The 257,797-nt window shown below is 39.8% G+C and overlaps 12 protein-coding genes and 2 long non-coding RNA genes across 23 annotated transcripts; 12 read left to right on the top strand and 2 right to left on the bottom strand.

Moving 5' to 3' along the window:
- Positions 1-22,009: 22,009 nt before the first annotated feature.
- On the top strand, positions 22,010-59,456 carry si:dkey-234i14.2 (heterogeneous nuclear ribonucleoprotein C). Its single transcript, XM_023283301.3, has 7 exons — positions 22,010-22,208; positions 28,801-28,876; positions 50,798-50,848; positions 55,004-55,173; positions 56,345-56,458; positions 57,616-57,773; positions 58,174-59,456. Exons 1-7 carry the CDS (start codon positions 22,187-22,189, stop codon positions 58,210-58,212), a joined length of 630 nt encoding a protein of 209 aa, XP_023139069.1. The 5' UTR covers positions 22,010-22,186; the 3' UTR covers positions 58,213-59,456.
- A 1,275-nt stretch (positions 59,457-60,731) lies between these two features.
- On the top strand, positions 60,732-63,616 carry LOC111577167 (5-hydroxyisourate hydrolase-like). 3 transcript variants are annotated; one of them, XM_023283296.3, is made up of 4 exons: positions 60,732-60,931; positions 62,729-62,868; positions 62,978-63,113; positions 63,322-63,616. In XM_023283296.3, exons 1-4 carry the CDS (start codon positions 60,878-60,880, stop codon positions 63,409-63,411), a joined length of 420 nt encoding a protein of 139 aa, XP_023139064.1. In that variant the 5' UTR covers positions 60,732-60,877; the 3' UTR covers positions 63,412-63,616. The 3 variants fall into 3 exon arrangements, with proteins under 3 accessions (XP_023139064.1, XP_035810119.2, XP_023139065.1); XM_035954226.2 differs by having other exon boundaries at positions 60,752-60,775; XM_023283297.3 differs by lacking the exon at positions 60,732-60,931 and adding an exon at positions 61,023-61,566.
- A 764-nt stretch (positions 63,617-64,380) lies between these two features.
- pdcd5 (programmed cell death 5) lies at positions 64,381-67,368 on the top strand. Its single transcript, XM_023283292.3, has 6 exons — positions 64,381-64,561; positions 65,589-65,626; positions 65,957-66,018; positions 66,105-66,196; positions 66,291-66,362; positions 66,440-67,368. Exons 1-6 carry the CDS (start codon positions 64,496-64,498, stop codon positions 66,485-66,487), a joined length of 378 nt encoding a protein of 125 aa, XP_023139060.2. The 5' UTR covers positions 64,381-64,495; the 3' UTR covers positions 66,488-67,368.
- A 680-nt stretch (positions 67,369-68,048) lies between these two features.
- Positions 68,049-72,536, top strand: mvda (mevalonate (diphospho) decarboxylase a). Its single transcript, XM_023283295.3, has 10 exons — positions 68,049-68,219; positions 68,449-68,519; positions 69,000-69,114; positions 69,217-69,363; positions 69,662-69,861; positions 70,034-70,108; positions 70,230-70,448; positions 71,034-71,149; positions 71,408-71,516; positions 71,951-72,536. The coding sequence occupies exons 1-10, from the start codon at positions 68,144-68,146 to the stop codon at positions 72,029-72,031; spliced, it is 1,209 nt and encodes a 402-aa protein (XP_023139063.2). The 5' UTR covers positions 68,049-68,143; the 3' UTR covers positions 72,032-72,536.
- Positions 72,537-73,253: 717 nt separating this feature from the next.
- LOC111577161 (cytochrome b-245 light chain) lies at positions 73,254-76,202 on the top strand. The gene is made up of 6 exons (XM_023283291.3): positions 73,254-73,410; positions 73,652-73,721; positions 74,533-74,607; positions 74,699-74,782; positions 74,903-74,984; positions 75,408-76,202. Exons 1-6 carry the CDS (start codon positions 73,353-73,355, stop codon positions 75,594-75,596), a joined length of 558 nt encoding a protein of 185 aa, XP_023139059.1. The 5' UTR covers positions 73,254-73,352; the 3' UTR covers positions 75,597-76,202.
- A 1,978-nt stretch (positions 76,203-78,180) lies between these two features.
- tcf25 (transcription factor 25 (basic helix-loop-helix)) lies at positions 78,181-96,330 on the top strand. Its single transcript, XM_023283279.3, has 18 exons — positions 78,181-78,516; positions 79,505-79,651; positions 79,760-79,831; positions 80,097-80,221; positions 81,714-81,779; positions 81,878-81,960; positions 83,737-83,867; positions 85,086-85,185; positions 86,514-86,607; positions 86,747-86,839; positions 88,962-89,067; positions 89,165-89,324; positions 89,512-89,599; positions 89,890-90,048; positions 90,211-90,301; positions 91,132-91,211; positions 91,333-91,408; positions 94,939-96,330. The coding sequence occupies exons 1-18, from the start codon at positions 78,295-78,297 to the stop codon at positions 95,104-95,106; spliced, it is 2,061 nt and encodes a 686-aa protein (XP_023139047.2). The 5' UTR covers positions 78,181-78,294; the 3' UTR covers positions 95,107-96,330.
- Positions 96,331-96,486: 156 nt separating this feature from the next.
- Positions 96,487-103,618, top strand: mc1r (melanocortin 1 receptor). Its single transcript, XM_035954224.2, has one exon. It carries the CDS (start codon positions 100,459-100,461, stop codon positions 101,431-101,433), a length of 975 nt encoding a protein of 324 aa, XP_035810117.1. The 5' UTR covers positions 96,487-100,458; the 3' UTR covers positions 101,434-103,618.
- Positions 103,619-106,869: 3,251 nt separating this feature from the next.
- On the top strand, positions 106,870-119,600 carry def8 (differentially expressed in FDCP 8 homolog). Of its 5 annotated transcripts, XR_002746896.3 has the most exons (13): positions 106,870-107,013; positions 108,501-108,623; positions 111,080-111,174; positions 111,320-111,469; positions 112,455-112,596; positions 112,915-113,079; positions 114,053-114,180; positions 114,744-114,857; positions 115,199-115,279; positions 116,724-116,864; positions 117,054-117,163; positions 117,567-117,765; positions 119,375-119,598. XR_002746896.3 is itself a non-coding variant. In XM_023283271.3 (12 exons), exons 2-12 carry the CDS (start codon positions 108,515-108,517, stop codon positions 119,412-119,414), a joined length of 1,275 nt encoding a protein of 424 aa, XP_023139039.1. In that variant the 5' UTR covers positions 106,870-107,013; positions 108,501-108,514; the 3' UTR covers positions 119,415-119,600. The 5 variants fall into 5 exon arrangements, 4 of the variants coding, with proteins under 4 accessions (XP_023139039.1, XP_054865977.1, XP_023139037.1 ...); XM_023283271.3 differs by lacking the exon at positions 117,567-117,765 and having other exon boundaries at positions 119,375-119,600; XM_055010002.1 differs by lacking the exon at positions 119,375-119,598 and having other exon boundaries at positions 116,775-116,864; positions 117,567-117,874.
- A 975-nt stretch (positions 119,601-120,575) lies between these two features.
- LOC111577165 (AFG3-like protein 1) lies at positions 120,576-133,771 on the top strand. Its single transcript, XM_023283294.3, has 17 exons — positions 120,576-120,780; positions 124,714-124,804; positions 124,928-124,987; positions 125,082-125,200; positions 125,717-125,866; positions 125,970-126,044; positions 127,524-127,648; positions 127,740-128,013; positions 128,208-128,345; positions 128,506-128,659; positions 128,747-128,854; positions 130,044-130,169; positions 130,327-130,437; positions 130,826-130,941; positions 131,056-131,256; positions 131,460-131,654; positions 131,832-133,771. The coding sequence occupies exons 1-17, from the start codon at positions 120,667-120,669 to the stop codon at positions 132,057-132,059; spliced, it is 2,385 nt and encodes a 794-aa protein (XP_023139062.2). The 5' UTR covers positions 120,576-120,666; the 3' UTR covers positions 132,060-133,771.
- Positions 133,772-134,364: 593 nt separating this feature from the next.
- Positions 134,365-152,569, bottom strand: dbndd1 (dysbindin domain containing 1). Its single transcript, XM_023283293.3, has 4 exons — positions 152,122-152,569; positions 148,525-148,668; positions 144,245-144,382; positions 134,365-135,746 (listed from the first exon to the last, which is right to left on the bottom strand). Exons 1-4 carry the CDS (start codon positions 152,150-152,152, stop codon positions 135,592-135,594), a joined length of 468 nt encoding a protein of 155 aa, XP_023139061.1. The 5' UTR covers positions 152,153-152,569; the 3' UTR covers positions 134,365-135,591.
- LOC129348779 (uncharacterized) lies at positions 139,901-140,797 on the top strand. The gene is made up of 3 exons (XR_008601475.1): positions 139,901-140,039; positions 140,302-140,438; positions 140,660-140,797. It is a non-coding gene; the product is annotated as an uncharacterized LOC129348779 (long non-coding RNA).
- Positions 152,570-156,738: 4,169 nt separating the features above from the next.
- On the top strand, positions 156,739-167,292 carry mthfsd (methenyltetrahydrofolate synthetase domain containing). Of its 4 annotated transcripts, none has more exons than XM_023283283.3 (8): positions 156,739-156,898; positions 157,037-157,140; positions 157,782-157,895; positions 159,876-159,989; positions 160,115-160,205; positions 161,820-161,932; positions 162,186-162,311; positions 165,287-167,292. In XM_023283283.3, the coding sequence occupies exons 1-8, from the start codon at positions 156,871-156,873 to the stop codon at positions 166,016-166,018; spliced, it is 1,422 nt and encodes a 473-aa protein (XP_023139051.2). In that variant the 5' UTR covers positions 156,739-156,870; the 3' UTR covers positions 166,019-167,292. The 4 variants fall into 4 exon arrangements, with proteins under 4 accessions (XP_023139051.2, XP_054866947.1, XP_023139049.2 ...); XM_055010972.1 differs by lacking the exon at positions 157,782-157,895 and adding an exon at positions 157,941-158,050 and having other exon boundaries at positions 157,037-157,144; XM_023283281.3 differs by having other exon boundaries at positions 156,741-156,898; positions 157,001-157,140.
- A 1,622-nt stretch (positions 167,293-168,914) lies between these two features.
- Positions 168,915-173,221, bottom strand: foxf1 (forkhead box F1). Its single transcript, XM_023283290.3, has 2 exons — positions 171,923-173,221; positions 168,915-170,786 (listed from the first exon to the last, which is right to left on the bottom strand). Exons 1-2 carry the CDS (start codon positions 172,899-172,901, stop codon positions 170,623-170,625), a joined length of 1,143 nt encoding a protein of 380 aa, XP_023139058.1. The 5' UTR covers positions 172,902-173,221; the 3' UTR covers positions 168,915-170,622.
- A 616-nt stretch (positions 173,222-173,837) lies between these two features.
- Positions 173,838-186,524, top strand: LOC118471200 (uncharacterized). Its single transcript, XR_004848437.2, has 3 exons — positions 173,838-174,129; positions 179,698-179,896; positions 182,795-186,524. It is a non-coding gene; the product is annotated as an uncharacterized LOC118471200 (long non-coding RNA).
- Positions 186,525-257,797: the final 71,273 nt, after the last annotated feature.

Raw genomic sequence — 257,797 nt, 5'->3', positions numbered from 1 at the left:
ATATACAGCTTTATTTCTCTCTCCGCTTGCTCATAATGTTAGACGAAGCTGACAACAAAGTTGGATGAAAATGTTTGATTTGTGAAACAATAGAAGTTGTTAAAAAATGATTCTAATCTTTGAATCTTGTGATGCAGCAGTTTTTGCATTCATGGTTTACATTCGGGTATTCAGAGGAGGCGGTAGAGTAACTTGGCCTACTGTATGTGAGAAAAACATACTAAAAATGAATAAACTGATTCATCAAGGTGCTTTATGTGTCAGTGTTGCTGGTTTTCCCACAGTGCTCACTAACACTGTGACTCAGCTGTTGGCAACAAAACTGGATCTGCCAACAAGTCGAGGCCACAGACTGAGATCACTGAATACCGAGGATGGAGTTAAAATAGTAAGAGATACTGGTGACCTAACATTGCCATTTTACAGACATTTCACCGTCATACAACAGAGGACTTTTCTCTTCTATGCACGTTTACAGTTTGGTGTGTGAGCATATACAGCGGTATGGCTGGTTCTGAATGTGGATCAGGTCAGCGAGTGGTTAATGGGGACTCTAAGGTCTGACATCCTGCTGCCTTCTCACTAAAAAGAGGAGGATGCATCTGGATAGTAGATGATGATCCACTCAGAAGACCGAGATGGATGACGGCTGCTGATAATGAGGTCAGACCAACACGCAGCGCAACGGTGAAAGAGTGCAAATGAACAAAACAGGGTTACACAGTTCTAACTGTCCTTCAGCTCCACTGACTGTTGACTTTACACAGCTTATACTTTTTTCTGTCTGCAAATATCCAACCATCCTTTATCTACATGCCACTTTATCCTGTGGAGGGTCACGGGGAGGGGACTGGAGTTTATTCCAGGTGACTTAGGGTGAAAAGGTTCACGCTGGACAGGTCGTCAGTCCATCATAGGGCTAACACAAAGACACACTCGACCATGCACGCTTACAGTCACACTGACAGCCAGTTTAGAATCACCACTTAACTGCAGCATGTCTTTGGACTGTGGGAAGAAGATGGAGAACCTGGTAAAAACATGTAGGCACTAGGAGAACATGCAAACTCCACACAGAAAGACCCCAGCTGACAACTCCATTCAGTCTCTGCAAATATACAGTAGATTTACAGGGTGCATAAAGCTAAAGCTCCTTTAACCTTGGCAACAACAACACCTGATTCACACTGCATTCACAGGTCTCATCCTTCCAATATAATACCACAGATAACTCTCCAGAAAGGATATTTGTGGATTAAAGTACTACTGGTGGGCCAGTGACCCTGAATAAGGTTAAATTTGATATTTACAGATATCAAATACATGCAGAGGGAAGCATGCCATAAAGTTATAGCAATGCTTGAACACACTAAGTGAGATGTGCTTAGTAAACTTTTTTGCTGATGTGTAGGTTCATGCCAGTAACAGATGCTCTAAACAGAGTGTGAGCCTGGATGTGCATGTGTCTAACAGACTGTGTTCACTGTATGTGTGAATCTCTGCCTCATACAGCCTCCTGCTGGTCTCATGGTGCCCCCTGATAAGCTGGTGCTGCAGAGGGTTTCAGAATGGTGCTAGTGGCAGTGGAATTAGCTTCCATTGTCATGATAATGACAGTGATACTCTTGCCCCTTCCAACTCAGACCAGCCATTGTATGGAAACAGGAATGCAATTTCTCCTGCAGCGGCAACCGGCAATCCTCTATGAGAGTGAAAGGTCCCTAAATGACTCTCTATTCAAGCGAAGCTGAGGGGCCAGCAGCCAATTAAAGTGGGAGTAGCTGAACAGTGCCATCCCTAAGACCTAAGGCTGTCTCTAAACACACACACTAAGCATTAGCAAGACACACACACTTACACACATTAGTTGCTGTATTTTCCTTTTGACAAAGAGCATCTAATCCGCTACACTATTTCTCTTCCTCCGCAGACCTGATTCTTTCGGGGGCACAGGCAGTTTGTACTAAATAACTCGAGAGGTTTATTCAGCACAATGTGTACACAGATTCAGGAACATGAGTTACTGATTTGAAAATGCCTCGGAGTTGGGGAATTGTGGGACAGAGTTTCTGAGCAAAGGGGAGACACTCTCCAACACCATCCATCATGGTTAAATTCTTTGGTGGTGTTTATGGTATGAGACAGTCTCCTCTGGGCATTTCTCTGGCAGCTGATGCAGAGTTATGATGGAGGGTGAAAGGGTTTCCAAAGTGTTCACTCTACTGAGCTGTGAGTTAAGTGAATGTGTGCTGTGGGACTCCGTGAGCCTTGAGTTCAGAAAGAGTCTACTGGGCCAGATAAATTTGTTTTAAGCAATGCAACTAATAATTACCCGCCACCGCGCTGACAATTACTCAGAGCCTCCTCAAACAAAAACACTCCTCTTGAATGCTTCATTTACTTTGCAGTCACCTTCACTCCCAAACATTTTCTCAGTTTGGTTCCACTGCTACCTCATGAATATTTTCTCCATTTAGAAGTTCTCTCTCTGTGATAGCTGGTATCACATACATTATTATTATTAACATAAGGTGTAAGGAGAGTGTCCTAGTGACAACAGAGATAAAACAATACTAAAACAGGTCATCATGCATTCTCAACCCCAATAAGCCTCAAAGTACTACCAACATTCAAATGAGGAAAAAGATAAACGTGCTGTTAGTTCGTAGGACACACTTATTGCACTCTTTCTTAATATATTACAGGCAAAAACAGCTCTAATCTCAAATATCAACTTAAGTGTGAACTATTACATAATAAAGTACACAGACATTTGAGTTTTTAGCTCATCATTCCTCTTCATGTATTTTGTTGACATTTTGATCTATAGTCAGCCAGCCCCAGCTGAGCATAGACAATCTGTATTCACCTGCAGCTGAAAATAAACCCAAACAAATGACACTAATAACTTATATTTGAGTAATGTGAAGAAAAAAAAAGAACAGTCTCCAGCTATAAGGAAACTGCTGAACATTTAAACCCTCAAGTGACCTAGCTATTTTAACAACTAAAAATGCTTTTTAATGGCTCTATTTGTGTTTAGAATTCCTATATCATTAGTTTTTTTCTATAATAGATAATCTGAAACTTTCTTATGTAGCTATTTATGGTTTTCAATCATTGCTATTGCAAGAAGTTAAGAACTTGTCTCTATCAACTGAGCAGTTTTCTTTGGCCACTAGGTATATGCCTCAAGGCTTCTGCAGCAGTAAAACTTGCTACTCTACATCGACATTTAATTTGCAATGATTAGAAGTGTCACGGCGTGGGGGTGAACCCGAGCAGAGAGCACACAGACGAGGGACTGAGGCAAGAACAAAGGTGGATTTTATTTAACAAAAAACAAAGGGGAGTGCTGGGCGGGGTGGGGAACCTGGTGACTGGAAACACTGAACTAAAGGGGAGGTTGGGGGGGTGACTGTACCAGGAACCGGCGGCCAGGTTTGCATTCTCCGTGGGGTGGGTTGGCGGCAGAGAGCGGGCAGGAGGGCCTCGTTCCAGGGGGGCGACAGGTGGGGTGTTTTCTGGAGCCGAGGGGGGCACACGGCAGGCAGAGACCCTCCACGACGAGCAGGGGTTCCAGGAGCAGGTCCAAGGTAAGGGAGGGAGGGAGGGAGGGAGGGGGGGGGAGGTCTGGTCAGGGCTGAATCCAGAGTGCAGGAGATGGGGGGACAGAGCAGGTGGAACGGGGCAGCTGGGTCAGCAGAGTGCATGAGCAGAGTTTACTATCTGGCAGGGTGTGGAGTGTGCAGCCAGCTTTTATGGTGGAGATGATCATCAGGTGTGCTGCACCACAGCTGTCCGGAGTTCTGTTTATGAGTGATTGGTGATGAACAGCAGCTGGACAGAGCAGGAAGGTGGAGAGAGGAATAGGAGGAAGGAGGGGGAGAGGGAGGATGAGGGAGGTCAGGTGGGGGCTGAAGCTGGGACAGAGGAGGGAGCCCTGACAAGAAGTGGAAAACTACAATAAAATGAAAGCCTATGACATTAAAAAATATCCATAATTTATGTCCTCTTTGTTAAAAAACAATACAACTTTTCATTATCCTTGCCACATCAGTGGGCTAATTCTTGTTCAAAGCTATGAAAAGTCATAGAAGACTAAAAAAACCCATGGTAAGAAACATTTTTCTGATTGAATATATCACAATGGCACGTAATTATAAAGCCAGGGTCACAAATGACCTTACTTGGTCGCTGAAAGGTCAAAGAAACTGAAACCATGTATGTGTGACCCATCCTTAAAGATTTACATCTTACCAATAAGGGTGTTTGAGTGTCAAACTGGAAAATGCTGGCAAATGGACACATTGTTTTAGATATTGTCAAGGGATTTCGATTTATCATATTAGAGTAACTCTGAGGTCCTTTACTAAGACAGTATGAGCTTAAATATGAATTAAATCAACATTTGTATCATTAAAGTGCTTTTCATTCCTAAGTATTCTCTGCAGTAGTTCCTATTTCTGTTGCACTGAGGAAGCAAATCTAACACTATGTCATTCAGTCCTGGAAAATTCTGTCCTCCTGACGTTTTCACTATGCTCATATCATGGAGGAAAATGACTGTAGAGCTGAGACAACACAGCCTTTAACAGGAACTTCGTGAAAATAGAGCAGTTCTCCACAAGTAATGTTGGCTCTTAGCAGCAGGTGTGCCCGAATGAGGCGTAATATGAATTTTAAGGTAGCAACAGACACCAAGGAGAAACTATCTCTCCATCATATGATGTTACAAGACCGGGGATCAGATGAAAGCTCTCATACGGCTGCAATCAGTCTCCAATTATCGCTCTTTACATCTCAATGAGGAAATCCAGCTGCACTGTAGGATCTGATGATACAGGCGGAGGAGTGACTGTGTATGTTTATGAGGACAGGCAGATGATACTTACAGACAGAATTACAAGGGGGGGGGGTTTCTAATCATCTGAACAAATCAAGCAAAGGACTGCACTAAGAACTCACATTATATCTTCACCTGCTCCTGGCTGTGTTTATAAGAAGTGGGACAGTATTTTCATTTTTGTCGTGCTCTTTGCAGCGGTTTGGCATTCCTCTTATGATGGAAAATAACATGAGGGCATTCAGAGAGGCCCCATTGTGTGGGTAAGATTGAATTACGATTATGAATTCTATTTAATTATTTGTGCAAGCCATTTATTCTTCTATAACTTTTTTTTTCAAGCTCTAAAACATTCAAAAGGACAAAGACAAGTATTGGTTTATGGAAAAAAAACATAAAACATACTTATCAGAGTTTCAGATATGAACCCAGTTTAATTTTACATCAAACCAATATTCAGTCTAGTCAGGACTGCAGTGATTATTCTGGCCATCTTCAATCACCATTAAACCATTATTTCTGTGTCTTTTATGAACACCATGCTCTGCCTCTGTCTCTCTCTCTGTCTGCCTCTGTGTTTTATGCTGCTTGCTTTGTCTTTTTCATTTTCTCTTTTCAGCGCAGTCAGTATTGAGCGGCCCACAGCATTTGGATGCAAGATGAACTTTGATAAGAGTTAATGAGAACACAGCATTGTGCAGGCAAAGAATGGCTCGGGCTGCACTCAAGAGCCTCCTCGCCAGGAAATGGACTGCAAAGAGCTGCAGCCACCCACTCGTTCCAGGTCTGGAAGAGCAGAGGCAAGGAGGAACCGGAGGAAGAAGGTAGAAGAGACGAGAGAATGACAGGGAAGAACTGTGGGGACGGACAAAGAATAGAAGAAAAGTAAATGTGATTGAGGCACAGAAATGCAGAATAGAGCAGAACATGGTACAAACACAATGACAGAAAATTACTGTATTTATGCAACCCTTACTTCATTAACATAGTCATACTATGCTGATGTCATCTCAATGACCTGTGATAATTAGCAAAGAAAAAACACACACCAGCATAACAAGCCTCCTCCAAAACCAAGGTTTATGCCTACAAAGTGGGATCCAAAGATGAGATTCAGCGGTAACCCTATATTTTAAAAATATCTTCTTAGTTATATTTGAAGAACTATTATGAAGCTTTGCTTGGATTTATCTAGCAATAGTTTTGTTTTTGTGGTACCACTTGTCATATATGCACATTTAGATTAATGTTTAATGAAAATATGCCCCCCCCACCATATTTTTATGACCAAATATTCCATAAAATCAAAACTAGTCTATGTTTTGTTTTGTATTATTGTCACATGCAACTTCATATGGGTCAGAAAATATCACTAGTTGACTTCTGCATTATCATTTTTGTTATATATTTTCAGTGAAACACAGACCTCCTCGTGTTTGTCAAACGTATTCCGACTAGGAAAAAAAGCACAGTCTCCATTGGCTAGCAACCTGCTGCACCACTGTTTTCCTGTCAGACATGATGTGCTTTTAGGGCTGAACAAGCTTTTCTTACAATTGCTGTCAAATAACAGACACAAAAGGAAAACAGCGCTGAACAACTGCAACTTCTGTCTTAACATTCTGAGCATCTTCTCTATGCAGTCTGTCTACAACAATTCTCCACCATATTTTAATTGGTGCCATGTCCACGCTTTGTGCTGTATGTAAATAATTCCCTGTTAAAATACATAAGTACACAGTTCTGCACGTTTTCTCTTTTTTGCATTTGTAAAGCTCGTAATCTTTTATTATAAGGGCATGCCTTATAATTGGCTAGAGGAGATTAACTATTTGTGGCTCACGGTTCAATTATTAAAACAATATATAAGGAATTTCTGAACAAAGGGAGAAAAGAAAATTAATTCAAAACGAAGAGAACATTTTCAGAAGCAGCAAAGTAACATTTCAAGCCTCATAAAAACAAGCTGACAGTGTGCCTTGAAACCAGGGCATCTTGGAAAAGATATTTTTTTCTTTTGTCAGGTAAGATCAGCAGCACTTTCCTGCTTTGATCACCTTCAGCAGCCTCTTTCTTGAGGCTATTGTATGTTCACAATCTCAGAAAAGAGAGCCATGTTCACAAACCAAAAGCATACATCCTCAAGGAATACATCTTATGTTAACTTATAGTAAAATCTGGTGTATAGTAATCTGTTCTCTGCAAAACAAAAGCTGTTCAGTGAAATATTCACTTAATATTCCAAAATCACAGTTTCCCCCCTTTTTTCTATTTCTAAAATTCACCTCTGCTTTAACAGAAAACTCTCACCCCAAATCAGATGTTTTAAGGGAATAAGCTCTGAGAAAAAAAAGATTTGATTGAAAATGTACATATTTTAAAGAACCTAAGATAAATTATATGTCTAATGGGTTTGTTTAAGCATTTTAGGGCAATTTTCTAATTTGAACTGGATCTTATTTGTAGTGTTGAGTGTTTTTGACACTAATCTCCTTCAGATGGATTTGAATAAGATGGTTTCTTTGGCATTGAAGAAATGTGATGCATAGCATTTTGTGGTGTGTGCAAAATCTCCAAACACATTTCGTAACATATCATGCTGCTAGAATCACATTAACACATCTGTATATCTATACATTATAAACTTATACAGTGGTAAGAAAAAGTATGTGAACCTGTTTCACAGGTTTTCTGCATTAATTTTTCATGAAATGTGATCTGATCTTCATCTAAGTCAAGGCTACTGACAAATATAACGTGCCTAAAATAATGCAAAACAAAATTCTGATCTTTCATGTCCTTATTTACTAGTGGAAAAAGTATGTGAACCCTTGAGTTAATGACTTCAACAAAGCTAATTGGAGTCAGGTGTTAGCATACCTGGAGTCTTGTTAAGAAAATGAGTTTGGAGGTGTGGACTAGAGCTACTTTGATGGATAAAAACCAGTCAGACTTTTTGAGTTTGCTCTGCACAAGAATAATGCGATCATGTGAGCCATGCCTTGCCAAAAAGAGCTTTCAGAGGATCTATGATCAAGAATTGGTGATTTTCATATAGCTGGAAAGGGTTATAAAGTGATTTCATATATTTTAGAAATCCACCAGTCTACGGTTAGGCAATCTACAAATGGAGACACTTTGGGACTGTGGCTACTCTAGTAAGAAGTAGGCGCCCAATCAAAATGACCCCATAAGCTCAACGAAGACTCATCAGTGAGGTAAAGAAACAATCCCGAGTGACAGCCAAAGATTTGAAGGCATCACTGGAACTAGCTAGCATCTGTGTTCATGAGTCTACAGTACAGAAAACATTGAACAAGCAGGGTGTCTATGCAGGTCACCATGAAGGAAGAAGGATGAATATTACTGCACTCCCGAAGTGAAGTGAAAGAGCACATTGACACCTCACACTTCTATTGGAAAAATGTTTTATGGACTGATGGAACAAAGGTTGAACTATTCGGAAAGAACACACAGCACACCATCTGGCAATAAAAGAGCATTGCATATCATCATGAAACCGTAAAGTATGGTGGAGGAAACATCATGATTTGGGCCTGCTTTGCTGCATCGAGGCCTGGCCAGCTTGCAATCATTGAGGGGAAAATTAATTCCCAAGTGTATAAAAAAAAGTCTTCAGGATATATGAGAATGTCTGTACCTCTGCTAAAACTCTGTTGGGTAATGCAACAAGACAATAACCAAAACACCAGAGCCAGTCCACAACAGAATGGTTACAGAAAAACAAAATCTGCCTTTTGGAGTGGCTCAGTCAGAGCTTGGTTTATGAGTTGAGGAGTTGGACTGCCCTGGGTACAAAGGCAGCCCTTCTCCTCTGTGTCCTGCATGCAGGGCAGCGAAGCCGTCGACCAGAAGGAAGCCACTCAAATGCTGAGAAGAGAGCATGTGAGGGGTCACGGAGGATCCGGTTTGCCAGTCTACATGTTAACTGTTCATACACTGCAGACAGAGCACTGAGAGGCAGTCCTATGGTTTTTGAGCATACAGTGACAGTCATCTGCTGATGGAGTAGAACCAGCAGGTGATGGAGAAGGTGACAGTCCTCTCTATGAAGAAGTAATAGAATGTCTGGAGAACGTTCTTATTTATTCCAAAAGAGTTGAGCTTCCTTAGGACATACTGCCTCTTCCAAGGGTTTACTTACTTTTTCCACCACCATTTTGAATGTTGAATGAATGTTTTCAATAAAGACATGAAAGATCAGATTTTTTTGTGTGCTATTATTTTATGCACATTATATTTGTCAGTATCCTTGACTTTTCTTGCCACTGTACATATATACATATATGTATATATACATATACATACATTTTAATAGAGAGGGGTGTTTATGAGGATGCTATGCAAAAAGTGCATGAGCAGGTAGTACGGCAGGGTCTGAGGAATATGTAGACAAATAAGCAGAGGGGCGTGTAAGATGACAGCAAAATAAGACATTAAACACACATTAGGAAAGGTAGTAGTAGTGCTTGACAACAGAGTGTCCTCAGTAGCTGATGAGAACAGCAAGAGAGGAGGAGAAGAAGAGAAACGAGATCAGGAGGCAAACGAGTGGACCATCTTGAGAAGGCTGCTGATAAGTGAATAAATAAAGGGCTACGAGAGGAGAGGGCTTCTCAAGGATGTCATATCTTAATTGAAAATGACAGCTTCAATTAAAAATGTAATCATTCTGTCCGTTTTCTAATTAAAAGCGAAACGACTGATAGTTTTGACTCATTAACTTCAAAGAGTGATGCAGCCTGACAGAGCAGGGTGAGAAGTGGTGCAGAGGATGAGGAGGACTGATGCATAGGCTAAAGCTATTCTGCCACAATGACTGTCTATGCGAGGGAGACCCAGCTCTTGGTCAGCGGATGAGTGGGTCAATGATAATAACCAGGAATCAGCGAGCAGCTATTCAGGAGGTCATTAGGCCTGACAAAAAGCAGAGCACTTACAGCAATAAATGGCAATTATTTTTTTTAAAGAGAAGCAGCCTCTTCCTCATTACTGTTTTTCTGAGCCAACACTGATACTAACTTTTTCCTCTTAACAAGCCAAGAAGGCTCACACACCGATCTGCTGCTCATTACCTGAGTCACACATATGATCCGCTCTTCATGAGGCAACCATTTAGGATCAAACCCGCCTGGTGAGAGTTTGTTCTCTGTGTGAGGACCACAGGCAGCTGAATCAGTTTCTTAGCTTGTTAGGAACAAAAACCATAGATATCATCACAAGGCTGTGATTTTTTTTTTTTGGGTAGTTTTGACTGACCAACTCTTCGATAAACTGGTTCATAACCAGGATGATAAAAGGCTATAAAAGATTTCATGGGCCATCTTGAGGCAGTATGATCAAAACAAAACTCACCAGTTTGATTTTGTGAATGTGTAGCTGCTAATGTGGAACAGCAAGAATGTTTGTTCTCATGTGCTTGTCTCTACCTGACAAAGGTAAATCCAATAGTCGCTCTTTTCTTAGGTCCGTTTGGCTTTGCACCAACTCCTGAGGGGAAAATCTGGCTCAATTAAAGACTCTGTTGTTTGTACCAGCCAGCTGCTCATTTGTCTGTCTGGTGCTCAAAGTAATCACAGATCACGTTCAAATATTTGTCATGGCTGACTATACTGTATAAGTAGAGCATTTTTAAAAAAAGTGGTTGGAGCACAGTTCTAATGCCAACAGTATATGAACACATGACCATTTACACTGTTGCAAAGTTTAGCACAGATTCTGTTCACAGTTCAGCTGATTGTTGCAATTTGAAGAGCAAAAATTTGGGATTACTACAAAAAACCTCTATGTAAAAACATGGGTGAGGTCAAATGTGGCTTAATTGTTTGTTCCTTTGTTCATACTTACCCTTCTTTGTTCCGTTGTTCTGACTACCATGCATTACCAGTGTTTGGGAGGGGGCTGCCCAGCACCTCCTGACTTTATGGTGTTTGTGATGTCAGAGTGACATCACCGGGCCAGACCAAGTGGAGGGTTTTTTTAAAAAAAAACTTTTGATGAATGTTTCTTTTGTAGTAAAAGACATCAATCAGTGGTGACTTCAAATGGGTAGCTCTAAGGCAGACATTGAGAAATGGCAACAAGTTTTTAGTGTGTGTTTTTAGTGATGCTGTTTGCAGTTTTGTTTGCATCAAAGTTATAGAGTTGGTCACCATGCTGTTTGATGGTAGGGCTGAAGTGATTAAGGTGTGAATTGAGCACCTTATATAAGGTGTATAAGTAAAGATTTTGCTCCCTCAAGAGAGAGATGAGGCATTGTGTGTCATTTTTTGAGTAGCTATGGGTTAATTTTAAAAATTATTTTTCCTTGTAAACTATTTTCTTGTATTATTTTGTCACTTTAAGTCTCACATGAATGAAGAAGCACTGTAACTCTACTGAGTCTGCCTGCCTGCCATCTTCCATCATCTTTTACAATCTTCTACAATCTTAAACATCAGGAGCTTCTTATTTACAGTAGTAGTTACAGTTGGACATTTGGAACAAGAAATCACAGGTAAACATTTTCCATTTTTCTTCTTTTATCAATGGTAGTATTTTTAAATGTATTATTAGCAATAGTATGAAAAATAGTCCTTCTGTCAAAAAATGGTATTTTAAAATGTGGAAACAAATGATACATACGTACATAAATGCATACATACAGAAAATGCAAACCACAACCTCCACCTGTAAACAAAGCACATTCAAAAGCACTAGTCAAGCTTGTTTGGGGTTTTTATAGTCCCTCTATCCAGTGACTATAATGCAAATTAATTTAGATGAAAATTAATGTTATGTGCTAATATAAAAATTTATTTTGGTTTTTACCAGTTTACACATATCAGGAGCATTTTATTTGTTTACTTATTTGTTTTCAGCCACTCTTTCATATGACAGACTCCATCTGTAAAGAGTATTACAAATGTCAACATTATACAAGGTGTGATGATTCCCTGTATAAACTAGAAATCAAATACAGAAGAAATACTGTAAAATGAAGCGCACAACATCACCAAACACTCACATAAAACCAAAGATGCAAAAAATAATATGTGAAAATTTTTTGGAGGATTATTTTTTTATCCTGTCGCTGGGATGAATCACTACTGTTTCGGTTTCCCAGTAACATGTCAGCAGCATTTGTCTTGGTCTGTCTGACAGAATCTGACAGGAACCAGCAGGCGTGTTCTAACAAACTGTCATGAAAAGCTGCATTATCAGACAAAGAGAGATGCTGCATATGTTGAATCTCTCTCTCTGTTTCTTGACGTTTCAGTTGTGGCACCTTTAAAGCACCATTATGCAATAATTTTGCCTGAAAATAACAGAAATCATTTTGATGGAACAGTGACTTGCAACAGGGAGAATTTCACCTCTATTATTTTACTACTCCAAATAAATAACAATATAATAGCAAACTAACTTTGGGTAAGCTAACGCATTTTATTGAGCTGAAGCTTATACAACACTAAGTTTCCTAATTCGGTGGACAGTGAAGGTGCTAGTTTGTGTTGAGATGATGATTTTGTGTTTATTGTATAAGCAATTGATAGATTATGGTCTAGTACCCTTTATGGCTCTAGTTTAAAACCCAGCAGGATTCAGTGCTCAACAATATGTATTTTCAGATGAGTCTCTCAGTGAAATAGGCAATATTTGGCATTTGCTCTTTAAGTTACCTTCCCTAAAAGCTTATTTTCCTTCTATTGGCCAACTTCTGGAAGCCTGTCAAGAGGCAGCACCCAGTATTTGTGATTCATTCTTTTGTTGGTGTGGAAGCTGCTAAAGCAAACTGTAAACCTACTTCTCCTTGATTGGAGATGGCAGATGCTCAAATACATCTGTAGCCTACATTTCAGCTCAAATCTGACCTAGAATATAAGAATCACTAGCCGTATATGACCTTTTTTTCTGCACAAGCTCTCATTAATGAATATACATGTAGGAAATGTGCCAAAAAGTGCAAAATAATAATAATACCAGATTTAACATGTTGTTGCCAAGCAGCTGTATAGTATCCCTCATTATTTTTCCTGTTATTTGTATGCTGGAGTATATGCTAGACTTTTTTTGTGAGAAGGTGTACATACATTCCCTAAGAAGACTGTAGTTAGACTTTGTGACTCTGCTGTCCCTGGAGCAGATGACTTTATAAAGAAATATGCCACAAGATGACATAACTGAAAAAAATGTTGGAATCCAGTTGTTCAAAGCAACCTGAAGGTTGAGTTTTTGCCTCATAGAGATTACTTTTACATACATTATTTGAAGCATTGGTCATGTTTAATTAGAACATTGACAATTTAACTTGACTATCATACTATCAGTGAAAAGTTTGGACACCTTCTCATTTCATGTTTTTTTTCTTCATTTTCATGATTATTTATATTGTAGATTCTCACTGAAGGCATCTACTATAAATGAACACATATGGAATTATGTAGTAAACAAAAAAGTGTGAAATAAGTCAAAATGTATTATATTTATATTTTAGGTTCTTCAAAATAGCCACCCTTTGCTTTGACTGCTTTGCACACTCTTGGCATTCTCTCCATGAGCTTCATAGGGTAGTAATAGTTTTCCAACAGTCTTGAAGGAGTTTCCAGAGATGCTGAGCATTTTTTGGTCCTTTTGCCTTCACTTTTCAGTCCATCTCATCCCAAACCATTTTGATTGGGTTTAGGTCAGGTGACTGTGGAGGCCAGGTCATCTGACTCCATCACTCTCCTTCTTGGTCAAATAGCCCTGACACAGCCTGGAGGTGTGTTTGGGGTCATTGTCCTGCTGAAAAATAAATGATGTTCCAACTAAATGCATGAATGCATATAATTAATTCATCTTTTAACTGAATCTGTGCTTAAGATAATAATGGTATTTTGTCATTTTTCAGCCACGGTGTGTATATATCTACTATCTATCTCGCATATTTTTCCATTTCCTCTGTGCATTTCTATAACATTTTTGAAACTGGAAATTATATAACAGCTACTTATTATACTTGGCAAAAAAGGTCTTTTCATCTGTTGGATTCTTAACAAGGGGAAAGTATTTCAAGAAGTTTCTGCAGATTCTAAGGTACAACCTCAACCATGTTATTAATGTAGGCAGGACATGATCAGTGCATGAATAAATCTTTTTAGGTTTTTCACAAACAGGAATGTATTGTGAATAAATAGTGGCAAATTCTTATAGCAACAACAAGAAACAGTTGATTTGTTGTTGCTGCAGTTATTACGACATGTTATAATAGAAATGCAAATGTTAAGTAACCTTGTTAACGTTAGTGTCAGCAGTTACAGGAAGGACCAGTCTGGCCTTCAATCTTATTTCAAGCTTGTCTCAGTATCAGAGTTCTGCAGCTCACATGAATCCTGTAGTGAGCTTATCTGTCCTTATTCCTTTATTTACAACTTTCTGCATATTTAGTTTGTGCAAATTTGACGTTGACTCCACTCAAACAGCAAAATTATACTTATACACTGCACACAAACAAACACACACGTGTCTAAACACAAATAGGCCTGCAGGCTACAGAAAATGCCAAAAATGTTTCCCTCTGACCTGAAACTGAAACTGTAAGGTAATCATAGCCCACAAAAATAAAAAAACATGCACCATTACAATGTTAGCTTGTATAATGTTGCTACATAATGTAAATGCAAAGCAAGATTCAACCTTCCTCTGCCCAAAAACAGACAATTTTTGAGAGTGGAATAAAAAACGAAATAATACTAATATTTAATAATCATCTAGTTAAGTGTCTCACAGCTAGAAGATCCCTGGTCTTCCTGGGATCTTTCTGTGCCGACGATATATATGTTCTCAGCTGTTGATCTTGTTGCGCAAAATGTTTCTCTATGTTGCTTCTACACAAACAATAACTTGCTTGTGAAAATAGCCTCAAATTCAACATACATGAGGGCAAATATCTAATAAGCATGCCATTTAATGTTTTTAAGCAGACTTGGTTTCATATTTTCTTTGCATTTTATTGTTGTTGTATGTTTTCACGTGTTTCTGCCAGAGTTGATTTCTGTCAGGCTCTCAGGCTGATGCAGCAAAGTCTGGTTAGTTAAGAGGGTTTTTTTTTTTCGTCACAGCTGCGCAGTCCGAGTGAACAAGGCTGTCCCTGACACAAAAAGATAGGGCTGTGGAGGATGATGAATGGGGCTGCTTGAGAATGCTCCTCAGTTCAGCCACGCTCTCCATTGTGTCTGTCTCACTGCAGGAAGCAGTGGAAAGAGACGCTAATTCAAAGTTAACCGAGTTTCAGATTCTCGATATCTCAGGGAATAATTGAATCCTCCTACTAATTAGTCATCAGAGACTGGCCAATACAAGTTGGATCATCCTCTGAGGAACCTGCTGTGCTCCTCGTCGGGTCCGTTTTTCTTTGTTCGACACATCACAAGTCTGGAAACGGTGTGCAGTCATATGTGTGGTCTCTGTCCGAGAGATGCTCCAGGGGGAGACAGCCTCATCCAAAACTGAGATCAAACTGGACAGAGGACACTGTTATCTCACATTCAAGTTTCCAGCATTTAAACCAAACCCTAACAACAAAAGCATGGTCTAATTCCATGTTTTACAGCACCCAACACTGGCCTTAATTTTTCAGTAAAAGCATCAAACAGACTACACTCCAAGGTCATACATTCTTTGCCACTGTCACCTGCTTTGAAACAAAAAATAAACACTTTCCATAGTCGTATATACACACATATTAGATTTAAAAACTGCAAAATTGCCCTAAAGAATAATTTTTAATGAGCAAAGAGTGTGTTAAGAGCCAGGTAAAACCTTATGAAACACATAGCTCTTACAAAAAGCCAAATCACACTGCTGCCACAGCCGTTCAACACTCAAAAAATTGCCTCACCTGGTCACTGCCTCACTGACAGATCCCTCTTTGATTTGGTCACCACTGATCACACAAACAGGTAACTGCACTCACACAAATGAGCTCTGAACGCACACACACACACAACACAATAAAAGACACACTTGCTCAGACCCGGACTATAACTCGCTGTCCGATTGAGTTTGCAGGTCCAGTAGCAGAACATAATGAGGTTTTCACACTGAGACACTCAAGCTGCAGAGAGTGGTGGTGGTGGTGTCGGGGGGGATGATGTGGTGGGAGTCAGTGGGTGTGACACGGAGAAGAAAAAGGGGAAGGAAAAGAGAAAAGGCACTCAATGATAATGTATGAGCTGTCGGCAGTGCTCCGCGGTGGGGGGAAGAGCGCAGTGGTGCATTTAAAAAGAAGATTATCATGTCAAGATACAGTAATACCTCGCTGAACACTGATTTTCATTGGGTGTAGGTGCGCGGCTCCGTCTGTCTGGGTGTGAACACTCGTAATGGCTAATCAAGAGAGGGAGGAGGGCGTCTGTGTAGGACATGTTGTCGACAAGTTGTGTCTGAAACAGGCCAAGATGAGTTAAACTGAGAACCAAACACCACTGCTGGTTTCTTCTGGTTTTCATGTCATCTTTCCCAAACCTCAAGGAGTGTTAAATGACAATGTGAAAACACTGTGAAAGGAGAAATGACTTAAAAGAGAATAATCACCCAAATCTGCAGCTCCCCTCACTTATAGTTCAGTTTCTGCTCATTATTTACAAGAAGCTGTCTGGCCTGAATCTGTACTGTTTTCTTTCACTCTTACATTTTAGCAAAGCTATGACATTCCCATTGTATAGTACAGTAAGTTCCCCTGATTAAGGATATGATACGTCAATGTTAGGTTTACTACTTATTCCTGCCGCCCTGTCGTCTAAATCCATAACCAGAAAAAGCATTACTTTACCATGTTATAGTTGCATAGAAGTAGATTTTGCACAACATTCAATATATTCATAAGTATTGCAATGTTTTATGTGACTTTGCAGAAATTCTCATTTGAAGTGTTTATTTATTGTGTTTCTAAAATCTACATAATTGTCAAACTTACTACAAATTGTCACTGTTTATTGTAGTAAGTAAGAATTTATAGAACATACTTAGATTTGCATGCCGGTGTTTACTGAGACAAATATCACACATAAATACCGTTTGTGTTTCCCCGGCTAACAACATAATTTTTCACGGTAAAATGAAGACAGGAATACGAGTTCAGACTAAGTGGAAAAATGGAAACTGAAAAAGCAGAGAAAATAAGATGCAGATGATTGTGCCAAGACTGAAAGGTGTGTTTCATTTGAAACTAAGCAGATGGTCGACAGGCCCAGCAGTACATGGAGAAAGAAAATCAAACTAACGTCTAAAGCGTCTGAAAGTCCATTTGATTTCATGCTGCTCTGCTACCTATATTTGCTGTAACTTACTAAATTCAAAGGTTTAATGCTGCTATGCTGCTAATTGCTGCATATCTGTGATGCATAATGCCTGATCAACAAATAAAGACTTTACAGCGACAAACTGCAACACATTATAGTATGTATGAATTTTGTTTTATTTATTTATTTATTTGTGTTTGATTTTTTGTGTGTGAAACAGAGTCAGGATCGAACCAAAGATAAAGAAGGCTACACTGACACCAAGAGTTAAAAACAACAAACACTGTAGCACCCCAGAAGCTTAACAGGTTGAGCAGGCGCCCCACAAACAGGGGCTAAAGTCCCGACATAGTGGCCATGAGTTCAAATCCAGCCCATGGCTCGTTGCCGCAGGTCCTTCTCCTGCCTTTCCTGTCTCTCTCTCACTACTGTCCTATCAATAAAGCTGAAAGAGCCCCCCCAAAAAACAAATGTGACAATATATAGCGAGGAGAAAAATAAGCTTTCTCTCAGTTAATTTTATGCACCCTTTCCTCTTTGAGTTATATAACAGATGCTCAAGGTAAAAAGAAAAACATTCTCATTAGAAATCAAGCACAGTCAAACAAAAAACAACATAAAGAAGCAACAAGAACTTTTACCTTCCCGATCATGATTGTGTCAGATTCTGTTATGCCAGAGCAACCTTGCTTAATAATATGATATTAGCATTTTGCTGTTCTGTCTTTTTGCTCTAATTATCAGCTTGTTTGTGTATGTTTCTATCCAGCTAGGAACTTAAAATCAATATTAAATGAGTGTGTGGTTAAAAATAGCCTGTGCTATGATTGGCAGGTGTCAGAGGACTATTTAAACTCTCTTTATCTCTTTTCATGTTCTCTTCAAGAGAGTTTCTGTGTTTCTGAACACAGCAGAAGTTTGTGTTTTAGTCTGAATAAAGACGTTAAGATCTTAGTTATGAGTCTACTACTGAATTCTCAAGAATAATCACACAACATTAGAAATGCAATCAATCTTTTACTTTAAACTTTCAATGCAGGAAAAATGTTTTGTCTTCAGTCATAACTAGCTGTCTGCTAAACCCCAGCAACTTCTCATGAGAGTTCATCACCAGTAAATAGCCTAAAGCGTATACTTTGCTATGTGGTCAATTTGACAGTTGGCTAAGCACAGCTTGAGTATGTCAGCTAAAACTAATTTCTTTCTGCAGGCCTATAGCTGACTTTCATAGTACAACATAAAGGTGCGGGTGCACAGTAACACTTCTTTAATATCCATGCATTACGTTAAGAAAACGCAAATAATGTTCCACCTTCCTAAGTATCTTCAGCCTGAATAGTTGTTTATACTTACATGTATTTTGTTCATTTCTGTAAGTATTTTTGCTTCATTTTTCCTTATTACTCCCCTCATTTCATGTTTGTTCTGTCCCCAGCACTTTTGAACTCATTCCAACCATTTCCTAAGCCTGCAGGCTAATTTTCTCCCTTTGCTTACCCTCCTCCCCCCTCCTTCCCCCTCCTCCCCTCTCTGTTTAGGTGAGTCAGATCGCTGGACTGCGTCAAGCTGAGTTCTGCTCTGCTACCCCTTTCCTCCCCACTGTCCCTCTCTCACCCCCTCATCTCTCTGCTGTTTCTCTTTTTAATTCCTCAGACAGCCGACTGTGCACACAAATGCATCCACAATATCTGCAAAGACTGGGAGAAGCAAAAAACATAAACAAAGATGGAGAATATTCCACAGTCTAGAGCATTATCAACAGAGAGTACATTTGTTTGATATGTGCTGTTGGATGTAAATAAAGAATTTTCTGGAGACAGACATGCTACTGATTTTCCATGTGCTGAACTCAGTCCACCACCCTAATTGGGTTTGCCATCCACAATAATTACAAAAAACAGTGCAGTAAAATTCTGACTAAAGCCATCAGATACATTTAAAAATAAATAAGAGTTTAAAAATGACACAATCAAATCTATTATGTATCCTATACTCCAGGACTCACCCCAACCTGGAGAGGCAGATGGCTGCCGTCCCTGGGCCTGGTTCTGCCGGAAGTTTTTTTAGTCCTTCCTAGTAAAAGGGAGATTTTATTTTCTTCCCATTGCTGCCAGGAAACTTCAGATTTGCTGAGTTTCTCTTTAGAAATTTTGTAGGGTCTCCATACTATGTAGAGCTCCTAGAGATGACATACAGTATGTTATAAGTGAAATTTAACTGAATTGAACTGATCTTTGGAAGTTGCAGTTTTTGTATAATTCATGTGTCAGTCAGGCATAGCCCAAGAAAACTGGTGCGTGTGTAAAAATGATCACTTTTATTTTAAATCATTTCTTTAACTAGTACATACTGTAAAATGTTTTTCTCCTCCTGTTGTGCTTCCATGTTGTCCACAGCGGTCCTTCCCTGGATGTGCATGTTTAATTTAAAGACCCCTTCTGTGAAAATCCAATTTTTACCTTGTTAACATGTCCATATGGTGTTTTTAAAATGCAAGAATTTCCATCCTGAAGCTGCCGTGTACAGATGACCATGCCAAAAACATGCAATCAGACATATGATGTTTCATATGTACACTTACTTCAGGAACCATTTAATCCAGTTTGCAGATTGGGGCTTTCTGTATCATTATTTGTCTTTAGAATCACTTTCTGCTTTCAACATGTATGACGAAACCCCTTCAGAATTGCAATTTGCCATTGTATAGAGTAAAGTAGATTTGCAGTGCTGGTGTGCTCGAGCTCCAGAGAGCTGCAGAGGGGTTGTGGTGCATATGGACTTAATGGATCTGCACATTCTAAAGTCAGCAGCTGTGTCCAGTTACAACTAAGCAATTTCAAGTCAGGAAGGGATTATATTTATGGGGAAAAAAAACTCTAAATATCCAACTTTGAAACACAAAGATGAGTTTTGGGGGTTTAAACAATGAAGAATTTTACGTTTTACAAATATCAACCTGCAGTGCAGAACTTTTGTCTCCCTCTTCTGGCAGTGAGAGTAATTACATAACACTGTTGGTCTATTATTATGTGTGTCTCAACATTGATCAATTAATTTTTTTTCAAACTGCAATCTCTTGTCAGAATTTCGAGATCCTTTTCTATATGGAGCATCAGAAGCTTTTCGCAGATGATTACTTGTTTTTCCGCCATACTCGTGGTTGCTATTCCTATTCCATCTGTCACTATGGTTACTTCCCTTTACAGCCCTTCAAACCAATCATTGCTGGTTAATGTAGAACACCTTGCTACTGTTCCATGTAGGGATGTCCCACAAATTTAAAACCTTTGTACAGAGATATTCAAATGGCACTGATATGTTTATGCAAACGTCCCATACTCTACCTTTAAACCCAGTTTAAAAACCAGAATTAAACCTCACCGAGTGACTCTATCGACCATTCAATGCATCCTGTTGTATGGGGGTATAAAGTGATATACAATCAATGTATAATTTGTGGCCGTCATCGAATCCAGCTCAACTTGTGTCAGTTTATTCATACCTTTTATTTTTATAATGTCAGTATGACTTTATGATAATCTGGAATAAATATTTTGATTTATCGCTGCCTGTAATAGCAGCTTGTTTCCAATTTGTTTCACACGTTTTTAAATGTCTTTATATGAAAACACACAAAAAGAAATAGCTGAAAGTAAATGCATCCATCAGTATTAAAATCACAAAGCTCTTTATATTTCATAATAAAACAGCAACTCTATTCTTCACTTAATGTATTTCTCAGTGCTAAAGTACCTTGTAGACTGATGGCCTGAGGCTAATTTAGCTGCTTGTCACAGCACTGAGCACTCAGTTATCCAAGGGTTAACAGTTTAATAATGCAATTGTGCCTGGGTTAAGTGTAGTGTGAAAAGACGTAATAATCATTTTAGAGTTGACTAAGATTAAAGTTTGGCTTGCAGCCATTCTTACCCTGTGTTGGTTGTTAAAGAAGCTAATTAAACCCACATGAAAGCCCCTCCTCAGGAGCAAGAAAGATTAAACGCCCTCAGGTGGGTTCTCTCTCCGACTGCTGTGCAACGAAAATGGCTTAACGATTAGACGGCATGCTCAGTTTGCAGTATGTAAAAAATGGTTCTGCTGGGTGTGTTTTCAGATAGAGTATTAATTATAATAAAGATCCCACTGATGGAAATAACATTATGAAATGTGATACTAATATTAGATTACTAGAGGTGTAAGAAAAGCTGTGTTTACCGTGTCGTCTCTGCAGCTTGTTTTAGGTTTGGTTTAGTGATTAAAGCATTTTCAACTTGGATGTTTATTGATGAACTTGCTGCACTTGTCATTAAAGCTATTATCTGCTGTCTTACATAATTACACTGGGGGAAATGCTCTTCTTTCTTCATAATGTGTATGTGCATGTCCTCAGTGAGTGCATTATTTTCCAAATGCCTCGTTCAGATAACCATTAGTTAATGAACTGAAGATCCTCTTAGAGTATGTTTAACCTATCTTCTAATGAAGCCCCCTTGTGTGATTGTCATTTCATTTGTTTATAATACAGTGCTATGTACTGCCTTGTTCTGTGTGCAATCTCAATGAAATGTGCAGTGAAGCAAGTGCACAGCTGTGTCTTCAGGCTTCTGCTCTTTGACACTTGCATTAAGATGCACACACAAACACACACACATGCACATGTGCCACAGCAGCTTCCTCTTTGCCTGGCTGGAATTTGTAAGCCCAGAGCTTCAGCCAAGCTCCTGTTGCTGAGGGGGAACCAGCTGCACACTCATCCAATCCTCCTGCCAGTTCTGCTGCTAATGGAACAGCCCAGTGCACCTCTGTCCACCCCTTCCACAAGAACACGTTTGGTACAACCCATTGGTGCTTCTCTAGCTGGTTTGTCACAGACTCAGTAGTATCACAGCAGTCAGCCAAACGGCAGCCAGAGCACACACACACAGACACACACCATCAACACAGCACACACACACACACACTAAGAGTGAGGACATAAGACGAGAGAGTTATCAGAGAGAAGAAAGGAAAGCCTCAGCTTCCACTCTTAGTCTTCTGGTTGTTTTGCATCCCTGATATGACCCTGTTCAGTCCAAGATGTGAGTATATCGGAGTATATTCCCATATATGTGTGTGTGTGCATGCATGTGTTGGTGGATGTTTGCATGCAGCACAGTGTTTCTGCAAAAACAGTATTTTCCACTGTGCCTCTCTATGCTCTTCCTGTGCTATTTTTGGTATTTGCTCATTTCTGTGCTTTATCCTAAAGCTCAGGTTCTTTCTTTCTCATTTGTGCCTCTTAGCCGTTTTCTCTGGCGTTCTCTGCACCTACTACACATTGATCCAAACAGATGGTGGTTTGGAAAAGGCACTGTGGTAATATAGAGGTGGGAGCTTGACTTTATGGTTGTGCCTCAGATAAATTTACACCAAAAACTGTGAGCTACTGGATCAAAGATAAACTTGTTTCTCACACTGGCAAGGTCAGCACCTGCTCTCTGGACATAAAGGCTTCTGACTCAGAAATGGCCCACGGCTTAATTATGTTGTGCTCCCAAATCCGAGATGATGAATTGTGCCTGCATTTCTTGTTTTCCCTTCTCATCCTCTGTTCAGTGAATAGTGGTTTTATGAACAATACCTCATAGCAGCACTTTCCCAGGTATGCAGGCAGAGCAGCTACATTCACTCACAACTTCCACAGCACTTCAGAAACCACAATCTGCTGAGATTCTACATGTCTGCTGGGAAAGGAAAGGCTTCAGACAAGTGCAATGTAGGCTGAAAAACTTCACAGTGAAAGAAAAACTCACCTTAGTCTGACTGTGATTTTGAATGATGTGGGATGTTTTCAGGATCTGTAGCTGAATTCACAGCGCTGCTCTGTCCTCCTCGTTATAATTCAAGAGCTTTTCACTCGCCTGCTGTTTTACTGCTGTGGTGTGTAGATTCTGTCTCTTTTATCTTGGCACACACCAGCAGCTTTCTCAATCTGTCATATAGTCATATCAGCCGAACGTGATAATCCACGGTATAGCCTATGTTGACAGGGATGCCTGTGATTGGACTGCATTTAGTCCTGAAAGTGGATCTATGGCTTCACGGTTGCTACTTGGCTCAAAGCCTGACCTGAGGTCAAATGCAGTGTGAAAGATGTTCCAAGTCACTGCAAGCCAGGATAAGTGGAATTTAAGAAAACATCAGCACCTGCTACATTTTTACATCCACCTCCATATGTGGGCAACCAGACTGTGGTCTGATTAATAACCTTGAAAAGAAGCGAGGGCTAAACAATTCTGTGTGTATAAAAAAAAAAACACACATAGTGAGAATGGCTTCTTTTATGATTTATGAAATGTTTAAAATGTCAGCAAAATGCATAGCAGGTTGTCAAGAGAAAATAGCCAGAGAAAAGCACAGAGATCTGATTAATTACACAAGAAACAGACATTGTCATTTTTGCAGAGAGGCTCAGAGTTGTTTTATATAGAGAGAGGTATAGAAATGTATAAAGCACAGTCCTGTCAAAAAATGTCATTTTGTTTTAATCTGAGTTTTCTGCTTGATAGCAAATAATATTTTATCTTGTCCAATTTGTTCTGAGTGAAAATGATCAAAAAGTTGTCAGATTCTACAATGCCAGTAACAATTACATCAAAAGAAGTGAGAACAATAGGCAGTAAAAGGGGAAATGTACCATGCAGAGAAAGAAAACAACACAAGAAGAGCACATAAATATCTCACTGCAGCATGATTTCTCACCAAGATACGAAATCGTTTCCTAAATCTGCCAAATCAATCTTGCAATCCTAATTTAAATGATTGTTGCAAAAGAATCCAGTCTTAATTACTTTGTTTTTGCTGGAATGTTTGAGAAAGGAGAAAAAAATATGTGAGCAGGATTCCAAATCAGTTTTTGATTGAGATGCCTCCAAAAAAAACACAGAGTCAGTCATCAGTTCAAGCATTTGTAATCTGTGTTGAAATTAGTTACGTGATTTTAGATGCTGAATTGAATTAAAGAGAAAAATACATGAAACATTTAAGGATGCGGTTCAACCCAGTGCGTGGAAAATTGAAGAATCAGGAAGAAATTAAGTGATTATAGAAGGCAGCAAATTTAGCTGTTCATCTGATTATATTATTATCTTATCTCCCACACACCACAGACTTCAAGCTTTAGTGTGTGTGTGTTTCTGTATTTGTGTGTGTGTGTGTGTGCGTGTGTGTGTGTGTGTGCGTGCGTGTGTGTGTGTGTGTGCGTGTCCGCATTCATATGCAGAAGATGGAAGAAGCTGCTTACAAATACAAAACGAATGCTGTGAACAAATTCTCAGAATTTTCATGTTGCAAAGCTCATGGCTGCCATTTCATTTTTGAGTTTTTACAGTTGCACACATGGATTTCTAAAGGTGGGGATGTCTTTTCAGTGTGTGCAGGGAAATGAAAGTACAGGTTCAGAACTCAAGGACACTTCAGCAGGGTGGATGCTGACTGACTGGGGTCTTCAGGGGGAGTCCAGTCAGTGCACTCACCCCTCTCCTGCTTCCTCTGGAAACTCAGAAGAAGAAAAGCTTTTCTGCTTTGTTGCTATGTAATTTTATTTCAAGGTAGTGTTGTGATGAAACCAGCTTTCACTTCGGCTCTGTATGAAGCGATGGTTTGGCACAGAGCCTGACATCCACTGATATAAAACACAGTGACTGACCTCAGAGGATGAGGCTTTAGAACTCATTATGTGTGATCGCATGTGACCTTGATGTGACCTTTGGTGCCCTTTGCTCCTATTTTACAAACTAGCTGTCTGTTAGATTAAACTCCGCTTTGATTTCTGTATCTTCCTGCCAGGTTTTAGCCAGAATCTCCTGGAGTTATTCCTGCTTCTGCTGGTTTATAATGACAATCATGACTCACAGTGGTAATGATACTATCACCATGCAGGCATATCAGCTTAATGACGAGGAAAATATACCTCTGGAATGGAAAAATAATCTGTCAACAACCAGACAGCAGTTCTCCTTATGTTGCAGAAGTGATGCCATGTTTACATAGTTTCAGAACAACTGAAACGGAGCTGGTTTTGTCACTGAAATTCTAGCATAGATATGATACTTGTTTAAATGTCTCAGTACAAATATTGAAACGATGCCATCTGACCTAACCATAACCCTAACACTTAAAACAGCAGAAAAAGAACATAGATCTTAAGTTTCTTTGTATGTGAGCATATGGAGATGTTTGATTTTTAAAAAAAAAAAAAGATAGCCATCATCACCATTCGCATGCCAAACAAACATCACACTTGTTTTGCATTACATGGGTATAGTGTAACTATGGCATCTATTGCTTTTACGAACCTGCTGCTCTTTGAATCCTTTGAACAAGTCGGCCTGTCTGTTAGGGAGATGCTTTGCCAAGTTGGACGCGTTGGCTCCTTTGGTTTGCGTAGGTTTAAAACATCTTTCTCAGACAGGCTTTGTAGTGTCTGTGGGCTCACACTGACTGTCGGCTGTGCTTGGCAAATAATTCCACATTTTGCTGTGTGTCCCTCCTGTGTTGACAATATGTCAATACATCCCTTCAGTGCAACTCAGGAAATACTGCTCTTTTTAAAATACTGTAGTACGAGAGCATAGAGTACAGGACCTTCTTAATGCGAGTGTATTATGATATCTTTCAAGTATCGCTATATTGTGCAACACTAGATGGGAAAATGTACAGCCTGAGCCATTTGAACACATACAGTGTAGATCAACTAGCACTGTTTTTACAATCTATTTATGTTGAGGTTTTTCTTCCCTTTTGTTTCATTCTAAATCCTAAAACAAAGAGAATTTTTTTATGTTTAAAAAGAGCCAAAGAAAAAGCAAAAATGAGAAATATAATCACCCCTAACTTACCCCTTCTTACAAAATATAATAAACAGCATTAACAGATATCGAATGACAGAATTCAAACACAGCTGTGGCAACATAAATATGATTGAAGGAGAAGTTCTAATTTTTATCAGACAGTGCACGTTAGTAAACACTCCTTTTGTTTGCATATGACTACACTACATTACACATTCCCCTTATTTCCTTCATCACCTCATGTTTAATGCAGTTGCAAAATGTAATAAATGATATAAACAGACGGTGAATGACAGGATTACATATTTGACAAACTCTGCACATTAGTAAACACTTTTCCTTGCACATGTCTAGTCATACTTGCATACAACTACATGACATTAAACATTCATTTGAAGGATACCTTTGTCTAAAGAAATGTGCAACTGTAGGTGTTGTAAAGTATTTATGAATTGTTTATATACTGGTTATAAATGAAAATAGGGCCAGTTAAATTTCAGTGATATTGCAATTGGTAATGGTAAGAGTAAATAATGTATAATGCATCACAACAGCTATCACATTTATTGTTGCATTTATCATCACCATAGTGAACACAATTACTGTATAGTACAAGTTATTGCAGGGAACATATGTTGTATGTGGAATTTACATTGTCCTCTGTGTTTAAGTAGTCAACTAGGGAGTGAGAGTCCAAACAAAGGATTATATTCACCACTGATTAACTACATTTTTCATTTAAAACATCCACTAACTTCGCAAAACTGCTAAAAAAAAAGCCGAACTCTTCTGAGTTTGCAGTAAAAGAAGGTAACTGAGTTAATTTTTTCCGTACCTCACAACACAAAATCAAAGAGAAAACAAGCAAGCTCTATTTGTGTGTATGTGTGGGCTTCTATGTGAAATCTGCACCGGGGAAGCTAACTGTGGTGTACAGGATTTTGTTTACCAAATAGCACTCTGATTACCTCCTGACGTTTTGCTCCTGTTGAGCGAGACAACTGTGCTCAGCAGCGTCCTCCTCTCTCTTCCTGTGTAATGGCTTCATCATGCAGTCAATCATACAGTCTTCGTGTTGCTCGACAAACACATCAGAAAAATTCGGTTTTGTTTTCCTGCCACACAATACTAAGCCTGTGTAAAGAACAGTCCATAATATTTTCAGAAATTAAGTGTAAATTTTTTGTCCTTTTAGTGAAAAAATATTTAGCTACTGTTATTCTACACTGATGTACTCTGATAAAGTGTGACCTGTTCAGTTTTACATACACAGTATGTACTATTTTTGAGGCTACAATGCAACTTTCTTCAAAATAGTAAAACAGTTTTGGCTGAATTAAACCATCAATAAATGCTTGTTTCTTCATTATTTTCAAAAATGTATTAATCATACTTGTTCCCTCAGTACTTTTAATCCATTTTGATGCATTAAAAACATCCTCATATTCAAGCTTTTTCTATATTCCTTACATTCAGTGCACATTAGTAGCCTAGTGGTGTGCATAAATGCACGGTTCAGACAAATAATGGTGACGGTGTCAGCAGGGTGCAGCTCCTCACCAGCAGAGACTGTTGGCTGCAGAGAAGCCATCCAGCAGGTCACTGTTTGACTATAAACTGTCAGGAAATTATCTCTGCTGTGGGAGGTAAAGGCGCATACACATGTCTGAATTTCTTTTCACACATTCAGACCCATATTTAATTAATTGTAGCTTCCAGCCATTTGACAGTCACGCTGTGTGAGTGTATGTGCAGCTGGCCTGGTCACACTCCATTCACCACCCATCTGTCCATGTCAGACTGGACTCCTCTCCTCCTGTCCGCTCTCCCTTCTCTATCCCCTCTTTCCTCCTGCCTTCTCCCTCCTTTTTTTTACTTACCTCTGGTAAATCGACGCAAAGCAACTGCAGTACGAGCAGCGATCCTGTAATCAAGATGCCTAATTGTCAATCAGAACGTGTTTAACAGATATGTGGTTTAGCTTTGGGAAGAAGTCTGAAGCCGTTTATAATGTGTTGGTGCGGTTCAGACGGGAGACAGAAATAGAAGTAAAAAGCAAGTTTAAAGTTGCTAGAGCAGTCAAAACGGGGTGAAGGAAGATGGATATGAAAACTGGCTACAGTCAGTCTTAGATGGCTCTTTCAGTGACGGAGCCAGGAAATTTCAAAAGGGTGGCCAAGCTGGGACTGTCACTCACACTGAGGTGGCACAGAAACTGATATCTTGTTAATTTTCTTTCTGTGTGACAAATCACTGTGGCTCCAATAGTCATTTTTTTGTGATCAATTGCATTTGTATTTTGCTTATACAGGCATGACTAACCTCGTAAAGTGACACCATACTTTAAAAAAACAATGGACCACATCTGCCTTCATTTGAAATCATGGATTCATTCATTTTCAAATCAAAGACCTTAGTTTCAGGGACTCAGGGGGATGTTTTTGACTCATATTTCTTTGTTTGCGCCTTTTTGTTCTGTATTTTGGTTTGTCAAGTGTTACATTACTGCTTGAATACTTTTGCCTTAAATTTGGAGTCACATTTAATTTACTTATTTTTACACACTACAAGTATGTGTGTAGCTTTCTACTACCATAGATCATGTCACTTGTGATATAATTTATACATTTTTTTATGTTTTGTAAAGCACCTTGTAACTCCAGCTTTGAAAGTTTATTATTGTTATTAAACTTGAGCATAGGATAAAAATGCACCAGCAATTTGCATTTCAGTTAGTCATCTTAACAGTCTTCTAAGTGTGTTTTGTACTCTTCCTTTGTTGTGTTATAATGCTCTTTACTGTATCATTACAAAGTTAATTGGTTGCTCTTTCATTCAGACATGAGCATGAGTGGAGAGTTGAAGTCAAGCCGCTCCAGGGCAGCCAGTAAGAGGGCCAGCAACACCACTTATGGGTGAGTACGAATCCCCCCCAACACACACACCCACACACACAGACGCACACACACACATTCTAATATCCCCACACAGTCGGAGACAATCATGTGCCCTATTATTTGCTGCAGCCCTTTATCTGTAACTCAATGGTTGCACCTCAGCTTTTCCAATCATAATTCATTATTAGCTTCATATCAGCTGTGTATGTAAGCTGCCATTGATTTTAGCCAAAGGTGTTGTCTCCGTCAGTCAATGTTTTAATCTATCTGTTGATGTACTGCGCACTTATGCCTGCTGGTGATTACTGTTTATTGCTGCCATTTCAATACGCCACTGTGGAGATGCACTAACGTAAACTGTGCGCTTCGAGGGCTGGAGAAGGGGAATGGAGGGCAGTGGGAGAAAGAAGAGTGTGTGTGTGGGCTTATTTGAATTCATTCACGCCTTTATTACTCGCTACTCCAGCTCTCTCCTTGAACTGCATCTTTTACTCAAACTGCAGCTCTGCTGGCCTGAGCTCCTCTAATGAGCCCAAACCACAGCAAGTTCTCTTTGTCTGTGTGAAGTTTGTGTTGATTCAGATTTCATAGCTCTTACCCCCCTGATTCTTGCAGCGTATTTTCTCTTACATGTCCTCTGGAAGTCCATATATTGTCCTTCATACTGCAGCTGCTCAGTTCCACTTGCATGGATACAGAAAGATAATAATGTGCATGCTGTGAATGGCTGAATCTTTAGAGACAGATGAGGCTTTTTGCTGAAAACGGAGATATGATAGTGAGAGGAGAGATGTTTATATTAAACCAACCGGGAAAGACAAAATATAAAACCAGAGCTTTGAAATGCTTTGCAGGACACCCACCCCAGGATACCAGAATTATAAATTGGTTAGAGATACGAGCAAGAATTGAAAATGAATATTAACAGATGTAATGGTATTGAGGCCAACTTGTTTGTGCCGAGCTTAATCAGCAAATCTCATTATTATTCTGTCTTCTGTGCAAGTGGGGCTCCACATATGTTTCCAGCTCCACACTGAATACTGATACTTTTCCACCCGAGACAGTGCATTGCTGTCGCTCTGTTGGTTCCATCATCATCGTAAAGTAGTATGTAAAAGTACAAGTACTGCAATGTGGGACATTATGTCCCTAGAAGGTAGTTTAAAACAACTAATCCAGCTCTCTGCCTGTGCTCCCTCTGACCATCCCCTCATAAACCTTAAACCCCAAAACATTATTTATCTATTGTTATTCAACAATGTGCAGCCATGCATTAATGAGGTTGGTCATGCAATACACACACACACACATACGCACACACACACACATACACACACACACACATACATGCACACAATGACTAACCACAAATGGAAAACACCTGAGGTATCAGCCCTGATGTAGTCTGCCTGATATTTCACAATGATGACACAGACTTAAAACTGGCCAAGTTGGATTTTTGTGGCCCCACATCAAGTTGGCTAAGACGAATAGTCTATAGTCCCCCTGGCAGCTCTGTGAGACTGTATGCAACAGATTTTAAACATGCTCACAGTGGCAACGCTTACGAGCTGATGCTGCGTAAGTATAAAGCAAATGACCAGTGTGATTTAGCATATTAGCAATTAACTAATCTTTTATAATCAGTGGAAATGTCATTTGCTTTGCAGTTATTTGTGCATAAGCTAAAGAAATGGACAGTTCGAATTTTGACCCGATGGTGGAATTAGATGTAAAATCAAAGGATCACCAGAGTTATTACAATTCATCCAGAAGGGAACACATAAGTCTGGAGCAAAAAATCCATTTGTTCACGACCTCACAGTGGAAGTAGATTAAAAGTCAGAGGATCACGAAAGTAATTAGGATTCCTGCTCTGGACCCCATTACTGTCAGTGCAAAATTTCATGACAATCCATCCAGCAGCTGTAGAGGCTCACCAACACTGCCACTTATGAAGCTATACTGCCAGCATGGCTAACAATAGTCACATGGGCATGATGGGAAACCGTGAACATAAAAAGAATGAGTAAATGGTTCATTTTTCATGTTATTTGGAAGGCAACATGCACATTTTCTTCTGCATACAATGTAAGTTACGAGTTCTGCTAAAAATGAGAGAAATAAATTCTGAAATGATCCAATCTACATGATCGTTTCCCAGAAACAGAGACCACAATACAGCAACAGTCACAAATGTAAATGATGGGCGAGACAGCGACCAAAAATCTCTCTGTCCAGACTCCAATAATCCTGCTCTGTGCTGCTGGCAGCAGTGTGCCCTGTCTACTCCCTCCTCCCACTGTTCTCACCGAGCCGGCCAACAAACACTTCTGCCTGTGGCCTAGATTACTTTGCGAACAAACTTTCATGTCTTAGATGCTAAAGCAGTGTAATCTGCTCATCCAACACCATGTGGGCTACCAGCATTTCTGAACGGTTATTGCTAGAAAGTTGGATTATTGAGTTCAAAATTAAATTTTCATCCTCTATCTTTAGTTAAGCCCAACGAAAGCTTGTCATTTTTGCGTCTTGAAGCAGCAAGTCATTTCTTGTCGCGTGACGGCAGGCCCGTTTTTTTTTCTTCCTCTCTTCCCGCTGTCACTCTCTCTCTCTCTCTCTCTCTCTCTCTCTCTCGTACGTTTCTCCCCCCTCCAGGCCATTTGCTCCACAGCGACCCCGACAACATATGGGTGTTGTCATCATTTATCGTTTGTACTTCCTGACTGTCACAGGTCCCCTCCAGCTTGCTGAGCCCCAGCTGTGGAAGCAGGGATGGGGTGGAGTGAGCGGCAAGCGATTCACAGCCCAGATGCTGTTGCTGCTGCAGACGTGGCCTCTGTGTGCTCCGGTGCACCTCAACAAAAGCTGTGAGCTCACTGTACTGTGTGGCCCTAATAGGGAGGCTCAGGTGCCAGAAGAAAGGTCTCATGGGTATTAGTGTGTATATGTATACAGTTAACCCATGACTTGGTTTGAGAGACATGGACAACCGAAACAAAAAGCTTTTATTGTTAAGAAGTTATTCTGTCCTTTTCTACCTCAATCCAACATTAACCCATTTAAAGACCCAAAAGATCAATTACTCAGCCCAATCTCTCCTCCTCCGTGATAATTTGCGCAAACTTTAATGGTGTTCTCTGCAAACCTCGCGCTTTGTTCATGGTTTATGGCGTCGTAGCAGCATAAGTGCCCAGTCTGTTTCGAGGTTATTACAGTGCTCGTTTTTACTATCTGCTCCATTTTGCATCTCAGTGGAGAGCAGAAGCGGAGCGGCACAGAGGGAGGAGAGGGGACTGGCCCCAACACCGAGTGGCAGAGTGTACCGAGCATCTGGTCTGGTATTTTCGTCTGCTTTCTCCATGCGCTTCATTCTTTTAATATTCTCTCATCTGTTTTAATTATCAGAGGGGCCAGTCATAGAGGAGCGAGGGTGAGGATGGAAACGATTGCAGCAGGCCCATCTGTTATATAGGCTCAGAGAGGCTGTTGAGGAGGGGGCAGAGAGAGGTAGATGTGAATTCTACACTTGCCAGGAGCAGTGGGTGATGATGCCCTTATGTCCTGTGCGATACACAATGAGCCACAACTTTAGGGCTAATCTGATGGTAGATATTGGAGTAATGGATGAAAGAGTGGCAGGATATAGTTAATGTATGTGCTATTTCGGATTGCTTGCAACTTTAGGGATGTTAATAATGAACGGGTTTACTTTAGAAACAAAGTCATTCAAAATCATTTGAAAAAGAAGCCAAAGTTGAATGGATAAATCCAAATCCAGACTGCCATTGGCATTAACATCCGTCACAGTTCCTCTTCCCGTTTCGACCTTCTGTTCTGTTCTTAACAGTGCATGGTTTACATCTGGCTAAATGATAATGTCACACCATTAGACTACGTTACAATGATGTCACCATGTTGTCTAAGCTCAGCTGTTATTTTGATGTGTGTAATGTCACTAGAACTGAAATTATGTCCAAGGTTATTAATATAAAGGCAGAGTTTGTAAACTGGAATTATATTTAAAGACAGGATGCTAGTACTGGGAATTGTGCCTAAACCTACAGTGTGCATCTTTCTTTTTAATTTTTCTGTATCTCATTTGCTCCCATGCAACACTCGACACTTGTTTTGACAGATTGTATATGTGTATCTAGCCCGAGGCTCGGTTGGCTGACATCTGTAAATCTACCACAAGCGGTGGAAAAGCAAAGGGCAAATGGAGGCAATCTGCAGTAAAGAAAGCAATGCTGAAGTTCACCCGTTTTTATGAACGACCTGTTTCTGCCGGATATATTCTCGTGGCATCACTCTTGATCATCATAACACAGCTGACTGCCAGCTGTTATGATGCCCACCCAGAGCTTAATGTGTACACACAACATTGTGAGCTTTTTTTTTTTTAAATGACATATAAACGGTATTTAAAAAGAGAGGAGTACATATGGTGCAGGGTCAGGGGGTATTTATTTATGGTTATGTAATGAAATAACATGCTGTTGCGTGTAGCACATAAATACATAAATAAGCATGTAAAATAGATGCAGAGCTTGATTAAAAAAACACCCCCTACGCTCTTCCCAGCATGCATTTCAGGTTAAAATGTGATTTGTGCACAGGTTGTCCCTGATCTATGCAGGAATGGAGCGTGAGCTCGCGACTGAAACTGTGTCACTCTGTGGGGAAGAGCTACAATGAACGTTCTGCAAGCAACCACATTCATTTCCTTTAGGACGCACTTGTCCTGTGTTCGCTGGCTTTGCAAGAAGTCATGGTAGGATGGATTTGACATTTAATACATTTTATACACATTCGGAAAATCAGCTAACAAAGGAAAATGAGGCAAAAGAGGGAGAATCATCTACTGCAACATGACTGAGTGTGGGTTGATCATTTGCTGAAAAGCTCTGTGGAGTATGCTCCAGTTTACAGTGATGAATTTCTCACCATTTAGTTTGTCCTCACAAATAGCATCGCCATTCTGCTTATGTCTGCACCTTGGTAAAATGAAGTTCAATCAAGTGTGGAGAGAGTTCTTTGCCTGTGTGACTAATATACCAGTGTTTTCATTGTGAGCAGCAATGTTTTTTCTGGCAATCAATGAGGCCACTCAGTTCTTATGACTAACTGTGCAGCAATCATGAAACAATTCAAGACCCACGTTGTGTTTGTGTTCATGTTTAACATCATGACTCATTCCCGGCTCAACAAGATTTCTGTATTGCATTAATATGTATGTTGTTATGAATGAAAGCAGGAAGAGCTGAACACATTGATATCACCCAAAACAACCCAATGTGAAAATGTAGAAATATGCAATAACAGCAATAAAACTCAAGGTGCATTCAAGAAGTTAGAACATTATGCCTATGAAAAGCAACAACAACAAAAAAACATATCTAATTTAAAGTCAACAGACATCCCATTTAAGGTACTCTACCTATGCAGTGATGCACTGCTCCCAGTGCTCCTCACATCTGGAACACTTTCTGAAGTCTCGTTCTGACCACATGAAGGTGCACATTTGCAGTTTCCCCATGGACCACGAACTTATGCAGGGAGCACAGAAAAAAACTGTATGTAAAGTCTATGGCTATGACCCAGAGACTCTTCAGGGGAAAAGCTTGCAGTTTCTGAGACTAAGTGAGCCGCATCAGGTCAACAGCACAACCTAGAGCTTGCTTGTCGTTTTATTTGACATTCACAGGATTATGCATTGTGAATGTTGACAGTACCCCAGGGTTGGACTGTCAACTCAGAGCTGAACAACATGCTGAGATATCTGAGGAGGACATTCGGCACAAACTCCCTGAAATGTGTAGTGTGCCATCGTACCAACATGCGGCCACTCACAATGTGTTGAAAACGCAAAAGTTTTGGTTCAATAATACAACCGCCACTCTTCACCCACCCTATTGGCTTCCAGGATCTTATCTTCTTCCTGCTTAAACCTTCAGCCTGAAATGAAATTTAGATTGAAGGTTCATCAGTTTGACACATTGGAGGAGATTCAGTGTGCATCTGAGATGGTGCACTCAGAACAGGACTTCAAGGGAATGTTTCAAATGTTACTTGAGCACTGGGAGCAGTGTATCACTGCACAATACTCCTTTCAAGGAAACAGCAGCCGGATTTACATGAGTTTGTTGCTTTTTATAGGTGCAGTTTCAAAACTTTTTGATCATTCCTCACACTGAAGGAAATACTCGTATACAGAAGAGGTTCAACAAAGCAAACCAGACTCAAGAGTTAAGGCACTTCAATGCTTTAAACCAAAACCCACCTACTTCCATCCCACCTTTTCAATGTTGGAAATGGAGCCTACGACTATCCGACATGCACTCCACCACATCAAGCAGCGACTGGCCAAGACAGGAGAAAGAACTCTGAACTTCTCTCTTAAGCGTTTTTATTCCTCTCACAACTACGTTTGTTCTCTTTTTTTATATGCATGCGCAAGTGACTGCCAAGTGAGGAGAGACTGTAACTGGCTGAGTGATTGTGTGAGGGACCATGAATGGCAAGCATATCACCGTGGTGGCAGTTTTTGCTTGTCCTGTGGCCAAAAACAGCCCACTGACTCTTTATGAAAGCCTACTGCACCCTGCCCTTCCGCTCCAGCGTCAATGTTGCAGCGTAACTGCTATTTTAATTTTTCTCTCCAGCTTTTCCCTCTGTCCTTTGTTAGCTTTCTCTCTGCATGGCTGCACAGACGATGTGCGGTTCACAGTCCGTTCCTGGGAGATGGCTGGGGCTGTACTGTAGGTAAAGGTCAGTGCAGTCCAAGGTGGATGTACTGCTGGGGAAAAGGTCACTCTCTGCAGAGAAGAGAAGGAAAGTGCATCTGCTGGTTTCTGGGCCATTGACAAAACCTCTGAGACAGTGCAGAACAACAGAGACAATAGGAGATGGGTGGATAGAGAGAAGTATGAAGGTCGGAGCGACAGAGTGACATGCTGGCTGCAGACATGATGTTCTGTGGAGATAAGGTCATCAGCCAGCGGTAGTGACACCAGCAGCTCAGGGCACAATGGCAAGAATAACCGTGATTGTGTGAAATAGAAATATTTTCTAGCTGTGTCAGTGTGTGCTATGTGTGTGTGCTGGTTTATATCCATATATTCTGTGGTTCTGAGCATTGCAAAGCCAGATGAGTTATCTCCTCTGTCCTGCAGGCTTATCACTCTACAAGGGTTGGTCCCTCTGCTAATGAAGTCATCTCTATCCCTGCTGCCTCTACTCTGGGAGGAGAAAAGTAAGGCAAGCAGGTGGAAGATTGAGGGAGGGAGGCATGAATAAGGACTTATGCAAAAAGGTGAAAGACAGGCAGGGTGTAATACAGAGTAACTGCAGTGAAGAGGACAAGTGTGAAACAATTGAAAGAGAGAGGAGTACACAGGAGAGAAAAATGTAGAGAGAGAAAGAAATAACAGCAGTCAAGGAAAGTGAGGGGTGAAGAAAGCAAAGGGGGAAAAAAGCAAGTGAGCACTGCACTGCGTGTCATTGGCCCCCTGGCGTGAACAATCCATCTCAAATTGATCTTCCAGCTCGGCCCAGCAGGGCATTCTGAATCAATCTCAAATTGATCTCTGTGCCAGAGGTCGGGAAAACTAGCAGTGGAGCTTATCAGAAATATAGTGGTGCTGGGAGGATCTGACAGGGAAACTTATCACACTGCACAACAGGAAATGGGCTCTGAGCCCCCGGGGCAGCAAGAGGACGAGTCTGCTCCCTATACACACAAACCGCACACACTATCACACACAGATTTAATGTCTCTGCATGCACCCAACACAACCATACACTGACACATGCTCCCCAGTGTTCAGCACAGTACAGAAAGACTATGCTGTGCATAGACACAGGCACATAAACACACAAGCTCAGACACGCACCGTCCAGGTGTCAGTGTGCACCTACAGGCTACCTCAAAAAATACGAAGTTTGTCGGAGCACAATATGTCAATATATTTTAAGTTAGACAGGTGAGATTCGAGGCCTGGAGCTCTTAATGACTTATAACACATTTAATGTGTCCTCAGCAAGGCTGGTTGAAAGGCCGCAGGAAGGACGATCAATATCGGCTTGCATTTAGACGGTCAGTCAGCTTAGGGGAGCAACCTGCTTCTCCAGGCCCAGTAAAAAATAACACCACATAAACAATTGTTCAAAGGTGACTTTCACTAGTATCTCTGGAAACACTTAGGAAATCCAGTGCAGGAGTGCAGGTCCTCATTTAATGTGCATGTGACAGCTTCTTAAGTACACAGAATTGGTAAAGTTTGTAGACTCCAACATTGCTGTTATTACAGCCCAGTGGCCAGTGTTCCCATTTATACTTCTGAGGGACTGCAGACTTCTCAGTGCTATTGCTCACTTCTCGTTGCTTGCTTGTGTCGCCAGATTGAAGCTGACAGTGTCTTTACAGAGCACGACGAGGGACCAGAACCCACAGAAAACTAGCTCGAAGTTCATTTCGATGGCAGAGAGAGTTGCAGAATGACACAGAGATAGGATGAGGGGAGCAATACAAGCAATGAGTGCAGTGGAAGGAGTGACGAGGGGAGGGTGTGTTTGGGCTTGTCAGCATTCGGGAGGCAGCAGGAGAGCCTTTTCTGTGGCCTGGACTGGAAAAGCTGTATGTCAGCACAGAGGGGTAATGGGGGTTAGCAGGGGGAATAGGGGGAGTGAAGATGAGTGTGTGAGTACATAAAAAAAGTGGGAGTGTGTGTGGGCATAAGGAGTAGTACGGTGGATCAGTGACCCTGCGCAGTTACAGGGAAATAACTATGGTTACATACATGTACTTGTATGTGAGATACATGAAAAGGGGTTCAAATTCAATTTATAAACTGTAAGAGTGGGAGAAATCCAGCAACTTTGGAATGTTGGTTGCTATGGTACAAAGACAGATGCAGATTGAAAAACACGCCATGAAGTCTACACCCTGTTGTTTCATGGCCTTCCTTTGGCCACCGTTACCAAAGCACAAGTGCTTTGATGACCAGCTTATGGTAATTAATGCTTCAGCAAAAGCAGGCCGAACCTTTCTTGACCTCTGACCTCCATGAGAGACACTCGCATGCAAAGGCACACTTCAAAGTCTCCTTGCAGGTTTACAGATAAATGCCCTTCAAATGTCACATTTCTCACACGTCTGCCTCCATGCTGGTGTGTTTATTAGTCAAAGGATTATTGGATGGCAAATCTTTACTATCATCACTATTAAATGTCAACCTTTGCTGTTTATGTAAGTATGAAATCTTAAGCCTAAAACAGCACTGGCATTGTTAGTTCAGGCAGAAAGCGAAGTGCCTTGCGTCATTCACCCAAATTTGACCACTGAACCGCCTGTTCTTTGAGCTCACGAGCAACTGATGCACCAACTGTGCATATGGGAGCGTTAAGCTCAGACTCCCCATGAGCTCCAGGTGCCAGATGCATTAAATTCTGTGGAGAATCAATTATAAAGACAGAAATATGTATATGCATTCTTTTCATCAGATTTATAAGACGGTGTATTCAGGTGACGTCCTTGTAGGTAACTGCTGTGGAACTGGGTGCCTTTGAGACAAGCGGCGTGTGCCTTGAATGAAAAACATGCTAATCTGAATATATTCATATGACACAAAAAATAATGAATTTTCTGAAAAATCATTTGAGAAATAGTTAATGGATAAAATAACAGATCAGGCAGTCCAAAAAATTAAACAGTGTGCAAATTAAAGTCATCCTTCACTGCAGAAATTATGCACAAATTCAGTCCAATCTTGCTCACTGATTGACAGCATTTCCCACAATGACCTTCTACAACCAGGCATGTTAAAGGTGCAACTAGTTCAGCATAAATGATATCGAAAATCTGTTGTGGCAGACAAAGTTATTTCTCAAAGATCCTTCTGTTCTTTACAACTTGTCTAATTGCTTTGAAAAAAAACACGCCCACTTATTATACATGTTATGATATGTATGTTCTGTGAAGATACGTATACAATAATCACAATTTTTTTAAAAATCTATTTTATCAACATAAATTCTGTAAAAACTTCTTTTCCGTATTACTCTTAGAAAAATCCTGCTCATGGATAATTTCCAATAGTCCCACCATGCTGCTTAGTTTTCATTAAGCTGTACAAACAGAAAGTCTTAAAGTTGTACATGTCTGCCTTCTTTTATGCATAGCCGTCTCTTTTGAGTTCTCTACCTCTTTCACTCTGTTTTAACACAAATGATTCAGATACAGGGAGGATGTTGACAGAGCATGGCTGATGTTAGCTGAGGTTGAAGTTTCGCCCAGAGAGGACCACGGACTGCAGTCTGAAGTTGACTGAGCAAATGTCAGTCCCGTCAATCACAGTTAAAACCACAGACGGCTCTCACGAGGGCCTTCCAGAATGGCAGCTTATTATTTGCCTCAGATAGCCCCTAAACGTTCACATCCTCTCTTGCCAGCTGAAGTGGAAGCTGACGTTGTTTGCTCCACGGCCGGATGACAAAGTCTAACCAGACACAGCTGCTCACACAAGCTTTTGTAGTTTTGCCGTATTTTTTGCGACAGTCTTTTTTTTTCCTTTTAGTAGAAGGCAAAGAAGTTCATTTTAGCTCAGCGTAACCATGCTGCTTTGCCCTTCACGCACTTGAGCCAAAATGACTTTTAGCTTTTAATTCTTCAGTAATTTCAGGACAACAGTATAGTTCAGGACGTGAAAACGTTGCAGGGGCTTGACAGAGTTGAAAAGGCTGGAAGGATTAATTACTCCAGGCAGCCTTGGGTAACCTTTTAACTTGGCGCTCTAAGTCGGTTCTGACGGGGACCCTGTTAGAGGAAATGTCTTGATATCTCTGCTCCTCACACTCTTTATGGGTAATGGGTGGAGCGGAAGGGTCTCTGCGAGTGCCCTGGATGTCACTTGTCACCTTGCAGTGTAATGCCGCTAATTAGCACTAAATATCCTGATCTCTGAAATTTCCAATTACTCCGGCGAGACTTTGAGCTTTTGATGAATGGCACCGAACTAAAGCAGTTTGCCCTTTTGGAGAGAAACCACACACGTAAATGCACAAAGAAGGACACGCACTGCATCACTAACAGGCAGATGACATGTTAATCAGCCCCTGTTTTAAACTTCTTCTTGTCACTCCTTCATGAGCTGTATTTCAAAAGCTCTTTTTGAAGTTGGTTAAAAAAAAAAAGGAACATCGTTTGCTCATTTTCTTATGTGTTGAGATGTGTGCAGATGGTCTTAAGTCATGCAGAAGAATTGGACTTATCCCACTCCAAACACTCTGCCTCCAGGAGGATTAGGCCACACTGTCGACATCACTGAGGGGAGATTGTTTCTACCTTTCATACACATTGAGCTAAATCCCTACTTATCTACATATACACATATTTATGGTGCACATGCTGTATATACCTACACCCACATACTGTGCATGCACGCTCACACAGAATTCACTGTAGAATGCACACACAGTCATTGATTCTACTGTATGACTTTAAATTCACAGGTCTGTAATCTTGTATTTTATGCTTTGCTTTACATTCTCAGTCTAAATCTAGCACCTGATCAGACTGGATTAAGTGAAGTGTTTTGTTTGCAACGACAAAACATGTACAGAATTATTCATTTATTCATGTGCTGTCCTGCTAGCTCGAGCTAAATAAGCAATTAGTATAAAAGCTGCTTTTAATCACAGTAAACACCTGTACCGTAAAACCGTCTGATTTAAAAGGCAGATTATGTAAATCCTTTGTTTAAACAGTCCACGGGCTTGTTCAGTCCTGTCGTCTCTTCTCCAGTGTCTTTTGTCTCACTCCATACTGTAACTGCAGTGTCACCATTCTTCCACTCACTGATGTGTTCCTTTTACGTTTTTAGCGTTTCCGAGCTCCCTTTTAGTCTTTTGAATCTCCTCAGTTGTCCTTAGCTGTGTGATCAAAGCCCTGCTGTAAATGCTGACATTAAGGTTTAATGATTACACACTATAATGACACAGTTTTATATCCCTGGCGGGAAAATATTGTCTTGTATGACTTCACACATCAAGCAACAATGAAACTGTCAGCTTTGCATTGCTGTTCACTGGTAATGATACTCCAAACACAAATAATGCATGAGTATTATTTCCAACTGGCATTCTGTAGTTGGTTGGCTAATCAAACGGTAACCACGCCACGCCTCATCCCTGCCAATGCTGATCCTACAAGCCTAGCGTATCAGTGAGGAATGTCCACACCCTGACAGCTGTAGGAGAATCTGACTCATTCTTCCCAATGTCCCCATCCTTCTTGTCTCTTTAACAAACACCACGGTCACCCTTTCACTCTGTGCCTGTCCCCTCTGTTCTGTCTTCTCTTGTTTAAGAGCTCTGGCAAGGCGGCATTACCTTCCTCTATCATTTGAGTGTTGGTTCACGGCTCATGTAGGGATGCATTCTAATGCCAGTTCTACCAGAGGAGCAAACGGGAAAACTCCTTACTCATATATGACACTCTTTATTGAGTTTCCTTCTCCCTGTTGTCTGATATGTAATTTGTTGAACTCCATCTCTACTCCTACTTCAATGCCTTATTGATGCAGCAGCTCCTCTTGATCAATCGGCCTCTCTTTTTGATGGTGAGGCTGCAATCAAACCGAAAGAGCTGTCAGCTATTCAGGGCTGCTTAAACTAAAGAGAAGAAGGATGAGTGCCATCTGACACATAACCCTTATATATGCACTGCTATTTCTCAGACTGAATAAATTGCACTCAGGCCATAATTTAACCTTGATGCATGTGGGGTATAAATTTATGAGCTCCTTGAGTTGCTATTACTCTAGTACCTCTCATTCTCTCGCCTGTAGCTGTATATCACCATTGTGGAGTACATACAGTATATCCAAATAATGCAGACCTGTGGGCCAGGCGGTAATGGATGTCTCGGAGCTGATTACACGGTGACGTGTTATTGATCGGCTACTATCCAGCACGTGTCACTGATTAAAGCAGCAGAGTGTGTGATTGCTACATGTTTAAGTGGGTTCATAGGAAATAATAAAGATGTTCTTGGTCAAATGTTTGCTCACCCTGGAGATGAGGTGGGAAAGCTGCGGTGCGGGTGTTTGTGTAAGCATGTATCCTGACAATTCACCTACTTTAGAGAAATCTTATACAAAAAGCAACCAGATTGGGATGTCAAATAATCTCAGATGTGAAAATTAAGTGAAAGAAAATCCAACAGTTGCCATAAAACAATCTTGCTTGTGGATTTTCAATCTTACATCCAATGGAACAGCATACTTTTAAGTGTAGACGTTGATATCTAACAATGGATAGTATGATTGATTCTGTAAATCTATTAAACAGAGAGAACATGTAGCTTATACAAAACAATTGGAGATGATCTTTTCTGGGCATACACAGAACTGATACAAATCCATAGTTTTATTGCTTTTAATATGTCTCTATATAAGTACATATATGAACACACGGCAGGTTGTCGCGTCTGAAGCTCCTCATGTATTTTATAGCAAACAGGCGAGACTTAGAGGAATAAATCATCAATGTGAGTGGAATGGAGAGAATAACAGTGACAGTGATTAAATGAAAGGGAAAGAGGGAGTAGATTAGCTCTGAGTCTGTCCTTAGAGAGTGTCTGAGAGGGCGAACGAGCTGCCAGCACTCCCTTCATCTCCCCTTTCCTCCCCCATCAAAGCTTCTCTGCTCTCATCTTGATCATACTCACCCTTAACATCCCATGGCCTCTTTCTTCTCTTTCTCTCTGTGTCTTTCCTCTAATCGTCAATCCATGAACACAAGTGCAGTTTTTTCTCTTTTTTTAGAGGCAGAGAACAAGGAAAATCCCACTGCACAGTTTTTTTTACACACAGTCATCTCATTTCTTCTTGACTTCATGCTGTTTTCAGTTTCTCTGTAGGTGTGGGTTGTATTCCAATGTGTTCTCTTCTGATTATTCTGCCACGTTTTGTTTCCATATATTTCTTCATAACTGAAGGGACCATGATGACTTCTGAACTAGTTGCATTTTACAATACAATAATGACAAAATGGGAAAAAAAAGTTTCCATGCTGTAGATGGCTCTGTAAGAGCTGGGTTGACTGGACATTAATACAAACCATAGCTGTAGATTACAAGCAGGGTAAGAATTCTGCTGTCACGTAGGATGGGACTAACAAAAAATTAGCAGGTATACATGCAGATAAGAGGAAAGCAAGAAATCCTTGAGCTCTCCAGCTTTACAACAGTATTTGAAAGCTACCTTTGGCTCTTCACGCTCACTTTTTCTGATGAAATTGCAAAACATTTTCAAGAACTGGGCTCATTTGGGACCTTTTCTACTCTACAGTCTTTCCAGTCTATCCTAAGGTTTTATTAGCTGGATTTTTATCATGTCTCATTGCAGTCCACTTTGACATACTGAGTATAAGAACTTCTTTTGACCTTTGCCTTTCAATCTCAAATGATATGGAGCTCTGGGAGTCAGTGCTGGGACTTTGAGGGGTAATGAAACCTAGAGGGAACGTAGACAGGCTCATAATCAGCTCGAGTCTTGTCTGTTGTTAAATCAAATCCTCACTTGAAACCCAATCCTCTTCATTAATTCTATGTTGCAACCCATCAGAATCTCTCTCACGTCTTCTCCCGCTGGCTATTTATCTGTGTTTGCCAAATAAAAAAATGTAAAAAATATTACCACAGTTGTAGCGTTCATTACTTCAATTGGGAAGCGTGCAAGAGGGAGAAAATTCCAACCCTTCACATACACATATTCATGAAAAAACTCAGTTCATGTCTATGTTTCTAGACACACACATTGCGGCATGCGGATTTGACCAGCATATCTCAGTATTCACTATCCTGTGACTCCTATATGAGCATGAGAAAATAAACTGTTAAGTATTGTTCTACATGCACCTAATCTATTTACACATTGAGTCCACACATATATATCCACCACATAGCTGTGAGGAGAACCTGGGTAAATAAGTAAATAAGGATTATTTTAAAGCCTAACCAAACATTTCATTTAATCCAGTGATAAAATCAGAAAGTCAGGATACAACAGTTTGAAAAAGTGAAAGAACAAAAAGTCCTAATTTTTTTTTTAATTAATAGAATTTTCTCGAGGGCTGCACAGTGGCTTGGTGGTTAGCAAGGGGAATCTGCCTTCCCGGGATCTTTCTGCATGGAGTTTGCATGTTCTCCCTGTGTATGTGTGGGTTTTCTCCGGGTACTCCGGCTTCCTCCCACAGTCCAAAAACATGCTCAGGTTAATTGGTAACTCTAAACTGTCCATAGGTGTGAATGCGAGTGTGTTTGTCAGCATATGTAGCCCTGTGATAGACTGGTGACCTGTCGAGGGTGTCACCCGCCTTCACCCTAACTCAGCTGGGATGGACTCCAGCCCCCCTGCGACTCTAATGAGGATTAAGTGGTGTGTAGATAATGGATGAATGGAAAATTTTCTCATATATGACCTCAACTATTCCTAGTCTTAGATCCAAAAATAACAACTTTGTGATCCCCTTTGAGCTGCTATGAGCTCTTGGACAACCAGCTATTCAGAAATGTACTCAGTAATTTCAGTCTGTAGTATTACTTGATGTGTAATTACCAGAGTTTTGCATTTAAGATGAAACTCCATTGACATATAATGGAGGGAGGTCGGTGTTGGAGGAATGTGTTCCCTGTGTTTTGTCTTTGTTAGAAGACTGGCTGCACTGCTTTGCACCAGCTGAAGGTGAACCATTTTGGGAATTATAGTAATCTAGGCACGAAGATACAAAGATGTGAATTAATTTGCATAATATTAACATATAGTGTCTCACCCTATAATTATTTTCTAACAGGAAAGAGCCTGGTCTAAAAAATTGTTAATATATGTGAGAGAAAGACAGAGTATCCTACCAGGTTTGGTCTTACTTGTCTTCATTGCATTTCTGTACGATTATTGCACTAATTACTGTGGAACAACCCACAGCAGAGTATTTCAGTGTTTAGAATATGTCCAGTTGAGCTTCATATCAGATTTCAGCTTGAACTGCAGATTTATTGGTAGCAACAAACAAACCATCAGCACGGCAGCAAAACCATGTTTGTGTTCACACTGGGTCGAATGTGATCGACTGTAAACACAACATCAGTCACAGTCGGACTGCGTTTGCTCATATCACTAGCTATGTTACAATAAACGAGGTGTGACAACAGTGGATTTATCATGGAACATGAGGAGCATATTAACATTATTAAAAATGCCAGCACACATAACACGAGACTGAACGATCACATATCTGTTGCTACAGTGCATGATGGGAGGAATCTCTACACACCTACCCTGAAATTTAAAAAAAAAGTCTAATATTAATGGCTTTATGGGATTAGTTTAATGGACTACATTGATTGCGTGAAGTTCTATCAGCTTCAGAAGTGATGTCTGTGACTGGTCCACGATAGAAGTCAGTTGGAGATAATCTGGACTCCAGAGGCTGACTCAGTTTGTGCTGAAAGAATTGATTCTGAGGCCTGGTCATCAGGCACATCAAACACTCTGCAACACTGGAGCATTTTTTTTCAATTTCAGTCCCATGGTACTGATTGAACTCAATTAGCCTTTACGGTCTTGTTAAGATTCATGAAATAATTACTCATTCCAAAATAATTCTTAATAATTCTTAAACAACTTAGGGTTTGTTAAGTTTGTGTGGTGGTCTCAGCTGAAGCCCCTGTGGTGGATTTATTCAGTGACGTTGGGGAGACGCAAGTTTTGTCTCTGTTGTGTCTTTTTATTTTTACTGCTAGAGGTTGCCACGTGTAAATTTTGCAAATCATGCTTCAACATTCACACTGCTCCCAAAATCCAGAGACATTGATTCTGTTCATTTGCATTCAGTCTGTGAATATAGAGAGCGTCTAAGAGTGTAAACAGCTTGATATACATCTTGTTTAGATGCTTACAATTTCATGCAGACTTCAGTATGAGCTTGGCTTTTCCTCTCTCTGCTCTAGATTACAGAGATGCAGTTTATAGATGTGATTCTACTCATACAGAGTACTTTTCTTTGGACCTTCGCCTGCATTCTTCACCTGCTGCAGCGCAATGGTTAGTTGGTGCAGGACCCTACAGAGCTGATTTGGAATGACATCTATTGGTACATCTACTGTACCAGAATATTCCACCAAGCCACATAATTTTAGCCACATATATTAAGGTATCTTTCTCTAAGGCTTTTACCTGATTCTATATTCTACCCTCTTACATTTCAATTCCACTTCTTAAAGGAGCACAAGATGATCTTGTCTGTCTTTCATATGATTCCAAATTTAAATCAATGACCATCACGTTTTTGCAGGAAAGAAAGCCCATAATAGGTGTTGCAGTGAATCAACTGGAACTAATTCCTTCTTTTCTTGCAACAAGTGTGCTTTACAAGGTTTTGCACCAGGCGTGACAAATTACTCCTTAGCAGCTTGTACAGGTAGAGGCTAAACTTAGCTTTTTAATCTATTGCTGAGTCCGCTGCAGGTCTGTGTGGTACTGTAAGCACTCACTCTGTTGTGTCTTTAGCACATCTCAGGCAACCAATGAATCTTTTGCAATATTTGTACCATCATTTGGATATACTGTATTGATTTCAGTGAGATTTTAACTGTCCAGTCTGATTGACAATGTTGTGAATTGAATACAACAGAAGTTCAGGACAAAGGAAACCATGATTATTTATCCCCACAATTAAAAAAACAAGAATCTCACTTAAAATGTCACTTTGACTCATTGTTAGTGGAGTTCAAATTACATCTGTCATTTAGTTACATCTCTAGTAATTCATCTCAAACAGTCTGTCGCATGCACACACGCACGCACACACACACAGCCACACACACACACACACACACACAGCCACACACACACACACACACACACACACACACACACACACACACACACACACACACACACACACACACACACACACACCTCCAAGGTTTTTCCATACAGTCTTTGAAATGTTGATGTATTTTTTTGCCGTCTGCGGATGTTGAGCGAAGATGCTGGAGGAAATCCCTGAGATGCTTTCTTCACAAAAGCAGCTTGTCTTTGCCCAATAAACACACACACACGCACACACACACATGCGCGCGCGCACATGTACATGCACAGGCACACTGAGGCTGAGATGATTTATAGCCAGCCATGTCTAATGGATTGCTTTGGCACTTGAGAAATTATGAAAAGAAATTAATTAGCCTTTAGTGACCCTGCTGTCCATCTGCTTCTCTCTCTCCTGGCTGAGGTGCTTGGCTGCTCACTTTGGATATAATTACAGACTAAATGGGCTGTGCTTACCTGTCGCAGATTTATCTTCACTAAATCACATGAAAATACCTATGTCATATCGATGCTGTACCACGGTGACAATTTAATGACCCAACCGTCATTACAAAATGAATAACCAAACATTTATTATTCAACATTTGCAGGTTAAATAACAGCTAACTAATGTATATGACTTACTGTGTAAATATGAAAATTGTTACATCGAGTAGCTGTACTTTCGCAGCATTTTTTCGTAATTCATCACAATGAAGTGATGATTATGTGTTCGGAAAAAATGACTAACTTATTATAATAGCTTCTTTTAATCAAAATAAACTCTAAAATTGTCCTGAAAAGCATGCAATTACAGTGACAAAGCCCCAAAGTAATTAAGAATAAAAGCTAAAGATTCCAAGAAGTTTTTACAAAAGAAGTGATTAACCAAATGTCAATTATTCTGTCTGCTCCAGAGACCTGCAAACACTCCAGCCAAAGGTAAACCAGTGAGAGCGAACAGAAAGTGAACAGCAGCTTAGTTCTCCCTCAGTGAGGATTTTGGTGAAAAGCTGTTATTTTCCATCTCTCTTCTAGCTGAATTCACTCGTGAACAAAAACAAAAAGCTCAGCTCCGCTAAGAAGCTGTGGGGTTACTGCTCCTTTTTGTCCTCCTCCATCCTTCTGCCTCTCAACGTGTCTCTTACTAGTACAGGATGTAAAAAGGTAATTTCACTAGGAATGACTCTTAATTTTGTGTCCTCAAATGCGTAAAAAAGATGCTTCAACTGGTTGGACAAAATGCGCTAAAACAACATGTCGACCCTCTCCATTTCAAATAACAGAAGGCAGTCTTTAAATTGGATTGAAATTAGGCTTTGCATTTTTGGCAAGTGTGCAGCTGAGACATGAGCACTTGTTATAAATTATTTTGAGGTTTCCTGTCTCCTGAGCTCTGAAAACCAGCTGGTGTGAGACAAAGAAGAGTCCGTGAGAGTAATGCTGGAGGAGACGTGATTATGGTCCACTCCAAAATAAGTCTGCACTTCAATCCACACGCACACACGCACGCACACACACACACACACACACACACACACACACACACACACACACACACACACACGCACTCTCTCTCTCTCTCTCTCTCTCTCACACCCACACACAGGTTGTAAGGTTTGTTGCTTGTTTGTGTTTATTTGCACGTGTGTATTGCTGACTATTGTGTAGAAGTATTCACTGAAGTCCACTGATGTTTATCCTGACATACAAAAAGCTGCGAACAAACTGAAAATCACCACTCAGTCAGTCTAAAAATGTGTCGTGCATATGTTAATGTTTTTTCATTTGCCTGTTTTGGAGGAACATTATTACAGTAATCTGTATGGGTCCCTCTTAGTGACAAACCTATAGAGAGATATAATTCGCCTGCAGTTCCCTTCAGCTTTACAGACTCTTTACTGGCTTTAGCTCATTGTTTTGGTCTTATATTCTGCATCATCACTATTTTAGTTGTAGTTTTGATTCTCTCTGCTCTCATTAGTATACTTTTTGACCACAGCAGGCTGCTGTTTTCAGCAAAAGAGCTGTGATAAACCTACTGTCACTGTGCTCACAGTGTAATGGAGCATTCAGCAGCTAAGGAGCCGAATATTTATACACACCGATAAGCCACAACATTAAAACCTCGGACAGGTGAAGTGAACACCATTGATTATCTCATTACAACAGTGACTGTCAGTGAATGGAATATATTAGGCAGCAAGTGAACAATAACCTTTAGCTGAAATCGATGTATTGGAAGCTGGAAAAGTGTGATGATCTGAGCGACTTTGAAACAAACTGCGATGATTAGACGACCTGGTCAGAATATCTCCAAAACAGCAGGTGTGGTGAGGTGTTCTCGGTATCTACTGTGGGAAGAAAGCAAGCTGGAAGAGGAAGTGTGAAGCTTTGATTTAAGTTCTGCTGGGAAACCTTGTGTACTGGCAAGGGATGCCAATAATTCATTGCGAATCAGTCAATTGCCATTAAGGACCTGCATGTCGAAAAATGTGTTGTATGTAAGCTGTAATACCTGACTATGCTACCAGGTGGCGTTTCCTGCTATTTAACACTGTAGTGGCCTGACTACCGGCAGTTCTTTATTGTGAAGCAGAGAGCATTGTGTCAAGTTTCCTAGTAAAATGCCACCATGAGAAAGTCTTTTGTGACTCTTAATGCCTACTGGCCAGAATTCTCCTTTTGTAGGTGAGCTGAAGTGTCCTAAGACAACATTAGGGTGGTCTAGTGGCTGATAATTTCGTGTTATTGATTGATTGATTAATTATTGATTGAAAAGGCTGCAGATTAATCTGGTAAGAACTTAGATGAAAATTCTCATCCCTAGTATTGGTCTTCAGATAGATCTTACTTTGGCATGTACCACCCACATAAACATTACAGACCTCATACACCGCTTCATAGCAAAATTATTACCAGGTAGCCTCTTTTAGCAGGACAATGCGTCTTGCCACACTGCAAATAATGTTCAGAAATGGTTTGGAGAGTATGACAAAGAGTTCATGGCGTTAACAAGGCCTCCAACTTCCAAATTTACCATCTGTGGGGTTTGCTGGAAAAACAAGTTCAATCCATGGTGGCTCCACTTCATGATTTACGGTTCTTAAAGGATCTATTGGTAATGTTTTTGTGCCTGATACCACTGGACACCTTCAGAGGTCTTGTCCAGGCTTCAGTGGGTCAGAGCTGTTTTGACTGCATGAACTACGCAATATCAGGCAGGTGATTTTAATATTCGTGTTTGTTTGTAAGCAAGCTCATGATAATAACTTGATCTATTAAGATGTCCATGTTGTGAATGCAACTTTCTCTACTACCTAAATGTGGCCAAAAATCACTTATTTCAGCTTTTAAAACACGGTGTAATGATTCAGTACATACAACTGAAGTGAATAGAACTTCAGGACCGATTGAAACAGAAAACATGGCAGAAATGATAGAATGACAAAGACGGATAGAGAAGGGTGAGTCAGCCGGAGAGACAAAGAGACAGAGGGAGGGTGAGCAACATGGAGGGATTATTAGCTACTCTACGCAGGGATTAGGGAGGAATGCTGAGGTCTGACACACCAGAATGTGATCTCGCTCTGGCTTAGAGTCACTTTGCTCTCCTCCACATCCTCTGGTCTGTTCTGCAGGTACACACCAGCTACCAGCCCATATAAGTTCAGTGCTGTCACACAACTCATCTGCGTGGCACACACATGCCTCACAGCTTACCTCACCAGGCTCACACATCGAGGTGTTCGGTGGGTGGTACGGTTGGAGCACGATCCAATTTCTATGGATTTTCCACCCTGGATGCTGCAGCAGAACAAATCCGATGTTTTTTTTTCTAGCTGACTGGAGATCATGAACACTGTATTCTTTCCAGATGAAGTGGTTGTATCATATAACTCTGTTCACACACATTTACACACTGACGCACCAACTGAGCGTGTTGGTTTTTTGTGTGTGTGTGTGTGAAATATGTTATAGCTCTGGTAAAAGCGCATCATGTAGTTTTTGACAAATACCTCACCAATCACCATCTCCGTCTCTGTCTCCACCTTTCCTGCAGATCTGACTTCGACCTGGACTATGACAGCTACCATGAGGACCACTATGACAGGTACTGTCAGAAGGCTATGCATGGCGGCTCCCACACATTGTTACTTGTTTGCGTGTCACAGGAGGCTAAAGGAAGAAGCTAAAGCGGATTCTTCATCCTGACTGTCTCCAGCAGTCTCTGCTCCCTGTCGCTGTCTGCCTCACAGCTATCAGTCATTCTTTCTTCGCTTACAGTGTAGTCTGTTACTGCTCAACAGCAAGGAGCTCAGTAGTCACACTCACACAGCTGCAGACACAGAGATACTCCAAAATATAAATTCCCGCTTACAAAGACAATAGCACACTTAAAGGCACCCAAACTGAATTTTCCATATGGTCCAGTTTTAATTTGCTTAACCTGCATCCCTCCAGCGTGAGGAAATCTCATGAATTTCCAATGTAAATATATTAAGCTTCACTTGCATCATATAGCCCAACGTGATCATAATATTCTGATGTATTGTGTCCTATTAAGGTGTTTGGCCATCACAAGTAGCATAGGTAAAATATAATAGAATATCCTTTATTAGTCCCACAAGGGGAAATTTGCAAACAATTAATCCTGATGGGATTTGATCTATCAACCTTTGTGTTTCAATTGTGCAGTTTTAACCACTTGGCCAAAAACAACAAAAGGTGATTTCTCTAATATGCGATTTCACCTCAGCCTGGCTTGGCTTTTCCAAGTTTCAGAGCTCTACTGCACCAATGGACACCATTTTTCCAAAATACATTTCATCATTTGGTGTTTTGATGCCATTGAAAGTCATAGCATATTATTAGTTGTCTTTTTATACTCATCAAACCTTTCAGTGACAGCTCATGCCTAGTATGGAAACATCTATTCTTTTATATTTCTCAACTAATACACTACTTTTTAAAATGTGATTTGTCACCAACTTGCAATTTCATGTCGTAGATTCAATTTAGCAATTTTAAATCTTTGTGCTTTATGAGCATAACAACTAATTAATCCCTAACCCTAACTTTTTGTTGTGGTGTTCTTCCCATAGCTACATTTAGGGGCATAAGAAATAACTAGCATTGAAACAACATAGGGAAAGCAACTCTTGAAAGGATTAAGAAAACCCTCAAATATAATTGTACATATCTAATTAAAAGGCATAGATGAGTAAAGGTGACATTTTTTTTTCAACCTACTATTTAATAGGACCTAAAATTTTCTAATGTCCTCTCTCTGATTATATTTAGGACATAAGGAGCATGTAATGGAGCAAAATATTCCGCAAAGGACAACAAAACCCCTAAGTTTAGTTCACTGTATTATAACTAAAAGGCATGGATGACTAAAGCTGATTCTTTTTTTCAGTCTGTGAATTAATAAGACTAAAAAAAATATGAGAATCACTGTCAAACATGACAATTTCTGTTGTGAAAATGTCAAAAATTTCAAGTCATTTTCACTTCTTTCTTATAAATGCGCAGCTCCTATAGCTGCCTGAAAGCAACCATACTGTGGAGGTAAACGACGGCTCTTAACAATACTGAAATCAAATATATTGTTTGCGACTTATCATGAACTCTTGGCCCTGCAGTTGCGTAGTTTTCAGTGTGTGTTTGTACTGTAAGTGCAGGTGTTTGGTAGATGATGTAGTCAACTGAGCTCCACTTACTGTGGCTTTGTATTATTGGTCATCTAGTGAAATTGCTCTGGGACCTTCCTGCCTCCCCAGGCTTCACTCGTAAACACTCCACTCAGCACATCTGAATACAAGGAGGCAGTCACATTACGTATACACACCAAGAATATATACACCTCATTCTATTGCTTTTCTCGCACATATCGATGCTCTGTTGCTCAGAGTATTAACTGTCATCATTTCTTTGTTTTATATTTTCATGAGGTTTTCCTACCTCTGCATTTTTGTGCCTTTGCTCAGGGGGGAACACTCACCGCTGATTTTCAATTTGTTTTTAACACAGTGCATGATTATTCCCCATGCTGTTGGCTAGCACTACTGACAGTTGTGTGTGTGGGGGAATGGAAATGTGTGTGCTGCCTCTGGGTTTGAGTGAGTGTGGACTGTGTGTGTGTGTGTGTGTGTGTGTGTGTGCACATGTGTGTCTGTGTGTTGTTTGTGCACATCGATATGTGGGAAAGAGAGAAATGACTGTTTTTGTCCGCTGTCCTCTTGTGCAAACACGAAAGTAAAGTGTCTTTCAACATTCAGATAACAGCTCGAGCTGACAAAGCTGCTTTCCGTGTGGGGTCTAATCCACAGAGACAAACACTTTCTCACACACACTCACACACTTTTCTGTAATCCTCACTCGTCTACCGTCTCTCATTGTCTGAGCCTCCATTCTCTGAGATGACACTTCAAAGCTGCTGTAACAACACATTGTCTATCTGCCCCTGCAAACTGCTCTAAAAGACTTTAAACTCCCTTAAGTCTTTGGTCTCTATGTCTCCCCACATGGACAATGCTCAAAGCCGCTAATCTTACACACTTATGGTGGCCTAATGCACTTCATCCTTATGTGACATTGTGATGCATTTTGTCTGTGTGCTGTGGAAGTACACAGCCTGTGCAGAAATCTCTGTATCGAGTAGAGAGGCTTGACAGAATATAACAGAAAACAATATAGAAAACTTTTCAGGAAGCCAGGCTGTGTCTGATGGACTGGTTAACAGCTCAATCAGTAAATCTACATTACTGTCCAAGTCCAAGTCCTTGCAGCTGACAGCTTGTCTCCATGTTGTTGGCTTGTTATATACGGCAGAGGAGCTTTTCACTCTCCTGCTTCACAGGAACCATTTAGGCTCAGATTGTCCTTGTTCCAGAAATATCCGGACTGCAACTAGATCTGCTTGAATTGCTGTTACTATACAGATTTGTAATGTGTCTAAAATTATTCTCAATTTGTAGCCCGACCTTTAATGTTTTGGTTCGTTTTGGAATTAAGTCACTGTGACTCAGTTAATCATTTACTGTGGCTACAACTACACAAAAAGTAAAATCATTCATAGACTTGGCTTTCTTTAGTTCCTCTGCTTCCTGCAAGTTTGCAAAATGATGACTGATTGGTTTTTGTTTCACCTGGTCAGCGGGTCAGTGAGAGTTGAAGTCAGCCTCTCTTTTAATCCCAGCATCATTTTTGATTCTGCTACAACACACATGCACAAACACCAAGAGTCGTCTCTGTAACCACTATAGACTTTGACTGTGATACACCCCCTGTCACCAGCACTACCAGCCTGGCGGGGAGCTATTGATTGGCCCTGACAGAACCAATTACATTCAGTGACAGATAGAGACATGGAGCTGTCCACGGGGAGGAGTGAGACAATTTCACTCTCTCGATCTTGATAGATAGAAAATAAAAGACAAAGGAACACAGAATACATGTGAATATATCCATATTTATCTATCAAATGCGTGAACAGCTGCGTTTCTTCATGTTTTTATTTGAATTTTTGTATCATCTTTTTGTTTAAGCTAAAAGTGGGTGTAATTTAACATTTTTGATACTAATGCCAATACTAACCCTAACCCTAAACACATGAAGTTTGGTACAAATGGGATACTTTTTTGATATTTTAAGAAATGAACACAGTTTTCTACAAAATATTTTTTGCAAATCTCAGGTATTAATGTGAGCTCCAAATACATGCAACCATAAAATAACTTATTGTCAGTTTAATATAGTATAAAATTGATAAAAATGTATTTAAATCAGAAACTATTGCTACTCATTTTACCATTCCATCACACTGTGCTGAGCTGTTTGTGATATTCAGTGTTACAGATGCATTTTGCTATTCCTAGTTTGACCATCACACCGCACCTTGAATTAGTTTGTTGTGTGAGTGAAGGTTAGAGCAGCCTTTTGAGTATGTAACTTTGCACACCTGTTGACTTCAATGTTGGCTTTGAAGGCTTTGAACGCAGCACACCAGCTGCAGATGGCTCAAATTATTAGCATAAAAATCATCTTTTCTGCTGTCCATCTATCTACTCAGTCATTTTCACAGATATGTGGCACAAAACATTGTTTCCAACTTTTTGTGAAGGGGCTTTTTCATCATCATTTCAGACAGACACTTGGATTGCACAAAACCACGGACAACGTTTCCAATAAATGCAGGAGAAACACAATTAGCTGCACGAATACAGTGAGTGAAAATGAGTCTATTTGTCTACTTAATTTGCAGGGTGTATGACTACCAGCGTGTGCCAGCATCCCTCTCTCCTCTACCCCTGGGACCCAGTCTGGCCAAGCGATCCCGGTCCTCCTCTTACTCCTCCGGGCACAGACGCAGTCGAGACAGAACCCACTCCAAAAGCTCCAGAGCACACTCCACTAATTCTACCACAGCCAAGTGTGAGTAAAATGAATCCACCGCAGATGAGATTTGCCTGCACTTACCTGTTCACAGCTGTTTTATGTAAAGTGTGAATATCTTGACCTTCATTCTGGGGTTGAAATGAAGGTAGAATTTGATGGTGCAGGTTGCCTTTGTTTACCTAAACCTTTGGTGAATAGAATATTCAAGCTCTCTGCATTTAGCTTTAAATGTTAATGCACTAAAATGCAGTATCTGATGCTAAATAAACCATGCAGAAAGGAAAAAAATATGCATTCTTGCCAGGACTGCATGACACATATTCTGGTTTTGAGTGGCAAATCAGAAACAAATAAATAAATTCTGAACATGCAGTCAAAGTTCATTAAATCTCAGACAATGCCAATGTGCACTGTTTTAATTAAAATACCCCAAATGGCATTTGTGCTATGTGTACTTTGGCTTCATGGCCAGGATAATTGGAAATTTTGAAAACTACACATATTCATCTCATTCATTCAGATCTGTATGCTGCATAAAGCACCTGGAGCTTTAAATAGTTAGTTTAGCTTAGCACTAAGACAGTGATTCCTTGGAGTCTCACTGTGAAGAAAAGACTCCAGAAAGTCGCTGCTTCAGGCCAAGATATAGCAGTACACACGACACCATGTAAAACCACAACTTATCATTTTTATGCTTAGTTTTTTTGTTTAAATTAAACAAAACGATAGCATTTAATCATCATTCCTGAGAGTTTTTGTAAAAAGCAACCGTTTTCTTCTTCTGTTTCATGAAGATGTTTCACGTTTCATCCTCCTTAAAGAATCAAAAAGAGAAGTCCTCTTGCTTTTTACTGAACCTCTTAGGATTATAGTGACCTGGATGACTGAGAATCTACACAGAAAACATGATCATTAGTAGAGGGGCAGACAAGGTTTGTTACCTTTAGAAAGAGCAAGACCAGCTGTTTCTAAGCTGCTTCATGATGTGGCTTCATATCCACTGCACAGATATGAGAGTGGATTTATATATTTCCCAAAATGCTGAACTCTAGATGACATTATCAGTGCTGAACTAACAATGGCTACATATATTGTTCTAGCGTTTCCACACATTGGCTGGAGTCCCTTTAAAACTCTTCCAAAAGATAATTCCAGGCTTTGTAATTTCCTAATGTCACTAACATTCTCTCGCTCTGTGTCCCTGCAGTGGGGATGGAGGAGTTGCAGGTGATTAAAAAGGAGCTGACTCTGATAAAGACACAGATCGATGGGCTGCTTGACAGTCTTGACAGGATGGACACACAGAGGAATGACCACAAAGGTGAGACGCTCATTCAGAAAGACAGTGGAGGCAGATGGGTGTGAGATCAAATGACAGATAATCTAGTGGCACCTCAAAATCATTTTGAGGCCGACTCCGGCAATATGCAACTTTCAGATTTCTGCTTGATTAGCTCCTCCAGTCACAACCCCAATCTAAATGACACCTGATCTGTGCTGCAGGGAAAATGGGGGAAGGGAAATGCACTGTGCGGATGGAGCCACTCCTGTTTTACCTGACAAATCAATTATTTTCCCCCAGTCAGGTTTTTTTTTTTTTTTAAAGTTGAATCCAGGGCAATATCTGCTTAGAGTGGAGGTCTGTGGATTTATGGTGGTGAGCAATTTATGGAACATGCTGAACAAACAGTGTGGTTGAAGTAACTGACTGATGGGGTTTCAGAAAACACAAATTATCAGGGAGCGTGAACAACAGCGGATTACTACACATAGTACAGAGATAAGTGGTGTTGCTGCCCTCATGTGGACTTTTGAGCATAACTGCAACTGCCAACAACAGTAACAGTGTAGGGAATGAACGGGCTAAAGCTTTATTATCCTCCCTGAGGAAACTGTTTTAACTGCAGCCTTAATTAAACTGATTATAAACTGAAAAGCAGTTAAGGCCACTCAATTGGAGCAGTCCAGCTTCCTCTGAGCTACAAAGCCTGAGTCACTGCTACACTGAAGTGTTCTTGACTCAAGTGTTTTAACCTCGAACCTAGAAGTCAATATCATCACATCAGACTGCATATGCATATAGAAAAGTGTCCTAAAAAGAAGACATGACCTAGTCCCTCTGCAGTTTAACAGGATGTGGCTGTACAACCCTGGAGAAAAGTATGTGTGTGTGTGTTCTACTTTGGATGACCTTGGGCAATTGATAGCCCTTATCTTCATATTAATTTACCTCCAGCTCCACTTGATTCCCCCATCCCTCACTATCTGGCTCTGCTGTCTCTCACCTCCCTCTCACTATCTCCACATCTGTCCTTCATCCTGTCACTCCCACTCCTGTTTTCTGCCTGTCATCTTGTACAAAGTCAGTGAAATGTTGTCGACCCAGAGTGTGCTTTCTTTACAACCCCACTCACACAGGACCCTTGAAACTTTTTTCTTTAATCCCCTTTTGTGCATCTGTTTATTCCTGTGTTCCAGGGTCTCCCCTTAGAGATGACAGTCCAGTTGGTTCACCATATCCTCTGTCAGCCAGCAGCCCAGAGCACTCCCTCTCCTCCCTCTCCCCTCCCAGCTCCCGCCATCAAATCCACAGGGAGAGCCCCGACCTGAGGGAGCCCGATGACGACCACCACACGGTAAACGCACCTTAAGACTGTGTTCTTTTTTTGTTTTGTTTTTTTGCAGTAGACTAAAATTGTGAAGGACAGCCCTCTTGGTTTTATTGTCCAATGAGTAAACACTTAAGCAGCTGCTTTTTTTCTGTCCGAATTCTTTCATTTGGTGAAAAATATATTAATTTGTCTAAAGAGATAATAAGGAAAAGAATTGTTTAAAAAATTCAAGAGAGCACTATTTTTGTTATTTTAAACAAGACAAGCACATGATTCCATCTTGTGAGGTGCGCGGACATAGAACAAGACTCCTACTGTGAAATCAAGCTATACCTGCACAACCACATTTTACCGAGTCATACTGAGCTTGCAGTTAATGAAGTACCTCTTTGTTTTTCTCTCGCTGTCTGTCTGTCTGTCACAGATGAGCCACCACAGCTCTGACCCTGAGGAGGAAATATGAGGGAGGAATATAAGAAAACGACACGGATTAAGTGCCAAACATGGAGGAAGAGAACATAAACCATCGCGCTAACACCCATATCAGAGCCTCAGCATAGGGTGCACATATCATAAAATATAAAACATTTATTTGTACCACAGTAGCTTGATTTTCCAAAAACACTGACACAGGTGGCTTAGAAAAATACACAGCATATCTGACTGACAAGAATTCTTTAGGTTGGTCTGAAAGCATGTGAGCAAGACAGTGATAGTATCTAGAAAGTAATTAGAAAGGACAGCTGGAAGCAGAGTGGTGAATTTAACCTACCTACCTACCTAGTATTAATCAAAAAATGGTGGTGTTAATCTGTATTAGGTGAGACAATATAATGTGCTGATTAAATCACATTGATGCCAGCTTATCAGTTACCAGTCATGTTAGAATAAAGTTTTCTGCTGAAAACATGCCACATATTCCAGTATCAAACTACACACATATTAGTAATTTATTTATAGCGTTGTTAGGAGAGTTTCTTCCAAGAAAGAAACATCAAAGTGATATAACATTAAAGAAAAATTGGAGCATTTAAAATTCTGTTTATGAAGTTATTTAACTGGATAGTACACAAACTGATGAAAACCATGTAAACATGAGTTTAAATATTCCTTATACAATGTTATTTCAAAATAAGACTATACTTGGATTATTTTGTGCATCTGCAGAAAAATGAAAATTCACTCTCTGTATCTCAAAGTATTTTCAAACCTGCTCACTTTCAAATGAGGCTTTTTGCTGACACTCATTTCACACTTTATCTTTATTGTAAACCTCTTTGATATCAGCATTTAGCTGGATGATCATTCAGAAAAGTTTGTTTTTCTGCTTTTATGTATCAGTATGATCCTCCAGAATGTGTAAAGACATGTTCAACCTGTCACACTTTTCAGACATACAAGCACTTTCTCTGTGTTAAGTGTATTAGAGGAATGTCACGACTCTCTTCCGCTATGTATTTGGCACTTTAAGATGTGCAGAGGCCCAGGTCAGTGTGTAATATTGTGTATTATTGTATACTTTACTGTAATTGTTTAGCTGTCTGATTTTAATCTTGCTTTAGGACTTCTCATGTGTTTTTTAAGGGAAAAACAATGATGTTATTATAATTCCTATGGTGTTACATGTTTTTGTTTGCATTCTTAAGATAAGCCAAGTGGAAATACTCATTGTCACTGTAGTAAAAGTATTTTCATATTGAGTATAAATGTAGTTTGTGGTGGTGTGTTTTTATTCTGAGTGGAAGAGAAACAAACACTGGGGGGAAAAAAATATGAAATAATGTGCAGGATTAATCGTTGTTTAATTAAATCCAGTAGGAAACCTTGAGACTATTGAAAACAATACAATTACTGCTTCCACACCATAATCCATACAGAACTGAGGAGAGCTGGTAAGCAAAAATCCCCTTGCTTGCAGCGAGTCAGAGCAGATCCACAATATCTCTTTTACTCTCTGCTGAGATGATTTTATCCAGAGGTCAATCTGACCCTCAGGAGATTGTACACAGTAGCATTCGTAATGCGTGTGCGGCTTTGAGGGCAACTATGTGATCCCATACATGATACATGAACTGGACTCAGACGCCAGCATTTTCCACCCAAAGCAAGTTTCCAATTCAGCACTGAAAAGACTCTATTTAAACCTCTATGTCATAATCCAGCAATGTGGCAGCTGCACGGGTCAGAGGCAAGTAAAGGATTACATTTACCAAAGATGCTGAAAAAGAATTCAATATATTGCTTCAAGTCTGTTGTTGCTGTGACCAGCCTCTGGTATCCTGAAACAAAGTCACTTTACACTAAAAGCATCATGTTCACTTGCAGTCTCCTCAGCAGCAGCCGTCTCAGGAACAGATTTACAGAGCTGAGATACTACAACCACACAGGGAGAAAAGGGCCTATGCTAGTTTTCAGTTCAATTTATGCTACAGTGAGAGGTGAAAGCAACCCAAACACAGGAGATTGAAGTTGCTCAATAAGAACAGTATCATTCAATAAATGTTCAGAAGTACCAGTGAGCCCCACAGCAATTTTTATACAAATTCACCATAACTTGACCAGTGATGCACATTAAGCTCCTTGAGGCACATAGTTTTCTTGGGATCAGATGTCAACATGTGCTGTTAGTTTGACATTAGAATCAGAATAAACAACATTTAGCTCCACAAGAGCACTCACATGTAAAAATATTATTAGAATTGAATTTGGGGGTATCATGTCAGTGAAATCATTCAAGCAGGAAGCTTTGGACTGGGTATTGATGGTTTATTAACCCTGGAGTCAAACATACCAGTGTCGGAAAGTAAAAATGGCTTCGATGGTTTTAATATCATCATTCTGTGCTGATCTGCACAGGCCTCAGCCCAAGATAAACCCACTTTGATCATCCACTTCCACTGAGTTCAAAGTGCTGAACACAAAGTGTGACAAAAAAGGAGCTCTTGCACAACCAGTTTCTGTTGACAGAAAGATAAGCCCATGAGCACTGGATGTCATACAGAAAGGGGCACCGTGCAGAACTTCATGTGGGTAATGCGAGACAAAATCGGATGCTGTTAAATAAACCGTAAAATTACATTTCTTGGTTAAAACTGCTGACCTAGTTTAGATTTCATTCATCAGTGCACATGAGTGCATTCAGACTGCAGCAACTGAAGGGTCATATTTTGCCTGAAAATAAGGTAAGCACAAAACTTAAGAAAAATACAATGCAAATGTAAGATTTTTCATGAAACCAGCTAAATGTAAGGACATGTAGACCTTAATATTTAAAGTGTAGTGTTGCACCACACTATATTTTATTACCGTTGGCTGAGGAGACAATAGTAACAGCCAATACTGTAATCTTGTGTTTGATTGAATAAAATTGTTTAAATTTGTGAACATTCATATAAAATGATATTCACAGGTTTCTTTTTACCACCATTCTACTGTCAGACATGTTATTATTAGTATCAAAGACCAACTTGTACTGTACCTATTACGGGTAATTTGGATTATTTGATTCTCATAATGATTTATGTATTTAATCACAATTCGCTTGTTCAGCTTGCTGGTTTTGTTCCAATATTTGAAATGTCAATAGAAGACAGACAAACCCACAAGTAGTCAATTGTTACAATGGAGCTCAAGCGCAGGAAACAAGCAGACACACTGGTGTGATGTTGAGGTGTTTATTTTCAGGACTGAGAGCAGACTACAAGTCGAAGTAGGAAAATAACAACCAGAATTAATCCTAGGAAAACTCAAGAAAGGCACTTCACTACAACTAGTGGCGAGGAGGACTAATTACAAAAACTAAGGGCGCCAACTCACGGTGGGTAAGACTCTGGCAAGAAAGGCTAATACTTTAACAATTCTAAGATTTCGCGACTCAAAACTACAACGAAACTGTAGGCTCGCAAATTACGCAGGCAACTATGATACGAACTATAACTTCAACTACTAAGGCTCTGAAACATTAATATGAAGCGACTCTATAACTATCAGAAACAAATTACAAAACAATTCAAATAGCTGATGCTCGGACTGGGCTCTAACTGGAAACCTCTGGGTGCGTGTGATCCAAGGCAAACTGCAGCGGTTGGTAGGTTATGGTGAGAACGCCAAGTGGTCGAGTCAGTTCCGGTGAGTGAATCTCTGGTGCTGAAGGAACCAAGAGAGGGAAGCGACGGAGAACCCAGGTGAGTCCAAGTAGGAGCAGGTGGATCTGGAGCTAGGACGAAGGAGGACAACCAGAGTTACTACAGGTACGAGAATCAGTAGTTTCAAGGGCTGTGATACACGAGTGAGCAGTTACAGGCTGTGTCACGATCCAGCACTGAGAGGTGAGTGACGTCTGGTTTTATTGCAGAGTGTGAGGCTTGATTGGCTGCATTCCATCTGCTCCTGAACCGGCTGATGATTGTAATGCAGAACACCTGCCGCTGCAATTAGTCCATGGAACACCTAAAAAGGAAGAAAGGGAAGGAGAGAGAGGGGGAGAGGGCGCTATCTGGGCCTGGCAGCTGCCAACCTGACAATAATAAAATAAATAATCTCAGTTATCTATAGTGATCTGAGGCAAGATGTTAATTCTGCATTCCCAACTATCACATATTTATTCAATAATGTTATTTTTCTCTGGGGCATATTTGAAGGCTGGCATTGCAAACGTTTCATTACTGATGAAGGATGTAGAAATCCATTAATAAAATTCACATAAACATCGACAATACTCATGTCAAATTTAAGCTTATGTTTTTGATGTAACATGGGAATAGTCTGAAAACTTTGACACAGCAATACTAGTATCTACATGTATGATAGGAGGTTAAAGCTTTATGGTGTCAAGTTGGAATAAGCTACGAAAGCTGATTCAACATGCAAATCCTGTGTTGTATCTAAAAAACCTACCAGTTGCCAGAAACAGTGTGTGTGAATGAAGTGTTTAATACTATGCTGATCAATTTAAAGTCTTGCTTTTTTTGGTTTTGAAGATCACGACAATGGCAGGCTCACCTAGTCCTCTAACCACACATGTCCTGAACACTGCGATGGGCGTCCCTGGCTCTAACATGTCCCTCAGCCTTCACCGACAAGATCCACTGACTAAAGCCTGGAATTTGATAACCACTGGGTAGGAGCCTAAAAACAGATCACCAAGTACAACTGTTGGAGAATCGCAAAGACTATCACACAATTCATGATTTTGTTCAAAGAGCTTCAATGTTATTTTGTCCGAACAGGATCACTAATGATGATGGTCGTTGTCCAGGACTTATCACAACACAGCTGTTTACATCTGGCGTGTACAAACTGCATTTTGAAACTGCTCAATACTGGGCAAGTAGGGGAGAAGCCAGCTTTTACCCCTATGTTGAGGTGAGGAAAGGCTTAAAATGGTGCACGTATCCTCAGCTGTCATTCTCATGTGCATTGTTGCTTTGTTTTCTTGTGGTGTTGCCCTATTTTTGTAACCTAATATGCAAAAGTGTATCCTTGTTTTAACTGTATGGGTCTGATCCTGTTACAAATCTTGCCGGTCAGTATGGTAGTTGTTGACGTGTTCATATTTGTTGTTTTGTTGCAGATTGTCTTCACGATAAATGAACCAGGCCAAAAGTACCACATTCCTCTGCTTCTGAGTCGTTTCTCTTACAGTACGTACAGAGGGAGCTAGAGGTCAAGTGTGATAAAACCTCTGAGGTGATCTTCGTCCATCAGCTGACACATCAGAAGTAGAAGCTACTCCTCCAAGAACATTCATGGCAGCACCAACTGACCTGCCACACTTACCCATTCATTAGACACAATGCTTAATTAGACTGATTCCTCCATTTACGTAAATATGTTACTATCAATAAATGTTTTTTGCAACGAAACAAGCCATCATGTTATTCATATATACTGTACTTAAGTCTACGATATTGTTAACACCTATTGGAAGAAGTTAATTTAAGATCTGCACTATCTTCATTATCAAATAACGCACTCCATGTGGAAAACATCTTTAATTTTTCAGTATTTTATACAAAGTGAAACTAGCTAAAAATGTAGATTCTGCAGTGGTAGAAGTATTTAGATCCTTGACTTAAGTAAACGTTTCAATACAGTGTAAAACAAACAAAAAGATACTATTACAAAAAATACACACATTAGCAGCAAAATGTAGATAACATTTCAAAGCAAAAGTACTGTTTTTAGTTTTAACTGTTTTGCTATCAATATGACATTAGATGATTAATGAGAAAGGAACGAATTAAAAACTAAGTTTAGATATAAAAATGTGTTTTCAGAATTCATTCATCAGAAGTCAAATATGTTGAAAATCACTGGTCTAATCTTTGCCCTTTTTTTCAAGGGTGGAGTTTAAGAAAACGTAGAAAACGTAGTGGAGTGCAAAATAGCACAAAATGGAAATAGATGAAGTACAGATATTCTGCCCCAAAATTGTTTTTCAGGACAGCACTAAAGCCAAAATAATTAATTGATTCCAACCGCTGTAATTTTGTATGTATATCATTTTAAATAAATATCATTATTTGTACCTTGTAAAACAAACTACATGAAGCTCGTTCAGGTCTTTTATAGCGTCCGGACTCTGTGCTCTATTGCTTTAACCTGAATGTTGTATCAGTATTTCCGATGTCGATTACTCTCCCTGAGCTGGGTAGGGCCTTGTCACTGGTAGAAGTGTAGTGTGCATTTTTAGTACGCTATCGCACCCCGTTTCTTGTTTTAGATCTCTATTACTGTAATAAACAATGGCAGACGACGAATTAGAGGCAATTAGGCGGCAAAGGATGGCAGAGCTGCAGGCAAAACACGGGGTAAGTGCTGAAAGTAGGCTGGGAAGCGTGTTTGCTGCCGCCTTATAAGGAGATGCTGAGTTCAGGGTGCTGCTAGCTAATGTAGCTAAACTAGACGCCTGTAATTAAACTGTCACTCAGGTGTAAAAATCACTGTAGATAGCCGTGCTATGTGTAAATGTTGTGCTGTTATCTCCGTAATTAGCCAAATCACAGTGGTCACCGCAGTGCTAGCTTTGTTTTAACTATACTCCAGTGAACAAAACGTTCACTTGCTTGACCAAAAAGGAACAACGAAACATAAACAATAGTGCTAGACTGTTTTGGGTAGACAATGGACAGGTTGACTTGTTTGGGAATAAGGAAAAAGACTTTTTTTAATTACTAGAATTATCTGTTCATACATGTTTCTAAATTGAGAGTAGCTAACCCAGGCTATCTCAAAGAAAGCAAGAAGCAGCAAACTACTATCTATCTATCTATCTATCTATCTATCTATCTATGTGTATTTTATAACTACATGTAGAAAGCATTCTTTAGCCATGTTAGGTGCGTCAATTCAGTTTTGGTTGGCCTTTAATGGTTTGATGGCTTTCTTACCTTAACTTGACAGCACATTTTTAAAGACATTTTTGATGAAATACGCCAAATTTTGATTTAAAAAACATCATATGGGTTTGGTTTGGTCATGACTAACATTCTGTTAAATTTGTTAAATATGACAATCAGATTTTTGTCCGTTATAGAAGGCAAAAAAAACAGAAGAAGAGTACTGGAGTTATTATCTGTGTCATTCATGGTTGTTTTACAATACGCCAACCTTTATTAAGAGACAGTCATTTATTTTTAATAATAAGAACAATTGTTAAACCTTTTCAGGAGGGAGACAAAATAAGATTCTTATTAGATAGCAAAATAACAGCATAAAAAGCAGTACTTGTTGGAAGTTGTTGTAGGTGCAAACATACATGGATTGAAGGATAAAGCAGTTAGTTGAATGCAGAAATACAACCTAAATGTAATGGTGCTGTCTCCTGTATTATTTCAGGATGGTAATAATCAGCAAGGAGAGGAGGCCAAGCAAAGGTAAGATATGTAATTCATCTAAAGGCCTACCAGTATAGTTTTTACATTTTACTTACATACAGGTCACTTAATTTATTACTCAAATAAATACACTTTAAAGAACGTTTCTGCACTGAGCTATCCACTAACTATTGTGGGATCATTATTCCAATAGAGTATGTTTGATGAAAGTTATAAACATTTTATATAATAGTCAACCTGTCAAGTGTAGCTGGGGTACCCAGCAGGGGTTCTGATAACTTTTCAGTTTAATAAATATATTTTTCGGGTTTCTTTTTACTGGTCTCAGTAGCGAATAGAACTGAAAATATTATTTGTTTTTATTCACAGAGAAACTGATATGAGGAACTCTATATTGGCTCAAGTTCTAGACCAGTCTGCCCGTGGCAGATGTAAGTGTTCTGTCAGATTTATCTTTAAGCCCACTAAAATTTTTGCTTTCCTATTTATTGATGTCCTCTTCCTTTCCTTTTTTCAGTGAGCAATCTTGCTTTGGTGAAGCCTGAGAAGGCAAATGCAGTTGAAAACTATCTCATTCAAATGGCTCGTTTTGGGAAATTAGGAGGAAAGGTGAGAAAATAACCTTGAATGCTTGAAGTTCTGTATGTTACTGAGATTCTTCCACATGCCAGTAAAGCAATGAACACAATTTCTCTATTTTCAGATTTCAGAGTCAGGCTTGATTGAGATCCTAGAGAAAGTCAGTCAGCAAACAGAGAAAAAGACAACTGTCACAGTAAGTTCCACTGAAATGTCATGTTTGATTGATTTCCAGTCACTTGTGATAGGTTTCTAATACACTGTACTTGGCAGTTTAACAGACGGAGGGTGATGGACTCAGATGATGAGGACGATTATTAACTTTGAACAGGAGCCCTGGAAGGAGCCAAGAAGTCATGAGTTGATGTGCTTCACTGGGACTCTGACTACAAATTTGACTAGTGTGTTTCTGTTAGCAAGATCCTGGGATGCTACACTAGTTTCTTTGTGTCTGTGGAAACTACATACCAAGACGGAAGAACAAGGACATTAAGTTGATATTGAGGCAGGTGGTGGAGGGTAGAGCAGACACAGTGTCAAAGGTTTTCTTATGCAACCTCTTTGTAATGAAGTTGCTACAAATTTGTACTGCTTGTGTTGTATCCCTGACAGCTTATGGCACTGTTTCACTCCTGACCTTCTCAGTAGTTACTCTTTTTTTTTCTTTATTTTCACTATGATTGATATCTGTTCTTCAAACACAAGAAACTAGACAAAATCTTAAACATACTGCTGCTGGTGCATATTATCTAGACTGTTCTTTGAATGAAATGCATTGTTTTCTATTCAGGACTAACATCCCATTAGGTCAGGATGTTGTTCTTGGATATTTTGTTGTTGCTGAAATGTATCATAAAGGTTTACATAAAAAAAATAAAAAAGCCTTAAATTCAAATGTTGGTTTTCTACTTGACAATTTCTAAAATGATTCTTTATCATCTTAATGAAAGCTCAGCCCTTGCGAAAGGGTTCCATTTGGGATTTTACACAAATTTATTCCATTTAGTTGAACAGAACACTTTGCAGCATCAATACACAGTATCCTCACCACCATAGGAAAAACAGATTTTTTGCTTCTGTATGGATGATTTGCTATTTTTTGCTCGCAGGCTGACATTTTGAATTTAATTTCAGAAGGAACAGTTAACAAATTGCAAAATGTATCCAACTACTTTTTCAATAAAATGCATGGAGAAATGTGATTTTACTTTTTTCTCTAAGAATTCCTCTATCTACATCCAATAACAGTCGAGATAATGAGCAAGCTTTGCTTCCATAGACAGCATACAGCAATGAGCCACAGCTGAATAATCAAAGGAAAAGGTGTAGCTAATTTTATTTGTAGTTTTGATAGTTCATGTATAATCACGTATATTTAATAAGACAATTCCATGTATTATGTGTAAATAGAGTAACTGAATGAATGCAGTGAAGCAGGTAGTGGAGTTGACCTGTTTGATGGTATAAAATAGAAGTACTGAAGACTTCCGTTCAAGTCAAGTACAGCACAAGAGTACTTGTTTTCCAAAACTATCTCTATATCGCTATCTAATATTTATATTTCTACTGCTTTAGTATACTGTTATTCACAGTAAATGTATTTTTTATCCATAATAATCAAATACTTCAAGGCTGGTTTATGTGTTTTTTTAATAATCCTTATAAATTTTGCATGGACTTGAATGAAGCCTTGGTGACATTCAGCCATGTGGGTTGGTCTCCGTCCTTGCCCCATTTTCGCACGACTGTGGTCAGATGATTTCCCATTGGCTGATGAAAACAACTGGGCTCTGATTGGTGGTCGGGTTTAACCACGTGTTCAGTAGTAGCCAATCGGATGAGCTGCCCTGTAAGCGCTACAGGAAGGTTGTGTTCGCTACAGAGTGTAAATCCCAAACACGAGAAGATCCACGTTCAGTGTGTTTTAGAATATTCTGGTAGTTTTAACAGTATAACAAGAATTTTACATTCAGCAGAATGCCTGAGAATAATATGGACAAGCCAAAAATAGTGACATGCACCGCACCTGTGAATATAGCTGTCATTAAATACTGTAAGTATCACCTCGACTCGTGTATAAGTTAGCATTTTGTTAGTTTTGTAGCAGTGAAGATGACTAAATCCTACTCTAATCGAAAGCAATGTGTGTAGTGACTTAATGTCTCACTGAGTAGTTGCCATTAAAGGAATGAACTACTGTTGAGTCTGTTTAGATTATGTCATAGTGTCATGCTGATATTAGCTCAGTTGTGTATCGCGTTTAAAGCCTACTTATTTTTCAGGGGGGAAGAGAAATGAAGAATTAATTCTACCCATTAACTCATCCCTGAGTGTCACATTACATCAGGACCAGGTATTTATTTAACCGATATTTTTATCAGTGCAAACCTTCTGCTGATTGCGCCTTTCCAGAACTACCGCCGTGTTTTCATGCCATATATTGACCACTTAAACTAATATGTTAAAAGGAGTTAATTAAATTGTGCTTTCATAGCATCTGTGTTTAACTGTAGTCAGTTTGGATGGCCAGTCTTGATATATTTTATTCAATCCAATTTCATGCATTGTGAACTCACTCCTGCAAAATATCTGTGACACTGATTTCTGTTAAAGATATATATGAAAAATGTACATGAAACATTGGAAGATATCATATATTTGGTGGCTCTGATCACTGAAAAAATGAAATGACCCTGCTTTAAATATGCCTGAGTCGCATGGATATTGTCCTATGATGTGCACATAGTTTCAAAGCTTCAGATCTAACATTATTTTATTGATGAGAGAGGTACAGCTTGTTGCTGATCTTCCTTGCATTACTTCTTTTGATTAGCTCAAAACAACCACAACAGTTGCAACCAGCAGATCTTTTCAAGAGGATCGAATATGGCTCAATGGCAAAGAGGAGGACATAACTCATCCAAGACTACAGTCCTGTCTGAGAGAGAGTGAGTCACGTCTGTCTTATTTTTATACTTACAACTAATAGTGAGTTATAAAGTGTGTAGACTACAATGTCATTTACTGTTTTTGATTTATTCTGTATTTAGTTCGACGACTAGCACGGAAGAGACGTAATGATGGAGACCCTAGTTTGGATTCAACTGGTTTGTCACACAAAGTCCACATTTGCTCAGTGAACAACTTCCCCACAGCAGCTGGACTCGCCTCTTCAGCTGCGGGGTTCGCCTGTCTAGGTGAGAGTGTGTCAGCTGTGTTTCATTGCATGTCTTCTGAACACTAATGACTCCAGACGACAAATTTTATGGAAAATCCAATAACTGCCTTTCAGAATAGAATAAGAAACTTTACATTATGTCACTTGTGTTAGTCAGTTCTTCAATATGGATTGTAGTGTAAATTTAAGTGATTTTTTTATTAGGTGAGATAATTTTGTTATACAGAAGAATAACAGTATTTACATTTACTTTAATAAATCTCCACTTTATGCCAGTTTCCGCTGTAATTTCTCCTTTGGTTGTCCCCTTGCTGCAGTTTACACTCTGGCTCGGGTGTTTGGCGTGGAAGGAGAGTTGTCTGGGATTGCTCGTCAAGGCTCGGGCAGCGCATGCAGGAGCATGTATGGAGGGTTTGTCCAGTGGATCATGGGAGAAAAAGAGGATGGGAAGGACAGTCTAGCCCAGCAGGTGGAGCCACAGACTCACTGGCCTGAGCTCAGAATCCTTGTAGTAGTGGTAGGTCTGATTGTGTGTGTATGAAAGTGAGACCAAGTGTGACAAAATGATAATGAAAGTTCTGCTGTGAGTCAGAAATGTGCTGGCATATTTGTTAATGTTGAGAAAGTGTCTGTATAGAAAATGCATGCTTTCATTCAGAACAGTGAAAAGTTTGACTACTTTGTTACAGGCCAGTGCAGAAAGGAAGCCAGTAGGCAGCACCTCTGGGATGCAGACCAGCGTACAAACAAGCTGTCTACTAAAGGTACTTTGTTCACCCTCCACTCTGCATTTCACTATATTAACATTACAGTCTCGTCTGTCACTACACAATATTTAAACTCAACTTTTTGTTACTCATAAAACATTTGTGTGTGTGTCTGTAGCACCGTGCTCAGTCTGTTGTCCCGGAGCGGATGGTGGAAATGATTGATGCAGTGCGAAGAAAGGACTTCCCTGCATTTGCTGAGCTAACCATGAAGGACAGTAACCAGTTCCATGCCACCTGCCTTGACACTTACCCTCCGATCTTTTACCTCAGTAGTGTGTCTCATCAGGTCATCAGCTTGGTGCATCGGTATAACAAGCATTATGGGGAGACGAGGGTGAGGAGCTTTACATTTCTGTTGTTGATAAGAGAATATATCTAATCCAGTGTTAGATAAATCTGTTTATACAGTTCTGTGTTCACCTTTATTGCATTTCTACACATGACACAAATTTGGCAATAAAGAAACCAAACTAAATTTTATTTTCTCATAGATTTAGTTAATGAAATGCATAAAACTGAATTATAATTTGGCTGCATTAAATGGCAGAAAATCACTTGCTGTTTAAAGTATCATGAAGGTGGGCAGTTGTGTTATTTACACAGAACATGATTCTGGGGTAATAGAGCTGAATCATGCAAATGACAAATGTCTGTGACGGTTCTTATCATTTGCATTTAAGTGTATACATCTTACAATAATGTACTTTAAAAAGCATGTATAAGTCGTGTTACTTATGTAATATTATCACAAAAAAAAATCCCTTTTATCCTTTCTCTCATGTTAGAAATGTGCCTCACTTCATGCAGCTGAATTTCTGAGATGGTGTAATGAAGATGTGAAACTTGTGAGGGCTTTTTTAAACTGTACAACAGGAAACTGTTTTTATATGACGCTCACCATCTGTCTGTTGTCTTGTAGGTCGCCTACACTTTTGATGCAGGACCCAATGCTGTTATCTTCACTTTAGAGCAACATGTTCCTGAGTTTGTCCAGGCGGTTCAGCATTTCTTCCCCCCTGACACTAACGGAGAAGAGTGAGTTGACTGATAAGGCTCTAACTGATCAAGACAAAGTGAAACTTTTTTATTGTGCATTTATCAAAAAGGCAGAACTGAAACCTCTCATTTGCAAAAGTATGTTTTAAAAAGACTCATACCTGTGGATATCATCAAGTCATAAAATCCTGAAACTCTTAGTAGACTGTTGAATTACACATTTACTTATTAGATTTGAGGTTTGTTTGCTTAAACCCTTTTCAAATGTGTCACTGAGTGTTTTTTCCTCTTCTGCAGCTTTATTAAGGGTCTTCCAGTCAGCCATGCTGCTCTTTCTGAGGAGCTGAAACGGGGTATTGGTCTGGAGCCAATGGCAAAGGGAATAAACTACATCATTAGTACCAAGGTAAAGAAATACTCACAGAACTAATTACTCCAACTCAGTTCTTTGATCTATTTACTTTTAAAAAGCAACTGAAAATCAAAGTTATCTGTCTTGGATCTAAATGTCTTGATGGCTTTGATAAAGTTGAACAATATACAGTATAAAGAAGTGGTATGTCAGTTGTTGGATTGCAAGATGAGTTTAAATTTGTGTCTACATTTCCTTTTAACTTGCTTTTACATAACTTTGTGTTGCGCTCCTTCCGTGTAATATAATAGAACACACTGTGATATACTATTCAAATTTAAAGCATTAATCCAGTCACTTTAATTCACGTGTCGATTAGAACAGGTTATTAAATTTGATGCATGCATAAATGTTAACACAGACACAAAGATGATAAGTCGGTGCTTTGGTAAAAGTCAGCAACGTGATCTTTTCTTTGTACATTTAAGGCTGGACCTGGTCCTTGTGTGGTCGAGGATCCCACTCAGCATCTGCTGTTATCTGATGGTTTGCCCAAGAAAACTATGTGATGCCCTGCAGCCCTGAAGAGACAAGTTCTACTGAGCAATACTGAAGCCACTTCAGCAGAGTTAACATTTGCATTATCAGATGCAGCCATAAATAGCCAAAAGCAAAACCAGGAACCTCCCTTGTCAATGTGGACACTAATATGACTCTCTTCATTCAAACGACACTGATGTACTCTTCTCCTCTTTCAGTCCCCCAGTATGTGTAGCTCTCTGCACAATAAGATCAGGTTTGTCTTATGATATTTCATTGTATCTACAGGTAGATACTGTTTTACATTCATGTAATGGGTTCAGTTGTAGACTTGAGCATGTACTCGACTCTCAGGTAGCAAATAAATACTCCAAACACTGAGTGGTTCACTGCAGCTGGCCCTGTCCTCGCTGACCCTTTTGAGCAAATGATCACTACTGGGGGGGTTGAATATGCGTGTCTGTGACTTCATGGAGTTTTTCCATCATCTTCTTTTGTGTAAAATTAAATAAAAATATATTTTAGTCAAGATAATTGTCTTTTGTCATTTCATTCATTTTCATTGCATTTATTCTCCTACACTGTAAAAAAAAAACACAACAACTTGTAAAAAATAAAATACATTTCTGGCAGCAAGGGTGCCAGGAAAAAAGCTAAAAACTTATTCTGCTAAAATAGCAACAAATGTCTGTAAATAATGATAGCTGTTAGCTAATTTAAATACAATTAAATATTTTAATGCCACCTACTGTAACCTTTAAGAGATTTACAAGTTATTTTTTTTACTTACAACAGAATTTTTATTGGACATTATTTCCAGTTTGACCTGTTTTTTATGGTTAACATTTAAATTCTCTCCTTTTAAAAGTTATTTTATGAGTTAGTATCTGTTTTTAAAAACAAGTTTAAAAAAGATTTACTTTTTACAGTGTAGGGACAACCGTGAAAGATGTTTAGCTATATCCAGTATGCTAACTTTAAAAGCTAAGCCATTCTGAATGGAATAAATAGAAAGAACGCTTTAAAAAAAAAAGTTATAAAGATGAAACACCTGTTGAAGATCACAAATAGCCGCCGACAATAACAGACTGTTGAGACACAAAGAGCCACGTAGCTCACCGGTGCGTCCTGATGTTACCTGAACCGTGAGCTGGATTATTACTCTGCTGCTGCATTTTTAGGAAATGACGACTGAAACGGAGGGGTGGCTGACATTAGCCCTGCCTCCTGCCTCACGTCTGCACACCTCACATCTCGTGAAAATAGATTCCCTTCCTTGTAGAAATCATTTAAGTGGTGAGCCGCCACCTGGAGAGTTTGAACTGCAGTGGAGCTGAGCAGGTGAAACCAATGGGCCAAATCGAGTGGGCGATGTGGGCCAACGAGCAGGCTCTGGCTGCCGGCCTCAGTGAGTACAACTGCTTTGTCTAAATGTGGAAAAAAGAAGTTGTATTTCCTCTTCACTTTTAATGTCAAATTAACTCTGAGCAGCTTAATTTAAACAGGAATTGTTCATGAGGAATACTGCAGTACTTGTAGCTGCCTTCTCCAGTTTCATTACAGAGTGAATACTTTGGTTTTGCCTCTTTGTGTAGTATAAAAGCAGTATTGTTTTATTTAAATAATATATTCCTGCTTCCTTCTTTCAGTTCTCCTCACTGGAGGAGTTGTCGGGGTGGCTGGGCAGTTCAGAGGCTGGGAGTTTGCTGCTTATGCTGTGTATCCTTTATACTCTGCATGAACCAAAACCGGTTTAAACTAAAGAAATTACATCTAGGTTTGCTCTTTTTTAGGCTTCATTTACAGTATGAGTACAATTACGTGCTGTGTTAGAATTTAGAAATCACAAAGCTGTAAGTGTGTATGTCAGAATGAGCTGTCCTGCCAAAGTATGTCCAGATACAAGGAAATTGATTGTTTTTTCTTTGCTCTCAAAGTGCTCAGACAAAACACACATGTACTTAAACAAGAAGAGCAGGTCAAAGGCAGTAAAAAAAAGTGTGAACAACTATTTACAGCTGTTATAGCATTACCGTGTAGAACTATAAGTGTAGAAATGTTTGTAGCAGACACGCAGATAGGTAGTTGAGTAAATTGAAGCCTGTACCTGTATGAAGTCATTCACATTTACTATTTTAAATATTTTTGTAACTTGTACATGAAGTTGAAATGCTCTCTAAAATCATAACAAATACAGCATTTAACTGTATGACTAATCAGACGGAGTGAGTCTCAAACTTGTCTGTTTCTATGTGAATACAAGAAAATACTTTTTTATTTGATACTGGTGAAAACACTCGAGGGTAGAAGTACATTTAAACTATTTGGGGTCACTAATGTTTATTTTAGCTGACATTGATGTCCTGTCACCGCTAACTGAGTGAACCCTCTTCGACTTATTTTGATGATGCTGATTTTCGATTCCTCTGGTTTTGGGAAGCACTTTATATGCTTACTTTAAAAAAAGTTGCATGTGAATAGAGAATATTGTTAATATTGTTATCAGAAAGCAGCCTTAACAGATGACTAGTGCTGCTGGGGTGTTTGTGTGTCTACTTGAGTATCCCAGAAGCAAGAGGGCCAAGGGCACAAGTGTAGCCAGATCGTAAGTGATGCTGAATAATTTCATGTTCTTGCCACGTACTTTAATGGGCAAGTTTTGTGGAGTTTATTTCTCACTCTGTGTTTTCTCTCAGCGGTCAGTACTGCTTCACAGTGTGTGTAAAAGCCTTTGGACCACTGACAAGGAACTACTACGTCAGGGCGTTTTTACATGCCGCGTAAGTCTCTTTCCTTTGCTAAACAGCATTCCTCTTATTCACTAGTCTCTCCAACAAAAGCCCAGTGACTTGTTGGTATTGTCTTTTGTCCTCATGATCCCTTTCTTTTGTCTGTCTTAGAATCTGTGTACCTGGAGGTTTCATGCTTGCTACAGTCCTCGGATGTGTCTGCCTGGGCATTGCCAGCCTCATTTACCTCGCAGTAAGTCGGGTGGGAGCATTTCCCACATTTTTCTATATCTAGCAATGAATTATCATCAACTTTGATAAAGTTGGTAACTGAGGTAGGAAGTGACCCAATTACTTAAACAAGGAAATACTAACAAGGAAGAGGTTCTTTCATTACTGGTCCCTCTGTTGAGACATGGCTATGAAACCTATTATGAAATCTGACCAGTTAGGGGTGTGACTACACTCATCAACAGCTCTAAATGTGGAAACCAAGGACAGGAAGTGTTCCAGGAAGCTTTGCACGGTTTATCTCATTTTCTGTACATGGGTTAAGATAAGGACAATCGTTAATCGTTATTCTTTTATCATTTCTTGGATTCCAACAATCTTGTCACGCTTCACTTGATCTGACTTTAGCAGACCAGTGCTGACTTGTTATCTTCTTGCTCTCCAGGCAGCCATCCGAGGTGAACACTGGGAGCCAATTCTTCCACAGAAGGATACCAGGAAGCCGGTTGCACAGAGTATCAAGAATCCTCCTCAGAATCCACCACCCAGACCTCCTGCAGAGCTGCGCAGGAAACCGGCAAAGGACCTGGAGTCAGCAGCGTATGACAACCCCATGTCTGTTACTGATGAGTAGCCTGCCGAGTGCTGAATCCTCTGTATCCCTTCTCCTCTAAACCAGTTACTGTGCATCATCACTGGATTCTGTGACTCTAGATGAACAAATTTCTGAAGTTTAGTGAAGCTCGTGACTGGGTGACATGTTGAGTGCACATCTTCTTACCTCAACTTGTGGAAAAGAAATGCTAGGATGAGGATTCAGAGGAGAATGGATGAAGTGAATTTTTCATTTTTTTTTTTAAACACGCCACCGAACATAAATGTAAACGCTGTAGCTGGTAAGTGGCAAAAACAAACCAATGCTCTCAGGTTATGTGGCTGTAGGAATGTTGGTGTTGGTTTACTGCTCTGATAAAAGATCAAATACCTGTTTTCTGTTCCAGCAACCATATACTTCAAGTTATACCACATCTTCTGTTGCCACACTATGTTCTTAACCCTCTGTATTGGTATACTTGTTTAAGGCAACTGATCAGAACACTGTATGATTACATAGTAGTGTTGAATAGGATTATATGTGGACATACTGGGTTTTGGCTGTTCTATGCTGATATTTGCCATTTATATACATTTTTATCTGTATTGTTGATGTGTTGTAAATAAAGCCTTTGCATCCTTTGAATTGTCTCTTAGGTTTGTGCTTTCATGCTCTATTTTACAAGTCTCCTCTCAAAATTTATTTTAAGAAGTGACATTTGCAACTTCCCTCTTTCGCAAACACACTGAATTTCAGTACATCAGAATTTCCCTTTCTCATCTCGAATGTTGTTTCACACATTTTTGTCACATCGCCAGCCATTGTTGAGTTAAGATTGGAACAATTAACTCATTTCAAAAGTTGTCAAACAAGTTCTGCATGTTGCTAGTGTTCTTTTAATTGTGTCTCAAGTCTTTTGTTTTCTTTTGGTTGCAGCTGTTGAACTGTTAACCAGCTGGAGTCTGTGCTGAAACCACAGAAGGACAGTGGTCCTTCCTCAATTTAGTTCAGGGCTCTAACGTGAGACACGACACCAGTGAGCGGCACTTAATGAGCTTACATTATTGTTACTATTTCTTATCAATACTTATAGGTTGAATTCCTGTAAAGTCTAGTATGCAATCAGTTATCACCAAAATATGATACAGTTTTCTAGTTTCAGGCTACTTTCAAGATTGTAAGAGATGAGAGAACAACAAAAGTTAGTGAAAAGTGTCTGTCCTGCTCAGGCAGTTTTATTTGGCTCCATTCTGCCACCTCCTGTTGATTTAGAGAACTACCAGTAGAGTGCAGGGAAAAGATGTGCTGCATTAGATTTTTTGTCAAAGTAAGGCAAAATAGGTTCTTTTATACAGCACAATTCATGCACTGAAATACTTTCAAAGTACTTAAGTTTTTTTAAATAGTAAACAATGGACATGGACAATTTTTGTTTCAGTACATTGGCTCCCAATATGTTTTAGGAGAGGTTTTAAGATGCAAGAACTTTTAAAGCCCTTCATGGCCTCTTTCCTACTTATGTTTATGACCTTTAAGTGCACAGTTGGGTTCATTGGGCTACAATCAGATGTGAAATATGTGAACAGGTGACTTCACCACTTAAGCTCATTAAAATGTTCCCCACAAATATGCTATACTAAATCTGTAGTTGCTCTGCATTCATTTTCAGAACTCACAAAGAAATGTAAAATCATTTGCCTCCTGGAGCTTTAAACTCCTGCCATTAGTTTGAATTAATTAAAAAATTAAGTAAATATATCTGTTAAATCTTCATACAACTAAGAATTTCTTTAAACAATATCAAAGAACATGAAGTTCAGCAAAATGCTTGGTTGGACACATATTTTTAAAGTTGTAGTAATGTTTTTTTTTTTTAAACTAGTGTGTTCCAGTTGTCTGTTTGTTTACCTTTGGTTCTTTATAAATGAGCTTCAACATTTCAGGTGGATGCAGGAGCCATCACTACAAACTTGCTATTTAGTGGATTAAACTAACAACTGCAACAAACATGTTCAGCTGCTCTGGATGACAACAAAAAGTTCATATTGATTCTCTGTTGTCTAAACTTCATGTGTTGAGAGGATTTGAACTGAATCTTGACAACAGTCGTGGTTTTTGTTAATTTTCTTCTGTGAATCAGTTAGTTGTATGTCTATCACATTTACTGACATGCGATTTTGATATATTTTAATCCGATCAAATGTCAGGAAGACTTTGAAGACATTGAGGAAAGGAGCTCCAGCAAACAGCAGAGGTAAAATAATGTTTTAGAACTGTATTACTTTGCTTTTTATTGTGTCCTGTGACCAGTTTTATTATGTGCGTTACGGACAACAGACACGTACTGACATTTTTTTTTTTTTTGCTATAAGTAGCTAACTGTTCACTATTGCATCACTTGTGCATGTTGGACACCTAAATGACATTTTTGTAGCATTTTTTCAGTTTTTTTTTTACTTTTAAAATTTGGTGTCAAACAAGCACACAAATAAATGAATTAACAAATATAAATGATCAATAAATAATGAACATATTGAAATTGAGATTACTGATGCAATTCTTCTCTATTCCGTAGGGGGCAGTAACACATCCTGAGGCGATAAAATGTGTAATCGAATAAGACGAAGAAACCAATAGAGTTCATCCTCATTTCACTGGACTGCTGTGCCTGTCAGCTAACAAAAACAGCATTGTAATCACTGGCATCGAGGTGTATGTGGCACCTGAGCAGTGGACGATGTCTAGCCGGGCTCTGCGAAGGCTGAGAGGGAAGCAGCGGGGTCAGGAGGCCTTGGACTTCGGGGATGTAACTTTGGATGACAGCCCGGAGGAGCAGGCTGAGGCTAAGGAGGAGCAGCTGGACACCGCTAATGTTTCTCCCCCGTCTGACAGCAAAGGCAGTAGCCGAAAAGCAAAGAAAAACAAAGCTCAGAAGAATTTCAGCAACATTTATGAACTGGTAAGTTGACGGTATTACTGGCGTTACATGTTAGCTCTGACATAATGTTGGTATGCGTTTGTTCCTGACACCTGCTTACTGCTAGTTCACTGTTGATAAGTCTTGCTTGCTAGAACAGCTTTAGCCCTGTGGCGTTAGCTCATGTCTCTGTTTATTGAGCTAAAGTCACGTACATGAAATTGTAGGTTAAATTATGCTGACCAGGTTAGAAAATAATCAGGAGGTAGTCTGCATCATAAACCACCTAAGTGAACACTGACAGACATGGTCCAATATGCGTTACGACACAGTGTTTACTAGCCTTGAAGTGATCCAATATGAAGATATGAAGCTAACTGCGCAGGATCCATCATATAACTTTAGCTTCAGGGACTTGATGAAAAGATATATTGAAGCCAAATTTTCTTGAGTTAAAGACGTGCAGTTTTTAATTATCGATCAAATTTTGGACAAATGTAAATGTGAGTCTTCAGAACTGTCAATTTCAAGCTGGTTAATGAGTTGTACAGGCAGTGCCTTTTGATAGATGTGCAGTAACACTTGAACTGGAAGTGTGTTGGACGTATTGTGATATGTTATTTATTTTTACAAAAGAAATGTGGACATTTGATTGAAACAGTCCTGCTGAAGACAAATATAACGCCAATTAGTTATTCAAGCTAAGATCTTTTTTGCATCAGGTGAATAACCTGAATTGAAACTAAAATAACTGGCACATTGTTACAATCATCATAGCAAATATTATTTGTCAAAACATTAAAGGAAACATTTATAAAGACCTCTGATTTCATGCCACAAACCATCCACTAGCTGTGGTTCACAATGTGAAGACAAATCTTGTCATTGAGTTTGCTGTAGCCATGACATAATTTTGCTAAGATACGATGTTTTGATGTTGATGCAATTTTTTTTTCAATGTTTCATCGAGCTGAGGGGTCTTTTAGCACTGCTTTACTCATACATTTTGTCTTTCTCATATTTTTACTAGATAGGTGATGCAGACAATGAGGCAGAGAAAATTTCACCTGATGAAGAGGCAGAGAAACCAGATGGAAGTAAAACAAGCGGCATGGGAAAGAATGATAAGAAAGACCTTAAGAAACCAGATCAAAAGCACGAGGAAGCGTCCACCAAGGTAAAAGTGAAGAGGTTTGAGAAGAATGGCTTTCTGTAATCTTCCAATTACAATTTAATGTTCTCATCTACATGTGCATCTTTGCATCATCTCTCTTCTCTTTACCAGTCATTGTCTGGAGACAGAGTTAAAAAGAAGAAGAAAAAGAAGAAAACAAAAATGACGTCAGAAGATGGACAGGTAAATTTTTTGAGAATATGTCTCCTTTGACAATATAGCTGTAAAGTATGGTATAACACACTTTATACTCGATATTATCACTTTATCATATTATGAAAATCATTTTGCTGACAAGGAGAATGTCTTACAATAAGCATAAGTGACTGTAGGTTCAGAACCAGAACCTACACTCACAGCGTCTGCAACTATACTTCGTCTTGGCAAGCAAAAAGCAGATTGTTCTTGTCTCACTGAATTCACTGTGTTTTTTTAAAATGGCTTTCAGGAGGCTGCACCAGATGATAACATTGATTTATTGCTGGAGAACCTGGAGCAATCCAATGGTCTGAGTTTGCAAAGTGAGGATTGTGGAGGCTCTGACAGAAAATCTGTGCTGCATGTGGAACACAGGTGAGATAAGCGACATCTTTCATGCTGACAACATGAATAGATTCTGTTTCAGATATCCTACTTGTTCATTTTTTTTCATCACCCAGACTTGACCTAAGTGCTGGCAGAAGTGTTAATCTTTGCTTCTACCAGTACACAACAGTTTTCCAGTGCTCTATTACTAAAACTGGGGCTGCACAGTAGCGTAGTGGTTAGCACTTTCGCCTTGCAGCGAGAAGATCGCTGGTTCATGTCCTGGCTTTACCGGGATCTTTCTGCATGGAGTTTGCATGTTCTCCCTGTGCATGCGTGGGTTTTCTCCGGGTACTCCGGCTTCCTCCCACAGTCCAAAAATATGCTGAGGTTAATTGATCATTCTAAATTGCCCGTAGGTGTGAATGTGAGAGTGATTGTTTGTCTCTGTATGTAGCCCTGCAACAGACTGGCGACCTGTCTAGGGTTTCCCTTGCCTTCGCCCGAGTCAGCTGGGATAGACTGCAGCACCCCCATGACCCTAATGAGGATTAAGCGGTGTATAGATGGTGGATGGATATTATTAAAACTGGTATTACATTGCATACAGTATAGCATGGTTCAAAATACACACAAGTGTACATGAATCTGTTTAGTTGAGTAGAAATGCTGAAGTAGCACTCCACCAGTGCACAGCTGGCATGACTTGACTTGGTCATTGGTGAGTTCAGTTTCCCCATTCGTGTTGATTTACAGTTATGAGATTTTGAAATGGCACCATGTGGTGGCGCTCAACTCACACAAGAAAAAGTAACTATATGGTGGCTGTTAATCTCAGGAGTTCTTTTACATGGACTCAACATCAAACTTTTTAAAAGTTCAGATGCGTTGAAATATGTTGCACATCAGGCTACACAAACGGTGATGTTGTAGCAGATCATTTCAATTAACTTTCAATAGCAAATCAGCCGTATTGATAGCGAAGAATCTGTTGTCAGCAGTCCAACCAGACTTACGCATAGCAAGCAGTTTGTGCACCTGTAAGTTAGACGGATGGCCCCAGTTAAACTCTGCATAGCCAATATGTCATTGATGGAGTGTCCAAAATATGCAGGTGATCAACAGACAATGAGACATTTTACTGGAATGTAGTTTTCATGTCACCTTTTATTTACTGTTCTCTTCACTGACAGATCATTTTATAGTTCATGATGTTGAAGAAAAAAACGTTTCCCAAAAGATCCAAAAAAAAAATCATACAGGGTATATGGTTTTTGATTCTGTGCACTGACAGTCACACTATGACACTTTAATTGGGTACTTCACTAGTTGGATTACTTACTTAGTTACCTATTGTTGCCTTCCACATGTACAATTTTTCAATAGTTATGCTTGTTGGCAATCATTTCTTTTATGTACTGAGAAGTCTAAAATATCTGTATCAAATAGCTCCTGTGTTTGCCTTGGAATGTATTTCCTCTACTGGTCTGTGCTGTATGACTGTCAGAAATGAGTACATTTTTCTGTGTTAATTCATCAGGAACCTCAACCCAGAGACAGAGCTGAAGAGATATTTTGGGGCTCGAGCTGTTTTAGGAGATCAAAGGTAAAAAGAAGAAGAAAAATATAAGATTGTTTGGATTTAAGTGACCCATGCCATCTCTATGTATACATTATACTCGTGCACTTGTTTTTTTGTGTCAGACCTCGACAGAGAAACAGGCAGTTTCACCGTAGCACATGGATGACCAGTCCTAAGGACAGCTGGCCTCGCTTCAGCCGCCCAGGTAGAGTTTTTTAAAAGTATACAGAATTCTGTTCTGCATTATTTACTCTTAATGTAGGTTATAATGACTTCAACTTTGTTTACATCATGACCGTGTTTCACAAATAGCAAAACAATGCAATTTAAAGGCATATACAATATTCATTCATTTTCCACCACTTGACTCCTGTTTGTGCCTTGATGTGTTTTTAAAAATAAAAACAAAGTGGGCTTTGTTATGGCCCAGTGGTTATTTGGCTTTCAGATTTATTTGCCAAAGTACTCATAAAATTATACAGACGGTACTTTTTTTACGAGCCACTTTCAATGTAAACATTTAGTTAAATTCTAATGATGGTTTGGAACAGATAAAATCTTAATTGTCCCAGGATGAGGAAATATGTATTTACAATCTGCGCAACAGGAAGCACACACACAAAGCCTCCTAGATGGGAAATTTAATGAATTTAGAGTTTGTTATACATTCTGTTATGCAATGCACAGTTTCAACCAGCACATAATAGCCTCAAGCACTTAAATGTTTCATCACCTTGTAGTTCAAGGAAAGCACAACTGATGATTTATCGTTAATGACTTTTAACCGCGGGCTGCACAGTGGCGTAGTGGTTAGCACTTTCGCCTTGCAGCAAGAAGGTCCCTGGTTCGCGTCCCGGCTTTCCCGGGATCTTTCTGCATGGAGTTTGCATGTTCTCCCTGTGCATGCGTGGGTTCTCTCCGGGTACTCCGGCTTCCTCCCACAGTCCAAAAATATGCTGAGGTTAATTGATTATTCTAAATTGCCCGTAGGTGTGAATGTGTGAGTGCTTGTTTGTCTTTGTATGTAGCCCTGTGACAGACTGGCGACCTGTCGAGGGTGTCCCTTGCCTTCGCCCGAGTCAGCTGGGATAGGCTCCAGCCCCCCCCCGCGACCCTAGTGAGGATTAAGCGGTGTATAGATAATGGATGGATGGATGGATGGACTTTTAACCGCCTAATTAGTAATAGATTTATCTCAGAATTAATGTAGGCTTAACATTGCTTGTGATACTGGCATCTTTATTAAGACTGCCTCATTGTGAACTCACTAAAAATCTCCATTGATGTATTGTGTGGTCTTTCTGTTCAGCGTTCATGCCATGGTTGGATTCAGTTTTCTCCGAAATTTAGATCGCTATGAAAGTTACAAACCATGCTCTCAGAATATACAAAGTACAGCGTATCGGGCATTTGTTGATTTGTTAAGCCTGCTCTTTTTTATTATTCAAGCCAAAATTAGGATTTCGAGGAATTGGTAAATGACTCTTTTAGCACAGTTGATGTGAGAGGCTGTGGTACAAGTCATATAACGATCTCTCACCACATTTTAACAAAAAATCTTTTGTTAGAAGTTTTATAAGATACAAAATACAAACAGTAAACTAATAGGTGTGGTCAGAAATGTTTAAAAAATATTTTCATGTGTGATAAAAGCATTTAGTTTTTAAGAGGTTATTTAGGTTATTTGCTTGACTTTTACAGTAACATCAAATGCAATTTGAATTAATAGCACTTAATTTAGGTTGCATTGTCGTTCCATCTAATTGATACTAAGGATCTAAGTACAGTAGGGATTGTACACAATAGACAGTAAAATCCCTTGAAACAAATTTGTGCTTTTAGGCTATATAGCTTAACGTGTGTGGTACATTTATAAGGGGTCATCTCATCTTTTTATGTACTCAATTCTATTTGTGTGACGTAAAATGTGTAATATCTGTTCTTTATATGTTGTTGTTAACTCTGCTTGATATCTCCACAGGAATCTCAATGACCTTACTGGAGTCAAAAGACGGCATCCAGTACTTCACCTTTGAGCACAGCCGGGACTACCAGCAAGTACAGTTCAAGTTCCTGGATGCTGTTGAGTCCATGGATCCCAACAACATTGTGGTAAAACGTTTATCCTTTTGTTTACACGTTGATTGACTTTTGGGAGGGAGTGCACTGTGCTTGCAGAGAGAAACAAGTCATGCAGTGAGATTAAAGTCATATTGAAGTTAGATGTTGAAATTGAACAATTTTAATCACTTTGGGTTTAGTTATAGGTCTGTGTCTTTTGACTGCCGGTATGACAGCTTGAAGCTTACTGAGTGATTCTTCCAGCTCTGTAGTCCACAGGAGTTAGTAGATTGTTAAATCGTTTATAGTGGAGGACTGTCCTCTACTGTGCTGCTCTTTTTACAGCCAGCTCATGGCTGCCGATATCACATAAATCCGCAGTCTCTAACTGAAGTCACATCGCTCAACGTAAAACTAGGGTCATGCTTGGCAGAGCCAGTTCTTATATTTTGTGGATCTTTGCTCGAGTTAGATTATACAGCGGTACCCCTAGAAACAACAGGTTATTACATGAAAAAAAAAGCTTTTTTACGAGTGCATCATTAACCTGAATTCATTCTGAAATAAAAGGATTAAGCCAGACACTTTTCATGGACTTCACTTTGATGTTCTTGAAGATGTTTCACCTTTCATCCAAGAGGCTTCTTCAGTTCTTGGTTGAGAGGTAGAATGTCTTTAAGAACCTAAAAGGAAGCCCAGTTACTTTTCATTAAAGCTCTGAGGATCACCATTACCTGTATGACCAATAATCTAAACGGACAAAAAGCTGTTTTGTTACCTAACTGTCAGAAATTGTTTTTCCATGTCTAATGTTCTTGACACAAAATGAAAACTGAACTTATTTTGTTCAGTAATTCATCCAACACAGCAAGAAAAAAATGAGATGAGATTAGTAATTTGGTAGTATAGAACTGCAAATGTTTATGGATCTTTACTATGACAGATTAGTGCATGCAAAACACGAAAGACTGTTGCACCCTTATGATATTCAAAGTAAATACAGCTTCAATAGCCCATCACAAGATTTTCAGAACCTCTAACACGCCCACCTGTAATGCTTGATGATGTCTTCTCCCTGCTCCCACCTAGTTTTCAGAGAAGCAGTAGCTGTGCCAGGCAAGACTGGCCACAAAAATACCAATGTGTGCTTGTTACTGAGCAGGGCAAGCTTCACTAGGATCTGCGCCACACGACCGGTTTTACAAAAACAGAACCACGTCTTTGTCCATCTCAGTCACTTTGAACATTGCCTCTTCCTATTTTTTTCAGGCTCTGCTGCAGCTTAACCCCTACCACATTGATTCCTTGCTTCAACTTTCTGATGTCTGCCGCATACAGGAGGATCAGGAGATGGCCAGGGACCTCATTGGTGAGGGTTTTGTCAAAAAACAAAAATGTGTTTCCTGCCACTCAAAAGTCAAATTATTAAGCAGCGTTTTATAAAAGGATTGCTCAGGGATCCACTATTCTCAACCACATTGTGTTTTAGAACACATGACCTATGTAGCTTAAAGACGAACTGACAGTGTGCAAGTGTGTTATGATTCATTCTGATATGTTTTGCTCTTATCAAAAATTACACCTAGAAAATGTTTGGTTTAAAGTCGCATGTACAATCGGAACGCAAAGGTTTTCCTGCCTGAAAATAGAAGCTCACCAGTTTGTGCTTTAGTGTTGCCAGCCAGGCTTTTCTATTTTGGCTGACTTAATAAACAAGCTCCTTCTGTTCCAACTTTGTCTTTTTTATAGACAACAGATTTTGGCACAGCTCTGCTTTTATGTACAAGTCTGTTTTTCATCATTGCTGTCAGTACCAGACGTATAACTGTACAATTGATATTAACTGCCACAGAGTCAGCATGAGTTCAGTTCCAAATGCGTGTTAATCATGTCAGTATCTATACTGAATTACAGAATACCAAGCACATACCAAAGCAAAGTCACCCAGCCATAAGGATTATATATCATTATATACTGATATGTGTGATGAGACATCCTGAAGATTTAACAGAGAAGTCATCTGTAAAATAAATAAAAATATTGTGATTGATTAAGGAATTTCAGCCAATCTCATACTAGATTTTTTGTCCAGTGGACATTATTACTCTCCATTATCAGCATGTTGCTACAGCATAGGACTTTCTTCTTAGAATGACTTAAGCCAAAAATGTTGTTATCAGATCACTGCTGCTTCCTTTTTTTAACCAAGTTGTGAAGCTTAATAAATGTAGTTATTTTAGGACAGAGGGTATGCTTTATAAAATGTGAATCAACAAACCCGCCACTGTTAACAAGTTAAAGTTCAAGGCTCATGCGAATCACAGTGGTGGTTTATTACCACACGCCTGTTCCTAAAGCATAGTGTATGCAGAAGACCAGAGGGGTAATTTAACAACGGGCTTTTGTCTGCCTCTGTGAATGATTTTGTTACATGCCATCAGCTGAAAAAAGTTGAATTACCATAAAATGGCCAAGTAGGACAGTGATTTTTACTTCTTGTATTTTTAGGATGCAGACTCTTGCTGATGAGTCAATTGTATGTCAGCAACATTACTGACAAAGCAGCTGCGCACTGTATAGCTGTGTTTGCTACTATTTTTCATAAATTGCAACTTTACACAGTTTCTGCAGTGAAATGGTTTTATTCTTTGTTGTTGCACATATATATAAAAACTATGATCTTTTTATTCTTTCCAGAAAGGGCCTTATACAGCTTTGAGTGTGCTTTTCATCCCTTATTCAGTCTGACATCAGGTACTAGCAGACTGGATTATCTGAGACCAGAAAACAGGTTAGTTGTTTCTTTTCAACCTCTTCTTGTTGCACATTTCGCTTTTGTAAAGCATCAGTAGGATTCTAGCCTCTTGTCTTCCACTTAAATTATATTTTAAGTCCTTAGCATTCAATGATTCAATAATCTTTTTCTGCAGAGCATTTTATCTGGCTCTTTACAAGCACATGATGTTCCTGGAGAAGAGAGGATGCCCACGGACGGCTTTGGAGTACTGCAAATTAATCCTGAGGTACAAAGAGAGAGGCTTGAGCATTGTGGTTTTCAGGCCGATTTACCCACATTTTACCCCTCCTGACAATCAAAGCAGAGACCTGACCTTGGAGTTTGGACTGAACCAGTATTTTGCCCAGATTATTCAATAATATGAGGGATTTACAGATCCAGTCTTAAACTTCCCAAAGTGCAAGCAAACTCAACAGAGGCACCAAGATAATATCAAATATGTTTGATATTTTTACGAGTTCAAACCATGATGTGTATGATTAGCACGCTATGGCCTGAACCCCCAAACACTGTTGATGAGCAACAACAACTATTCTCACCTTTGAGGCTGACATTCGCTACAGATGTTCAAGCTGATCTCATCCAATTCTCACTGAAGAATAGACAGACCATGTTCAACAATATCTTCATAACTATTTCTCCACCAGACTTGTTTAGCCTTCTGCTTTTGTTTTTTTTTAACTCACTGCCAAGTACTATTGGTATTACAGCAAATTGTTGCAGCACACTGTCCATTTTCTAAACGTCTCCTTCCCCACGAGATCACATGAGTCGATGTACTGCTCACTGATTGCTGCTCTGCCATGGTAGTCTTAATAACATCCTGCACTGAGTAAAGGTGATGCACCTTTATTTTCTAATCTTGTGGTGTGTGTGTCTGAGATAAGAGCCATGAATATCTGAGAAATTCCTCATCATGTGCATGTTGCAACCAGAATCTATTAGGATCCTAAATCTCCTGTAGTGTGAGTCAGGTATTCGTTACAGTCATTACTTGCCTGCTCTTTTAGTGACTAAGTTCACATTATCTGTTTAGCAGTCTATTTCTACAAAAACGAGGAAGGTGGAAGTTTAGATACTGTTTGTCTCAGTTGTAGCTTTAGCTTCTTTATTTGTCGACAGTGAAAAATCTTACATGTGATCACATGGCTTGTTGGCTGAACAGAAAGAACCTTGTATCCCTTAATAAAGTAGCTGCCACAACAGGAGTCATTCGACTTGTAAGATATTCTTCAAAGACTGTTAACTCAAGTACAAAGTTTTCATTCTGCCAAGTACTAGCTTTATTCTGTTGCTTTTTATTTGTGTAAATGTGAGGATTGCTACTGATCAAAGGCATGTGACTCAAAATGCTTTATAAAGTAAAAATCAGACTGATTTCCCAGTGTCTAATAGGCACTACCTTGTTGATGCTGAGGCGTTGGTTTGAAGACATGCCAATGCATTGGACTATTTATTAAGACATCAAACAGTGATAGTGTATGTTCTCGGCACTAATGTAATATGATGTGTTTGACTGAGATGATACACATGATAAAATAATTTACACGGTAATTTAGTCCATAAACAATCAGTCTAAGTGTTAATATGTCATTACATAACATAAAACCCCCAGTATCATGCCGGCACAGATACCAATTACATAAAAGCTGTTCCCACACACCGCTGCGATTAGTCTGCGTGAGCTTAGCTTGAGCTTTGCTGCCTATCCTGTACTGGTCAGTGTTTATCTATGCTTTTCATCAAACTCTGGCTTCCTGACTTTATGACAACTATGTTGTTCTGGTCCTTTGTAAAGCAAGAGTGTGGGAATAAAAACCGATGACTGTCCCTCTCCCACCAGCAGTGAGTAAATCACTGTTTAATTATATTTTTATCCCCTGTGAAATTCCCCCGACAAACTATATTCATTATCATCATAAAGGGTGTGATGGTAAAAAATATATTGTCCTGAGTGCTGAAGGAAAATAAAATTACTCATTTAAATGTCACTGTCTGTAGCAATGTGTGTGCAGCAGACTGATAACTTGGAAAGCCGCTGCATGGCTATTTCAGGTGGTCAGCTGCCAAGGCTTCACAGTTCATTCTGAAAGCAAAAAGCAGAGGAGTGGTGTTTTGGCACGATCTGGTTTCTGATGTCTTATTTATTTAATTCAAAAGTGTGAAGATTTGTCTTTAAGCTAAATGTTAGCTATAACCAGCACTGTCTTGAAGTCAGTGTGTTGTTTTCAAATAGTTTTTAATGTTCAGTGCCAAAGTGTGGGATGAGGTTTTGCTTGGTCGAAGCATCTTTTTGGTCAAGTGCTTACAGTTATTATTTGCATGTGGTTTTGTCTCACTCTTACTAGTTTGGACCCAGACTCTGACCCACTGTGCATGCTCCTGCTCGTTGACTTCCTGACACTACGTTCTCGAGAGTACCACTCTCTCCTTCAGCTACATCAGGACTGGGAGGTAAACTGTGGATTTCTGTGCAGTTATTTGCAATATGTTTTGGTATGCCGCTCTTTACCTCGTTGTGGTACAACAAATATTTGTTATTGCTTTTCAGGAGCACCGAAATCTGTCTCAGCTGCCAAATTTTGCATTCTCCACTGCACTTTGCCATTTCCATCTTAGTCAGCAGGAAGATACAGATCCTGAAGAAAGTGACAAGCAAAGACAAATAGCTGACCAGATGCTGCAGGATGCTCTCATCATGTTCCCTGGAGGTTAGAAATAAAGTTATGTCACTTGTAAATAAATATTTAATCATGATAATGCTTTTGCCACTTCTTCACATAATTAAAGGCATAATAAAAGAATTTCTCTACTATAGAGGGGATTGTTGCACTTCACAACACACTGCTTGTTTGTGTTTTAACACCACTATGTATCTGCATCTATTCTTTTGTACAGTCTTGATGCCTTTACTGGATCTGTGCACGGTGCAGGCAGATCCAGCAGTCACCTCTCATAGCTTCTTTGGCCCAAAGAGTCAGTTAGGGTAAGTTGTACTCTCTTTGGTTTCTGAGGTGTTGCATAATGTTGTATTTTTCCATAAAAAAACCCCCCAAAAAACTCTTTTTTTTTTTAAACTAAAATATCCTGCTCTAATTTTTCATTCTATTTTAATGTAGAGCCATTATTTAAAACAGATTCATTATACAATTTCTGCAAATCTTTTCATGAACTTTATTTTTAGTGCATGTCTGCATCAATTTTATTTTTCTGTTATGTTTTTCTCCTCCTCTTCTACCCATATTTTAAAGCCCATCTTACTTCCTATGTCTCCAGGCAGCCCCCAGCTCTGGCTGAACTCACAGCTCTATATGTGGGCAGAACTTTCAACTTGTGGAGGGAGGCAGCAGTAATGCTTTGGTTGGAAGAGTCTGTGAAGGAGGTGCTGTGTCGAGTTAATGCCAAAGACCCTCTAGTGGAAGATTGCCAAAATAAGTAAGATGTTATTTACCTGCTCTGTTGCCATCGGTCACATTTTTGCCAAATTTAATATTGTGAGCAATAGAAACATTCATTAATCACAATTATTAGCAAACTAAAAATGGTAAATGAATAAATAAACAGATTGTAGCCTTCATCTTTACAACTTTGTTCTAGGAGAAAGCAGAGGTACCAGAGCGCACCAAGGAACATCCATCGCCACGTCCTTCTCTCTGAGATCAAAGAAGCCACCTCAAGTCTGCCTCTAGTAAGAAAGAAACCACACTTTTCCATTTTCTGTTTGAAGAACTCTCACACAGCGAAGTGCAGATAAGTGTGACCTTATTACAAGTTCATCCAAATCCTGTTGCTTAACTCTTCCCCAGTAAGTCATGCTTTATTCACTTGTTTTTCAGTGTAACCCATGAAAGTCATCTGTTCTTTTGTAAATGGTACAACTGCAGATCTTACGTTCAGTTAGGTTCAACATATTAGTGGGTTACAAGGTAAAGGGAAAACCTGCAGATACACGGCGAGATCAGCACCATGATTTGTGTGGACTTAAAAAAGCTTTAAAATTAAGTACGGCATTGGCCCAAGATTTACACTGACAGGCAGATAAGGTGAAAGGGTTTTTTGTTTAGTGAAAGTGTACATTTAAAAAGCAGTGTTTTATTTCTGCACCTGCCTGTGTGGCATCACAATAAGGGTATGAAAAATAATATATTATTTACACTACGGGGGGAGATCTGATATTCTCTAAAATTAGGTGGCCAGATATTTACGTACATTAGCATTAGCTTTGGAAAACACTGGATATTAACAAAAATCCAGTATCATGCTTTTACTTCCTACATCCTTCCTTCCTTCGTAACCCATCTGAATATTAAAAACTGATATCTAACATTTTGTCCATACTGTTTCTGAAGTGTTATTGTTGGGACAGCAAAGCTTGCGAGAGTTTTCCCATTAACTTGGTTCCACATCTGGCTTTTAGGTAGTACAGTGGTGTGAGCTAAATGCTTAATTGTGTTCCTCTGAAATTGTGCATCTGTGTGGAAGTAATTAGACACTCGTATATCTGTTTGATACCCTCAGGAGGTGACCACTCAGCCTGTGATGGGTTTTGACCCTCTGCCTCCTCTGGATTCAGTGATATCATATACCCGACCAGAGAGGTAATGAAAGGCCCATACAGTTATAGACATAATATTTAACTGTTTACAAAAACAGTCTGCTTTATAGCCTCAGTGTGCTCTAAAATTTAAAGAAACTTTGGCTCGTGTTTTCTACATATAGGCAACATGCTGGTGCATCCAATGAGAGTACGTTATCACTGTTTTTCCGGTCTTTGCTGCCAAACTTCAACCTTCAGGTGAGTTGCATGAACACTCAGAATCAGTCTGGTAGATAAGTGTGTTATGAAATGATTTCGGGCTGAGTGGTACATGATGCAAAACAAGAGTTGGGGGTTCATTTTACCAAAAGACGCACTTGTGAATGTCCTCACTTAATTAAAAAAGAACAAGTATTTCAGTTGTTTTAAATATTCAGAGGGCAAATGCGCTTTAGTCATTATTCACATATGGTAATATTATGCTACATATCTCAGGTAAAAGTAACATATAATAACAAGCCCACCCCCAGCAAAGTCTATTGGTGTTATGAAGATGTCTGCACAGATGGTGAATAACAGGAAAGCACTTAAAAAGAACCCATGGTGTGCATGTGGAGATACCATGTGATTAATGGTTATTAGGCCTACAAACAAAACTTAACTGTCTTCTAACACATCATAGGTTTGTTTTCAGGGGCAGCAGCTTAATATAGTTATGGTCTGTGTCTCTTATAGGTTTATAGTCCAAAGCTGGACATGTGGTCATGTAACATGGTTCACTTCCTTGCTTTAGTAAGAAAAAGCAGCCTCCCCCTGAAAACAGAGACACTGTCATTTCATATCTTAACTCCTACTAAAATAACACACAGATACACCCATTTAGCAGTGCCCTGCAGGCTTGATGGAAAGATCTGAACTGGTAAAATATCCAGGAAATTGTCTTAACACATCCATGAAAGATGCAGTATTTCCTCCACGGACTCATGGTTACCCCAAGGGAATGTAACTGAAAAATATAAAAGAGGACACACGGCCCTGTTACAGTTCATTCTGTTTTTCATTTCCCACAATGTTAGTTAAGAAGACAACAAAAACAACATTCACAAAATGAAAAGTTGTCTGTAACATCAGTTCCAATTTCTCTTTGCTACTAATATTAGTAATGTTTCATGCTTATTCAATTATGATTTGCAAGGCAAGTTTATAAACGCGAGTTCATGGTTACACTCTCCTATAATTATTTTTACACTTTTTGTCAATCTTAAATGTATCTTATATTTATAAGAACAACATTTTTTAATTGTGTCTATTGTTTGTTGAGCATGTTCCATTTTTCTGCTCACACTTGAAGAGAGCCATTTCAGCCGTTTCTGCAAAACCAAACTCTGATGACTGAGTTTTGAGATCAACAACTGCGGCATGATGCAGTTTTACCTATGGCATAAAATATGTTAAGAAATGCTTAACAAACCAAACTGCATGCAAAAGACACAGGCAACACAATCTGTAGCTTACAGTTTTTATCCTCCTGAACTTATGTGCAGCACTTGGGAGAAATTGTATAGTTATGTATAGAATATTGTATAGTTTCTTAATGACTGGAACTTAATCAGAGTTTGATTTTGAAATGATTTTAAATGTCAGAACTTAACTTGAGGGCTTTATTACATAAATTAAACAGCTATATTCCATCATGAGGATGATCCTTAACCCTCCTTGATCCATACTGTCCTCAGCAACAAATGAGTGTTTGCCCTTTCCGCTCATTTATTTCACAATATTTGCTTTCTCCTTGTTCCCTCAGAATAGACTATAATTTGGCTAAGATTGTGTGAAAATGAGCAAATGTACACAAAGACCATATGGCGCCAAACACATTTTGATGTGGTGCAGGACACTGAGACATACAGTTATCATTTTCAGTTCAAGTCTAATGAAACGTAATGTGTTCATATAATACCAGACCAACAAAAACATCATTGATAGTTATCCCTGCAGTTAACGCTTAACATGCATTTTCCAGTGTTTTAGAACATTAGTTCTCACAGCTTCTAAACGGAGCATAGCAGTTATGTTAATAGTATTGTCGGCATTGGTCTAAAATTAGATACACATCTGAAACTGAATTTTATTATATTTTTAGAACAGAAATTATCTTGAAAGATTTTATCCTACCAAACAACTTACATCTCAGTTGAAGTCTGTCAGGTAAGATGAAATCAAACAAAGTGGTTGTAGGGGAGGAACAGCTGCAGTGTAATAAGATTGTGATTTTAACTTTATTATAGGCCAACCTCAATTATACAGGTGGCTGATTGAGAAAACTTCCTACAAGACAAGGTGTTTTTAGACCGCATTTTTGTTTAGCTATGTGGGCATTTTGAACATCTTAAGTCACTGTTTAACTGATCTGCATTTTTATCATGTTTCCCCTCTATAGTTGATTATAAACCAACACTAAGTTGATAGCAGAAACATAAAAAAGAAGTCCAACAAAACAAGAGTTTCAGTGCTTAAATGATTTAGAAATGAAGAGCCATGTGAATGTGAATTCTCTCACAGCTTTAGTGGTTTGGTTTCTGTAATCTTCTTTTGACATAAGAGGAAACTGTGTGAAGAGTCAGTGATTTCATCAACTGTATAGCTGCAGAGGCCATGCACCATTCTCCACACAGAACCTAGTATTCATACAAGCTGAGATGAGTGTGATATTACACTGCTGAAAGAAAAAGCAGAAGAGGATGCATCTTCAAAGGTTATTCAGTAAATGAGTTAATGTATTTTGTGGTATTGGATGAATGCACTGAAATCAACAAGTAGACTGAACCCATTTTGACCTGGTTTGTTTTGTTTTTAAAGCGGCAAAACTTTAGCCTAAGAATAAATTGAAATATACTGAAAATAGTTAGAAATGTTTCCAGTTATGACTGGTGGTTAATGTAAAGACTTTAAGCCTACTTGAAGCTGTTAAAGGATGTTGCAGGTGCCACACCAAGGACAGAAATGAATCTGTTTTTTGTCCAAACAAGGTTAAACAAGGTGGCATTAACAATTTTATGATGACTGAGGTGCTTATTGTGGAACAGTGTGTACACAGAGGATCATAATTGTAATACATTTTGTCAGTGTCATCATTGATGCTGTAGGCCACTGCTGTGTTCTACAGAAAGCAGCCATCGCTACATTATGATGCATGTAGAAAGTGCAGCCACACAAACAGTTCAATGTCTTGTGAGTCAGCTATATGGTACATGCTGAACGTTAGCAGATGTGCCCAAGGCATCTTTCCATCAGGACTGTCCGATCCATCCTGATAGCATTATCCACTTATGGAGAGGAAGAGATACAATATGGATAAAAGAAACATAGTTAGGACTAGAATATGTAGACTTCCAAATTGTTCTTTTTAATCTTAAAATAAAATTACGCACTTGAAAACAGCATAATGCTATGTGCCATAGCCTTAAATGGGTATTGATGTGATTGTTTTCCTTTTTGTTTAATACATGTACAGTATGTTGAATAGGGCACTACTAATTGCTTCCAGTGATGTGAGGTTGTTGAGCCTGTATTAGCGAATTTTGTACCATACACTTAAGAAAATCAAATGCAAGAAAATGATTGCACTGGATAACCATTTTAGAGAGGAACTGCAACATTTTTAAGGACAAAACATTTTTCTGTTTTGAGGACATTTAAACAGAATATGTATTTTTGAGAAGGCCGAAGACTAAGAGGGCATAAACTCTAGAAATGTTTGATTAATTGATGTCTCCTTTACTCTTAAGGGTGGACCGAGGCAGGAGGATGACACGGAAGTGGCTCGAGCTGGACAGGAACTCAACCAGGAAGTAAATCGCCTCATGGTGGCAATGAGGGACATGCTGGCAAATATCCGGTTTCAGGAGCCACCAAGAGAGGACAACCCCTACAGAGATGAGGAGGAATGGGACTGAGAGGAGAGAGAAACAGAGGTGGATTAAGTGCTGAATAAATAGAAATCAAACAAAGAAACCTTAAAAATATTTAATGGTGTTTATAATTAATAGGAGACAGTGGGACAGCTGAATAGTATTTTTTAATTGTCACAATGTCAGAAAACTAAGCTCATGGATTAAAAGGATATTCTGGGGCCATGTAGACAATACTGAATGGGGGAATTCTTTATTCCATTCTCAGAAAACAGTTAGTTGAACCTGTTATGCCACCAGGGTTGACAGTTTTATTCATAATAAGTTCCAGCCTGTCAGCATTGTTCAGTAACACCATCACATAATGAGTGTTACTCTTCTTTCTCTCCAAATTTTCATGTTCACAAACACACTGTGGACATCTTTGTGAGGTTGGAACAAAGGTTCAAACAGTTTTTATGCTCAGTGGAACTTCTGCATCTCAAATTTTGCTTGGCAACACTTTATTACAAATTGTTTTTGCCACAGAATCAGCAAAAAAGTTTTAATTCTCACTGACCGTAGACAACAGCTCCTGCCGCTTAAAACAAATCTTTGGGAAATCAGCACGTTGAAGTTCATGCACATTCTGGAAGACAAAGAAGTGCAAAGGTTAAAAATGAAGCCTTTGATAGTTGTGTTAAACACATTTGTTGCTTTACTTGAATATGAAAATATTTAATGACTTAATACACAGCCAGAAAAGCATTTTTAATCTGATAATCCTATTTTTCCAAATTGAATATTACCTTGTTTTGTCTGGCACTTATTCAGTAATTCATACCTGCCTTCAGGTCTTTTATTATCTTCACTTCATAAAAAATGAGTAGTTAATGTATGGCCTGCTATTGAAACACATCTTCAAAAACATTTATGAGAAATTACATTTGTAAAGAGAAGTATTTTTGCAGGAATGCTGTAACCATAATCATCTTGTATAAAATTTACTGTGATGTAAAAAGAATACGTTAAGTAAAGAAAATCAGGTAAAAAGTCAATATATGTGACGCTCTTCACTTGTCAGACTTTTATGATTTCCTGCCAAATTCAGTATGAAGGTTCTCACATATAAGATTCCACAAAACAGGAAGAAACACTTTTTTGTGAATGTGCAAATGAGACATTATTTAACTACTAAAAATGATGCATTGAACTGCGTTACAATATTTTCGAAAAGCTGCTGCAAATTCAGTCACTCCTAATGGGACAAATAAACAAATCTTGGAGAGACCCTTTTGGAAATTGTTTATATTGTGAATGAATTCATGAGTGGATGTGATCTCAATTGGCATTTTCCATTTTGTAGCCTTTATGATTATATCAAATTTCATTTCCCATAAATGTGATTTATGTTTAGTCCTGCCTTCTGACAATTGTGGCATTTACTAAATGAATTCACAGAGGAAAGACCCCAGCACTCGGTTGTACGTCGACCAAATCAATGTCAATATGTAAATGAGAATCGCTCCCCTAAACTCCCTCAACTCTGGTGCAGATTCTTTTTTTTCTTTCCCCCCCATCAAATGTGTTTTATACAATCTTCAGTCATTTCCCAAAAAAGAAATACTTGTTTGTTTTTAGCTTTTATCGCAATTTTTTCACTGACAAACTTTAATTGTAATCCTGTGTAAATCTTATCATTATTGCGGGATGCCTGCTGTTTTTGTGCTCTGCTATGCTCCCTCCCTCTCTCACTATGTTTGATACTGATTCCAACATTTCAATTTGAGTTGACTTGCCAATATTCAGTTATTTATGGCTTACCCAATAAAGCAGTGCAGAGAATTGGCTGAAACTTTTTCCAGAAATCTGCTGCTGTCCATCAAGTTACACTGAGCCCAAGAGTATGGCAGATATTTTCTAAATTCTAAACTGAATTTAATACTTCCCTGCACTCTCACTCAGATACTCATGACCTTACCCAATGATGCCTCATTTGCTCCAACAAAACCTGAGGCTGTAACTGTCCTGGCACCAAGAAAATATTTGACTTTTAACTTCCACTTATTATTTTTCACCGTCATCCAAATTTTTCACTCATCTTTCGTTGGTTCTTCAGATCATTTTTTCTGTGGTAGAACGCTAACATGTCTGACGGTGAGCAAAGCCCTTATATAATGTCACCTTGTCAAAGCATCTTTCCCAGTGTTTCCTATTTTAATCTTATCGTCAAACCTCTCAAACTAAAAACATGTCCCAATGCCACAAGGATATCATGTGAAACCCATTTTTGCACCTCTTTTCTGACCTTTTCAGTCACAATAAGAAACTTTTTTTTCATTAAAAGTGCTAAATATTAAACTGAGTTCAAGGCTTCGCAGTATAAAATCAAACACAAACTCTTTAGATACTGATCTCTCAACACATGATGTAGCTGCCATACACTAAATTTTGTTGCTTAGTGAGCCACATGATGGCAGTGACTGTGCTTGATGGTCAAATGAGGTCATTGTTTCTAAATCACCTGGAGCTATAGTTGAGGTTGTGAGGTCTTTTCATGTGATCCCTCTGCTGTATAGCAAGGCTTTCAGATTCATGCTTCAGAAGATGTCTGATGTGACTCCAATCTGCTACACAGACAGTTAGACTGTATTGGTAATCAAATGTCAGTGCGTACTAAATTGCCTCAAAAGTGTTTCTGGTCCAAAGAAGTCAAACCCAGCCTGCCTAAATGACTTTCACCCTGTGACCCTCACACCTGTTGTGACAAAATGTCTGGAGGGCTAATTCTGAAACGCATAAAGAACACAGCAAAACTGAACCAAATTGCATATAGGTCAAACCGATTCACAGAAGATGCTATCTCCATCACACCCCACCTCACGCTGTCCTACTTGGAGAGGAAGAACACCTTTACCACAGTCCTTTTCATCGACTTCAGCTCAGCTTTTAATACAATCATTCCATAGCAGCTGGTGGAAAAGCTGAGGCTGCTAGGTGTGGAGACTGCAACCTCCCACTGGGTACTCAGCTTCCTGACAAAGCGGCAGCAGACGGTCAAGGTGGCCAGTCTGACATCACAGTGAACACAGGCTCACCCCAGGGGTGTGTCCTGAGCTGTTTAGCCTGCTCACACATGTCTGCACAGCTAAATTCAGCACCAACCACATTGTTAAGTTTGCGCTCAATACAACAGTGGTTGGTCTCATCACTGACAATCATGAGTCCGCTTACAGGATGGTGTAGATCCCACAATCTCACCATCAACGTGGACAAGATAAAAGAAATGGTGATTGATTCAGAAGGTCTGACAAAGATCCCCACACACTACTCACTATAAACGGTGCCACCATGGAGCGGGTCAACAGTACTAAGTTCTTGAGAGTACACCTCGCTGATGACCTGTCCTTCTCCATCAACTCCACAGAAGTCACCAAAAAGGCATAGAAGCATCTCCACTCCTATTGGAGACTCAGAAAAGCAAGACTCCCTACACCTCACCTTATCACATTTTACATACATAGCCAAGTGGATCGTTCCACTTATATTATTTCCAAAGGTCAAGTGGACTTGACTTAACACATATTTTGAAAGCTTCATGTATGATTGCCGTGCTCGGTTCAGCTTCCTCCCTCAGTCCAAGTCACAAACAAGTTATTGTCAGCGACTTTAAGTTTGGATGTCTTAGGGAAGGAAGCGTCAACATTAATTGCAGATTTTGACCCATGCAGATAATTGCTCAGAGCTGTTTTGGTCATTTATATAAAGCAAAAGAAGGTCTACAAGGTTGAGAAATCAAGTGAGTGAAACTCAAATCTAGAAGAGTGACTAATTCTCTCTCTTGTCCATAATTGTCACTAACCCTCTGGTATTTTTGATGTAAGGGATGGAGGCAATACAGTCCTTGATTTGTGCTGCAATTCATTCCAGACTCAAAGTTCAGATGAAGGTTCTGGTTATCTGGGTTTAACAAATCAAGTGGATGATGTTCAAGGTTGCTGTCCTTTTGGTTCGGGCAGCAAACATTGAAACACAAAGAGGTGGTTCTGCTCAAAAAATTAAGGTGGCCATTTAAACTGCAGGTGTCTCATTTTATTTTCAACTAAAGTCATTTACGTAGGAATCCTTCCAAAACTTATTTGGGAAGGAACCTCTCTGCAACAAATGTGGACAAAGTTTATATTTGCAGATACTACTACCATTCTCAATTAACACGTATAGGCACTGGTGCTGTGGTTTATACACTTGAAATAGATACAGGGTTTCTTAAGAATGAGCTTTTAGAAAGAAACGACAAAAAGAAGTGATGAAGTGGTGACGTTGCGCTTTGTGCGTAAAAGTGATTATTGAGAGAAAGTATCTGACGCTGCTGTTGTTAAAATTAAATGGCGGGGCGTCCGTATAGCTCAACGCGTTAAGCGGCGACCCATGTACAGGGGCTGGTCCCCGACGCAGCTGGCCCGGGTTCGATTCCCGCTCGCGGCCCTTTGCTGCATGTCTTCCCCGACTCTTCTCTCCTGTTTCCTGTCTCTCTCTCACTGTGCCTATCCAATAAAGCCGACAAAAAGGCCAAAAAAATATTTAAAAAAAAAAATGGCATTGTTCAGTCGAATAAACATGTCAAAAAGATAAAAGACGAAGGGAGAGAACATTTAAAATCAACCCACCAATTTTCAGCTCTCCTCTGCCTTTTTTCCCTTTTGACCTAACACTTCGTGCATCATTGCCGACAGAGAACCACAGCCCCGCTGACGTTTGTGTGAGAGGAGGAGCCGCCTGAAGTCATTCAGAATCCAGCATCACTTGGAGAACTGCTCAAGAAACTCATCCTCTAATTCTAGAGGTGCCACAGTCTTTGTTCACTCTCACCATGTTGCTCAGAACAGTCTGAACTGATGCGCGCAGTTGGGCGGATGGACGGATGAAGTGCAGAATGAGAGTGCAAATCGTAATCTGCAATTTTTGAGATGGAGCAGGACATTTTATGGATCTCCCAACCGGATATTCTGCATGAATAAAACAGAAGAAGGCTGGATGAGGAGACGCACTTTTCACACGCCACTTCTCCCGACCGCTGCTGTGCGTTAATTGGACTTTTCCTCCAAATAAAGAGTTATTTATTCTCTTTAATAGCCTAAATAAATACAAATAACGTTTCATCAACCTGTTAGAGACGCTGTGTGGATATTAAACTGCCAACGCGCTGATAGGCTTCACAGTTAAACAGCTGTCTGGATGATTATTATTATTATTATTTTTTTTTTTTTTTTTTTTTGCATCGTACTGAGCGGCAAAGTCGATCTGCAACAGTTGATGCTGAAGCATCCTCCAGCCCGCCGAGACAACCGATGAAACTTCCTGAAGTTTGACTCTGAAGTTTAACAGACAGTCCGCAGATCTATCACGAAGAGGCCAGACATGGAAATGACTAACAGGTCGGTGCATTATCCCTCTATCCTCCATGTGGAGCTCGGCCCGCTACATGAGTTTCTGGATGACAACGAAACCAACTCCACGGCTGGTGACCAGAACTTGGGCTGCGTTCAGATCCGCATCCCTCAGGAGCTCTTCCTGGCGCTGGGACTCATCAGCCTGGTGGAGAACATCCTGGTGATTATGGCCATCATCAAGAACCGCAACCTGCACTCGCCCATGTACTACTTCATCTGCTGCCTGGCCGTGTCCGACATGCTGGTCAGCGTCAGCAACGTGGTGGAGACCATATTCATGCTCCTCAATGACCACCGCCTCATGGACGTGCACCCCGGCATGCTGCGCCACCTGGACAACGTCATCGACGTGATGATCTGCAGTTCCGTGGTGTCATCGCTCTCTTTTCTGTGCACCATAGCCGCAGATCGCTACATCACCATCTTTTACGCGCTGCGCTATCACAGCATCATGACCACACAGCGCGCCGTCATCATCATCGTGGTGGTGTGGCTGGCCAGCATCACCTCCAGCATCCTCTTCATCGTGTATCACACCGACAACGCCGTCATCGTGTGCCTGGTTACGTTCTTCTGCATCACCCTGGTGTGTAACGCCGTGCTCTACCTGCACATGTTTCTCCTGGCACACGTGCATTCCCGGCGCATTATGGCTTTCCACAAAAGCCGGCGTCAATCCACGAGCATGAAGGGTGCAATCACCCTCACCATCCTGCTCGGGGTCTTCATTTTATGCTGGGGCCCTTTCTTCCTCCACCTTATCCTCATCCTCGCCTGCCCCACCAGCCCCTTCTGCAACTGTTTCTTCCGAAACTTTAACCTTTTCCTCATCCTCATCATCTGCAACTCGCTCATCGACCCGCTCATTTACGCGTACCGGAGCCAGGAGCTGCGTAAAACCCTGCAGGAGCTCGTCCTGTGTTCTTGGTGCTTTGGCGTGTGAAATAATGTAAATTCAAGGACAGAGCAAGAGCAAGTGTAAATCGGGTTATCGACAGTGTTCTCTTCCCCTGAATGTACTTTGTGACAGCTGAGGCGAGCCGTGACTGAGGTCATGTCTGAACTGGCAGATGGTGCGCCACACTGTCCAAGACTGTAGCTTTCTTCTCATAAAGACTTGTGCACGTTAAATGATGAATTCAGCTTCAGATTTATTTGAGGGTTTATTTGTTGTTACACTTAAAAAAAAAAAATTACGTCATCTGGCAAATGAGTCTCGTAAGTTACAGATATTCTTTGATTTCAAACACTGGACTAAATTATTGTAACTGTGAGGATTGGGGGTTTTTTGCGTCTTTTGCTGTTTTTTTTTTCTATAACTCATGTTTTTGTTTTTGTCTTTTTTTGTTTGTTTGTTAATGAAGTGTCGAAACATGTGACCTGTCTCATCTTCACCAAACTTTAAGGCATCAGGAAAAATGAAAGGTTACTTCCCTTTGAAGTCACCTTTAAATTATGATATTATGTGGATCTAATTTAATTATTATTCAACAGCAAAGAACTTTATGACATTTTAGGCTTTTGATGTGTCGTTAAAAAAAAAAAAAAACCTAATTGCCATGACTGTCATCCCCTGCGGCTGGGACTTTTTCTGCTCCTGGCATTATCTTAACGCCATTCATGCCCTTTTATTCTAAAAAGAATGGATGGTGATGCACACGATATCATTAAAGTTGAAATTACTGTTGCTAAAACACCGTATAGTATAGATGTGACTGTGCTGATTTGTTCTAGCTTGGCTCAAAAGGAGCAAACACATGAAATATTAGAAGAGTAATACTTTACAAATGAGCCAACTTACAAAGTAGTCCTTGGTTGCAGTGTTTGGTAGGGTTGCATGTGAATTACTCTTCCAAAAATAAAGGTAAAGGATAGGATAAGCATCACATGAGCAGCCTGCTTTGGGTTGTTACTCATTCATAAGAACGTTTTTGAAAGGAGGCATGTCAAAGTTAAACATCTGGAGGCTTGTGCTGTTCTCTGAAATGTGTAAAATGGGGAGTTTCAAAAAGATTTCAAGCCTCTTTATACTTATGTAGGTCAAAGAAGTGAAGCATTGGGCCAGATGGCATGTGAGGAAGTTTTGATTAAGTATAGAATTGAAAGAAAGAGAGGAAGAAAAGAACCTCTGTTACTGGACATTTTTTGCCAGTGTAACCAGCACAGATGAAAGTCCAACAAATTGGTTACATGAATCACCAAAAACAGTCTTTAACTTTATTAACTTTTGCCTTCAGTACTTCATTAACAATTTCAGTAAATCAAACTATCCTAAAACAAACTGGTCCTTACAGACCTGTTGTTACAAATGGAACCTTCATTTTCTACTTTTTAGCATTGTCATTTATACAAACTGAAATGCAGTCATATATATCTGCATGTGAGCCATTCAGCATATTTATTTTCACTACTTACTGCTGTGGGGTAGGGATTTTTAAGTTAAAAGAGGACATTTTTTTTCCAAATGAAGGGGGAAAAAAGGTCCTGTGACCAAGCTGGCCATGCAAGACTATCATGCAGGGACAAATCTGGATGTTACTGTCAATAATGTAAGCTGTCATACACTGTAGTACTTTAAATAATGCTTTCCAAAGTATTTGGTGCTGAGTAATATAGCTGGGGTTTATACACTCACCCCTGTTATCAATCAGTTTAATCCTTCATATTTGTCAGTGTCATTTTTCTGGTGATTTTGATGAATAATCCACTGTATTCTTCTTTTGGTGTCTTGTATTATGGTAAGTTTAACAGCATAATTTAATTGTCTGTGTTTTTCTGTCATGCTGTGGGTCTGTTACATAGAACTAAGAATGTACATTCTGGTTGTTTGGTGAAAATAATCTCTATGTACGGTGATGAGACTCTGTGCTTCAGTATATCACCTTAAATAAACATGGTTCAACACATATTAACTAAGAAACATGCTGCCTGCATCCCATGTAAACTAACTTAGCAGCCTGCAGGACTGTATTGCTCACTTATCATACAGAAGGATCGAGTGTTGCATGTAATCATTGAAATTGTTTATATGTTTGTCCCAAATAAAGGGACCAAAACAGGAGCTTGGTGAATGCATAGTGACAGCGGGGTTATTTTTGATCATTCTGAAATATATTTTTTCTATTTTTTGTCCTCTTGTTATTGCTTCCATGTAAATCTACATATCGCTGCATGCTTGGTTAACATATGGGTATAGTTATTTGCTGTGCACCCTAGCTAGATAAGTTTTCCATTTTCTCCAAGAAATGACTGCACTACGGCAAAAAGTGTCAAATATAGCAATAGATACAGTGTAAAGGTTAAAGATAAGATAAAGAGACTTTATTGTCATTATGCGGAAGTACAATGAAATTTGTTTGGAAGAACATGACAATTAGCAGCAGTGCAAATAGGAATAAAAATAGATAAATGTACTATACTAAAAAAAAAATTTAAAAATAAAATAAAAATAATTTTTAAAAAAAGGTACTATATACAAAGTAAAGTGGTCAAGTGTTGCAGGACTGAGAACATAAAGTAGTGCAATTAGTGGAAGTAAATCTGCTGTTCATTAACTTCCGTGTGAAAACGTCTGTTTAGATGCCCTTCAATACTTAACTAGACAACCTAGAACTTAAAGATATTTACATATAACATGAGCAAGTTTTTTCTGCTTCGCATATTAATAAAAAACTATACAAGAAAACATAAGCTCTCGGCAGACTGTGGGACTGTTGAGATACAAGTAACAAAGGCGTGTTTTGAAATGCTCAGCTGTTAAACTCATGATCAAATTGAACTACTGCCCTGGAAATAAGTAGAATTGCAGGAATGGGGTATTTCCAGTCAGATCAAACATAAATCTGCATCTTGTCCTCAAGGGTGAAATTAAGCATCTTAATTGTTTGAAATGATTCCATAAAGTTGTCATGAAAAAGTATGTCATAGACTTCAATATTTAAGTTTTTTTTAGTCTTGCTGGATTTTTGAACTTTTGAACAGTCAGTGTCACACTTACTGATCTATGTCTAAAAATAATTCATTATCTGCACAGATAATCATTTCTAGATGGTTATTGCTGCAGAGAAATTGTCCCATGGCTTTCAAAAATTGGTTTAAAAGTATATCTTTTTGTCCATCTGTACTATCAACCCCATCTTAGACATGAGTGGCCCAGTTCTGATGTTTATAGACTGCAAATCAATGCAAAGTTGTGAAATGAAACATTTCTGTCCTGATGGGAGTAGTCTCTTCCAAGATGACTGTGAAACCATCTGTAGTTTATGAGGGATCTTTAAAAGGTTTGATGATTATGAAAAGGATGTGATTACATGCTTTGTCCCTCACAGTCACCATCAAAAAATTTTAACTAATATGTTAAACAATCCTCTTCTGACTATCATCAAACCACCAAGTGAGGGAAAGACGGCAGTTCATCCCTCCAGAATAGATTTCCAAAAGGACTGTACAATCAAAACCATTAATTAATTAATTTTAACTGCTCAGCCTTATTATTGTTATTATTATTATTATTATTATTATTATTATTATATAAATGTTGCTTATTTTTGTTGTCAGTGTAGATCATATTTTTCTTTAAACAATGTTATAATGATATTAAAACTGCTGCCGTGTCTGAAGTGGGTCGTATGCTCCTGTTTAACACAGCATTTAATGACCTAACAAGAAGAACAGAAGACCTTTTTATTAACAAGAAAACTGTGTTCTTTTTATTACACAATGTCTGTCTTATAAGCAAAGACCATTTGTTTTTCTCCAGGCTACACTATGTATCCTCATCTGCAATAATTTACTTTTTTTTTTTAAACACCTGGCGGTACAACATGTTTTCCGTTTGGCACAAAGGATCTAATTCACCAGCGACTGATACATAAAACAGGGCTTTAAAAGCAGGTGCCTACTTTACAGCAGGTTCTGACAAGGCTGCTGCCATGTTTGAAGAGAAAGATGCCACTGTAACTTAAAAAGTAATCTTCATTGTGATGGCCGACACATTCTCTCTTTAAGGCACTATTTTGGCTGATGTTTGGCACCTGTAGGAGAGGCGATTCCTCTGGAATTGCTAGGCCAAACTTACAATTTTTACATTGAATAGTAACTACTGTATTTTTATCTTAACAGATTTGAACAGCTGTATTTTCCATGTAGATGTTATGTAACTCTGATGTTCAATTTATTGTTGCATTTTGTTTCTAAAGATACAGCATGCCAGACTGTATGACAAGCTGTTATAATATTATGGTATTTCCATAAACAATACATACTGTATTTGCATCATTAAGTATCGATGTTCTATTTTACAAACAGTTGAAGTGTGTGACATTACCAGTGTGTCTGATGCAACTGAACAATCAAATGGCAGTATTTAGAATAATGCCCACTTGATTGAGAGCTTAAAAAGGCAAATGTGCTTGTAGCGCAACTGTACTTTTTATTCTTTAAGCGATCACCTATTGAAATTCAGTATGAAATTGTCATCTCTTTGAATCCTTGTGCATCTGAGAAACTTAGAGGAATTTTCTCCAAACACAACACACTGAGTGACAAAACCTGTTTCACTCTAAGGATGAAACAACACAAGCTGAGCAACATTATGTATGCAGTCCAATGCACAGACCTATATATAGGGGAGACTGGGGGTGCATTGCTCAATACAAAACGAAACTCAGCTGTCCACCTGCATCTACAGGATAATGTACACTCATTTGAGGACAGCAATGTTCACATTCTGGACAGAGAGGACAGATGGACTGAGAGAAGAGGTAAGGAAGCCATTAATGTTAAACTGGTAATGCCATAACTAAACAGAGCAAGGGATCTACACCACTTATCACGTATGTATGATGCAATTTTGATATCTCTCTCCAGTGTTTCACCACCATTAACATCTTAAATCACTCCTTACCTGGCAATTTTACAAATATTGTTGTAAAATCTGGGAGTTTAACTAACATTCCCACTTGTGTGTTAGTTACAACTAAAACATCCTCTTGAATAAGAGGTGAAATATCTTCAAGAAACAAAAAGAGAAGTCCAGTTGCTTTTTACGGAAGCTCTTAGGGAGTCCTACTGACACATGCAGCCAACACTTTCAAAGTGTTGTGTCACATTGAGGAAATCCCTTGGAAGGTACCTACTATAATTGGTTAATTTTCAAAGTAAAAGCCTAAGACATTGCTTCCATACAAAGTAATATATAGCGTAATAAACCGCAATCACACAAGAGCTCTATTAAGTTCAAATACAGATACAGTTTAAACAAAGTCTTTAAATACAGTTCAGTTCCACATACTACCCATATAATGCGATTTCACCAGTGTAATGAACAGTTTTATTTTGAAAACCATAACCGCAAAACGCCGTTGTACCAACGGCTAACTTGACGCCGCTTTGCCTTGTGATGTTGCTGATGACAGGGACAAAACAACACGGGGAGAGCTGTTTGTATTTACCATAACCGTCGACCACATTATATATTTTTTACAGCTGATAGTTCCCCGATGATAATACGGCCAATAACGGGGTAAGCTTTCGACAACACGGCCGCGTGAAATTAGCAAACGTTAGCATCAAAACAACAGATGATTTGCTAGTTTTAAAGCTAGTCGGCTAGCTAGCGTTAGCCGCTTGTTAACATCTGTGTGTTGATGTCGATTCGCTCTGTTATATATAGCTCTAATTTAGTGGAGTTTTAGCATTTTTGGCAGTAATAGGCGAATTATAATCAAGGTTGCCGCTTAGAAGAGGAGACTGTCAACAGCAGCCCTGATTGGTTATCATTGGTGAGGTGAGGCTTCAACTTAATGCTCCTCACGCTTTGTAGTGTCTGCACTGTCCTCACTAGATCCCATGTACGGATTTAAAGCGAGCTATAGAAAATAGGATGAAGAGCGTGGAGTGTGTCTGGATCTGTTACAAATTCCTGCCTTGCAGCCACGGAACTCTGTTGATCATTTGATCAGAGAGCTCTGATTTCGCTGTGGGTTTTTATTTTCATGCGTTTTAATTAACATACATTTTTAGCAAATTCGTCCCACAGCCTTTTGGGAATTTTATCTTTTGGCTGTATCATTTGCTGGAGATTCCCATCCATTATTAACTTTTTACTAAACATATTTTATTGTGTTTGTGAAAAAAAAAAACTGTCTTGATATGACAGTTCTTTATTCAGTTTGCATTTGGAGCAAAAAAAGCAGGGTCCCAGTGAGGATTGTGCAGATATTTCATGTCAAAGGCAGCTTATTAGTCAAAGGGAGAACAAGTCGGCCTGTCAAACAGCTGTTTGATGTCTTCAAAACACAAACCAACCCTGAGTATGTCATCAGGGTTTAAGGAATACAATACAGGTTTGCAGTTTGAAAGATGTAGACATTTACCAGACAACATTATTTGTCAGATTAAAAAGCCTGATTAAAAATAGATTTTAATTGCATTTTAGTAAGTGCAGTGTATCTCAAATGTAGCCTGTGTTAGAGAGTAGGTCCTAAAAGTTGGAATATTCTAATTCTCCTTGCAGCTGCATAATATTTTGACCATGCCTACACAAGTCCTCATACCTTACAAGTACAAAACTAAATGCAACTCATTTACGACATACAGATTTTAACCATGTGTAAGGTATTATATGATTCTGTTTCTCTGTTTGTAGTACTAGCAGCACAGTGAGTATATGAGATTCATTTCAACCAACATTGAAATAAGGCACTGCTTTTCATGCAACACATATGATGTAATTTTTTTTTAAAAATGGAACTCATTTACTTGTTAGGTCCTCTGAGTGGGATTTTATAGCCTCTGAGCAGCAATCTGATAACTAAAGGACAGCACAATTGAACAGGGATCTCAATGGGAATGCGCTGCACAATAAGCAATATCCAAGAAGACACTTTAGCTAACCAGCTCCCATTAAAAGGCAGCCAAGGCCCTTCTTCCTGCATCAATTCATAAACACAAGACAAGAGAATTTACCAAACTGCTCAGTTTGACTGCAGTGTCTTTTGTCTTCCTCAGATGTAGCCAATAAAATGGAGTATGATGAGAGACTTGCACTTTTCCGCCAAACCCGCCTCAATCCCTTTGACCGAGGAGAGGAAGAAGATGGTCCCCAAGGAGGGAAGACGCCGCCGCAACACGGTAAGTTTTCCACAGTTTATCACAGGCAAATCATGACACAAACATCTCAAGTGTATAATATGAACTACTTTACAGTTGTTTACACACTTGTGGTTTAATTCAAGAAAAAACAGAGATATTGTTGACTTACCGTCTAATTTATTACTAACCAGGGGTGTATAGCCTTAAAGTCACATCCTCAATTATGGGATCTCAGTTTTGATTTCATCCTGATCAATCATCAGATGTAGAATTATGCATATCGTATCCAGTTTTAATTATGCAAATTTTGGCTTTGGCTAAGAAATACATCTTGTCTGCTTTGGTTTTTTACTAGATTGTGAAGAAGATCCAGTTAATTTAGGGTTTTAATTATCCTTGTGGTACAAATGTTCCCTGACTCTGGTCTGTCATGAGGAGGATAAAATACTCAGCTCTCTGTGAGTTGTTTGCTTTAAGAACTTGAGGATGAAAATTACACATTTTCATGATCTACTGGTGTAAGTGGGATACAGTATAAATATATTGGTGACATTTACTTAATTAAACAAATGGGTGCTGCAGTGGGAGATTATTTCTGCTTGTCTTATAATAATATCAAAGGTAAACATTATCAGTATGACTTACTGTACAGAGCTTTGACTTCCTCATCAACATATTATTTACTGCAGTTAAAGAGTTTTCATGTATCGTAGAACAGATCCTAAAACAAACAACAAGTACACAGGACTGCTGTGAATAACACTAAGCTAATTGAAAAGGAAGTTGGAAATGGTGTCGCTGAACCAGAGGAAATGAAAAGCTTAAGTGCACACAGTGCTTCAGTAATACTTCCTGTATTTTAGGATTTGAGAATCGAATAGTTTTGGTTTGATCACAACCCTTTTGACAGTCAAGAATGACTCACAGTTAGCTGTGCTCGTTCTGCTGGTATAATGAGTGTTTCCCACCTTCAGTATTGCGTCTCTGTCTCCCATTGAGAAGCTGAATTCACTCAACATGTCTTGTTCGGAGGTGCACACAGGTAATGACTGCATTTATGTGCACTTTTTCAGAAAGACCGAAAGTAGGTTTGTTAAATTATGTGAATAGTGTAGTTTAGAATGTGTCGGTTGAAAGGTTAAACCTACGTTTTCTGTCTTTTCAAATTTTGTGTCATTATGTTTCTTGTTTTTAGATTGCTCTGTTCAATTTCACTTTGCTCTTTGCCTCATTGCCAATAATTTCAGGTTTCACTGTTGCCAATTGGTACAATCACGGTTTCTTTTCAGTATTGATTTACCAAAGCTTTCAGATGATTGGCAATCTTGAACCTAGCACTGCATCTTGCTTTTACAATATTTAACCTTTTCTTTTTTCTCCTTTCATATTTTCATATAAATAAGCAGAACCTGAAAAGGTATACTTGCTGAAAATGAAACTCTAATGTCCATAGAGAATAGAGGCTGATCAGATTTTGTGTGTTGGGAAAGTGTTGCTAGCAAATATTTTTGAATTTGATCTCATTGTAACTCTAGACAGGTGGGGAACTGGAAACACCACGAGTTGACAAGAGACAGCCTAAAAATGACCATATATCAAGACACATCCATAACAGATATAGCAATAAACAGCCAGTTTTAATTGAATTTGTTTTAAGTAGTATTATGTTTTTTTTAAATGTATTTACACATAATTCAATGTTCCCTGTTTATTCCTAGTTTTGAGTTGTATGTACGTACATGTATATTCATGCTGATAGCAAAGGTTTTGTCCTACATTTTGTTAGAATTTTACCTGGACAGTGCAAAATGGTAGATACACAGAAAATTGTTAACTGGGACTTTGCACAGACCACAACAAAGCTAAGAGAATGAATACCTTACTTTTGTCATATTGTGCTACATGTCATATGACTTTCACCATAACAAGTTTTTAAGGTGGTGTCAAGAGTTGTGTCTTTGTCTTGCTCTGCTGCCCCCGAGATCAGCATAAAAATACATGGCATAGGCACGGTCATACAGTACAACAGATGAAACTCAGGTTTGTACAACAGTAGTAGCTGATAGTAGTTGTGCTAGTTGTCCATATAGAGAGAGAAAATGCTAGCACTGCAGTGTAATTGACTTAGATACATATCAAATGATTAAGTTTGAAACAGCCTGGTTGCAAACATGTAGAGTAACAGTGGTCAGCACATTAAAGTTCATTCAGCCTGGTGAGCAACAGTTTTAATGACATTTTACACAGATGTCTTGTCAGCTGACCTGGTTAAATATTACCAGCTCTGATAAGACGATTACCAGTGTATTGTTCAGCTGTCCATTTTCCGCTGTTGTCCTTAAGGAATTCTTGAGTGGCGAGTCAGCGCGTCAGAATGTTCCTGAATGACCACAGTCATGTGCATGAAATTAGCATGCATGACTGAGTGCACTCGCCAAGGTATAGCGTGTATGCTTACGAGGACAGTGCCTTATGCCACAGTTCCCTCTTTTCAGAAGCAAGACCTGAGCTGTTCTCAGGGACCAGAACCCACAGTTCAGATCGGACTATGGATCTCGGTCTAGCTGAGGACCACTTCTCAAGGCCTGTGGTATGTAATGTATTTTTCCTGCAGTTCAGTCAAAATCTAAATAATGCTTCAAAGCAAGTCAAACTGTCTATATTGCCAAACTGAAGGTGCTTGCATACAGACATTTTCTTTCTGCTTCCTGGTTTGTTTAAACTTGCTGTTACAGGGTTCTTTTGTGGCGTCCGACATTGAACAGCTGAAATTGGCCATAGAGGAGTGTAAGAAGCTGATATTGGAGCTGCCAGAACATTCGGAGAGACAAAAGGACACTGTCGTGAAACTCATTCACCTGCGTCTCAAACTGCAGGAACTTAAGGTTGGGACTTTTATGAAGAAGTTTTATGAGAAGTGATGCTTATGAGTAGTGATCAGTGTGAGACAGAAGAATACTCTAAGAAAACCTGCTGGGCTCTGAATTTTAAAAGTTGATTGCTGTGTTTATAACTCATCTTGAATAAAAGCGTTCATTAGCTTTAACTGTAGCACCTTTGGCTTCTTAGACATTGGTGAGACTGATGAGTTGATAAACAAGTTGGTAGAGATCTAAAACTTCCTGCATAAAGTTTGGTGTTTGAAATAGTGTAGTTTCCATATCTTGAGATTTTCTTTCATCTATAGAAAGTACAATATTATTTACAGTGTAGTGTCTTGAATGACGCTCAAGTAAATAAACCATTTGATCCAGCTGAATGCATTTTATAGAAAAGACAGCATTAATGATTATCTTGTGTGACTTTGGAACTTTGTGTTTCTTGTACTGATTTATTTCCAGGCCCGTTCTGAGTGCCTTAGCTAAGATTCTCTTTAAAGGAAGTCCTCCGTGTCTTAATAACTCAGCAGTGTCTCGGCCTTTACAGTCCCTCTGATATCACAGATTCAACTATCTAACTGACTTAATGGGAATGTTTCTGGGAACTGATGAAGCATCTACATCCTCTTTCATGAAATGTTTTTTGTCACTTTGAAACTGTATCATGTGAAGCAGCTCAAGGTTACATCTAATGTTGTAAATTATAAGGAATTTACCCAAAGCACTGTGTGTTTTGGAATAAAGCAGCTTTATTGCCATCTGATTAAATTGAACAGACATGTTTTGTCTAGGAAATAGAAATGTTTTATTCTTTATGCTTTAGGGAGGATCATATGGCGAGACCATAAGGAAAAATGACTGTGTTCAATTCTGAGGAAAACAGAAATGCTTACATATCCATGCCTTATTTAACTGTACATGGACTTTGTCACAGCCATGTTGTTGTTGATATGGATTTATGTCCTCTATTTTTGCACTCGTCCTTTTACAGGACCCCGAGGAGGACGAGCCTAATCTGAGAATTCTCCTGGAGCATCGTTTTTCCAAGGAAAAGAGCAAGAGTGTGAAACAGACTTGTGACAAGTGTAGCACTATCATCTGGGGCCTTATCCAGACTTGGTATACTTGTACAGGTGAGACACACTATAGAGTGTAGCTGATAATGGCGCTGTAGAGATATTTGTGCCACAGAGACAAAACATCAGATTTTGCATTGAAAAATATGGCACATTTTTGTTTGATTGTTCAAAATTGAGACCTCCTGTGCTTTCAGACTTTAGCACAGCGTCACAGAATGGGACCTAAACATTCAAGTGCAACCGCACTGTCTCACTTTTTTGTCAAAGCTCCACATGGACACTTTGGGGTTAAGTTGTGTTTCTGTCTGAATTTAAACAACGGTCCAAATAGTTTCTTTGTCATGACATGTAATTATCCCTTTCTTGTCCCAGGATGCTACTATCGTTGCCATAGTAAGTGTATGAACCTGATCACCAAGCCCTGTGTCAGGTCGAAGGTCAGCCACCAGTCAGAGTACGAGCTCAGCATCTGCCCTGAAATAGGACTAGACCGGCAAGACTACCGTTGTGCAGAATGTCGCACTCCTATTTCACTGAGTGAGTACAAATGTACTGTCAGTGTTTAGTTATTAGAGGTGAAGTTTTCTGCTTAAGACTTAAGGCCACATAAGCAAACAGTAGCATAAAACACCAGATTCTGACTGAACCATTTATAATCTGCCTTGTGGAAAATGCAAGCACTGGGTTTTCAATTAAAAAAGCATGGTATCTGTGGTTCACCTACATAAATTCCACATTTCCTTTAACTACCCTGCCTGTCAGTGTTGTATATCAGGGCTCCAGGCTGTGACCAAAATGGCTGCATTTGTGACCTTTCTTTGAGACAGTGTCAGTTAAAATTTGAAGTGGTTGCATTGTGCTAGTGCATGACGATCATTGAGCTGTATTGGTGTCGCTCTAACCGGCACAGGCAGCTACTGTGTTAACCACAGCAGTGTGAAAGTACTTTTCCAGCTTCAGTGTACTGTGATATTTGTGATTAAAAACGCGATCTTCTCATGAAATGCGGAGTTCGCCTACATGCATTGGTCATAGTGAAGAGTGCATGTAGAAAAAAATGTCTTGATTTCATCTTTACAGATCTGACATTAGAAGACCATAGTTTAACTCTTTTCAAAATCATTTTTGATCGCACACCTGTCTGAGCACTGCAGCTACCAAGCAGCAGCAACTACAGCCTGCAATATGGGGCGTTAAGGGAACATTGGTAAATTGCAGTGTCTGTCCGTAAGAAAATGTTCAGCAAGTGATGTATTTTTGCCTGTGACAAGGTGGGAGGTGCGACCAAACAAGAAAATTGGTCGCACTGGTGCTACCAGTGAAAAAGTGAGTCTAGAGCTCTGTATATAAATACACATCTGCTTCACATCTTTACAGTGACGTAATAGGAATTTGCTGTTCATGTTTGACACAATATAATTTACTAAAATCTTTATTCAGACTGTTCTAAATGTATTTTTCATTATAGTTGCATCTTGCTTTCCTTTTTTTTTTTTTTTTTTTTTTGCAGGGGGTGTACCCAGTGAGGCCAGACAGTGTGACTACACGGGACAGTATTACTGCAGCACATGCCATTGGAATGACACAGCCATCGTCCCAGCTCGTGTCATCCACAACTGGGAGTTTGAACCGCGCAAGGTACCCTCAACAGCCACACAAAAATACACTAAAGAATACAGTTGTGAATTTCCCCACTGCGGGATCAATAAAGGTTTAGTCTGTCTGTCTGTCTGTCTGTCTATCTATCTATCTATCTATGTAATATATCCTTTCATAAGTCAGGCTATGAAGATTCTTGTCAAAGAGACAAAACAGGAAAGGAATGTATGATATGAGTTTACTGAACATGCTGATGAGACTGCAGTCATGCTATATTAATATAAAACTTGTGGACCCACCACCAAACAAGTTAATTGACTAGTTATCAGGAAAGTTGCATAATCAGAAAACAGACAGTGGCTCTCTGTGGCTCAAAAGAAGCCTTGCCAGGTTTCAGAAAATGACTCAGATGTAGGAATTTATCCTGTTTATGAAAGCCAGGCATCATCAGACCAACTTCCAAGTTCAATTCATGTCAGGATGAGGGTAGCGAGTCGAGGTCAGAGGATACGCATCGTCCACTAGTGCAGGGTTAACCCAGGTCACTGTTTTATTATGAAAACAGGAATTAGTATGTGATCTGACTTGTGTCTCTTTTTCAGGTTTGCCGCTCTTCAATGCGCTACCTGGCACTGATGTTGTCACGACCTGTGCTGAGGCTAAAAGAAATCAACCCACTGCTTTTTAACTTTGTGGAGGAACTAGTTGAGATCAGGGTAAGTAGATTCACTTTTTGGAAACACTGGTAAAGACTCTCAAAAAAAGTTGTGGAATTTGAAGTAAATAAATTGTTTGTGACAGATTTGTACTCAATTTTAGCTTGAACGTCCTTTAAAAGTGTCTCTGGTTGTAGTGACTGTTACAGTTGTCTTGTCACCCAAGCTATCTCAGCATTTTGTTACAGTCTTTTATTTCAGGTATTATTTTAAATGAAAATCAACCTCTTTTTTCAAATACTGCTAGCACATGAACTGAGAGAGAAAATAAACAGCAACTCAGTGCATTAAATGGGACTGACAGTGGCGTGTGTCTTTGTGTTTGGGGGTTTTCTTCACAGAAACTTCGTCAAGATATTCTGTTGATGAAACCTTATTTTATTACCTGCAAAGAGGCAATGGAAGCTCGGCTACTACTACAGGTTGGCAACTATTTACATGACCTATTCACCAAATAAGAAAATGACTTTGCAATGCGTAGTTCAAGTGTCTTCTACAGTGGCAACTTTTTAGGCTACGTGAGGAAAACCTACACAGTATTATGCAGGAGGTTTTAATGTTGTGGTCAGTAGGTATCACGGTACTATGATGCAACAGCACCAGCATGTGGTAGAAGTGGAAAGCTTGCACTGAATTGATAGAGGTTGTTAATGTACAGCCTGATCATACACTGTATGAGAGTAGAGAGGCTATATACATTAACTTGACTAATCTTGGTTCAACTTCATTACCAGATGAATTTGTTTTAAATTTTTTCCTCAGAGTAGTTTAGGAGTAGGCAGCATTTGCACAAAACAAATAAAAAACAACAACCTGCCAATAGGTCAAGAAAAAAGTAAAATGTGTTCTGTGTGCCTGTCTTTGTCAAGATATTCTGCTCATGAAGCTAACTTTTATTGTCTGCAGAGGAGCAATGCCAACTGGATTACTCCTGCTTGTTGCTTAAATAATCTAATTTCTCAGCAAAGTTGAGGCCAACGACATTCAGATCAACTGCATATGTTTAATGATGCACCGAGCAAGGACTGCAAAAGACATCATTTTAGCATCAATGATGCAATGTGCACCTGCTCAGTGGTCACATTGTGTGAAGTGAAATGCAAAGTAATCCAAATGAACTCAAACACATCATGTTATAGCTTTTTTGTTGCTTGATGCAAAAATTAAACTCTCGCCATTGTCATTTTCCATGACTAATCTGTCTGATATATCATTTTCTCCAATTTAATGTTTTCCTCTATAGACTGAGTTTTCATTTCAACTTGATCATTTACAAAACACAAAGTTTGTTGACATGCAGCTTCAACATGTAACCAGGAGAGAAACATGAAAAAGGAAGATTTGGTTGCACAAGGAAAAGCAGCATCAGTTGCATGGAAATGTTTTGGTTACAGAAAGGATGGTGTTGACAAAAGCAGGTATTCAGTCAGCAGTGCCTTACCATTGTAGCCAACACGTGAGACAACACAACTAATTTGTTTGACCATTTCTTTCAGCACTATTAAGCTCAAAATGTGTGAGTCCAGAGCCAGATCTGAGTACCATCCAAAGCAAAAAAGTAATGTAGATAGATGCCTTTGCCAGTGCTACACTTTATGTGAATGGTTCCAAATGTTTGTTTCACCTTTTTTGATTATTTCTGTGTTCTATGTAGATTCACCCCTCTACAAAATGACCCATATCTTTCTAAAATGATAAAATCTTTGTAAATGGAGTTATTCAAGTGTAAACAATGTATGTATTTTTTCACATCAAATTATATATTACAGGAAAACTAAATATCACAGTGCTAGTTGTTTTTCATTATTGCCCCGCCTTACACTGAATAATTTTTATTAAAAAGTTGTCATTGTTTGTATTCATCAGCTACAAGATCGGCAGCACTTCGTTGAAAACGATGACATGTACTCACTACAGGATTTGATTGACATCTCCAGTGGCAGACTCAGCTGCTCCCTCACAGAGATCCACACCACATTTGCAAAGCACATCAAACTAGACTGTGAGGTGAGCGTTTACATGAAGCACTGATGATACTACTGAATTTAGTGTGTTTGGAATACACACACCTAATCTATTTATTACGAACTAGTCAGTAGTATTCTTACTTAATATTGTTTTCCAAAGAAACAAAGGAAAACATAAAACCTTTGTGATGTCTTCTCTTTCTCTACTATTTTGTCTGTGTATGTGCAGCGTTGTCAGGCCAAAGGATTTGTGTGTGAGCTTTGTAAGGAGGGAGACATCCTCTTCCCTTTTGACAGTCACACCTCAGTCTGCCACGACTGCTCTGCTGTCTTCCACAGGTTAGTCACCACCAACCAATCAGAATGAAAACTCCTGCAAGTAACTTGATTGCCGAAAATGTTTAAATTACTAATGAAAAAAACTTGTGAAGAAAAATTATGCAAATAAACAACAAACAACTCAATTAAATTAAACCCTTAAAACTGCAAAGGTTTTGAGTGGAGCTACTGGTAATCCCAGAGACATCCAGCTGGGGGTCTCATCTAACGTAAGATTAACACACTTTTAAACTGCATAGAAAGAAATAAGGAAGGCTGTTATGAGTTTGTCTGAAAGTAGCAAAATAGTCCAGTTGCCCAAACACTGAACTGTCACTTTAAAATAAAACACCATTCCCAATGGGATGCCATTGTTATGATATATTATGTAACAAGAACGGCGATGTTTGTTCTGTCTCTTTAGAGATTGTTACTATGACAACTCCACAACTTGTCCTCGATGTGCCCGAATGACGGAACGCAAACAAGACGACATATCAGATGTGAAAGAAGCGTAGCTCTATTAAAAAAGGACCACCTGATGTTACTGGATGTTGCACTTTGCCTCAAGATCAAGAAAGCCCGATCATAGTGTTACAAGTAGCTTCTCGTCTTTGTCTTTGGTTGGTTTTGTGTTTATGCTATTGTGTCTTTACTTTCATGTGCACTACATAATGAAACAGGGTATTTAGATACCCATCTGGGAGTTATTTATATATATATATATATATATATATATATATATATATATATATATGTGTGTGTGTACATATATATATATATATATATATATATATATATATATATATATATATATATATATATATATATATATATATATATATGTGTGTGTGTGTACATATATAGATTTTTATTGAACTTTTGCATTCATACTGAAATTGGATGTACTGAACAATGTGTATGTATGTTTCACTCAAGTGTGTGTGTGTGTGTGTGTGTGTCTACTTGTATAAATATACAAATAAACACCCAATAGAGTAAACCCACCTTATCAGTTGGTGGTCATGCATGCAGGGGCTGCAAATAACTTAAAAGCCTCAACTGCATTAACCTTTACTGCCAACTTTGCAAAACGATAAACTTTAAAGTTGCCATATGTTTAACTGTTTTAAATTTTCAGGATTCTAACTACAGCTTCCAATGACAAAATCAAAAATTGTACTGACCAGAAATTTGCCTTTCAGCATCCAGTTATATGTCTTGAAGTTAATATCCTGTACTCAAATTGTAGCTTTTCACCGAGCTGCTGTTTCTAAGCATTGGTTTATTAGCTTATATAGCAACTAAAAATGTACAGTGTTTAATTATTGTTCAATAGGATCTGGAGTAATATGTCAGAGTTTAACAGACTTGTTTTAAAAACGAGTCCAACAGAATTTGAGATATTTAGACCACCACAGCTTTGACACACTTTGTCTTATCAGATCAATCACTCTGTATACGTAACTATGCTCTTTTATAGAGTGTAGGCCGGCTCTGGGTTTGTAATTATTAGTCAATTGAAACCACAATTTGCAAACACTTATCTTGGCAACAGATACATAATCAAAGCATGCAGTGCATTTTCTTGTGTAAACTGTTAAACCAGAAAAGAAATGCGGCGTGGGTGTTGTGAAATAGGTGTTCTTTTTATTCAGAACTGTGAACTTATGTCATACAGTTTGATGTGTTTTATCCAGTTCTGTTTAGTGCACCGTAGCAAATAGCCGTGGATACTCATGAACATCGTGTGCCTCAGATTGTCAGGTTACCAACAGCTGTTATCCAAACATTGTAATGCCATCATGTTAATATGTAGTTGCAATCTTAATCTACCTATACCACATTTAGTCCAGAGGTGACAAATATGCTAAGTGGCAACTTTGGGGATGTGTAAATGTTGATCTAATAATGTTTTAAAATAATGACATTTGGCTGTGTTATCTTTTAACAGCATGATGTACTGTATATTTTGTTTTTCAAACTAATGGACAAACATGGTGCTCGTTAAAGCCATGTCCTGCTGCAAAACATGAATTGTGCATGAATAAAATAATGAAATGCATTTACGCTGCATCGTCAGATTTTGCCTATCAATGAGCCTTTTTCTAACCGACCGCAACATAGTTTTAATAAAAATAAATGTCTCATCAGTATCAACAAACCAGCAATTACAATACCCCTGCTGACCAAGCCCTCTGACTTTGATAAATATTTATGTTTCAAATACAGAAGCTGCCCGAGGAGCCCCATAGCCCTGGAGCTGACCTGAAGAACACTTCTATGCTGTTTGTTATGTTTAGTAAATCATTTGTAGATCTATTATCAGAGATTAAAATGGGATTTTACCAATGTAGTCATGTTAATGCTTCCTCATAGCGTGGAGAAAAAGTCAAAAGTCTCAAAGCGGAAATGCTAAAGTGCAAATTACCATCCAAGTCCAAAAATGTGACAGACATAAAGGTTTTGTATGTAAAAAAAAATGTTTTTTGTCTGTTGTTTTTAAAATTTCTGCGAGCAATAATATAATTTTAATTACTTAAGTCATTTTGATGCATTTCAGTCACAATGTAGGAGATGCAATACGTTTTGGGCAAGTCTGTTTATTGCTGATGATATATTTTGTAAACTCCAGTGGACCCTAACACATGCAGTCAAATAAAGGGTCACTTATGTTGTGGAGCAAAAGTCAAAAGTGGCAGAAAATTGAAAAACGTATGTGCAATTTACCTTCCAAGCCCAAAAATGTGACTGGCATATGGGCTTTTTTTTTTTTTTGTAAAATACAGATCTTTCCCCCCATATATATTGTGTAGAATCCAGTAGTCAGTAACAGATCATATAAATACTTCTTTATGTTGTGGAACAAAAGTCAAAAGTCTCAAATAAATGGAGATGTGCATGTACAATTTGCCATCCAACGGCAAAAATGTGATTGACATTAGGATTTTATATATAAAATGCAGATTTTTTTCATATATCATGCAGTTTGTGAAATCCAGTAAACCCTATAGATATAGTCATGTAAGTGCTCCCTTATGTTGTGGAGCAAAAGTCGTAAATGTCTCAGAAAATAGAAATTCTTATGTGCAAATCCCCACCTAAGCCCAAAAATGTCAAAGAAACCAATCTTGGATGCCTGCAATTTTGTGGTGTCATACATAGACTGTATTATATAGATAGATAGATAGATAGATAGATAGATAGATAGATAGATAGATAGATAGATAGATAGATAGATAGATAGATAGATAGATAGATAGATAGATAGATAGATAGATAGATAGATAGATAGATAGATAGATAGATAGATAGATGCATAATATAGCCTATATAAATAATCTTTATTATACAGTCTATGGTCTCACAGCCAGACTGTTACGCAGCACAGAAAAAAAAATTGTAACACAAATCTCGCGAGACTACGCTGATGTAAGGCTCGGTGCTCTGTGGTTCTGTGTGTGCTCATGGTTCAGACGGACTGGATCCTCCGGTGGTGAAGCGTCCTCCCAGCGGCGGATAGGATGGGTCTCCTCTCTGTGAGCGTCGGACCCTTTCGGAACCGGACGGTCCGGACGTGGAGCCGAGACTTATCCACGATTTCTGCTACTTTTCGCAGCTGCGTGGCTCCAAAGTCGGTACGGTGACGCTGTTTTTGTAATTATGTCAAACTTCTTGGTGATTTTTCTCAAAATAAATGAGTGTAAACTTTAATTTCCAGCGTTGGTTAACGGTGTTTTGCAGGAATTTGAGCTGTGGAAGTGTGTTAAAGTTGTGTCGTGGGAACCGCAGTTTTCCTCAGCGCAGCCAAAAAACCACCGAACAAATAAACTGCAGCAGTGTTTATGTATCATTCCTCGGCTGTTTACTCTCCCACGGTGCGCTATGTCCGTCTGATAATACGGTTTATGGGCCGGTTTCCTCTGTTTCACAATGTTCTTTCTGGAGGGGGTGTGTCTGTGTTATGTAGTGGACAACAGCAGGAGCACATGCTTCATTCATTCAGCTGCATTTCTTATTTAAAACAGCTTCAGCAGATCCATGCGTGGAATTGTACATATCAAAGTACTGCACTCACTTAACAGTGTGGTTATTTTTTTTATTAATTTCCTTTAAAAATGAGATTATCTCGGTTGGGTTCACTGGGTTCATTGGTTCGCATCTTATTCTTTAGTCTTGCTTCAGTAGCTTTAGGCATTTCTGATAAAGCCAGTGCGTCAAAGAAACTCGGCATGCAAACTATGCACAGGCGACTTCTGCAGGAAGGAGGTTTTTATAAGTGAACACTGTGTTCCACATCATGTTCTCTATAAAATTTACTCGGTATTTCACGTAGACGCCCCCCAGAAGCTCCAGTTTCATTACGCAACGCACAATTGGCTGCCATCTGTGATGCTGGTTTCTATGGGAGGGATCCTGTTGACCTATAGGACGGAGACTGTACTTGATGTAACAAACCACTGAAACGTGTGTAGGATAGCTCAATGTGATCTGAAAAAGGAGATGAAAATTAGGATATACCCAATTTATTTCTAGGCGTTTATTGGACAGATGCTGATCTTAGAGAATCACCTACAAACAATACAAATAACTTGAACTACCTTCACTGTAAAAAAAATTAATAATAATAATAATTGGAAAAAAGATGTGGTCTAACAGCAAAGTTGCCAGAAATACATGTTAAAACAATGCATTACTATTTAACATCTAACATTTTAAAGAAATGCAAACAGCAGCAGTCAAAAACTAACTGTGGAAATCTGGCAGCAATGGTGCCAGACAACATATTAAAAACAGTAAAATATTATAAAATTAAAAAAAGAGTATTTAAAAAAAAAAGCAAAACTCTGAAAACCTGGCAGCAAAAGTGTTGGAAAAATACCATCAAAAAAAGCAAAGAATACTGTAACAAAAACCTGTTGAAAAGTACCCTTGCTGATTTTATGAATTATCTGCAATTTAACAAAACAGGGGAAACTGAAAAAAATACTGTTTATTTTACTATATATCATCATTAGTATAGATTTTTTTTTCATTCAAATTACAGCATATGTCTGGAAAATAATTATCTCTTTGTTTGATTGAAATGCAGTGAAATTGTGTAGTTTTACAGTGAAACATTGCAACAAATTACTACCTCTAAAAATACAGATTTCTGATGCGGACATTATTTACAGTTTTGGCCATGCACTTTTTAAAATGTTTTTTTAATGGTTAACATGCAAATTAAAACCTTTTCTCTGGTTTTGCAAATTACTATCCATAATTCAACTAAAATAACAATAAATTGTTCAAAACCTTTGGTAAACTGTTTTAGAAAACATAATTTTTTTAAATGTGTTTGCAGCCTGTCAGAGTAGACTAGCTGCTGCAGAAGAGACGAGGAATTTACAATTTACTTCCTTTTTTATATAGATGTTACTCAAAGTGGACTAAAACATTAAAATGAGTAACATAACTATATAAATGCATCTAGTATGGACATTTTGAAATCATTTGCTAGCTGTTCGTCACAACAGACTGCAGTGAACATCGTCAGATGCTGGTAGGCCTTCAGTTAATAAGATCAGGTTTGTTGCTTAGTAAGCCTTCAAGTGGATACTTATGTCATTAAAATACACAGAGTATTGGCAGTATTATGTTAAATAGTAAGTCATTTTATCACTTGAGATACAAATGTCGCTCCAATCAGACCTCAAATTGTGCAGCCCTGATGTTTATGCTGTGTAACTATTGATGGTGGCGTTTATTTGAACCCTTAGATCTTAAGGTGCATTCATTCAAAACAGCCTCACGTTGGCCTCAGTCAAGCAGGTTAGTGATCTCCATGCACTCTCAGTCCATCTGGAATGTGCTCAGTTTGGGAATTTATCCAAGCCCAGCCTTTGTTCCCATTAACCCAGTGCTGTGCAGCTCCTCACACTAGGATCAGCGGCTTCATATTTAATGCTCTGTTAGTGCTTTATGTATTTATGTAGGCAGGATAAAGGGCTTTCAAGGTCCCACATGATGAACATCTGTTTTTATTGCCTTTTATGGTTGGTATGAATTTGAAGATGTAAAATATAAGCTGTTAAGGTATGACCAGGTTTATTTCTGCCATTCCTCAAGCACAGCTCCAACTAGATAGCCTCCCAGCTAACGAAGTGAACAAGAATTCGACCCATGTTCTGTGTAACATCTCACTAACCAGTTGTCGTTGAACTCAAACACAGACGGCGTGTTCTTCAGGAAGACGGATGGGAACAGCAGCAGCTCATTGCTTTTCAGAGCGAAACAGCCCGAAAACCATTAGTTATACAGTTATGCAGATGAAATGAACCATTTTTGCAGTATTTCAAGCTGAAAAATTGAAAAACACACCGTGGGGCCACATGAGACTGATTATTTTTTTGAAAAGGGGGAACAATGGGAACTTTGGGAAGTTAGATCAGTTGTCTGTTTCATGGACTGAGTCACAAAGATGTGCACCTATATCTAAGCAAAACTTTGCCTCTGGCTGTTGGAGACTGTTGCTGTGGCCAATACAGATAGAACTCACCCCATCTAGTCTATGCACCCACTCCACTAGAGGCATAGCAGCTTTTTGATCCTTCTTCAAGATGCATTTCACTCCAGGATCTATGTTTAGCTTCAAGCTGGACCTCAAAGCTCACTATTGCAAGGCACTAAGGTTGAGTGTTTCTTTACCTCCACTGACGCATGCAGTTAATAAGAGACACTGTATCCCCATAGTGAGGTATGCTTGATAAAGAAAGACTTAAGGTTATGACCATGATCCTGATCAGTTCACCCACCTCGTCTGAAAGAACAAAGAGGCTGACACAGTGTCCAACTTGTATGTAGGAGGATGTCAAATGCGTGGAATCCCGCCATTGTAGATAGTAGATAACCAACAAAGACACATCAAAATAAAGATGTTGCACGGATTAAGTTTTTCTTTATTTAACTCGTACATTATTTTTGTGCTTTAGCCAAATATACTGGTAAGTAGAGCCAGACTGATGCATCGACAGGCATATTCAGCTAATTAGAATGATCTCATTTACACTGGTGTGGATGTGAATGCAGATGTGCAAAACGATTAAGAGATGCAGAGCCGGAAACAGCAGCAACAGAAAATGTTTTAGTGCACAAATCACCATCAAATGTTGATTTCAACAGTTGTGTGGTAGGAGTCATTTTGGTCAAATCCAAATTAGTTTTTAACAGGAGAATAAGAATAATTGAATCATCTGTTCATATACACTGAGGAAAGATATGTAAGTAAGTGCCATGTGAGCTTTCTAGCAACTGTTGAGTGTCTTGAATAAGTGAGTTTCTGTTACAGCTTTTCAATTACTTTATAAAATTAAGACACAGTACAGTGTGCTCAGGTTTTAATAAGATTTCAGTAATCCAGTAAACAGCCCTGTTTGGAAAAACATGCAGCAGAGCAGATTTTTCATATCAGCATGAAAACTCAAATGCATGTACTTACATTTTTATTATTTGGATTAGATGTAACATACTTCATTGGTCTTTTTATGGCCCTGCCTTCACCTCTAATATGTTCATTGTCTTTATTCCAGAGGACAGCACTCATCCAAAGGAGATGTGGAGGACCACGTCAACACAGTTTTCCACTGACCCGGTTACTCAGCTCAAACAAACCACCAAAAGGTAGTGTACCTCTAATGCTGTTACACTGTAGGACAAAGTTAAATGAGTGCACACAGTGACCTTAATCTTTCAGGTCAATGTAAGGCGCATAATTCTTCTGTTCTCTGTGTTTAAATGATTTAGGTTTTGAAAAGTTTTTTCCAAAGAGTGAAGAAGGCACCGGCGTCAACAAATCACTGGAAGGTAAGAAAAATATGTCAAAATTAAGAGCAGTGTGTGCAAATCCGTGTGTTCTCAGCTCTGCTCCAGTGGATGATTGTTTCATTTTGCTATTTAGATGAGAATGCCAAAGAGCAAGAGTCTCTTGGAAGGGAAGAGCGGAACACAAGTGATGATGGGGAGGACCGAGGAAGAGGAGGGAAAAAGGAGGAATCACACTGGTGGACACGCTTTCAGGTGTGAATCGTGGCCCAGGTTCAGGTTGTTAATACAACTCATTTTAAAGTGAATCTTACTAAAATAGTGGTGTCTGGGGTCTATAAACATAAAAGAGAACACTGATTTACTCAGTAGTGCAAGTTAAATTTGCATTCTCTATTATATATCCTTTTGTGAGCGTCCTTTTTTGAATGAATATTCAGATCAAAAAAATTCTAACGGCTATGATATTACTTTTACAAAATGGTCTAGGCCATATGATTACATCTCTTTCCATTGTGGAATGTCTCTTTTATTACATATTTTCATCATATCTAACATATCTTTTGTTAGTAGTAAAATTTAATGGGTTCTCATCAAAAATGTTTATGAAAAATTTATGTTATAATATAATGTCAGATTTTCAGATACCCAAATTAATATTTAGAACACAGGTTGATGGAATCATCTCACTGCTGTGTGCCTTGTTTTTCAGTAGAAATAAATCCTGTAATCAGTTGCTCTCTCTCTTACAAAAATGTCTTTTTCTAACAGGAGGATTTTCCCCTCGATAAAAACGCAGTTTGGAATCTTGGAGTCGGAGCAGCTGGCATGGCTTCAGCTGTTCTGTACTTTAACTTCAGAGAAAAGGGGGTCCAGATCTCCTGGAAGGACTTTGTGCATCACTACTTGAGCAGAGGCTTGGTAAGAGGTGGACATTATTGTAGTTGTGGTATCTTAGTAATATGTGCATCTGTGTTTGTGTTTGCAGCCCTTGAACCAATTAGCTCTTGTGTTCTTTACACAGGTGAGTCACCTGGAGGTTGTCAACAAGCAGTATGTCAAAGTATTTCCTGCCCACGGAGTAAACACATCAGAAGCGGTTAGTCACATAAAAATCCAGTTTTTACTTTCTATTTAAAAATTGCATGTTTCTTTTTACATGTGCTTTAATTGTTTTTGTTACTCTAATAAAAGAATAGACATTTCTGAAATACCAAAAGCTGTAGCTCTTAAAGACACGAGTCTCAGCAGTCATTTCCTTCCTTAGATTTTGGACTCATCTGATGAGTTTCCTTGCTTTTCTTTTCTCCACTTCTCACCTTAAATGTTGTTTTTCTTTCAGAGTAAATCTTGCGAAGCTGAATCTTAATAGTCTTTCTAGTGCCTGAGCACTTTTGTTTGTTTATAGTTTCAAATAAATCAGGATATGGACATTTTGTACTGCAGACATTTGAGTTACAGCAAGAAAAGCACATGAGCAGCTAATAACACTTCATCAATCTTTTCCAGTAATTTGTTGCATACAGTGCATCCATGAATAGAGTTACAGTTCCTATGAAAAGTATTCACCCCCCACGAAAGTTTTCACCTTTTATTGCTTTTCAGCATTGAATCATGATCAATTTAATATGGCTTTTTTGACAGGAAATTACAGAAATTAATTTTTATGACAAAGTTAATTAATTAAAAATATTACCAATAAAATAAGTGGCTGTAATTCCAGCTTTCAGCCTGTGTGTATAGATCCAATTAGCCTTTCACATCTGGAAACTGCAATTTTACCTTGATTCTTCTATTTAAAACTGTCAGGTTACACAGTTATCATAAGTAAATTTCCCAGTCCATCCACTAATTGTCAGTTGGATTGAGGTCTGGGCTCTGACTCAGCCACTCCTGAGCAATCATCTTGTCGTCTCTAAACTATTTCTGTATAATATTAGCTATATAATCATCGGGTCATTGTTGCTGCATTCGTTTTGCTCTCTACTGATAAGCATCCCCAAATCATGATGATGCCACCACCATGCTTCGCAGTGTGTTTGTGATGATGTATAGTTTTTGGTGTCTACCTAATGTAGCGTTTAGGCTGATGGTCAAAAATCTTAATTTTGGTTTCTTCAGATCAAAGTGACTGAACGAGGCACATTCACTGCACTCAGATGAATTCCATTTCACTAACTGTGTGACTTGACCAAATGGCTGCACTTGTTGAATTCTTTGAGTCACTTGAAAGGAGTAAATACTTATGTAGCCACTTATTTTACAGGTTCATTTTTAATTAATTGACAATACTTTGTAGAAATCATTTCCACTTTGACATGAAATAATATTTATTTGTTGATTTTTGTTTCAAAAAGCCAAATTATCTTGACCATGCTTCAATGTTGAAAAGCAATAACGGGAGAAAGCTTCCAAACAGTTAAGTTCTCTAAAAGGCACTGTAGTTTCACTTGCCATCTGGTTCCTTGCTGTGCACCCCAGACAGCTGCAATGCAGTTGGGGAGTCACTCAAATAGCTGAATAGAGTACATAAGCATATACAATATGTTATATGTTTTCTGTTTTCCTTATGTTTCAGAACTATTTGTGGTTCAACATTGGCAGTGTGGACTCATTTGAACATAACCTGGACATTGCTCAGCAGGAAATTGGTTGGGATTCCACACACAAAATCCCTGTTCTCTACAGCAGCGAAAGCGATGGGTGAGAATATATAACTAACGATACCAAAGCAGCTTGACCTTTATGCCAATGTGGATCCTGTTCTAATGTCATTTCTCTGTAATATCCACAGGACACTTATTTACACTGTTCTCCCAACGCTACTACTGGTTGGCTTTTTAATTTTCGCCTCACGGCAGGGACCAATGGCAGGAGGCCGCGGCAGTAGGGGAAATGGAAATCCCTTTAGCATGAGTAAATCCAAAGCCAAGATAGTTAAAGACAACATCAGCGTGCGTTTCAAAGATGTTGCAGGCTGCGAGGAGGCCAAAGTGGAGATCTTAGAGTTTGTCAACTTCCTGAAGAATCCACTTCAGTATCACAGCCTGGGAGCCAAGATCCCAAAGGTGTGTCATATTTTATTAATGGATGAATCATTGCTATTGAACAACCCTATTCATAGCCCCTCACAGATATTTAATGGTCATTTAGTGGTCCTATACGATAATAATCTCATCTCACACACTGCAGTGAAGACCTCCTGGAGATAGAAAGCGAACATCACAAATGCTACCTTCTTTAAGGAACATATTTTTTTCAGGGTGCAGTGTTATCGGGTCCACCTGGTACTGGGAAAACCTTGTTAGCAAAGGCCACTGCAGGAGAAGCCAACGTCCCCTTCGTCACAGTCAATGGCTCTGAGTTCCAGGAGATGTTTGTTGGCGTTGGCCCAGCGAGGGTCAGTACTAAGCTATAAATACAATTATTCTTTGGATCCTTGACTGTTGCATACAAAAATAGAAGTCAGTCTACTTTTAGTTCCATAGGGAATTAATAAATTCTGATTTGTAATTGTGTTCAGGTTATTCATGTGAATCCTGTTTTCTGTCCTATATTAGATAAGGGATATGTTTGCCACAGCTCGGAAAGTTGCCCCTTGCATCCTTTTTATTGATGAGATTGATGCAATCGGGAGGAAGAGGGGCAAAGGGAACGTTGGCGGTCAGAGCGAGCAGGAAAACACTCTCAACCAGCTGCTTGTGGAAATGGACGGTGGGGAGTTAGGTCATCTTTGACAGTGCTCAGACATTTTCCTGTTCGTGGTGCAACATTTCACAAGTTCTTTGTATGTGTTTACAGGATTCAGCAGTAGCACTAACATCATCGTTTTAGCTGGCACAAATCGAGCTGATATCCTGGATCCAGCTCTGATGAGGCCTGGACGCTTTGATCGACATATATACATGGGTAAACTATAAGCATTCATTTGTTGTCTACCTTTATTGTATTGTACGTGTCCCTTCTAGTTTTTTAGCATCAGTTTCTAACTGTTATGCATATGTCATCAGTTATGATGTTCAAGGTTATTGAGTTTGTTTTCAGCATTCTATTCCTTTTGCTCCTTGGGACTTCCCTTGAGTGTTTTTGTGTTTTGTTGATGCATTAATTTTTTACCTCCGTTGTTTACGACTAGACACCAGACACTATGCGACAAATGCAATTCACTAGCTCTAATATGCATGCAGACCAAGACTTAACTGTGTTACTTTATTTGCCAGCTTTAGTGGAAGTGCTGAGCTTAACCTTGTTTAGACTCATATCTTGCACTAACTGCGTGGTTTTTGTAAAAACGAGTCTATTAAATTTTTGTCTGTTTTTTCCAGCCTGTTCACCTGTTATGTCATCAACAGCATATGTTGCACACTGTGTGCTTTTATCTTTGATTAAAATGGCAGACCTGTTTTTGCCTGCAAAGATCTAATTTGCTTGTCGTCAGCACTGCAGGGTGGGTGCACTGGGCGGTTTTCTCTCTGACAAAGAAAACAGGGTCAAAATGACCGAGCTGGTTTTCTATAAAAGAAGGATTAGATAACTGGAGGCCAACGTGAGGGATGGGACACATTTAGTTTCTCTGGTTCTCTGTTCTTTAGTCTGCCTGCAGTTCCAGGTAAACAACTGACAGTCAGATGAAGCTGCTTGAAACAGCGGCAACTAATTTGATCAGTAATTAGTTACGTAACGCATTACATCATAGTGTTTTGATAATGAAAAAACGAAAACAAGTAGATTTCGTTTTCATGAATAATGGGTTGTGCTTCTCGTTTAACAAGTTTAACCTTTGCTTCACATCTCTGTGGTTTGACTTGAAGTAATCCAAAGTGTACAGACAACCTTTGTTTATCTCGATGTGAACTGGCTGTAAACGATTTTTAGTAGCTTATTGAAAGTAAGCAATGCGGCATATATCCCTTAAAGAAAATGCATGTAGAAGAAAAAAGCAGAATGATGAGCTTAATGATCTTCTGTAAGGTCTGTAACATTGTAATGTAGGTCAGAGATAATGAAAGGATATTTTAAAAACCTTGGCTGCAATGCTTGATGTCCCAGAAGCATTTGATATAAAAATGATGACATGCTGGTTTCTTCTTTTCTTTAGGTCCACCAGATTTGAAAGGCAGGGCATCCATCTTTAAAGTGCATTTGAGACCTCTGAAGTTGGACTCCAGTATCGATGCCGAGGCTTTGGCCAGGAAGTTAGCTGCACTAACTCCAGGTTTTACTGGTAAGACCAGCAGATGTGTGTTTAGATTCACATACAGAATGTGCACTACTGAGTCTAAAAAAAAATATATATAGTTTGATTTCTGCAATTTTTGCTGATGCTATTCCTGTTAACATCAGAGTCTAACTTACCTGTAATCTCCCTTTGTGTGTCTCAGGAGCTGATATTGCGAGTGTGTGTAATGAAGCAGCCCTGATAGCTGCACGGCACCTCAACCACCATATCAATACGAAGCACTTTGAGCAAGCAGTAGAAAGGGTTATTGGAGGTAAGTTTAACAAGCACATTCCTGCACTTCTAAGTAATCTGACATCAGTTGTGTTCAGTCAGTTCAGTAATCAGGCTAGGTAATTATAAAAGCAATGCTCAATTTTAATATACGCTCCTTTAATATGTAGCTTTGATCTCAGTTATTAATTGATTAATCAATCTGACATTATTGTTGTAATTTCAGCTTTTCTGTTGGCATGTTATTGTAATTATTCCATTCTCAGTGAGACTATACTGGGAGGCTGTACTGCTTACAGTGGGATTTCATGACTAACTCAGCGATGAAGTCTCTCGTTCAGCATTTCAAAGATACTGTTCTCTGAGCTCCATCTACTGTACAGAACACACACAGTGCCTTTTTGATGAGACGTCCGTCTTACAATCAGGTTTGGAGAAAAAGACTCAGGTGCTGCAGCTTCCAGAGAAGACTACTGTGGCGTATCATGAGGCTGGGCATGCTGTCACTGGCTGGTTCCTTGAACATGCAGACCCACTACTTAAGGTATCACTATCTGTGCTCATTCTGCAAAAGAACAAATCTTTCTTTTTCTTTGCTTTCTACCGTCAATTTAGTAGGTTCCCTAATAATTATTGTGGTTATAATGTACTCTGTTAGGTGTCCATTGTTCCTAGAGGGAAAGGTTTGGGTTATGCACAGTATCTACCCAAGGAACAATACCTGTTCACCCAGGACCAGCTGTTTGACAGGATGTGCATGATGTTGGGGGGTCGAGTGGCCGAGCAGGTTTTCTTTCGTCGAATCACCACTGGAGCTCACGATGACCTCAGGAAAGTCACTCAGTCTGCTTATGCCCAGGTGATCACCACACTTCAGAACAGGTTTATACTAAGAACTTTGCTGTAGCCAAACCAGATTTTGCTCAGAAAATAAGACACATCACTGTTGTTAGGTGTGAAGTGAAAAGAGAAGAGAATAATTTTACAAATGGAGGATAAAGACTATTACTGACTGTAAATGTTACTTCCCTCTCATAGCAGTCATTTCTCTTCATGTTTCAGGTTGTACAGTTTGGAATGAATGAGGCCGTGGGTCAGGTTTCTTTTGACCTCCCTCAGCAGGGCAGCATGGTAACTGGAAAGCCCTACAGTGAATCTACTGCCCAGCTTATAGACCAGGAGGTCCGCTTGCTCATAGATTCTGCCTTCAAACGAACACTTCAGCTCGTTATTGACAAGAAAGAAATGGTGGAGAAGGTGTGAACTATTTTCACTTTGTAGAGAATGTTTCAGCTACATATCCTGCTTTGTATTTTGAGTAATGGAAGAAAATCCAGAAGACTTCAATCAAAAATACCAAATGCATAATAATATTTGACTGCTATAATTTACTGATTATAATGCTTGTTTAACATTGTTGGTCATGCGTTCCAGGTGGCAAAACGTCTTCTAGAAAAAGAGATTCTGGACAGGGCTGACATGGTGGAGCTGCTAGGACCACGTCCCTTTCAAGAAAAGTCTTCATATGAAGAGTTAACTGAAGGCTTGGGTCAGTTTGAAGAGGACACCTCGCTTCCAGAAGGGTTAAAGAACTGGAACGAGAACAAAGGAGATGAAAAACATCCGCAGAGTCGACAGAACAAATCAGCTCTTTACCTGTAAGGGGACGTGTGCCCTTAAGGTAAATATTCCATTGCAGTCATTTTTTTCTAAAGTGCCGCACCATCTGGTCCAGACTGCAGCCTGTTTGGGCTCTGATAGTGGTGCATCTCACTGACAGCCTCAAGACGAAGGATGGCGATGTGTTGCACAGGTCTTTCATGGCCGAGACAATGTAACGTGCAATTTGTTTTTTTATCATAGTTTTTACATGATATTGCAGTTTCTATCTTTTTGCTGGAGGTGCCTTGTACAGCCTTTCCTTCCACACTCGGATGCAACCTTAGAGTGCAAAGACCAGCAAAGATGCTGCACATGATCACTCAAGGTCAAGGTCTGCACAGGTAGCAAGCTGAAACTGAAAAAAAAAAAAGATTTCAAGAATATTTGTGTATTAGCCACAATGCAGTGCCTGTGTCAGAAGCATCGACACAAGTTCAGTCTTATTCAGAGGCTTATGCTTTTCCAACCTTGCTCAGTTTCAGTTTGAAAAATACATTTAGTAAGCGTGTTTCCAGTGGTAGCCATAAATCCAATGTGTTGGTGACTAAGTGTGTAGTATGTGCTTTTCATTAGTGGGGAATCCTGTTTTTTCTTTTCTATTCTTTGCCAGACATTTAAACTTTCATATTACTTTCAGACTGTTTCTTTACACCAGTGTGCAATGGAGGCATTGTAGCACATTTTAATCCTATTTCAGTCTTCCTGCAAAGCTCAATCTCCCTAAACTGGTTGTCATTTATTGATTATTAAAGACAATTATTTTTAATTTTGGTCTTTTCACAAATGAGAGCTGTTACATGTTGGATCACATGCACTTGTGGCTGTTTTCTCTTTTCTCAGTGTCTCATAATGATAAGAGTCAAAATTTATATACTGTAGATATCAAAACTATCAAAGCTTGGTAGTTACTTTAACGCTGGGAACAACTGAGCTCAACATGAATCAAATACAAGCTTTTAAAAAATGGCATCATGCACTGCTGCAGCTTTTGCTCTAAAATGGATTTTAAACTTCACTCACTCATGATACCTCACTGTCTTTTAAAATATCTTCTGGGCAGGTCATTGATCATTGTGCTTTTGCTATACTTAGTGTGAATAACAGAAATGGGTGAGGACTGGTGTGCCGTAATGCATTTGTGTGGCTTTCTCTCTTTCAATAACTTAAAACTCTTTTGTTTATAATTTATTAACATGACAAGAAAGCGCGTTTTTCTGGAAATCTTTTTTGCAATCAATTGTTGGTTACATTTGTTGAGCCAAGAAATCTTGATGACTTTTCATGTCGCATTGCCATTTCATGTGTTGAGTAGCACTCCTCAAAGGTGTTGGCATACACTTTTATCTAAATGTTAATGGTGTCTAAAATACTCTGCTGAGTAAATAGCTTTCATACAAAGCATAACTTGAACTGATGCCTTGCATTATAAGCAGTGTGGATTCTTTTTAAATTTTTACTCAGGATTTCCGGTAACACTTAAAGGGCCCCAACCAGCATGACATCTAGATGATGAAAAAGATTAATAAACTATCGGCATGCTGGTTGTGTATCGGTGTATATAGTGACTTTGTGTCTGCCTGACAATGTACTGTTTTTGATTGATGAATATTTCTTTATATGTCTATTGATTTTATTGAGATGTGAAGACAAATGAGACATGAAATGTGAGGCTGTTGTGGCTCACAACAGGAATAAATGGTTTTTATATTTCACTGATTTGTGTTATTTTCATTTCTGTGTCAGACTCTGAAGGAACAATTTAATTTCTACGAATGCAAGGATACTATGATAGTTACTTTTGCTTCACTGTTTTAACCACATACTGCAGTCTTGTGCAAAATCTTCAAGACTCTGAGGTTTTCACTATTTGCACAAATGATTTTAATAATTTAGACACTAAATTATCCAAATTCTTTAGTTTTAGATCCAAGCAGTTGTTGTATTACACAAAGCAGAAATATTGCTGTAATTAATGCTTAAATTCAAATAAATGTATAATCTTTGTAAGGGCAGACATTATTGCTTTCACAAAAAGCTGAACAACAGTTGCTGAGAACAATTATCTTGTTATGCCTTCTCTGTGTGGTTCTTTGCCTTGATGTTTAGAGAACACAGTGTCCACAGTGGACACAAAATTGACTGTAAACACGCCAAGCACCAGTGCAATTTTCTAAATTACAGATTTGTATATTTTAGTGCAACTGCCCACTATAATCATGTGATAGTGTGCTTGCTGCATCTAGCAAATGATATGGAATGTGACTCCTCCACAGTGTAGCAACTGCATAAATCACACAACAATCTGTACTGTTTCTTTTCATTTATTTTTTCAATCATCCCAGTGTCACTTCTAATCCATCGTGTCACAGCATTCAGAATTATTGGCACTCGTGGTATAGACAAGCTTAATGCACGACAAATAAATCAAGTAATCAGCTATTTCCTGTACTGACAGAGATAGGAAATTTTGCATTAAAAGTTGAATTCATCCTTACGTGATGATTACAAAATTGTTGGCACTTTGTTGTGTTTTTGGCATCCACACAAATCCACCTGACTGCGGTGTGATTTCACCGTCATTTCTAACAGCTTCAAGTATTCCTCATGTAGTTAATGCATGTCTCGGTGGAATTTGACCCCTAAACTTTGTAGATCACTTGAAAAATCTTAGCAGCACCACTTGTGGCAGCCAACACTTTCATAATGACAAGAAAAATAGAAAGAAGTTAGCCTAAACAAATTCAAATAAAGTATTAGAGCATGGAAATGTGCATTGCATGTAGCTGCTACTTGGTCTGTTTATCTTCTGAGTCATCTTTACCAAATGCCAATAATTCTGGGGGGCATGGCAAATACAATTCAGTGAAAGAAGTGCAATATTTATGTTGCGGCATTTAAAATAAGAGCACACGTTCTTCACTGAGATGGAGAAGGTGTGATGGAAACTGCTGAGACTCACTGAAACCCAAATCCATGGCTCAGGTTACCTTAGAGGCAACAGAAAGGCCTGTCACATTTACAAGCAACAGAATGAGTATTGGTGAACATCAGCGTGATATTTTGTTCTGAACAACTCTGTCGATTAATCTTTCACCTCATGTTCTGGTAATAGTGATACTCTGTGGACTATCCTCACCACAGGCCCACCCTGAGAGGCTGTAAGGATGAAAGTGCCGTTATTCCGTTGACCTCATATCCTCTCTGTCAACCCAAAAAAAACAACAAAGAACCCTTAAGAACCCTTTGCATGAAAAACACAATGATTGAATTTGTTTGTGTGTGTGTCTGTGTGTGTGAGAGAGAGAGGGCAGGGATAGAGGAGGAGAGTGTGTATATTGCACATCTCAACATCTTTAGTTAGAGAACAGAGCACAGTGTCCAGAGTTCAGCTTGAAGTCGTCAGCACCATGAAATCTTATGCGTGTGCATGGTGGCAGATGGAGGCCTCTTGGTCCGCTTTGTGTTACCGCTCTGGCTGTGTGTCCGCCCCTGGTTTTCCCCTCTCCGCGGTCCGGCTGGTTCGCATCAGATATCATGGCTGTTTTGGCCTTTCAAGCTTCATTAAGGGCTCTGCGGTGTCTGAGTCACTGTGGTGCTTTCTCTCTCGCAGAGGTTCAGCTTTGCTGCAGCGCGTCCATGAAGGGGACCGCATGTACCCACCTCTGGGCAGCACAGGCTGGTGGGAACCTGGGAAACAAACACATCGTGACTTGTTACCGGGAATCCAAAGTCTTGAGCGAGAAAAATACAGATGCAGGTTTCTGTTACATGGAAAAATAACAAGAAAAGTCAAACAATTTCAGTTTGAAATGTAATGTCTTAATGTTTACTGGCATTAGCAAACGTTGTTTTACGCCTGCTAAATGCTGCAAGAGCTCTGCACTTAAAGAGCAACATAAATGTTAAGAGTTACAGTTGCTGCTTGTTTTCCTCAGTCATAAAAAGACTTTAGGTGATGTATGCACACACATAACTGAAGACACAAACTGTACATACCAGATATTTCTACACTACAGTAAGATGTCATCTGTTTATGCTGATTTGTTTTGGTTGGATGACCATGAAAAATGTGAGTTATATTGTAGAAGGGGAACCTTTTTCATGGCAGAATATCTTTGCCAGGCCTGGGATAAAAGACAACAGATTTTGTTTGAGAACTGAGGAGCAGAATAATGTGTGTTTGGATGTATTGCTGCAATGCTAGTATACTGGTGTGTTGTAAGCCCATGAGGGTTGGGCATGCTTGTGTGCATGACATGAAAATAAAGAAATGAATCGAATCCATCAGTCTACACAGATTAGACCGCTGTTAATTCAAAGTTGTCTGGATCACATTAATTAGTTTTTGTAAAGATATGGAAGTGTGATAAAAGCCAGATGAGATGGGGTAAAGATGGGTTTTCTCATCTAAAATGATCCAAGAGAATACAGGAGTAGTTTTAAAACAATAAGCTGCTTTTTCTCTGAATAAGCCAGTAAATAATAATAACAAACAAACTATAAATAGTTTATCTGCTGTAATTTAAAACTACTTCTTATACCAGCTGTTTCCTTTCTTGTCTTCTCAGTATTAGCTGTACAGTTTATTTTGTACGGTTTTGCGGCCATTGCAGCTTCAGACCACTTGGTGGAGATGTCGAACCTACCAGGGAGGCAACAAAGCAGCAGAGGGAATGACTGATAGAGAGTTGACAACTGACTGTGCCCTTCACTGCCCATATAAGCCTCATGTTCGGCATCCTACGTGAACGTCATACTCAGTACCTGGATTATATATCTCCCCATAGGCACATCCATACCCTCACATGCATTAGAGGCTGAGACACGAAGAGAGAAGGCAGAGAGGTGGGGGGGGACATATTGATCTCAGATGATTGATGATGTCTCCAGTGGATTTTAATGAGAGGGACGACAACCTCCTCAGAAGAAGGACGGAGTGTGCTGCAGCGAGCATCACCAACGCCCGCTGATGACTGCTTGTTGTGTTTTTATGTGGTTATATAAATGTCTGTCTGCAGTGTGCGCAAACTATATTCATATAAATGTGTCTGTGTGAGAGACATAAAACTGGTTTCTGTTTCTTGCGTGCTTTGTTCAGATTTCTCTTGACATCCAACATCTAATTAAAATGACTGACAAATACAAATTCAGGGGGAAAAAACCTGAAAGTGACACATAGAAGAAGGTTTGCATAGCTAAGAAATAATAACCACAAACTTCCCTGCACCACAAATAGATTTTTCACTTCTCCTTCATGTCTCTTGCTCTCAGAATACCAGGCTAAGGGGGTAACTTCTACTAGGTGCTGCTGTCTGGCAACCATTAGTTTCTTCAGTGAACATATTGCTGCATAATGTGATGTTTTTGCGACTCTAGATTCTGTAAAAACACAGGCAAAACACCAAAATTGCATTCGTGTTCATCCACAGAGTACAGTTTGAGAGAATGCGTGTCTCTTTCAACTGATTTCTGGGAAACAAGACTTGTTTTATTCGTACGTGGTAATCTCAGCACAGTTCAACCAGTGTTTGTGAATTAGGGCAAGTATTCATCAAAGATAATAATCTATCCTGTCATAAACAGCCTGAAGCAGCCCTAAAGGCAGCAAGTCGAGCAGGAATTTGACCTTCCTTTAGACGGTGTAGAAAGTATATAGTCTCAAGCTCCTAAAGGAGAAATTACAACTGAATGACACAAGACAGGAAGCTGCTGGTGCTGCTGCTGCACTCTCTGTGGGCTAAAACTTCACAGTGTGCTTCACTTCTGGCTACAACTCAAGCAGTGACATCATTGCAAGTGTTGCGTCGCTGACAGCAGATTGGAAACACCTGCTCTTACATCACTGGTCCGGGTGTGCCCTGCTGTATTGTTGCTTGTGTCTGTAGCGCTTCCAGTAAGATCCTACTGCACTCCAAACATGAAGAGTCAGATATGTGACCCTATTGAAGGACCGGTCTAATTCTCAGTGTAATACAGGATCTGACAGTGATACATTACATGTTATGTGGTAATGAATTTCTGTTTCTTTTTTTCTGCTTCACTTCATCCCTTCACATCAGCTATTTGTTCTTCCTCAAAACAACTCAGCCGTAAAATAACTCCTATTACTCGAATGTGAAACAAATCAATGCAACAGAAACACAGTAGTATATAATCTGCAAAGTCATCATTTACAACTGTGTTCCCGTTCCAACGACAAAGAATAGAGAGCAAGAGCTCTGCCTCTGGTACTTTTTCGGGGATATGGGTAAACTTTATGGTTCGTCAAGCTCATTTGAATGTGAAACAAAGTGCAAACCTACTGGACATCAGCCTTTTGTTTTGTGTCCCTGTGGCAGCAAGAGACGCTTGATGAAACACTAATTACTGTTGTTTTTAGCTTTCTTAATTCTAGCAATGAAACAGAGCTGACCTTGTTGTCTAGTTTTCAGTTTAAATGAAACTGGATTTAAGCTGTCCATAGCTGAAAATGAAGGAGAGGCATGTTCAAATGAGCAGTGGGAATATAGAAAAAAACAGACACCAGACTAAAAAAAAACAAACATGACACACACATGTATAAGTAATGTGCACAAGGAGCTGGTCCGATTATGGGCATTCAAATGGCTTTTTTAAGGGTCAGGCCTTGTTTCCAGCAGAGGGAAAGTGAATTATTCAGAAACCTACATTTAGCATGAACTCGCTCACCCATCTTTTGCTCCTCTCCTTCCTTTAACCGCTTCCTCAACTCCTACATGCACTCAGCAGTTTCCCATGGAGCCTAATACCCACACAGCACAGCTCAGTGCTACCTGACCCACATTTGCAATGCAAACCTCGACAGAAAATAATTTCATTTAAGTCTCACCCTGAAGTCAGTGACGGCTTTATTGGCAAACTCGCCTCTTATTTTCCTTTCTGCTTCCATTATACAGCCCTTGCGGTAATTCACTTTGCAATGTGTACCTATTACAGTTTTAGCAGGGTTGTTCAAGAGTAATCAAAAATTCCTTGCATAACACAACAGGGCTGAATAATGAAGGAGATTTTAGGGGACCCAGATGAAACAGAACAGCTGGTCCTCACAGCTGAGATTTGTGCAATAGGTCGCCATTTGGATAAGTCCTTTCGCTCTTCCTCTCTCACACACATGCGAACACACACACAGCTGTCGTCATCTGCACAGCATATCTGTATGGTATAGAAATGATAACAGAAAATCTCTATTCACAGGTAAAATATTTCATTTTAGTTGCATGGTGTTTTCTATCCCGTAAAATAGTGCCGCACAGTAAAGCTACATTTCTCTAAGCATGCTTGAATTTACAGAAGAAAAGGAGGGATACAATTCTGGTCTACAACACTTTTTGGATATATATATTCTTACAATATTTGAAATGCAGTTTGATGGACACTGACAGCATCCACCTCCAGTAGGATTCACTGGTCCTAGCAGCCTTTGCCAGCATTCAAGACTTCTCACTTTATATTATATATGTGTTTATATGTGTTTACACCACCTGCGTTAAGCTACGCTGTTGTTTCCTTAGCTGTTGACATTTTAACATTTCAGACAGACTCTTTGTTTGTGTTGCATCAGTCTGTGTCCTTCTCTGTGATCCTATTTCAAGACAGCCCATCTGTCTGTTTTAACCTTTCTAAAAATGCTCATATGAACTTTGGCTTAGTGCATTGTCCCACCTGCTGAGGTCAAATAAAATCTTGTTTTTTTTAATGCTGGAAAACATTATGCAGAAACAGCTGTTTCATATCTTTTGTGATCATATGATTTTTCTTAAACCAACTCCACTTGGTAGTTAGTGCACATCCTTCTTGGTGGCTGCATCTATTTGAAGTTATTATCCTTCTTCTGAGCAAACCATACCTGATCCAGACATGCAGAAAGGGAGATTGGGAATAAGGATAAAGGCAAGCTAAGTGGCAGAGAGGGAAGGACAAGAGGATTGTGGCTGCCACATACGAGATAAAAACAACTCACAGGTAAAGATATTCTTTTGACGAAAGACACTTGACAAAATGACACATTTGTGTAAAGGGGTTAAGGACTTCCAGAGAGGAGAAATGTTTTCTGTGCTCACAGAAGGCTGAGCTATTTTTATTCAGGATTTATGCAGGTAAAAATACTGGGATGAATGACATAATACTAATTAATGTCTCTTAGATTACTTAACAACAGTATCTAAATATGTTCTTTTTAGTTTGCAAACACTTAATGTTTATTAGGTTTTTGTTTTTGTCTTAGCAACATAAGAGCAGTTTACAGCTGTACATCGCCAGAGCAGCAGATGGGACGTGAGTTGGCTGTTGCTTCTCCTGCACTAAAAAGGAACTATGGCTTGTGGCCAACGAGAGGCTGACAGAAGCGATGGAGATGGACAGGTGAGCTAAATGAGCAGACAAGGTAAAACTGTTTGGCTGAAAGGGGATGGTTGTTGTAAGGCACAGACAAACTCGCATAACTCTCAACATGTTGTTTCAGGCTTAAGGTGTGAAAGGCTGTCATTTTCTTCTATCTTCTAAGAACTGATATCTGAGATAATGCACTGGTTTTGATGTGTTTAACAATCATAGAGTGAACATAATTTTTTACATTTGAAAAGTTGTGAAAGCTTGTGGAACTGCCTCTGGCCCTCTGACGATCCAGGCTGATGGGACGCAGCTGCTGAGGGAACGCAGCTGTGCCGAATCAGTAATCAGTGAGCTAAAACCAGACTCTCCCCACCAGCCGCTCTGCCCAGGTCTGTGCCCCCCCCCCCCAATCCTTGTTTGAGAACACCTGTAAGCCTGCACTCTGGGTTCAACCCCCCCCGGTCCTTGTGACACTGCCCTGATTAAACAAACATAGAAGAATGTAATATGATGCATCAAAGAACTTGAATTAAATTCCTGGTCAATTAATTACATCAACTCATTTTGTATAAGGTCATGCTAAACATTGTTATAAATTCCTTTATTTCAGTTTCAAAAGAACAAAATTATAATTGTTTACACTAAGATTACAAGTAAATTGTTATATGTGATTGTTCTTTAACAGGTGTTTCATTTAAGATATTAAAATCTAGAATTACCAAACTAGTAAACCTAGCTCATGCTAAGATTTTTTTTCGTCCAATTTTAAGCAACTATAATTGAAAGCTATAAAGTCAATATATCAAATGTTAATGTGAAAACAACATGGAAACATCAGAATGGATGCTGCTATGATCCTACTGAGGATTATCACGTGAATCTGCAGCTTCCTTCAGCTTCAAAGTGAATTTTAGGTCATTGTTTAGCTGTTTGACCATAAACTTCTTTGTTCACTCTCAACAAACTCATGGTGTCTTTTTCCACAGCAGTGAAAGCAATTTATAATCCACTGTCAACTACCTGCGCAGCAGACACAAACAGAGCAACCAGGAGGTAAACACAGTGGACCATTTAGTAGCTGAAGAACCAAAAACTGCCCCAAGAAAGTGTCAAACTCAAAACTGCTGAAAGGAGAGGAATTACAATACTTATATTCACCAGGAAACATAATTCCTAATGAACTAGAATTACTGCCTTGTGGTTGTATGACTCTGCCAACTAGTGAAGTTGCACTTAACATTATTATCTGTTCTTTTATAATATATGTATGTAGTGAAAACTGAAGGAATTTAATAGTTGAGCGCCTAAAATTAGTGTCAGCAATTCAGTATCTGACCAAATGTGAAATATGGTCACAATCTCTTGTTCTGTTCTTGAGTTATGATGTTGAAAATTGGCCAGAAAAGAGTTTTTGCAGAACATTATTTTGTAACAGTGAAGCTGACCTTTTGGATAGATCATCACTTCATCATGTGTTTCATAATTAGTAGATGAATTATCGAGTTATGGCCAAGATAGTGGTTTGTGAGGTCACAGTGACATTTGACCTTTGAAAACCAAAATCTAATCAGGTTCATGGTTACAAGAATGGAAAGAACTGACAGACAACCCAAATAATAATGCCTCTGTCTCCAGCTGTTGCTGGTGCAGAGGCATAAAAATGTTATCTAAATGCTGGATGTGTAAAAGAGGTGATAATATGTGAGTGTTGTGTTCACAAAGTGTCTCTGCTGGGACCTCAAGTTGCCAAAAATGGCATGTTTAAGTAAATCTGTTGCTGCCAGCATAGTTGTTTGTAATAATGCATGAAGACTAACACTACTGTTGTCAGCACATTATTCTATACGTTCCAGTGCAAAGTTTCCCTAAATGGAAAATGAAAACATACATTTTTTGAGATCAGATGAACCTCTGCACTAAGTGCCGTATAACAGCTTTAATTAAAATAAGTGGCAGTGGTGCTACATGTAGCACAGATGGCCCAGTGGGACCATAACTCACACTTAACAATCTGTGCCATGATATAAAACATCAGTATTACACAGAAAAGTGAAGGGAGGGACTGATGCTGCTGAAGAAGGATGTGCATGTAGAAGGCAAGTGAAGAAAACCTTGTTTTCTTTAGCAGAGGCAAACAATCCAGAGGTAACATCATCCTCCTTATCTGTACTCACAGCCAGACTTAATACAAGAATTGGTTACACCTCTGGCTGATAACACCATTGAAAGTCTTTTTGCACTCTGGTATGAAACTCTGTGCGCATGATGAGAGGCAGGAGTGACAGGAGTTCACCATCCACATGCAGGACGAGGCTCACAGGTCATAAATAAAACATGAAGAAGACTTAGTGCTTCCCTTTGCAAACTGTGAGAATGATGTGCTAACCTTTATTCTGTACCTGCTGCTGTGGCATGCAGTGAACCGTCTCACCTCTTAACCCATCTACTGCATTTGATTAACTTGGCTAATAAGGGATTGGTGTGATGCAGTCCCAGCTAAACACTACATTTTGCTTTCATTCTTGCTGTATAGAATAAAAGAATTAATCTCATTTTCCTCTAAATGTTATTAATCATAATCTATGACACTGTGAAATATGTTTTTGATGAGTCCTTGAAGGGGTTACATGACATTTCAGGTGGTTGTAGCTCAGCAGGTTTAGGACCCTGCTGGGCAATAATTATATTACTTACACACACACACACACACACACACACACACACACACACACACACACACACACACACACACACACACCCACACACAGACGCACACACAGAGGTGACTTACATTAAGCCTAACCTTGGACCAAACCCATATATTCTTCCATTTTCTATACCCATCCAGTTTCATGTCAGCCCATGATTTGAAGGTCACATTTACGAAACCACTTACAAACATTATATATTCTGTGCATGGACTGTGTGAGCAAAAAGAGTTTAAAATATCCTTTTTTTTTTCCAACTAAAAAAAATGCCAGTCTTTTAATTGTAGTACTGCCATCAAATTGTGGTACTGTCATTGTTGTACTTCTGCACAATGACAATAAAGTCTCTTTATCTTTAGGAAGAGGCAGAGTCCAGTCTAGGCAGTTAAAGGGCCAATGCAGAAAAAACCAAGCACCCTCAGAGTCTCACACCTACAGCAGCTAATTTATCAATTAACCCATCATGTATGTTTTTTTTGGATGTGGGAAGCTGGAGCTCCTGGAGAAAACCCCACAGAGGTACAGGGAAATCATGTGAATTCCACACAGAAAAACCACAATCAACCTGGAGATTCAAACCCAGGACCTTCTAGCTGTGAGGTGACAGTTCTTTTAATCCTGTAATTTAATTACTTACTTCATGCAGACTTGCTTTTTGTCACCAAAAGGGTGGCAGATCCCCAAAATGTGATGTTGTAGACAAATTTATGACTCCATGACATACAGGTACACGCCCACAGACATACATTATTCTGGTCTACCCCACTCATAATTATTGTGTCTTTACTCACATATTAATTTGAGCAATGCTTCCCTCAACAGTCAATTAATTTTACTGGAGCTGAGAGGTGCAACAACACTTTGCTTACAAAGGAAGTTGTTAAAGTTCTAGCACTTGGATAAACAGCAGGTGTCTGCAGACCCTTACAACAAACTTAAAATGTTAGGTGCATTTAGTGGTCGACCGTTTTTGGTATTTATGTACGCACTGTTTACATCTGTGTGAAATACATGTTGAACTTACTGTATGGATCCACATTCAGTGAGTTTGTGATGTGAAGATTATCATTGAACAGGACAGGGCCCCAATTTCAGTGTATTTTGTTATTTCATTTAAGAAGGCCTTACCTGCTGGGGACTCATTGTGGTTCTCCTCATCAGAGTCGGCAAAGACTTCAGCCAGTTCCTGGTCAGACATGTCGGTCAGCTCAGTCAGATCCAGGAGGTCAAAGTGCACCTCTAAAGAAGACACACTACTCAGTGGTTCTATGAGGCAGAGAGAGAAAACGGTAAGTTTTTAGTGCAGGGAAGCTGAGAGGTTAAAATCATCTACTTGGTTTTGCTGACAGTGCAGAATCAAAGGCGCTCTTGAAAAGAAGAGGGGGATGAACTGCATACATGCACAAGTAAGCTGCTCTTGACTCTCTATTGTGCTCATAATCAGATCAATAGCTGGCCCTTGCAGCACTATAGCAAACTCAATTGCAGTTTTCTCTTTTATCGGTACAGCTCTTCTAGTGAATTTATCTCTGCTTCAGAAAATTTTCACATGCTGTCGAACTGTTGAACTCGTCTCTGAGCCTGCTGCTGTATTCGGTGAATGTTTCTGTGTGACGCCTGTGTGTCGCCACATGCAGCGACAGAAGAATTGAAACAAGAGCTCAGTGGAGATGGAAATAGCCAGTTCTTCGACGCACTGTGATCTCCATTTTTCTCCTGGGTGTGCTGCACCTGTTCATTTCTGCACAAGCGTCCGATTCTTTTGCAGGCAGGACTGGACTCCTGCACACAACAGGGTCATATTCACGAATGGTGTGCATCAATGTGCCTGACTCAGCATTCCAATCAAGCTGCCCGCAAAGCTGAAACTTTAATGTAATCTGTGTAAAGTAAAATTTATTCAAAGACTCAAGTGATACATACATAAAGTGCACCAAAGGTCCAAGAACATCTGCTTGTCTCAGCAACACCCAAGTCAAGAAAACTGGGTAAGAGAGCTGAACTAATTTGCCGTTGCAGTGAGAGAGATGTCTGGAGACTGCACAGGGACAGATGGAGGTGTGCTCAGAGCAGTGGATGCCAGCCTGCCATTGAAAAGTCAAGTCTGAATGAAGCACATCACTGGTTGTTTGAGGGCGTGACTTTGTGAAGAAAACGATGGGTTTGCACGACGGGTTGAAAGCGGTTATTATCCTGTGTTGTTTTCATGCTGCTTTCCAGGCTGTTCAAGATGACGTGTCAAGCCAAACATGCGGAGCCCACTTGCCTTCTGCTCTTTGTCTGCTGCTACATTTAATTCCCTGCATCATCCTCCAGATAGAACACATATTGATTTATAGGAGACCATTCATCCTGCTGAGACAGTGGCAGATCATTGTGCCACGTTTCAAATATATTACAAACACTCAACACCAGACATGCCTGGAGATACATGGTATGAAAAATAAAGAAGCAGTGAAAGTCAGATAATACATACATAAATAAATATGAATATAGTAGCCTTTTGAAGTCTTGAGACATGGCACTTCATCAATAGGTTAAGCCAGTCAGTTTCCATTATCACACCATTAACCACTGAACTACATGTGATTAAACAGCAGCATCAGAGAAACTCAGCAATCTCACTTTCAAAGCTTTGTTCATTTTTCCATGTCTGCTGTGTGGTAGTGTTTTGTTATATTCACAGAGCAGAAACACTGCATTGTTGGTTGAGATAAAAGAAAGCCAGTTTCTAAATTAATTTCCTTTTTTCATTTTTCTTGAGTGCACCATTGAATATATTTTCATTCCTAAAGGCTGTAAGGTGCTTTCTTATCAGCCTTTTGGACTCCCACTTTAGGGAGGTAAGAAGAAACCAGAGGCAGTGAAACATGGAGGAGACTGTGGGGGTGGAGATGAAGAGAAAAGAGGGAGAGTTGAAGCTGAATAAAACAGTAAAAGGGGAACGGAGGAGAGAGAAAGTCGATGAAGATGAGGTATTATGTTAAACAAAACACTCCTTTCCTCCATTTTCTGTCATTATTTTCAATTGGTTCCAAGGTTATTCCCATTCTGATGTGCTTGTTTTCTTATTTAAAAAAAAAAAAACTCTCTCCCATGTCTTTTTCCCTCTTCCACACCCCTTCTCCTTGAATAATTGATCAGTGCGTTTTCAATCCCAGACAGACACATTGAAACAACAGCCTCCATCTCAAAAGCCAATCAAGGGAGCTGAGATGTCACTGGGGAGGACTGACAGAGAATTCATGCTGAGACAAAAAAAAAAAAAAAAAAACAAAAAGGGAGGATTTTGTGCCTGAAGCAAACGTGAAAGATCTGTTCTTACATCAAGCATTCAGGGTGGCGGCCTGTGAAGTCATATTCTTGTGTTTGGATTCATTTTGACTTGATTTTATATATATACAGTTAATGTGTATCCAAAAAAGGCCTTTCTTTCAATTCACTGAAAAGTAACAATGTTTTCTTTCATCATGAACACCACAATACAATTATTTTCATGCTGTCAGTTCCATGCTGAAAAAAAAAGATTTTCCTATAATTTAATTTTCTGTTTCTTTTCCCCCCTTTCTTCTCTCTGTGTAGAAAGATGCAGATAAACTCAGCTGAAGGAGCAAAGAATGCGCAGGATGCTAAGAGGGAGGGGTTCACATTTGGGAGAAGGGATAAGAGAGCAGAGGAGATGTGCTTTGCATGTTGGATCTGTGTAATTTCTTCCCCCTCTCTCGCCTGCCGGGACTCTGAGGTCAATCAGTCCAGCCTGAACAGATTGCAATGATGACCAGCCTCTGACGGAGGGAATGCAGTTGAAACAAGGTGAAGCTATTGGCATGTATATTAAACATGCAGTGTCAAATATATTGATTTTTTTCAATATAATATATTCTTCTGTGAGTGTTTTTTTTTTCCCTCTCAATGACTGAGCATGAAGTCCATACATCACTGGACAGTGTTATTCACGAACATTGGAATATGGTCCAGTTATTTTCTGCTTTGCTAATAAGGACCTGATTGAAGGTAATGTAGCTTAAAATGGAAAAAGCAGGGTTTACTAGAAAATAATGATGCTATGTATTTTAGCTATGAAGGATATAAGCTGCACCGAAAGATTTCTTAGAATCCAAAATTCCTTTGTTCTTGCCCATGACTCTCAGTTTCTGCTATTAAAGAAAATCTTAGAGTATGGAGAGCCACTATAAATTTTTAATCTTCAGTTCCCTCCCATCCACCCAGTCAAGTGCAATTCGTTTATGCTGCAGTTTTGTAAGTTTACTATTATTTGCTGTATCTGTGAATCTCCCTGTGCTGCATGTTGCTGCTGTTTTTTTTTTTTTTTTGTGATTTCATTCCTGCAAACCAAAAGGAAACCTGCTATTTTCTGGAATATTAAGATGCTTGTCTTTTGAAGGTAGGCTGTTTGCTCCGGACCTAAAAATAAATGTTGCAGATGACTCAGGAACAACTGTGGTCCCCGTTTTTGGAGATAAAACTGCAGCACTGCGAGAGAATTTGTTCCTGTGTTGCTGTAGATGAAACTGCTTTGCGTCTCTGTAACACTTAGTACAACATTGTAACAAATGAACAAGAAGGCTAGTCATTTAGTTTAAGTTTTTAACTGTAGGATTACCTGCATTTTGTAAATATTTGAATCAACATGATGTTTCTTTTTGGTTGGTTTTGGCTTGTCTTTCTCTCCTTTTATCTCTCCTGCCACATACAATTAGCTGAGCTGACAGGTAGCATGGCTAGTTAGTGGGTTACATTAAATCATAGAGACACAAACATTAGTCTCTGGATGAGCTGTCTCCCTGAAAAAGTGTTTAGTTAGTGAAGCAGATAAAGGCCGCCTTGTCACCCATGTAGCCCCTGTATCTGCCTCTGTGTTTCTGTGCCCTGGGAGTCTGGCACATAGAGGGAAGCCTCTGTATGGGACTGATGCACAATGAGTCCTTTCAGTTGAGTCTGTGCTGCAGCGATCTTTCAGAATGTGGGACCAGAATACCTAAAATAGGCAGCGATCATTCGATGGGATTCGAGAGCAGAGAAGATAAACCTGGACTGTGCTGGATGAAAATATACTAAAGATAGCTCATATTTATATGTGTGAAATGATGTGTGTGACTAATGCATTAGTGCTCCACGGGTCTGACCTGTAATGTGAGTTTCATTCATAAACCAGGATTTATCGTCACTGATCAGACCCTGATAAGACTCTTTAACAGCACAGGACATCTGCCGCCTTCCTCCCTTATCTCCTTCTTCACTGACGGCTCTTGAAATTGATCAGGTATCTGCCTCAAGGCATTTCCCATCCATGATTAATCTGTAACACCTCATTACTGCCAATGAATATTCATCACTGTTTCCCACTCTCCATATCTCCCTGTCTTCACCCTTCCCCTGCTACTTACGTCTCTTCTCGGTGATGTGCAGCAGGCTAGCGGTGTGCCCTGATAGGCCGCCCTCCTCGTCGCCTGATTGGTGCTGTAACAGCTCCTTGGATAGGTCACCTGAGCTGGAGGGCTTCAGCAGCTTCTGGATGTCTTTATTGGGCTCTATCATCACACACAGAAAAATGGAATGAGCGATGTGAGTAAAAAACAAACAAACAAAAATTTAACATAGCATTTTACATTTCTTCTAAAAGATAACATTAGATGACATTAAGGATGCAGAGAAAACTACAAACACATATCTCAAGGTACTGAAGGGGAAGAAAGCAGTTAGAGATTTCCAGTACTGATAGAACTCAGTGCTCATTCATGTGTTTATCACTCAAGATAATCCTCCTTGTATAAGCAGGAAATACAATTCAGATACCAGCCTGACATTAATCCTCAGATACCTGCATCGACCTGTGATGCTTTAGCATCTCAACTGCTTCGCTTTCTTTGTTCTAGAACACATTCTTCACCACATTCAAATACAAATTTCCATCTTCATTTAATATAGAGTATCGACTGTCTGTTTAGACCGTGTCAAGGTTCTTATTCCAGGAGGGAAGATTGATTTAAATAGATTTGGGCAGATGTATGATTCATTAACTGTTACATTACTGTCAGTTTTCGGTCTTACAAAGAAAATGCATTCTAAACCCTGTTCATACTCCTCATTCGAGCCAGCTAAAAAAAACTTTTCAAACATCTATTCAAAATAGTTCACTCAGACTAGTAACAAAGTCTGAAAATAGAAATAGCTTAAAATAGCCTCCCTTCACATTCAAGAGTGTGCATCAACTCTGAATTGGGTAAACTTGATCAAGGTTAAATGTTCACCTGTTTGACACAGCTGAGAACACAGTGTGATGTGTGAGGAGGCTCAGTGAGTTGAGGACACGGGTGCAAAAATACCAGATGAAAGCAGAAGGCAACGAGTGTTTCAGACAATGCTGGATGTGGGATAAAATCATACAATAGATTCATCACACAAAGTATGTTATCCATTCATACTTATTTAGAGATTAAGAAAGCTGAGGCCTATCCCAGCTACATTCAAAAAATGCACATTGACAGGCAAAAAAAATGAAAGCGAGAGTCATGAGTGTATGCAGCAACATTTAACAGAAACTCTGACTGTATAGCTACTTCATGACAACACGCAGAGCTGATGGAATATAATGTGGGAGTACAGCAGCTTCCTGGTGGGCTCCACCAGATGGCTGAAACCATTTCTACTTGCAGTATGTTCCTAGACTGTTGAATTTCTTGTTGCAGATGAAAAGTGTGTTACAGCCGAGGCGATGGCAGAGCGTGATGGATTCTGATTTCTCACCCTGCGAAACACAGTGTTCATTGCTGCCTATTGATTGATTTCCCCAGCGAGGAGCCACACAAACTGAAAGGCTATAGCTTTACCTCTGCTGTTATAATGAAATGTTTGCTCAATATTTAGACTCTCTTCCATCAGCTTTGGTTTCCAGTTCCATCATCGTGTTCAGCAAACAATCTCTGTTTCCATCCATCCATATCAATCCATCTGTCCATTTCTCTGTCCCTCCTGCCCAAGAGAAGTAGGTTCTGGAGTTGCAATGCATTCATAAAAAACACATTTGCTATGTTTTTAATCATCTACATGTGCTGTGTAGGGAAATGTACAGTTTCCATGGTTTTACTAGATATAACACAAAGACACCACTCTTGATATAGACACGTGTGTGATACAAAGACACAAATTAATCTCTCAGGGTCACTTGTGCAGCTAGTTTGGCTCACACTGTTCTGAATATGTAGCATGTTTTTTTTTGTGCGTGCTCATATATTTTAGTGGACACAGTGTTACAATGTAAATCCCTTGCTGACTAAAGGAGCTTTTGAGAAAGTCACGGTAATATCCACATCTATAGAAAAACAGGTTTACACAGATGGCCTTGATGTAGCTGCCACCTTCTGACCTGCCTGCGAAGACGCCACAGTAAATAATGAGAATATAAGCCACTGCTGGTAAAAGACAGCCAACTATCATGCATGTGACCTTTTTTTCAGAATGCGACTGACCCTTTCTTGAGCTGTCATCTGCGACTGTCTGTGAATCAGCTCACCCTAGACAGAAAGGCAGATGGAGGGATATGTAGAGACAGAGAGCGGGGGAGGATGAGAACGATGTGTTGTACGACTGCCAAAAGTTGAATCAAATTCAGCGTCTTGGTTTAATAAATCAATTGCTGTTTGATGGTGTTGCACAGGCAGGAGGAATTAACATGCTCTCTCAACACCCTTTTCGCTTGCTGATTTCTCTGTCTTACATGTTTTCCTTTTATTCTACAACACACTCTGCAGAGGCAGATTTAAATGCACATTCCTCCAACTGAATTACTGTCCACAGGGGATGATGAAAAGAAAGCTGAATTAAGAAAAGGTTCAGTGTAGAATGAACTTCCTCAACAGTTCTTAGTGTGTGTGTAGTGTATTTTCTTCTCATATTAATTCCAAACCTCATACTGAGAGCTTGAAGTGTTTCATCTAGCGCTAATTTCTTAATCCAGAACGGCAGTCGCTGTGTCTGCCACATTACAAAAACTGCTATTCAGAAGTCACACTTTCTGACCTGGTTCTGTGATGCATCATAGTAATGACGTTCACCCTAATTCAATCTCAACCTAATGAACAAATAATGTCCCAATTTGTCATGTGCAGGTAATTCAGGCCATCAGCTGGAACATGTGCTGCTGAGATACTGCAAATAAACAATGATAGGTGGAACAAAGCCACAGCAGGAAAAGGCATCTACCATTTGAAAAAACAATTACTGTGAGTATCTGCTGAAATTGCAACTTACCGTGGCTAGAGTGACATTGTTTTACCCCAAGGCACAATAGAGTAGTAACACAACATTTTAATAGTGGTTGAATGCACAGGTACAGAGGCAGCTAGTGTAATATACTTACAGATAAACTGACTTTGCACATTATAAAATTCATATGTTTTCATTTTTCAAAGCTAAAATTATAATGTGCCCTACATGTGTATGTCAGTTAAAAACATTAATACTTAGCCTAGACTGTACTGCATATAAACATAGTTAAAATGACCTCCCTTTGAATGATCATACAGTGCAATAGTGGCACTGAAGCACACTGCACAGGCTTCTCTGGATGGCCTTCACACAAAGGCCACATGTGTCCACTGTTGTTTTGCAATTTGTATTTCATCAGTTTAGCTTTTACATGGTCGGCCTGTAGTTTGTGAATATAAAAAGACTAGTATTGTAAAGCAGCACACTAAACATGAAGCTTGAATGTAGAAATGATCCGTCCACAACTGGATCACAGGTAGAGCACTGTAGTACTGCTATATTTAAATCTTGACTAGACCACAGTTATACACTCAAATGTCAAATATTATTCATAGAGATTATGATCTAAACACTCAGCAAGTCCTCAATTACAAACATTATGAATATGTGAGGAAAAGACAGCATATAGCACAAGTCACTCAGAATAGATAAAAGCAGTCTATAACAGCCACATTCACAGCTGTGACATAAAGAAAAGAATAGAAAATGGCTCTTACCTGGGCTCCCTGCCCCTCCCTGTGCCTCCATGCAGCTCAGCCGAGTGTCCTGCTGTTCACCACACCAGCATCGGAGAGTGGAGGAGACAAATAGGGAGGAAAGAGGGGAGAGGCGAGGGGTGTGTGTGCATGTGTGTGTGCATGTGTGTGTGCATGTGAGAGAGTAGAGGGGTGGGGGTGGGTGGACACAGCGAACCCTACGCTCTGAATAGACTCTGTTCCTCCTCCTTTTTTTGTCCGCTGTTGTTCTAGATTTCCCAAACAGGTGATTTCTCCTTTTCCACAGTGCACCTGCCCTGATCTGCCATCAGAGCTGTCTGAGTGCTGCACTGCCTCACTGAGCGAGTCCACCACAGAGAGGGAGGTCTGGGAACAACGACATCGGCTGCAAATTTCTAAGCCCCTTGGTTTAGTAGTCGCAGCATTGTGAGGCTTGGCTTGGCATGTACAGAATACACAGGGAGAGATCCAGAGCAAAAGAGGGAGAGAAAAGAGAAAAGGGGAGGGAGGGCTGAGCTGGCAGGCTGCCCAGACTGGGGGGGAGAGAGAGAATGAGGTGTCAAGGAGGGCTATGGACCACTGGAGGCAGGGAAACTGTGTGTGTGTGTGTGTGTGTGTGTGTGACTGAATGACCATCCTAGTGTTTAAGAGAGTGCATGAATGTTGCTTTATGCTTCCATATACTTGCAGGCAAGTTGTTAAATCTGATAATAGGTCAGTTCATGTGGAATGTACAGAAGCCAGCATGAAAGCAAGATATGTGATTCAAAGAGCTACAGGGCATTCAAACACAGCATCTCTGTTACACTTAGTAGAAATATGAATCCCATACCTCCAGAAAAGCAGGAAATAGTGCTTCATTCTCCTGAGGGGAATCTGCTGGCAGAGGTCGCCCTCTAGTGGCAAGATGTGATGCCCGCAGGTGATTATATTCTCATGACAGACAACCAGAAGAAATTGCAAACTGTATCATCTTCAACAGAGTGAGATTCACAACACACCCTCTATTTATGTGGCTGCAGCGTCCTGAAACAAGCTGTACAAAAAAACCCAAAACACAATAGTAATTTGAGCCATTCTCTAGTTCAAAAACATTAATAAATCCTAATATAAATGTTAAGGACTATGGGTAAGATTCAATAATTCCCTTAAAAAAAGTTTGACTGACTGCTTAAAAAGACAAAAATATTAAAACAGACATGGCAGACAACAAAAAGGTGCCATACAAATCATACATTTATCTGACAGTACTGGAATTATTGAAGGGAAAGCGTAGTTTAGCAGCATGCATAGCCGCTACATTACAAACAGTGTAAACACAGCTGATGCTGCAGTGAATAAGGCCAAATAAAGTATCCAGGACACCACAACAAGAGGAACAAAATGCCTTTTTAATCTACTACCCACAGAAGTAAGGATGTATATTGCAAATCAATATAATCATCAGAATATTGGCTCAGATTATGGATAATGCGCAATTAATATTTTCAGACTGGCTTATCAAAACAGCCAAAAGAATGTAAGAGATCTTCAGTTCAGACACTCTGGGGCTGATCATTTAGTTAATCATTTAAAGAGTGGGATTGCTTTACTTCTGTGTACTGCAGAACCAGCTTGGCCTGCAAATTTGTGTTTATATTCTCTATTGCAGGACTGACTGTAGTTTCTGTATTTTTGGATCAACATAAATTTTGGTTTTCGCATGCATGGCATCCTTAAAATGAGTTCTGCTGAGTCTGGTGATTCTCTGAGGTTTCCACTAATGCCACCATGAAATGAACATTTGCAGCTTTAATTAAATGTCTTAACAACTATTTGATGGATAACTGTGCAATTTGATACAGACATTCATGTCTGCCTTAGGATGAATTGTAATCAAATTGCGCCAGTTTCCACAAAGCATTTTAGAGCACCATTCTCTGCACCCTGAGAAACCTTTAGTCGAGCCATAATTTGATGCTGAGAAAGCCCTTTTTCCTTATAATAACAATTTGATTCTGACTCCTTCTCTTAGTTCCCGTGCCATGCTTGCCACTATCATGGTGCTACTTAGCAATTGAGCAATGTGCTGCTGGAAACTTGAGGCATATTCACAACAGCTGAACAATGACCGAAAGCTAATTTACTTGAATAAGCCTCTGTTAAGTGAATCAAATCCACGTGAGTGTTTTCTGAATGCTGATTCAATGGAAACCAAAATTTTATCAAAAGGGGATAACCTGGTCAGTTCTACATGTTTTCTTAAATTTTATTGCTGACCTAAATAGTACCTAATGTAAAATTCATCATAATTTCTTGTTTTTAAGTGTTTCTGAAGCCACAAACTTTTTGGATTATTTCCAGATTTCTACAAAAAATACTTGTATATACATTTTTTGAAGTGGTCTCAGTCTTTTGGATATGTATAATTTCTGTGATATAATTTAGATCAAAATCTAATCTAAAACATTATCCAAGTAACATATAGAATAGAAGAGTTTATCCATACATCGCAAATGGCATCATCCAAAGCTGCACTTCCATTAAGTTTGAGTGCTTTAACACTATAAACTACTTTATTCAGTTTGTTTTAAAAAGTGTTATCCAAGAAAGGTTATATTCTCATATGCTTGCACATGCAGCAATAGGTTGCATGATCTATGAAGATAAATTACACAGTTATGTATTACACTTTTTTTTTATACGGATCCATGTAAATTAACAAAATATAATGCTTTTCCACTCGGCGGAGGAGAACCCTTCTCATGTTCTTAAAGCTATTCTCAGATAGTTCAGACCATCTGTACCATCTTTAAAACACCACAAACAACCATCAACTGGAATTTGACTGCAAATTCCTTAATAACACAACTTCAGCAAGAGCTGAGCACTACATCAGGTCATGTGCAAAGGTTTAGTGGCAGAAAACAACGCTGTAGAGATGGGATTTTGTCATTGGGAATGAAGTGTCCTTATTATACAGTCCTCATGTAAATATTAATTGTTACAGTCTGTGACAGTTCATTTGTGGTGAATTGGAGGCCTGAAAAGGCTGTGTCTAAAATGCACATGACATCTAAATTCCTGCAGGTGGTGCTCCAGTTTAGTGTTAAAGTAAAATTTGAGAAATGCGGGTTAAAGAACAGACAACAGTTTGTCTACATTTACTACAATAATAATTAAAGAGTGGCATCAGAATGTTTTAAATCACTGTGTTCCTCCTTTACTTCCATGTGTCGGAAAACCACAGTGGTGACGTAGGTCCCTGAAAATTTTAAATTGCAGCTTCTAAATACAATAATTCAGTGTGTGCAAATGCACTAAGCATGGTGATGGGCTTCAGTGAACACATGATTCTGTGCTTTCACTGAGAGCCACTGAGATGCACACTAATGAGTAAATCCATCATATAAACTATAAAGATGTACAATAGCTGGACACCCAGATTTGAAATGATTTTGACTGGCAGTGTTTTGGCAGCTACTTCTTCATCTAATTGTCAGTTTTATTGCTCACAGGGATAAAAACCATACACAAATACAGTATCCTTCTGTGCTATTTGCAGCACAGTGCTGTTTCCCAGCAACTTTAGATCAGCTCTCCTGGCTGTCATCACATCCCACAACACAAATTCTCTGGTCAACAACACTCAAAGTAAGAATGCATCTTCACTTGACTGGTGTCCATTTTTGGGCAGTTACCTCAACTTCCATGTATGATTTGGTTTCCATGCAAGACCACACTGTCATCACTGCCAACAGCTTGCCAACAATTACAGTGTCATTCAAGACAACTAGCTGCCATGAAAGTCCAACACTGAAGCCACAACCTCATCCTGCTGGTTTTGCTCCAGAGATGCCGAATTGGTCCCTTCCTTGCACAGACAATAGTCTGTGTTTGCACTTCTGCAAATTCATTTGGCTGGGCACCTCAAATATTTACATCAGCCCATCCCATCCTGTCTTCCACTTTCCCATGCCGTCACCTGCAATACCATTTCTAGCTGTGTGAGTATGCCTGAAATGAAAAATAAAACAAAAAACAATTCTACTATTTCAATAAGCAGACATTTTTATCTAATGTGACGTACTGAAAACATATATGTCTGGTTGAGTACTGTTTGTGTTGATGATAACATGCATTTTTTGCTTCTTCTATACACAGATAAAGTGAAGTCATCAGGTCAAAGCATGTCAACCACTGCAGGAAAAGGCATGAAATCCTTCACTGAAAAAGAAGTAGCAGAAAAAAAAAACAAAATTTGCATTGAATTTAATAATGTTCAATCTTATCTTAATCGCTTTAAATTCAATTTTTGGCGGCAATTTCTATGTGGTCGTGTGTTTTTGTCACAGCTTGTCTCAATGTCCTGCTCTGTTTCATCTAAACCACAATGAGTTGCTTTGTTGAAAGGTGCAACACAAACACACTTGTCAAGACAAAGAGGAGAAAGGAGCAGTACAGTAAAGCTGAACAAAAATGCAAATAGTCACGTATAAAATGTATTTCACGTGACATAAAAACTGTTATTTCATATTATGTCTTCTTGTATCTATTTTTAAACTACTTCCAGTGGTCTACGGTAGCCAGGAAGCCACCTTCGCTTTCGCGTTTTAATAATACCGTCCTTCCGAGCCGCCGTAGGAATGATAAACATTGACAAGCAGCTGTTCCTTCAGTATTATGTTACACAGTTCACGTGTGAGATTTCACTGCGCCAACTGTAGCCGAGAGTTGTAGAAGAAACCACGTTGTATCACAATTAACACAATGGAGCCCGTCATAAAAATAAAGCCGGGTAGGTTGAATGTTCGTCACATTTGTTTTGTCGATAAAATTTAATGTCGCCTCGCTGCCTGTTAATTTAAGTCAATGTTGCTTCGTCTTGCTTCACTTATAGCGTTTGTGGTAGAAACCTGCTTCGTTTTCTCTCCAGGAGCGTCGAAATGGGACATTCGTCAGAAAGTTTGGGACTACATCGAAGAAAAGAATCTGGCCAACTTTCCGAGGCCTGTTCACAACAGAATCCCAAATTTCAAGGCAGGTTAAAGCTGCAGCAGTTCAACACCGACACTTTCTAAATGTGACTCAGCTAACAAATTAGCTTAGTAACGGCTTTGTTGTGTCATTCAGAGTGTTTTTTTCATGCAAGTTCATACATAATATTTAATAGAGACCTAATTATGATGAGAGATAAGCATACCAGACTTGGAAACCTAGTAGGTTATAAAATCACAAAGTAAACACCATTATACAGAATAACTTTTAATCTGAAGGATATTTTGTTGAGGATTTGGTAGTTTATTAGGTAAAATCAGGTCATCCTCTTTAGTAATTAGTCATTTATCAAGAGTTTTCTTTGCAGAACTCAGTTTAATAATCAAATCAAATATTACATTTTTAACAATATAATTTCTCTAATCAAAGTTACCAAAGGAAACAGTGAGTCTGCCTTAACTGACAGCAGTGGACCCTTATTCATGTAAGCATGTGTGTTCTGTAAACTGACATGCTAAATAACTGAAGCTACGACTGTATGGATGAAATAATTCCTGCAACAGTGACTCCAGCGAGTCAGGTTTGTACCACAGCTTTTGACTGTTTATCTTTAATTTCCAGTGATTAATGACTGTCCTGTCTGTGCACCCATGTCTTTCTCTTCCTGTGTGCTTACTGGCCAGGGTGCAATTCAAGCATGCAACAGGCTTGCAGACCTGCAGGAGTTCAAGCTGAGCCAGACAGTCAAAGTAAACCCAGACAGACCCCAGCAGCAGGCTCGCTTTGTCACTCTGGAATTAAGTTGACTTAAATCGAATGCCCTCCTTTTCCTCTTTAGGGAGCTTTTGGGGCCTGCGCCAAGGTGTCGGAGCTGCAGGTGTTCAGCCAGACAGCTGAGGTGAAGGTGGATCCTGATAAACCTTTGGAGGGCGCCCGGCTGGCGGTGCTACAGGTAGCACTGCATTGTGGGAAAAGCTTCAAGAGCCAGAGTGCCACAGGCTGTATTATAGAAAATTCTTTCTGCTCCCTCCCCTGTTTTGGAGTGATTTCTGTTTGACCTACATTTCTGGTCAAAAGTTTTAGAACGTCCCAATTTTTTCAATTTGTTATTGAAATTCAAGTAGTTCAAGTCCAATGAATAGCTTGAAATGGTACAAATGTAAGTGGTGAACTGCCAAAAGTAAAAAAAAAAAAGGTAAGGTTACCAAAACTGAAAATAATGTACATTTCAGAATTATACAAAAAGGCCTTTTTCAGGGAACAAGAAATGGTTTAATAACTTAAAGCTGTTCTGCAGCAATGTAGGTTGATCAAGCCTTGATAGTTGGTGCTACCAAATCCTACAGGTGTTCCAACTTTTCTTGATTACTTACAACCCCCTCTGTCTGCATAAAAGTAGTGTTGGAACACACTGTGGCACCATACCCTCGAGAGCATTATTTGAACAGTATTGTACTGCAGAAAATAGTGTGTTGCTATAAAAATGGTGAGGAAAAGGCAATTAGCAATAGAAGAGAGACAGACCATCATAACACTTAAAAATGTAAGGCTTTCCTACAGAGAAATTCACAAAGTCAAGGTGTCAGTGAGTACAGTTTTCTTCACCATCAAAAGGCACTCAGGAAGAGGTCTGGAAGACCCAAAGCTACAACAGAATCAGAAGACAAGTTTCTGAGAGTCAAGAGTTTGGTGATAAGTGGCTCACTGGACAACAGCTTCAAGCACAGCTTAATAGTGGACTTTGAGTTGCAGGTTTCACAGGTTGAGTTGCAGCAAGAAAGCCATAAGATGTCAGAATAAACAAAAAGAGGCTTGCCTGGGCCATGAAACACCTACTACTGAAGACTGGAAGAAGGTGTTATGAACTGATGAATCAAAATTATAAATCTTTGGTTCATCACGCAGGATTTTTGGTCAGGGTCGTTGACTTGACCAGAGTAAAAGGTACCCTGAACCAAAACAGCTACAACAGTATTCTGCAGCACCATGCAGTACCCTCTGGTATGAGAATAGTTGGTCAGAGGTTCATCCTACAGCAAGATAATGACCCAAAATATAAGTCCAAGCTTTGCCAGAACTACCTTAGGAAAAAGAACAAGACAACAAGACGGTAAGCTTGAAAACATGGAGTGGCCAACAAGGTCTCCAGATTTAAACCCCATGGAGCTGGTTTGGGATGAACTGGACAGAAGAATGAAAGCAAAGAAACCAAGTGCCACACATTTATGGGAACTTCTGCAACAGAGCTGGGAAGAACTTTCTGAAGAATATTTGATTTCCATTATGGAAAGAATGCCACGAGTGTGTTCAGCTGTTTTATCTGCCAAAAGTGGCTGCTTTGATGAGTCAAAAAATTTAGCATGTATTTCGGTTTCTAAATTGATTTTTTTTTTGTATCTTCATTTGTTTATTTCTTCTATGCTTTCATTTCAGAGTACAATGAGACATTAGCATGCAGAATTTCCAATAAAAAACTGGAAGAATTGGGGTGTTCTAAAATATTTGACTGGTAGTGTGCATGTACAGGTTTCAATGAGCAATTCTAAATCCTCTATTGGACTATTTGCTAAGTATGAGTTTCTGTATTGCAACCTCTGGGTCACTTCCTCAGGTGACATTTCTGGCACATTACTGCGTTACATTTGCTGATTTTAAGTCTACAAAATGTTTGCTGTTTTACCGTCATTCATTGAGCTTCATCCAGTTCACTATTAACTCCCAGTCATGTTAAATAATTCTTAATCTTTGGTTGCACATTTTTGAAATAATCCTCACAGGCAAGGAAAACTTTATTGGTCCCAACTCCTCGTCTTCGCACCGGTCTTTTCAACAAGATTACTCCTCCACAAGGAGCCAGCAAAGAACAACTACGCATATGCTCTTCCTCTCAGGTTGTAATTCACCGATTTTTGCAAATTTTCATCAGCATTTTCAGAAAATATAGTCATAAACCGCTATTTAGAATTTTTTTTTTTTTATTCTCTTCCTGTCCTCTGAACTTCTAAACCTCCTGCAGGGTGTGAAAGACTTCAGTGTACCTGTTGGCCTGGATGCAAAGGTGAAGGTAGACCTGGTGGTGGTCGGCTCTGTGGCTGTGTCAGAGAAAGGTGACTATTGTTGACACAAAACATTTAACATGTACAAGTTCAATTTATTACTGGTAGCTTAAATATATTGCAAATTTGCTCCACTAACAGATCAGCTAGTGTAAACCTGCATCATGCTTGACAATGAGACTATTTATTTATGGAGTTTCATGGTGTTTTATGGTTATGGCAAATGAACAGTTCTGAGTTCAAGATCAATTTTACTATATGGACAGTAAAGTATATCAAATCTAATACACAGTATGTTAAAACACACTGCGCCTCCTCTTTAAACTCAAGCAGTTTTTGTGCATTTTTTGTTCTTGTTACATTTTTACTAACTGTGGGCTCATTTCTTTAGTACAATATGAAAACCTGCATCTCTGTCATTACAGTGCAAGTATGACTTGATGTAGAAAGAAATCAGAAATGTATTCTTTGCAAGATGGCACAGTTATAATGCCAAACATTTAAAAAAGCTTATTTTTTTTTAAATTGGAAAAACCTGGAATCCACATGTGCAATATTTTTCCACAGGTGTTTTCAGTACTGTCAAAAAAAGTTGACGCTGCATACAATAAATGTTTTAGTACTTACGTCTTTATTGATTTTCCATACTTGTTTACTATCGCTCCGTGTAAACACAGTCTGCAGTCCAGCTGAAAATTAATAAAGTGATTTTGGTGAAATATCACGGTTTTACGTTTAGGTTTGGTTATGTTTCTTGATGGACCATCAAAGCAGAAAATTGAATGCTATTTTTGCAGTTTCTGGCTCTGATAAATTGTGTAATTTTGCTGATTTTCAAATCTGCTGCGGGGTTTTGGGGCGCCGTAGGTTAAACAGTAGTTCTAGGCACTTGTGTAGCCTGTGTTGTTGCTGGTTGTTTATTTCAGTTTAAGTGCTAGTGACAGAAAAGACTCTGTGAGCAGCAAAATCATCAGTATACTTTTCCATCCCGTGCTCATTGTAATGAACATCAGATTGTCTAGAAGCACTGACTCTGTCCGAAGACTCAGTGTGTTATTAGATACTCATTCTGCTAAATCAGTACTTGGAAGATTAGAAATGATATCTTGTAAGGGTTGTTTATTTCACTGTGGAAAATGACAGGAGCCTGAATGCACTGGAATCATGTGCAATCCATTTTGCTCCTTGTGGGTTCTCCGCTGTGTTCTGCCCTCCATGTAAATTGCATAATCACTCACAATGCATGCTGATCTTCATTTCCAAAATGCCCTGAGATACATGATGCAGTGTTGTGGTGAAACAGACATGTTTACTGTAGTGCGTACATTTCCAAATGACTGCATGGTTTTCTGAAAACATTTGTTGTACAGAGTTCATCCACGTTCACATCAGACTACATTTAATTAAGTTATTTTCATAATTTGGAAACGTCATTACAGCTGTCCTCAACATGCAAGTCGGTGTGTTTGTAATTCAGTGCTGCTTTTAGATTGAAAGTCTCTGTTTTTGCTTAATTTTTAGAAATAATAGCTGTAATGCAAATGAAATAAACCTGTGATCTCAGCAAAATAACTCACTGAAGATCTGATGTTGACAGTAATTTTCTATTTACACAACGCAGAACTTCCCTTTAAATGCTCTAATGTCATCCATCTCCTCTTGTAGGCTTTCGGATTGGAAAAGGAGAGGGCTATGCTGACATGGAGTATGGCATGATGGCCTCAATGGGAGCTGTGGATGAGTCGACTGTGGTGGTTACTGTTGTCCACGACTGCCAGGTCAGTTTCTACTTGGAACTTACTGAACAGACCAGAACTTGAACACTTGTTTTTCCTAGCAACAACACTGACTTCATCATATAAAATCATGACAAACACTGTAGCTTTAAAAATGGTAAAATAAGTTTTAGAAGTTCTATTCTTGCCTACACTGATGTGATTACACTCATACTTGTGACTTTAACTTCTTTCTTTCTGTCTAAAATTGGATCAACTGTTGTTTCAGAACTGTTTGGGCTATTTATGCTTTCAGGTTGTGGATATTCCAGAGGAGCTTATGGGAAGTCATGATCTGACTGTAGACTACATCCTAACACCCACCAGAGTAATTAAAACAAATTGCCAGCTACCCAAGCCACAGGGGATCATCTGGACCAAGGTACACTTCAGTAACTTTCCTTTGTTTGTGTCATGCTGTTCTAAGTTCAAAGTTATTCCATGGTAGAGTTGATTTAAAAGGGTGCCACAGTGAACTATACAAATATACCCGCTTTTAACCTTAGCTAGCTTGTTCAAAGCACTTTGTCTGTGCCAAAAGAGAAATAATATTCCCTAAAATATAACTAAAAGTGTCAGATTTTTTAAGGATGTCCACTGATTACTTAAACATCATTTTAATTTGTAGTATTTAAAATGACTATTAAGCCCTTTAACCCACTTTCTTGCATTTTAAAATCTTTGTAAAAATATAGGAAAAACCTGGCTATAGACAAGATGACTGACCCAAACCACAGAGGTTGTTTTTGTGATTTTCATGACACATTAATGACTCCTATGGCATAATGTTGAAAGAGTATTTAAGTATTGTGACTGACTGAGACTTTTTTATGTTTTGTAACTCACAAAATCCTACTTCAACGTATTTCTCTTACTGTTTTTTTTTGTTTGTTTTTTTTTTTGTCTGCATTTGTTCTCATTGTTTAACTCCACAAAAGGTGTCAACATTGTATGAGATTGATGCATATTATAGTCTTGCAGCCAAATATTTTAATATTTAGTGTATGTGTGTGACCATCACCGGCCCTCCCTGAAAGCTAAGCAGATATTCTTTATTAGAATTCCCTATTATGAGCCAGGGAGGGCAGTGCTACACCTCAGTGATGTGTGGGGGAAACAAAGACTGGACAGGACGAACAGGACGAACAAGGATAGAGAATAACAGGTGGTGCTATTGCAATTAAAGATTGTAAGGTGGTGTGTTATTCCCAACTACTAACTGCCCATCAATAAAACAGAAAGAAAGAAAAAATTAATTAGAAAAAAGAAAACCAACACAAAAGAAAAAGAGATTCAATAAATAAATAAACAAGTAGTACTGAGCACCATAATTGTGGATGTCTTGACAGTATAGAATAGGATGGAATAGAATAGGCCAGAATATTTCTCTTACTGTTGTGGGTGTTTCTGTAAAATGACTTGAAATGAAAATCTGTTTTACGTGAGTGTTTAATATTTTGTGATTGACGGTCCAACCCCATCTGTGTTCCTGAGAAATGTCCTTATAGTTCAGATCACCTCAGAAGCAGTTAGTTAAAAAAATTCAGCTTCAATTTTGTAGACAAAAATACCCTAGGCTATAGATCACAAGTAACTACTTTACCAACAGAACTAATATGTGCATATCCATCAAATGAACACGTTAGACACAGCGAACTTTAGTTAACTAAAATTAACTTTGTTTTAAATCACTTCCATTTCTGGATATGTGATGTTAGAATATCTGAATCTGTTGTACACATAGACACATATAGTGTGTGTGTTTTTTGTAGATTTTTCAAGAAAATGTGGTCTGGTGCTTAGGATTGGTTTCATTGTAAAGAATTAAATGTGCAACATTTTTAATTTAGGAATATTGAAGATTTTACCTTTAGTAGTGAACTATTTAAATGTTCTCTGCCTTCTTATTATTGTTAGATAAAGGCTTAAAGGCCTTAAGTCCAACACCCCTATAACTGCATGGAGAACAGATAATGCATGAAATATGATATTGTTCATTATATAATAGCTTAGCTTGTTTATACGTTTGAGAGAAAAGACATGCCTAAATTAGACCAATAAAAATCACAACCGTTAGTGTCAACAATTTTGTTGCAGAAAAATGCTGAAATAGAAATAAGCCCAAAAGTACCTTTTCAAAGGACGTTTTTTCATGTCCCATTAGAAACATGCAGAAAGTCAGCGGAGGAAGAATAAGGAGTCATGCATAAAACTGTATTTACTCACAGTTTATAAGCCATACTCTTGTATTCATAATCTGTGCACGGCCAGAAATTTGTAAACCATGTTTACAGATTTGTAAATTACTTCTTTTTATATCTATTAAAGGTGACCACGTTCACCAAGTAAGTCCACTTTAACTAAATTTAAGTATAGACTTAATGCTACTTTGTGTTTTGCATTAGACTTATCAAATAACTAAATAAAAATTTTAACTAAAATGTTAAAAAGAACAAACATTTAGGTGTATCTTTGAGTGGACCTGTCCTGTGAAGTTTCAGTTTTCTTAGGACCTGGTTAAGGACTACACACCTTCATGACCCTTTCATGGCTTTCATGGCATCAGACATAAGCTTAAATAGCAGGATTGTAGAGAAATGTTCTGTCCTGGGCAAAATGTGAAGTGCTTTTCTGTAGTGACGCTGCCCTCTAATGGACTTGTAATGGAACTACCTGAAACTACACCTCGTCAGGAGACTGCCTTTGAGTCCATTTAATTTAGTAATGCTACATTAATATGAGTTTTGCTTTTATATACGGAGCATCTAAAGGCTGACATACATATCTATCACTGACAGAGGAATGTAGTGTTTTTCATTCTGATAATTAGTCTTTAATTAGACATGATGGAGGGTATTATTCTTATCATGTGGCAGGTTTGTGTGTAACCTCTGGGTTCCTTAAGACACCCGTCTAAGTAAACAGGACCCAGTGACCTCACCGACAGGAAGGCCGAGTCTGATCATCAAAGACTCCCCTGCCCAGCCACCTTGGCTCTGCAGGGGCAGGGGAACGACAGGTCAAACAGGCCAGTGTAAAAACAATAGGCCCGTATATCCTTTACAGGACTGGTCGGCATCAAAGGCTGCCAAGACACTTGAAGACCCAACAAATCAAGAAAGCAGACTTTATTTTTAACTGCTTGGGAAGTGAAATATCCTGCTGCCATGAAGATAGTTATTAAGCATGGGCTATGAGCAGGATGGAATAATACATTTTAATTTGTTAGCTTTCTCTTAATTATTTGAAGTCATGCTTAGGTGTATTGTATTGACCCTGAACAGGGCTGTTTGTTTGCTTTGTATAACACCCCTCACCCTTCAGTCTTTCTGAGCCTGTCCAGTTTTGTGTCTTCAGCTGGACACAGAAAAGCTGGAGAAGATCCCCATCCTGAGGAAGCTGCGTGCTCTGGAGGAGCAGGCTGGGAAGGATGTGACACTGGGGGCAGCGCCTGTTGCAGCAGAGCCTGTTCTGCAGACCAGTCAACCAAAAAAGCAAACCAGACGGAGGCCAAGGCAGAGCACTGAGCAGGATGCTGAGGGAGAATCCAGACAGGAGAAAAGAGTGGAGGCAGAACAGAAAGCCAGACAGCGCCCAGCTAGAGTGAGGAAAGAAAGCCGAGGAGAAGGCAGGGGAGGCAATGAGGGAGAAACCACCAAGACTGTAAAGGGAAAAAGCAGAGGGAAGGAGCAAGGCCCAGAAGAGGGTGGAGGTGAAGCAGGGTCACAGCGTAAGCTCCCTCTGAGTGTGACCACAGTTTACCTGGGGGGAATCCCTGCTGGGCTGCGGGTTAGTGAGCTGAAAACTGCCCTCAGAGAGCGAGAGGCTGCTCCACTGAGGCTCACCTGGCAGGGAGCTCAACACAGGGCCTTCCTGGACTACAGCGACCCTCAGGCTGCTGATCAGGCCCTGGAGGCTCTGCAGGGTCTCTGTCTGAATGATCACAGCCTGCAGGCCGAGCTGGCCAAGAGCCAACGGGGCAGCAAGAGGTCTGGACAGTCCAGTCGGAGACCAAGACCATCAACCGCTCCGAAGTCCAAAACAACACCACCAGATACGAAGAATAACACTGAAAAGACTGAGCAGTAAAAGCTATATGCAGTACACAGGCCCAAAAGTATTCATTTTGGTACACGTCTAAATACCTAAAGAAGATTTTAGCTTGTTTTATAATATTTTTTGATTTACTACAAGAGGATCTCCGTTATAATTTAAAGAGCTTAATGGTAACTAAAAATGTGAGGAATTTAATTACTGAACCACAGCATTATAAAGCAGAAAGGGATTTTTTTACAGAGCATCTCACAGTGCTTAAACATAGACGAATGTGCCTTGTTTTATTTACACACTCCTGGTTTGTGTGTCCTGATGGCCTTTCTTCCCTCAGTGTGTTTTTTTTGACGGATTCCTAGATAAACACTACAGTTATTTCCTGTTTGAGACCTAGACCGACTACAGTCTATCAGTGTAACATAGATTTAAAAAGTAAGTGTTTAGAACTTTTTTTCTACAGCTATCTGTCACTCTCACCTCCTCAAAGATATCTGTGTTCTCAGACCTTTTTTTCTGCTTGTTATTTATTCCAAAAACCTTAAACTGAGGCCTTGGGTCAAAGAATAGCTGCTTAGTTTTTGTTGCAGATGGCACCACCGTGTGGCCAGTTATGCGATTTAGACATCCATGAAGCATGTAGTGTATAGTAAAATATACATTTCGTGGTCTAGCATTTATGTATCCTTATGGGCCACAACAATGTTTGACTACACAGATTTCCCACTATTTTTTTTTTTTTTTTGGAAAGCACATTTTTTGCCACCCCACAAATTTCATCCAGTCTCATTAAATCTATCAAATTTGAATGCCTTTAAAACACCATGTACATTACACATTTTTTTTTCTATTCCATTACCAAGATGTGAAATAGTTGTGGCCCATTTGACAAAAATTGCCATAAATCTTGGAACACACTGTGCAATTTCAGCCAAATTTAAAGGACGTGAACACGCTGCCAATGCCATTTTGATTGCAAACTAAAGAAATTTCATAGGTTTATGTACTTATAATGTACTAGAAATTAACACAATTTGAAGATTTAAAGCTACATGCAATCCATAAACAGGTAAACTTTTTTTAAAATTTCAACCAAACTATACAGGATTGTATAACCTTAATCCAAGTTCTTAGTTTCCACTTATAGAGTTTTTCAAAGTATTTTAGAAATAGATGCATTTGTACCTTTTATTGATTAAAAACAACCTTTTCAGTGCATTCTGTTTGGTTAGGTCAGTGTGAGTATGATGCCAGCCTCAATGCTGAACGACAGTTGTGTCACATAACGTTCTTTACTAAAGAGTTTGACTGCACCGGTTCAGTCTTAGTGTCTTTTTTTTTTAAAAAACAAAGAATTTTGCTGGGTCTTGTTTTGATAAATATTCAAGGGATTATGAATCTGTATGTTGTTTTGCAGCATTTGAGAAATTACACTGATTGCAGAGGAGACTGTGAAGCTTGATCCCCTTCAAATTATTGATCTACTAAAGAGGAAGAACTTTAAGGTCAGACGTTAACTTGAACATGGTGTTTCGGGCCACTTATTGGTTTTTGACAGAAGTTGGAGTGGTGATACATTTCACACAGTTGGAACATGCAATTCAGCAAACTCAACTTTTAAACTTTAGGCTGCAGCATTGATTTTTGTGGGAATGTATAAAGATTACTGTTTTTGTAATAACTTGCTTCATTTCCGGGAGGATGACCTTTTACTGTTGCTTTGTTTTTGAAGATGGTATATCTGCAGTAATATTGCTATTTTATAGACAGAACACCAGACAACTTTACATTTAAGTAGCAGAAATAATAATAGAAGCAACAAAGTCACTTATCCAGACTTGAATGCCCAATAACCTGCATGTTTTTGCGTACATGTTTCCGTGTTTCTGCACAGATGTTACCTGCTAAATGATCACCGCAGTGCCAGGAAAGTGTCCAACTTTTCATTGAAGTCTTGGTTGCATTGAGACACAAGCACACGGTATGTCTGTCTGCACAGTGCAGGCCTCAGGCTTTTTATGGAGCTGTCATCCAGGCCTGGCCAGGGAGCAGCTGTGAAGCTCCATCTCTCTCCCTGAGCCCCGCCAGAGTGCTGAACCTCGGCAAATGTCATCAGTTTGTTAATGTGCTGTTCCACTGCTGTTGATCCTGCTTACCCCTGTGCTCCATGGCATGCTCGTTTTACTGGGGTTCAGTCAGTGGTCATGTTGTGAGACTGCAAAGCCAGGCAAGTATCAAACCAGAGCATATTACATCCTCTTGTAAAGATATACGTGTGCACACAAGCAACAACACGACTTACAGAATAAAATGGGCATCTTAAATTACAGCTACTTTAAATGACAAGAGGTGAGCATCAGAGTAATCTGAGTGAATGCTGTTGCTCACAAATAGATTGTGCTCAACATGTTTCCTACATGAGGAGCACCTGTTGTTTTCAACACCACTGAAACTGAATATTTTAAATCCTTAAGGAAATCTAGATCTTTCCTGATTTGTGCCAGTTCAAATGACTAAATTGAACCACAAAGCTGGTTCTGCTCATGACTCTTGTAAAAGAAATGCTATAATTGATAAACAATAAAGAATTTAAAAAGGAGCAATTAGAAAAATTATCTTATGCCCTTTAATAATTTGTGGCTGTGTAACAGTTCGCTGGTGTGTAAAGACATTGAGAAATTCACATATTCATTATTTGTATCTATATTTAATTGTATCTTATTTTTGTGCCTTCGCTGTACATGGTGAGGTTTGTATTTCTATAGTATTTAGTAAGGAAATAATATTTTAGAGGAGAAACAAAGCTCCCTTTCACGTTGAAGCACTTAACTTTTTACCGTTTAGAAGTTTTTTATTTTCTTGAACCCATTCTTTGTGTATATTTGGCGAAATTTGTGCGTCTCGCTGGACACCCTGGAACTAATCATTACACTAGTTTAAAGGGTTAGATCAGCACCATTTATTATATTTCCAGCAGGATATTACGCAGAAGTATTCTTTGGACAAAATGCTTTGGAGGAAAACAACTGTACAACTACCAGGACAGTGGGAGTGCTGCAGGTTTTCACCCTGTAACCAAACGCGGGTGAGATCTCTGCCTCTGATTTGTTCCGCCTTAATTGCTGCACGCTCTTCTTACATAGGAGGCTTTCTACGATTAACTTTTCAAACAATTCATTTTAATTAATCGTTGTTTTGTGGAAAACCTGATTTGTTCATATAATATCAGATAACAAAATACCAGCTCCTGCCAGGTGAAAACAACAGACTGCTGCGTGATATTTCTGTAACATTTATCTGAAGTAATATTGTACTGATAGTAGAACTGTGCGTAAAGTTCAAATTTGTCCCAGAAATGCAGATTCAATCCACATGAACTCAGTTTGTTCACCGTTTTAGATTGATTACGATAATATACATTCATGTAAGAACTCTATAAAATTGATATTGTGGAGTTATAGCAAAAGGGGTGAAGTTTTTCGCTTTAAATATTTAGAATTAATAATAATTATCCATGTGTTGAGAATTACAAAGGATTTTTTTTCTTTCCAATTTCACTTTTGTTTCCCCCAAACAACACCAGAGATGTGTGTGTGTGTTTGTGTGGGTGTGTGTGACAAAATTGAAATCTGTCTTATTTCTGTGGATTTACAGGCCCAAACAGCCCAGCAGATATATTTTATTTCTTACAAATGATTTGTTGTAGTAAAAGCCTAAAGATCAGCCCTCGCAGATGGACCCTCGCTAATTTTCCTACCAATATATAAGTATACAGTGCTGGAAGTAATGGTCTACAATATATTTGACACAAACGACATAACAGTGCTTACAATATATCCTCAATTTTCATTTTTAAAACAAATAATAAGCGTTCTGACAAATATTGCCAATAAAGCAAATGACTCCTTGGCCCAAAATTCGCCTGAAATTAAAATAGAGGCCTACAGAATAAATAAAATGTTGCGCTTATAGGCTATTCAAAAAAAAAAAAGTGCCGTCATCTTTACACAGTATACAGTATATGGACATACAGAATATATGCAATGTCCATAATTGATCGTTTCAATAATCGACGCTGGTTGGCTAAGTCCAAAAAAAACAGAACCTCAGTCTAAATTTGTCAAAGAAAAAAGTCTGATAAAAACTTTAGACGGAGAAAAATGGAAGTGTGCATTTTTTTTGATTTTTTTTGTTTTCTTTTTGTTTTTTTTTCTTTTACATTGGCCTGCTTTAACAAGATGAATAAACATGAACAAAAAAAGTGTAGAAATGATAGTCATCCGCTCTGCAGGACTAAGTACCAAACAACAGCAAGGATCCCTGCGCCCACTCTTTACCCCGCTGGTCGATGATAATGCAATGGAGAAAAAAAGAAGGTTTTTTTTTATTATTATATATTATTATTACGTGGTTGCTTTGTAAATGTCTCCTTGTCTTTGTCTCTGCGTAAAAACATAGTAGTCCGGTCTACTGGAAGCAGTGAGCGCACTCTCCAAGGCTAGGGCCAAGCCTTTTAAGTCTCTCAGTGGTAATTTACGCATTCGTTCTCGTTTCAGTTCACTCTGCTGCGTGGCTCAAAGTCTGTGACAGCGTCCTCTGGTCGGCAGATTTGTGTCCCTTGGGTGTAGGGGGACATCATCGCATCACATCACGCAGGGCTTGATGTCCTGGTAGGAGACCTGTTGGTGGTGATAGTAGGAGCTGCTGCCCGGTGAGTGCATGGCTGAGGACGTCATGGCGTTGAAGGAGAACACGAACTCCTTTCGGTCACACATGCTGGGAGACTGGGAATGGTACCGAGGAATACCTGCACAAAGACATTTTTAAGACATGGATTAAATTATTATTATTATTATAAATCCATAATTTCACAAGCAAATTTAATAATTAAAATGTAAAATTCATTATGAATTGCATGCACTACCAGTTTGTAAGATTGTCAGAAAAACCAAACAGATTTTCAGTAATTTTAGAATTCTCATATTATTTTTTTTAAGAACTAATTTGGGATGTTTAGCTGTTAAACTAACTTTTATTTACGATTTTATGCAACCATGAATAATATAAATCATCTTAACATAATGATACTAATAATACCAGTCCTTTTTACTTTTCTTAAAGCAGGGACATTTTCTTTAAAATGTGTATTTATTTTAAGTTAAGGTTCATATTTAATTTAGAAATAGTGTATAAGGCGTCACTTTGTCAATCTAACTGGTTTATATTCCTCCCAGACCTAAAGTCCATTTAACAAGCACGATTAAGATTGTCAAAAGGGGGAGGCGGGCTTGCAGGGCTAATTGACAGTGGCCCTCTTGCACGCCAGTCCCGGAGGACTGGGAGCCTCGGGGCAAGGCAGGCTGGACCAAACCGCGCTTGTTTTTCTTGCCCTGAGATTGGCACGACTCTGAACTGTCCCGGCAGACTCTCTCTTTGCCCTCTCTCTCTCATCTACCACTTCCACAAACTGCTGATGTTCAGTCTAAAACCCCTCATATTTGGATTTTATTTTGCGCATTATTGCTATATTTAATTAGGAACAAAACAGTGACCAAACTACATTTCTGTGGGATAAAAGACGTGCTTTTTATTAGCTGCATCATTTTTCTATAATGGTCTTAATTTCAAGCCTTCCGTTTTGCACAATAGAGATCAGCCCGTGTTTATTGGTACAAAATAAATCCAGTGTAATTCACTGCGGGGCTGCTCAGTATTTCCATTCGGCCCGCTTTTGGCACAAGACCATAAAAATCTGAACACTTCTGAAGTCGAGTAAAAGTAGGAAATGCTCTCTAAAACTTCTCATAATTAAATGCTCCAAATGTGAATTCGTGTTTGGCGCTCTCGTGCCACTTTTACTGTTACATTTGACACTTTTCTTTATAAAGTCAGCTAAAGTTTTGGTGAACCTTTCACGATATTTTTGGAGATGATTGCGCCTACCTTGCAGATCTGTGGTACTGTGGCCGTTCTGGTGCAGGTACGGCTGCTCTAGTGAATGTGTGGGCAAACTGGGCTGCAGAGGGTTCGCTCCTGGATTGCAAGGAGACAGAGGCTGCTGCTTGATGTAGGAAGCCCCGTTATTCAACGATGCCGAGGGGGCCGGAGCCCACGCCGAGGCCGAGCTCGAGTAGACGGGGTGAGGCTCCATGACTCCCCCGCTGGTGAGCAGAGGGGAGGCGGAATTGTCGTGGTGGGGATAATCACTCCCAGTGGATCCTGTACAACTTCCCATGTAGGAATGTCCACTGTTGGTCGACAAGTGTGACATGGAGTGACCGGACAGACCCATCCCCTCCATGTTACCTGCCAAGTGTCCATTCATCATCCCAATCCCACTGTCCAGAGACAAGCTGTTGGGCGGACAGGATAGGCCCCCGCCGCTCCCCTGGAAGTTGTAAGACTCGGGGATGTGGTTGAATCCCAGGCCGTTCATCATGCTGTACATGGGCTTCAGCGCCTGGCACTTGCGCCTGAAGCCTCTGGGTCTCCGTCTGAAGGAGCCCTCCTCGAACATAAACTCACTCGCCGGGTCGATAGTCCAGTAGTGGCCCTTCCCGGGCCGGCCGAGGCCTTTGGGCAGCTTGATGAAGCACTCGTTCAGGGACAAGTTGTGACGCACGGAGTTCTTCCATCCCTGATACGAGCCTCTGAAAAACGGGAAGCGGCTCTGCAGGAATTGGTAGATTTCGCTGAGCGTCAGGCGCTTGGTCGGAGAGCTCTGGATAGCCATGACTATTAGAGCTATGTACGAATAAGGCGGCTTCTCTGGTCGTCGGATCCCTGCGTTTGTCTTCTTGGTTTTCGTAGTGGAGGAAGCGGTTTCCATCACCACCGTCTGTCCGTGGGACTTCTCCGGAGCAGACATCGGGCTGCTCTGGGCAGGAGTCTGCGCTGGGGGCTGCTGGACCTCTGCCGTCATTAGTTAAACTTAGTCGTCGAGATGGCAAACAAAAAAAAAAAAAACGATTGTTTTCCACCTATAAATAAGTTCTCAACGAATTCGCAGTCATAAAGAAACACACACACAAAAAGAAGAGCAGTAAGTAGACACAAGCCAAAGGCGCGACTCTCTTCTCAGCTCTTTGCTTTTGGTTCAGTCCCGCAGCAGTTTGGAGTTTGGACCGCCTCGTACGCAGCGTCCGAAATGGGATAAGGAGCAGAACAGGAGCCGCTTTCCACTTCAGTTGGTGTGTTGTCGTGCGTCCGAGGAGCTCACTTTTTACTTATCTGTTGCCATCGGCGCATTGGAAGCTGTATGTCTTGGTCATCCTAATGTTGGGACCCGCCCAGTTCCCTCCTACTCCAGTGGTGGGCTGTAAGCATGCACATCTGCGTGCGTTCACTTTTCAGCGAAATGTTTTTTTTCCTGCCTTACACTGAAATAGGGAAAATACCCCACATATAGCCCGCAATAACTTATAATGTATTATACATAATAGAATAAAAATACACTTTAAAAACTTTTAATGCTTCATATGAGCATAGAGAAGGACTGTTCTCAGTATTCTACACTGGATTCAGCCTTGAGAAGCAGATTTTTAATGCCTTGCTTTTTAATAGGATTTTATTCTGTTGTTATTCTTACTTTTAACACAATAATTTTGAAATAATCATTGAAATGTACGTTTATAAACCTAAAGTGAACATAATATCTCGCCATTTCTGCTCACACACTCCACGCACCTTCCACTGCAGCTACGTCGTTTCTATATTGTCCATAAACTCATGGAATATTTTATAAAACATTTTTAGAGAATGAACAGCATTTAGCAGAGAACATGCCCCTCATATTCCAAGCCACCCTGCTGATTTCTGTAAAAGATAGACAGGAACATGGGCAGGATGTTTATACAGCAAAATGTAAACATTTTCCCTGGCCTTCTTTAAATAAAAAATCAAGCAAAAGCCCCGTTAGATCAGCTAATACTCAATCTGATGCGATATGCCCGCGCGTTCGCAGCGTCTTCTGTAAATGCTGGACGGTTTTTACACATGAATATTGTTTGTGTAATGCAGTCATAATATTTACGCAGGGACGCGGGAGGAGTGAGGTGGAAGCTCTGCCGAGCTGTGAGCACAGAAACTCGGACGGGGACCTGAGATCGACTCCTGCAGGCAGTTTCCCATCGAATGATCCAGGAATTGAAGTAAGGTGGATTTAACATTTTCAGTCCCAGCAGAACTGTAGCCACTTAAACTCAAGGACCACAATGGAAAACTTGGGATGGTTAATTTGTTTTTTGTGACATGATATAGGTTAATTAGGAAAAGAGTCTGGTCAAAATATGCATTAAGCTCTTAGTCTGTCTGTGCTTCAACTGTGTTGCAATTTACTGGAAGAAGCACATCAGCTAGTTTTATTTCTTGGCGTTTCTAACATCGAAAAGCTTCTTTTTTTCTCGTTTTGCTGCCTTGTACCCAGCTGTGACTGAGAGCTACTGGAAGGCGATCAGTCCATAGCCTAAAACTGTTGACAGTAGGTTGCTTATTGTTCCCCAGAGATCTCGATAGCTGCAGCCTGTAACCTTTTTCATATCCGTGGCTTCAGTTAGATGAGCTTGTAAACTGTACCGGCGTTTTCGTTTCAGATGGCTGTTGGTTGTGACACCATGGAAAATAATACCGGGGTAAATAGTGCTTGAACATGCAAATTGTAACCTGTGCGTAAAACCGGAGGATGTTTGGCCACCTAATTCCTTGTGCGTAAAAGTTCCTGTAATATTATGCCGAAACAGTGTTTACATTTTAGTTTGAGGGGACTAAATCGATTTTCGTTGTATAGTAGAAATTACAAGTGCTTTATTAATGTTCCAGATGATTAAATTCTCCCAAAACATAAACGGATGGCTTTTTTGTTTCAGGCGGTTTGGTACAGAGGAAGCGACAAAACGATTCATTGTCAAATTTTCATTGTCAACTCGAAGGTGACAGACGTGCCACGGTTAGTTTTTTGCTGTTGCAGAGGAGATTTCAAACCTCGGATAAATGAATGTAAGTATTGTTTTAACCGGTGCCTGCTCGGCCACTCGCCTGAAGTGAGGGCCACACATTTATCAGCGTAGCGGACCACCCAGCGCGCACCAGGGGCAGGCGCGCTCCCGTCCTCTCTCTGCCCACTGCATTTAATTACCGCTGATGACTTCATTCCATTAAGGCTTTCTTTCTCTCACGCTCATTCCCCCCTGTCATATTAGTCTGTCCTTGTTATGCCTATATATAGGCTGCATGTATTTGGACTTTTTGTGCTCATTGTACAAGTCCAACCCAAGCCAGTGTCCGTAATGTTTACGCAAACCGTCATTGCTGGATGGTGATGCGCAACTCCCTGCTGCATTCTTCTTTCCCCTGTAAAAAAAAAACAAAAAAAAAACAGTAAAGTGTATTACTTTTTATTACCTCACGTCACCTGAGAAGCTTTAATATTCATTAGGAGTAATGCAGGAGGGCTTAATAATCACAAATAATATGCACAATCATAATCTCATGCTGTACTTTCATCAGCATATGTTTTCTAATAGACACAGGCACATTTTCAATACTTTGCACTCTGAACATTGATGCCAAAGCAGGATACGGTTGCCATGAGAGCCTCGGTGGCAGATTATGTTGATCATTACTGAGGCTTGAGACTCGAGGTCAGAGCTTCCCTGTTGCTCCGTCGCAGACGAAGTCATGCACTTTTCCATGACGTCCCATCATGAAATATTTGACAGCGCTGCATCCTCAGGAATGCTCGGCCACTTAGGTGGAGGTACACCGCAGAGTGCACAGTCCTGACAGGCTTTCCGGGCCGCCTTACCGTTATTTAGTGCACTGGAACCGGTTTTTTAGTTGGTCACGTTGTGGCAATAATCTGCAGAACTGCACACGTAAATATTTGCTAGTTGGTAGCATTCTAACGTGAATTAACTTTAATTCTTGCAAGATGTCACACATCATGAATAGGACAAAAATACAGAAAATGTAGGCCTTTATTTAACAATGTGAACAGCATCATCAGTCAGAATACTTCGGTTTTTACTGTGCTGTATTTTTAGTCTTGTAAAGCTTATTTGGGGATTAGTTTTATCTTTGCAATCTAAAATGATGCTGATATTACTGTATATTAATAAGACTCACTGATAACCTGTTATTTTGAATCAAGCAACATCATCTGAGCAAGTTACAATTTTAATATTCTTTCTTCGTCATCATAAAATACACAAATACAGTGACAAATCATAGATCCTGCAGAAACAGTGGCGGTCCAGCAATATAATATGATCAGGCCTTATAGGACCACATTAAACATTTAAGAGATTAGACCAAATCCAAGGTGACTCATAGAATTTTAAGCCTTAAATTTACATTCAAAGTTTCTTTCATAAAGCATCATCTTTGAATAATAAGCCAGTTTCCCTCCTCGGTGGTGAAAAAAGAGCCATAGAGGGTCACCAAGAGGCCGCAGTCTTTGTTTGGAGGACAGCGCGACAGAGTGATCGATCAACTGGCCCTGAGCTCATCCGACTTGAACTTGAATCAAGTTTTGAAGTAAGCTTTTTAAAAATGTTTTATCACATACTCAATACTTATAGATGAAAACCACAAAAAATAGAAAACAGTATTCAAAGTTAAACTTTTGATTAGGTATATTTGTTAATATAATAAGGAGAAGAAAAGTATATTTTAAAATTAATATTATTTTAAGTTAGTAAATTGGTAGATAAATAAAATCTGATAAGGACAAACAGTTGCAATTCCATTTAAAAGAAACTGACAATGCAAATGGTGTAGTTGACTAATGGAAGGCCTGAAAATGGTTCGGAGTTTGACAGAAAACATATTTTTAACCTTTTGAAAAATTGCATAGCTATCTCTGTCTGTTTTGTGTACTTCATTTTCTCGTGTGAAGTAAAATCTCCATGTAAAGACGTGCAGATACAAGTGACAAGCTCAGTTTTACGCAGAGATGCTCATTAGAAGACGGTTTTCCACGCTGTTTCTAACAGTAACAAATATGTTACCCTTGCATTCACAATCATAAATCTGAAAAAATCCATATTGAAAATGATAATACTACATTTCTGATTATGAAATAATTTTAATAACATGTTTTTTTTAATGCAACACGACTTTTTGCTGCGTTTAAACAACAACGCAGAGATGCTTCCTAATTGGGTTTCTGGCTCTGTGCCTCTGCAGTGTCGCCTGTAGTTCACTCAGCATTGTCACTTTAATTGAAAACAGTGTAATGTGGAGGTGGGCACCCCCTCATCACTTTCCCTGCGCTGTAGGTGGCCGTGTATATTTTCCTTTAAGTGGTGTTTATGTGATCGAGAAAAGGACGGGATTGCTAGCAGACCGCTGATTGCGCGCGTTGGGCCCGAACATGGACTTGAAGTGTATTTGATGGGCACCGCCGTCTCCACTAATCAGCTGCAGCACCGTGCGCTTTATGACTTTTTAATTTCCCTGACGAGATATCTGCCCTCTATCTTGTTATGTGTGTGGTTGTGTGTGATGGCGCAGAGAAAAGTAGTCCCTCATCAGACGTTCGTTAGCTTAATGTCATTCTCGCATACATTTCCCAGTGCTCTTGAGCACGGCACTGCTGCTGATCCAGTTATACCGCAACTGGGGCGGTTTTCAATTAAAAAAAAAAAAAAAAAAAAAAAGATATTTCATTGTGCATCATTTTGCAGATTGCAATCTGAGGGGAAACATAACAAAGCGCTCTCACCTCAGACACGTTGAAAATGATGCGGTCATCTTTCGTTTCCTGTTATTTATTTGAAAATGACAAAAAAAAATCTGGATTAGTTTTTAATGTCGTTGAAGTTTAATAACGGATTGTCATTTATAGCTGCTGATAACCTGCACAATGATCGATAAATAAATAAGAAATTGGTCTTTTAATTATTTTTGTCCAAAAATTTGCGACAAATTTCACTATATAGCTTTAATAATCATTTTTTCCTTCGCAACATATTTATTTTACCCCCAATGACTGAAATAAGTAAGCAGCTGGGTGGAGCTGTGGTTATTTCCCATTGGTTGGTGAGACTTGTGATGTCACATCTCACACCTGTCTGCACCTGCTGCACGAACATTTGTGCGAATAAAATCACAGATCAAAGCGATGACTAACGTCTGAAAGTCGACATTTAATAGAATTGAATTCAAGTTTTCCATTTTGTTTGTTAGTAAAATTCGTCAAAAAATCCAATATGAGACCTCGTTAAGAGACCGCAGAGATAAAATTAAAACTCGACTGAATTAGGCTATTGTGGTTGTTCTTTGACGTCTGTGTGGCTCATGGATCATTCGACACTAATTATTATTTTTCAGTTGTTAAAACATCCAACGCAGATAAAGAGCTCATCATGATAAAAACCGTCGTTGTGAGAACTCGGGCCTCCCTCAGCACCAGTCCCTGTGTGCTCTGTTCTCTAATTAGATAACTCCAATCGTAAAATTTCCATTTTCTTTATCCTCTTGTTTGTCACACAATGAAGCAGATTTGATTCTGTTTTTAAAACCGTCTCCCTCCTGACAGCCTCATGTCGAAACATTCCTCTCCAACAAAGAATAAAAGAATAAAAGCATATGTCAAATTCTTTCTGGTTTATTTTGTGATCATAGGCACTACCACATAATTTGACACGAAGGACAGCAGTGGGGAGGATTTGGCAGGTCCGGAGTTTTTACAAATTCCTAACTGTCCAAATGTGGTTAGCACTTGCAGGGCAAATGTTTCATAGTTTTAAATACCTGCTGCTCAGAGCAAACGGGCGTTTCAGCGAGTTGGCTGCTTGTTTTGTTGTGTGTTGTAAAAACAGAACTAAAGATATGCAAGGAATACATGTGGAATATTAAAAGAATAAAAATATGGGAACATTTTGCTCGCCTCGAGGTTAAAGTATGAAGAAAAAATATGTGATTGTGGGTTCAGTGTGTGTTTTTATATGGCTGGTTGACATGTATTTCTGCCCAATGTGTTTACAAAAATCTGTATAGAAGAATTTATGTAATGATTTTGCAGAATATTTTAACATACTCAATGAAATGCATATTTCTAGGATATTTAGTTGTGGTTTGTTGACAACTTTATAATATACTGAATTTATAAAACTGCAAAATATCAGACTTTTACTGAAGTAGTTACATATATTTACAAAAAACCTACATGTCTGGTCATTATAGATTATTATATTTACTGACATTAAGTCATTTTTCCTGAATTTTGAAGGATTCTAAAATGTTTTAGCTGTCCCTTTGTTCCACTGCAGTGCTTGTGTGTGTTCCTCAAAGTAGAAGATTTGATGTTTTAATTTGAACGTACAGCAAAAATTGTCTTTTAATGAAGCATTACTGGTGTTATTAGTCACATTAGTCATGTTTTAAGTTTACTTAGGGATCACCTTGAGCACTTATTTTTACCAAAGTTTTTTTCTTGTATAATTCTCTCATAACAAACAACACATACATCATCACTAAAGTAAACAGTGTAGTGTAGAATCTGTTTCATTTACTGTATTAAATTCAGTTGCAGCATTACTTTGTTATTTAGACGTATTTTCTCAACACAAAAGCAGGCATAATTTTTAAATCCTGTGACCATTTCTGCAGATAAGATCATTACTTTTTGCTCCTTTATAAGGCTAAAAACACAAAGGCATTTTCCTTCGCATGTTCTCATCTTCACGGTCCTCTCTGTTCTACTTTGGCCTTTCTAGGAAGATTCAGTCCCACACAGTGAGTGGGAGCCTGCCTGGCGCCCCACCCTGCAGTCCTGCACACCTCCCAGGGCCGGTCCATCTCGGTCTGTCCAATGCAGGGACAGACATCAATAATGAGAGCTGAAGCAGAAACCACAGGGCAGAACACAAAGGATCGAGGGAGGGCAGACACAGGCCACAGCTGGCTCTGCTGCAGGTTAGCTCCTTTGATATTGCCTTGATGGCAGTTTGATGGGTGCACATGGGGCGACATGGGTTTATACGTACCTGTTTACATAATATCTATGGTGTTTACGCACAGCCCACCAACTCTTTTTTTTTTCTTTTACTCTGAAGGGGGATTTTCCTGTGGCAAGCAGCTTCGGAAAAAGCAATTAAGAATTCCCAAACAGTACACCACAATGGGAGATATCATTGGTGCAATGTGTGTTCCATGTCCCTCGCAGTTTTTGTCTGGAATGGGCTGACTATTTTTAATCTGCGCATAACCGAATCCACCTACAGACAAACCACAAATTGAATGAAGGGGAGGGGGATGAGTGGGCATGGTAATTGCCTATTGTGGAGCTCAAACTCCTCTGTTCTGCCATAAACAGCTTTGGTAGTTCACAACTTGATACCCAGTGCTCCAGCCGTTTTGAAATTAGGGCATATCCTCGTTGTCTGTGGGAACTCATAGCCAGGCAGTGGTTGGAATCAGTCAGGAATGCTTTGGGATGGTAACTGGATTCAGTTGTAATGCCCGGCTCTCCACAGCGGAACACTAGGGTGGGAAAAAGGCCGAGAGCATTTCCTGAGTGGAGGGGGGTCCCAGCGAAGCATCACACGCATGGGCATCATGTGACAGAGACCCTGCCAGGTTCAGGCTGTGATCCCGAGTGAAGAGAGGAGTGCAGCTGTGGGGGAGGTGTGGTGGGTGCTGTGGGCAGTGCCAGGGACAGAAATGGGAGGACAGAGAGGAGCTGGAATGAGGACAAAAGCTCAAATATTGGAGCTGCAACATAATGCAATTGGTAAAGGACAGACTAGTCATATGGCAAGAAGAAGAGGGAGGAAAAATTATTGGTGTAACACAAAACGACTGTCTGAATCTCAATTTATTTACTTTACAAATTGTGCATTTTTTTTCCCTGAAGAAGGCATTGTTAAGTTGTTAGAAATGATCTCGAACCTCTCACAAAACACACAAAATAATCTCTGTGTTTTAACCATGCACACAAATAGCTCAATACGACAAGTGAAAACTGAGTTTAGGTGAAATCAGTGTAACTGAAATAAATTTTAAACAGGAGATTTTAATGGAAAAAGCAAGAAAATCTAATAAAATCTCATCGAATCTATTTATATAGCATATTTAAAATAACCAGAGTTGACCGAAGGGCTGTACACATTTCAATATAGACCAAAACCACGGCAAGTAAAAAATAATGCCAGTCAGAATTAATGCATAATTGGCTCCATAAACCAGAGGTTAGGTATTTCATTAGAAGAAGACCAGGTGAAAATAAATATCTGTTATTCCAGAAATGAGGAGACTGTTAATGAAAACCCGTGTTGGCCATTTTTCTTATACTTCTTATATAATTTCTAACTTCAGCTCACTAATATTCCTTCTACTTGTGAAGTCACCAAGGTGCAATGTATAAAATAACATGTGAAGCCTCAGTTCAACAAATGCAGAGATAATAAATGAAAATGACCTCAGATGCACCTCATTAAATTAACAGGCTGGTTGCTTATTTTTTGTTCTAAATGCAGCATAGAAAGCAACGCTGTTCTGGCTATTAGCAGGTTGTTTTTGCATTGAAAGAGAATGATCTAGATTTTTTTTTAAATACTGAAAGCAAAAATCAAGGTCAAATCATAAGGAATGCCTTTTTTTCTGTGATTTCTGAATTGCTTTATTTACATTTAACCACAGTGAACAGCGCTGTACAGAGTGAGCGAGTGTGTGTCTTTGTGGGAAAGAGATGTGTGTGTGTGTGTGTGTGTGTGTGTTTTGATTTGACTGAGTTATGAGTCTGAGGATATGGATATGACATTTGTGACAATTTGTGTCAGTCAAGTGAGAAAAAAAGCAAACAAAACAAATTATACAGCAAAAACATTGTATGCTGACTATCTGTCCAAGGCACATCTGCTCATATTCATATTCACTGCCATCCCTTAATTCAATAACGTCTCCATCTGCACAGGGAATTGCAAACTTGATTGCAAAAAGCTACTTTTAATGTCACTTCAACAAAGCAATTGAGCAAATATTGTTGTTAAGGTGACAGTTTTAACTTAACACCTTATTTCTTATATTGAGAGTGTGTCCATCTGTCTGTCTTTGTGTTGTTTTTCTGTGCATTTGTGTGTAAGTGGCTGCATCATTTTTGGTTTTGTGTGTCTGCAGTGGCTGTTCGTGGCTGCATGTGTTCACTAAATATATGTAAGTCTGTGTGTGTAGCCTGATGCTGGAAGCCAGGCCATGTTCCCTTCGGCTTGTGTAAATGTTGTGACGATCTTGGGAGGAATCTAACCCTATAGTTGTCAAAGGGCTTTTTATTTCCACCTGCTACCGGCCTCTTTCCGTTGGTCTGCTCTATAACAATGGTACTGAGAGGGCTGCGGAGTGCAAAGTGATTGATGTTGGCCTGTATTTGGCCCTTCTTCACGTTGGGGCCTAGGAGGAAGTGGCTAACCCTCCCTTCCACCCTGACTACGCTGCTGTAATGCAGGACTCAAGAGGGCAAAGTGCTGAACAGGATTCTCTTAGATATCCCAGTTTCATGGAGTGCCAATTAGCCCAAAAGACAAGTTGGCAGATGCATATCAACAAAGTTTTCATGATTTATAAATCAATTTGCGAACAGGTGAAACAGAATGAGTCATATCATAAAACTCAACCTTACTTCATCCCCTCCATCTTGCCTTCAGACATCATCCTTACTTCTTGTCCTGCCAGGCGGGAAAAGAGATACAGGTTCATCTTCACTGCATTCTTTCCATTTTGCTGAAGAGCAGCGTGGCAGAAAGATAATCAATCACCCAAATGGCCCGTCCGTCCCTCTCCTCCATTTCTAACTGTTTCTCTTTCTCCTTCCTCTAGGTTGGAGTGGGCAGACGTGCGGCTTTGGCCACAGGAAGCTGTGAATTCTTCGCAGAATGGAAGACGTCTTATGAGGAGACATGCCGGGCCCCTCACCACCCCCAAAGTGACCCCTGACCCTTTCATGTGTTTATATCAGACCGTGGAAGTGAGAAATAGTGATGAGTCACTCTGGCTGTGTGTTTACACTTCGGAGTCACGCAAGGAAGGAAATCAGCCACGGTCTGCTAAAAGTGGCGAGGTGAGAGAGAATAGCTGCAGTCCCCGAGAGCTGCTGTGATTTAGCTCTCAGAGCCAGAATTTATTTCACGTCATCTCTGCGGCGAAAACTTTCAACCTACAGAAAACAGCAGCATTAGCAGCACGGTAGACCGCTGCTGAGAGAACGGCAACGTTTAGAGCCAAAACAAGCAGCCGACAGCAAGGAAAGGTGGATGTGTTACTGCCACGCTGATTATTTCAGGAGATAAGACTGTTATAAAAAGCAGGGTAACTCATTCAGCAGAATGTTATTCGAAAGCTGGAGAATTTTTGATGCATTGGAGCTTCAGGATTTTCCATACACAGAGTTGATCATGTCCAGTTGCTTTCTGATGAAGGTAGATAACAAACACACATCACTGGCAGTAAATGAAAACCTGCATCTTCACACATTTCATGTTTTTTTTTTTTTTTAAGTAAAAACTGTTTGCAGTTACATCTCAGTGTGTAATTGCACTTTAAACATTTTCAGAGACATTTTTCAACTACAGGCGTGAAATGCTTAATTGTATTCACCCCTTATTTTAATTTAAATGTACGTATATTTCGAAAAAACAGATTTAGCATCAATAGTGTTCAGTACATATGCTCTAAGTTTCTTAGTTTTTCTATTACCATAGTATTGATAAAGATATTCAAAAGAAAAGAGTAAAAATGCCATCAAACATCAAACAAAAGCCTTACTTTTAATAACTATTTACTTTCAAAACCCTTTATTAATTCATTTCAGTTCATTTTGCTTCAACTCAATTTAATTTAATTCAATTCAGTTCAATTTCATCCAGTTAATTTTAACCCAGTTCAAAGGTGGCTGTTTTCATATGACAGTTTCAACAAACAATACAGCCAAAGCATCAACAAATGGGATTTGCCCAAATATTTGTACAGCACACAAATACAGTAATTCAAACTTTAATACAACATTAAGATTCATTTACATTCATTATCTAATATTTGCAGGCTGTTCATCGTCTCTCAGTTTGTTGATACATACTCCAGCAACGTATTCCCTGCCTCCTTCACCTCCAGGAGTATTTTTAAGTTTTATTTTTGATTGTTAAATAAGTTCTTTGAAACCCGAAATAACAGAGGTGAATATGTTGAAGTAAATGTTCCTTGGTTCCATGAATATTGTGCATTTTAATAGTAAGTGTATCTGTTGAACATCTTACATTTAAAAGCCAGTCAATGATCAGATCTTTTGTCTGACTTTGTGTCTGCAGGTTGCATGAGTAGGAAACAAACAGTTTGTGTGGAAATATGATTACATAAGTAGATTGAGTGGATTTTATGAAAGCAAGCTAGCAAAAGTCAGTACATATCTCTACAGTCATATATGAAGGGAAAAACATTTCCTAAAAATACCAAACAGATAAAGTTGTAGAGCTGCTAAAATATCTATGCAATAATTTAATGGCTTGGATGAATAAGGCAGATTAGATTCTGAACTGATACCAACAAGGTGGAAACGGAGCCTACATATTAGCATATTCCACAAATCAAATCAATTTAAATGAACAAAAAGTAATTTACCTTACAGGTGGTTGTAACTTTTAAGGTATCAATTCCATATTGAGATATTTTCTCATTGGATTACAAAGTATTTTTATGGTGTATGACGGTGAGGGATCGTACTGCATCCTCACTGTCTAAACCACATCGGACACACATTACTTTGAGCTCCAGATTACTTTATGTCAAATGCACTGTAAGATGTGTTTACTGTGGCTTCCACCACTGTTGCAAACATAGTGTCACTGTCGTCCTCCACACTGAGTGACTTCAGATTTTAGCTGATTGCACCACTGTTGTTTTCAAGACATACCTGTAGTTACTGCAGTTGTGTTCAGTAAATAAAAGTGACACATTATTTCTTTCCCTAACTGCATTGGTGCAAAAAACTTCATTGCTGACTGCAGTGAGTATCCCTTTACACACCCCCGTACATGCTGCCACAATGAGAGAGTCAGTGGCTCTTATTTTGGACAATCTCTCCTGAATTGTAAGTCCTGTCAGCAGCTTTGATTGATAGTTGCGTTTATCACCATATTATTAAGTAATCAGGCTCACCACAGCTCGGCCTGAAGCTCCTTAATTCCAGCTAAAGCACACAGCTTCATGCTAATTAAAGGTTTGGTAAATGTGTTTATTTTTGTGAATTTTTAAAATATAGTCGTCTGTGTTTTTATGTGTCTCAAGTGTGCCGATTGTTGAATTTGCATGCTCTCTGGGACATTTAGTGCCAACCCTTAGTATTGTGTCTCCATCAGAAAAATCATGGATAGTCACATGGATGGTGGAGAGAAGTTTGCGCTGCACAGACTGCATGTAGGGTGTATAAATCTTGCCTATCAGCACACAATATTGTACTGTTAATGTTACTGTAAAACCTGCAAAACGACAATTAATGTACAAACAGAAAATTCTGTGTATAACATAAGAGGGTCAATCAGTCTATGTTCTGTGGATCCGCAGAGGTTTCTTCTCGCTTCGTTAATAGAGCCTGCGGCAGGCAGCGTTTGTGTATTTCTGAGGTAAACACAGTCATGGCAAAGTGGACATGCTGCTGAGTGTGTCCTGACTGGAGACAGAAAGCACTGTGGCACTGTACTTACCGAGACACTGGCAGCTCTCTAGAGGTAGGGTTAATGTGATGAATGGCCATTTGGTAATGGGCCATGTATTAGGGTGAAATAGCTCTTTTAAAAGCCAGAGTTTGAGCCGTTGCTATGGGCGATTTGATTCAGGAATCTATCAGGTGGCAGATGTTTCATGTTGGATCCGTCAACTCTGTCCTGCTCTCGCTTTCAACCAAATGAAGGGAGAACTGCTTGAGTGACTGCGTGTAGCAATCAAATGTAAATGCGGCTTAATGCGGTCAAAAACATCGGTCAGGCCAAAGCTTGCTTTTTAAAAAGAAAACTTACACAAAAATAATTTGGTTTTTGAGCTGTATTCATGAACTGACTGATATATCAGGTGAAGAATGTGATTATATTTTCTCTTGTGAGTTTTGCAGGTTTTCTTTTGTGGTTACAGCCATTTGATTTTGCACCTTCTACTCATTGTAGAAAATGTTGCACACAAGCTAGACTCCTGGTAATGTGAATATCTGAATGTATGAGTTTTGTTGATTCAGATTTAGAAATTTTCACTTATGAAGTGAAATATATGCAAAATGGTTGCATTATTTGCATCTCATACAAATATTTGTATTCTTCAAAGAGGTTCAAGGGTGTTGATGTAATTATGAGGGTGTTCTGTGCAATAATTACTCCCAGGTTTTCTTTGACAATGATACCGTTTCTCTTCTATTGTTATATGATTCAAACTCTAAGATAATTAAATGACTTCATTCATAAGTATTTTAGATTGTTTTTAGTTCTGCTACTATTTGGCAAAAAATGGTTCTGGTGTTTGTTTCACATTTTTATCAATAAATTTGTACATGATACAAGTTGCAACTGTTCTTAATGTCTAACTGCTGGTTTCCTTGCAAGTCAGAAATGTCACAGATGTAGCAAACAAAGTAGCACACAGTAACTGGGAAGTATATGAGGAAAAGAACTCCAAAGTCTGTTTTTTTCTTTGTGCAAATTCTTTTACGCGTGAAACCATCCCGCTAGAGTTAAATTTAGCTTCGGAGTTTCGTTATTTGCCAAATTCAAGAACCACTTAAGGATCTTATGATGACTTTTCTGTTTTTCCCTGATGGGGTGCAGAGTACATGTGATAAATACTGCCAGAAACAAATACTGCAGTACCGAAGCTGCTGGTGGTCCTGTTGTTTACTTCAGCGTTGCAGGCTTTAGGGTTTTTTCCCATCGAATGAGGGATCAGTGTTCATGCTATCCAGTTATCTAAATAAGTGGATCCTGCTACTGAATGATACTTCATCAATATCGACCACTGTGGGTGACATGTGACAGTCTTACATAGTGTCTGTTTGACCTCACAACTCTTGTTGGCTAAATGTAGACTGGTTTATCAGTTTTTGTGAAGAGGTCATGTTTACCAAAGGAGCTCATATATTCTGAAGGAAACATCTCCATCTGAATTTAAATGATCACTGTGTTTATATTCCTGTTCATTAAATACTTTTTCAAAGGAGAAAATAAGATAATTTTGCCTTAATTCTGGAGACTCTAAAAGAATTTGTCTGAAGATCATATTTTAGTCGATTTTGCATTTTCTTATAGTCACTTCTGCCCTTAATATTCAGCAAGAGAGTGAAAGACATTTGAGATATAAACCTTCTGGGACATAATTAATGAGGGGATAACCAAACATACTCGTGTGTCATTTCTTTGTGTCCAAAGAGCCTTATCACAGGTGTTGGTAAGGACAGACAGACAGACAGCCACATGGTTCTACTTTGACGTCTGCTAATTCCAGGGAATCAATCCTAAATGACACCTATGGGATACACAGAGTGGATTTCCCTCTGATGCAGATTGGTGGTGGTTTGCAGATGAAAGACGGTAAAATAAATAAAGCTGTGGCGAGCAGGCAGAGCTCTTCTGTCCACACACTACAACCATAATGGGATACATACTGACATGAAGGAAGAAGTGGAGGCCTGCTCCTGTTTTTTGAGCACCGTTGCCATGGAAATGCTGATGGACTACGGCTGCTCGACTTGAATATCTGCGTTGACATTTGTTGTGAAAAATATTCTGTTTTTCAGTTTCAAAGGGTAGCAGAAAAGTTACCTAACAAGTGGAATGATAGTGATTAGCACAAAGCAGTTCTGTTCCTTGTCACCCAAAGTGCCTGTTGGCCCACTGCTGCTGATACGCTTTTAATCCAAAAACACGTCATTAAATCAAACTCGGCGGTATCGAATGACTTTTTAACCTGCTCCAATCAATCTTTTCATCAGCTGCTGTGTCTGCGGTTGGCCTGGAGTAAGAATGGTAATGGTAAGACAATCCTCACTTGACTCATCCTGGCTGGGATCAAGCGTGATACTCCTACAAGTTACACTGACCTCCTATTCCCCACCGTGCCAATGCAAATTCAGCTCCGAATTGTGCAACACTGGACATTTGCTGGAAAAATCTTGCAATTTGCTTTGCGTCTTAGTGCCAAAGAGCAAGAATTAAACTCAGTTATTACTCAGAAAAGTGTTTAGCTTATTATTATGTCATTGGGATGTCTGACCTTCACATATGCAAAATTATGCTTGAGCAGTTTGACCCAAAAAACTGTTTTAAATTCATCTGCTCAAAGATATAACACATGTATGTTGTAAGTTATGCTATATATTGGGCATGACACAACCATTTTAGAAACAAATCATGATTCAAAATCCAACTTACACAAGTGGGATGCTGCAACTTGAGAATGGACTTTTCAGTGAAGCAGTACACATCTTGTGTCCAGCAATTAAGTGCTGGAAAACAAGAATATTTGAATATTTGTAGATTAAATGAGGGAAAAGGAGAAGAGGTACTTTTAAGGGCTGTGGAAAACCTTCCCCGCACATACTTTTCCAAGCCAAACCAATTCTGAGGATATTTTCTATATGTTAATATGTCTAAAGGGGATCTTTAAAATGAAAGTGGATTTTTCCTTGTTTAAAGGCTAAAAGTGGTTAAACAATTTACCCACTTCCTGGCTCGCAATAATTAGAGGTACAGCAGATAATGCAGGGGCATTATCAATGGTTTGTCACTGGTGCCACTGAAGTGATTTATTCAGATTCTGGTCAACTCCCGTCTGATGTACTTCAACAAATCATAGCCTGAGGTCTTGCAAACCCCCCACCACACTCATCTCTGTCTCCCTCTGTGACCCCACACAGCTCACAGCAACAGGGTGCAGCACCCAACACAGATATCACCCAGGGGCTGTTTTCAAAGCTGCACGAGCCAAGCCAGCCTGTCCTCAAGGATAGGAAATACAAATGCATTATATTTGGGGAAAATATGTAAAATGGATAAGAAAATTAAGAATGTGGTATGACGTAGAGCAGAGCTGAAATTGTACCCCTCATATTAAGAGCATACTTCTCAATGTATGATCTTTTTCAAGAGGACAATAATGCATTTTTGCAGGAATTACATCTAAACACACCACAATGCCTGTTTGCTGAGCAGATCTTTAAGTTTTTGTGATGATTACAGAGTCTGTGACCACCAGCAGTACTGTGTGACCCAGGGGCTCAGGGTGATAAGACCTCCATAACTCTACTTTATCCCCCTGCTCATTATCAACCTCAATCCCAGATCTGCCCTGAGCCCTCAGGGTGCAGTAGGAAGAGCTGCTCTCCACCTTCCACAGCCTGAAGATTATTGGGGAGACACGCAGGCTGAGTTTAACTAAACCCCAAACACTCGTCAGCTTCTTTACGTGGGAGGCATGGGCTCAACATTTTATAGTCATCAGCTGAGAAGGAAGACGTTTTCAAGTTATGGACAGATTGGAAAGGGGGGTAATTTGTTCATACGCCTGAGAGGAGTGCATATTTTTTATTCAGGGTCTAAAATCCACATTCATTTTCAGTTACAAGGACTTTTGTGCGTTTATTTACTATAGTTTCTTCGCACTCCACATCTGTTTGTTGTCATAATGTGGTAAACCTGCCACAGAGGGATAGAGACATGAACAAATCCTCAGATCAGTTGAGCCATCATTTATTTCCCAATTGTGAAAGCTTTATAGTCATTTTCAGAGCCACTGCTCTGGACTGAGGCTGTCACTGTTGGCCAGGTTGTTGCTCTCCTCAAATTTCGGCTTTTTTAAGGGAATCTATGTTAATATATGAATTTTAAAGGGTTTTTATACCACATGCTGTTACTCCTGGCCTCTGCATCTGCCGCATGGCACATCACAGATATTTTTCATCACATTCTTTGAGCGGCAAAACACTGGACTGCTTTAATTTGTTTAACTTTCTTGTTCCTGTAAGATGGTTTTTATGAAGTGAACCGCTGTCTCAGCCGGTGATACATGATTGATGTCTTTCATATTGAAGTATGTAGCTCTCTTTTGAATGTAATCGCTTGTTAAAGTCTTCTTTTGATTGTGGCGCATTAGTGTTGTTTCTTCAATATACTATCTGTGAACCGTACGCAGCTTGCATCCTAACATACGTGGTGCTCTGTGCAGTGAGTTACACTTTGCTTTTCACTATCATCTTCAGCTCATGTAATTGTAAGTGCCGTGCATCTGTGTTGATGTGTCTGAGGATTTCCTTCAGCTTGTTTGTGCATCTAACCTTTATGTGTGTGAGGGAGGAATCGTGTCGGTATGCCTGTGTGTGCACACTCATGTGTCTGTGTATGCTTTATATTTGGCTCGAGGAGTGTGATGATGGACATGACTAACGTTAATGAAGCTGAGTTCAGTCACTTGCATGCTGTCAGCCCGATAACCAGACAACTTTTATAAATGTGATGACAAGGATACTGTAATCTGATTATATTAGAGCTCCCCAAACAGCAATAATTATAGAAAGTCCATATATATGTTGCAAAGTTTTCTGTTAGAAAGAGTTGTGTCACATAACTGACATATAACTGTATATGAAGTTGTGTAATGTTTAAGAAGGGAATTGTAAAAATGTAAGTTAAGATTAAAACAGCTGACGTCTGAGTCATTAAATAGATGTAGAATTAAACATTAATTCATGTAGACGTACAGTACATTGCATAGGGTTTTTTTAAAAACGTTTTGGATTGCCTTCCTGTGAAATAATTAGACTAAATTTGGATTGCAGGACTTCCAGAACCGCAACAATATGAAAAAGTATGTTTTCAAGCATGATTTTCCAAATTGTGCAAGTGGAATGAACAGACCCGCTGTTGTTAATAGCACAGTTGCTCGGTCTCTGGATGTGGTTATGTTACAGTTTGCAGTTGTATTTATGAAGAGACAATGTCAGTCTATCTGTCAGAGAGAGTCGTGTAATTGGAGGAGGCTTGCTAGAAAGAGCTTGGCAGGCGCTGCAGAGCAAAGTAAAGCCCTGGACAATATTCCTGCTTCATGCCTGAAAATCAATAACCCAGACCCCGGTGGTGAATGCACGCGAGACAGACCCCACACAGCGGTGAGCTTTTCCCCGTCTACTCCCCCTCACACCGCTCAGACTCCCCTTCCTCCACGCAGCACAAACCCCAAACTCAGTCCTATCTGTCCGTATCCCGCTGTTTTTGTAAAGTTTTTTTGTTTCTCACTTTTCTCCTCTCATGTATTTCTCTCTTCGGGAAGCCGGGCTTCCAGTGAAAGATAATGGGAAATAGCTGTAAAATGATTCATCATCTCACTGACCTTTACCACATGCATGCATTTTTGTGCCTGCAAGTGCACATGTAAGAGAGAGGAGCCAAGAGCGGGGAAGGGGCGGAGGCGTGCAAATTTCTTGTTTTAATTTCTCAATTGGCTCTTAACCAGAGGTCAAAGGTTGTCTTAGCACAACAGCTCTGACAAGATAAGCACCTGTTTCTCCGCTGGTAGAGGCCAGAGTTATCCTATTACCCTCAATATGTAAACCTCTCAAAGGACCTGTACACACATGCGTAAATACTGACGTAAATATGGGAAAACACCAGCGCTGCTCTCAAGGAAAACACTAACACTGTCAACACCTTCCACCCCCGTAACTTCAGAGACATCCAGTATTACCTGCATAGAAACTCCTCATCAAGCACTTTGTTTTGAGCTGCGTTTGATGCTTTGTTTACCTCGTTAGTAGAAAATCTGTAATTGAACGTTTCAGGATGCTCATTACTCTTCACAAGTTAAGAGAAGATGCTTTATATAAAAGGTGCTGGCACGGATACCTCTGTGGGCACGCAGTCCTTTGGGTTGGCATGGATGTATTTTTAGACAGTAAATAGGCACAGAGAAACCACCTTTCTTTGCCACATTTTAGCACCCGTAATTTGGCCCACCCCTTGTTTATCCTGCTTGAGGCCTGCCTGATCTTTTTGTTTTTCTGCTGGTGAATGATGAGGGGTCACCATGACTGGACACGCTCACAGAGGCTTAAAAACAGAGATAGCCTCCTGCTTCTTGACAGTGTATTTTCTTCATTCCATCCATGTCAATCCATCATAGTGAGGTAGGAATAGGTTCATTAAGTTAAAGATTAAGCTAATCAGTAAGGGTCTTTCAAAGGATTTCCACATAGTGAAGCTAATGATGTCGAGTCTTTCCATTTTCTGTGTTGCTCTTAAGTCTCACTAAACCATGACACATTAGCGGTGGCATGCTATATTTTCCCATTTGTCAGGTGATTTGGGCTAAAACCCCAAAGCCCCAAGGTCAAGAAACAAAGCGAGCTAAGTCTACCGAGGTAACAATTGCTGAAGGTGGTCTTCAAAATGTCAGAAATGTTTCTTTGTCTTTCTCACCTTGTCAATTATCCTCTTTCCTTACATTAAACCAGAACTCAAAGATTCAGTAGATGCTACCCGTGTTGTAATTATCCTCTTCTATTGCTCTGTTGCACTGCTCTCTTAGTAATACAGTGAATAAATGAGCTTCTGTGTTATGCGTTTGTTTTCCTTTTCATTTCCAATTATATGCTGCTTTCTTTTAAGGGTTAGGGTCTTATCCTTTGCAGCAAAGAGAGTGTGCAAGTTGCTGCTGAGCCAGTGGTCACAGTGTGAGGTACCCAACCAGAGAGCAACTGTGTGTATCTGACAGGCAACACTGTTAATCCATACATGAGTAAGAGGTCATATTGCACTCTGGGTTTTTTTTTTTAGTGCCAGGGAGGTATATGCTGTGCTTATCATTGTGTGTTTGTGTGCGTGTTAGTGTCTCCTCTCACCATTCATTGTTAATTAGGTATAGTGATGTGAGTATGTTGCAGGCTTGCGTGATCAAATGCAGTGAGCTGAATGTGAAACCGTACAGGGACCAGAGGAAGCAGTCACGAAAGCTGTCTTGGCAGGCGTGTGTGTGTGTGTGTGTGTGTGTGTGTGTGTGTGTGTGTGTGTGTGTGTGTGTGTGTGTGTGTGTGTGTGCGTGTGTGTGTGTGAGCCCCGTGTGTGAGCTTGGCGGGAATTCTTCCTGGATGCTGTGGCCTTTCACTAAGCCTGGGCTTTCTGCTGTATTAATCACCCTCCGCAAAGTCTGATTTCTTGGCCTTGCGCTCCGAAACCAAGGCCTTGACACTCGACTCTACTCTTTGCGCTGTCCATCAGGATCCAGTCGGCATGGTTTCCCACAGCATGCGGTTTCAGATGTGTGTGAATGCATGAGAAGGAAACTAGTAAGATTTGACATGTGTATGGTTGAGGGAGAGTAAGACGTGGAGAGAGGAGGAGAGGAGGGAGTGGGCTGCATGCATCTATGTGTGTGTGTGTGTGTGTGTGTGTGTGTGTGTGTGTGTGTGTGTGTGTGTGTGTGTGTGTGTGTGTGACAACCAAAACTGGCAGACCTGATAAGAAGGGTCTTTCCAAATGAATGGGGGTCAACGGTGGAGTGGTGCAGTAGGGATCCAGTCTGGGTAGGAGAGGCCCAGGGGTCCCACAGGTCACGGAGTCACACAGACAGGGTGTGTAGACTTACATTGTTCTGCAGCAGCCCAGCCGTAAGAATGACGGTGTCACGATGAAAACACTTTCTCACAATTGTCTGTAAGAATGCGTGTGCTCATGAATTTTATGCTCATGTATGCTGCAATGTTACTCCTCTCCGCAACCACAAAGCCTTGAACTGACAAAACGAGTTAGCTATAAATAGGAATTTTATTTTGAAAGTATAGAATAATCAAGCAACGGTAAGTTAAACCATCTTACTCTAAAACACAAATTTGGACTCCAGTACTTCAGTAACTGTATGTATTTGCAGAACCAGCTCTCTGACAGTCATTCTTTTTCTTATTTGTTGCAGTTTTACTTTTTCATTTGTGTGATATATACACACATCAGGGATCCCTCCTCTGTTGTGCCTCCTTATGTTTCTTCCTTTCTTCCTCCATTACAGTGTGTTTTTTTTCCAAGGATGACTCTGCACAGCATATTTATACCTTTTTTTATTTGTCAGAAGTGGCACACAAAAACATTATTCTTGTAGGAGAAGAAATGCATTGTACAAGATTTAGATTCTTGCTAATTTCAGGTTGCATAGAAGGTGCATATACTGTTCTCAGATTCTCAAGTCCTTTGCATATTTGTATTTTGGGTGATCCACATAAAAGTGACCAGACCAACTGTGAGATCACAGGTCAGAGTGATAAACTCAGGAACAGGCCTCAAACTGTTTTTACTGCCTCTTCTGTATATTTCATGAGGCAGCAGGGACCAGGGATGGTAGCAAACTGTGTGAGTAAACCGCTGCTGTATCTCCTTCGATGGGTGCATTATCAACCAGGTGCTTAGTGTCACTTGTCACCCTGTATAAAGTTTATTTGAGCTGTAGTTGAAGTAAAATACGGTTTCGAATAAATCCTACTTACATTTTTGTTTTGGTGATAGTCTTGTGCTTTTGTGAATTCTGTCAACTGGAAGTTACACTGTCCATTTAAACAGGTATTATAATTTAAGGGAAAGTGCAAAATTTAGGCTTACTGCTTCTTTAGCATTGTGCTTCTGACGTCCATGTTTCACCACACTTTTCTGCTGCAACTTAACCGGCATTTTCTTCAAGTAAGATTATAGAGAAAAGAAAAGAACGGTAAGTCTAACAACAAAATTATGATTTACATTTTACGATTGGGTAAAGCAAATGATTAAGTTGGAAAAATTGAAAACTACAAGTTGACTTTCCTTAAAATTAGGCTGTAGCAATGCTTATTTGAGGGGAATCAGACAATTTAAGTACATCTAACTTAAAACAGCAACATCAATATTACTTGCTTTAAGTTAATTTGGATGAATTTAATTTGGAGGAGAAACTTAAACTTGATTGCGAGTTAGAACTTGAAGCAATTGTGAAAGCTCTTTTTTCATTGCATTTCTGATGAGCTTTTTGCTAACTTCCTCTCACATTGTGCAACATGAAGAACAAGAATCCATTAAGGCATCTACTCCCATATTTTCTGACAGAACCTAAATGCAAACAGTGTATATAGAAGCATCCGCAATCGAGACCAGACAAGATGAAACACTTCACTCGAGCACTTAGTAGTCTATTTTCCCTGCACGTTCATTTAAAGTTGCGGCTGTTTTTTCCCAAGAGCCGTGAACCTTGCCTGTATTAGTTCGACCTTCTGTCTGAGTGCAAATTTTTTGAACCAAAGAAAATTTAAACGCAGAAGTGTGGTGGAGAGTTATTTTCTTTTGTGCGCTGGGGAAAGATGGGCAGTGTGGAAATATTGTGAAACCAGATGTACTTCTGTAATTCTCCAGCTCTGTGCTCTTGTACACAGATGCTCTTTGTGCGTGTCTGTGTTTGTGTGTACGTCTGATGCTAGCTCGAGGTTGGCAGTGCCACTTTAATGACCCAGAGCTCCCCAGTCGGTGCCATTAAACCCCCTGTCCCTCTCAAACAGAACCTCTGCTCAAGCGTTCTTGTTACTGTGGGGAATCTGTCAGCGTGACGCAGCGTTGGTTTGTCTTGGCGGCCGCTCCACTGCTATGGGATACAGATGTTAACGGTCTGTGTGTGTTTCCCAATTAAATCATTAATCCAAATCAACCCAAATGATCGCACACAGTGTAACGACAACCAGGGAGGCCCCTCTTCCTTACTTTCTGCGTGTCTTTCCTTCTCTACCTTCACATCCTCCCCTTCTTTCTTCTTAAATGTCCATCTTTTCTCACCCTGTGGCCTCTTTAATTGTCTCCATCACCTCTTCAGTTCATCAGTGTAATCCACCTCTCTCCTTTCCCCCTCTCCGCTCTCGCCCCCTGTGATTACTCACCCTGCATTCCTTCAGCATGCATCAAAGCAGCCAGTGCTAAATGTGGAAAAAGTGAATGTGGAGAAGAGGAAGACAATAGCGCAATGAGGCTCCGCTCTGTCGACCATTTCATTTTTCCACTATTTTCTGAGATTCGAATGTGTTTACGGTCCTGTCTCTGCAGCAGCGATGGCATACTGTATATTACGCCATCGAAGGAGACGTGTAATTTGACACAATGACAGATCTCAAGCTTCTCGGCGAAAGCCTTTAATTCGGAAGGGATAACACGACTTTTAAGGGCATTGCAAACTCTCATCGTCAACGTCTGGGTGCAAATGCGTACACACACCAACCGCCCACCCACCCACACACTGATGTGCACTCTCACACATGTTCAGGTCCCAAACATCCTGCTGCAGCTAACACTAACTCATCGTGTGTACAAACAAATGTCTCGAGGAGGCAGGATGCACTTTGGAGAATGACACCCACCTGCGCAGGTCAAACAGTTCACGAGTTCGTGGTCCATGCAGACATGTTTACACATTAATGGGAAACTTACTGAAAAACGCCCTTTCGCTTTCATCCACAGCGGGTGCACGAGTGTCTCTCCACTGGCACATGCAGCACATACTATACTCCCACTTCAAACATGCTTCAGACTGCAGCCACAGAGCCAAGCAGGCTTAACAATGAGCAGATATAGAGAAATTCTGCGTAAACAGTCAAAATATGACTTCAGGCAGGGAGGGGATGAGCTCCATCTGGAGAAGCTGATGCCAGATACAAGAGTGTGTGTGTGTGTCTTTGTGTTTTTGTGCGTGTGTGCGTGTGTGTGTGTGTGTGTGTGTGGGTGTGTGTGTGAGCATGCACATGTACAATGGCGGCTCCGAAGATGAAGATGTCAATGTCCTTGTGTCTGTGTCTGTGTGTGCATTGCCGAACGTCTGTATGTGTGTGTTCCCCTGTCCTCCCAAACCAAACACAGTTAACAGTAGCATGCTGTCATAACACCCTGCCATTCTACGATGGGGGCTGCTGTTCATTCTAAACAGGCAGAAAAGAGGAGAGAGAGAGAGAGAGAAATGCTGGAGAAACAGGGAGAGGCTGAGGGGGCAGTAACAGCAGCAGCAGCAGCATGGAAGTGAGTGAACGGGAAAAGGTAGCGATAAGGTAGGCGTGAGATTCTGGCCTTGTGTGTAAAAAAACGGCATAAAAGAAAGATTATTCTATTGTGAGCAAGAGGCAGGATTGTGAGTGGTGCCAAAAGAAAGTTCAACACATGTTAGAGGTCGGGAGAGACGATAATACGCTTGCTGATGTCATGAAGCATCTGTGTACACGTTTGTGTATTTGCTCAAACAGAGAGTGAGTGTCTCTTTATATGTATGTGTACGTATATATAGTAATATATCAATATTATCAATAATCATCCATATACATTGATTCGTACATGACACTGAATTAAAAGTTGAACAGGCAGAAATGATCTGATATTTCATATAAAATTCACTGCCATAGCTGACATATTCATGAACCATTATTTTTATTGCATGCATATAAATACTGAATACAGTTAAAAGTGTTCGGTTTTGAAATACAAAAACATGCACATTTCTCATGCAAATTTCCATGTGAATTTGTACGCGAGCACAGAACTCAATAATACTCGGCAGCAAACTTATTCTAAATTGGTTTCTTATGGTGACGAATTTCAAAATTTCCTTTGAGGCCGACTCACAATAACACACAGCCTAAACAGTGAACTCGGTGGAACACACACAGACTTGCACACACAGGCCTTCGGTTGGGGGGCCCAGTGTAAACAACAATGACATGATTTTATTTTCCTCATTTCCAGCGCTCAGTAAAACAGCCTTCATGCTTGTACGTTCTTTCCATTTCTTCTCATGAGGAAGAGGAGCATATATGAAGACTTTTTATACACATCCTGCTGTGAAATGTCCTAGTACAAATTATGTGCTCTAATAAGGAGCTTTAATGCTTTCTTTAAATTTTCACCATCTGTACTCCCATAGCTGAACTGACTGACCACATTTATCTGAAACATCCGCGTTGAATTAACATGTACAGATACAGATGAAAGCTCAAAATCGTGTCAAGTATAGTCACGATTATATACATAAATCATCTCAAAGCATCTTTTGTTCTTACAGAGAATGACTTACTGCTTTTAAACAGCTGCAAAAGAAAGCTAAGCAAGAATGTATAAATTACAGCTGAAAAAGAAAGACATTTTTAAATTCATGCCTTCTTTTGCTTTTGGTTCCTTTTCTAAGGTTTTTGAAGCAGCTGATCTTCAATGAGAGAAAATGAGTTTTGGAAAAATAGATCACTACTAAGCTGTCGTTTCAGAAAACCTTTAATTCACTGTATCTCGGTAAACCTTAAATTAAATGTTAAAATAACATAACAACTGCATAAAAAAACATGTTGCTGGATTACATCACCAAAAATCCACAGAAATGACATAACAGCTTTGGAAAAAATTTTAGGTCTATGTACAGTTGAGAAATATTTTTCTTCTATTTTTATATATTTTTAAGACCTTTTATTAAAAAAAAAATGCCAAACACACTGTGTGCTCATTATACTTTACTGCATCTAATTACAAACATGCAGATATAAACTTCATATTTGCACCTCTGTGACTGTGTGAGGTAGTTTTCTGTGCCTTTTGTCCCTCGTCCTCTAACCCCATCACTGTGGTTCCCTACTGGATTACAGGGTTGAAAGCGCCACCTAATAATAGGTTGCACTATATGAGTTCTACCCAAGACAATTTTGTTGAGGGATACCTGATACCTCAACTCATCCTATCATTGTCATCTAAGATGCATGGCTCTAATTTGCTGTAAATATAGGTGATTTTTTTTTCTCCTCCAAATTATGTGCATGGTTCTCTCTTATTTAAATTGAGTTAGAAGATCAAAACATTCTGTCAAGGACGCATACATATGAGAAGAAATCAATTCAAATTATTAGGGTACAATTCTGAATAAAGTGCAACCTGCTCAGTAAACACAGTTATGGATCCCAGAAGTTTGATTTTTTTTTTTTTTTTAAATTTTCTCTCTGGTCAGGCTGAACTTGGCAGCAGCATTGGCGGACATTTTTCTCTGTCAGGCCGCAGGAGTCAGTACAGCAAAGCCAGCTGCCGAGGCTCACAGCCTGGCCTCTAATTAAAACAGTGGAAAATGAGATAACTCCACAGATCCATCATGGCCGCTGTTGGCTGTCAGAGTGCTCGGGGGCTGCCACCCACCGTATGTTTACACCAGGGCCACTCGGCCTCTCTGCTCTCAGGGTGTTTTTAGAGTCCCGGCCTGATTTCTCTAATGGGCCGAGAGTTTCTTTTTTTTTTTAGCCTCCTTCCACCCTTTGCTTTGCTACGAACTTCTCTCTACTCCCACCCCTTTCTTCAAGTGTTCCTGAAGGGGTTGACAGAGGCTCGGGGTGGCAGGGCACCCACCCTCCATCTCCTCCTCCCATATTTCCCACCCACTCTGCCTCGTTAGCCCTTCATTTATTAGGCCCTAATGGAAGCTGGGAGTGCTGTGATGTCATGCACTGGTGCACAGAAAGGACAGCTTTTCTCAGGTTTTTTTTCTTCCCTTATCCTTTACCGCTGCCTCAGATTCTTAATTTAAACCTCCAAAATTTTCCATTTTGCGCTGGTCTCCTTTGAGCATCCTTCTTGCTCTTGTTTTCTTTTCTGTTTGTCCTGAAGTCACTTCAGTCAGGAGAATGCACAGAGGAGACCAAGGCCAGTCTGGCAGATCTGTTGCATTGTGCACAAGGTGTGAGGGAGGACACAGAGGCCTACAGCACACCACTGTCAGCAATTCGTTTATGGGCAGAGACCTGGAACATGCCTGTGCTGCTTGACTATTCTGTGTTAAAAGACCTATTTTGACAGCTGCCATTTAAAAGAGAATAAAACTGCCGCTATGATTAGAGTCAGGCAAAAGCTGTCTTCGTTCTTGCTGAATAATGGCAGAGTGTTAGCAGATCTCCCTTCAGCCTCTCATGCCAGCCTCACTAATGATCCTAAGGCCTCTTCCATAGCTTTTGCCAAAACACCGCAGAGGAATCCAGCTACCAGCTCTGTTTCCCTTCCATAAGCAGAGAACAGCAGCCTCTTACACTGGAAGGAATGTGGAGGTAGAGTTGAAGGACTCATCACAGCTGGAGACATGTTAGCACCCTGTTAGCAGCTTTGAAATGTCAATTGTTGAAAAATAATCCACGAATTAGCTTTTCTAATGCAGTCTTGAAAGGAGAAATGTTTTCTCTGTTACTGAGATTTTAATGATTTCACAGCTAGTTTAATAAAAATGTGCCATATATCTGATGACAGGTATCTTCAAAATACAGAAATGACATGACTGATGTATGAGCTTTTATGGCATACAGCTGCTGACCCTTAAATAATGTCTGTTACTGATTCTGAACAGGGATTTCCATGTCCGTATAGTAGGATTTTAAATCATGGTTAAATGGCAGAATTACTTTAAAGACTGTTTTTATCATGGCAGAGTAAACGCAGATGAATGCTGGGAAGATGAGTGAGATATTTTCTTGTTTGTAAGTCTGTGTATGTGGGCCACCCAGGGACAAAGCTCATTAGGTTCAGCAACACATTACTTCATGTTTCAGGTTAAATATCATTACACAAACCCCATTGATCATGCCCGCTGTGAACGCAGCTAAGCTGATGACAAAGACCACAAATGTGATACTTGGTCCTGTAACTGGATCTGAATGTTTTTGTTCTCATTTCAGAGGCGTGTGCACCGAGTTTGGTCAGCGGCATGTGCCTCATTTAGAAATCAAGCAGGGATCATTACAACACCACCCTCCCTCTCCTTCTCTCTCTCTCTCTGTCAGTAGTAGCTAACAAGTTTTCAGACGTCAACAGATGTCAAATTACTCCACAATTAGCCCAATGGGCCTCCTTGCACGACTGCATTGTGTGCTTTTGCAAGAAGAGGGCTTGGTAGATTGGGCTTTTGATTTCTATAAGATGACAAGTCATCCATCACGCTGAACACTCTCTCCCTGCTGCTTTCCTCGCTTCTTTCTCTTCCCCACAGGCTTTCTCCTCGCTCTCTCCCTCTCTTCGTCCTGACCTCACTCTGTACTCACTTGCTCTTTTTCTGCCCCCTGACTCCGTGTCCCCTCCCTCCTGTCACTCTCAGTCAGGATGAAAAAAGGTCAGTGTGAGAGTCAGCTAAGAGAAAGAACAGGAGAGTAAACAGGGGAGAGAGATCAAGAGCGTTTTACACCCGGTATAAATATTTGCAGAAATGTGGCTGCAACACGTGGAACACACATGAAGAAAAAGAGAGCAAGAGGGGAGAACATTGCTGCAGTCAAATTTCGGCACACATGCACATGCGAGCCACATGCAGGCATGCACATATACACAAACCTACAAAGTCTTTCTTAAATCTTCCTCTATTGATGGCATTCGGGCTGGCAGAGCGGCGTAGTGAATGGAAAGACCACCCTTCAACTAAAGGTCTTGTGGTGCTGTGCTGCATGTAACAATGTTGTGTCCTTGAGTGCCGAGTCAAATCCCCCCCAGCTCCAGCTGACCATGTGGTTCAAATAAAAAACTTCCCATGTCACTTCAGCTCCAATGATTATTACTTTAACAGGCTGAATATAACCTCAGCAGATGCTCATCTATAACCGGCAGACGTGTAGAAGAGTTTTAACTCACTCACTGTCATCAATTCCCTGTCAACCTCGTGTCATCCGACTGACTGCTGAGCTCGAGTCACACGCAGCTGGTTTCAGTCCCAACACCTCCCTTCTAATTACTGACAAACATGCAAACGCCCAGTAATGCCACTGAGCGTCTTGGCTGAGATGGATGGACAGGTGAGGAGACCCTGTCAAAGATAGTGTGATAGCTCACATGAAGCAGCCGGGTGCTGACAGAGAGATAAGTTTCTACCAGTGGATGATAGATAACACAGCAGAGCTGCAAAATCAGTCCTGTTTGCATGTTAGAGGTTCTGACAAACAGCCAGATGAAGAGATGAATGGGATTACTGTGTGGCAGCAGGAACATTTGGAATGAAAAGCCCTGAGGGATTAAAGAAAAAGACTGTTGTGTTTAAATTTATTTACTTTTTATTTGAGATGTCAAGGAATGAATGGGCCTAAATTACACTATAAGTGTCTGCTAGTCTTTGTCACTAGATGAAATATAAAAATTGCAATTAATGTCAACTGCTTCGCAAATGCTTGTTTAATCCTAATACATTTCCCACTGTAGCAGCTCTGCAGAAGAAAGCAGAACATCACTGCTGCCTTAAAAGGAGGGAAACATCTTACCAACACAGAAACACAGACGTGACAGGAGATGGTAGCTTTCTGTGCTGTCCTCCCTTCTCCATTCACTGAAGTCATATCCTCTCAGTATTCAGTCCCACCTCTGTTTCCATCTCTGCATCCCTCAGACTCCCAACATCTCTTTTTAGAAGGCAGACCTCTGGTTTAGTCTTCAGAAAACATCTGAGGTATCACAAATAGAGTAATGACCTGTGCTGAATGATCTGCTTGGGAAAAGAAACATGTACTGAGAACTAAAATCTCAAATTATATGACATATGAAGGGTGACTTATACCCAGACTCCTGCTTTTTATGCTCTTGAATTATGCTATTTCACTGTAAATCAAATGCTAAAAAGTATATTAAATTTGGGTAGGTATCACTGATATCCAGCTATCCATCAAGAAGTGTAGGTATCTTCAAAATAAATACATTTGCTACTATAGTAGAATTATCGAGTTGCCAAATACAATTGGACAAGCATAACCTGTTTTAATTCACAGACAATGGACATAAAATTGTGCCTTTATAATGTAGTTTTGCTTTTAAATGTCTTTGCTTGTATATATTTAGTTCAACATATTTTCCCTGTCATTTTAAAAAAAAAAGCTCCTCCCTTGCTTATTAAGATAAAAAGATAAAGACAGTTTAAATTGGATTATCTTTCTAACTGTCAAACTTCACTCCAAAGCAGCATCACAAGGAAGTAGGAATCAGTGTAATGTGTCATGACATTCTTCAAAGCTTCATCCAAACACCAAACTCAATGCAGCAAGCTCTGGAGAAGGGATTTGGAAAAATTACAGAGCGCATGAAGTAACCAGAAAGTTAACTCTCATGGAAGTTATATGTTTTAAACTATCATTTTCACATCATTCACAGTGGATTACATTCACCAAACCTTTCAGCCACCACATCCCACCCCTTCGCTCTTTATCTCTGTGCATGGAGGGTTAAAAGGCCATCAGCAACCTCTGCCTCCTCCCAGTTCAGGCCAGTGTAACCTCCAGGCTGCTCATCTGAGGCTTCAAATGCCCTCTGCTGCAGCACAGGGTAATTGAGTGGAGAACAGATAAGGAAACTAGCTGGGCTGATCTGCTGGTATGAGGAGGGGGGAGAAGGGGGCGTCCCAAGAGCATCAGGGTCATTTGGCTGCTCTCCCTGGATTGGCAGAGGAATGTCCAACCAGACACATTTTATAGACCTACTTACTATTTTATCCTTACTCTCTTAATTCTTTCAGACTTTCTGAACCAAAGCCCATTTGTTCCTACTGTGCAAATCTTTAGAAACAAGTCACAAATACAGTATAATGTTTTCTAATGTAATACAAACTATTTCAGGTCTTCAAATACTGGAACACTGTAGATTTTGCAAAAGTTACTCAAAAAATTTGTAAATCTGTTTGCTGGCTGAAAATTGGTTGAGATGGTTTGTATTTACAGATCAGATATGTGGCACCTGGTGCAAACACTTGACCTAATTACAAGTTTTCAATAGTTTCTGGACACAACTGGCATAAGCTACTGTATATCAAGCTTTGGTTACACATGAGTGTTTGGTAAAAGGACACATTCCTGGTTTGGTTGGTTTGACAACAGTTTCATTTTTAATTTGGATTAAAAAAAAGTACAGACTCATCTACTTATTGAATCATATTTGTATTGAATACATTTGGGTTACTTTGACCGGATGATAACACAATTTTTTTTTCTGAAAATTAGATGTCAAGATTGATGTCACTTTTTTTTTTTTTTAACTCCAGCTTACCGCAAACTTAATTTGGCACAATGTGGAAGCTGCGACATTGTTTTTTTGTACAGATTCAACACCCTTAGAGGTACTTTTAGGTGATTTATGTTACTTTTGGACAAAGCCAGGTTAGCTGTTTCCCCCCATTTCCAGTCTTTGTGCTAAACTAAGCTCACTGGCTGCATGCGGTAGCTTAAATTTTATGCACAAAGACAAGAGTGCAATCAATCCTCTGATCCAACTCTGGGGAAGGATTCAAATAAGCGTATTTCCCCAAATGTCAAGTTAGTCCTGTAAACAAAACATGTAAATCTGATAGTAGTAAGGTTGACTTAAATATGAGTACAGATTTATAGAACAATACATTTACATACAAATGCAGATTATTTCATTTTGCATTCATTAAACACTGAAAACATCAGTCTTTTCTTGTCTCCTCTATTGCTGCCTTCCATTCTCCTCTCCATCTGCTTCACGCTGCTGAGCTCTGGTGTTTCTGTCACTTCCAGCTGCTCTCTCTATCAGCTGTCATCACTTCTACAAGACCATCACCGCCAGTTAATTCTCAGCATCTCCACACTACCATTCAAACAACAGCGGCTCCATGTATTTGTGTGCTATTCTGGGGAGCTACATCAGTGGTGTTCAAGGCTGTGACGTCACCCCAGAGACAGCTGTTTTTATTCTTATGTCCTCCTTGCACCCACTCTCAGGGCCTGGCAGAGTGCTGAGTAATAGCTTAATGCTGAGGAATTTTTAATGTTCTCCTTACTTGTAAATTACTTGACTACAGTTTGCACTTCCTGCTATCCTCTTCTAAAAATCTTTCGGCTTGATGAATCTCACATTGGAGGCTTTTTGTCTCATATGTATTTGTGCAAAAATATCTTCTTCAAGCTTTTTTATATGGTCTAGGTCCATATATTGGAGAAGTTTAACAAAATCAGGCTGTTTTTTTCCCCTAAATATCACAAGCACAGTTTCAATATGATTTCAGTCAAAACTGACATGTAACTGATAAGTCATAGTTTGTTACTATAATGAGTCTGAGGTGTGTTCAGTTGTGCTGAAGTCACAGAGTGAGATTAGGAGGAGGGGGTAATGAACCCTGGGGTCCTGTGCTGGCCTAGTAATGGCCCAGTTTTATCATCCTACGACTTCCTGTAGCCTCCTCTCCTGGGAAGGCCTGCTGGAGCTCTGCTGGAAGCCCTCTGATAAAAGCCCTGGATAATGTTCACATGCTGCTGGGAACGAGAGAGAGAGAGAGAGAGAGAGAGAGTAGAAACAGTAAGGGGGGTAGGAAGAGAGAAGATCTAGTTTTGACTGTCATAAAAACAGTCTAACATGCCACTGCCCACAGCTCTTAACTTGCTCAAAACCACGTGATTAAATGCGGTGTGAGGTCACAGCGACACAAAAACCATGAGAAAACTCTCTCGGAAACATGTCAGTAGCCGTAAGACACTGGAAAACAGAAATCAGAGTGTAAAGAGTGGACATATGAGGGGAGGGAAGGTTGTTATTTTGGTGTTTTTGGCCTCAGATGAGAGTAAGTCCAGTCAGCGGATAGGCATGCTGGACACCAGGCATGAAAAGCCATGGGAGCAGAGACCAGGAAGAGGAGCAGTGATGATCACATAGCCTCAGATGATCCCAGGGTACCACGCTGGCTTCCTGTGTTGGGAAACAAGGACACTGGAAAAAAGATGCAGACATTAGTGAAACAGAAGGTACAGCATGGGTAATGAGGGCAGGAATGCATCGCTGGTAATCAAGCTGAAAGTGAAACATCGCTGGAGATTTCAGTAAAGAGAAAAGGAAGGGAAAGAGATAGAAGATGAGCTGATAAGATCTCTGCAGGACATGGACAGCTTTGCATGTATGTGTTTCAAAAGTGACCCCAGTGACACTATGTCATCATACAGTAGTAAATCTTATGGTAGATTCTCAGTTTGCGAATGTCTATGTGACATTTTCTCACATATCTCAGGAGTATCTGCTTGTCTTTAAGATGGATTGCAGATAGTCAATCATATTTTTTATAGCTACACTGTAATTCAGAGTTATCACATTCACATAACTCTGTATCTGACCTTTAATAAATCAGGCCTGAGTGACCTTCTTCTGCACACTCACATGAACCTACAGCAGATTCTAGGTGCTCACAATGTCACTGACACTGCAAACTCATCTAGATGAGTTTCCATGCACAGGCAAACTGTCATTTCATTTCAGCCTGTCATTGGATGTTGTTTGTGCTTCTCCAGTTAACACAATTGTTCCATGTAGGCTACACTTCCCTAACCAAAAGCTGTTCCTGAAAACTAACCAGATAAGTTCAAAATCATTTATCTCAAGGTTGCAAAGTGCTTTCAGTGGTATCTTATTCATTCAGAACCACCGCTGATGCAGGTATTTCCTAGCAACGCTCAAAGTACCCTTGTACTCACTCTCATCATTTAGTTTCTCTAAAACTGACTGGATGTCAGTGCAGGATTTCAGAAGTGTAGAAAGCTACACAAAAACGGTTGTATTAATATAAAATTGAGGTTATATTTATTGTACAAGCAACCAACTGTCTGAGAGAAGTTCTGAGTTAGACATGTAAACTTGTCAATGAATTCTAAGTGAACACGTTGCTCTCATCGTACCTATGGCCTTATCCAGTTTCACACAGATGTAAAATATACTAAGAAACTTTAAATATTTTAACTTTAGCTTAAGCTCAAGCGATATGACACCTCCCTCAGTAAACTCAGGCTGGACAAAAGAATATTTCCTGGTGGAGGGAGTGGTGACATTGTTTAGATCAGGTTCATTGATAAGTGACATTGCCAAAAACTAGAAATATCTCAAGCCCTGATTTGTTGAAAATAGTGGCTAAAAAAAGAACATTTCTTGGTCAGTTTTAGGTCCACCTGCTTTCAGTAGCCTCTAGTTGGTCATCGGGCTTTCCGTTCAATTATCACTGAAAAGCTGAAGCAAGAAATTCATTTTTTGTCTGTCCGATATACACCTAAATAATCTAAATATATTTTTTGTACTTTAGAGTGGCATTTTGAGTAACTTTGACTACAGTTATTATTTAATTAGCACTGTTAAGCTTCCATCAATATTATCAAATAATTGCTATCAAATTCTTCATGCTTTTAAGTGCATGGAGCCTGTTTCATTATGCCAAGTCATTTATTTTCTTGTTAGATAAAAGACATCCTGGATGTCTGGCACAGAAAAAAGTGGCCTCTCCACAGTGCCGTCTGGGTGGGGCTGATACACAATGTTGAATGAATTCCATTAGGGCCTAAATTACCTTTAATAATAAAACAACAGGCAATTACTGGGGTACCATTAGCATGGTATTGAGGTGTTTGCTCGTGCGTGTGGCGTGGGCCAAACATATGGTTCGGCTCACGGCGAGCCCACCGTTATAAAGCTAACATTGTCATGACTGATGTATGGTGGCGTAGTAGTGGGCTCTGAAAGATCCATTTGTCTTCTCAATTAAAGCTGAGAGGGGGAAGAGAGGAACGGGATATGGGGCCGGGGGGTTAGGGGGGCTACCCCCTGTGCGGTCCACACTTAAGAACATGTGGTAAGGGGCGAAGCAGTCCGCATTTGTGTGTTTGTAAGAAAGAAAGACGGAGAGAGCGAACAAGCGTGTGTCCCACAGTTGGATGCGGGCCAGATGAAGCCTGGGAGTTGTTTTGGCAGCTCCTTTTCACCTAAATGCCCCTACCCTCCCTTTTTACTCCCTTCTCCCATATCTTTTTCTTGCCGTATTCCCCACCCCTCTCCATTTTGCCATGTAGTCAGGAATCTCTTCCCTGAGGCAGAGGCCACTTTAATGTGGGAAGCCTGGCAAAGGCAATCAGAGACCCAGACTCTTCTGCGCCTTCCACACACACACACGCACGCAAGCACGCACGCACACACACACTTGCACTTAAACATAGACATACACTCAGAGTAGTCTCTTATCTGACTTGACGACATGGCATGCATGTTCTCTATTTCCCTCTATGATCTAACACTGTCTCACCATCAAGCACTACAACCCAGATAAGACCAAATTAGGGAGCAGGGGGAAGAGGGGAGCTATTATTACAAGGCTTAAAAACACCACAAATCAGCTTTTCTATCCATAGTTTTCAGCAACTAGTTAAATAATTATACTATCTACAAAGACATTCTTTGATGCTTGTCAGCTCATCCGGTTCATACATGATGTTTTTCATCTTATTTTATCTGACAAATTAACTTAAGTACAGCACTACTTAAGACAGACTATTTTCTCCTTGCCAGTATTAATTGAGGTGGTTGATGAATCAGCTTACTGTCTGAGCTGAGAGACTCAATTCTGAAAGAAAATCACTGAGGAAAGCCCTTCATAGTGCGAATGCAATGTAAAATGATCACATTTAATAACTGCCACTTTGAAATTATCAGTAATATTAATGCTTTGCTTTGAGTACCACACTTGCATGTGTTTTTATCACCATAAATACATTTCAGATTAATAATTAGTACTGAGAGATACCAACAGAGTACTTGAAATGTCAAGGCTGCTTACTGCCACCAGGAATAAGACAACAGTCACCCAAACCAAATTTCTCTGTGTTTGCCATTCAGGGCCTGAAGTGGTCTGCACTAAACAACCACTGAGACTAAACAACACTTTGTAATGTCTCATTCTTTATGTGAAGTAGCCTTTCATTAACATCACAGCTCAAAAAAGCATAAATGGGTCCTGCACTTCTATCTCGGTCACTTTACACTCAAAAGGTATGCTGGATGTAGAACAAAAGGGCAGATTGTCTGTGAACTTCAGACGTATAAGACACTAATGAAGCGCATGAAATTACAAGGGTTTTGTCAAACATTACCATGAAGAAGTGCAGAAAATTTCTTTCTTTAAAATATTACATTATTACAAGAAGTTAAAGTCTTATTTAATTGAAGTGCATAAAATATTTACAAAATATGGATTGTTTTACTAGCAGTGTTTTAATGTTATATCAGATGGAAGCTAATGTACACAGTATAGTGCTCATTATTCTTGTATGTGACATACGATCATGTTGCAGAAGCATATCATGTTTTATATGTAAAATCTTCATCTTTAAATTATCTACTAATTCATTATCAAATACATGCAATGGAGTAAACCATATTTTCTTAAATGCTGTAGAGCAGGGGTAGCCAACACGGTGCCCGCGGGCGCCTGGTTGCCGCAGAGACCATGTGAGTTGCCCTCCACACATGTTCTAAAAATAACACTAGTCACCATGAAATTCTTTATAAAAAAAATTGGAGTTGCTGTTCTTTTAAAATCAAAAATACTTACATTAATGCAAATTTTAAATTACAATATTTGTTATAATTTTTTTAAAAACAAAAATGTCTTCGGTGTAAATGAACTTTGACCATGTCCGAGTCAAAGTTCACTGCGCATGTCAAACCACCACGTCACTGCTGAAGCGTCCGGACGCACACGCTTCGGGAAGCTACATGTGGTGTTTAGCCCCAAAACATGACAGAGAAGTGAAAGAGAAAACACTATTTTCACGATGACTGGGAGGAAGAGTTCTTTTGCACGACAGTGAAAGATAAATGTATGTGTCGTATTTGCGGGGCGACTATTGCGTCGGCAAAGCGGCACAATGTGGAGAGATGCTACTTTAGCCGCTACAAAGCTTCCATGCTAACTAGCCACCTGGTAGCGCACATGGACTGTATGCGCACTACGGACAGGAACACCCGGGACTTAAAGGCAGCTTTGGCATCTGCTACGCGGCGAAAAGTTTCTTCGTGGAGAAAAATGTACCATTAGAAAAGCTTGTTTTAGTGAGACAGACGGGGCTCCTCCATGACGGGTCGCCATGCAGGCTTCATTGTCCGATGCAGAGGTGATCCAGACTTCCCAACATTCCTACATTACCACTGCAGCATTCACCAGCAGGACATATGTATGTACAAAAGTGGCCGGATTTGATCATGTGATGACTCCTGTCGTGAAGATCATAAATGGCTCCAAAGCCAAACAACCAGGACATTGAAGGTGCTGCTGGAGGAGCTGTCAACTGAACATGGTGACCTGTTACTACACACAGAAACCCCATGGATAAGCAGGGGAACAGTTTTGCAGCGTTTTTTGTCACTGTTGGCCAAAATCAAACAGTTCATGCAATCCAAAGGGTAGGACACCTCGCTGCTTGAGGACACTGAGTGGATTCTTGCCCTTGCATTTTTAACGGACATCACTGGGAAACTGAACCATCTGAACTGTGAGCTGCAAGGTAAAGGTAAGACATGATAAGCTCTGCAATGCCAGGCTTCCCACTAACACACATTTACAGACAAAGAAAGAGGTAACATGTTGTCATTCAAAACACCGTGCCATTACACAAAAATGTGAAAAATAATTTGTTGAAAACATGTAATGATTTGTTGTTACGATCTGTTAAAAATGTTGCGATGCTGGTGATTAGTACTAATGTGATAGGATTCATTTCATAATGTGAAAGAGTAAATTTTTTTCTTACATAACTGATAATTTGTGCAAACATGGGACAGAGTTCATGAATTGTTCAAAAATGTTACAAAGGTAGTAGTTTGCACAAAAGAAGCATGATTTGATGACAGTTAATGATTTCCTAAAAATGTTAGAAGTGATAATTTGCACAGAAATGTAACTGGTGTGATTTTGAACAAAATGCTGCAAATATGCTGATTCATACAAAACTGCCAAGAAAGATATTTAAGTTTCAGAGATGGGATACCTCTGACTTTTAAATATTGGAACAGATTTCCATATATATATATATATATATATGTGTGTGTGTGTGTGTGTGTGTGTGTGTGTGTGTGTGTGTGTGTGTCCTACCGTCATTGTTGTGGAAATCGTTGTTAATAATTATTGTAAGGAATAATTAACATAAATGTGATCAGACAGTCTTTTTACATATTTTCATTATTATTATTATTATTATTGTTTAAAGGTGATGGCGCAAGTTTGCTATTGAGGAAGTTTGTAACAAACAAGGTGCCCTTCATACTACTCAGTACCCTTGAAGTTGCTCTCAGGTTCAAAAAGGTTGGTGACCCCTGCTGTAGAGTCTAAGCATAAAAGGAAAACATTGAGAGGAAAGCACACTTGAATAAATGCAGTGAATTAAATCTACCACCGGAGGCAGCACATTGTTCTGTGCTTGCATGTGAAACACATACAACTGTATGACAATGATACAGTAAAAGACCAGACAAAATTGGACTGCCTCTGATGCAAAATCAGATTTTCCCATTTTTATTGTTGATTACAGATACTGAAATCAGAGTGATTTCATTAGTGACTATTTTCCAAAGGCAGCTTCAGCTATGAACACACATTGGCTGTGTTAATGCTACTGAGAAATCATAATAAAGGCAGTATTGTTCTGAAACTTCTCATTCCGTCCAACAGCTCCTAATTGGCCCTTCTCATTATCCTGCCTCAGCGGTACACTGTTGGTGGTATGCAGTGAAATGGAATCGCACTTCTAAGGGGCACAGGGGAAGTGCACTATATGCTCAGTGTGTGATACTTTTTAATTCAAGGTCTCATCCAATTCCCTGTTGCTGGTTGTGCTGGAACATCTGGAGCAGGCGTTAGCCCTCCGTCCGTGTCTAATAATTGCTGGCAGCACTGAGAGTGCACAGCAAAAAAGACCTCATTGGTTGCCTGTGAGGCCATACTTTAACAACAGACGTGTGGATATTTTACAGAGTTGAAGACATACCTGCTGTGGCAGAGTGCACAGCACCTTCACTCACCTTATTTCAACTCATGCACTCTTCCAGCCAGAGTTGGAAAAACCAGTGGAACATGTACAATAGTTAAAGTTATTTTCTATAACAGAGTAAGTTGACACTTTACACAACAGGGTTGACGTCGCTTTAGAACTAACCTCCTCTAATGAGACGCCGGCCGCATTTCCCTTTGTATTTATTGTGAAAATGTATAATAGCTTAAGCTAGCGGTTTATGGCGGAAATGTTTTGAGCGCAGTCTTCTCGTGTGAAACTGAATCCTCAGCTACATTATGGAAATGTGAGGCTCTGAGCGAGTGCTAAGCAAACTGAGGCGGCTCTAATAGTGTGGTGCACTCTAATGAAATCAGCAACCCCAGGCCTCAGGAATGAGATCCATGCACCGCTCTTCATTCTCTACATCCTCACCCAAGCCGTCTTTTCAATTGGGCATTCCAGTGCTGGTTTTAAGGAGAAGAGGCCTCATGTCTCATCTGGCTAAAAGGATGGCAGACTATCTCGGAATCTGCAGCACTTTAGTATTTCGGAGGCACTGTGCTTCCCGCCAGGGTCAGATTGAGAACAGAGAGAGACGGGATGTATAATGCACTGAATCATAGGCTACTGTAGTTGTGTACTAAACACACAGACTGTGCTGGAGACAATGCCAAGAGTCATAATTTTAACTTTATATGGGTAGTCTTGATGAGAAACAGGACAGAAAGACCGAAAAAAAGGGTTGTCTCTGGTCATATGGTTCTCTCTGTCCTTCGTTTCGGCTTCTCCACAGTGACAGCACTCTGAATTCAGGCTATCATCTTACCGGCAACTGTGTCAAAATGCAACAATGCACTGTAATTTATTAATTTATTATTCGTATCAACACTCTGCATGTGACTAAGTTTAACCCATCACCCATCAAGCCAATTTTAAAAGCTGTGTTGAAGAACATAAATGGTTGGCAGACATCAACATTTCTTCTTCTCAGTAATTCTTCTTCAGCTCCTTTAACAAAACCAGCTCTTTAAATTAAAGTGGCTGATTGATGTATCAAGGTTTGAGTGGCTTAAATGAGGAGTCAGACCCTTTTAAGGGGGTGAATTGGCAGTGTAAGAGACACCCACGCAGCCCCGCAGACGGAGCAACCCTTAGGAAGTCCTGGGTTAATTAGATTTGTCCTACAACGCAGCTCAGCCCTTTCCATTTCAAATATTTATGGATCACACATCAGGAAAACAGACATTTGAGACCTCTGTGAGAGCTGACTAACATGAATTCTCCTCATACTGTGTAGCTCCCCCAACCGCGTGCGCGCGCGCACACACACACACATACACACACATACACACACACACACACACACACACACACACACACACACACACACACACACACACACACACACACACACACACACACAAACACACAAGAGGCAGCAACACAAACAGAAGACTGGAATTAAATCACTCACTCACATAGGCACAAATCCACTCTCAGCCCATAATGAGTCTGAAAGAATTCAACTAAATATAAATTTAATGACGGAGATTCGAAATTTATCTGACTCTTAAGAACTCTTTCATGTGAGGGAGAACTCAGGTTTGGAAACTCTGAAATTTTATCTATTTACCTTGATATTGAAGTGATATCCAGCACGTATTCCGCCTCAGATTTTCTTTCAACAGCATTTCAACACCTCATAATTTCTGAGCACAACATCAATCTGTGTATTTGTTTGTGTGCATATATATAAATGTATATATATGTATCCGTGCATGTTTGAGTGTGTGGCTGTGTTTCTTCTAATGGGAGATTTGATGAACAACAAATAAAGAGCCGGACAGTTAGCGTTTTCATTTAAGCACGACATATGGGTTGTCAACTGCGGTTTATACAAAAACTCAGGAGGGAAGTCTATCACTGCTTTGCATGCATGGAAGTGTGTGTGTGTTTTTGGTAGCATGTGTGTGTGTTTGAGTGGAGAGGCTGATTTGTGAATGACAGTCCGGCATGATAAGAGCTCCCTGTCGACTGCTCTGCTCCGTGATGGGTCACAGAAGACCCTCGATTCTCTGTGACCCCGTTCGACACTTCAGGGACACTCTCTGGTTACTGTTTCCCCCAGACTTCTGCTGTAACCCCTGTCAATACACACACGCACACACACGCACACACACACACACACACACACACACACACACACACACACACACACACACACACACACACACACACATAGCCTTAAATAGCCGTGTCAAACCAGTAGATGCTTTCTATACGGAAAGACACTGAGACACAGAGAAGCCACAATAAAAGACATATCAATGATAAATAGGAAAAATATATCAAAAGCAAAGAAGGAGCGAAAAAGAAGGAGAAAGTTCAAAAAATGAACTGGCTAAATCTCTGAGGGAAAGAAAGGGAAGAGAGGCAGAGCTGTCTTGAAAGCAGCCAGACGCCTGTTTGCAGCCTGAGAAAAGGCCTGTCCAACTATCTCTCTTTGTCCTTTAAAGCTCTACAAGGCCTGGGAGACGTTTTATAGTAGCAATCACTCAGATCCACTTGGCTTTTATTCCATCTCTGGATTCCACAGGATAGTATTCCAGTGTTGTTTCTATATATAGATGAAAGGGGGAAAATAGCAAAATTAACTAAATGAAACAGTGCAAAAGTTGGTTAAAAGGAGACGTTCAATCTTTTGAAATCAGTTCAAAAAAGACACAAAATTTCAAAAAAAAAATCTCCTGCTTAAAATTCCTCCACCGGGTGAAGGTGCTTCTATGTTCCGGTGACACTGACCTTGTAACTTGTCTAAATGCTTGTCCCTGTTTGATATTGACACAACAGTTCTTTTGTGCCGTAACAAGATCTGATGTCGACTGGAGTGTTATGCTGCCATTTGATCCAGAGAATGAATGTTGTTTCTGTCCCAGAGGGGGGCTGCGTTTCACTGAGCCTGCTGTGTCTGCTCAGGACCACACAGCCATGCAGCCTGGGACCCTGGGACCCCAAATCATTAGATATAAGAGGTCTGTGAGACACTTCATGCTCACGACCCCACCCCACCCTCTCCGCAGGACTTTTTTAGCCCAATCATGTGCTGCCAGCTGACAGACCGATGCAACAATTATGAGCGTTTAGAGCACCAGATATGTGAAAATATGTGAAAGGGCAACAGGCACGCTAAAGAGCCTCTGAATGATGGCCTGCTCAGTGTGGTGGTGTGTGTGAGAGATACTCCAGTGTGTCTAATTAGAGCAAATTTTTTTCATTTTGTCATAAATTTTAAAATATTTTTTAATAACTTCTTTATATTTTTATGCAATTTCTAACTCCTTCCAGAATAACTTTTGTCAACAAGCAAATTTATTTTGACTGACTGTGCCAAACACAATCTTCAATCAAATGAAATGAAGATAAGGTGATGTTTGTGAGTTACTCCAATTACAAAACAGTTTTTATGATTTTCTTCTTCACTCAAATGTCTGTTTTTAGATAACCCACAGACCCTCAAAGCTTGTTAACGCCATCTAGAGGGTTCCATTAGTAAACCTTAAATGCTCCCTTACTCTGCTCACTCACACTCAGTGTCATAATATGTGTGTGTGCTGTCCAACGCTGTTTATCTGAGAGTTTACTGTTAAAACAAAACAATCTTCTCAGCTTTACTGACAATAATTATATGAGATCATGTAAGAAAAAGCAATAGCTCAAATTGCTGTAAAAATTCTAATATGCTTAGTTTGCAAAACCAAAACAGAAAATATGGTTTTGTTTATGTGTAATAAAAAAATGTAAACTTCCATCTTCCCTAATGTGTAAACGTTGGCCAGTCTTTTGTTTTTTCCTGATTGTAAAATTAACATCTAAACCTGGACTTGAACAGCAACAAATGCACAGCTGCAATCTTAATACCTTAACTGTGAAAGGTTTTCATTTGATATAGTGAATTTTCAAAAATGGGGAAATATTTGAAAGGTCTTTAAGGTGGTCTGAACCCCAGAAGTACAGCACCTGATATTAGAACTTAAAAATTATTTTGCTCTTCCTCACCAAAACTTGCAAACTGTGTACAGGCAAGCCTGAAGCAAACACTGATGACTGACATATTAATGTTTTGTGGTCACTCACTGACAGAGACTGTGGCAATAAATAGTCTTTAAAGTAAGCACAGCCTACCCTGAACGCACCTTCATATCAATATGTAATTGATTACTTATGTTGTTTACAAAAGTCCTGCGTTTTTATTTAATGCAATATAAATTATTTAGCTGAATATGTACATTTGTTGCTGAGGCATTCAGGGATCTGGTAGTTAATTCATTTCTGAGGCAGGGCGTTGCAGAACAGTACTGAACTGTTTCTCAGCTCCAGCGCAGGTGCTATTTTAAGAGCAGACTTTAATGTTTCATGCGCAATGTGTTGGTCATAACCCGTGCGAACGGGACATGTTAGACAGCAATAATAACAGGAAAAAAAGAAACCATCATCTGGAAAGCAGTGAGAGTTGGATGCTGTTCCACCTCTCAAAGCCAGACTCAGAGTGCACTTTGAGTCCATCCGTCCAACTTTGTCTGACAAACCATAACTCCGAATATGGATTTTTACCACTGAGGAGTTTCAAAATGAACAGCTTATATTTCGCAAACCACCGCTCTATAAATAGATTACAAAATGACCTACCTTATGTTAACAATATCAAGAGCCTGGTAATGCCCTGCAGTATACCTTATGATAATAATAATAATAATAATAATAATAATAATAATAATAATAATAATAATAATAATAATAATACTAATAATAATAATAATAATTTTGTAGTTTTATTATTATTGTTTTTAGATTGTTACGTCCAGCGTTTGAAATACATATTATGAATCCAGACTATTTTGTAGCTGCAATGTTTTTACATAATTATGTCATCGTTTTGGACTGTGGGATTTTTTTCGAGGTCACCGTATGCACACACACTGTTAGCCCCTGATGCGCACGGCCTGCGCATTTGACGCAGCATTTGGCAACAGCCAAGACGGGAAATGTGTTGAAGCATTTTAGGACCATATGCCCACGTTTGAAAAATTAAATGAGTCACCTCTCTCCATCGAGCCTTCCTGCGCCGCAGCTCTCCTCCCTCCGCAAAGGTTTCCTCACCAGTCGGTCCTCCTCTTCCGAAGAGGAACCGAGGGACAAGCCTGGAGATGTGAGGGGTCAAAGGGAAGTGGCCTACGTGAGAGTCTCATTAAGGAGCATTTTTAGGGCGCATGAGGACTTCTCCTGTCTGGAGGAACAATAGAAGAACTCGAGCCAAAGACTTTCAACTTTTTATCAGACTCTGTCCCAGCAGAGTCTTTAATGTCTAAAAACAGCTGTATTAGTATTTTGTCCTCTCAGATCTACACTTCTGCAAGTCTCAAATACTGTAATAAACATAATAAATACATTTTTTGATTGCCAGTAAAATCATTATTAAAGATCAGTCACTTGATGAAAAACTGTATCATTTATAACGTTGCTGAAATTAAGAAACATAAGATAACATTTGACCCCTAAAGCACTATGCAAACTATACTTTTCACTGATATACTAAAATGATTTGGCAATATAAAATGTAAAGCTCTTCAGTGACATATGTAGTTGTTGTCAGCTATTTTACATCATTATCATTATTATTTTATCATTTCTTTGTAAAAGACAGAATTTGATGATGATCTTAATTATCCTGCTGCATCTCCTCAGTGCCAAAGCTCTCTTCTTTACCTTATTTTACTGTTTTCAGAAATACTTTTTCCAATCTTTTCTATAGGATCAAGAACTTGTCAGGTTATCTGCATTTTGCATGCATGTATTTATGTGTCTGAGACCTGTGTACAGATCATGACCTCATCTTGTCCTCTGGTGGAGACCCAGACACTCTTGTGGCAGGAAGGACAGAGTCTGTGTTATTCTTCCCTTCTATACCTGACAACCATATTTCACTGCTCCGTGACCTTCACCAGCAGACAAGTGTCCTAAGGGTTCCCTGAAAATCTCTACTGCCACTCCTCAGTACCACGGATCCCAAGCACTCCCCACAACCCTCACCTCACCATCACCATCTTAAATCATCTGTCTGCCTCCAGTTGCCACCTTTACAGACAGATTCTAATTCTTTCCCTCAAACGTGCAACCATGACCTCAAATCACAGCCACTTCTTTGCCCCTGACCCTTCCTGTCCAGACGTTGAACCATACCCGCGTCCTTGCCCGGCTTGACCCCCAGACACTAACTGTCAACTTCTGCTTAGCTCAGAACCTCCAAACCAGCTTCAGAGTTCAACTGTGTTTTGTAAAGGAGCCCTTCTTTTAGCTCTTAAAGACCTTGAATATCTCAGATCAGCTCAGCACCCTGAGACAATTCAGCAGTGCTGCACAATGCAAAATGTGCATTTATTTCTTTAGCAGCAAATCTTGCACTTATTTCTCAACTATTCTCTTTTATAGCCAGAAAAAACTTTTAGTCAGTGGTTTGCCCACCCTGTAATGAGGACTTATCGAGGCTTGCAGGGCCTTGTGCTGGAGCGAAGAATGCAGCTTGTTCCATTATGAGATAAAGGCAAGATGAGGAGGCATCACAGCCCAAGCTACCTGTCATTCGTTATCATAAATGTGGTATTAAATGTGGAGATAAGCGCTAGAGAAGAAGGAGGCAGGGTGCTGAGGATTACTGATGCTCTGGAGGGTGTGTGTGTTGTAAGCAGGCAGATGGTGCAGTCCAGCCCTGCTCTGCCTGATCCCTCTGACAGCTGCACTAGATCCTCAGCGGAGGTGAGCTTGGACTCGCTGCCCAACTCAGAGTACATCATGTCTTTCCAGTGGAAATGCTGACCTTGTGTTTCGGTGTGTGTGTGTGTGTGTGCGTGCATGTGTGTGTGTGTTTGTGTGTGTGTGTCTTCGCCTGGTAAAGTGATGCGAGGCAGGCGGCATGACTGGTGGCAGTGGGGAGTAATTGTGATTGAGAGCATTACTCCTCACTCCACCCAATGTTAGGGGTGCACACACACACACACACGCACGCACGCACACATGCACACACACACACACACACACACACACACACACACACACACACACACACACACACACACACACACACACACACACACAGGCTCTCCCATGGGTCATTCTGACACTGTCCAGATAAAGAAAGAGACTGATGGTTATGTAGGACTCGTGGAGAGAGACGTAAAAAGGGTGTGTGTGTGTGTGTGTGTGTGTGTGTGTGTGTGTGTGTGTGTGTGTGTGTGTGTGTGTGTGTGTGTGTGTGTGTGTGTGTGTGTGTGTGTGTGTGTGTGTGTGTGTGTGTGTATGTATGTGTGAGTGTTTGTGTGGTATATATTTATTTTTGTTTAGCCTTCATGTGTTAATGTGTTTGCCAAACTTCTAACTTGTGTGTGAGGGAGAGATTTGCTGATGATGAAGTTTCATTCTGTGTTTTTTTTATTATTATTATTTTAATAAACATTTGCAGGGCAGTAAAACAAAACAGCTTGTTATTTTATGTAATAGTTAAGTCATGAATATCTTTAATGTCTGTGTATGGTTGTGTGTAGTTTTAAAGCAAAAGATACTTTTTTATCCTCCCACGCGATGTCTAATTTGTCTTGAAATACTGCTACAGTGAATTAAATCTAAAGTTAGAGATTTAGAGAGAGTTCTTTTATCGCATCAAAAAATACACTTATTTGCACCAAATTTTTGTTAAAAAATAATTTATGAGACTATCTTTTGATTACCAGTATAATAAATTCTGATTGTCAAGATCAATCATGTGTAAAACAAAAAACATGCCCATTAATGTGGCTGTAGACATTTTGAAAAGCAAATAGCTCATACAAGAAAATCACCCTGTCTGATTATTGCTTATTTGCAACAACTCTGACTTTTGATTTATCAACATGATGTAATTTCCCAGCTAATGCACGTGTTTTTTTCCCCAGAAGAGAGTGCGTGCCTCTAGCATAGTTTCAGATTACAGTCTCCAAACTGCACTTTAAGATTTGGCAATAGAACAGCAGCATACTTATGAATCTCTTCCTGTTTGTGTTTACTCACTGTTACAGCTCTGTTGTATAGAAGGATTATGTCTCCAGTCTCTGGGTCAGAACTGCCACCTCTTCTCTCACACTGAGGCTATGTAAAGGTTCATCCAGGCTCACCGAGGGTCCGAGGCCAGCTCTGTGCCAGTCTGTTGTTCCTCTGTGCTCCATGTTGCTCCGCCCTGACCTGTAGTGTGCTCTTGCCCACAGGGGAACCCTACCGATGGGGCGTGTGCTTGCGTGCGTAGGCCCCTGAGCCCCGGCCCCTGTGTGGTCTGGCTCTATGTGCATGTGTGTGGTCTTCCCGGCCCCCTGCTCATCTGTCCGAGGCCTGCTAACGGCCTGCCCAGTGACCACGGCTGTTTACTTTACTTCTGTCTGCACCAACTGAACTCTGATCGCCCGCTTCCTCCAGCTGGGCCAAATCAGGCCCCAGCTCTGGCTCTCAGCAGTCCGTGGAGAGGCCTCAGAGTATGGGACAAGACAGGACACTGGGTGCTGCTGGATTAAGACACCTTCAGACCCACCCCCATGTCCCGACGCCGCTTTCCTCTCGACTCTTGTTCCTGATTTCTGGGTGACTGGTAGCCATACCCAGGCATATTGTTGCTGCAAGGCTAAGCTGCCTGTAATTATGCTGTCAGAGGCCTGTCCTCATTGGCAGGGATAATAGGTCTCTCTGTAACAGTCAGTATCAGAAACAGTTCAGTTTCTCTCATCAGTGGAAACAGACGGGCAACTCACTTAGAAGCAGACAGTCAGACATTGGAGGTTACCTTTGCTTTTTTCAAAGCACAACCCTGTATTCATTGGCATGACTGGGGGTAGCTGTATTTTCTTGCATCTTCATATGTGTGAAGTTTTTATCCACTCAAATAGTGAGATATTTAAATATGCACCTGAAGCTTGGATCTGGTATTAATCACTTCTGCACTGTGTCTGCTGTACTAATCTTTCTTCTCTCTGTTTTAATCTTTGATCCACCTCCATCCTCAGCCAGCGGATAGTTTTGCATTTATAATTAACTTATTTACAGTGCAGGTCAAGAAGTTAAGCACCCAAGTGTGCCACTATACACAGGGCATATGATCCTACATAAATCCACTGAGTAATGAGGCGGAGATGGCGGCATACCTACTTCCCCCCCCCCTTCTCTCCTGCCCCTGCCTGGGGTAATTCCTCTTATTAAGGATGGATTGGTGTTGAGTGTGTGTTGCCTATGTCAGACAATAGGTCCTGGTTCAGGGACTGGGGAGTCAAGGGGAGAGAAGAGAATCAGGAGGAGGCTGGTAGTGTTTAAGGCCTGTGTTTGGCCAGGGAAGCCAGGAGAGGCCCTCTGGGGTCACCCTCTACTGCTTTACAAATTGAAGGCTATGCCGGCAGGCGCCAGGGCAGAGCCGAATGAGCGAGCCTGCTGACCTGTGACCCTGGCCCAGCCCTCGTGCAGGAGCCCCTGTAACCTGGGAGAGGGGACCACTGACCTCTGGGGGTCACATTCCTCTTCTTCCTCCTTCAAGGCTGCAGGGGATTCCTGGGTCTCCCAGCACCCATCCTGCACAAATTAGATTTAACACAGACCATTCCAAAAATAAACAGCTGGTTTAAGCATGTATTTGTCCTGAAGACCCTAATGTTGAATAAAATGATGAGGTGGAGGAGGTGGTTTCAATGACAGAAGAGAGGAGGAGGAATAATGGTTTGGTTTTGAATTTTGTTTAAGAAAAGCTTCAGACCATCCTTTTCATTAACATACTGGCATTGCTGAAAATAGTGGAATGATGCAGTAGAGCAACAAAACATGAATTGCTTCTGAGCCTGTGAGGCTTACATCAAATCACTTATTTCTGGGCATCTAGACTTTTGACTCATCAAAGGCTGCTGCCACAATCTATAAACAACCATTGTTACTTACTGTGATCTTTTTCAGATTCTGTAAATATAAAAACATGCTTACTGTGCCACAGGATGGGAAGAAAAGAAAATCTCGATTTCATAAGCAACTTCTCAACTGCTGTGAATGACGGCAGCCCTGGTTTTGTTTCACCTCTAAAGCTCACCACTTCTCAACATGCATCTCTTCATCTTGCCTTCATTCCTTATCATTCTGTATACAGTGTGTGTAACCAGACCTCCGGTTTTCCATGTGAAGCAGCAGTACATCTGTCTGTAATGTAATGTTTCCTAACATTTCATGCCATGTGGGCAAAATCTGACAGTTTGGATCCTGTGAAAACAGATAAATGCCCCCTAAACTCAATGCCCCTATACCCCCGCTGACCCCAGCCTCATATGCCAGGATACTGAAACCACCTTGAGATGCTTCTAGTGTATGTGTCACCAGGCTTCTCACTTGGCTCCACGTAAACGGTTTCCCACTTCTACAGCCCACTCTGCACTATGCTCTCTGGTGACTGCTGCTTAATAGTAATTGCTTCAGGAAGTCTGATCACCATGGTTCAAGGACTCTCTAATTCTATCAGTGGGCAAAAAACAGGGTTTCGGGGGCAGGGAGGATAGAGAGGATAAGTTACACAGAGAGTGAGAGAAATAAACACTCTGCGAGGGGCAGAGAGAGAAAAGGCAGAATGAATGGAAGGATACACTTTGTGATTGAAAACGTGTGGCCGTGTTGTGAGACTCTGAAGGATTGTCACACTCCATTAAGCAGAGAAACCATTCATATTCTTGTCAGAGGAAATCTATATGTGGTGGAATGGGAGCAATTAAAATTCCAGATTGCTTTTAAATGTAAATGACTGATGCTTTTATCACAGGGTTGAATTTGGAGAGCAACAGGGAGAAGTCATAACTTCCACAGCGGAACTGGATGAATCACTCTGGCTTGTACTATTAAGCCACCATATGGTCACCAAGGGGCCTTTCATTGCTCCTCCGGACTATAAAAATGTGTATGAAGCCCAAAATGTAATAAACTCACTATAAAATTCAAGGAAGATTCCAGGTGAAGATCCCATGCTAACAGGTGAATCTGAAGATAATAAACCAGGTAGCAGCTTGGTACAGAGCAGGACATTGTATTTGAGTAAATGTGCACGTGTGTGGTCAGCTGGGCACTCCTAACACCCACGAGATGAAGAAAAGGCCAAGGGGTGCTGAGAATTTCCTCCACAGGTCTCTGAGCATGTCCACATGCATGGTTAAACCTCACCACTGGAAACACATCCTGCCCCATCACGTCACTCTCTGGCCAAAGCTCTCCTGGGCCACAGTGTTTCCCATGGCTGACAGCGACACAGACGGCCAGAGGTGTCAGACCACAACCCTCGGCTAGCCGTTCCTCACAGTCATACCCAGACACTGCAACTGATCCCTCACATTTATCCCTCTTTGGGAGCGTATGCGTGTGTTCTGCATCTGTGTGACTTGTGTGTATATGCGTCTATGTGCATGTCAAGTGTGCGTGAGTGTGCAAAGACAAATCTCTCGCCAGCAAGACTCCCATAAGAGCCCCCTCCAAAAGGCCTGGTGACATATATAGAATAGCAGGAAGAGGGGACATCCGAGTGAGTCCACTGGAATTTTGCCATCACATGCGACTTTGGATGCTCCTGCGCTCCCACATATGTCACAGAAACACAGAGAGGAGGGTTGACAGGTAATGGAAAACCATCTGTTCCTTGTGATCAACTGATTCTTACTCTTTCTATGAATGCAGCACACAGATGCCAGATGTCTGTTTGTATGTGAAAACAAAGGTGTCTGTGTAGGAAGCTTTGCCAAATTTGAACATATTCTTCTCTGTAACATGAACGTTTGTGTGCATCTGCTGGTGACCTGAAATAAACTTGCATCTTTCCTCTGATGGTGTGTTCTACTCTGAAGCAGAAAAGACAGTCAGAGGATTTGAAGACAGAGTGTGTGGGAGACTGACAGATAGACAGAAAGTCATAAAGAGAAAGAGCTCTCTAGCGTGCTATGTGTAGTGAACTGTGAGTGGCCTGTTGGTAGGTAGACCATAAGAGTCTGCTCTGCTCCATATCTGTTAACTACTGCCTGACACCTTGGTGAGGCTCCTCACATCATTGCTGCAACCGTTCACGCCCATAAAAATACCCCCATATGTGCACATACACACGTACTTTCACTGTGAGAGATGTAGCGTTGGACAGTCTTCTTATGATGGGGTTCTCATAGCACCTGCATGTGATGCTCTACAGCACATCCTTTAGAAAGACATAAATGTTAATTGTGTTTCTGGTGCACACTAGCTCAGTAATCACTATAAAATATTACAGCTTCTGTCCAATGTTTCCACTTGGGCCTATAATAACCTGTGCTGTCCTCTAATACCCCATGTTGGGCAGAGGGGTGCACGCACCTTGGTTTCTGATGCTTTGATGGTGGTCAAGTCCAGATGTGGGGCTTGTAGTCCTTTGGTCATGTAGACTAAACCTGTGGAGAGAGGAGCTCCAGGCCTCTGTTGGCTCACTCCTCCACTGCAGGGCTGCAGCCCACATGTGCAACCTCCAGCCTGGGCAGCCCCGTCGTGTTACACCCTCCATTTGCAACAAAAACTTGTCAATAAGGCTGGTATGTTGCATCAGAGGGAGGAGTGAGAATCCACAGCCTTGCAGGTTGCGTATAGCGAGCTGCCTAAATAATACTGAACATTGCAATAAGCCATCGAAATCTAAACTACAGTATGTGTGGGAAGCTGCATAGAGCAATGAGAATTAAACAGAATTATTCAAATAAGCCAGTTTTAAAAATCTGTAAAATGTCTTTTTTTAATACAAATTTGCTATGTTAATGCTATAGTCAGATGGTGTCGGATAAGTCCCTAAACCTCCAGTTTTCTGGTGTTCCATATATTATTCCTTAATGAATGAATGGCTTCTTTCTGTCTCTTTTGTAAACCACTTGCTGTTCAGGATCATGGGGGATTCTCAACCTAACATGAAAAATACCCGATTGAGTCATAAAACCTGCATCCCTCTAACAATAATGCAGCTCTTGGGTTTTTACATGTCCATCTTGTAATTAAAGTAAAGTGATAATTGTTTCAGTGACTAGAGCACAGACTGCCATGGTTAACAATAGATGTTGTTCCAAGCCTACCTGAATGAACGTGTAAATTTAAGCCAAACCGCTGTTGTTCTAAATGTTGATGGGATGAATGAACGATTTTGTGTGGATGAAACAAAAACCCAGAACACAGATTGGTAGCACAGTCTGCACAACTTCCATAGTTTCTTAAATCGCTCTAAGAGACGTGTTAAGGCAGAATCAGCAGCTATCATCCCTCTGGACTTAAACATTTCCTTCCTCTTAACAATTTGTTCCTATCTCAAACTTCCTGTTGGCCTCTGTCTTCATGCCAGCTACCCCTAAAGGAGATACATGATATCATATCTCAATTATGACTCAGTAATTTAGACTATTATGCTACACGAGAAAACCTTGTCTCTGGAGGGGGCACCTCTTTGTCAAATATTCAATCTTAGGTCAGAAACTCTGCTAGTTTTAGAAGGTTAAAAGACACGTCTGGTCAAGATGAAGTGGAAAGTGACTTTCTTGCAGTTTCCAGTCAGCACATTGTGATTGAGTCAGAGGTGGGAGATGGGGCACAAAAATCGCCCCTAGTGTAAATAGACATCCCCGTACCGCCATCTTACTGCCTCTGAGTCCTCATCACCCACGCAGTGTGGTGAGTCCTTCCTTCCCCATCCCTCCAGCACCCCTGCCATTGTACTGTAACCCTACTGTCTGTAACCCTTCCTGTCCTTGGATTTTGGGTTTTTTGGATGGCAAAAATGATACAGGAGGCATTTATGTGTTTGGCTGGTGTTCAGTGTTGGGGGCTCTGTCTGCACTGGGAGAAAGTCTCTGTTGTATTGCTATCCTTTGCCCTCTGGGGTTATTGGCTTGTATTTATGCAGTGAGGCTGCCTTTACAGGTGAAAGGCAGCCAGTGGATTTCAGGGAGGTCTGCCAGTAAAACAGGTAGAGTGCAGACTTCTCCTCTGATCTGCCTCCCACTGGGGGAAACTGCGCTGCCTTAGCAGCCTCTGGACGTTTGACGATGGAGAAATATTTTCATAACTGATTATGTGTGGTGTTCGAGAGAGAGAGAAGGTGGGAGAGAAGGAGCACCAGGGTGACATGTTCTCCGAATTGACATGGAAAAAATGTAGCTGCTCGATAACCCCCACCCTGCATCTCTCCTGTGCTTCTCTCCCTCGTTGGAGAGTATTTGTATTTCATACCAGAGATATGGGGAGCAGGACTGGAATGCACTGAGCTCTGGCTCCTGAGTGAAAGGCGTTGTAATACTTTTGACACTAATCACAGAGTTCACATATTGGTTTGATTTCTGCAGATCAGGCTCTAATGGCCAAACACTCTCAGGGTTAATCAATGTGTGAGTGGGTGAGGTGGGTCTGGGGCCCAAACAGGTCGTCACGTGTCAGTCTATGTGCGCTGGTGTAAAAATGAAGGTGCACGCCGAAGCTAACTGGTTGATCCCAGTTTACTACCTGGGATCAGAGGAATGAGGAGTGAGGCAGGAGGAGCTGGTAATGTGTTGTAGATCAGGCCTGTTGTCTGACAGAGACACAGCTGGACTCACAGAGTGCTAATGGGCTGGGAGTGAAGAGACTCCAGCTGGCTCCAGAGGAGAAGTGAGACCATTACAGTGCCTCCCATAAAGTAAAGGTCACAGGTTCACTCCAAGTTTCTCTGTACAAGAGCATAAAACTAAATCCAAGAAAAGACAACAGCATATGTATATAAAAATGAGAAAACACAACACTCAGTGCTGAAACTGCTCAAGAAGGAAGCAAGTGTGTTCTTTGATCATTTTTTAACTTAATCAGTTTATTTTGATCATCATGATGCCAGATTTAAGACAAACTGCTAAATCTCTGCCTTCAAAACAACTGTAAGATGATAGCATTCTCTCTCCATGCAATGCTCAAAAATATCTAAAAGCAATCCAGTGATGAATATCCTTCAAACTGATGTTATTTCACCAGCCTTTCCTTCTCTACTAAAACCAGACTCTATCCTGAAAAACCAAGACCTGGCCTACTGTGGTTGAGGCTTGGACACTGTGGCTGCCCGATTGTGGGCTTATAACAGCAGAGGGAAAGCAAACAATTCAGAGAATGTCATATGGTAAGCCTGATGAAAAATATACAGCATGGCAGAACAGATCAACACGACCGGCAGCAAAGAAAAGCATATATAAAGAGTTTTGCTCCAAAACGTTCACAGTCTTCTAGTTTCGTTTATCAATGCTCCCAATATCAGCATCTCTGAGATACAGCAGACCTATCTGTAGCACTATTATGATTTACGATTTTACAGATATAAGGTAAAAAAAAATAAAAAATCTATTTGTCCACAGCAGCCACACTATACTATTACATCACTCACTTGATAAATGAATGGAAATTTAAACTCACGCATTTTAAAAATGTAAAGTATTGCAGTTATGAGAGGAAGGCCAGATTGTGTAAGCTGCAATGAAATAGGCAGCAGGCTTGCTGTGTGGCCTGGCTTCACTGAGAGAGTTTAAACAGATTATACATCTTTCTCATTTGACTGATAACACACACATATATACCCACACACACTCACACACAACCTTCTTGTGGCATGCTGACTGTGTTTATCTCAGCCCAGACACTGGGCTATAAAGCATGGTTGTTGTCAGCGTGGAGCCCGGCCTCGGACTCTTCTCTGCCCAACAAACACAGACGCGGCCTGGGTAGAGATGCTGGCCCGAGGGCCCCCTCCGCTGGAGAGCCTGGAGAGGTTTGGCTGTTCGGCTGATGTGTGACGGCATGTGTTTACTTATTAGGGTGCTGACTGTATCTTAAGTGACAGTGTGGATGATCCATTATGGTTGAGTCCGGGTCCCAGAGAGATAAATAATTGGATGGCCAAGTGCCACGAGGCTGTTTTAAAATGCTTTGGTTGGAAAAAAAAAAAAACACTTGAAAGAGCACACTGTGGTGAAATGTGTCCCCCTTCCTTTCTGCGTGTGTGACTGCAAGTCTGTATAAACGTGTACTTGATATAAAACTCAAGTGTATTAAGAAGAGGAATGTGTATTGATGCAAGAAAAGTACTTGTGCTACAGATGAACGATTTGATTTTTGACAACCTATAGTAGTATTGAGAAGAAAACAATATCTTAAATTGTAAGTATTTAGTGGCAAATTATCACCTCTTATAGATATGACCTGTAGCTGGACAACTAATAATCATTTATGTTGCAGGGCGTGTGTTTCGATCACTGGCCCTGTGAGCAAGGCACTGAACACCAAGTTGCAATCAATGGCAGGCCAGCCCCTTGCATGTCAGCTCTGTTGGAATTGGAATGAGTGTGTGTGAGAGAGTGTGTGAGTGAGTGTGTGGATGAGTCAACAACACTATAAAGTGCTTTGGAACCATAAAGGTAAAAAAAGAAAAAAGGCACCGTCTATTTAGCGTTTATGCGTGTGACATTTTTACATTTTTTTTGCCGTGCCAGGATATGGTACCTCTTCGTAATCATTTTCAGTACCTATAGTACAGTAAATACTATACGTACATAAATTATTGCTATTGCTTGGTGGAGAGAAATATTTAGCTTTGAGAGAGTCAAAAGTGCACAATATTGTTGTGCATATTTAAAGAACAAATATATCTTTTACCATAAATAATAAGTGATATTTATTGTCATTGTTGAGAACCTGACATATTTACAGTGAAAGGTCGCCTAAAAAAAGACTCATTAGTGGGTGAAGTCAAATTGAAGAATGAAGCGGTAACATATTGGCCTTTATGAATGTCAGGATAGTGGAATGTGCTTTCCTGCATTCATTTTTAGCTCACTTAAGTAAAATGCAATAACAGCTGTTTTTGCATGGGTACAATGTGTATTACATCACCAAGCACTGGTGGTGCAGTCTGCTAAATGTATGTGTCTGCGCACATAAAGGAGACAGGTTGTATGCATGTGCACTTGGTCGTACGTCTGCAGTTGTTTTGAAGCGGTGTTTATGTTAAGCTGTGATTAACACCGTCCAGGTGCCTTTGTTGGCAGAGCTGTGCAGCCGCTGTTTTAGACACTCACACATTTTCCCTCTGCCTGGGTCCAGTCATCCATATTTACAGAGCCGGACGAGCCAACACGCTGAACTGCTGACCACCATTTATTCTAGGCCTGTCTCGTAAACGGTGCTTCTCCACGGAAAGACAGAGCGCATGCGTGACAGCAAAAGAGACGAGTGGGGGAGGAAGAATTCCACCGTGACAAGTTATTCAAGTTAGTGCTGGAAGATGGCGAGTGAAGGAAAATGAGGTGGGCAGTGGAAGGGGCAGGTAGCAACGGCATAGGAGGATAAAATAAAGGTGTATGTGGAGTGTGATAGTCTGCTTCAGCAGGAATGAGTTGAAGATGGATGCTGCAGACAGCTTTCAGACAGTGTTGAGCTTTTCATTAACCCTATCTCCACTGGTCTAGACAGGAAGGTCCGTCTTAGGCCTCACACAACCGCTGCCCTGTGAGAGGAGCTGGTTAGAGGGTTGGATCTACGTTCACCGGCTCCCCAGAGGAGTAGGAGTCTGTTTGTTCAGTGCTGATCGTGTACAGTGATGAGTGTGTCCACAGACTGTCCTGTAAAATGGCCAGTGTGCTTTTCAGGTGCACGGGACATCTGTCTGTGTCCACACTGCACCCTGCACTGACTGAATTCATAACCAAGAAAATGTCAGGAAGTGAGGAGAACCAGAAGGACGTAAGGAGGTCAGCAGAAGGCCAGTGCATGAAACACAGCACAAAGGTGGAACTGAGAGAGAAACACACCCACCATTATATTTCATTTATGATGTGGACGATGCTGGGTGGAGATATAAGGAGTGGGGCAGGGGTCAGTAGCTATGTTTTTGAAGGAAAAATGACTGCAGTATAGCCTTAGTGAAAAACCCGTCTTCATCACTGGTATGTGCAAAATGTTGTGTAACAGTGGTGCAATCACTGACATTCATCAGTGTGTAACTCCCGCTCTGTATCAGCATAATTATGCACCTGTGTTTTAGACATCTTACTGGGAAATCAAACAGGTCTAAGCAATTTTTCAAGTTAAGTGATAATTATTTTGGGTGATTTCAGAGATTGTGAATTACATGTATTTGAAACAAGAAACTAATGGAGTCAACTGTATAAAAATGGACTTTATTGTAAATATCTAAGGAAAAATCTTTAGATTTTAAAGGTAAAAAAATATTTCTGAGGATATTCTAAAATCTAAAAATAGTAATTTTTTTTAGATCTCCTCATTTAACACTTTTAAGCAGTTAAGAGGTTGTTTTTAACATATTGTAATACCTGGTTTTGTTGCATACATTTTAGCTTTTTATTATTTTATTTTCCAAAATTTGTTAAATAAACTATTAGTAAATATTGTAGTAGAGGCTGACCATGACATTTTTGTCTCAGAATTGACAAAGTAATTCATTAATGCTTGAAAATGTCATTATATCAATTTACAGCAACACTATAACGTAATGTAATTGTAATGTTAATTCATCGATTGATTATGTGTATACAGCATGTAGAGTCTGGCAAGTGTTAATACATTTAGTGGCAACACTTTAACGAAATTAGGAGGAAAATATATGTCATGAATAACAGGGGTTCCATAAAATACATTTTCATTTAATTACTTTTGCTATGGTTTGGCATATAATGTTATTAGAAAAATCGGGATTTGCTATCTGTATAAAAAGAGCTAGGAAACAGTTCTACATAAACCAAGACAGGTAAACTATTCACCAAACACAAAGTAAGGTAATTAGCTAAAAATATTGATTGTAACGCTTGAAGTCAGTAGAAACTTGTACCAACATCTTGGCTCTGAAGGTACTTTGCTAAACAAGTAAAACAAGTGGTTGAGAGATCCTCCTTTTAAAATAAATATGATGTCAAACTGATTTAGGTTGTTACTGTTGTGTGTTTTAATTACTCCACAGGAGGACTGAATCTGATTTCCGATGTAGATACTCTCGAAGATGTGTTATTCTAATATAAATACAAAACATAAATAAAAATGTGGGCTGATATGATCTCACATCCTCTTAAACTTTTCATCAAATCATGAAATAGAATTCAGGAATCCAAAAACTACGTCCAGCAAGTATAGATTTTTATTTTTAGCCACATTTTCCTCAATAAAACAAACAGTCTGAATTTTAGAATTTTACCATGGTTTGTTTTTTCTTTTGGTCTATTTTTCCCACATTTTGAGAAAATCTTAAAGGTCTCATGCCTTGACATTTCCACATTCTCATCTGAGAGCCAACAGTACAACCTGTTTACAGCACTCCCATAACCCTGCTGCTCAGACAGTGAGAGAAAAGCGTGCACTTTTGATTAAACTACCACAGCCTTGTGTTTACTTCAAGTTAAGTGGAGGTCACAAGCATTTTTTCTTTCATTCCCCCCCTCTCCTCCCCAATAAATCTCTTTCCGGCCAGAGGAGAAGAGGGCTTAGGGCTGAGGGAGAGCGAGACCCCGCACTCGGTGGTCCTCTGCAGCCAGTGCTCGGGAGAGCAGGAGCTAAAAAAATAAACTCTCCCCTCTGGCACGGAGGGTGGGCGATGCCACTCTGCGACAGGGGACGGCGGGCTCTGGTGAGTGTTAGTGAACTGTCACTACCCCCATCCCCTCCGAGCACCCCCATCACTCCCCATCAGCGTCCCCCTGGAGTGGGCCGGCTGAGCAGGACCAAGAGGTGGGGTCAGAGCCGAGCATTCCCTGCATTCCCAGTCAGCAGTGAGGCGGCAGGTACGAGCAAAAACACAAGCTCACACACAGGCACACACACGCAGCAGGCGCACGCATGCAGGCGTAACCTGCATGCTCCCGCTGCTGCAATAGTGCAGGCCACCGGGGCGCACGTCACTGTTGTCAGATTGAACAAGACACAGAGCTAATCCAAACCAGTCCCAGGCCTCACTCAGAATGCACACACACATTAACAAGTAGATGCATGTGCACACAGGTATACTCATATTCAGCCGCATCTCTCCTATCCTGCACAAACACACAAAGCCATGTGTGTGTTTTTGCATCTGTGCATGTGTGCATGTGTGTGTGCGTAAGAAAGAGAGAGAGACAGAGAGGGAGCAAGACCAGCTGCTTAATGTTTAACTGGAGCAGCTCTTAGTGGACTTGGCGTGCCCTGACAAAATCCATTTTGTGATGGAGCTGTGATTACAATGATAGGCCAGGAATTATGATGTTGGCTCTTCCAGGCCCCGGTTTGTTCACAGCTGTAGAGCGCACCCTCCTTTGTACTCTCCTCCTCCTCCTCCTCTCTTGCTCTTTCTTCCTTTCTCACCTAATTACACTCAGACGTAATCTGCCCTAATAGTTTGCAAATTCAAAATCCTGGAAAACAAATGAGGAGGTTGACCACATACTATATTTTGTTGTCAAATCAGTGCTGTCCATTTATGTTGAGGGATTTTCCAGAGAGTAGAGAGAATTAAGTTGTCATGAAGTTTGGTTTTGTGAGAAAAATGTCAAGGTTTGTTTCTTAAAAGGTTGTTGGTTTAATATATATGTATAGGCAGTCGCCAGTTCTTGCTCGATAAAACACCCATCTGGAGCTGCTCACTAATATTCTCCTCATTGTGTGGTGAAACCTCATCTTATTAGCCGTGATCAGTGAGATGAAGCTGACCTTCTGAACCCCACTCAAACAGAACACAAACCAAATGTGCATTTAGCACAAAGCTCCCCCAGCATAAACTGGACTCATTTGAGATACTCCGAGAAATCAAACCCCATCGTGCGGAGATGCTGAGATACATTTTTCCATTCCTCCTTATTCATCCAATTCAGATCTAATCTCCTCCCTCTTCTCTCACAGTTGGTTCAGAATAGTAAATGCATGATGGCAGCACACACTAACACTCACTCTCTGACTTTCTCTCTCACACACACACACACACATGCACACACATAAAACCGAGAGACATGTTGATTTGAAGCTGTAGAGTTCCTGAAGAATGCTGCAGTTTATGTGGCTGTGGTTCACTTAACCATGCTGCTACTCTAAACACTCCTGTGTATGGCACTCCCATTGTGACTGTATCTGTCCTTATGGTACTCTTCATTTGGGATTTACTTTCTTCTTCTGGGTGCATGAGTTTGTGTGTGTGCCAGCACAATGGTATAAGAAATGAGTTAGTTGGATGACCATGTGCTATTTAAGATTGGAGTTATCAGGACACAATCTACACATGTATACATACACCTAATACAACACAAACACACACATTTGTATCCCTTCTCTGTCCAAAATCTGGGTGTTCTACAGCACAACCCTCCGTCCTCTTACTTCGGCCTTCCCCTGCATGCTAAATGTTATCCTTTGGGCTCCTAATTGCCTGTAATTTGCTCGTTGAAAGAATCCCCAGCTTGTCTGGACCAGCGACGCGTGGTAACCTGAGAACCCCTGAGGGGGAGGCAGGGGAGGAAGAGTGGAGGAAGGAGGGAGGACAGAAGAAGCCAAGGGAAGTAGACAGATTAAGAGGGCAGGACGTGAAGGTGAGGAGCAAGAGATGAGGCGAGGACAGAAATCAGAAAGGCAGGCTGGAAAAACATGAGCGGTTTTACATGAAGGCTTAAGTGTTGCAGTCCTGGTGAACAGAGATTCAGTTCAGAAGACTGTCATCTTTCTCTCTGTTGGCGTAATCAAAAATACACTTTGTCTTTTTAGCACCGGTAAAGAGATGTTTCTCCTCACTTTCCTCTTGTATGAAATCATGCATTTGATACACCCTTCACTAAGATTTATGCCTCCACCTCAACAAAATGAAAGTAAGTGAGATTTCTTGCTTTGCGGTTACGCTAAACTTTGAAAAATTGCAGTAAAAAATAAACAGCAACTTCTTTGTTTTCCTGGCAAAACATCCCCATGAGGTTGGATAATCCACAGAACACACAATCAAGATGTTTCAGTACTGTTGCAATGAGATCTGTTCAATATCTACACTAATTATGGAAAACGCTATATTTCCTGTGCTTTAAGCAGTAGAGATAAACTGTATCAAATGCCAGAAAAAATCCATAACATTTCTCAAAACATGGGTAGATGGAAACAAACCTATATAGAAAGAGTGATACCTCCATCCTTGATCAGATTATTACTGTTTTATTTCTGTGAATCATCTCTTTAAAATCTTCATATACACTATATATTAACTATCCGTATTAAATTATTTTGACATTTCAGAAATTTTCATTGCCATGAGTTGTGATACTGGAACACTATAAAAGTTGCCAACCAAGCAGATTTGGAAATTCTGTCATTAGTATTCAAAATAGCCTACAGTAAATGCATTATATAAACCAGGTTTTGACATATTTTTACTGTTATATTACAGCACAGAGGCTACATGAACGCAATTCTTAATGTCAAGATTTTTTTTATTCTGTTAAATTAATATTACACTGCAAAATTTTGCAAATTATAGGTGACAAATTATTTAGCTACCAAAATCTGAGGAGGAGCAAGAAAGAAAGAAAAATAATTTGCACATATTTTAATTTAAAAATTGATAAACAAATAAAAAAAAACAGTAAACTGATTGAAAATTTCTAAAAACACTATTACATAATCTCCATAGACAGCAAGAAATGTAATAAATATGCACACAAAACCCTTTATAATATATAGAAATATAATTTGTGCATCTTTCTAACTATACTGAGCTCCTTAAACTATACAGGTACTCAAATGGGAGCACACTGATCCATTTATACTGTTTAACTCCAGTCTTCCCAGTACCTACTCATTCTTGGGTGCACACGCCAACACACACTCATACACACACACTCATACACACAGTTAAAACTTTTCTGATCACAGCACAGTGTGGTCTCATGGACAGGATATAAGGTCTTGATTGTTTGCCTTAATTTCCTGTGGTGAGGGATGACGAGTGCCTGCCTGCCAGCTCTGCTCCCCCTTGTCTCTTCCAGCCAGTTTAACATGCCTCCTTCCCAGTGTACCAGAGAAGGCAGCCAGAAAGCCAGACACGAATGTTTCCCAATAGGTCATCCACAGGAGAGGATTTGTCACTAAACATGGACCCTGGAGTTTTCCCCCTCTGACTTGCCCTCCAGCTCCCCCACCTTCCCATGGACAAGGTAAACTGCTGGGTTGCGGCTCTGTTTAAGCATACAGTTGATTGCTATGAGATTACACTGCTCCTTTTCAGCTGGGGTCAACGTCCTCATGTTTGACAGTTGGAATCACAAGCAAATTGTGTCATTTCCTACTTGTTGTAGCCCTCAGTATGTATGTGTGCGTCCATGTGTGTGTGTGGCTGTCTGATCTGCTTAGACAACCAACAGTTTACAGGCTATTATATGACCTGTGTATCTGAAGTTTACTACAAGAGCAACCATTCTACTTTTCATGAAACTTTAGCGCTGTCCTCCCCTCTTTTCTGGACTCTCGTGACTCATCACATTTGCATTGTGCAGCATGTTGCTTAGTTCGCCGTTTGATTTTTTTCTTCTGTCGTCGTCACTCCGTCGTTCCCAAAATGTCAGTGCAGTAGTCTTATGTTATTTCGGTGGCCAGTGCCAACAGCTTTTGGCCTCATTGTAGAGCAGAGCTGGTTTACAGTTTACATCTAACTGTTTGTCTGTCCTCTATACTCCTCCTAACTGGGACCACCCAGGAGAGCGGTGAAGTGGTACTGGTCTTTGCCTCGCCATTGCTTTCTCAGTCTCACAGTATATTTGTGTCTTTCATTCCCTCTGTTTCTTTGCAACTCTCTTATTTTGGCTTAAGTGGCTTTTTTTTTCTCTCCCAAGATCACATCAGCTTTTTTTTGGTGTGAATGCTAAGGTTACAATGTCATTCAGTCTTGCATATACTGAACGCAATGTATTTTCACATAAAACAAGAAGCTGAGAAATCATCATATTACACAGAAAACAGTACAAAGAATGATCAGTTTTCTTTTATGTACATTCTGCTTGCAAGAGATCTCTCTTAAGATGTTTAGATGTTTACGCTCATTTTTTCCTGAGTGGGAATTTCTGGACGTATGACACTGGATTTGTAAACCAGTTGTCTTAACTGGTCCAATCAGTGTGGAAGTGAAGATTTGCTTCAGTGGCTTGCAGCATAGAGTACAAGCACAGCCTGCTTTCTTGGTAGACACGATTGTCAGCATCTACTTACTTTGATGCAAGCTGCATTCAACGTCTGTATATCGTCAAGGTTTTCCTAAGGTTTTTATTGACTAAAACAAATAGGTCTATCTCCAAAATTAGAGTACAGTACATAACTGTAGGATTTTAGTCTCAATACCTACATTTCTTGGGTTAAATCCCGTAACTTATAATATTGTTGTATTTATTATTGCAGTCGATAGGTTGTTCTTCATAAGTATTAGCACTGCAGAGTCTCACTTTAATATGAATTATAGTCCAGAATAGCAGTATTTTATATCATTTTTGTAGGGTTTAATCCCAAGTATGTAAATTAATCAGGTATAATCTCAACTTCAACACTACAGAGTCTTAACTGCAATGTTTAGTCTTGTTAGGTTACTTTTATAATGCCATTCACGATTCTCTTTTATTGGAAAGCACTTTTGCACAGCAGCTATTGTTTTCAATGTGCATTATAAAATCATTGTCTTAATTTGACTTAACTGTTTAATCTTTTTTGTTGCATGTTTGCAATCCTATTGATTTGTTGAATCCGTTTTTGTTTTTTGTTTTTTAAATTTGACACTTGTCTTAATTGCAGCCCTACATTATTTCTACCTTAAATGCCATTTGAAATGTACTGATTATTTATCATTTGTTTTTGAGTGGCTGGAAGAGTGGTGTACTTTGGCTGGAGCATCAGTCCTGTCCCACTGTGTCCTCTCCGTTCTGTCCTCTCCTGTCTTGACACACTGTTTACATACCGAGGTCATGGACTCTGTAGCTGCAGATACCACTCATATCTCTCTGTCATGACCTGCTCCCCGGGGATGGACCATAATAGCTCATCTCTGCACTGCCATGGCAACACCATACATGGAACAAAAAGAGTGACTCATCACTTGACTGTGGGGAAATGCATTTTGTTTTCCGGTGAGGCTTAATTCACTTTTGAGTGCATGGCATGTGAAATGTTTGACAGACTTTGCTGGGAATAACCTTTCACTTTGAGGAGAGACACAAATGCAGGGCAGGTTGTTGATTTGTTGTGATGTGATGCTGCTGGGATTTGTGTTCCTTTCAGCGGATGATTTATGATGTTGATTCATTGGGAATAATAAAAACAAAAGTCCCCGGTTTCTTTTAACTTCGGTATAATTATCCTCTCAAATACAAAAAGCGTCCCGTCTTGTTTAGTGTGGGAAATTTGTGCATCACATCAGAATCAACCATCTGTAAATACAAACACTCAAGATGCTGCACCTTACACACGGCCAGACACATGGACTCAATCTTAAATCAGTTTTACAGAATGTGTGAGAGTTACAGATCAGAGCTGACAAGAGGCCAGCGCTGTTGGGTGGTCGATGCCAGTGGAAACAAAGAGATGTTGTGTTTGGACTGGCTTCCATGTCTGACTGTGATAGGGCCACATGGGTGAGTTGTAGTGCAGGCAGTCTAATTGAAGAGGGACTGAAACAGCACACAATTGGACTGTGCACCTCTTGTGATGTCACTTTGGCTCAGCTGGTGCTGTTTCATTGAACAGCAAAATACATATGCAAGCAATGTTTCTGCTCAGCTGTAACCAATCCTGTGCTGTGTGAGATTCTGCAGGTTTCCACTCCAGCAGAATAGAAGCAGGTTTCTGTAGAAAAGAGGGTCTGTTAAAGAAATGTCCTGCTGAAGTGCTGTTTTTATTCAATACACAGAACTGTAGACCACTTACATAATGTATGTAATGCATTAACACACACTTGCCATATTTTCATGTATCTTATTCGGTTTTTATTACAGAATGGAATGTCCAGCATTTGCATATCTAAAATCTGTTTCAATAGTCTGTATAAAGCAGGAAAATTTGCATTTTTAAATATTTTTACCACTCCAGAAAACTGTGGCATTAATCACGCAGGCAAATTTGATGATTTGAAAAATCACAAAAAAATTACACATTCTGAACAAATAAGCAATATTCTTTGCTCTGAGATGCTGGGGCATGCCTGCTGAGGGTGCTCACTGACAACTTCACATTGACCAAAACAAACTGTACTTGCCATACAAATGGACCTGCAAATGGACCAAAAACTTTGGATATGGAATCACAAACCTCCACTGTAGTCATCGGTTGTTTTTATTGATTTACATTTGTGAACTAGGTTTACTAGTGTAGTAAACTTAGAGGCATTTAGAATCAATGGCGAGTATCCACTGCCAGGGATGTTGGCTGAATGGTATGATGAAGGATGCAGATGGAGACAAGAAGTTTGGTCCCATTCGCCTCTGTGTTCACCAGTAATAGCAGACAGTTTGTAAAGCTCCTCAGCGTAAAATGATCACTGTGCTAGTCATCTCTCCATCATTGTGGCTCTTCAAAATCAGTCCACCTCTTTGTCACTTTATCATTCTTTGAAAAATTACATAAAGTGGCATTCAGAGAAGATGAATTTGCTGGATGAAGGCATAGTAAGTTAGCAAACTGTTGGCTGTAGCAGGTGTAGCTGTTTGTGACTGAGTGAACGAACCACTGATACTAATGTGCTCCGGTTGTTATAATGTTATAGTTTTACATAGGGAGAAGTTATGGCTTCAGTGCACCCATGAGCTATGATTTTCATTCTACCAAATATGGTACAAATATAAACAAATAACTCCACAATTCAGTACTATGGAGTTCACAGTCTTTTCACATGTTCTCAACAATTATTTTCTGACATGTATAATGTGTTTAGAAACAAATAATCTCTGGATTTACTGTACACAGACTTTGAAAATATGACCTGTTTTTAAAATGAACAAAAAATGTGACTTCATAGTAACCTAAAATAACCTTCATTTTCAGGTTTTGGTCATTATCATAATTCATAGTCATAATTTTCATAGGAAATTATTATTTTTAATTAATGTAAACATAAACTTCCAAACATTTAAACCTGTATTCTAAAAAATCTGTCAACAGCCAGTGCCATTTAAAAAGCCTTGCATCTCTCTATTTGGTAAGTTTGTTAGAACCTGAGAAGAGCCGAAACCAAAAAAATCTAAATTAAAGTCTGTTGTGTAATACCTCATGACATTCAGCGTCTGATTCTTCCCACCGTTCCAAGGAAAAGATTTTGCATTCTTCACAGACTAAACTCTTGAAGTGTTTCTGGTAAGCTAAAAATCACCATTTGTTTAATCCTCATATGACGGATTTAGTTTTACCGCCCTTTTTGGCCACGAGTCTCGACTGAAGAGGAAGAGTTGATGGGACCGAGGGAGAGAGATGAGAGACTTCTCTGAAAAGAAGCCTGTTAGCACATCACAGCCAATCTAATCAGCCTGCCAGGACTAAAGAGGGGTACAGAGGAGCTCCCTAATTGCTCATTTGTTCTCTATCTCCAACCACTCAGCAGCCCTAACTAGCCCCAGTCTCAGCCCCCAAGCTTTCCCGTGCTCTGACTAACTGCATGCACACACGCACATGCCCACACAGTAGATGTTTACTTGTAATCATGGCATTTAGTTACAATAATTTATTTCCTCTCGTACATGACATGGAAAATACAAATCATTGCAGACCAGGGACCTTGAAGCTAAGTTTCTGGGAAGGTTATAGAGTTACGAAGATGCATTTAGCAGACACAGAGAGAGCAGGTAGGAAGCCCAAAATATTTTATATAAAGGCCAACTTTCTATCTAACCACCAGAACAGTGTCAGGTTCAGCAGTTGCAGTGGTTAAAAATTGTATGAACTTCATTAAGTTGAACTTGGCAGGACAGTCAGACAGCAGAATGAGGACTGAGGAAGAACTGATGCAGGCAGCCGGCAGGATAACGCAACATGTCACTGAGAACATAATGCAACCTCAATGTCAAGTTCTTTGCCAAGCCACTTCAATTTTTTTGCTTCGCTCTCTTATTCACTAAACCAGAGTTTTTACAGGCACTCTACAGTACTTTATATTATTGGCATATTTAGGCAAAACTGCAATTATTGGAATTTGACTTTTAGTTCTTTTATTATTTGTGAACCGGCATTTATGTCCACATTATTATTACTGTGGTCATTGCTGCTGATTTAACATGAATTACATACCTTGTTTCATAGTATGATTTGGCTTTTGTAAGTGTTGTGTGCAAAAAATAAATGAAAATAAAGGCTAATTAGTCTTATAGGAATTAAGACAAAATCCGGATAACAACAAAAAAAATATCATTGGACAAAAACATGATGGATGTAAAAGCAAATTCTGAACTGATGCCTCAAAAATGGCCCAGTAGAAGCAACAACTTACCTGTAATTTGCCACTCAACCCTTGAACATTTTCTACTTGGATTGTTAGTTGACTATAAACTTTTCTTTATCTGATTATTCGTTGTAATCAGATTATGTAAAGCAGAGTCAATCAGTCTTGTCATGATAAGTTCACGTACTGAGGCCTGCAGTAACTGGGTCACAGGGTTAACACAAGCCAATTACCAAAACAGTTAAGGAAGAGACAGGAAACAATATTTACCACACGACTGCCACAGTGATATACCACATGCAGAAACAGGTTGTTTATGCTCAGATCTTTTACTTTGCCCTTCATTTCACTGTAGAGGTGAGATCTAAGGTAAGTGACTTTGAAGGAAGAACAGATTGACAGATGGTAGTGCTCTAAGTGACTTTTTTCTTCTTAAAATGCAGAAATGATATTGAGTAAGAATATAAAATTACATAACACTAGTCTAACTCAAACTAATACTACTAGAACATATTTTTTTGTACATTTTGCATCATGCACTGTATTTGGTCACGTTCCTACTGGATCGTTTCAAAATCTCGTTAAAGTCAACCTTCTACGCTGTTGGGAAGTATGCAGCCATCGAGGTTTGAGTCAGGCTCATATCACAAAATCTGTTTTTGTGCAGACAATGTTCATGCTAGTCTTTGATGTTTTGACAGGGTTGATAACTATAAATGTCCACGTATCAGACGTGTTTATATTAGGGATGTTTGCTATGACCCTGGCGTGTGGCTGTGAGACACTGCGGGGGGTCTCTCTGTTTCCTGTTTATCACATCTTCCACGTGAATGTCAAACAGTTTACCTAACAAGGTACTCTCTCTCCCTGCCTTCGTTCTGTCACCCACATGCATGCACACACAAATATACAAAAGACACACACGTGCACCGCCACGCAACACACACTAACACACAAAACTCACGTAAAGCCACTCAAATGCAAGTATCTGCAGAAAACACAGACACTCATGAAGTTTCATCATTTAATTTAAGTGGGATCTGGTGTCATCAAAAGGCCAGGACTTTTTCCTGGACCAATGAACTCATTCCTACTATGTGACATGCGAGCATGCACCAAAAGTTAACGTCAGTATTAATGGTATATAAAACAATGTGAAATATGACAACTAACATGAAAAAACTATAAGAAAAAAAACTTTCAACTTCAATTTCTAAACCAAAAATATTGCATCATTATAATTATCATTAGTAATAGAAATAGTAGTGGTTGTAATGCAGTGTATTAAAAGTAGTATTTAGCGTAGTCCGAATAGAGTAGTGATATTTGTTATAAAACTCAAGACTTGTTGCTCTTAGTATTTTATCAATGTACTGTACTTTTTTTTTTTTACAATATCACCTAAATCATCCACTGCTTTATCAGCAATGTAAGTGTGAAGATAAAGGTTGCATATGTTTTGTTTTTATTTTTGTTGTTCTTTTAATTTTCAAGATAATTTTTCCACCTTTTCATCACGTTGCACCTTTAGCACAGGATCTCTGATTTCTGACTGAAGAATACATTTTTTATTTGCACATTTACAGATAACATTTTAGTTATAGCAGTCAATCATTTGTATCACCAACTTGTGTTGGAATCTTTACATTTTTTGCTGGAATACAACAAAACTAAAAAGCCATCAGAGAAAATGCAGAACATATTCTTGTTTTAATAGATGGGTTATCTTTGATAAATGGACACAGGCAATAGCTCACAGTGCAGGCCACATATATGGGATTTTTTTTTTCTTTAGAACTGCTAGTAAAACACTGTCACTGAGATGCCTTTTCAGGAACAACTCTAGTCTTCCTGTCTTAGTTCCAGGGCTTTCTCCAGACTTAACTGTCTTGTAAACCTTGCAAACGCTACACAGAGTAACATGAGAGGCTGCATGTCGGAGTGAGGGAGAGAGAGGCAGGAGGAAAGAGGGGGATTGAACGAAAGTAGGCATGCATGTGAAAGACTGGAGGAGGTGATGGTAATTTGCAAGCTCCGTTTTAGAGCTTTAGAGGATCTGCCATCTATCTGATATCCACTGTGGCTCTAAAATCCTCAGTGGGTGGCTCTGTGGATCAGTGTGTGTTTGTGTGTGTTTGGTTGTATGGTTTTTTTATTTTCTGAAAAAACATTGCATGAGGAAGTAAGAATTGTGTTCCCCAGTTTTTATAAAACCTTTAGAAGCATGTTTATGTCTTTTATTTTACTTTATTCACAATGCATTGTAAAAATAAGAAGTATATGACAAGATATTCTAATGCCATAGTCATAGTAAATTTAAGGTTGTGGTTATTTAATGTGACACAATTTTAAATAACAATCATTGGCCTTTTTCACTACTTCTAATATTAAAATACCACAGTTTTGTTTGTTGATTCTTTAGCAGTTTCTCCTTTAGGTAAATGTTTTACGAAGCATACTTTTTGCATACAATATTTAATTGCTGTTTTTTCAAGGCTATGACCATAGCAAAGTCCATAGAAGTCTTTACTGACTTGATCTGGCTCTAAAATCTTTGCTCTTAATTTCTCAAAAACAAACAGAATCAGGTAATTTTTATATATATATATATATATATATATATATATATATATATATATATATATATATATATATATATATATATATATATATATATATATTGCATGATTAGCTACGATTGCAGGGGAACTGACCCTCTAATGCTCTAATGTACCATAAGTGGTGCAGTCGACCTGGTAGCCGAGCTAATGCTTGACTCAGTTCAGGCCCTCAGGTGATGCTGGTCCAGGTCTGTGGCAGAGAGGGATGTAGATGGAGAGACCCGACATTTGACCAGATAATACACGAAGGCATTAAGAACTTAATGGAGTCCAGTGAAACTTAGAGTCCCAAGACTGAGCTTGGTAATCAAACACAGAGAGAGAGAGGACATATATCTACCAGTGGATTTGGTTGGGAAAAGCACACTGTGAAGCAACCTTTCTGCTTTGTTTTTTATTGATTTTTCCCTTTTTTCCCCCTGTAAGATTTTTTTTTCCATTCTGGTGGAAAAATGCAAGAATGATGATTTTGTCTGTTTGGACAGTGCACCATGTAAAACCTGCATGTGTGTGTGTGTGTGTTTGCATTCACATAAAAGAGACACAAAAAAGGAGCAAATGAGACAGCAGATGAGCGCTGTGTGTGTGGGTGGTCTTTTAAAATGAGAGCGCACCGCCATGGAAGTTCTATGCTGCAAGTGTAAGTGAACTGTTAAAGGCCGCAGGAGCAGCCTGAATGAAATCACAATATGCCAAAATGAAAAAAAATTACACGGAGAAGGGGGAAACACCGTCCCACTGAGACATGCTGAGGGGCTGTGGATGGACCTTGCTGCTCCCCTCTACAAAGCAGCTCTTTCACAAGGGGAAACATCCACGGGTCGGCTGATTCGCCCAATAAAGTTTCAATAGATTTAAATAGCTGGAGAACCAAAGCCAGGTCTGAGTGGAGTGAAGCAGAAGGCCTCGACTCATAAGAGCTTACTGCAGCTCACTGTGGCCTCCTGAATCCACGTTCAGCTGGAAAATAAAAATGAGTCAGAAGACCATTTAAGGGAGGAAGAACACATGATGGAAATTGATCAGCTTTAACAAAAAACAAACAATGATACAGATAACCCAATTGTAGCCTAAAGAGGTGAAGATTTCATTGTGATGTTTTATGCTTGCCAAGAAGTTTGATCTTCAACAGCATCTAGAACAGCAGATGTCTGCCACATTAGAATGAAGATATAGAAGATCAACAGCGCAGCGTCTCTGTATATCTATCACAAACTTCTTCTCCATCCGTCAGTTTTCTTTCCCCCCACCCCATCTCTCTCCCAGTCTCCTCTGCTCTCTCTGACAGGCTTCACTCTCTCAGTCTGTCTGTCTCTGTGGATTTCCTGTGGCCTCAGGGCTCCTCTATATCCACCTCTCTCCAGGGACACAGCTTGTCCTCCACACACACACACACACACACACACACGAACATACGTAGACATACGCACACAAACACACACACACACACAATCAGCTCACTGTCTCTGGGGCCGCAATGATAGGGATCTCCAGCTCGGTCCACCACTTCCCTCTGGGGTCAGATTGGAAGAGATGCTGCCAATAGAAAGGATGTAAGTGTGTGTGCGTCTTATGTCATTCTTTGTATATGTACGTCTGCTGCATGTGTCCCTCGAATGTTTATCTACATTAGGCCGACATTTCTCTCTATGAAGGTTTTCATGCACCTCTGAGAGGAAGAGAGACGGATGGAGAGACAGAGGAAAAAAACAGAGACCGAGAGGCTTTGCCCTGTGAAAAGAGGATAAAGTGGGCAGAAGCTCTTGTAGCTGCAGGGCTCCAGTCTCAGCCAATCGTTTCCAGATGGGCCTTATTTGCCCTGCACTGCTCCAGTACACGGACCACTGTCCTCCACTAATAGGCACAGAGATACATGCCCACAAACACACTGATAGGCACAGAAAATACAAACAATCCCACAAAACATACTAACACAGAGTACATGTACAAAAGAGAGCCAAAAAAATGAGACAGACAACAAATGTGATTTAAAAATTCATATTAGAAATTTCAAGTTACTTATAAAAATTTCAGAGGTGGAAGAAATACAGTAAAAATCCCACAATGTATAGAATAATACAGTAGCAATACCGCACTATAATTAGAACCAGAAGACAACAGAAATCGCAAAAAATAATTACCAAATATAGAAGATTTTATATTTATTTCGTATATCACATTATTTTATATTAGTGATTGAACATACTGGTGAATCTGCATGTATGTAGAATTTTACTGTGGTGGAGCCAGTGTGAATAATATGTGAACTAGCTGATAGCTAACCAATGGTGTAACATAATATATGAGTGATATACGGTATACTGTTTAAGCAAAATGTGCAATCTAAATAAGTAGACACATGAAGTAACATCATATGTAAATTCTCCAAATAAGAAGAAGTAGATACAGATAAAACTTATCTACCGATTTGAGTTACTTTTCACCATCGCCAATCAAATGTGAAAATCAAATTTAACGTCAGAGATGCTCACAAAGATGGGCATTAGGTTGTGTGCGGCGGAAGACTCTTCCCACGCACTGCTGTGGCTGTACAAAGAGTCAGTGTTTGGAGGCCTACAGTGTGGCGATGCGTGACACGGCGGTGTGAAGCTGCCTCTAAAACCCACAGAAACAGGTACGGGTCACAAGCAGCAGCACACATGGAAGGTCAACCTATGCTTTCTCACTGTGTCTGTGCTGAGTGTTTGGCTGTGTGTTTGTGTAGGGGTGGAGGTGGCTGGTGCTGGTGCTGGTGGGGGAGGGTTCAATGTGTGTCCATAACTGGGTATTTTTGGAAACCACATGATACCGAAACAGCATGTCCATTGGCACACATGGCGCAGCACTCATGGAGGCCTGTCAGTGAGGGTGAGCATCCACAAAACCGCCCTCCTACCCTCAACCACCACCATGTACGCATGCACACACACACACACACACACACACACACACACACACACACGTTCCACATACAAACACACTGCGCCTCTCACACATGCACACATGCACTCATCAGACTTTGCGCACCACATATGGTATCCGTTTTAACCCTCTCTTTTCACTGTCCAAAACCAGAAGTTATCGCCAACCAATGATGGATACATCTGTAAACTGAGGATATATCATTAGCAATAGTTAACAGCTTCACCGTGTTTACATTATTGATATACAGCTGTTGAGGAATGTCAAACAAGCTGCGTGGATAAATACGTTTTCCAGGTGGGGCTATTGATCCCTCCTAAGCTTGCGGTGCTACACCTCAAGATCGATTGATACCTTCATTAGCCAACTGGATTTGAACCCTAACCTTAATACAAAACCTGTGTTTGTTATTGTGCGGAAGAAATGACTCCGGTGGGGATAAAGCTGGCCGCAGAGATAAAAGGACAGGAGTGATGGTGACAGAGGAGAAAATAAAGCGAGGTAAGAGAGAGGGAAAGTGGTGCTGAGAGGAAGGAAATATATAAAACTGGAAATACTGAAGGTATGTTTAAGTTCCTTTCAGATTGAAAAGGAGAGTGAAAAAGCTACCTATTACAGTCATTGGGGACATGTGCACGCATGTAAATGTGTGTGCCTTTGAGGGCTGGTTGTCTGTTGCGCCACCATACATTAGATGGTGCATGTATATGTGCTGGCAGGCTGGTGCAACATCTGGTTTCCATGAGGGGTCTGAGCAGACTGAGAGCAGCCAAGTACAGCACAGAAGGTATTAGAGGTAATTTACTTATTAGAGAAAAAAGACTCAATTTCAGGAGCTGTGATTGTAAATGGAGATGGGGCTTATCTGAAGGACTATCAGTATCCCTGCAGGGGAAATACAAGTAGGCAAGCAGTGGCAGTTTAACACAAACATGTGTACGTCATCGCCACATGCCAGCATGCAAACACGAGCACACGTGAACACACACACACAGCATGAGCCAGTATAATTCTATTAGATTCTGTTACCTATACTTATAAATTGCATTATTTGAACTGCTAACCCTTTGTGTCAGAGCAATAACAACAGAGCTGATAAATGACGAGGTTCTTTTAACGGAGGTCATGACTTCACTGTTTAGCTGTGAGAACTGACTGCTGGCCTGTTGAATCAGATATGCAGCATGGAGCAACACATAAATGATTCATACTGCAGATCTGGTATCATTTTAAATCACAAAATAGATTTAAAGCATAAATATATCTTATTTTTTAAGGAATTGCTATGAGACATGTATATTCTAATGGCAGCTTACTCACTTTCTGTTGTCAAGTAACATAAAAGCTATAAAAAATACAATCTCAGTGATGGTTGTATTTGATTAGCAAATTTCTGGCAATGTGACGACTGTTTTCATCAAAATTATCATCCCACTCCCATTGGCTGACCATTTGCCTTCCTGCTTTGCCACACAGGCACACCAGAATAAAGCTTTTTTTTTTTTTTTTTTCCTGTCTGTGGTGTTAGCAATGTTCGGGGTTCTGCTACTGTACAACATGTGGATCCAGACAGGAGACCCAAATAGTTACTTAGAGAAGTTTCTTCCCTGTTGAGACAGCACCACTGCAATAAAAAGCAGCAATTATTTCCCTGGCCATTCCAAACGTGCGTCACACTCGACCCGGACCGAGTGGAAATAAACCAGAAACTGGGTTTTAAGACTGGAAGTGTGACATGAAGGAGAGAGGAAAAGTAGACATGTCTTACCTTGATTTATCCCAGTCAGTCTGATATTATACTGTACTGCACCCATAGCAGGAAGCTCTGCGTCAATCCTGTCATTATCTGTGTCAGGGAGTGCTTTTATTCTATGATGTTTATTTTTTGTTTCAAGATGGACTTTTTTCTTCTTTTTTTGAATGCATTGCTGCTGAATCCTGTCATGAGGAAGTTATTTCACTCAGGGGCACCAAGAGATGACATCAGTATTTAGAAATCCTGTCACTGTTGAGTTTTCTGCTGTTATCTGTTTGTAAATCTGATGACGCGTTTGTGGTCGGTTAGTCACTGCCAGCATGCGTCTGCAGCAAGCTGGAAACATTTACACCTTTTCTCTAAATGCCATACCATTAAATGATGGAAGAGTACTAGAAGTAAAAATGGAAAATACCTGATAAAATGCCTGCTGGAGAATCGCTGTTATAACCAGCCAAATTATCACTTTTCAATCTTTGTGGGCCTCCGCTGAGTGGCTACCCTGCTGTCACTGTTGTCTCCCAGTGATCTACGTCTCTGGTATACTCCCCCAGAAAAGAAGCCATCTCCCAGATCCCGCCTCACACACTAACTAGCAACACTTGCCTTGACTCAGCTGAAACTGGATAGTTTTAAAAAGCACAGGAGGCTTTAAACTGAACAATGCATTGGCCTCTGAACTTTGTGGATCACAAAACTACACACGTCATGTTTATCCGCCTCCGATACACTCAGACAAATCCCCCTGCATTGCGCACATCATCTGCACTTTATCTTCCGGCTCCCACACATTCACGTAGGTGATGAAGAGAATAGCGTGCCTGCGTTGTTCCACATGTCAGCATGGACTGGGGTGCATTTGTGATCATTGAGCAACTTTGCTTGGCGACTAAAACAAACAAACAACTGTCCGAACGACTTGGTGTTTTTGTGAAGGATTGAATTAAAAAGATCACATGAAGCCGTATTAATTACATTTACCTCCTGAATGCATCTGTGTGGTACAGTGAGAGTTAAGCTCATATGTGCCTCCGCCTGCCATCCATCACACCACTAATTCACCTTTGCTCCTTGGAGATGAGCTCCAATGTGGTCAACAGTGTAAGTGAGCAAGATCCGTTGTCACGTGTTTGTGTGTTTGGGGTGTGAGGGAGGTTGTTGGATTAGGCAAGAGAGTTTTTGGCACCTAACCCACTGATTGATGGAGTAAATTGGGTGGGCCGGGGCTCACTGAAAGGAGGAGTGTGTGGGTGACGTCTGCCCTCGACTGTCGGCTGTCTGATCGATCCCTGCACCGTGGCAGTCACAGAACCCCTACTACTGATAAAACTGGCTCACAAACGCAAATACACCCACAGATTCAGCTCCCTCCCCACCTCAGTGTTCACCTAAGACATTTTTTTTTAACTGGACGAGGCTTCAGCATGTGTGGATGTGTTGCAGTGAGTGTCACTGTATGCCCGTGTGAGCCAGATTGCTGAGGACTCGCTGCAGAGTTTACGAGGGGGAGCTCTTTGTCTGTTCTGTGTCTCTGTGTCAGGGTGACTTTACCACAGTGATCTGGCTCGTTTCTTCCTCTCCGGCACTCCAAACTGTTTTTCTCTCACGTCTTTATTCTGTACCATGGAAGTGCTGTTTGAAAAACCCTGAAATAAATGTAAATTTAAATTCTGTCCTGCTTCCTTCTGGACTCTTTACATGCATTATCAGTATCCACTATCTTCTCTACAGTTTTCAAAACTACATTGCTATCTGATACTAACACTAATAGATAAAGCTTATGAAAGGTCATCTGAATACACAATAATTCAATCCAATTCAATTCAATTTTGTTTAGCGCAAATTGAAGTGCTTAGCATAGTAAGGTTACAAATTGCAAACAGAAAAATAAACAATCCAAATAGATAGTAGCCCTTCTCTGCCTGCACATAAGCATGCAGTATACATTTTGGAGTATTTCTGTGCATTCACTGCATTTGGCTTCAATGACCTATCCCTTTATCCATCCGTCTGTCCATGTCTGGGTCCAGAGAGATGCTCTAACCACCACTGTCTGTGTGGCCTCCTTTGTTGTAATGCTGGGCTGCTGTTCTCTTTCCAGAGAAACCACCGTGTGTCATAGCCACAGAAATAGATCTGTGTTTACATCACCTTAAACCCAGCCCGGTGCTTGTTTTGAAAGATGTTCTGTGGTGAACTCTGTGGAAAAAATGTTTCTTTTTCTTCGGGTTGGAAAAGAAATCACCAGGTATACATATAATACCCACTATGGTTGAATTAACGGGGATTTCACCCCATGAAGCCGAATCCTGCTTTCAGCTTCACAAAGTACATTTCAAATATCTCTGTATTTAGACATTGCTCTCTAAAGAAATGTTTCCTAATTTTACATCACAACTGGTATTTAATTGAAGGGCTAAAATGACAATGAGCTACTGTGGCCTTCCAAGCTCTGGCCAAGAGAGGTGCTGTGGATTATGGACATTCTTTTGGTTTTATATCATTGGGCAGGACTCCCTCTATAGGATACAGACTGTACTGCAAAGTAGAAAAAAACTGCATTGTGACAAAAAACATACTAAAACAATTATTTCTCATTGAACTACACTTTACCTCAAGTCTTGATTAGCTACACATTTGATAGCAACTGCTATATAATATGTGATGCAGTGGTTAAACTCAGCATAAAAACACAGATCCTGCTTTGCTCTGGTTAAATAAATGAACCACTACATGAAAAAAAATTTACTCTTGTTGGCATCATTTGCAAATTAAATATGGATACAACAGATTTTTTTTTTATCATGTTCTTATTTTTAGAGCAGTATTTGCAAACTATATTCGTAAGTATATGCACATATCTGGATGCTGATGTGTAACTTTAAAAACAACCAATAAATATTAGCACAAGAGATACAGAAATGTATGGAAATTCTCTTCTTACCACATACTATCTCTACTAATTCCTTGAACTACTGTGACTAACTGTGCTCAGTGCTGCCTGGGTGTATGGTTTAGATGAGCAAGCGACGATAAGTCTGAGTGTTCTTTACTTCTTGATGAGTGGCTGATAAGATGGCAGGGGTCAGATCTGAGTGGTCATCTCCTCTCCACTCTCGGAGCGCGCCATAAATCACATGATAGTGTCTGGGTGCTGTCAGGCCTGCCTGCTGCCCACCAGGGTTAAACCAACAGAGGCCTGAGAGGGGAGGTGGACAGACAGAGGGAGGCCAGGGGAAAATTCTGCTTTGTCTTCTTCGCTGACAGCAATACCACTGTGTCGGTGATAGGGAGTGAGGACACACGGGGCACTCTCACTGTAGATATGTGCAGAAATTACTCACTATTGACGTCCACTGCTACAGATACAGTTTTATTCTGCAGATTGCAGTGATTTAAGCAACGCTCTTCCGTCATCCGCATATCTTCTCACTGCAATAACTCTTTCTGGTAAACCGCACCACTTGCCATAACATAGGTGACTTTCTTCCCATGTAGTGACTTATTTTCTCTCTCTCCATCTGCTGCTTTCTTTCCCTTCCTCTTCGTCCCACCATTCTTCCCTTAAGAGCCCAGTGGAGGCTGGAGCAGTGAAGGCCTTACCCAGAGCTAAAGATAGAGCTCTTTAGAGCCTTCATCTGTCATTCTGTGACAGTATTGTAATCAGGCCTAGAAGATCCTGCCTACAGGCCTGACCCGACAAGGGACTCGAACAGTCTTGAGCCCGCTGGACAGCTGCCAACCCACGGAAGGCGTGCGAGTAAACGCAGCATAACCCTCATACTCCATCTAATGTCAGAGCGTGGAGGACAAATTTATACAACGCTGCTGGGAGCTGTTGAATAACACGATTAATTTGCTCTGACTTTACTGGTGCCACCAAAAAGAGGACTCTGGCTATGTGGGTATTACTGTGTCAGAATACAATTTGAAACAGCAAATCACTTCATAGTAAAGGAGAATATATATGAAACAAACTGATGATGAGGATGAGAATATCTATAAAAGTTTATTCCGGTTTCTTGATTAAAAACAATAATAATAATAATAATAATAATAATAATAACAATAATAATAATAATAACAATAAATTCATGTTCCTCACAAAATCATCAATCAAACAACCAGAAGTTGGTTTTAAATTTTAGTAGACATTGCCAAAGTCACCAAAATGTCAGCCCCAATTTTGAGGAAATGTGTATATGATTACACACAATATATCTAGAAAAATTCCGTGACATAATGAAATGGTAAGGCCACAGAGTTTGAATACTCTATGTGCAAATGATGTAATTAAACTTCAGTAAAAATGACCCAAAATATATGTGACTCTGTCACCCAAAACCTGTTTTGTGAAGTGAAAGAAATTTAAGGGAATTTCTTGGTTGATGGTTGAGAATTCAGTTGATTAAAACAGCAGAAATACATTGAATGTATGTTTATAAATGGGGATGAATGTCCACCTGGGAGAAACATTTCATCTTGACATTTAATTCTCCTGGGGTTCAGTGTCGCTGCTCTGAGTAATAAGTTTAGGTATAACATGGCTTCGGTATGTTTAAATCCAATTATTGTGGATTACATGAAAGTGCATGGATACTGTAAACAGTCAGAATGAAACCTCAACATCTTAATGGTGGAATTTCCTAAATTTCCTCAAAAGAAAGAATTGTTTTCTGCAACAGTGAGTGGGATCAGAAATGGGTGACGCTATATGATTAAAGTAATAAGTATCTCAAGATGAGTTTTGTCATCAGTCACGTAAGCACCTTGGTGCAATGTGGGTCCTCATTTGCAAGCATGTTCACATCTTTGTTTTTGTTTGTTTGATTCTGTTTTCTTATGATGAATATTTGTCTGGTGTGGTCATGCAAAGGTGGACAAGTAAAGAGAGAAAGCCAGAGAGAGGTGGAGTTTACATGGATGTTATCAACATCCTGTCTCTGTGACCTGGTGCTAATGTTCATGTAAGACAGCAATCTGTTGGCTCTGGTAATGCCTCTGAGATTGCAAGAACAGAAAACACTCAAGGTTGTGTTTGTTTGGGTCGTACATTCAAGAGAAAATTGCAGTAATATAATTTCATCACAAATACATGCAGAAAGTGTTCAAAGTTCATTTTGTCAACAGGGAAGATTTTATACCAAAAACGAGGCATAACTGTTTCGCCGGTTTTGTATATTTGAAAAGTCGATTCACTCAAATTACAAAAACCCATTTTCTCATTTACTTCATACCAGCTGCTTTTATGTACCAATATTTTTTGACATCCATGTCCAAGATCTCTCTTTCACTCCAACATAATGAAGACAAATGGAATTTGTCATAGCACTAAAGCATGCCTTCCTGAAAAGTTCCCCCTTTTTACCTCTAAAAACTAATTCAACATAACATAAAATGAGCCGTTTTCTTTGGAACCACTGTCTGTTGAAGAAGTGGTCTTTCTGAAAACTGATGACTGTGTTTTCTGTGGATTTTGTTGAGTAACAGGGACGCTGTTTTCCAGAAAGAGATGTTGTTGAAATTTTAACAATACTGGCGGCAAGGTTCAGTGGATAGTAAAGTCAGTCTTTGGGTCAGCTACTGGACTGATTGCCATGTAACTTTTAACAAACACACCATGGCTCCCAGGCAATCTATTCTACTGACTGTCACGATCCCCTGACTTCTCCTCTAGCTCCACCATGAGGTTAATGTTTGTGGAGGTGAATGAAATGTCTCCACAAGTATTGCATGGACAGTCATTTGAAACAGACATTTTTGTTTCTCCAGGGGTTGATAATAATCACTTTGGCAGTGTTTTAACATTTCTCATCCAAATCTATTTGTCTGGTGCTTTGGTTGATGACTAATACCATAAAAACTAGTGACCTTCTAAGAGGCCTCAAGCTGTATTTTGCAAATGTTAACATGGTAGCCCACAAAACAGAAGGTGCTGAACATAGCAAACATTATACTTGTTATGGCTTGTCATTCTGAGCTGATAAAGAAATGAGCTCAAAATACTGATGTGTCAAAGTCACGTAGAGCTGCCAAAATGGCTGAAGATTTTTTGTAGTGATGTAACACAATTGCAGATTCAATATTTAAAAAAAAACATGGGCAGATAAAAACAAATGTATGTACATATTGTTACGTAAAGGGAGAAAAATGTTGTTTCTTTTTGTAATTAACACACCTTTAAACCTTTTTGTTAAGTGTCTTTATTGCTGCTGTGAGCATGATAGCAGAGGAAGGAATAAAACCTCTAACAGACTTGCACTGAATAAGAGGTGTAAATAATCCAAAGGATCGCAGACCTTCAGCCAAACAGATGGATGCTCTCATAGTGTAAGGATTAGCACAGCAATAGAAAATGCAAGAAGAAAAAAGAACAAACATCATGCAAGTTATCATGCAGCTAGAGATAGAAATCATTTCCTGCGAAAGAAAGAAAGAAAGAAAGAGAGAAAGCTCCAGTTCTCCCAGGAAGCCTGTTCATGTGGGAAAGGTGAGAGCAGAAGGCATGGTGGGATTAAGGGTTAGGGGTAGGGTTATGGTTGGAGTAAGTATGGGCCTGGAGCTGCAGTCAGGCTGACTAATGATGGATGGACAGTGCCAGAGAGAAAATGGGAGGTGGAGGGGGTTATTGGTTCTTCCTGCTGAAAAAGGGGAGATTGTTAAGCAGACTTGAACAATCTTCCCTTTTTCTACCATCAGAGACTGAGAGGCAGCTCCCTGCTCACATACAAACACATGTATGTCTTTATAGGGCAGAAAGATGGTAAACGTTATACACAAATAGCACCATTTGTATTTGTTCCTTTGACACCAAGATGTTTCGACCAAATATAATAACCACAATCAACTTTATGTGACCCAGTAAATGTCTGTTGGCGAGTGTGTGGACAACATTTTGTAGGGTCAGACGTGGGCAGAATTCCCAAGTGTGCAGGTATCACCGGCTGGCATCAGCTCGCTCAGAGTTCATCGTCTCAAACTGCTCTTTTATTACAGGAAATTGCGTGTGGAATGAGCACCAATCTGGCTCCGTACGACACATCTGCACTGGAGGAACCCAATGACGCAGATCAGAATTAGAGTTGGGAGTGAGCTGGTCAAGCTAGAGTATGTGTGCGCTAATGTTTCGCTGTCCCTGTGAGAAACAAATGAGTTTTAGATTTTCAAAGTGGGTACATTTTTCTCAAATGAGGCCATGCTCTTCCTAACTTCACAAAAAGGCTTTTCAAAAGCTTCAGCTTTGTAGAAGTTGGATTGAATATAGAGAAGAATAAGATTTATGGACACGTTTAAGTTAGGATGATGGCTTTGATTCAGGTTAAGGTTAATCAAGAGATAATAACCTTTGCGTTAGGGTATGTGCAAATGTGTATTTGTATTTGTGTATGTCATGTATGTGTGTGTGGTCCTGCTGAAATGATAGATGTGCAGAGGGAGGAGTGTGAGGCGGGGGCCAGTAAACAGTGAGACATGCATGTAGGAGGTCTGGGTGCAGACTAAACCCAGAGCTGTCAGGTTCCCAGACAGAGATACAGATAGATCCCATCCCTTGGTCTATACAGCACTATAAACCTTCTCACCTACCAGTCAAGCTTAAAGACCTTCAGACCAACAGTGATTGGTCCGCTCTGGTGCTGTGGTCATCGGTGGGATCGTAGCAACTGTATGAGGGACAATAAAGACAGGGCCTTGTTTTGTGTCCATTCTGTGTTTTCTAGCATTTTCACAATGATATCATTGCAGTTGTGCAATCTTCTGCCTGATGGTATGCACAATAAATCTTTTTTTACTGTTTTACTCCTTTTCAGTTTTGGAGTTTGTTAGCTTTTCAGAAGGATTAGGCAGATTTAAACTCATTTGCTAACTCAAGGGAAAATATGCTGCAGAAAAAAAAAAACATCAAACATAAACGTCAACAAAGAAAAGACAAATCCTGCTTATGAAAAACCACATTATGAAGTACAATCGTCACATAAATAACTGTAGATTAGTTTTATTATACAGCTTTGTGGTTTGTTTTGCTTAAAGGAATAGCCCTGGTATATTTTTTACTCCTTTAAATGAATATAATGTACACAGTTAATTTTCTTTAACCACAGCCAGCTTGCAGATGTAACACAAAGATATTCTTATTCTTATAGTTTTAATCTTAAAATTGTTATTCTTCTATTCAATATAGCTACCTGCTAATAAGCTAACGAGTTAATGAGTGTATGTTTTTGCCTCACTGAAAAATGCACATTTTCGTAGATGAACTAGACATATGGTAACAAATACACTGAACACACAGTTACTAAATCATGCTAGAATTACACTAAATACAATTTAATGAGAGACAAAAAAGAGAAAGAAATCATTATTATGGCCATAAAGTCATATGATTTGTTTTGCATCATAGATTATTACTGAGTCCAGCTGTATCTAGCCAATAGAGTATGTATGTATATATATGTGTGTGTGTGTGTGTGTGTGTATTGCACTTTTACAGTGTTACTTCATATATGGCTACATTTGGATCTCAGTAAGAAAATATAGCAGTAACAGTGTTTTGTTCTGCAACGAGCTCTAAAATAAAAACGTAATGAGTGAAAAATGCCCCCCCAAAAATTTAGAGTTGATGCTGTTGCTATGCAGCGGGTCAGCCACATCACAGGAGGATACACTTTTTGTTGTTTTGCTATTAAAAAGTTCCCTCCACCAATGTGATTTTTTTTTCCCAGGGATGGTTTACTCTGAGGATTTTTACTGTAGGGTTGGCTGGTGTGTATAAGCGTGATGTGCGTATGAGCCATAGGGTGTGTTTGTAATATGCGTGTATCTGCATGAGGGTGGAAGTCTTCCCTCTCCTGACCCTCTTTACGCCCAGGGGTCACACATTGTTCAGGAGGATGCAGACACCCAGGCTGATGAATGGCCGTTCAGGCTGTTTCCCCGGGTTCAGTGTTACTCGGGAAATCGTAATTCACCCCCTGGGAGAGGCCAAAGGCGGACCAGGTCCCCTCTCCTGCTCCAGACTCATTTTCTGCTGGATCCAGGATGCGATGAAGAGGCTGAGAGCTCAGCTGCATTGGCTTTAAGGAGAGGTGGAGTAAATCTTGGGCCACAGCTGTCCCCTCTCCAAACTCTACAGAGCTGTGCTGCACTGAGAACTAACACCGTATATGGTGCAACCAAAAATACAGCTTGTTTTTTCTCCAGTGCTTACAAATCCCCACTATGCAGACACACTACCTAAACACTCACGCATATTTACACACATTATTTGTCATCAGATGATGTGATAGTAGGATGAGATGTGGAATGATCCAGAGCTGAGTGTGAATGCTGACGTGTCCAGCAAATTTTCTGAATTTGATGTGATTTGGTAAGCTTAGAGAGTAGTGGTTTCAGTCTTTGTTCTCTTCTAAAAGACAAAGTTATGACCTTTTTAAAGATTCAAAGTTAAATAAGTTCACTGTCTGAATTAGTGAGTTCACACTGTATGCCTGCTGTGTTTCGCAACGTCAAAATATAACTGAAAACCTCTTTCCACGTGAGACACAAGAAAAAAGCCCCTCTCTCATGGAAACATGCTTATTCAAACCACAAAAGGTACTCTCACATCCCCAAACTTTAAAGGAACTCTCTATTTCATACCCAAAATAATAGCGAAAGACAACTTTAACTACTTTTCTCACACACCCATGAAATGGACAAATGGACAAGTGGTTTCGTTAGTTTCCTTGACTTTCCTCTATAAAGACATCATAGGTCAGTTGGGGTACCTAATGGGGCTAATGACCAAGATAGATGATTCTGCAGCTCAGTGCACGCCATCACCACCCGTGCTCTCTGCCAAGTATTCAATTAGGGTCAGTGAGTAATTGGGTGTAGATGAGGTAGAGATCCATGTTAAGCTCAATGTGGAAACTCTTGGAAATGTGTGTGTAACGAAGATGAGACGGTGAGAGAGTTTCGCTGTCGAGCCTTGAGTGACTTAGTAATAAAATGAGCTTCTACACAAACCACGTAAACACTCAGACAGATGTCTCTGGAGCAGTCCAGGGCTTCCCCACCATCTGCATGTGTGGCTCATTAATTCAACAAAAGTTAACAAAAAAAGGCAAGAAAGCACTTTGAAGAGACTTAGAGCTGTTAAGATTTCACGTAACATTCACTACTATCAAAGTCTTTCATTTACAGAATTCTGCATATTCTCTTTTGAGTAAATGTGCCGACTAAAGCTCAGTAACTGTATTCT

Source organism: Amphiprion ocellaris, chromosome 1 (assembly GCF_022539595.1).
Source record: "Amphiprion ocellaris isolate individual 3 ecotype Okinawa chromosome 1, ASM2253959v1, whole genome shotgun sequence".
Lineage (NCBI taxonomy): Eukaryota > Metazoa > Chordata > Actinopteri > Pomacentridae > Amphiprion > Amphiprion ocellaris.
Note: the sequence above shows the minus strand (reverse complement) of the source record. Positions and strands in the feature narration are given on the sequence as shown.

Coding starts and splice junctions, on each gene's coding strand:
- si:dkey-234i14.2 (XM_023283301.3), top strand. CDS start 22,187: ATGACCCTGTTCAGTCCAAGAT. Junction 28,877..50,797: donor GCCAGCAACACCACTTATGG/GTGAGTACGAAT, acceptor CCTTTCCTGCAG/ATCTGACTTCGACCTGGACT. Junction 50,849..55,003: donor CATGAGGACCACTATGACAG/GTACTGTCAGAA, acceptor CTTAATTTGCAG/GGTGTATGACTACCAGCGTG.
- LOC111577167 (XM_023283296.3), top strand. CDS start 60,878: ATGAGTGCATTCAGACTGCAGCAACTGAAGGGTCATATTTTGCCTGAA. Junction 62,869..62,977: donor TGGAATTTGATAACCACTGG/GTAGGAGCCTAA, acceptor TTGTCCGAACAG/GATCACTAATGATGATGGTC. Junction 63,114..63,321: donor GCTTTTACCCCTATGTTGAG/GTGAGGAAAGGC, acceptor GTTTTGTTGCAG/ATTGTCTTCACGATAAATGA.
- pdcd5 (XM_023283292.3), top strand. CDS start 64,496: ATGGCAGACGACGAATTAGAGGCAATTAGGCGGCAAAGGATGGCAGAG. Junction 64,562..65,588: donor AGCTGCAGGCAAAACACGGG/GTAAGTGCTGAA, acceptor GTATTATTTCAG/GATGGTAATAATCAGCAAGG. Junction 66,019..66,104: donor CCAGTCTGCCCGTGGCAGAT/GTAAGTGTTCTG, acceptor TCCTTTTTTCAG/TGAGCAATCTTGCTTTGGTG.
- mvda (XM_023283295.3), top strand. CDS start 68,144: ATGCCTGAGAATAATATGGACAAGCCAAAAATAGTGACATGCACCGCA. Junction 68,220..68,448: donor TATAGCTGTCATTAAATACT/GTAAGTATCACC, acceptor CTTATTTTTCAG/GGGGGAAGAGAAATGAAGAA. Junction 68,520..68,999: donor TCACATTACATCAGGACCAG/GTATTTATTTAA, acceptor TCTTTTGATTAG/CTCAAAACAACCACAACAGT.
- LOC111577161 (XM_023283291.3), top strand. CDS start 73,353: ATGGGCCAAATCGAGTGGGCGATGTGGGCCAACGAGCAGGCTCTGGCT. Junction 73,411..73,651: donor GGCTCTGGCTGCCGGCCTCA/GTGAGTACAACT, acceptor TCCTTCTTTCAG/TTCTCCTCACTGGAGGAGTT. Junction 74,985..75,407: donor CCAGCCTCATTTACCTCGCA/GTAAGTCGGGTG, acceptor CTTGCTCTCCAG/GCAGCCATCCGAGGTGAACA.
- tcf25 (XM_023283279.3), top strand. CDS start 78,295: ATGTCTAGCCGGGCTCTGCGAAGGCTGAGAGGGAAGCAGCGGGGTCAG. Junction 79,832..80,096: donor TGACGTCAGAAGATGGACAG/GTAAATTTTTTG, acceptor AATGGCTTTCAG/GAGGCTGCACCAGATGATAA. Junction 86,840..88,961: donor TACTGCAAATTAATCCTGAG/GTACAAAGAGAG, acceptor CACTCTTACTAG/TTTGGACCCAGACTCTGACC.
- mc1r (XM_035954224.2), top strand. CDS start 100,459: ATGGAAATGACTAACAGGTCGGTGCATTATCCCTCTATCCTCCATGTG.
- def8 (XM_023283269.3), top strand. CDS start 108,515: ATGGAGTATGATGAGAGACTTGCACTTTTCCGCCAAACCCGCCTCAAT. Junction 111,175..111,319: donor ACCACTTCTCAAGGCCTGTG/GTATGTAATGTA, acceptor TTGCTGTTACAG/GGTTCTTTTGTGGCGTCCGA. Junction 114,181..114,743: donor GGGAGTTTGAACCGCGCAAG/GTACCCTCAACA, acceptor TCTCTTTTTCAG/GTTTGCCGCTCTTCAATGCG.
- LOC111577165 (XM_023283294.3), top strand. CDS start 120,667: ATGGGTCTCCTCTCTGTGAGCGTCGGACCCTTTCGGAACCGGACGGTC. Junction 124,988..125,081: donor CGTCAACAAATCACTGGAAG/GTAAGAAAAATA, acceptor TTTGCTATTTAG/ATGAGAATGCCAAAGAGCAA. Junction 130,438..130,825: donor AGTAGAAAGGGTTATTGGAG/GTAAGTTTAACA, acceptor TCTTACAATCAG/GTTTGGAGAAAAAGACTCAG.
- dbndd1 (XM_023283293.3), bottom strand. CDS start 152,152: ATGGAGGCACAGGGAGGGGCAGGGAGCCCAG. Junction 148,669..152,121: donor GGGAGGGGCAGGGAGCCCAG/GTAAGAGCCATT, acceptor GTGTGATGATAG/AGCCCAATAAAGACATCCAG. Junction 144,383..148,524: donor GCACATCACCGAGAAGAGAC/GTAAGTAGCAGG, acceptor TCTGCCTCATAG/AACCACTGAGTAGTGTGTCT.
- mthfsd (XM_023283281.3), top strand. CDS start 156,871: ATGGAGCCCGTCATAAAAATAAAGCCGG. Junction 157,896..159,875: donor CTCGCTTTGTCACTCTGGAA/TTAAGTTGACTT, acceptor TAATCCTCACAG/GCAAGGAAAACTTTATTGGT. Junction 159,990..160,114: donor GCATATGCTCTTCCTCTCAG/GTTGTAATTCAC, acceptor AACCTCCTGCAG/GGTGTGAAAGACTTCAGTGT.
- foxf1 (XM_023283290.3), bottom strand. CDS start 172,901: ATGACGGCAGAGGTCCAGCAGCCCCCAGCGCAGACTCCTGCCCAGAGC. Junction 170,787..171,922: donor CAGTACCACAGATCTGCAAG/GTAGGCGCAATC, acceptor GTCTTTGTGCAG/GTATTCCTCGGTACCATTCC.